The following is a 288358-nucleotide window of genomic DNA, read 5'->3' as shown; positions in this document are numbered from 1 at the left end:
GATAATCACAGAAAACCCCTCCCCACGGAGCTGAAGAGGGTCGGTCACCTGTCTTGAACTTTGCACTTCGCTAAACAGACCAGGAACACCTAATCTCAACGTTCAATTCCTGACACATCACTCCCAGCGCTAGATGGACGAACCTTGAACTTTAGCCTGTCGTCCCATACAGTCGCCTACTGCATTGTAACAGATAACAAGCTATCACGTTATTCTATCTGATCAAGGGTCGGGGCGGAACACAACTGCTCGCCTTTCCTTGGTGATTGACGAGAATTTTGCATGTTGGGCGCTGCCACTACGTAAATATAACTTTGTTTTAGTTGATCAGACTAAACTTTCGTCCATGTAGACCACGAAACGATAGGCGTTTCAAGTGTGGTAGGCCTCCAATTTCCTGGGGCAACCAGCCTATAGAGAGCCTTTTGGGCGAACGTTTAGTAATATATAGAAAAATAAAGTTTGTGTTTTGGTGAATAACCAATAGCAAATTTTAAACTTTTACGTGAAAGCATTTTAAAAACGAATAGTCACGTGACCTTGGTGTGAGTCCACTAAAGTATAGTCACGATTACCTCAGTTGCAATGAATCGGGAAAATGTATAATAGTGGGTTATCAAAGGGTTTTCGGATTTATTGAGAACAGCGTAAAGGTAAACGTCTCGTTCAATCTAGCAGGGTGGCCAACTTTTTACACAATAAAGCCCATTCTCCAGACCCATACTGTGGTCAAGACATTTGTGTGTAGAATATAACTCCGAGAAGGTGGAGTACAAAGGTGATCTAAATGGAAACATAAGAAGGCCATACTATAGTATTCGCAAACCCTTTAAACTGTAAGTGACTGCAATTTCACACGCACCAGGTCCATTAAGTGAGTATTATAGAACAAGGTTAAGTTTGTAATAGCCAGCTTGTCAAAGTATGAATTTAATGTTGGGAAACTGTTAGGAAGTAGAACAAGCCCTCTCTCTAGTTATCATACTAAGTAATTAACCGTCCCAGTGTCTGGGCCGTAAGTTTTCACCGTCGGTTTAATAGTGTGAAGTGTTTGTAGTATACTGCGGTGACGAAACTAATTAACTAAAAGGTAAAATAGGATTATTCATTCGAGCACTCGCTTCCTTTCTAAAGAGAAAATTAACAAGTGTATGTAATAATGACCCAGTGTTTGAATTGTGTTGGGTGTTAAATATTATTTAGTGTAGCCATGACAGGACTGCTCGGAAGTATGACGAAATTGCCGAAAAAATTCAGTCGAACTGGGGTAATAAACTCGAAGTACCACGTATCGACAAAGACCAAGACCCTGTTGACTCTGAATTAATCCAATTCCATTGATTGTTTTGTTTTACAATGTGGCGAGCACCCATTAGACTTTCCACAGCGAATGTGTTACTCACTCTTCAAGAAGAAGCAATTGTTCCCAAACTACAATAATGTTTATTACACACGATTATATCAATGTCAAAAACCACCCGGATACATTCCTTATGGAAAGTCGGTATTGTAGAGAGCTAAATCATAACCTAATTTCCCAAAATCTTGATAAATTCTAACATGTCACTTATTAATGCACCTTTGTTTGTTTGAAATCATGACCCTGGGATATTGAAAAGCTAGAGCACAAGTTGTTTACAGAAGCCTTTTAAGCATTTTTTTAAACACCTAAAACCGTCATCCCAGAGAATGACCTGCGAGGTTAGTTAATAGTTATATTGTAGACTCCACGCAAAGTGTAAGACATTGGGCATATTTGTTAGGTCACGTATGTGTAAGTCTAACACTGCTGCCATGGAACCATTTATAGGCGTGATTGTCTATTCACCAAACCACGCTTATTGCCAACTAGTCCCAAAATCAATGATAAGTCCCGAGCCTCAGCTAAGCTGCATCAACTTCGTCTCTTAGTATATTTAGTAGGATGACATTTTACTTCAGATAAATCGACAATTCCTTTGTCAACTTCCAATTGACATAAGGTTGTTATAGTACCAGTGGGTGGTATTTGCCACTGACAAACAAATTACACATTATATAAAAAAATTAATGGCTTGCACAATAACTAACTCAAGCGAAATACGTAAACCAGAGCAAACGATGATGTTGGGAAATTTCAAACGGCTTGTAATGAAATATAATATGGTTCACAATTTATTCCTATTCTGCCCCAATCGGTAACTAATGGGAAAGTTGAACCACGCGGTCTAACAGATTTGAACCTGCATAATTTCCTTAGTTATAAATCCTAATTGAGTTCTTTGAATTTACAAATATGCCACTGAATTGCTCAACTTTTATAAAGTATTTTAAGCGTGAGGGATGTGGACGCTAAGTTCCTGTAATGGGAAGCAAAGTTCCGTGCATCGTTTGACCTTATCTGGCTCGATACTGTGTTTCAATCACACCTTCAATATTTGTTATTATACACGTATAGTAAATACTACACGTACTGTGTGAGATTGTCATCGTATTATATATCTTAAAAAGTAATAATTTAGCTCTGAGTTTAAACCTCTCGTTTTAAAATAAACGTAACAGTTATAATATAGGTTAAAAGTATATTGAGTATAACGAATTTTTTCATTGCCACACTGAAAGTAGATTCTATCATTTAAAAGTATTAACTAATTACCTGTATGAAATAAACGTAGCCAGGACTTGGTTAATTATCTATGGTAGGTTAAAACAGTGGCTTGTTAGCATATATTATAGATTTTGAATTCTTTGTGTATGGTTGTTTTACGAGATGAATAATGGATGATAACGGATCCTATGGAACAATATATGGTAGGTTAAAACAGTGGCTTGTTAGCATATATTATAGATTTTGAATTCTTTGTGTATGGTTGTATGCACGAGATGAATAATGGACGATAACAGATCCTATGGAACAATCTATGGTAGGTTAAAACAGTGGCTTGTTAGCATATATTATAGATTTTGAATTCTTTGTGTATGGTTGTTCACGAGATGAATAATGGGACGATAAAAGATCCTATGGAACAATCTATGGTAGGTTAAACAGTGGCTTGTTAGCATATATTATAGATTTTTGAATTCTTTATGTATGGTTGTTTACGAGATGAATAATGGATGATAAACGGATCCTATGGAACAATCTATGGTAGGTTTAAAACAGTGGCTTGTTATCATATATTATAGATTTTGAATTCTTTGTGTATGGTTGTTTACGAAATGGATAATGGAACGATAAAAGATTCTATGGAACAATCTATGGTAGGTTAAAACAGTGGCTTGGTTATCATATATTATAGATTTTGAATTCTTTGTGTATGGTTGTTCACGAGATGGGATAATGGATGATAACAGATCCTATGGAACAATATTATATGGTAGGTTAAAACAGTGGGCTTGTTAGCATATATATTATAGATTTTGAATTCTATGTGTATGGTTGTTCACGAGATGAATAATGGATGATAACGGATCCTATGGAACAATATATGGTAGGTTAAAACAGTGACTTGTTAGCATATATTATAGATTTTGAATTCTTTGTGTATGGTTGTTTTACGAGATGAATAATGGATGATAACGGATCCTATGGAACAATATATGGTAGGTTAAAACAGTGGCTTGTTTAGCATATATTATAGATTTTGAATTCTTTGTGTATGGTTGTTCACGAGATGAATAATGGACGATAACAGATCCTATGGAACAATCAATGGTAGGTTAAAAACAGTGGCTTGTTAGCATATATTATAGATTTTGAATTCTCTTGTGTATGGTTGTTCACGAGATGAATAATGGACGATAAACAGATCCTATGGAACAATCTATGGTAGGTTAAAACAGTGGCTTGTTAGCATATATTATAGATTTTGAATTCTTTGTGTATGGTTGTTCACGAGATGAATAATGGACGATAACAGATCCTATGGAACAATCTATGGTAGGTTAAAACAGTGGCTTGTTAGCATATATTATAGATTTTGAATTCTTTGTGTATGGTTGTTCACGAGATGAATAATGGACGATAAACAGATCCTATGGAACAATCTATGGTAGTTAAAAACAGTGGCTTGTTAGCATATATTATAGATTTTGAATTATTTGTGTATGGTTGTTCACGAGATGAATAATGGATGATAACGGATCCTATGGAATAATCAATATTGCGCAAGATAAAGGAATTCCACCATAATTGGGGTACTAACATTTTAACAATTGTAAGTTTTACGTTTTTATAAGTAGAACAGTTTTTTATATAAATTTTAAAGTAAATATTTGATTCAATAAACAATTTTATACCCATAACGTCACTTGATTGACACTGTGACATAGTTTGTCAAAACTTCTTGTAGGGCTATCAAAATTATTATAAAAGTTAATCATAATTACTAAATAGTATCTCGTACCCTCTCATATCCAATATAATTAGTTATAACATTTTAGTAAAAAGAAAAATTATAATATTGCGTGAGGCTTGTAAATTGTAATATAGTAAAATTTTGGGGCACACTATGGAACAGAAAAGGTCTAATATAGTTATCTAAACCAGAGGTTCTCAAACTCAAGCGAATTCACGGACCCCCACCTACAAACCTGCTAGTCATTGAGGACCCCCAACCTACATAAAACCGCATTATGCTAATTATTCTTTGTTTTTTCCCCATACAGTTATAGATAAATACATAGTTTTATTTTATTTTCTTGAGTACCAGATTCTGAATATACTTATCACGAAAATACAAAAAGTAGATAAGTTATGAAATACAAACCTGCATAATCTCACATTTACAAAACTTAGTACCAAATTATAAGTTAAACAATTCGTTTTACCAATTTTTTATATTGCAGTAATAAAAATTCAGAGTTCATTTTGATCCACTTTTGTATTTGGACTTTAAATAAATAACTTAGTTACAAGTACTCAAATATGTTTATTAATATCGTAAGATAAATATAATACATCTTTAATTATTCCCACGCACCTTGCTGCCGACGTCTATCCCCGCCCCTGCCACTCCTCAGACTCCGCCGGGGGGTAACTTTGGGGGATCTGAAAAAGGTCCTGCTCATTGGTGACTCTCACCTGCGCTAATGCTAGCAGGTCACGTGTTTGAAAGAGGTGGCGATCGTGGATTGTTGCCCAGGTGCAAGAACTGAAAATGTTAAAAGTAGGACTATTGAACTATGTTAACTTAGATTTAAGTGTAGTGTATATCCATGTGGGTTTGTAATAATCTTAGGAGAGGGTTACAGGGGGGGTCCAGGCTACAATGGAGGGCACGGAAAGATAGAGGCTCTTCATAGTATGGCGGATCTGCTGTTACACTGCCAGAACAACTTTTTCAAAATTCAAAAATTGTGTTGAAAAGCACCCTAATTCGGAGAGATATTGGCAATAGATCACTCCGCGACTTTCAACTCCCAGTTTGGTGATCTGATGTGCAACGACTTATGGGGTTGAATTCGTGGAGGTTAACAATTGTGTTGGTAGGAGAGACCTTGCCCGAGACGGTTACCAATCTGAACCGTGGAGGTGCCTCACGGCTTGGATCACTGATGTTAGAAACGTGGTTTCGCAGTACCTGGCTCAAATTAGCGTCGACCTCTCCCCCTCAGAAAGTCACATCTGTCGCTCCGACCCCTGAAAAACCGGCGAGAGTTTCTGGGACCGGGGCTGTCGGCGGCTGCCCGGATGACCTCGGTCGTCCTGGTGTCGTGGACACTTCGCGGCTCTCGGGAACCTTGCACGTGAGGGGGGAAGCAGCGAACTCAGAGTAGCGCACCTAAACATGAGATCGCTGAATACGGGGTTTTTGGAGTGACAGAAACATGGCTGCAACCAGCAACTCCATCTGTTAAACTATTCACTGCCTGGTTATCAGATGTTGCGCTGTGACCGAATCTCCAATGCAAATTGATGCCGATGGGGAGGAAGGAAGGAGGCGGTGGTGTAGCTATCTACATAAAAGATGGCATTCAATTTGAACAGCACTCCTTCGTGAATCAGCTTGAACCCTGGCATAGAAGCGATTTGTGTCGTTTTGAAATTGAGGGGAGAGAGGCTCGGGCTGTGTGGGGCTTATAGGCCGCCTATTGTTAGGCATACCTGTCTCGCTTCTTTGTTTCAACTCTCTGTTCGTGGATCTTGCGATCGAAGTGAGGGGTGTGATATGTTTAGGAGATTAATTAATGTTGATCTCATGTCAAAAACAAAAGCAACGTATCTCGATATTACAGCCGACTCTTGAAAGAATGCAATACGTCACGAATTTGTCAATGAGCCCACCAGAGTGACAACAAACCTCAGCCACATTGTTAGACCACATCATAGTGGACAGGTCGGTTGAGGTCAAGAGGAACAGCGTCGTCGGGGATTGTCTCGAGTATCTTAGGGGTGTAAGCATTACAGAATCACAAATTAACCTTATTGCATTGTTGGGGTTTACAAAGAACAAAATAGAAACACAAATTTATTAAATATAGAGATTTTAGCAGCTTTGACCCAGAAAAAGTTGTAAAGCGAGATAGCGGCTTGTGACTGGGATGGTATATTGAACGAACAAGACGTTCGATATTGTGGAGGCATGGATAACAAATAATATTAGGAAAGTATATGACAAAATGCCCCTGTAGTATGTAAGAAAGTTTCCAAAAAAAAAGCCCTATGGCAAAACGATGCCATCCGAAAGATGACAAAGGTTAAAAATAAGTTGCAAAAATAGATATTGGAAGTACAGGCATATAGATGACTGGGAGAGGTACATAGAAATAAGAAACCGACTAAATAATATGATCAGAATGGCAAAAAAGAAATTTTTTTCTGATAAGCTATCCTCTTCAAAAAAATCCAAAGGAGTTTCTGGACATGCCTTAAAAAAAATTATATTGTACAAACAAGGGTTTGCTCGAGCATTCCACCTGAAACTTAAAAGCGCATGATGAAATCAATGAATACTTTATAAACATGGGAGCTGGCCCGAAGATTGATAAAAGCGTATGGGAATTTTTTGCAACCAATGGCCGAGAAGAAATTAGAGATAAATTTAAGTTTTACGCTGTCAGTAAAAGAGACGTTATTTCGGAAATGAATGAAATAAAATCTAAAGCTGTGGGCAGCGATGAAATTTCGATTGACATGATCCAGTCAGTGAGCCCCTACGCAGTCAAAGCCATTAAACGTTTCCCTGGTTGGCGGCGTGTTTCCAAAGTCATGGAAAACAAGTACTGTTTTCAGCCAATACCGAAAGGGCAATCTGCCAATCAGGTAGACCAGCTAAGGCCAATTTCAATACTCCCAGCCATGTCTAAGATACTGGAAAAGATTGCCATTCGACAAATAGACAGATTTATGAAAACATCGGATATTTTACCGAAGCTGCAATCGGGCTTCAGGCGCAATCATAGTACATGTACAGCCCTGACAAATCTTTTCAGTGATTCGATTGACGCCAAAGACATGGGTAAATATAACTTCATTGTTATGTTGGATTATTCTAAGGCCTTTGATTCAATGGACCATGAGATGCTTTTAGCGAAGATGAGCTATTATGGCTTTGACTTGAGCGTAGTCAATTGGATAAGGTCATACTTAGACTCCAGGCTGTAAGTGACACGTTTAGGGAGTGAAACGTCAACCCCGCTTGTGAAGTATGGAGACATTCCTCAAGGTAGTTGCCTAGGGCCTATTCTGTTCAATATGTACACAGCCGATATGCCGAGCTGTGTGCAAAATTGCACATTTCATTTGTATGCTGCCGACTCTCAGCTGCACTTGTCTTATGAGCCATCGCAGATGGTGTCAGCCATTGATATGATCAATGTCGACCTTTAAAAAATATTGGAGTGGTCAATGGCGAATGGGCTGAAACTAAACATAGGCAATTGCACTGTTTTGCATACGGCGCCACACAACATTGTGCAGTCCCTCAGTGAAAGAGGAGTGTTGGTGAGGCTTGATGGCCAGAGTTTGACTGTATTTGATAGGGCGAGGACTCTTGGCGTTGTGCTAGACAGCGGCCTCACGTTCTTTGAAACATGTCACGCATGCCTGTCAACGAGCACTCGGTAGACTGAGGGGACTCTACAGATTTAGAGATCTTTTACCTGAGTCTGCGAAAACTACGTATCATGCAGTCACTAGTCCTGTCCGTTTTCGCCTACTGTTTCCCAGCCTACGGGAATAGCATTTTCTGGAGAAAACATGCATCGCATTCAAAAGTTACAACACTCTGCAATCCGTTTCATTTTTAGTTTGAAACGATTTGAGCATGTCTCTCCTTACAAAGATGCCGCTGGGATGATGTCGGTAGAGACCGTCTGCAGAGTCATGACGTGCTGCATGGTCCACAAGGCTCTTGTTAATCAGGAGCCTCAGTACCTTAGTGAGAAGCTCTCATTTCGGGATGAGGTATCTCAGCGCAGAACCCGCCATGGGAATCTTCTTCTCTTTCCCAAAGTTAGGTCGGAGTTGGGAAGGAGGAAGCTTCTCTTATTTCGGCCCGAAATTGTACAACAACCTCCCACCAAACGTGAAACAATGTTGAATAGCTACATTTAAGAATAAGATGAGGCAGAATTTGCTTAATGTATAGATTTTCTTTATTTATTTGTATTTCATTTTCATTTATATGTTGTATGTGACGATAGTTGTTCTGAAAAGCAGTTTGTTCTGTACGTAACTGAGAAACGCTTGATGAAAATAAAGACAACATGATTATTAGTATTATTTTCAACGTTATTTAGTATTAATTATAGGCTTCTCCGCTATATCTCTTGATAAACATATGGCATTATAACATATTAATGTCAATGAGAGGAATGTTTTTGTTTCTTCAGTTATATAATTTTCGATGTTATAGGAAGAATTATCGAAATTTTCAACCTTTAAGGTTTGTTCAACGTTCTTTAGTTGATTTCTCTTGACATGTTTTATGGCAAAAACGTATAAAACGTATGTTCGCACAGAAAAATTATTAGAAAGGAGACAAGATGTTTGAGGGCTTTACTTAATATGTGAATTGAGACCGGGCAAGAAACTAAGAATGACACAAATCATTCTCTTCTTTGAAGATTGTTTCTGAAGCCATGCTGCAAGACAAATTTACCAGTTGATCTTGGTCATTTTCAGAGAAGTACGTAAGTTTGGCAACTCCTTGTTGTTTGACAGTGTGTCTTATCTAGTCATTGTTTGCATCTGGTTTTAGGAAGGACTTACTTCCTCAATGCACTTCCTAAGTAGGGTGATTTCTTCGGAAATCATGTCTTGATCCTCAACAGGTAGACTTTCTTTAGATTTGGTTAAAAACTGTTGTTGATTGGCAATAATGTGTAAGAATTTCTTTCCACTCGATTTTCCAACAGTTTCAGTTTTCAATAATTGCTTCGATTTTGTTTTCTACTACGAATATGTTAGTAACTTAGTTTCAGATCCTTGCAGCTCCAAGTTTCATAAATCCAAATGCAATCTTGAAATAAATCTTGGTACTTGCAATATTGGCAGTGGCGTAGCGAAGGGGGGGTCCAGGGGTCCGGACCCCCCCCGAAATTTTAAGACATATTAAAAAATAAAGCATGGAGCAGGAGAAAAAAGGACAGTGATCATTACTCTTGTCTACAAACATTAAATTGATTGAAGTGACCGTTGTTAAAAATATAATTGTCCTTTCGTTTAAATCATAAAGTATCAAACGATACTTTTGGGCTCAGCCTTTCGGATAGTGTAGTGTAATCATGGTATTTATATAGGGCGCGGTCACGTGACGTCGCAAAGTAACCTGAACCGTAACACGGCGAACAGTTTACATTAGCGACCACTTCGTTCAAATTCGTATTGGGGACGTAAAATGACTGCTTAGAATTAAGTTACGACGTTGATTTTAGGTGTCACTAAACTGTAAAAGTGTATATAATTATCGAAAAAAAATCACTTTCGGTCGGAAAATACACTTGAAAAACTCTACTGATTAGACTTCAACTAATTTGGACTTCAGTGATTGAGGTAAACGTGGTGTTTTTGATTGAGTTAGGACGACGATTTTTGTTATCATTAAACTGTACACTGTACCTATATAATTATCGAGAAAGAATCACTTCCGGTCGGTAAATACCGAAGAAAAGCTCTCTACAGATTCAATTTTTGACGATTTTGGATTTCATTGGTTGAGTGGTTGAGGTAAAAGTGGTACTTAGGATTATGTTAGGACGGTGATTTTAGGTATTAATTCAACGCCGACTAATACATATATAATTATCGAGAAAAAAAAAACAATTTAATCACTTTAATTTAGCGACTTTTTTCCTATGGAGTCCCACAGAGATCTATACTTGGACCAGTCTTGTTCCTTGTGTACGTCAGCAGGCTGAACTCATCGCTCCTGAGAGGGAAAATGGTCCAGTATGCTGACGATACGGGATCGATACGGGACAAAAGGCAGGGACAACCTTCGGTTACATCCGCACAGAACAGCCGCATTCAAACGCTTGCCGTGTGAGGTTGGTGTTAAGCTGATCAACAAGCTCCCTGATGAAATACAAAAATTTGAATGAACCAACAAAATTTAAAGCTCGATTGAGACACTTTTTGGTGTCGAGAGTGTTCTATTCAGTGCAAGAGTTTATGATGAGCCGCTGGGATGAAATTTAAAGTAGTTGGATCATCCTCTATTTCTGGTGGTAAAATTTAGAAGATTTTAAAACGTATGGCTGAGTCTTAGGAATGAGTGTGGACTGTGTATGAACGGGTATGAATGGGGGCAATTTAAAATAGATATACACATTTATAAATAATTTAATTTGACGATTGTATACAATTTTTATAATTGTCGACACAATAAAAAGTATTATTATTATTATTACTTCCGGTCGGAAAATACCAAGGAAAAGCTCTACTGATTCAGATTTTGACGATTTTGGATTTCACTGGTTGAGTCGTTGAGATAAAAGTGGTACTTAGAATTATGTTAGAACATTGATTTTATGTATCAATTGAACGCCGACTATTACCTATATAATTATAGAAGAAAAATTGAAAAACTCACTTCCGGTCGGATAATACACCGGAAAAAACTCTACTGATAAGAAGTTCCGATTACTTTGGATTTCACTGACTGAGGTGTTATTTCATTTTCCTTAGTATATTCCGATCGGATGTGATTATTTTTGGTTTTTTTCTCGATAATTATATATTTATTAGTCGGCGTTTAATTAATCTCTAAAATCAATGTCCTAACATAACTATAAGTACTAACTTTTATCTCAACCACTCAACCAGTGAAATCCAAAATCGTCAAAACGAATCAGTAGAGAACTTGTCTTCGGTATTTACCGACCGGAAGTGATTTTTTTCTCGATAATTATATAGGTAGTCGAGTAAAGTTTAATGATAACAAAAAAATCGTCGTTCTAACTCAATCAAAAATACCACGTTTACCTCAAGAACCGAAGTCCGAAGTAGTTGAAGTTCTAATCATTAGAGTTTTTCAGTTGTATTTTATTTCCGACCGAAAGTGATTTTTTTTCCGATAATTATATACTCGTCTACAGTGTAATGATACAAAAAAATCGTCATTATAACTCATTCATAAATACCTCAATCAGTGAAATCCAAAGTGGCCGAACTTCTAATCAGTAGAGTTTTTCCGGTGCATTTTCCGACCGTTAGTTTGATCTGTACCCGAGCAAACGCTCGAAAATTGCCCTCCTTTTCTAAAGGATTTTCGGCCCTCAGTAGCCCAATGTCCCCGAAGGGGTATTTCATTTTTTCCACAGAATATAGTTGAGTCAACTATACGCTTGAGTGAAGCTCTGTTTTGTTCTTTTTCTTTCTTATCCAGTGAATCCAACATAACTTTGGTGCCTTCTACTCGGCCAGAATCGAACTTCGTAAAGTTTCTGTAGCTATACTAGAGAATTTGTGGTACTAGAGTTGCTGTGAGAGTTTAATTTGCCTATTACATCTTTCCACTTTCTATAAGGCGTAGTTACTAAAGCCCATATTTTTTGTATTTACCTTTTACCAGTGAACTCATTGGCAAATAACACACAAAACGTCCCCCGGATCCCCCGGTTTCGGACCCCCCCCGAACGAAATTTCTGGCTACGCTACTGAATATTGGAATTGGAATCTTGCAATTCTTCTTGTTTTATAGATCTGTGAAGTACGCAATTTTGCAAAGCTCATAAGTCATCACATTTTTATCTTAAAATTAACTTTTAGTGTTTTATATACAAAAGAAATGTTCTTATTTTGTCAGCTAATTCGAATAAACGCGTTACAACGTTTCCTTGAGAAAGCCGACGAAATCTGTGTGTAAAAACAGATCTCCATTCTCTCTCCCCATTTGCTGACATAGCTGCCAGAGTTTAAGGGTCGTGCCTTAACGTAGTGAAAAGTTTTGAGAAATTCGTTAAATACAGTTATAAGCTCGGTTGATATTCCTTCCCTGACGTTGAGCACTACTTGCATCACCCGGGCCGTTTACATTTATTGGCATTTGGTTATTCTTTTGAGTAGAAAGTTGTTTTAATGTAAAACATAAAATAACGTTTATGTATATCAGTGTATATATTTTTATACAATTCGTAGGCTAGCTTAGCGGACCCCCTGGTATGGGCTCGCGGGACCACTGGTGTAGGTTTAAATCCCGTTTGTGATCGTAACACTGAATCAGTACTATCGACGTTGTAAAGTATCGACCCTCCCCTTATTCTGTTTGATAAAAAGGGGAACGGCATCTCCTGGAAAAAACATAAAACAAAAGGTGACCATTAAAAAGCAAATAATCAAAGTAATAAACAATAAGCTTGTTATAAACCACATATTTTCTTAAATCCCCTTGAATGCATGTTTAAACACTAAAGCATTCAACTAAACCCAGTAGGATAATACCGGAATCAGTGTGATAGCACAAAAATATAGAATATCAACAGAATAACAACGTTGGATTGAGTGAGATATGTGGCTATACCGATATAACAACAGATATAAATCCGCGGATTGCATCGTTTTTACGTCACAAGTGTGCTCCGACACAACCAAGTTTGATCCTCGTTGTTATGATGCGATCACGTGTCACAGACCTTTCAATTTTTGTGTTAGTCTCGAATAAATTATCACAACAAAATATAATTTATTCGCCTCACTGAATCGTTGTAATGATGCACTGAACATAAAATGTGCGTTGATAATTCTAATCGCAGAAGTAGATGCACTTTGACAATAATCTAATTATTCCACTTACTGATTCTGAATTTGTTAGTGGATTATTTACATGCTGCTTTATGTTTACTGAAAACAATTGCTTAGTTATTTTAATGTAAGACGGAAAGAATTATGACAATGGCTTATCTAATTAAATGTATCAAAAGCCTACAAAATTTATTTTTATGCAACAGAAATGAATGAATAATTACGATTATGTCATGTTAAAATTTAAAATAGATGTTTAACTCTAGAACTATGCCTGTCTGAGAGATACATCAAACAAACTGTTTCGCAAATGAAACTATACATTTAAAAAATTAAATATTGCATTACTTTTATGTGAATTAAAAATATGAAAATCTTATAAATTCAGGAAAAATATTGCTTATTTTTTAAACCTTTAGACATTTTCCCTATAGAAATTACTACTACAAATAAGGTATTGATAATTTTTTTCAACCACTAAGACAGCTGTAACAGAATAAAAAAATCCATTTCTACTTTTTTATTTTCTTAAACTACAATTATCATATTTATTAATTGGTTTACAAACATACGAATAAAACTCTGATTGAAACTATGTTCTAGAAAAAAAACTGTACCTTATATTCGAAAATAATTATAAATGAAACTGATTGAAAATGAACTTTTTATTTATTCTCGTTTCTACTTGCAATTAACACAAAGTCTGGACTACCGCCCCAAAATAATTGGTTTTACTGGCACGCGATGCTCTTCGCACTCCGCACTTTTCCGCGACGTGTATTATCCTTTCTGCTGCCAGTCATTCACCAAATCCCGGGTGTCAGTCCTCCTGGAACCTCCTATCTGTCCCTAAGTGCTGACGGCTACAGCTGCCCACGCTCACCGCTATCTTTGAAAGGCAAATCACCTGTTGTTTTAGATACGTGATCGGTTGTTTACTAATTTAGGTCATTCATAGCTTTCAATTCTGCCTAGTTGATGGTTTGGGGTCAATAATTTCAACAGATTACACAACATGATGCTAAAATGTTTGAAGTTCAATATATAATTTTTGGCGGAATGATTACCTAGGTTATGTTTCATTAATTAAATGCAGAAACGATAAATATGCATACTTTGGATGGCGGAGTATCTTTTTCAGATTTAATAAAATATTTGGAAAGAATACTTTCGACCTATAGTAACTAGTACACTTTTACTTGTAACTTTCCTAAATATTTGCTTAAGTATACATTAATTATTACACAGTTATTTTCGGGAAATGTAGTAAGCGCGAAAGGTCAAATACATGACACTTAGTTATAGTATATTAGAAATGCATTCCCCCCCTAAGAACATAATGTATTTCAATTTGTCAAAGAGAAAGGACTTAAAATAATACTGCTGATTATCAATTTTGGAAGGAAAACTTTCCCAAATCGGTTCATTTTACAACGTAAAATCAAATATTTCACGATAATGGACTGATCCATATTTTCCTATAAACTTTGTACGTTATTATAAAGATGAAATCCTGTTTTTTTACCACGCATGATCAAGTCAGAGTGCATGTTATGTTCTAAATTAATTAATTTTTTCAATTAATTTAATTTAAATCTGCAACCCTCCTCCTCAAATAAACAGATCCCGTTGTTTCGTAATAAACAAATATATATACGAACAAATATGCCTTTCTACATTGGAGGAAACAATATTTATTAATTGTATCTATAACTTTAATATTATTTTTTTGTTCTATGTTGAAGACTTGCCAATGCTGCCTGGTTTATAAGTCTGTATTTTGAGATTCTCTCCAATTATATTTCAATACTCAATCGCTCAAAGACCTATTAGTTGTACACAGGAGTCATGCAATTACCAAGAAAATATTAAGTTCATATGAACGTTTTAAGCAGCCAAGTAAATGCAAATGTATTACATTTGAATAATACAAATTTTAAATTAGATTCAGTACTATTTGGATTAAAATATGTTACCCCGGAAGTTAGGACGCATATAAAATCATTGTTACTCTATAAAAAAGAATAATTGGGGTACGTAAATTTGCATTTTTATCATACAAAATTGTTAAAAAGCCATTTAAAGTGTTTGTTAAACTGTAAATTTTGTTAACAAACTAATAATTCGTAAAAAATATTCCAAATGTAGCTTGACAAATGTTCTAATAGGTAATTTACTTTTTTAGTCAGTAATCTTTGTTTTAGTGTTAGATATTATACTATTTCTCAATGTGAGTAAACGTTCAAAATGAATCATTGCAATAAAATATATCTCTGATTTTACATGCGGGATGACTAAAAGCTCAAGCTTCTCCAAATTTTGATAATGTTTAAACAAACGGACGTAAGAAAGGATATATCAGGTATATTCCAGTTTAACTTACGTTTGGCATATTCGAAACATTATTGCACGACACAATTTTAATGAAAACACTTAAATGATGTTTTGTTCACCCTGTATAGAAAAACGTTTAAAATAAAAGAAACAATTCATACACAAGTCTAATTAAGTATAACTGTTTGGGAATCTTTGATGAAAACTCTTGGCGATCGGAAAATGGAAAGGGAGGTCCTGACTTTTAATTCATCATGTATTGTGACAAACTCGTTTAGGATGAAAGAAAATATACATCCTCAATAGTAATTATTTATTACTGTTTAGGAACCTTCGGTATAGATATTTATTAATACGATCTATTTTCTATTTATTACATCTCGATTCTGAGTAATCACCTAACAACATTCCAAGTTTTAATGAAAACCACGATTCAAACTGTTTTTCACCTAACACTACAGAGGAACTTTGTGGAACATCAAGGTTGTTTATACACAACGAGGTGTAAATGTTCCTTAAAATTACCATTTTAGATGATATTCTCCAATAAAGATACAAAGGATGTTCAAAATTAAATATTCATACCTATTGGATGGAGTGGCAACCATCATTCCACATTCATTCGTCAACAATGCTTTCCACTTCGATTGGTAATCAGTATTGTTCATTTTTGGCCTCTAAGTCATACGCTAGAAACTCGTTTAATTTATCAAACACATTTGACGAAAATCAGGTTTTCAAACGAATTTTGAACGCCTCGACCATAATAGCATTCCTAATTTACTATTCTGTTCGTTATTAAAATGAACTCTTGTCAGTGAAAAAAAGTTCATAAACCACGATTTTTTTGTTTTTCGTTAGGGAGTCAATCCTGATATTGATTGGTCTCCTAGTCATACGTTAGAAACTCGTTTAGATTATAAAATTAATTGGACAACAAAGTGCGTTTCAAACGCTCTTTGAACGCCTCGAGCGTAGAGGCGTTCCTAATTCATTAATCAATATGTTAAATAAATGAACTACTGCCTGTGAAGGCAAGCGTTCATAAACCGCCGCCCTGTATCTCCTAGTTCGGTAGTTGTCTCTGCCTGTAGTCTCGTACAAATGAATGTTTCGGCCCGTAGTCAAGGTACATTTAGACACACCATACATAGGTGTTTCTAAAATGTAAAGGCTAGACAGATTTAGCAGTTGCAACCTTTTGAGAGTTAACCTGCACAACTCTCTAAACATCCATTCAGCAATGGTGCGGATCGCTCGCTTCTGTAAAATGACACTTGAGAAAATGTACTATCTTCAAAGGCTGCCAACAACACCAAGTCATAATGCACCGTTATTAAACTTGACTTGGGCAGTGTTTGACTACAGACCTCAGAAAATAAATTCCTGTGGCTTAATTTGAGCAAATGACATCGATGTGAGCATTCCATGTCAAACCTTGATCAATGTAAATTCCAAGAAATTTCGAGTAGTACGTCTTCTGGTATTGGATCCGCTAACATGATGCAGGATCATACTCGAGGTCTACTGAGTTTAAAGCGAAATTCCAAACGTAAAATTTAGAAGAATTTGTCTTTTAATTGAGACTGTAGAAATGCTGGACACAATTGTTAATTCCAATAAATGCATTTTTCCTAAACTGAGTCTGAAGTTTGGTTGAAACGAAGAATCGTATCATCACCATACTGCACGATTTTCCCGTGTGGCAATGATAATTTTATTTCATTGACATAAAGCAGAAAGAGAATTGGACAGAAAATATATTAACCAGTGACACCAAAATTCACTTTTCTAGAATTGGAGAAATAATTGTAGATTTGCAGAACTTGAATTCCTTAGACTTGAGATGCACGCTTCGAATGCCACAATATTACAGTCTGTCAAGCAGTGCAATAAGGTCAACACAATCGAACGCTTTGGAAAAATCGAGAAACACTTAAATGTGATTTTGGCATTCCAATATGTCTATAATCATATAAACAAGTCACAATTGCATCTATTGCCATTTATAAAGACAAATTTGTCATTTGAGAGGTGATCGTGTTTGATCAAAAATTTAACCATGCTCACTAAAAACAGTTTTCGACAGCCACTGTAATGAAATATGGATCATGGTGTAATTGCTTAAACAGCGTAACCAACCTTTTTACGTTTGAGCTGAATTTAGTTAAACACATTCTAAATTTGCAGATATCCCATGCTACTTAAGTCATTTCGGATTTGACGTAATAATTTTCTTATTAGTTTGAGTAAATTATACCAGGAACTAAAGTGGTTATTAAATTTAGTACGCTGCGTAGTAGCTGTATAAATTCATGCAGAAAGCTAATTTGTATGAAACATAATTAATTTGTGTGGGTTTTAAACTCTAAATGACTATAAGGGATCCTCCAGCGGTAGAAAAATTTAGCTAACAAGAGGGTAAATTGTGTCTAGCTATTTAAATAAAGTATCATAATATAATTATCAATGCATAATTTATAATAATATGAAAGCAAATATTAATATTATAAATCAGGATATAAAGGTAAAAACAATGTTTTTTTAAGAATTACATTTTGCACACTCTATTAATAACAAATAAGTGAAGGAATGATAAAATTGGAAACGCAACCCGAAGTAAAAGGAGTTAACATTATTATTCCAGTGAGATAGAGGCAAATGTTATTACGAGGTCGAGTTTGATAAACTCTTATTCCTACTGATGTTATTGTGGTTTCGCCTTAATAAGGAAACCGCTACATTAGCTTTTACCTTGATGTTACGTTCCTTGGTTTTACTTGTTACATTTTGTTTTCTCCCTGTCTATCTGTGCGATAACTCTTGATAGAAAGGTCATAGAGACTTTACCTTGTAACAGATGATCAACTTGGTCTAAAGATGGGATAGCTGTGTCATAAAATGTTGTCACTTTCTGCGTGTCTATTTGTGCTATAACTCTTAATAAAAACGTCACAGAGACTTTAGCTTGTAACAGATGATCAACTTGGTCTAAAGATGCGATAGCTTTATCGTAAAATTGTGTCACTTTCTGCCTGTCTATCTGTGCGATAACTCTTGATAGAAAGGTCATAGAGACTTTACCTTGTAACAGATGATCAACTTGGTCTAAAGATGGGATAGCTGTGTCATAAAATGTTGTCACTTTCTGCGTGTCTATTTGTGCGATAACTCTTGATAAAAACGTCACAGAGACTTTAGCTTGTAACAGATGATCAACTTGGTCTAAAGATGCGATAGCTTTATCGTAAAATTGTGTCACTTTCTGCCTGTCTATCTGTGCGATAACTCTTGATAGAAAGGTCATAGAGACTTTAGCTTGTAACAGATGATCAACTTGGTCTAAAGATGCGATAGCTTTATCGTAAAATTGTGTCAATTTCTGCCTGTATATCTGTGCGATAACTCTTGATAGAAAGGTCATAGAGACTTTAGCTTGTAACAAATGATCAACTTGTTCTAAAGATGCGATAGCTTTATCGTAAAATTGTGTCACTTTCTGCCTGTATATCTGTGCGATAACTCTTGATAGAAAGGTCATAGAGACTTTAGCTAGTAACAGATGATCAACTTGGTCTAAAGATGCGATAGCTGTGTCATAAAATGTTGTCACTTTCTGCCTGTCTATCTGTGCGATAAATCTTGATAGAAACGTCATAGAGACTTTAGCTTGTAACAGATGATCAACTTGGTCTAAAGATGCGATAGCTGTGTCATAAAATGTTGTCACTTTCTGCCTGTATATCTGTGCGATAACTCTTGATAGAAAGGTCATAGAGACTTTAGCTTGTAACAGATGATCAACTTGGTCTAAAGATGCGATAGCTGTGTCATAAAATTGTTCACTTTCTGCCTGTATATCTGTGCGATAACTCTTGATAGAAACGTCATCCATTCAGCAATGGTGTGGATCGCTCGCTTCTGTAAAATGACACTTGAGAAAATGTACTATCTTCAAAGGCTGCCAACAACACCAAGTCATAATGCACCGTTATTAAACTTGACTTGGGCAGTGTTTGACTACAGACCTCAGGAAATAAATTCGTGTGGCTTAATTTGAGCAAATGACATCGATGTGAGCATTCCATGTCAAACCTTGATCAATGTAAATTCCAAGAAATTTCGAGTAGTACGTCTTCTGGTATTGGATCCGCTAACATGATGCAGGATCATACTCGAGGTCTACTGAGTTTAAAGCGAAATTCCAAACGTAAAATTTAGAAGAATTTGTCTTTTAATTGAGACTGTAGAAATGCTGGACACAATTGTTAATTCCAATAAATGCATTTTTCCTAAACTGAGTCTGAAGTTTGGTTGAAACGAAGAATCGTATCATCACCATACTGCACGATTTTCCCGTGTGGCAATGATAATTTTATTTCATTGACATAAAGCAGAAAGAGAATTGGACAGAAAATATATTAACCAGTGACACCAAAATTCACTTTTCTAGAATTGGAGAAATAATTGTAGATTTGCAGAACTTGAATTCCTTAGACTTGAGATGCACGCTTCGAATGCCACAATATTACAGTCTGTCAAGCAGTGCAATAAGGTCAACACAATCGAACGCTTTGGAAAAATCGAGAAACACTTAAATGTGATTTTGGCATTCCAATATGTCTATAATCATATAAACAAGTCACAATTGCATCTATTGCCATTTATAAAGACAAATTTGTCATTTGAGAGGTGATCGTGTTTGATCAAAAATTTAACCATGCTCACTAAAAACAGTTTTCGACAGCCACTGTAATGAAATATGGATCATGGTGTAATTGCTTAAACAGCGTAACCAACCTTTTTACGTTTGAGCTGAATTTAGTTAAACACATTCTAAATTTGCAGATATCCCATGCTACTTAAGTCATTTCGGATTTGACGTAATAATTTTCTTATTAGTTTGAGTAAATTATACCAGGAACTAAAGTGGTTATTAAATTTAGTACGCTGCGTAGTAGCTGTATAAATTCATGCAGAAAGCTAATTTGTATGAAACATAATTAATTTGTGTGGGTTTTAAACTCTAAATGACTATAAGGGATCCTCCAGCGGTAGAAAAATTTAGCTAACAAGAGGGTAAATTGTGTCTAGCTATTTAAATAAAGTATCATAATATAATTATCAATGCGTAATTTATAATAATATGAAAGCAAATATTAATATTATAAATCAGGATATAAAGGTAAAAACAATGTTTTTTTAAGAATTACATTTTGCACACTCTATTAATAACAAATAAGTGAAGGAATGATAAAATTGGAAACGCAACCCGAAGTAAAAGGAGTTAACATTATTATTCCAGTGAGATAGAGGCAAATGTTATTACGAGGTCGAGTTTGATAAACTCTTATTCCTACTGATGTTATTGTGGTTTCGCCTTAATAAGGAAACCGCTACATTAGCTTTTACCTTGATGTTACGTTCCTTGGTTTTACTTGTTACATTTTGTTATCTCTAAATCACTGAAAACAACGGGATGAGTAAGTGTTTATTCAGGCTCACTCTTGAACTATTGAATAATTTTTTTACAGAAAGGTTTCTACAGAGAGAACATAGTATCCACTAAGTGTTTGAATTATATCAGACAGGAAAATCTGCTGACAAATGTTTTCTACATATACACCTTATTTTTTAATTAATTAATTTATATTATTCTATTATTAATTAATCTTTTTATTAATTTAATTCTCTAAAGATGCGATAGCTGTGTCATAAAATTGTGTCACTTTCTGCCTGTCTATCTGTGCGATAACTCTTGATAGAAAGGTCATAGAGACTTTACCTTGTAACAGATGATCAACTTGGTCTAAAGATGCGATAGCTTTATCGTAAAATTGTGTCACTTTCTGCCTGTCTATCTGTGCGATAACTCTTGATAGAAAGGTCATAGAGACTTTACCTTGTAACAGATGATCAACTTGGTCTAAAGATGGGATAGCTGTGTCATAAAATGTTGTCACTTTCTGCGTGTCTATTTGTGCGATAAATCTTGATAAAAACGTCACAGAGACTTTAGCTTGTAACAGAAGATCAACTTGGTCTAAAGATGCGATAGCTTTATCGTAAAATTGTGTCACTTTCTGCCTGTCTATCTGTGCGATAACTCTTGATAGAAAGGTCATAGAAACTTTAACTTGTAACAGATGATCAACTTGGTCTAAAGATGGGATAGCTGTGTCATAAAATTGTGTCACTTTCTGCCTGTCTATCTGTGCGTTAACTCTTGATAGAAAGGTCATAGAGACTTTACCTTGTAACAGATGATCAACTTGGTCTAAAGATGCGATAGCTTTATCGTAAAATTGTGTCACTTTCTGCCTGTCTATCTGTGCGATAACTCTTGATAGAAAGGTCATAGAGACTTTACCTTGTAACAGATGATCAACTTGGTCTAAAGATGGGATAGCTGTGTCATAAAATGTTGTCACTTTCTGCTTGTCTATTTGTGCGATAACTCTTGATAAAAACGTCACAGAGACTTTAGCTTGTAACAGATGATCAACTTGGTCTAAAGATGCGATAGCTTTATCGTAAAATTGTGTCACTTTCTGCCTGTCTATCTGTGCGATAACTCTTGATAGAAAGGTCATAGAGACTTTACCTTGTAACAGATGATCAACTTGGTCTAAAGATGGGATAGCTGTGTCATAAAATGTTGTCACTTTCTGCGTGTCTATTTGTGCGATAACTCTTGATAAAAACGTCACAGAGACTTTAGCTTGTAACAGATGATCAACTTGGTCTAAAGATGCGATAGCTTTATCGTAAAATTGTGTCAATTCCTGCCTGTATATCTGTGCGATAACTCTTGATAGAAAGGTCATAGAGACTTTAACTTGTAACAGATGATCAACTTGGTCTAAAGATGGGATAGCTGTGTCATAAAATTGTGTCACTTTCTGCCTGTCTATCTGTGCGATAAAACTTGATAGAAACGTCATAGATACTTTAGCTTGTAACAGATGATCAACTTGGTCTAAAGATGGGATAGCTGTGTCATAAAATGTTGTCACTTTCTGCCTGTATATCTGTGCGATAACTCTTGATAGAAAGGTCATAGAGACTTTAGCTTGTAACAGATGATCAACTTGGTCTAAAGATGCGATAGCTGTGTCATAAAATTGTTCACTTTCTGCCTGTATATCTGTGCGATAACTCTTGATAGAAACGTCATCCATTCAGCAATGGTGTGGATCGCTCGCTTCTGTAAAATGACACTTGAGAAAATGTACTATCTTCAAAGGCTGCCAACAACACCAAGTCATAATGCACCGTTATTAAACTTGACTTGGGCAGTGTTTGACTACAGACCTCAGGAAATAAATTCCTGTGGCTTAATTTGAGCAAATGACATCGATGTGAGCATTCCATGTCAAACCTTGATCAATGTAAATTCCAAGAAATTTCGAGTAGTACGTCTTCTGGTATTGGATCCGCTAACATGATGCAGGATCATACTCGAGGTCTACTGAGTTTAAAGCGAAATTCCAAACGTAAAATTTAGAAGAATTTGTCTTTTAATTGAGACTGTAGAAATGCTGGACACAATTGTTAATTCCAATAAATGCATTTTTCCTAAACTGAGTCTGAAGTTTGGTTGAAACGAAGAATCGTATCATCACCATACTGCACGATTTTCCCGTGTGGCAATGATAATTTTATTTCATTGACATAAAGCAGAAAGAGAATTGGACAGAAAATATATTAACCAGTGACACCAAAATTCACTTTTCTAGAATTGGAGAAATAATTGTAGATTTGCAGAACTTGAATTCCTTAGACTTGAGATGCACGCTTCGAATGCCACAATATTACAGTCTGTCAAGCAGTGCAATAAGGTCAACACAATCGAACGCTTTGGAAAAATCGAGAAACACTTAAATGTGATTTTGGCATTCCAATATGTCTATAATCATATAAACAAGTCACAATTGCATCTATTGCCATTTATAAAGACAAATTTGTCATTTGAGAGGTGATCGTGTTTGATCAAAAATTTAACCATGCTCACTAAAAACAGTTTTTCGACAGCCACTGTAATGAAATATGGATCATGGTGTAATTGCTTAAACAGCGTAACCAACCTTTTTACGTTTGAGCTGAATTTAGTTAAACACATTCTAAATTTGCAGATATCCCATGCTACTTAAGTCATTTCGGATTTGACGTAATAATTTTCTTATTAGTTTGAGTAAATTATACCAGGAACTAAAGTGGTTATTAAATTTAGTACGCTGCGTAGTAGCTGTATAAATTCATGCAGAAAGCTAATTTGTATGAAACATAATTAATTTGTGTGGGTTTTAAACTCTAAATGACTATAAGGGATCCTCCAGCGGTAGAAAAATTTAGCTAACAAGAGGGTAAATTGTGTCTAGCTATTTAAATAAAGTATCATAATATAATTATCAATGCGTAATTTATAATAATATGAAAGCAAATATTAATATTATAAATCAGGATATAAAGGTAAAAACAATGTTTTTTTAAGAATTACATTTTGCACACTCTATTAATAACAAATAAGTGAAGGAATGATAAAATTGGAAACGCAACCCGAAGTAAAAGGAGTTAACATTATTATTCCAGTGAGATAGAGGCAAATGTTATTACGAGGTCGAGTTTGATAAACTCTTATTCCTACTGATGTTATTGTGGTTTCGCCTTAATAAGGAAACCGCTACATTAGCTTTTACCTTGATGTTACGTTCCTTGGTTTTACTTGTTACATTTTGTTATCTCTAAATCACTGAAAACAACGGGATGAGTAAGTGTTTATTCAGGCTCACTCTTGAACTATTGAATAATTTTTTTACAGAAAGGTTTCTACAGAGAGAACATAGTATCCACTAAGTGTTTTGAATTATATCAGACAGGAAAATCTGCTGACAAATGTTTTGTACATATACACCTTATTTTTTAATTAATTAATTTATATTATTCTATTATTAATTAATCTTTTTATTAATTTAATTCTCTAAAGATGCGATAGCTGTGTCATAAAATTGTGTCACTTTCTGCCTGTCTATCTGTGCGATAACTCTTGATAGAAAGGTCATAGAGACTTTACCTTGTAACAGATGATCAACTTGGTCTAAAGATGCGATAGCTTTATCGTAAAATTGTGTCACTTTCTGCCTGTCTATCTGTGCGATAACTCTTGATAGAAAGGTCATAGAGACTTTACCTTGTAACAGATGATCAACTTGGTCTAAAGATGGGATAGCTGTGTCATAAAATGTTGTCACTTTCTGCGTGTCTATTTGTGCGATAAATCTTGATAAAAACGTCACAGAGACTTTAGCTTGTAACAGAAGATCAACTTGGTCTAAAGATGCGATAGCTTTATCGTAAAATTGTGTCACTTTCTGCCTGTCTATCTGTGCGATAACTCTTGATAGAAAGGTCATAGAAACTTTAACTTGTAACAGATGATCAACTTGGTCTAAAGATGGGATAGCTGTGTCATAAAATTGTGTCACTTTCTGCCTGTCTATCTGTGCGTTAACTCTTGATAGAAAGGTCATAGAGACTTTACCTTGTAACAGATGATCAACTTGGTCTAAAGATGCGATAGCTTTATCGTAAAATTGTGTCACTTTCTGCCTGTCTATCTGTGCGATAACTCTTGATAGAAAGGTCATAGAGACTTTACCTTGTAACAGATGATCAACTTGGTCTAAAGATGGGATAGCTGTGTCATAAAATGTTGTCACTTTCTGCTTGTCTATTTGTGCGATAACTCTTGATAAAAAAGTCACAGAGACTTTAGCTTGTAACAGATGATCAACTTGGTCTAAAGATGCGATAGCTTTATCGTAAAATTGTGTCACTTTCTGCCTGTCTATCTGTGCGATAACTCTTGATAGAAAGGTCATAGAGACTTTACCTTGTAACAGATGATCAACTTGGTCTAAAGATGGGATAGCTGTGTCATAAAATGTTGTCACTTTCTGCGTGTCTATTTGTGCGATAACTCTTGATAAAAACGTCACAGAGACTTTAGCTTGTAACAGATGATCAACTTGGTCTAAAGATGCGATAGCTTTATCGTAAAATTGTGTCAATTCCTGCCTGTATATCTGTGCGATAACTCTTGATAGAAAGGTCATAGAGACTTTAAACTTGTAACAGATGATCAACTTGGTCTAAAGATGGGATAGCTGTGTCATAAAATTGTGTCACTTTCTGCCTGTCTATCTGTGCGATAAAACTTGATAGAAACGTCATAGATACTTTAGCTTGTAACAGATGATCAACTTGGTCTAAAGATGGGATAGCTGTGTCATAAAATGTTGTCACTTTCTGCCTGTCTATCTGTGCGATAACTCTTGATAGAAAGGTCATAGAGACTTTAGCTTGTAACAGATGATCAACTTGGTCTAAAGATGCGATAGCTGTGTCATAAAATTGTGTCACTTTCTGCCTGTATATCTGTGCGATAACTCTTGATAGAAAGGTCATAGAGACTTTACCTTGTAACAGATGATCAACTTGGTCTAAAGATGCGATAGCTTTATCGTAAAAATTGTGTCACTTTCTGCCTGTCTATCTGTGCGATAACTCTTGATAGAAAGGTCATAGAGACTTTACCTTGTAACAGATGATCAACTTGGTCTAAAGATGGGATAGCTGTGTCATAAAATGTTGTCACTTTCTGCTTGTCTATTTGTGCGATAACTCTTGATAAAAACGTCACAGAGACTTTAGCTTGTAACAGATGATCAACTTGGTCTAAAGATGCGATAGCTTTATCGTAAAATTGTGTCACTTTCTGCCTGTCTATCTGTGCGATAACTCTTGATAGAAAGGTCATAGAGACTTTACCTTGTAACAGATGATCAACTTGGTCTAAAGATGGGATAGCTGTGTCATAAAATGTTGTCACTTTCTGCGTGTCTATTTGTGCGATAACTCTTGATAAAAACGTCACAGAGACTTTAGCTTGTAACAGATGATCAACTTGGTCTAAAGATGCGATAGCTTTATCGTAAAATTGTGTCAATTCCTGCCTGTATATCTGTGCGATAACTCTTGATAGAAAGGTCATAGAGACTTTAGCTTGTAACAAATGATCAACTTGTTCTAAAGATGCGATAGCTTTATCGTAAAATTGTGTCACTTTCTGCCTGTATATCTGTGCGATAACTCTTGATAGAAAGGTCATAGAGACTTTAGCTAGTAACAGATGATCAACTTGGTCTAAAGATGCGATAGCTGTGTCATAAAATGTTGTCACTTTCTGCCTGTCTATCTGTGCGATAAAACTTGATAGAAACGTCATAGAGACTTTAGCTTGTAACAGATGATCAACTTGGTCTAAAGATGGGATAGCTGTGTCATAAAATGTTGTCACTTTCTGCCTGTATATCTGTGCGATAACTCTTGATAGAAAGGTCATAGAGACTTTAGCTTGTAACAGATGATCAACTTGGTCTAAAGATGCGATAGCTGTGTCATAAAATTGTTCACTTTCTGCCTGTATATCTGTGCGATAACTCTTGATAGAAACGTCATAGAGACTTTAGCTTGTAACAAATGATCAACTTGTTCTAAAGATGCGATAGCTTTATCGTAAAATTGTGTCACTTTCTGCCTGTATATCTGTGCGATAACTCTTGATAGAAAGGTCATAGAGACTTTAGCTTGTAACAGATGATCAACTTGGTCTATAGATGCGATAGCTGTGTCATAAAATGTTGTCACTTTCTGCCTGTCTATCTGTGCGATAACTCTTGATAGAAACGTCATAGAGACTTTAGCTTGTACAGATGATCAACTTGGTCTAAAGATGCGATAGCTGTGTCATAAAATTGTGTCACTATCTGCCTGTCTATCTGCGATAACTCTTGATAGAAAGGTCATAGAGACTTTAGCTTGACACAAATGATCAACTTGGTCTAAAGATGCGATAGCTTTATCGTAAAATTGTGTCACTTTCTGCCTGTCTATCTGTGCGATAACTCTTGATAGAAAGATCATAGAGACTTTAAGCTTGTAACAGATGATCAAATTGGTCTAAAGATGCGATAGCCGTGTCACAAAATTGTGTCACTTTCTGCCTTTCTATCTGTGGGATAAATGTTGATATAAAGGTCATAGAGACTTTAAGCATGTAACAAAGGTTCCCCTTGGTCTAAGTGCGAAATGTATTGATTTTGTAGCTAAAATGTCAAAGAGCAGCAAAGTTGCAAGTAAATCCGGAAAGGAACGACGTATACTCATGTCTTCTAAATTTAGCAACCATAACAACAGAGGCAGTGAATCAATCTTCCAGTTCTCAGCGTCTAGTCGTGAATTTCCTAAGGGGAGTTCCTATCAATAATATATGATGTGTTTTTAATCGAACTTTGAAATTATTTTATTTCTTGTAGTTGCTTGATGTCACTAGGTAACCAGCCTGACACCAACCAGAGAAGGAAATTGATGAAATACGGGTTTTCGAGGTTGCTGAACCCAAAAGATACCCTACCACTAGTAATGTAACAGTAAACAATACGTAGTAAATGGCATTTGTACCTACAGTACATGGGTACCTCGAGAATGAAGTGGAAAGATAAGATTAAGAAATCGAATCTCCTTGTTACATTTTTGATAGGAGCCTTGATCATACATTCGGGGTCAACGGACATTTTAAAAGTTTAATCTAAAAAATATTGTTACAAGTTGTTTAGTTAATAAGTGAAGCAGATGATTTTTTTCTTATTTGTGATCAAACATTATTATAGACTTTTTTAGTATTTTCCGGAACGTCCACAAGTACGTATATATATACAGGATGAGTCAGAAATATGGTAAAAAATTTTAAGACGTGATTGTAGAGCTAAAAATAAGAAAAAAAATATTATATAAAGGTAGGTCTGGAAACGCTCCATTAGTGAGTAATAGCTGGCGAAAGATTTTTGCTTTGTTTCAGGTCACCTGGTGAATTTAAGTGATTCTGAGATGTTTTTTTCTTACTTTTTAACTCAAATAAGGTGGATTTATAAAGAAACTCACCTAAAAAATCTAATAAAACCAATCTAGAGGTTGTAGTGTGAACAGTTTTTGAGAAAAAGTATGAAATTTGCCTAAAATCTAATAAAAAAATACCGTTTTAAATGTTTGATGACCAATAAGATTGTTAAATGACCAATAAACAAATTGTTTTTCCTAATACAGATTGTAGAGCATTTAATTCTGAAAACAACTATAATAAGCAAAGTCAACTAAATGTGTAAAAAAGTTATGAAAATGACTCCTCACGTATTACACTACACAGCAAACTTTTGCTGTTTCATAATAAGGAATGAATATCTGATTGGTAACAGCTGGTGAAAAACAAACATATTTGTAGTCCAAATTTTTATTTTAAAATATAATAAAAATATCTACAATCGCCGTAAGTCTCACTAAAAGATTAAAGTTGATGCTCAAAATGACCTCCGTTGTTCAAAATGCTCTTCTCATCGAGTTTCGGACCCGTTCAAAAACTCAAGGTTCTTTCTTAATGGTTTCTGTACCATTAGAAATGTTTAATCGGAGTTCTTCAATGGTATCTATTGGGGAAGAGTAAACTAATGTTTTTAAATGTCCCCAAAGAGATGTTTTTAAATTGTTTTTAAAAGTCCAAAGGATTTAAGTCCGATGATCTTGCTGGCCATGAAACTGGTCCACCTCGGCCTATCCATTGATTTGTGAAACTCTCATTTAGGTGCCCACAACAGCCAGAGAGTAGTGCGCAGGTGCCCCGTCATGCATAAACCACATGATTCGGCGCAAATGCAGAGGTACATCATCAAACAGGTTAGGTAGCTCGTCTCTTAAAAAGTTCAAGTACACCACGCCATTAAGCCTGGGAGGAATCACGAATACGACAAAATGATTTGCTAAGATTCCAGCCCAAACATTTACTGAAAACTGATGTTGTGGGCTATTAGGTCTGATAGCATTAGGATTTCTGTCTGCACAAGTGTGGTTGTTATGGAATTAATGATAGCTGTTATTGTAAAGTGAGCCTCATCATGCTTTTAAAAAGTTTGGATCAGCACATTTTCCCAGAAGCCATCGACAAAAAGCAACACGGGGAGCGAAGTCTTGTGGCAAAAGAGTTTAGGCATGCTGGAAGTGGTATGGGTGTAACTGGTACTTGTGTAGTATTCTCCGAATACTAGATTGGCTGACATTTAACTTTAGTGACAATTCTCTAGTGCTCTTTTCAGGATAATCAGAAATTTCTTTAAGAACCAACTCTTCTAATTCAACAGTCCTACATGATCGGGCGTTGCCTGCATTACTATGCTCCGAAGGTTTAAAAAACCTGTTTCAGATAGGCGTTAATATGAAACAAACGCAAGAAATCACGCAAAAAATCTTGCGCTTGAACACCTGCGGTTAGGAAAGTTCTCTTGATACAGACGTCTTGCTGCAGTACTATTGTAGCGTCTCAAACCATACATTAAGTGCATGTCTGCTAATTTAGAGTTTGAATACACATGAATATTACCTTCAATTTGAAATAAATAAAACACACACCACAAAATCACTAATAAAATGGATGAAAATAACTGGTTAAAATAATTAATACAAACACACAGTATCTTTACAGTTTGTTGTTTTGTTTAACAATGAGGTGACATATGTCATCTAATAATAAATGCCCAACTGATTATTTATTATTTAAAAATGTTTAAACAGCTATTTTTTTAAATTATTAATTATTACCAGCTGTTACCGATCAGATACTCATTCCTTATATAACACAGCAAAAGTTATCTGTGTTGTGTAATACGTGAGGAGTCAGTTTAATAACTTTTTTACACATTTAGTTATTATGGTTGTTTTCAGAATTAAATTCTCTACAATCTGTAATATGAAAAACAATTTGTTTATTGGTTATTTAACAATGTTATTGGACATCAAACATTTAAAACGGTATTTTTGTTATTAGATTTTTGGCAAATTTCATACTTTTTCTCAAAAACTGTTCACACTGCAACCTCTAGAGTGGTTTTATTTGATTTTCAGGTGATTTACTTTATAAATCCACCTTATTTGAGTTAAAAAGTAAGGACAAAACATTTCAGAATCACTTAATTTCACCAGGTGGCCTGAAAACAAAGCAAAAACTTTCGCCAGCCATTACTTACAAACGGAGCGTTTCCGGATCTACCTTTATATAACATTTTTTTCTAATTTTTAGCTCTACAATTACGTCTAAAATACTTTACCATATTTCTGACTCAACCTGTATATATATATATATATATATATATATATATATATATATATATACAGGTATATATAATATATATAATGTGAGCCATAAAAAAGAAAGTACATTTAATAAAATATTTTATTTTGCTGTTCTGTACATAGGAAGTACACTAATATTAGTTTAATACATTATGAACAGAATTTGTATTTATGAAGTACAATGAAAACGAATGTTTCTGTTTTAAAAATCATATCATATTACAAAAGTTCAGTTTACCAATATGTATGGCAACAATCACGATGGTTATAGGATTTTGAACAATTTAACTCAGGGTAGAATCGTCTTTTTCTTTTGTCTTTCAGATGTGAATAAGATATAAATGATTGCAATCATTTTCCAAGCCGTCAATTTATTTCTTATTAATGTATCAGAATATAATCTGAATTGACTTTTAAAATTTCTTATAGTTATTCGACATGATGAGATGTGTTTATTGTTTAAAGTTCATTATTGTTTATAGATTGGAAGGATAACAGAATTTTAGGTATTTGCCATTGCTTATGCATAAAAAATAGAACAACACATAAAAAAACTAAAATTGCTTTCTTTTCAGATGACATTACCTTTTGGATTTGAAGTGCAAAAACAAAAACCTTGAATTGTGTACTGAATGGACGAAACAATAGGGTTGGATACCGCTGAGGTCGTAGTAATGAATACTCAAATAGCAAAGTTTATTTATATGTTTAATTGAGGCAAATAAATATAAAAGCACCGCTGCTGGATATTAAGAATAAAATAATGTATTGCAACGTTGCTGCCAAATAGATATTAATCTATACTAAATTATATAATGGGGTTGGGGCTAATTGTTCCAATGTTTCATAGAAATTTTGCATACGAACTGAATAATTATTAAAACTTTAAATTGACTTCCCCTCACGTTGGTGTAGACTCACAAGCGCTTGCGTCAGCATCTTGTTTCGACATTGCAGATATAGAAGTGAAGATTAGTTGTCTAGAAGTCTAAAACATGAATGCTGGAAGCACTCGAAGTTCGCATAGTTAAAATGAAACTCAGACACTCAAATTTAAACTCGCCTAAACCTAAATATCAACGGTATTAGCCATTTAACCAGACAACTTAAGATTCATGACAACGCGGTCTCGTCAGAAGGACATCACTACACTATCATCCAAATTAATACTTAAATATTTATTTATTTTACTTTAATTTACTTTAATTAATTTTACTTTATTTATTTACTTTAATATTTAGAACTTTATTATTTTAACACATTCAAAATTAGACGTCTCTAATAAAAGGGACAATTTATAATACGAAAATATAAATTTTGATTATGGTCAAGGTGCGCGAGATGTTGGTCGGAAGTAGGATCGGCAGCTTTAAGAGAGAAAAAAATAATACGCCTGCAATTATTTTACTAATCCGCCAAGAATTTAGTTCCGGATGTAACTTATTGTAAAAAGTAACGAGGAATCATGTATGTTTAGTTGTTCCATGCTGACATTACACGGATTGTAGCGATATCAATATTTTCTGGAATTTCCCCGGTCTATCTCATTCTCACATAATGACATAGTTTGTACATTTCATATCGGTTGCTGGTCTTTAATGTGCATTATACTGATTATGATAAATTATAATATACAGTAGAATAGTACGATACAACAATAATTACACTAAACTCCCCATATGTATACGTGGACGAGTTAAACACCCACTTCCGTTATAAGTTATGTTATATCCGTTATATCCGACAAGTCTGCCTCAACCATGAGGAAATCCCCACGAGCTGTGTACGTGAGTATAAGTTATTCAAACAGTAAATGTTATTAAGCCTAGAACATATTGTATATTGCAATAAATCATAAAGTAACATAGTTCATACCTTGTTATCCATGATGACTTAATGCCAGTAGTGATGATGCACGTGCTTAAAACTATTGGTGCAGTAGTCTTTATTTTATTAAGTAGTGTCTCGGTTTCAAGCTTGTTAGTTTGGCGTTGTTTTAGGCGGCTTCGTGGTCAACATTTCATCGCCAAACTTCCTGGTCATCATGACGGCCTCCTCTTCGTGGTCAACACCATTTCGTGGTTATCAGCTTTCGTGGACATCAGAATCCGTGGAGACAATATTCTTGAATATGTTAAGTGAATTATTTATATGTGGAATACTATCACACAATTGTTCAGGATTTTCATTATGTTTTCTAATTAAGACTATGTCACTTAGAATGCAATTCAGGATTAGTCATGGCAAGCGAAGTGACATCAGAGATTAATAATTATTATTACTATCAGTAATGAATGGCTAAGACATAGTTGTTAGTGCATGTCCTCCTGTGCTTCTGTATAATTTGATTGAGTTATTGAAGAGAATTATTAGCGAGATTTTAAAATATAGCTATTTCATCCTTACATGATTTAAAAAAGATTCCTGTTCATGTTCAACATTATGTCTTGTTTAAATTTGATATTTATAGCATTAATCAGATACCGGATAGAGAAATGTCTTAATTATTACGTGCATGTCTAGTATGTAGGGTACTTTTTGGATATTTCTAGGCTTCTAATCTTATTTCAGACTAATATCGCCTGTGAACAATGTCGCGTATACTTATGAAGCGACTTCGAATATGATGTGACTGGGATTAATAAAAATAACCTTTTTTTATTTGAAAACTATATCTAGATCGCCAAAGCTTCGTGTATGAAGCTAACTGCACACTAACATGTTAAAATGCACAACAAGAACCTCTGTACCTCCCGTTGATAGGTTTCGCGGTAAGGGATATTGTAATATTTACGATTTCTCGATTAATTAATTAAAATACTATAAACGATACGTATGCAATTTTTATAATCTTTGTATTCAATGAGTTTGTAATTAAAAAAACATGTGTAGTTATTAAGTAATTCATACAGATATTTTAACGGGTGTGTTTAACATACTTGTACCACATAATGAATTAAACTTTTCACATACAACTATTTTAAAATTTATATTCTAAGTTATATTTCTAGAATATTTGCGTTAATTTCCTTGTCTTTTCCAGAATAAGGAAACATCAGCGTGGAAATCACATATGTGACTTACGACAGCCATAATATTCAGCGTGGACACGAACTAGTGCATTTAACATACTTCTTGCACTAAACTTTGATAGATGCACTTTGTGAAGCATAACTTCCACAGAGTAGTATATAAATAATAGGCAATACAACTGGTGAGTTAAATTCTATTTAATTCGCCAAAGAAAACTTGAATACTTTGAAAGGAATGTTTTAATTTTAAAACGAATGTAGATAGGAATGGATTCTTTTCAATGTTTTAGCGAAAGCTATTTATTTCAAATAATCGTTTCAAACATTCCATACTTACTGTTGTAGTATATTCTGTTAGTGTTTTAGTCTTGTGATAAAGTAATATCTTTCATTAAACACAACACAATTTATATCATAACATATCAGAAGTATTTTAAAATATTTGTATAAATAAGGCTGGGATTGAAATTTATAAAATATATTAATTTCTTGTGTAATAGTACAGTTTAATAAGCGGGATAGTGTTCCATAACACTTGATTAATGGACTAAAATAAACACATTTGTAAATGAGAACCTAACCGAAGAATTTTAAAAGATAAATATATTTGTATCTTTCACAACATTACACACATCACATCATAATTTAAATATGTGCTTTACTCGAAGTTCGCTTTCATAAGTCGATCCTCCGCCATTTTTATTGCAATAACTTGTCACACTCCAAATCTCTCTACAATATCGCTATTGATGTGCTGTGAGAATAAGCGTATAATATTGTAGACAGTGTGTTACGAAAACCAGATTTATTTTTTATACACTTAATGTATCTTCCTATTGAATCAGCTGTTCAACCCTCCCATTCCACATCAAGGTCCTTGCAATTTAGAACAGGTAAGTTTTTGTGATTGTTACATAAATGACCTTGAAATATTTCATCACTTGCACTAATTAAAAATTTAATTTAATGTTGTTTTCATTACGTAAAAATTAACTAGTTTGGTCCTAAGCCTACTTTGTCAATTCCTATGTAAATTCATATTAATGATTGAACACTCTGTAACGCCCCGTTGGTAAATCGTTACCGACAGACAAAATATATGTTAACTATGATTTCAGAATTAATATAGTATATATTTATTGGTCAGCTAATTTTTCCATTTTAAAAGAAATCCATTTTCTAAATAATAATAGTTAATTTGACCCGTCACCAACTAAGAAATTTAAGGTTTGAGCCCAGAAACTGGAATCGAATATTATTGCAATAGAAATAGAACAAAGTTATGGAGCTGGAATTGTGCAGCTAGCCTCGTGCACTGCTGATACAAATTGCTGACTCCAGGGCTAGCTAGCCTCTCACACAGGTCTAGTCCTTTTTAATTGGCCACGGCCGCTGAGGCGATGACCGCGGCGATGATATTTTCTGTCTACCGAAGAACATTATTAAATCCAAATGAGTGAAAGCCAATGGAAATTTAATGTGATGCAACAGGTGGGTCGGCAAACAAAAGGGTTATTACGTTTTATGAGGAGAGGGAAAACAGTCGCACTGTGTATTTTGCTCCTCAGAGTCTGACGATGAATGTACAAAATGAATTAAGACAAAGCTAAATAAACTATCATATGTAAAACAAAAAAATAAACGTCGCATGTTTTGTAGTTTATTTATCAACTCATCTTATGATTTTAAGATAGGGAAACAATTGCAGGCGTTAAGCTTTTTTGACTTTAATATTCAGATGCAATTTTAACAAATCCGTAAATTCATATTATGACGCAGATAATACTGCAACTCATGACTGACACTATTAGGTTAATAACAAAAGGAAATATAAAGTTTTTAATCATGAACTGTTAGTAAATTTTTGACTTTTCTGTTTCTTTGGTGATTACTTATTATAGATATTCTTTTAAACTATCAGTAAAGTCTCGAAGCATACAAGGCTCCAAAGTAAATTTTGTAAGTTTTTAACTCAGAAACTTACTTCTCATTATTTACTTTATTTCTGGGATACGAAATGTCAATTAGAACGTTATTTCTTGAAATATCTCTCCACTAATTTTAAATACAACAAATTACAAGACGTTTGAACATTACAAATAACTTGTTTGTGTTGATTCCAGTGACTAATATACTAACGAGTACTTTATAAGTCATGGGAGTGCCGCTTGCAGAGTGGTCCAAGGCGCCGGACTTTAGATCTGAGCTAGAGATAGCGCAGGTTCACATACTGTACTGTCTGGCTGTTAGGATATTAGTGTTTATTAATTATCATTAATGGTTATTTTCTAAGGAATTAGTCATTATTGATAGTATTTTGTTGGTATGAAACTGATCATACAGGATGTACGGGAATGGCGAACGGCAATGAGTACAACGCCACCGCAGTTCTTATCTCTAGTTACATTGGTACTGTTGCAACTGAAGGTGGTAAGCCCAGCAAAACTAAGCTCAGAGTCATTCAGATCACTGGAAAGTTAGGTTCAGCTATGTCAATTGAATCATAAGAACATAGAGAAGTAGACTGGGATAATACATCACATTTGCTCCTCATACCGTTAACGTTCTAGAAATCAGTGAGGTGGATTGCTGGTATTTAGGGGCTTTACGAATACCTGACCGATCAAGGACCTATGAAGTGGGTTTTGTACCAACACGAAAGGACTTCATACCGTCAATAATACGGTCCGGTAAAAAATCAATACAAATCTCATAGGAAAGTTCCATATTATATTTGATTCTGGTTTCTGTTTTCGATCCAGATGACTCAGGTAGATTGTAGATCATTATATTATATACACGACCTGTGCGCTCATCTCTGCTATTGTTAAATCAGGTAGGAATGTTTTAACCGAGATTGGACTGTTTGCAAATTTATCATCTAGATCACTGATTTTAGTCTTGTTTTCAGTAAACACACCTTCAACATTTTCGATATTTTTGTTTAAATTATCAACTTCAGTTATTGCTAGTTTGTCCATTTTAACGCTAATATCATGGTTACTGTCTGATATAGTTTTTCTATCAAGCTCAGATTTTTAATGACAAGAAATACTTATTTTTATCATCACATACAGTAATTATAAGTAATAATCGGATCAGTCTGGGGATTAACGTAAAATCTTCCAATGTTTAATGTTTTATTAGAGTTTTTGGCTTACTCATTATATTCAGATTTAGAATTAACAACAGAATCACGGTGAAACCTTCGTTTATAATCTCCTTCACAGTTATTCCCTCTTCAATATCAAGGACCTTGCACTTCATGCAAGCAGAAAAATCATAAACAGGCATCCTCATACAATAATAGAAGCAATCAATGGATAATGTAATAAAGTACAGTGAAAACATAGAACGACTGATACTGAAGGCAGTGGAGCTGCAAACAAGCAACGCGGAAGAAGCTAAAATTGTCAGCAGACGATATTTGTAATGTAATTTAGACTGAATTCAGGTTACTAAACGGTTATACTTTGGTTCTCATGATAGAAAACGTATTGATGCTAAAAGATAAGTGTTCATATTATTCATCGAAAAATTAGTATATTATAATACTCTAACAAACGGATGAAGCATGCCGAAATATTAAGAAAGTTCTATTATTAAGCACAAGGAAAACTTTTCACTAGTTACAGCTAACTTCTTCTTCTTCTTAATTAAAATTAGCCGGGTAAATGTGTTTATTGACGAACTGAGGGCCAATCATAAAAACCTTGAGATTTTTGATTTCAACCACATTAGCCGCCTATTCACGAGCCATGGCATGCATCTTAGGGTGCCCGGCAAGCGCCTCTTCGCTAAACTTATCATCGAGGCTTTGCTGATGATTAATATACCCGTCTGTAACCCTTCATCATCTATCATGGCGTCTTCTGCTGATAAGCCCCCGTCCACCACCGGACCTGTGGCCGCTGCGGAGCTACATCTTGGAGCCAAGTCATCTTCCGATGCAAACGGACCTTCTGATGACGCCTAACGTGTGACCGCTGCGGTGTTACATCATGGAGCCAAGTCATCTTCTGATGCGACTGGACGTTCTGATGACACCGAACCTGTGGCCGCTGCGTTGCTACATCATGGAGCCAAGTCATCTTCTGATGCGACTGGACCTTCTGATGACACCTAACGTGTGACCGCTGCGGTGTTACATCATGTAGCCAAGTCATCTTCTGATGCGACTGGACGTTCTGATGACACCGAACCTGTGGCCGCTGCGGGGCCTCAACACGAAAAATCATGTGATATCAATGGCATGGCATTGTGGCTCCTCAAACGTTGCCTAAAGCTCATTTTGAAACCACTGAGATGACAGGTTAACATGTACTTTGAGATAGGAGTGATTACATCTCAGCTAAAAACAGCCAAAGTGATTTCGATTTTCAAGATGGACGATCCAATTCTCGCAAGAAACTATCGTCCCATTTCAATTCTGCCAGTTTTAAGCAAAGTATTTGAAAAATTTTTGTTCAAAGACTCATGGATTTCCTCAATAGGTTTGAGATTTTTCCTTCAAGTCAACTTGGATTTCGACAAAAACATCATCAATCGATGCCATCGCAAGCATTGTAGATGCGGTCGTATAGGGTTTTGAGTTTCTGGAGCACACAATTCGTGTATTTCTCGATCCTTTAAAGACATTTCATTCTGTTCACCATACAACTCTTTTATGAAAACTGGAATCATATGGGGTGCGTGGTCTGCCAACAAAGTGGTTGAAATCTTACCTTACTGACAGATATCAGTTTGTAGAAATTTCCAATGTTCAGTCACATAGAGTTCCTTTGAATCAGCGGGGCCCCAGGGATCAATTAGAATTAGAAGATAGTCCAATAGGCGGATGAAACGGCTCTCTGCGTCAGAGCAAAATCAAATATATAAATATGAGTTACACTGCCTCTATATCTTGGATATAGCTCTGTACTGCCTATTCCGATGTTAGTTAGTGCGGAGGAGAGAAGTCCACAGGTATGATACTAGAGGTGGGGACAGCTACAGGATGCAACATCATAGAACACTGACATCTGAACAACTTCCTTCACAAGCTGGTGTCGTATTAATTAATAAGCTCCCTAAGAGCATAAAAACGTTAAACAGCATAACTCTGTTTAAAGCTCGATTAAAGGACCTTTTAATGTCTGAAGTGTTTTAATCTGTAGATGCGTTTCCTTTTACATCGCTGGGACCAGTAATTCTCGCAACTTAGTACCGATACTGAAGCCATGTATGAGTGAGAGACAGAATGTAATTTAATGTATGTATGCGTGAAATGAATGAATATTAGAATAGAAAACTGCAGGATTTTTAACACTATTTTATTGACGTTTACAAATTTAATGTAAAATTCATTGAAAGCAATAAAAATATGATTTATTTATTTAAATTTCCTGCCTTCTTCTCATTCGTGGATTACTCTTTTATTTTTCATTTTTTATCTCCACTAACTGCAAATCTTAGTTCTAGAATCGCAGTACTAAAAACTTTAATTTAAGTGACATTCTTTTGACAAGACGTTAGCTGTTTCTTTTACCACACTCTCAGTTGATATTTTTTAAGAAAGTTTTATGCTACAAACATAACTTCAGTCGATAAACTTCCACCTCTATTAACCCTAGATGAAGACTGATCTTCGTGGTACAGCTAAATTGATTGAACTGTCTACTTTATTGATTGATATAAATTTAAATGTTTTAATAATAAGTTTACGAAATAACAGTTTCTGTTTATTAAAGAAACTCAATGTTGATTTTTTTTATTAGAAGTTCAATAGTGGACTTAAAGATATTTAAAACCAGTGTAGAACTTGTGGAATTATTTTTGTAGTAATATTCTAGGTCAAGTTATGAAAAGCAGTTCATAAAGGCCAAGGGTAGTTTCACTTGTTTCCATTAATTTTAAACTATAAAACTATTTTTTGAGTCCTTTATAATTTACTGTATTCAAAACTGGAGCTTTTTCTAAACTGTTTCAACTCTCGGAAATAAGTCCCATATCTAAGGAAAATTAAAAGTTAGTGAAATGTCTATCCCACGCCTTTTTGCACTCATTATAATTTTAAGGATATGGCGATACCCTTTTCAGCATTATTCACCAGTCCTCAAAAGCCACTAGTCTGTAAAAGAATCCTATAAAAAAATAGGAGAGTTACTACGGTTGATGATACTGATAAAAGGTGCGGAAATTACTGTCAGGATTTGAACCTGCGCTATCGCTAATTAAAATTCAAAGTCCGATATACTAGTCTGCTCGGCCATCGTCTCTTCCCAATCATCATTGATTTCGTTCGCTCATGACACAGTTGTAATAGTGACAAAGATGACACTCTAAAATTTCAAAAATATAACTTGTAGTGAGGTTTCTAATTAGTTGGAATGCAATGGAGTAATGCTGGACAGATCTGAAAGCAAACGTGTACTATCCTTAAATAAAGATCTGACCTAAAAAATATAAACAATAATCATAATATAAATACTAGTTTAGTATATTTTGCGTTATAGTGTAGTATATTATTTGCTCCTGTATTCAATACAAGAACAACGCTAGTGATCCACTATGTTATGTTTTCTCGCAGCTGAGGAATGACGTGGTCTTTTGAGGAAATTCTGTGGACTAGGATGGAGTCTCCAAATTGCAGAAGAGAGTTCTAAGTTAAACTTTAACCAGTAATTTAAATGTTGCCATATAGCCTTACAGCTTCCTAGAATAACTTGAATAATAGTAATTTACAAAACTAATTTGGAAAACATTTGATGAATGTAAAGCCCATCGTAACTGCCAGATAGTATGAGAATTCCTGCATAATACGTTCCATCATCCATCATTGACGTGCATGGCGTGTTGTACTCTGCACGCAAAGCTCTTTAACATTTGATGAATGTAAAGCCCATCGTAACTGCCAGATAATATGAGAATTCCTGCATAATACGTTCCATCATCCATCATTGACGTGCATGGCGTGTTGTACTCTGCACGCAAAGCTCTTTAACAAACTCCTATTGCCTTAATACATTTTGATTACCTGCAATGCTTCAAGGTCTCTCCAAAATATCATCATCAAAGCCAGGAATATTATTATGTCGAAGAAGTCTTAAACAGTAAATAACTTAAACTTGCTTCATCAGCTTTTATGTATATTACTTCATTATTGACTATGTTCTTTTCAGTAATATAAACGGTGTTTTAACACTTATTAAGAACTGTGTAATAAAAAGTAATGTATCCTAACGATTAAATATTAATAAAATTTTCGCTTTTTCATGAATTGATCTTTATTAATCTATAAAAATCAATTATGATCGATCCACAAGCCCTTTCTCCTATCTCTTTGAATTTTTTCAATGACGTATTCCCCCTATAAATTAATATATTTAAAAATTTATTTTATATTTCTGTTTCAAAATAACAATTTCAATTACCTTCTTGATAAACTTTGTGCGCTGTATCTTGTTTTTATTAAGGTTTGCCCAGAATAAATCTTTTCTCATGTTTTTGACAAGATATACCACGTTTGTATATTTTATAATATTGCTGATTTTGAATATTTACGGTAAATATACTGCAAATAACAGCTCAAACCAATCATTTACGTCCTAAGATGAAAAGATACATTGTTTTTGTCACATTTTGACGGTTCTGTCATTATACTGTAAACCACTGTATTTGGTTTCACATTTCTATGTTTATTACTTTACTATGTAATTTAGCTTGGTAATAGTTAGTTTATCCATATTAGAACACACAATCTAGATGCATTGTAGATGAATTTCCTGAGAACCCATCTAACTTCAGCTAGATTGAAAAGAAAAGAAGAAGATTTGAAAAGATTCAGCTAATCCAGAAGAAAGAGAGACTCCGTAGAGAATACCTAATAGCATCTAACTTTGTTAATAAGATCCAAGTCGTAGGTCGTTTTGTCATAAACCTACTGAAAATTACTTTCCAGGACGTTAAAAATGATGATTTAGGGTCGTTTTGACGTACAATGGACTATCCCCAAATCACACACAGCATGAAATTATTGGGAATCAGCGCATTTCTGAACACTTTCTGATTTAACACCGCTCTCAAAGTCTTCTGGAAAAAGCTGTTCTTCAAGTTAGCGATATCGTTAAATATAAGCACGATTTCAGCTTTAGCAGCAACTGTGTCTATTTTATTTATTACTTCTTCTGTGATCTTGTGGTGATATCAGGGGTTCAGCCAGTTTTGTTACAGTCAATTCTGTTCCGATTCAATTTTACAGAAAGATTGTTGGAATGTTGTGTGTAATAAGAAAAACTTTTTTTCTTTCATACATTTTCTCCTTACATCAGAAATGGAACCAGCGATTGCATTTGTCGCAATTTAATTCCTGAATCGGCATCAGACAAATATCATAAAGCGCAGGAAAATATCTGTGCTATTAATTTTCCAACAAATGTAAGACAAGTAAGATATAATGTTGTTATATTGGTGTTTCGTATAGGAGACTGAAATCCAGAAGGATTGTGGAGAACGCAGAAAAAAGGATTTTCCAGTATACTTCATGGAAGATTTGGTCACAGCAAAGTATTGTTTGGTTTAATCGTGGTCAGTGAGGGATTGTGGAGGGATTAATTATTGTAACTTTCTTGGGTTGAAGAGGTAGTGATTACGATAATTAGTTAGTTGCTTTGTCTGAGACTTATTTTTATCACTTAAACATGTAAGCAAGGACGTAGACAGAACAAAAATCAGGGGAGAGGGTGTCAAGACGAAATTGGGGCGCATCCCACGGAACCGTTAACATTATAAACTTTCAAAGTTAAGAGGCAAAATAATGAATTTTATACAAATTTTTTACGTTTTTGAATAAGTTGTATTGAAGATTTATATTTATAATGGTTGAGGCTCTGCTTTAGTAGGCTGTGTAGTTTCACCAATAATTGCAATTGGTAAAATTTATGTAGTAATGATATTAAAAATACAAAGTTTTATTTTACCAAAGTAAAATGCTTCTTGACATCTGAGTCATCGCATTTAGTACTTGCTCTCGAGAAACGATATAATCCTGTAGTGGACTAAGGAAAGTGTAGTCACTACTTAATCCCAATTTTTTTCCTCACAATGTTTTGGCCTATCTCCATGTTAAGGACGGTCTTTCAGCAGCAAATGTCAGTAATTAAATAAAAAAAGTGTATAAAATATTAAATTTATAAAAAAAGTGAATCCAACCATATACGAACTTACCAATATATTATCAATCATTAAATGATTTTATGGTAAGTAAATATCAAATTTAAATTGGCAGGAGAAAAATCTGATTTCGCTAATTTCCTCAAATGCAAAACAGGATTTATTATGTGATAAGTATCTTATATGTGTCTGAGCTTTAAATGTACTGAACAGACTGGCTGTGTTAATCAGTGTTAATATAACCTGTTACTATTATTGCAATTTACCAGGAACTTTATTATTCTTGGCAGTGGTCACTTGTGAAAGGCAAATTACTTGGATATGTAATTTTTAATAAGATCAACCCCTTGCACCCTTGCTTTGGACTTATTCTAGTAATACAAGTTAAATAGAAAATATTTTAATTTTTACAATTACGTAAACTAAACGTGAAGAAGTGTAGAAATAATAACATCCCTACGGTTAAGAAAAGAGCTCAAATGGCACGAAAATCAGAGAAAAATTAAATAAAATCAGATGGAAAAACTTCAACTCGATTCCATAAATTTATTTTGTTGTTAATTTTTTTTATTAACTCTCTTCAAAAATTTAAGGTATTTAATGTGATGCAGTTAAATCTTGAAAAATGTATGGAAATTCCCTTCTGTCTTATTTTTTTACAATAGTAAAACACATCAAACCAATCAAAGGAACCCGGCTGGCAACAATTTGGGCAAAATTAGGCAGATTTTTGAGCAGCAAAAGAGGAAAGTACCAATTCGCAAATTTTTGTCAGCTTCATACATGGTTTATTTAACTGCTTTTAACATTCTTCTAACATTCAAAGGAAAAGGGAAAATATCATATGTAGTGTTAGATTGATGTGTTTATAAACCGATAATTGTGCTTTCTCAATACAAAGTTTACCTCTTGTGCGTTAGGTACATTGTACATTTAGACATGGGTTTAAGACCCTTATATGAGTTATTAGGCAATTGAAATAAATGTTCATGATGGTTCTATCTAGGTCGCCCCTCTCGATAAAACATAATGAGCCTATAAAACTCAATTTCGAAGGAGCCGCCAGAACGTAAGGAAAAAAGTCTAGAACTTTTCGAACAAGATATACCATGCAGAGAGGAAACAGACAACCCTTTGGCCCTTTGATTCTAAAATATAGCGCTTTTCCAGCAAGATATGCCGTGCAGAGAGCAAATATACAACCCTATGCCCTTTGGTTCTAAAATCTATGTTTAAAAACGCTTAAAAAATGTTTAATACCATTATTACATAAGAAATAGTATTAACATTTTTTTAAATTTGAACAGCGATTTCTTCCAACTGGATCAACCTTTTGAAGTCCGACTTGCGGCATTGTTTTCAGTTCAAGTAGGCATTTAAAATTATGTACAACTCAACATAGGCTGTCTTTAAGATTTTCTTATAACCCCCGACCGGCCGTCCCCCAAAGGTGAAATCCGACCACCATGACTTAATAGTCACCCTTCACATATATATATATATATATATATATATATATATATATATTATTTATATAATATTTATATATTATATATATATACATATATATATATTTATATTATAGCCACTCCCTATATATATATATACAGGTAAGTGGCTCTTGGTGTGACAAAATTTTTGTGTTATATTGCAATGTAAATGTGATACAATGGCGGTTATAAGTCTAACACTAAAAATTAGGTTTATTTATATTCTTTCAATCATATCGAATGGTTCATAATAGTTTATATTTCGTGAAATTTTAATAACTTATTGAGTATACTTTGTCTTTGCAGAAACTAAATCCGATAAATAATGTTTTTATAAATAAATGTTTTTACACAGTACAAACATTTCCCAGCAAACATTAGGTTCTAGATTTCAAAGTATATAACAACTTAATTAAAGCAATAGTATAATTAATTAACAAAATGCATGAGTAGGTTTGCTCCTATCCACTATAGGAACGAAGTAATAATCTCCACCCCGATTAATTATCTTTTTTTTATTTTCATGAAATCTCCATTCTAATAGCAGACTATTCATTCATATAATATTTTCATTTGTGTATTGAATAAATGCTATAATAAAACTATTGAAAACACTGTTTAAAAACTGACTGACAATAATCAGAAGTAACTCTTGAAAAATTAATGAGGTAGAATAGAACATCTCAAAGTTGACCTCTAAAACTTTTAAATGTTCAGTAAGAGACAGTGAACTTTTAAACAGTTTGTGTTGAGCAAACTCTTCAAACGTCTCCGTCCGGTTCTTAGTAAAATCAACTGTACCACGAAATGTGAGAAACATTCTTATAAAGTTTTGTAAGATAGAGTGCATTTGCTTTATTTTTCAAAGTTGAAAGTGCTACTCAAAGAAAGAGAACACACAACATATCTCTTCGTATAATCTAAAGTCTAAATAAAGTTCTAATTACTAACGAAGGTATTGATGATAGTAGTACTATGGAAGTACAATAACCTGAGCTTGTAAGTTGTCATGGAAATGGTTGTATAAAAAACTTTTTAACGATTTCTTTAACATCACATAAAGAAATTGAACGCGTGTGTTCCAGTCATGTGATGTCACTCTGTTAAATTTGCAATGCAACCTTATCAGACGTCAGCATACTATCAATTATACGTAACATAAACCCTAATTTTACAATAATTTAACGGTTTTGGTTTTGTATGATAAATATTTGACTATATAGGGTTTCATATTAAAAATCGCATATATATATATACGATTTGTGAAAAATTTGTGAAAGACTGTTAAGGCAAAAGATGATCACTGCTAACATTAAAATAATTTAATGTGCCAAATCATCTCTAATACCATGGGTAAGGTGCAAAATAATGTGGAATAGTGGAAAGTGGACCATTTAATAAGTAATAAGGCTGCGTAATAAGTGAAAGTAAAGATAAGTGTAAGTGATAACTACGTAAACACAAATAAATATTAAAATATTAATTATTTTGTGTACGAGTAGCTTAGTTTTCTCTAAGTGGCGAATCAAACGTGAAAGGCAAACACACACTTGAGGATCAAGTGTGTAATTCTGACTAGAAAAAGTTTGATACCGCTAGAGGGAATGACGTTATAAACAGGATATCGTGAGTCAAGTATTCACGGAAATAACTTCAATTTTCAAGTTTCTAATAAAGTTACCTAAGAACTAGTTATAGTAAAACCACTGACATATTTTAAAACTAAACAATTTAATTTTTTTAAAGTTAACTTTAAATATTTGTAATAAGATGGTGTTTTAGCACTAAATTCTTATTTGTACATTTATCTCAGTAAAATAACTGTGATTACTTAAATAAATCTGTACTCTCCCTGATAGAAAATACACATAATAAAGAAAGTGTTATTTGGATCAAGATGTATTTTAAAAGGCAATATATGAGTGATGCACATTGGGACAAAAATCACATACTCGTGTTGTTGCTCCCAACCATTTCGTAATTGTGACAGTTATTTACTGAGGCACATCTGCACCGATTACGCAAGTAAACTTGCCCACATCCTCACCCTAATGTATTACATTTATTCTGCGTGGTCTGTCTTGTGAAACCTATTACTTATATCACAATGTATTCTATACAACAACATACGAGTGATGGAAATGGGGACAAAATCAAATATTCCTGTTGTTGCTCCAAACCATTTCGTAATTGTGACAGTTATTTACTGAGGCACATCTGCGCCGATTACGCAAGTAAACTTGCCCACATCCTCACTCTAATGTATTACATTCATTCTGTGTGGTCTGTCTTGTGTAACCTATTACTTATATCACAATGTATTTTATACAACAACATACGAGTGATGGAAATGGGGACAAAATCACATATTCGTGTTGTTGCTCCAAACCATTTCGTAATTGTGACACATATTTACTGAGGCACATCTGCGCCGAATACTCAAGTAAACTTGCCCACATCCTCACTCTAATGTATTAAATTTATTCTGCGTGGTCTGTCTTGTGCAACTTATCATTTATATTAAGTTATTATTGTACAGAAACAGATTGTGATCTAGTTTTGTTGTTTATTAGAATTCGGTGTTGGTAAATCCATACTTCTTTACTCACATAAAGATCTTTTCCATTTATCATGGAAATGTTAACAATACAAACATGACAATGAATTATAAAAAAAACATTGTATGATACGTGCCACGATGTCTACAGTTCCTTTTACACGCGTGACTTCCTGTCGTATTCAAATAATTGGGTCTATTTCGCTTTTGTCACAACGAGGCAGCAAACGAGGCTCATTATTATCAAGGCGATAAGAGTGCACAAAGGCCTACTCTCATGTTGTTACTAACTGAGATTAGTTTATCGTCTCAGCTAAAAAGAAATTATTTTATTTTAATTCCGCAGACTTAATTATCAGTAAAATGTGTTTAATGTTATTTAAAACTAATACTGGCAACGTGAGAAATAATTCAAACAAATTGTTTGATGTATTTCAAAGCCAATAACTGAAACGGTCCTTGTCAAGCTTTAACAATAAATATGCAAAACCATTAGCAAACAAAAACAAAATAAAGAATAAATTAAAACAAAAATGCCTCAAGTACAAATAATGCATCACAAATTTTCAAATTTCATATAATTAATTTTAGATATTGAAGAAAAATGATTTGTTATGCATATCGTAAACCAAAAAAGATCGGTAAACTAAAAATAGTTTTATTTTAAGGTTTAAAACAAAATATTTAAATCTGGTTCACTTCTAACCCAAAATAAATTCAACTATATATTCATTTAAAAATTAAAAACATATAAGAAATCTGGTGTCCGCTTTTAACACTTCTAGAAATAAAAAAAAATTATAAATAACAATTAGAAACGTTTGTTTACAAATATTTTGTCTATTTGGGGTTAAGATTGATGCAGAAAATGGAGATTTTAATTTCTATAGCAAATTTATATTGAGAAATTTATATTTATCCTTGGACACTCAGAATAACCTAACTTTTGTAAATAACTTGTTTTTAAATAATAAATTAATTTCATAATAATATGTCAGAAAAATATGTGTCATCCCGTACTCTCAAAACGTGGCTAGTCTCTTTATTAATATATAAATTTCAAACATAACCTCACATTTAGAAGTTCACAAAAATACAATTTTCCCTATATTCCTTCATCAGAATATTTTACATGTTTTGAGAATAAGCATTTTTATTCATGAGAAATTAAAAAGTATTAATTAGATCCAGATTATTCGTGGGCAACGCTATTACACCCGTCAACAAGGACGTACGAACTATATGAATAATTTTAAATAGTTGAACAGTTTTAAATGTTTAAATTATATCAATTCCCAAGTCCAATTACTCAAGCTTGTATAGCTGATTGATCATGCAGCACCCTAAACATGTCTTGTCCTTATCGTCTTAGTCCGTAATAGAACGTTGCATAATATATGGCAGAGTAGCCCCTTAATACTGATGCTGAATAGTTTATGACAGTGGGTTTAATCCATTTTCGGTTATAATCATAAAATGTCAAAGTGTTATAAATACCATAAAGTATTTATTGTTGCTATTTTAAATCAATTATATATTTATTATTGTTGTTGAATATAGAATGAATCGAAGTTTTGATAAACTGTTGTATTTCTTAATAGTTAATTAATGATGTTACGGTGTATTCGACTTTAGACTGTAATAACGTTGTAATTGCTGTTGTTGTTCCTTTCTACTGTTATACATTTATACTGCTATATCCTCAAATACTTATTATTACTTAGTTCAATCAATTTACGTAATTATTATAGCTATAAATATAATGTGAATATGATAAATAGTTGTGAATAGCCATATTTATTGTTGAGCAGTTGCATTTATTTATATTGTTTTTTATCTTCGTATTTTCTTGCCGTATAAAGCGGGTTTTAAATGTTGTATATTGTGTCATTGACGTGTTTTGTTGAAAAGGTTGTTGCGTTGTAATTTTGTACTATTGTTCAGCTATTTACACCTTTTCCTAATATGCGTTTCCGTTAGCAGATTAATAAATTAATAGAATACAATATTAATATCTGGAAGGCAAATTTTATTATTATTAAATTATTAAGGTACCGAGAATGACAACTGTACAAAGAAATACAGAGACGCGAACAAAGCAACCAGACTGTGCAAGACGCTCTACTCGGCCGTATTGTTATATCTTTTACCACATTTAAATGTTTTTTTACCTTGACAACCAGCCTAGGCTAACTCTTAATTATTCTATAACGTGTTATGTATTTGCGTGTGTAAGACAACAGTGCGTGTTTGTTTTATTTGAGTTCGCGTTTGACAGTGGCATAATCTTGCTAAACGTATCACACGTAAGGATATTTATTAATCGCATCAAGCTGTAAATACATAATATAAGTTTTTCAAAGTAAATTTGCCTAATTTTTAAATATCATTTATGTTAAATATTATTTTAAAATAACATTTGTATCCATTTTAAATTTAGAAATATTCGCTAATCAATGTTTAAATAGTGTTTTGACTATTATTACTATGTCTCACCTTACCAAGTTGTTACCAATGTGTAGTATTTTCTGATGTATGTGTCATAGGTGCTTCTATAAGGGTAACCACCACAAGGTAACTTCGTGTGTTGTTTGATATAAGGCCATTAAACTATTCTCTCCTATAAATATTTGAGACTGAAGATTATTTTAGTTTCGGAAATAAAATAAAAGATTAATCAGTCATTGGCTAAGAGGGCTTAATAATAATATAATTTGTTTCACGGTGCCGTTACTTCCTGACATGGTGTTTAGTTCAATTTTAAGTTCAAAATAACAAGTCATATGAATTGGCTCGGTTGATTCATATGTTGATATCATATGTAGGGACTTATAGCGCAAACTATGAAATAAAAACTCACAATTCTCTTAAAAAATACGAGAGTATTTAAGATGGTATGTAAAAGCGTAGTGATTAAAATTGAAATGATGCTTTCGTTGAACACCAGCTGCACTAAGGATTCACATATCAGACTAAAAGATAAATTGTAGCTCCGTTTATTAATAATGATGCAGATACAAAAATACAAGTCTAATATTATAGGTGCTTAAAATTAGATTCGGTAATTATAACCATACTACCCAATCTGAGGCGTGAACAAGTTTGTTTTCTGTAAAACCATAGCAGTTTTAACTTTAAGTATTTTTTGAAAGCCAGAAAAAAAGAGCTACGTTGTTTAAAAGCACAATTTTCTGAATTTAGGCACATATGTAGTTTATTAACATTGACTGAAAAATTCTCAACTCATTCACTATTATAACACTAGTCCTCTAGAACAGAACATATTATATGTTCTAAACATATTAAGGCTCGATTACATACAGTATGAAGTTCAAATTAAATTAAATATTAACACTAGAATTTTAATTTATCAGATAATAAAGTGTACCTAACTACTGCAGTATAGCAATCTCTGACTCTTTGACATCCTTAATGAATTCTGTCATTATTGGCATAACAAAACTGAATATTGGCTTGGAATTTGATATATTGGTTCACCTTGTAGGAAGAGAGATGATTATTTAATATACTCGCAACAATACTTTAAAACTGCTAACTGAGAAAAATTAAATATTGTCTTGTCATCTACAGATATTATTCATTTTAAATGCATGACAATGTTGGGTTTAGCTCTATTTCACCTTCCTCTTAGTCTAGCGATTGAAATTTGACTGTGACACAGACTGTGACATCAGTCTGAAGTGATCCAAAAATAGTTGGCAAAGAAGACGTTCCAAACGAACTGTTTGCATCGTTTTGACATGAGAGATACGTAGGCCACAAAAGAGCTATGTCCAGTTTATCATGTAGTTATCCAGTGTAATCTAGATGACGAGGTGTTCTCATTGTTTTTTTTTTTTAATTTAGAATCCTTGTTGATGGACCTGACTCACCATGACCTTGACTTCGTCCTGATGGGCGATTTCAATATTAATGCTTTGGACAACAACCACCAATCCACCAAACGTCTAGCCGACTTGCTAAGGTCTTTTAACTTTGAATTATTAATAAAAAAACCCACAAGAATAACAGCGACGTCACAATCGGCTATCGATAATATCATTTCCAACCTTCCCAATGTCGCAGTGTCTGTGGTTAATACAGCGATTTCAGACCACTATGGTCAAGAAGCTATAATCAGCGGGAAGAAATTCAAACGCGAGCCCAAAATTCTTAAAACAGTAAGAGACACAAGGCCAGAAAATATCGCCATCCTCAATGCTTCACTTGCAAAAGAAAAGTGGGAATTTTTATATTCTTATCAATCTGTAGAGCAGCTATTCAAAATTTTCGACAATTGTCTTAATTTTCATCTTAATTTCTGCTGCCCTACAAAAAACGTCAAAGTTTGTCATAAAAACATGAAAAATAATTGGATTACCAAAGGCATCCTGATTTCGAGAGAAAAACTTAAATTTTTTCCGAAATTAACAGAAACACAAAAGACAATAACTTTAAAGTTTTTTTCCGGAACTATAAAAATATTTATAGAAAATTTATTCAAGCTGCTAAAATCATATGATACATTAAATTCGATAAAGTCTTCCAAAAACATTTCAAAAACCATTTGGGGCATTATTAACAATAAAGTCAAAGATTCGAAAAAAGACCAAATTAAAATTGGGGATCGAATTGTGGATGATGAGATTGAGGTGGCAAATGAATTTAACAATTTTTTTGCAAATGTAGCCTGTGAGCAGGGCCCTCGTCCGTCATCATATCAAGTAAAACCTATTCAAAGACAAAGTCCAGTAACCTCAATGGTCTTGACACCTGTCGTTGAGGAAGAGGTGGTTAGAATTATTCAGCAGCTTCCATCGAAAAAGTCCAATGATACTAATTTAATGTCAATGTGGCTCATCAAGCAATGCTCTAAGCATATTGTGAGGCCTTTGACTGAATTAGTTAATCTGTCATTTCGCAGAGGAGTTTTCCTTTCGCTCCTAAAAATCTCAAAAGTAATCCCTATTTAAAAAAAAGACGATCCCACACTCATCAATAGTTATCGGCCTGTCTCGATTTTGCCTGTAATAAGCAAAATATTCGAAAAGCTTTTTTTATTACGAATGCTTCAGTTTCTTAACAAATACAATCAGCTCTCAAATGAACAATTTGGATTCAGAAAGGGCAAATCAACGATAGACGCAATTGTGAGTCTTATTGAGACGATTTTAGAGTGGCTAGAGAGTCGAAATCACACGTTAAGTGTGTTTCTCGATCTATCTAAAGCGTTCGATTGTGTTGACCATCTTACGCTGCTTGACAAATTGGGGTCCCATGGCATTCGAGGCGTGCCTTTCTTGTGGCTTAGTTCTTTTTTAAGCCACAGATCTCAAGTTGTCCAAATTTCTAACCATGTTTCTAATTCAATGGAAATTATTTATGGAGTCCCACAAGGATCAATTCTCAGCCCTATTCTGTTCCTGCTCTATGTCAATGACATAGAATCATCACTACCACACGGAAGAATCGTGCAGTATGCGGATGATACGACTCTCTGTTATAATGTACAACAAAATCAGTTTTAGAACAAAACACCTTTGTTGCAGTAAACAGTTGTGTACAACATTTTCATAGCCTCAATCTAAAAACTAATTCTTCAAAATCCAATGTTATAAATTTTTCTTTGCGCTCGACAGACTGCGAATATGGCCCGGCCATCGTGTTGGATGAGGCCATGTTAGAAGAGGTCTGTTCCTCGAAATTCCTTGGAATTTACCTTGATCAAGGTTTGACATGGAATTTTCATATCGATTACTTTTGCTCCAAATTAGCCTCAGGCATTTATGTGCTAAGGTCTCTAGCTAAATACTACCCTATTCAGGTTATGATGACGGCTTATTATGGCTTGATCTATCCACATCTCACCTATGGACTAGTGCTGTGGAGTGCATGTGCAAGTAACCAATTTTTAAGAGCGTTCAAGCTTCAAAAACGAGCGATACGCATCATTGCAAAATTAAAATTAAGAGAGTCGTGCAGACCAGTTTTCAAAAGATTGCAACTGTTGACTCTGCCAAGTCTCTACATTTTAGAAACAACGTCATATTGTATGCTCAAATGCACCTTGGCCAACGGACGGGATGTTCACTCGTACGAGACCAGAGGCAGAGAAAACTACCGAACCAGGAGACACAGGACGGTAATTCATGAACGTTTGCCCTCACAGGCAGGAGTTCATCTCATCAACAGCTTGCCAGATGAAATTAAAAATTCACCTACGCATAAAAAATTGAAGTTTGAAACGCTGTTTAGTGTCCAACGCTTTTTATGGCGTGAACGAGTTTATGGCATATAACTGGGAGACCGCACAATCAGAAGACTTGCTCTCGAATTGAGGTGGGTAAAAAATTGGCGATGAATGGAGCAGAGTGAGTGTCAAAATGTATGTATGAATGAGAGTTCGATGTAGCATATGTGTCAAAATTATTAGATACTTGACGTTTGCTATACAAATGTACTATTTGTCTCCGCAGTACATACTTGACTATTGACTATTGACTATTGTCTCGTCAAGTGCACAATTGAGTGCACGGCAATGTTTTAGACACGATCCCCACAGCAGGACCCTGGCGGAGCAGAGTTTACAACACATAATGTAGCTTTAGTAGGAAGTGTCCACTCATTGCTACACAAATAGTTGAAATGGAGCTAAACTCAACATTGGCAACGAATCAGCCTTCTCACCATAGCAATATAAGGTCTCAGTTATTTATTTTCCAATTTTGTTGGCTAGATTAGCATAATTACAACATATATGCAGAAAATGATATAATTTAAAATAATGATAACCTCACCACGCGCATAGAATAATGGATAATTTCTTTTGTCCTTCCTCTTAATAGATGCTCACTGCCAAGTGAACCAAGTCCTTGATAAATAATAGTAAATATACTTTGTTAAATAACAAGATGTTAAGATCATGTACGTTGTATTATACAAATGTCTTCAATTATTATTAAATTAAGACATTTAAAATTATTTTTTGAGAAGTACTAGAGATTTCCATTGTACGAAAAAGGGAAGAAAAACTAACCAACCAATAATAACAATATTGAACCATCATACCAGAGCGTTGTGACAGGCTGAAGCCACTCACTTATCAGTGGCTGGTCTGTCATGTAAGACCTACTGTGCATTATATGGTTAGGTTTAAATAATAATAAAAGCGTTTCGTTTTTATTAAGTGCATGGTTTAGATATAGTGTGCATTGAGTCGACACACAACATGATTTTTGTGATTCCTAACTTATGCGTGTTACAGCGCTCTGGTTTGATTGTTCGTTTTAAACTCGATTGTAGTTGTGTGTTAGGTTAGTTATCTACCTGAGGAAAATATCAGCTTTCAGATCTCGAAACAGTGTTCACTGAACGATGAAAAATGTCAGGAAACATCCTGTTACTTTCACAGCTTGAATGTTCGTAAGTTCGATATTTCTTAAAGAAATTGGAGTCAACAATATTGTAAGAATTTAATTGTGTTAATTATGATCCGTGTAATACAATTTTTTTTCATAATTAGGCTTATTTTCCTGGACTATGGATTGAAATTACTCAATAGTAATTTCAATTGATTAAGTGAATACTCTGACTTTGAATTATAACATCTATATATTAATTATATCTAACGTAAACCAAATCCTTTCTTAACGACTTCTATACTTAGAGAAATTCAGTAAAGGAATGTTTCATTAGAATGTAAACTGTAGTCATAACTTGCGGTATACCAGGAAATTGGCCCCTTTTATTAGGAGAACGCCAGCTGTATATAAGTACTGTCGCGGTAATGAGTTACTACTTCTTACCGACTCCATAACTTTGCGGTGAATGAAACTGTTCGGAAACCGTACTTGATCTATTTATATCTCAATATTGTCCAGTGATCGTTAATAAACTATCAGAATCGTCCTTCGATATTCGGATATACTTGCAATATTCTACATATCAGCTGTTAATTATTATAGAGGTTATACTCGTATTTACCGTGTAGAAAACTACATATATTTTTAGGCATTAAATTAAGTAATATTGTTTCTTCTACCTTTAACTTTATTGCTTGCATGAAGTTCTCTAGTTTATTTTACGAGTGGAGCTAAAAATTTACTTTCTATTGATATTTTGTTGGTATTACTAGTTTATATTATATTCCTGGAATTTATGTGATCAAAACATGTTCTAGTGTGCAAAATAAAATAAAAAAATTATGAAATCAAGTCATATTTTATTTAAATGACCACGATATTTCTTTACTTTCCTTGTGGTCTTACAGCTTTTGTTGATTAAAATATGTTATAAAATAAATTACATGGGTTATTCCATTACCATATATTTTTATTTTTTTTTTTTAGGTAGTACTTTTTACTATTAGCGATAGTGCATGATTATTTTCATTCATGCCAGCCGATATTCATATGTGAATTACAACTATAAATCAGAATGTCAAAGAAGATCGTCGTAATTAGGTAAATGGCAGTATGAAATAGCTGTGATTATTTTGGTTTGTATAAATTTAATTTCTTTTGCATTGTGGGTTTGGCTCATTACTTTTTAAATCACGTATTAAACTTACTTTGATTACATTCCCTCCTGATGGAGAATGATGCCTCGTAAGCTATTGCTTTCTGGTGTGAGAAGTTGTAAAATACTGGAGTTAAACACAAGGATACTAATATCTTTATTGCTGGTATACACTAAGTGACAGCGAACAGTAATGTGTGGCGTGTGCCGCAGCCAATGTTTCAAACTATAATTACATACTACTGAATTTCAAAAGTAAACTTTGATTATTTGAGCGAAATCTTATAAAAATACAGAAGAAGTTTTTTCTCAGTATCTCAATTATTACTAGATAGCTCCAATCTCAGCCAATTGATTTAATTAATTTGATTTTTAATTTTTATGTAAGGGGTTTTCAGTTAAGTACAGTTTTAAAGTATTATAGTTTAGATTACATGAACGAAAAATGCAGTTGCGAATGCATTGCGAAGGAATTAAGATTTACATATGTAGAAAAGGTTCTTGATAAAAATTTAATTCCTGAAAGAAAACACAAAACCTTGATTTGGCCTATGGTTACTCAATTATGACATTTTACTATGGGTTTTTAAATATTTTTGCTGAAAGAAAAAATTGTCCAATTTTTCTTGAATTAATTTTCCCTTAAGCGGGTATCAAAAATTTCAAAAATTTTATGTCCTTGGTGTGTTGAATTATATAGTTGTTCTCTGAGATAATAATCACAATCCTGTATGGTCCGTCAAATTTCCTATCCAATTTATTTCTGTGTCCAGGTATTTTACAAAACACTTCATCATTAATTTTAAACTTTCGGTGGTTTCAATTTTAGTGCCTTAACTTCGAATTTATAATAAACTGTTTATTTAAAATTCCCAACGCCTCAGCACATTTTTGAAATTTTTCATTTGGCACTATATTTTCAAAAATTTATTTCAAGTTACACTTTAGATCCAACTCATTGTTGGGTAATGTTTAATTAGGTAATGTTTAAAACGTATATATTTCATAAATTTGTTTCGTGTTTTTAAGATATATTAGAATATTATTCACTGAGCATTTGCTTAACATTTTCTAAACTTTCCACAATTTAGCATCGCAAATAAAATAAAAATGCTCCCATGAAATGTAAATTCAACAACAATTTTTCATGTTTGTCTCTTTAAAGTCTTTTACTTATGTTATAGTAATTAAAAATAGTCCTGCACACAACTCTTATGTAATAATTCATATATTGTAACATATTAATTTCTTTATTGTTGACATATATATTATTTCTATGGTCGACAAAAGACACTCTGGAGAAGTCGCTGAATATGAGAGGAAGAACATGAAACGAGGTTACATATAATATTAATTTCAGATATTGTCCACCATCATTATTAATCTTTAACTATTATTGAAATAAGATCTGTAACTGAATTGGTATATGAGTTACTTTAAATAACAGAGGTAAACATGATGTACTGTCTGAATGTTGATGCAAGCAATGTTACGAGTATCTTAGAATATTTTTATATTTCATATTATTCAGTATATCCCATATAACAATATCCCCTTACTTTATACGACTCCTATTAACACATACAACTTACTAGCACGGGTTTATAATTGTTTAGTAATCTAAAATGTTGTTTTAAAAGAATAAACAACAGTAATTTAAGTTAAGATATTTATGTCGTTTTGTACTTACAAAGGATAATCAAATGGAATACTGTTTTACTTTGTAGTAGTGTTTTCAGCAGGAGAGTTCAAAGAAACTCATCACTTGTAATTAATGTAATTCTACTTTCGAACTCTGGCTCGCCTACACAAGAGTAATAACCTCGCTATAACAACATGGTTTAAGGAAAACGCTTAATTCTGTTACAAGTTACATTTGTAACAGACAAACTCCATTAAACACGATATTTTGTATTGTTACAAACTCCAAATCCTACTAGTAGGCAGAGAAAGATGCTGTACTGGCAGCCATGATATCAGCTCCATAACAAAAAAGTTAAACATAAAAAACTTGTATACCACCTTTTTATGTTTCTATGAGTTTTATGGATATTACACAGTGCTAAAACTATCTCAATGTAATAACTAAACTTTTAAGCATGTATACAATGTGTGCAAGTTAATATAATTACATCGTCAAGGAAAGATCTCATATTGGCCTATTATCGTTTATGTTATAATAATTAACACTCTAAGGCATGCAATTATTATTTCTCTGGATTGGAAGGAGCGTATATCCTGATATAATATAAGATATATATAATAAGATAATATAATAAAAATATATATTAATATAAGAATAGTTTTACATCATTCTATATTATTGGTAAAAACAACGTTACATAAGTATATGTTTTATAAACCGTAATATTTTAAAGTACAAAGAAAGTTATTACGTAGGATATTATTTGTATAAACACGATCTTTAAAGTTTGAGTCACAATTTTTTAACAACCATTATTTCATAACGTATCAAACGCAAACTGATCAACGTATAACTCATTACTACATAGATATTGTAGGCCGAGTTGGTGATATTATTTACTTTCAACAACTAGCCTATGTGTATAAAGTATAACTGAGTCTGTTGTTTATTGTATGTATATATACTTTTATAATTAGGTAACATTATTTAAATTTATAATTTTAAAAAGTTCAACTAACCTTCTCTGAAATTATAAAATTTATTACTACATAACAATATCAGTTACGTTACAATACAACTTAAAGTCTAATAACAGTATATATTATTGAATTTATCTTGGGTGAAAATTACATTAGTTTAAATGTTTTTTATAGGGTGGTGTAGTAATTTCAATAAAAATAACTTTAAATATTCTTTAGGTATTATTTAAATTATTTTTCGAAAAACTTTAAATTTCATTTTACACTAAGAATGTTTAAAATAACTATAACTTGCCTTGAGTCTAAACTAAAAGTTTGTTTTAATTAAGCTCCATTAATATTACAATTACATATTTTAATTTTTTCATCAAAACAGTTACGAGCAACTGTTTATATTAAAATAAACTTTTGGATCACGTGCTTTGGTACACAAACAAACGAGAAAGAATAGTGAAACAAGGATAAATGTTCAATGTTTATAAAAATAAATTTGAGTTTTATAGGGAAACAATGTAGTGTTCTAGTAATAATATACAAAATAACTATTTGAGTGTGATGTGCGTAGGGTAGGTCTATTACAAACATTGTTCTAATGATATAGAAACAATGTAGTGTTCTAGTAATAATATACAAAATAACTATTTGAGTGTGATGTGCGTTGGGTAGGTCTAACACAAACATTATTCTAGTGATATAGAAACAATGTAGTCATCATCATCATCATCGTCAGACGTTTCCGTTCTCACGGGTCGTCGTACACAGCCTCCTCCACTTTAGTCTATCGTTCCAGGTCTCCTCTTCATCCACCTGTATTTTCTGTAGTCCCCTTCTCTCTATGTCTTTCCACACTTGGTCCTCCCATCATTCTTGCAAGCTGCAGAAATGAGATTTTTAAGAGGGATAGAGAAGACTACAAGAAGAGATAGAATAAGGAACGAAATAACTAGAGAAAGATTGAAGGTAGTTTCACTGCAAGAGACAATGGAAGGAAGAAGAATACAGTGGATGGGGCATGTGAAGAGGATGGGAGATAATAGAATGCCTAGAATAGCACTGGAGAAGGAGGAAGGAGGAAGAAGACCAAGAGGAAGACCGAGAAAACAATGTAGTATTCTAGTAATAATATACAAAATAACAACTAACATTTTATTTATTAAGAGTTTGGGTTAAATGAGGCAGATCATATCCTTTCTCAGGATAACAGTACAAATTCCGATGTTATACAATTTAAAATATTGATTATTGTTTGATGTTGCTTTATCATAAGGTGAAATATATAAGTTTAACGCCAGTTGATGTTCTTGGTTTAATAAGGGTTTTCTTATTTTGTCACTGGTAATATATGAATTTAGTTATACTTTGTTGTTATTTTCTTGCTTTTGTAATCCTCCAATAAGAAATCAATGTTTTCGATCAAATATTTTCAACAAGTTATTTAATAATGTATTCTTTACTAAAGCCTTCTGTTTTAACAGATTTTACGCAGCTATATTTGATGACGTAGTTGATATGATGGGTTTTCATAAACCGTAGGCTACCTAAGAAGTTAGCTTATGCCTAGGTACCAGACACAGATAAAGTGATATAAAACCTTTCAGATCGTTTAAGCTATGACACCAAATTACATTTTACTATATACTAAAATGTAATACTAAGGACTACGATACACAGATAATAGTTCACAATACTTAACTATATAACACAACAGTACAATTAAAAATATCTGCCAAAATCAATTGAGCACTAGAGGAGTAAATGTTTTACGGTTTTATCTTAAAGACAGTTCAAAGAAGCACAGTTTACTCGTACACACCTGACAGTCGCTCCTTATCTATACCAGATGTTTTATATACAAACCTTACACTTGTTATTAAGTTCGATAAAATACTAAAAAATGGTTTATGAATTAGTAGAAAATTAATAAAACATATCTATATCTAAGAAATAATAACCAGACATTCTTTAGCGATTAGTTACATATTGTGATGTCACTAATTACAAAACAAAATTAAAAATCTCACTCATTTCACACAAGGAGGAATACAGAGTTTATTCGTTGTAGATTATTTAATTATATGCCAGATATTATTAAAAAGACAACTGTGATTTTAATTTTAAATTTGTCTTAAAACCCTTACAGTTATATATCCTGGCTTGATATTTATTATTATATGATTGATTAGGGTTCCAAAATAGCATTTAACTGGATAAATAAACTGCGCGTTGTGTTAACTACGAAGCTAAGGCATTATAATTGGAGTGAATCTATTGATTATACACCGGTAATTTGACATTCATTTTCGTATGAACATCGTAATTAATAAATCTATCATCAAGCTCCCTTCCTACAAGAAAGGGAATCGAAACAGTTGTTAACATGAGAGATACGATCTTTAATTTGTACATTATCCATCAGGAAGATTGATATTGCGTACACTATAAAATATGTGTACAGTATGGATCTGGAGTAAAATGCTACAGTGTGTAATTGTCTATATTACAACCGGTATTGCGGTTCAGTAATAAAGAGAGATAGAGAGTAAAAGGGTGTTGTTAACCTTGCAGTCACGTGATGTTGACGTTTATTCACGTTAATTAAGCTAGTATGCCCTGCACGTTACCTGCCTCTTTGTTTTAATTAACTGAAGCACTGATTGTTAAAAGTGAGTGGAATAAATCTATTTCCATAATTATTAATTGAATTGACTGATTGCATTTGAGGACGTCTATGAACCAGTATACATTCCATCAAAACGTGAGTAAATTTAATTATTGTATAAATTTTATTCCGGATTATAAAGGGCCTTCAATTTCTAACAGCTTCTAAACAACCGTAGCCATTCCACCGCGCCTTAGATGTGTCGTAATAAAATCCCAATTAACTGTAACGTTAATGGATTTTCTGCCCTTTTCCGTATTTTATGGTCGTCCATAGGTTTCCTGATTTTAAGAAAACGTATCCTGGATTGGTGTTAATGAATTTAATAACCCTAATTCCGAGTTTACCTTATTATCATGCCAAATATCTCTTCCGCAGTATAATTAAAGTTGCGTATTTCCAGGTTGTATCTGTACGAGTGCCTGGTTTGACCTTGCTCACATGTCCTGTTGTACTATTCTTATATTATGGTTAAACTGTAGAGGACTTTGACAGTGTTTCTGACAATACCAACTGTAGAGGAGGACTTTCTACCTATTAATACCGATTGTCATTGAGGACCATTAAAGAAGGTTAAGAACGTCGTTTGTTATCCGTATTTAACAGGAAACCCGTGAAGTCAGTAGATGAGGACTTTCTACGTTTTAATACCGATTGACGTCGAGGGTCCTTAACGAAGGAAGAACGTCGTTTGTTATCCGTATTTAACAGGAAACCCGTGAAGTCAGAGTTTGTCTTTGTTTTACGCTCATTTCCTTCCACGCTCCGGATTTTCTACCTCTCTTCCACTGTGAGAAACTCTGAGTATAAGGAACTAAATATAATTTCTGTAAATAAAACCAAATGTGCAACGATTAAATAAAATTGTATTGAGACCTATTTATTAAAAAAACAAAAATAAATATATCAAAAACTAAAATGCGTTGGGATATGTAACCATATCTTCAAAATGAGACATCATTCATAACTATCCAATTAAAAATAAATCATAATTGTCTTTAAAGTTTAAATTGTTCTTAGGGAGCTGAAATTAAAAGGAAGCGTAACAATTGGTTAAAAGCAAGCGCATTTAAATGTAGCTGGTAAAATAAAAAGATTTATCATTATTATTAAAATAATAATAAAATAAAAAATATTTAAAACCTAAAAGTATAGTCATTTAAAAAGCTAATAACGATATAAATAATTTCTACTTATATAGGCTAATTGCACTGTAGAGATGAAATGTTACAAATAATAAAATGTACTGTTGCAGCCATTCCCTTACATTAAATAAAGTGTTTAACAAATATTTCCATATCTGACAACAGAAAATTTTATATCGGATCATACTTATTTAAAGTTAGGTATCTCTATTCAACACCGTGGCCCAATGCTATATGTTATTGTGTTCCGTTTTGTGTCTACTGTCACTCAAGGCATGTCCATATTTGTTAAAGCCGGCCCCCAAACACCCACAAACACAACTTCCCCCTAAACTTGAGGGTTGTACGAAAATGTAATGTTTCACGTATTAAAAGTACTGGTAAAAAATGCAAATAAACAACACATGTTTTATACATTTCTCAAAATACAAGTACAGCTCCAACCGCAGGACCCACATATAAAATACATATGTATATATATATATATATATATATATATATATATATATGAAATATATAATATAAATGAAATATATAATATATATGAAATATTTGTAATTATTTCACATTTAACGCTGTCTCTTATTTTAAACTTAAAAATGTGGTTGACAAACAGGAAGCTGCGGTGGATTTGTAACTGATTAAAATTTATGCACAAGCATCAGAACCTAAATACCGATCATTTAAAAATTAATTCTGAAATTAAGGTATTCCAGAAGGAGTTAAATAAACGACCAGCTCAGACCCTACAACAAATGTATCTCCCTAACAACATGTGCACGAGTAACAGACACGTAAGTAACATTTGTAGTATTGAGCTACAGTTTTAATAAACAACCAGCTCAGACCTTACAACAAATGTATCTCCCTAACAACATGTGCACGAGTAACAGACACGTAAGTAACATTTGTAGTATTGAGCTACAGTTTAATAAACAACCAGCTCAGACCTTACAACAAATGTATCTCCCTAACAACATGTGCACGAGTAACAGACACGTAAGTAACATTTGTAGTATTGAGCTACAGACTAATGACTCGTACATGTGGTATGATATTCTCATTGTTCTTGTAAATGTATTTCAAAGCATATCGGAAGAACCTAGATTCGTCTTTTTCACAGAAACGTATTACTGATATATTGGTTCTGGCTATGGAAATTTTTATTAATAATCTTATTAAATATCAATAATATCTTCTAAGGATTTAATATTTTTACATATTACATTTATATCTAGTGAAATTTATGTTACTTGAGTGAGTCAGAGTAGGCCACAAACATAAATATCTCTTAAACACTCATCCGTTATAAGTTCGTCATTAAACCTGAAACATACAAATAGAGTAGCAGCTGAAAGTCGTGAGTTTCCTGTTCCAAACGCTCCGGCTTCCTGCCAACAGCAGGGTTAGAACCAGTGTCTAGAAAAAGTATTGTCTGTGTGGAAAGTAGAATTTACACTTATAACTAAAGGAACAGTTAGAAAAATTGTTATCAGCAGTGTCAACAGTAGTTAAGTAGGTTTACAAAAGGTTTTAAGCCTCATTCAAATATTCAATTTCTTGGAAACGGTTTGAAGAATTGTATTTAAGGTGTCCAGACTCTACAGATATCTTTGATCTGATAGCTCAGGTGCTATAAATAAATAATATATTTTAAAATTTAATCTATTCGGCTTCTCACACGTGTAAGTAGTTACATTACGCTATTGTGTAGACATTTTTGTAAAAAATAAATTTAAATACTGCAGGTTAAATTTCGACTTGGGTACAGTGTAGCCTATGTCTATTATATCTTTATTAATAGAAACTGTAAGCAAATTTGTGAAATTCCCCAAAGTTTTTGTACCATATTATTTATTATGTTTAACATAAGTCTTGTAATTCATCAACAGCAGAATGCTTTACTTTGGATTATATCTATATAAATTACATTAATTTAGATTTATTCCATACCATGTGGTGTGGTGTGATCTTCAATCAGATTCACCCCCCAAGAAACCAAGTTCTAGTTACGCCACTGTGTGTATCTCGAGCCACATTAATAGAACCAGATCACATACTTGGATCTATCATCGAGGAAGTTTGATGATATGTGTATTATCTCTAACTCTGTTGAAGATCATTTACTACTTCTACCAGTAACTCAGACGAATATGGAGTACCTCGTCTGGGCGGATGTGATGTTTATACATCAGGAGTGGAAAATCTTCTTTTCTTTGATTTTACGTTACCATTGATAGCAAAGATATTTCCTTACAAACGGATATTACATTTGTATGTGTTTACTACAAACCATTTGGCGTATATAGTTATGTATATATATATATATATATATATATATATAACATTAATATTTTGTTATAAAATCTGCTCAGTATAACATTAATTGTGTTGCATTTTCTTTTAAGTTATAAATTAATGTACTAACACGTATATAATATTACGTGAACTTTTACAAACCCACACTATTTCGAAGTAATTTTATTTAAACGTTAAATGTAATGTTTTATCCAGCATGCGATATTTACGCTCAGATATTACTACTTTTAATATTCATATTAACATATCATAATTTTTTCTTAGTTCATTTTAACACAATTTAAAAAATTGCACTTTCACTCTAACATTTATTTTCCAGATATGTTTTGCTCTAAATTAAATAATTGTACTATATAGACTATTTGCAAGACTAGACATGGTTTTTTTTTAAATTTTGTGTTAATTTTAATCATCTTATCGAATAAGGGCTGTTTTTAATAAATGTTAATTGTTGTTAAATCATAAAAAACTTTGATCTGACGTAACATAATGTAATACGAAAAGGTATTTTAACCTGTTCCCTGTACATCCTTGTCTGGTTTTATACCAATTTACTGACAACTTCTTATACCTCTACTTATAACGGTTTTACATCTTGTTCATCCATGGTTTAGTTCATTAAACATTTGTTATTGTTATTTTTAATATTAAAACAAGTCTCGCAAGTTTTGAAATTATCTTTACTACTCTATTTAAAGTAGGTTGTGGCCAAAAATATTTTTAGTGATCATAATAAGCTCTAAGTGTATTATGCCAATTTAAAATAAAGCCTTATACTTATTTACTCTTTTTCAATTAGGAATTCAATCTTCAGTGATTTCTTCTACAACAAACATAAACCTTATAAAAACAAACCAGCTCAGTTATGTAAATTTAATTCCTGACAAGAAAAACCTTTTTTGAAATATCCTTTTGAATTATTATATTATAATGTTGTAGTTACTACATGGAAATTAACCAGGTGCATATACTCATGTAGTCTACCGCCATAATTATATGATAATGACCCTGCTAGATCTAATATCTAATGACCAGCGTCTAAGTGAGACTGGACGGTAATTTACATCTATGACTCATCACTCTTTTTGAAAAGTGGCCTGACATTGGCAACACCACAGCCATCCGAAAAGACACCACTTTGCAAAGAGGTGTTTATTAAATATCCAGTGGATTTAAGATTTGGTCCTGATAAGATTTAAAGGGTTTCATACTAATCGTACTAATTCCTATTTATATTTTTGGAGTGACATTGCTTAATAATCGGACGAAATTATTTTTGTTTATTGGGAAAAAGCGTTTTAGTCTTTTATTGGTGCTATGCCTAGTTGAGACCAAGTCAGCCAAAGGATTTCTGTAATTATTTTAAGCAAACTCCCTAATGCCTCACTAATTTACTAGTTGTAAGTAATGTTAACTAAGATATTGGCCTGAGAGATTTATAAATATGTGAGGTATGAGAGAAGGAGAAAGAAGATGTAAGAATGAGAAGGCATAGAGTACACACTGTATAAAGTTTGTTAGTTGCCCAAGTTATTAATGTGAACCTTACTAGCAGAGTATATTTAAAAACAATTGACTACTTCCTCTGAACTGTAATTGTATTTGTGGGAGGCGGTTTGGAGATGAGAACGGTAGGGAAGTGATTTCTAATTACAGTTCTAACACAACTGCCATTCGTTTATTATTTACAATCTGGTTCATTCTTACGTGATGCGCAACTTTCATTGATAACACGATGTACGCAACATTATATACTGCCATACAAATATATTTAACATATATTTAATATTGGAGTGTGTATCTTACACTTATACATATTTTTACGTGTCAAAATAAGAACTAAATAAATTTTTGAAGACAATTATTTAATCTAAGTAATCTCCGCTTATAATTTAGACACAAAAAATTCGATTTTAAATTCTAACAACAAAAAAGAAAACAAGACGGAGAACTCAAATCCTGCATCAAAGACGAAGACATGTTTTATTGCCTGTTTTGAAAGATTTTACACAAATTTCTAAACAAAGGGTTATGCATCTTTATGAACAAAATTACAATCATCAAAAAGTTTGAAAAGTAAGTTCTACAAGCGAGGGAACTGGCTCTTCCGTTTCCATGACGACTTGTTATATCGAGTAATTACAATTTCAAAGACTAAACATTCCACGATTATTCTGGATTTGAAATAAATTAATTTGTTGTTAACAATGTGTATATAAATACGTAGATTGATATATCGGATAGTTTGGTTATGAAATTATAATTACTTTTTTATATAAATATCTTAATAAATCTAATCAAACAATGTTACAGTAAAGAGTTGAGCATTAGTTTCAATAATGTTATAAAGCATTGTCTTAAATATGTGATATACTGAACAAAATTGTTTCATTTGAGATTATCTAAGTAATAAATCAAGTTAACCTTACAAAACTACCAACTTTTGATGTAAAATATTTTACTCGTGCTCGAACCATTTCCATTGAACGAGAAAGGATACAAGGTACAGAATTTGTATTGAAATCATCAATATCTATTGTTTCTTCTACAAAATAAGAATCCTTGCAGTCAGTCAATCTAGAAATGTCAAACACCAATACTAATGTTGTTTCATAGACGGACATTACAAAACGTTTCCTCCAAACTACATACCTTCAGCGTATATCATTATAAATCATTAAATTTTCAGAAGTTAATCAACCAGATTCATTAACTGTTTCTCATGAATTTGGGGTAACTCATACTTATAACGTACAAAAAGTTTCGAACGTTTATACGTCTTTGAGGATTTTTTTAAAAGTCAAAACTTAATTAAATTTCAAAAGTAACTCGTGACGTGTAACGCTGCACATGATTCAAAGCAGTAGTCTAATGAATAGCATTAGCCTAATGAATAGCAGTAGCCTAATCAATAGTAGTAGCATAATCAAAAGCAGTAGCCTAATGAATAGCAGTAGCCTAATGAATAGCAGTAGCCTAATGAATAGCAGTAGCCTAATGAATAGCATTAGCCTAATCAATAGCAGTAGCCTAATCAATAGAAGTAGCCTAATCAATAGGAGTAGCCTAATGAATAGCAGTAGCCTAATAAATAGCAGTACCTAATATGCAGTGTCAATAGCATACACTGAATATCCCAAGACCAGTTGAACTGAATGCCATGAAGTGTTAAATCTATTTAATATACGCTTTTACTAAGATAGGTTTAGTTTTCCGTGTTTGAAGATTAAAACTGTGACTTTAGACATAACGTAGCTGTGGTGGGGAAGGTTAAATCCACGTGAATAGCTTAGTTTAGCTTCATTTCAACTTTCTGATTAGTGAAATTCGCTTCCTTCAGACGAACATAAACAGCAGATTTTAAGAGTCAAGTCTGGGACTTTAGCATATTTCAGATGCTACACTGACGAGGAATATGAACTGGGCTAAACTCAACATTCACATCAAATCAACATTCCCAACAGTTTTCTACTTTATGTGTAGAAAACTCTATTACTCCGACGTGCTTTGGGATCGTGTCGGTCAACATCATAGTGCACTAATCTGTGAACCTGATGAGTAAATGAGAATACCTTTTCACCCAGATGGTAGCAAGTCAAGTTGTAATAAAATAGCAGATCTTTAATTGTAATAATCTATTGTTTGGTATGTTTGCTCTTGTGAGGTCCAACGGCTCGTGTCCCAGAAAGGACTTCAGTGACTTCAGACATTCAACAAAACTAATTTACCAGATATAATTTAGTTGAGACACGCCTGAAATAAAATAAAGTAATTGTTTTTAAATATAATTTCTTCCACTTTCTGTTCCGTACAATATTGACTGTTCTTGGTGTAAAGTTTACGCTACGAATATAGATCTCTACGTTTCCAGGATTGGAAGTAATTCTCTTCGCGATTTTTGACGTCTGATACTATTGCTTTCAATATTGACTGTCGCTGTCTCTTGCCTCACAGCATGATTCGAAAGACGATCCTTAAATCGAAATAAATCTTGTCATATAACATTTCTAAAATTAACTGTTGTCAATGTTATTGTATGAACTTAATTAGAACCAACTAAAATTTTGAACCAATGTTGAACCACTAACTAATAAATTCGTGTAAGATATTATAATAAGTAGAAAAGCTCTTATAACTGACGACTACCAATTTCTGACATAGGCTGATTCCGCCTGAAGCGTTGAGGTAGTTCTGATATAAACCAGACAATATTTCTACTTCTTGTCGGTTTCTCGGTTCGTTGAGCTGCACAACACACGATTAGCTCTGGCAGAAAATATTCCCTCGTTTTCTACAAAATATCACCGGATTCTTTCTTGAACGAGCACACAATAAAGTATTAACATTATTTCCGACCTCTTATCAACCTCTGTTTAGAGAGGCAATATTTTACTTTCCTTTGTGATAATACAGTATTTTTATGTCTCAAATGTTTTACTCCATTATTAGATCAATTATTTTGGTTTCAAAAGGTTACATCTCACAAATAACATGAATTAAATTTCAAGAGACGGTTTCTTAAATGCTAAAAGTTATGGTTCAACGCTTGTATTTAACGAAAAGTATATAATCTTTTTACAATTTCAAATTTGATTGACGAATAGTCTGTATGTTATGATATTAATTTAGTGATTTTAACATTTTCCATATTACATATTAAAACAAGACTTGGTCTTCAATAGAAGGTCATTCGGAAACAAACATAAAAAGCGAAATGTTCTTTAGCATTTTTGAAGGGAGTAACATAAATTGGCAGAAAATCACATCTTAAAAACGTTGCTAACAATATTAATATTTTGCCACCATTAGTTATACGATTATCATTGAACAATCAATATTATATTCTCATACACTGATAGGATACCACAATTCTTCACTTTACCTTTATTAGCTGGTTAAAAACAGATTGCGCTTTATCTTTAAGTCGCAGGTGACCTGAAACCAAGATATGTTTGCTGTTATTCAAAGATAGGTGACGAACGTTACAATAAAACATTATCTCTATACTCTGTATCTTGACTACCCCAAAAAGGTTTCCCTATGGTCTACTGTGGGAAGCTATCCTAAATATTGCTACATGTTAATAATTAGATTATAGTAATAAGATTATTAGTAGTAATAGGCATCTCAACTAAGCTTTCCTGTACCGTTGTCTTACTTCATGTCACAAGAGCCATAGAGCCATTTTATGTATAATGGTAATAAACTCTATATAAGAATGTAGTATAGGGTGTGTCTCTAAAATGCTCTTTCTTTCAAGTTTCTATCAGAACTAATGACATAGATTATTTTGGTTTTTTAACATTCTGTAAATATACATTTTTAATTTAATAACAATATTACAAGTACAAACTAAGGCAGTTACATTAAATGTTATTCTTTTTATACGTATGATCTACCTTATGCGAGTATTATTTGGGGTGCACACTAGTTAAATACGAAAACGAAATACGTTTTTGTAGTATAGATGAGCTTTTCCTTTTAATACTTTTATTTTATATTCCTCTTTGACAAACTTAATCACACAAACACAAATATTTAAAACATTATAAGTCAATTCATTGGCTTCGTTAACCGTAGTCTTTAGTAGAATGTCAGAATCCAATTACACTCATAACGAGAAAATTACCAGAGAAGCGCTAATTTCTTCTTGTTTGAAAGTAAAATATTCCGTTTGTAAACAATACAATTCCGATGTTGATAAATTACTACATTTCATATTTGAGGATCATATTATTTAATAAAAAATTAGTATTACGATATTCGCAGGGTTACACGAATCTAGAAATAGGACACTATACAACCAAATAGCTCAAAATAAAAACAAAAACAAAAACGACTGAAAATTTTAGACACAACGGCAGTCTAAAATGAGAATGATGATTTATTCCAACATTTAAAATGCACAAAGCAAACTAAACGAAAATTCCTCTGGAAAACACTGACCACTCTTACAAGTATTGTGGTCAGTGATAGTATTAAATAAAAACTAATAAAATTCTTGAGTCCATAAATATTACGTTGCTTCCAGTTAAGCCGCACTTTGTGGCGTCTGTCAGACACAGCTGACTTTTATCTTGCTAATTAACAAACTAAAAAACATAATCATTTAGACTAAAAACAAAATATACTTGAAAAGCTGTAGTACTTTTTCCGACAATATTTTACTGTATGCTTATAATAAACAAAAAAGTAATACTCACAATGTTTAAAAGAAAGATTTTTAATTAAAAGTGATGATTAAACACAAAAGTAAACAAGTCGCCCAATATTAATAGAAAAAACTTAAATATGTTTTAACAAATAAAATATTTCAGCTGTACAGTTTCCCTGATACAATTAATCATTGAAATGAGAAACATTTGTTTGAGAAAACAACCAGTTTTTAATTTGAACGCAACAATGATTTATGTTTTGCGCTTTCTTTATTTCCACCGGTAATATATTGAATAATTTTGGACCGCTAAAAAGAATGTTTAAATAAAGACTTAGATACATTCAACGTTCTGAACATCCTACGATCAATGCTTCTGGTCAAATATAAAAGATCTGTTGTCCTAGTGATTCCGCTACGCAAATAAAATAATCTCAAAACTTTAAAAACATAAAGATGCTGGATAGATAAAACCTTCATATCAATAAATAGAGAAAAACAGCTTTCCCTTTTTTGTTTGCTTCGAATTAATCTTATAAAGTGGTTTTGTATTACTCTTAATCTTTCAATTATGTACTTGTGAGTCCCTCCCCAACAAATCACACCATATTGCAATCTAGATTCTATTAATGAAAAATAAATACTCCTTAAGAGTTCTGTACTACAAATATTTTTTTAAAGTAAAACTTTCTAAGTGATTATTTTAATTTAGTTTGAACTGTTTTTACATCTGTTTCCCAGTTTAAATGTTGACCAAGAACCACCCCTAAATATGTAAAACTTGATTCCTTCGCAATGCATTCGCAACTCCATTTTTCGTTCATGCAATGTAAACTGTACTTAACTCAAACCCCTCAAAATTTACATACTTCGTCTTTTTCATATTTATGTACATTTCATTTTTGGAACACCAATTTCTCAGTGTATTAAGATCTTCTGTTATTCGGTTTGTCAAAATGTCAATACTTTTGCTTGTGTAAAATAGCGCCACGTCATCCGCAAACGCACTAGGTTTTCCAAAGAAATTTAACTTAAGCATGTCGTTTATAAATACAAGAAAAAGTTATGCAGAAATGACAGATCCCTGAAGAACTCCGCGCTCAATCCTTAAAGGTCCACTAAGGCAGTTTCCTATGCGGACTCGCTGCTGACGGCCTGTGAGGAAGGTACGGAACCAGCTGAGTGCTACTCCTCTTACCCCTGCTGCCTCCAACTTCACAAGCAATATTCTATGATTTACCAAATCAAAAGCCTTCTTAAAGTCAATAAATAAGCCCGTGGCCTTATTTCCACTGTTTAAACTGCTATAAATCAGATCCGTTACATTTATTAAAGCATCGTCTGTATTTTTGCCTTTTCTAAAACCATATTGATCTTCACTAAAAAAAGATATACTGTTCAAATAGTTAATAAGCCTAACTTTCATTAATTTTTCAAACATTGTAGAAAAAACAGACAACAAACTAATAGGACATAGATTGTCTAATTTTATTGAAATTCCTTTTTTGAAAATAGGGACTACTACACTTGTTTTTATTCTGTCAGGAAATACCCCAGTGTGAAAACTCAAATTAATTATATGTGATAAAACCGGTGATATAACGTCTGCTACTAGCTTAATCAAACTAGTATTTATATTATCAAAAGATAATAGTTTTTCTCGCTAGACTTCTTGTTTTTCAAACATCTTATTACTTCCAACACTTCATTATTTGTGGTTGGTAATACATAAAAAGAAGATAAAATATGGTTGAGGTGGAGAGGTCCGACTCCACCAACATTCTATTGAACTTACTGTACCTTGGTAAAATAGTTGTTTACCTCATGGGCGATTATGTCCGGCTCTGTTATCAGTTCTCCGTTATCTAGCTCTACTCGGTCAATACTTTTACTTTTATTTACTCCTGTTAAACTATTTATTATTTTCCATTGTCTGCTGAATCATTTTTACAAGACAAAAGTTTTTGTGCAAAGTAAGCCTGTTTTGTTTAATTTATTTCTTGTTTCAAATTTTCACTAAAATGATTAAGATAATTTATATAGTTCTGATCATATAATCTTTGTTTTAGTATTTTATAGAAACGTTTTTTTTCTATTCAGTTTTGACAGAACTGTCGCATTAATCCATGGACAAAATTTTTTAGCCCTGTACAGCTTTTCATGTATACCTCCAGACCTCTTAAAATTATTTATAATATTACTGAAAATATAATGGAAAGTGTTAAAACACACATTTACATCAGTATTCATAAAAATATTCTCAAAGGACACTTCATTTAGTTTTCTTTTAAATAAAACATAATCGGTAGAAAACATTTCATTGGGAAGGTTATTTTTGTTTATACTTAGATAATAACTACGTTTATTGTTTGAAAATACTTTTAAGCCAAGCAGGCAGTGATCTGTTAAATGAATGTCAAAAACTGTAGTAATAAAAAGCGATAAATCTTGACATCTGATAAAAATATGATCCAAACAAGACTTTGTCTGGGGAGTAATTCTAGTTGGGCAATTAATACTTTGAGAGAATCCTAAACCATTGAACATTGTCAAATAGTGCTGAGTTGTCTGTGAACCGTCTAGTAAGTCTATGTTAATATCACCTACAATAATTGAGTTATTTCCCACATTTGACAAATGTGTAACAAATTCATTAATACAATTTTCTCCACTAAAAGCCTGCAGTCTATAAATACAAATTAGGTTAAAGAAATAACTATTGAATTCAAGTTTCAAAAACAAAACATCAGCTGTTATCAGATTTACATTTAAATTAGTTACACATATTTCATCAGCGACATAGCAAATTATCCCTCCCGATCGGTTCGTGTCATTGCAGCAATGCACGCTGTTGTACCCTTGAATATGAAACAAATCAACTTCGTCGCTACTTATCCAAATTTCAGACATAACTAAAATGCAAATTTTCTTTTAAATTTTTCTTAGTTCTAAAATAAAAGCATTGAAGTTTTTCCTTAATCTCCGTATGTTAGCATAAATTAAATCATAACTTTGCTCGTTATTTTATCCAACAAAAAACTTATTTAATGAATATGAAGAGTTAGTCATATTTTTTTCCTAATGCTACTATCTCTGTGAATACCTCCTTTTTGAAACCCTCCATTTCAGAAAAACATCTTTTTTAAAGCCTTCCAATACCTTAAGTAAGAAGTCCTTGCTTAGCTCACATGATGCAGTAGATTTTGCGCTGCTTTGTGAAGATGAAGCCCTGAACTCCTTACATTTGAAGTCCTTAGTTGACCGTGTTTCTTCTCATCTCTGATGCAATCCCCATGAAACACATAACCACATGATCCTGTGCACTTCACATCACTCTCCTCATTAGAAGATTTTCTACAGACGCCACAAATTGCCATTTTTTACGACTTATAAAAGAAAACTATATGGCAAGACAGGAAACGACACGCGCATAACACGAGGCTCGTATAATCTTGAAACAGATAAGGAGCTCTTATCGGCTCGGATGATATAGTTGGACTGACATAAGTAAGTACATAAGTACATAAGTAAGTACATGCGTATTACTCGTTTGTACTTACAATTAGCACAAAGTCTGGACTACCGCCCCGGGACAATAGTTTTTACTGACTCCCGTTCCTCTTCGCACTCCGCACTTGTGTCCGCGTGTGTATTATCCTTGCTGCTGCCAGTCTTCCACCAAATCCCGGGTGTCAGTCCTCCAGGAACCTCCCATCTGTCCCCAAGTGCTGACGGCTGCAGCTGCCCACGCTCACCGCTATCTTTGATAGGCAAATCACCTGTTTTTTAGATACGTGATCGGTTGTTTACTAATTTAGGCCATTCATACAGTAGCTTCTTTCAATTCTGCCTAGTTGATGGTTTGGGGTCAATAATTACAGCAGATTACATAACATGATGCTAAAATGTTTGAAGTTCAATATATAATTTTTGGCGCAAATGTTTACCCACGTTATATTTCATTATTGAAATGCAGAAAGATAAATACGCATTCTTTGGATTTAGCAGTATCTGTTTCAGATTTACTAAAATGTTTGGAAAGAATACTTTCGACCTATAGTAACTAGTACACTTTTATTTGTAACTAAATATTTACTTAAGAATACTTTAATTATTAACATAGTTATTGGAAAAAAATTACAATATTCAAATACAGTTACTAAATTTTCGGGAAATGTAGACATCGCAAAAGGTCAAATACATGACTCTTGGTTAGTATATTAGAAATGCATTTACCCTCTAGGAACATAATATATTTCAATTTTGTTAAAGAGAAAGGAATTAAAATCATAATGCTGATTATCAATTTTTGAAGGAAACTTTCCCAAATCGGTTCATTTTTTAAAGGAAATAAAATATTTCATGATAATGAAATCATCCACATTTTCCAATAAATTTTTTTACTTTATTATAAAGATGAAATCGTGGTTTTTACCATGCATGATCAAGTCAGAATGCATGTTATGCTCAAAATTAATTGAATGTTTGCAATTAAGTTAATTTAAATCTGCAACCATAATCCTCAAATAAACAGATCCCTTCTTTTCGTAATAAACAAATATATTTATGAACTAATATGCCTTTCGATATTGGAGGAAAAAGTATTTATTAAATGTTTATATAAATTTTATATTATTTTGTTCTTCTATATTACAGAAAAAAAAAAACTGTTCGTTACTACACTCAATATGTAAATCAATAGTCATATAATTTTCGTGATCCATCGTACATAGAAGACTTGCCAATGCTGCATGGATTGGTTATTACTTTTATATTTTTATTGTAATCACATGTATTAAAATTTTCTGTATGCTGCAAATGCTGTAATTTATTCAAAATAAATGCGTTTCTGTACTTAAGTATGTATTTTGAGATCGTCTCTAATTATATTTCAATACTCAATCGCTCAAACACTTACTAGTTATACAAAGGAGTCATGCAATTACCAAGAAAATATTAAATTCATATGAAATTTTTAAGCAGCCAAGTAAATGCAAATGTATCACATTTTAATAATACACATTTTAAATTATATTCAGTACTATTTGGATTAAAATATGTCACCCCGGAAGATAGGACGTATATAAAATAACTGTTACTCTATAAAAAGGAATAATTAGGGTACGTAAATTGCATTTTTATGAAATAATATTGTTAAAAAGCCAATTACATTTTTTATTAAACTGTATAATTTGTGAGCAAACTAAAAATTCGTTAAAAGTATTCCAAATGTTGGTTGAAAAATGTTCTAATAGGTAATTTACTTTTTTTTAGTCAGTACTATTTGTTGTAGTATTAGAAAAAATATAATTTTTTAATGTGAGTTAACGTTTAAAAAAGGAATCATTGTAATTAAATATGTCCCTGATTTTATATACAGGATGCCTAACGCTCAAGCTTCTCCAAATTTCGATAATGTTTAACAAACGAACATAATATAGGAGATATCAGGTATATTATAGTTTAACTTACGTTTGGCATATTCGAAAAATTATTGCACGACACAACTGCAATTAAAAAGTAACACTTAAATGTAAACCCATTTTTGTGGGTAAAAAATTCAGAGTTTGATAGTTGAATTTTTAGTTTTTAGTTTGGTTTTTGAAAAGAAAATGATAAAAACACCACTATGCCACAGACTAAAAATTTTAATAAATATTTTATTTCCTTTATATGGCATAACAATTTAATGAAAATTAAAGAAAATTAAACAACCTTTCAAATTATCGGAAGAAGTCATTATTAAAAGTGAAAAATAGGTGAAGGTATCTTTGGTGAAAACCTTTAGCAAACGCAAAATAGAGGGGGTCCTGACGTTTTGTTCACACTGTATAGAAAAACGTTTAAAATAAACTACAAATTCATACACAAATATAATTAAATATAACTGTTTAGGAATCTTTGATGAAAACTCTTGGCAATCGGAACATGGAAAGAGAGGTAGTGACTTTTTATTCATCATGTATTGTGAAAAACACGTTTAGGATTAAAGAGAATACAGATCCTCAATTGTAATTATTTACTACTGTTTAGGAACCTTTGGTATAGATATTTAGTAAAATTATATATTTTCTGTTTATTACATCCCGATTCTGAGTAACCACCTAAAAACATCCCACGTTTTAACGCAAACCACGATTCAAACTGTTTTTTTACCTAACACTACAGAGGAACTTTGTGGAGCATCAAGGTTCTTTAGTCACAATGAGGGTAAATGTTCCTTAAAATTACCATTTTAGATTATATTCTCCATTGGAGGTACAAATTATGTGCCAAACTAAAAATTCATTATTGATTGTGGATGGAATAGGAACCCCTTTGTGTGTTTTGATCGACTGTAACACATTAGATTAATTTATTGGCTTATAACACGACGATGTTTTCCTTCATCCCAAAACCCATATACCCAGCCTTCACACACATCATTATAATACTCGAAATATATCATATTTGCGTTTTCTAAAATTATGTCATCTAAACTTTAAAGTTTAATCTAATTCACAAAATATGTCTAAAAATGCATAGAATGTAGTTATATTTTAAACAGTTTATTTAAAAACATAGTTCCCGTTAGATACTTGGTTATGGAAAGACTAAACTTTCATGCACAAAAAAATAGACGGAATAAGATTAGTTTTTTAAAAGACAAACACAAGGAGATTAGCTGGGAACTCATAATGTTAACTCAGCTGTCTGCCAGCGCCTGAGTCTGCTACTAACACTGTTATGTTACTGTAGTCAGACAGCGTCTGAGTCTGCTACTAACACTGTTATGTTACTGTTGTCAGCCAGCGCCTGAGTCTGCTACTAGCACTGTTATGTTACTGTTGTCAGCCAGCGCCTGAGTCTGCTACTAACACTGTTATGTTACTGTTGTCAGCCAGCGCCTGAGTCTGCTACTAACACTGTTATGTTACTGTTGTCAGCCAGCACCTGCGCCTGCTACTAACACTGTTATGTTACTGTTGTCAGCCAGCGCCTGAGCCTGCTGCTAACACTGTTGTGTTACTGTTGTCAGCCAGCGCCTGAGTCTGCTACTAACACTGTTATGCTACTGTTGTCAGCCAGCAAACTGAGCCTGCTACTAACACTGTTATGTTACTGTTGTCAGCCAGCGCCTGAGCCTGCTGCTAACACTGTTATGGTACTGTTGTCAGCCAGCGCCTGAGCCTGCTACTAACACTGTTATGTTACTGTTGTCAGCCAGCACCTGCGCCTGCTACTAACACTGTTATGTTACTGTTGTCAGCCAGCGCCTGAGTCTGCTACTAACACTGTTATGTTACTGTTGTCAGACAGCGCCTGAGTCTGCTACTAACACTGTTATGTTACTGTTGTCAGACAGCACCTGAGCCTGCTACTAACACTGTTATGTTACTGTTGTCAGCCAGCGCCTGAGCCTGCTGCTAACACTGTTATGGTACTGTTGTCAGCCAGCGCCTGAGCCTGCTACTAACACTGTTATGTTACTGTTGTCAGCCAGCGTCTGAGCCTGCTACTAACACTGTTATGTTACTGTTGTCAGCCAGCGCCTGAGTCTGCTACTAACACTGTTATGTTACTGTTGTCAGACAGCGTCTGAGTCTGCTACTAACACTGTTATGTTACTGTTGTCAGACAGCACCTGAGTCTGCTACTAACACTGTTATGTTACTGTTGTCAGCCAGCGCCTGAGTCTGCTACTAACACTGTTATGTTACTGTTGTCAGCCAGCGCCTGAGTCTGCTACTAACACTGTTATGTTACTGTTGTCAGCCAGCGCCTGAGTCTGCTACTAAAACTGTTATGCAACTGTTCTCTTGCATATCATTTATACTTAGGCATCCGAGGTCTGAGTTGATAAATTTTTTGTACTCTTGAAGAGATTTTTCAGTTAGATATTTTTTTAATGATTGATTCGTAAAATTATTCATGAAATGTACTAATATTAGGATAAACGTTATGATCTTAAGCACATCTTTTAAAAACCCTATATTTATGTTTTTGTGGGTTTTATATGGGGTGTGTTGAGAATAATATATACATATTGGTGGTGACATACGGAAACCAGTATGTCACATTTTGCTACGCATGACTTTAATTTACTTTACCTCTAAAAATAGGATCTTGTTTAAAATGTCATTCGTACTTTTACAGCTCAGTGGAGATACAAGGCAACATAGCTATTTTACTAAAACTACATTTTACTAGGAAACCCCTTGTTTTTAGGCCTTGCGTAATATAAAAGTTTCAAAGCTTCGTTAGGTGTGTAATTAGGAATGCCGACAGCTTTACTGGTCCTATCCCTTTAAGGGAATATGATAGATGTGAAAGCTTATTTTGATTTATAATTATGAATGGTGATGTTGAGCTGCCACTGTACCCAGTATTCAATATTTTATAATCAGTTTTTTATTGCGGATACAAAATAAATTCGTATATAAAACGTCAAAACATGCAAACCTTTGTATATACATACTAAATAGAGCTCTAACTCAGGCATATATTTGACCACTCCTTCCACATTCATTCGTCAACAATGCTTTCCACTTCGTTAGGGAGTCAATCTTGTTATAGATTTGTCTCCTAGTTATACGTTATAGACTCGTATAAATTATAAAATGAATTTGACAACAAACTGCATTTCAAACACTCTTTGAACGCCTCGATCGTAGAGGCATTCCTAATTTATTATTTAAGATGTTAAATAAATGAACTACTGCCTGTAAAGGCAAGCGTTCATAAACCGCCGCCCTGTGTCTCCTAGTTCGGTAGTTGTCTCTGCCTGTATTCTCGTACAAATGAATGTTTTGGCCTGTAGTCAAGGTACATTTAGACACATCATACATCGGTGTTTCTACAATGTAGAGGTTAGACAGATTTAGCAGTTGCAACCTTTTGAGAGTTAACCTGCACAACTCTCTAAACATCAATTCTGCAATGGTGCGGATCGCTCGCTTCTGTAAAATGACACGTGCGAAAATGTACCGTTATCATAACTTGACTTGGGCAGTGTTTGACTAGAGACCTCAGAACATAAATTCCTGTGGCTTAATTTGAGCAAAAGAACATCGATGTGAGCATTCCATGTCAAACCTTGATCAATGTAAATTCCAAGAAATTTCGAGTAGTACGTCTTCTGGTATTGGATCCGCTAACATGATGCAGGATCATACTCGAGGTCTACTGAGTTTAAAGCGAAATTCCAAACGTAAAATTTAGAAGAATTTGTCTTTTAATTGAGACTGTAGAAATGCTGGACACAATTGTTAATTCCAATAAATGCATTTTTCCTAAACTGAGTCTGAAGTTTGGTTGAAACGAAGAATCGTATCATCACCATACTGCACGATTTTCCCGTGTGGCAATGATAATTTTATTTCATTGACATAAAACAGAAAGAGAATTGGACAGAAAATATATTATCGAGTGACACCACAATTAACTTTTCTAGAATTGGAGAAATAATTGTAGATTTGCAGAACTTGAATTCCTTTGACTTGAGATGCACGCTTCGAATGCCATTATATTCCAGTCTGTCAAGCAGTGCAATAAGGACAACACAAACTGAAAAACTGAAAATGTGATATTGGCATTGCAATATCTCTATAATCATATAAAAAGTCACAATTGCATCTATTGCCATTTATAAAGACAAATTTGTCATTTGAGAGGTGATCGTGTTTGATCAAAAATTTAACCATGCTTACTAAAAAAAAGTTTTCGACAGCCACTGTAATTAAATATGGATCATGGTGTAATTGCTTAACCAGCGTACCCAAACTTTTTACGTTTGAGCTGACCTTAGTTAAACACATTCTAAATTTGCAGAAATCCCATGCTACTTTAGTCATTTCGGATTTGACGTAATAATTTTCTTATTAGTTTGAGTAAATTATACCAGGAACTAAAGTGGTTATTACATTTTACTACGCTGCGTAGTAGCTGTATAAATTCATGCAGTAAGCTAATTTGTATGAAACATAATTTATTTGTGTGGGTTTTAAACTCTAAATGACTATAAGAGATCCTCCAGCGGTAGAAAAATTTAGCTAACAAGAGGGTAAATTGTGTCTAGTCACTTAATTAAAGTTTCATAATATAATTATCAATGCGTAATTTATAATAATATGAAAGCAAATATTAATATTATAAATTAGGTTATAAAGGTAAAAACTATGTTTTTTTAAGAATTACATTTTGCACTCTATTAATAACAAATAAGTGAAGGAATGATAAAATTGGAAACGCAACCCGAAGTAAAAGGAGTTAACAATGTTATTCCAGTAAGATAGAGGCAAATGTTATTACGAGGTCGAGTTTGTTAAACTCTTATTCCTACTGATGTTATTGTGGTTTCGCTTTAATAAGGAAACCGTTACATTTGCTTTTACCTTGATGTTACGCTCCTTGGTTTGACGTGTTACATTTTGTTATCTCTAAATCACTGGAAACAACGGGATGAGTAATTGTTTATTCAGGCTCACTCTTGAACTATTGAATAATTTTTTTACAGAAAGGTTTATACAGAGAGAACATAGTATCCACTAAGTGTTTGAATTATATCAGACGGGAAAATCTGCTGACATATGTTTTGTAAATCGACACCTTATTTTTAATTAATTAATTTATATTATTCTATTATTAATTAATCTTTTTATTAATTTAATTCTCTAAAGATGCGAGAGCTTTATCGTAAAATTGTGTAAATTTCTTCTGCCTGTCTATCTGTGCGATAACTCTTGATAGAAAGGTCATAGAGACTTTACCTTGTAACATATGATCAACTTGGTCTAAAGATGCGATAGCTGTGTCATAAAATTATGTCACTTTCTGCCTGTCTATCTGTGCGATAACTCTTGATAGACAGGTCATAGAGACTGTACCTTGTAACATATGATCGACTTGGTCTAAAGATGCGATAGCTGTGTCATAAAATTATGTCACTTTCTGCCTGTCTATCTGTGCGATAACTCTTGATAGAAAGGTCATAGAGACTTTAAGCTTGTAACAGATGATCAACTTGGTCTAAAGATGCGATAGCTTTGTCATAAAATTGTGTCACTTTCTGCCTGTCTATCTGTGCGATAACTCTTGATAGAAAGGTCATAGAGACTTTAAGCTTGTAACAGATGATCAACTTGGTCTAAAGATGCGATAGCTTTGTCATAAAATTGTGTCACTTTCTGCCTGTCTATCTGTGCGATAACTCTTGATAGAAAGGTCATAGAGACTTTAAGCTTGTAACAGATGATCAACTTGGTCTAAAGATGCGATAGCTTTGTCATAAAATTGTGTCACTTTCTGCCTGTCCATCTGTGCGATAACTCTTGATAGAAAGGTCATAGAGACTTTAAGCTTGTAACAGATGATCAACTTGGTCTAAAGATGCGATAGCTGTGTTATAAAATTGTGTCACTTTCTGCCTGTCTATCTGTGCGATAACTCTTGATAGCAAGGTCATAGAGACTTTAAGCTTGTAACAGATGATCAACTTGGTCTAAAGATGCGATAGCTTTGTCATAAAATTGTGTCACTTTCTGCCTGTCTATCTGTGCGATAACTCTTGATAGAAAGGTCATAGAGACTTAAGCTTGTAACAGATGATCAACTTGGTCTAAAGATGCGATAGCTTTGTCATAAAATTGTGTCACTTTCTGCTTTTCTATCTGTGCGATAACTCTTGATAGAAAGATCATAGAGACTTTAAGCTTGTAAAAGATGATCAACTTGGTCTAAAGATGCGATAGCTGTGTCATAAAATTGTGTCACTTTCTGCCATTCTGTCTGTGGGATAAATGTTGATATAGAGGTCATAGAGACTTTAAGCATGTAACAAAGGTTCCCCTTGGTCTAAGGGCGACATTTATTGATTTTGTAGTAAAAATGTCAAAGAGCAGCAAAGTTGCAAGTAAATCCGGAAAGGAATGAAGTATACTCATGTCTTTTAAATTTAGCAACCAAAGCAACAGAGGCAGTGAATCAATCTTCCAGTTCTCAGCGTCTAGTCGTGAATTTCCTAAGGGGAGTTCTTATCAACAATATATGATGTGTTTTAATCGAACTTTGAAATTATTTTATTTCTTGTAGTTGAATGATGTCACCAGGTAACCAGCCTGACACCAACCAGAAAAGGAAATTGATGAAATGCGGGTTTTCGAGGTTGTTGAACCTAAAAGATTCCCTATCACTAGTAATGTAACAGTAAACAATACGTAGTAATTGGCATCTGAACCTACAGTGAATGGGTACCTCGAGAATGAAGTAGAAAGATAAGATTAAGAAATCGAATCTCCTTGTTACATTCTCGATAGGAGCCTTGATCATACATTTGGGGTCAACAGACATTTTTAAAGTTTAATGTAAAAAATATTGTTACAAGTTGTTTAGTTAATAAGTGAAGCAGATGGTTTTGTTTATTATTTGTGATAAAACGTTATTATAGACTTTTTTAATATTTTCCAGAATATACACAAGTACGTATATATATATATATATATATATATATATATATATATATATATATATAAAATGTGAACCATGAAAAAGAAAGTACATTTAATAAAATATTTTTTTGCTGTTCTAATCATAGAAAGTACACTAATATTAGTTAAATATAATATGAACAGAATTTGTGTTTAGGAAGTACAATGAAAACGGATGTTTCTGTTTTAAAATCATATCATATTACAAAAGTTCAGTTTACCAATATGATTGACAAAAATCACGATGGTTATAGGATTTTGAACAATTTTAGTCAGGTTAGAATCGTCTTTTTCTTTTGTCTTTCAGATGTGAATAAGATCTAAATGATTGCAATCATTTTCCAAGCCATCAATTTATTTTTTATTAATGCATCAGAATATAATCTATAATTAACTTTAAAAATGTCTTTTAGTTATTCAACATGATGAGATTTGTTTATTGTTTAGAGGTAATTATTGTTGATAGATTGGAAGGTTAACAGAATTTTAGGTATTTGCCATTGCTTATGCATAAAAAATAGAACAAGGCATAAAAAAAATGCTTCCTTTTCAGGTGACATTACCTTTTGGATTTGAAGTGCTACAACAAAAACCACGAATTGTGTACTGAATGGACGAAACACATAGGGTTGGATACCGCTGAGGTCGTAGTAATGAATACTCAAATAGCAAAGTTTATTTATATGTTTAATTGAGGCAAATAAACATAAAAGCGCCGCTGCTGGATATTAAGAATAAAATAATGTATTGCAACGTTGCTGCCAAATATGTATTAATCTATACTAAATTATATAATGGGGTTGGGGCTAATTGTTCCAATGTTTCATAGAAATTTTGCGTACGAACTGAATAATTATTAAAACTTAAAAATTGTCTTCCCTTCACGTTGGTGTAGACTCACAAGCGCTTGCGTCAGCATCTTGGCTCGACATTGCAGATATAGTCGGAAAACGTGAAGATTAGTTGTCTAGAAGTCTAAAACATGAATGCTGGAAGCACTGGAAGTTCGCATAGTTAAAATGAAACTCAGACACTCAAATTTAAACTCGCCTAAACCTAAATATCAACGGTATAAGCCATTTAACCAGACAACTTAAGATTCATGACCACGCGGTCTCGTCAGAAGGACATCACTACACTATCATCCAAATTAATATTTAAATATTTATTTATTTTACTTTAATTTACTTTAATTTTTTTACTTTATTTATTTACTTTAATATTTAGAACTTTACTTTTTATTACATTCAAAATTAAATGTCTCTAATGAAAGGGACAATTTATAATACGAAAATATAAATTTTGATTATGGTCAAGGCGCGCGAGATGTTGATCGGAAGTAGGATCGGCAGCTTTAAGAGAGAAAAAAATAATACGCCTGTAATTATGTTACTAATCCGCCAAGAATTTAGTTCCGGATGTAACTTATTGTAAGAAGTAACGAGGAATCATGTATGTTTAGTTGTTCCATCCTGACATTACACGGATTGTAGCGATATCAATATTTTCTGGAATTTCCCCGGTCTCTCACATTCTCTGCTGCATGCAGCAGTGTTATGCAGTGTGCCTGTATTGTATAATGACATGGTTTGTACATTTCATATCGGTTGCTGGTCTTTAATGTACATTATACTGATTATGATAAATTATAATATGCAGGGTGGAGCGCGGAAATTCGCTTTTTTGCACTGCAGGCTGTGGCGGCACTGTTGGTCGAAGAGAGGGGAGAGTGGGCGTGGCTTATAGCAGCTGACGGAAGATTTGTATTCCTCCGCGTTCCAGTTGCCATCATGCAGTGGACACGACAGGAGAGGTCGTTTTGTGTTGAAGCGTATTTTTCAAATGCCCACTCTATCATTACAGTGCAGGGTGCTTTTCGTTTACGATTCGCTGTTCCCCCAGGCGTACGTGTTCCAGGTCGGCAATCAATTGTAAATTGGGTAACTGCATTCAGAACAGCAGGGAATGTGTCATGTGTACGAAGGGGACCTCAGAGAAGGATTACAATACCGGAAAACATCGATAGAGTTAGAGCAGCAGTACTGCAATCTCCAAAACGCTCTGCTCGGAAGCAATCACTTGCTCTTGGCATTTCAAGACGTTCTATCCACCGGATTCTTCATGATGAACTGATAAAATGTGCGTGGTCCATCAATTGTCCAGTACCAGTCGACATGCTTGTTAGAGTTAATGAAAACTTCATAAAATGTATGCAGCAGTGTGTGGATGCCGAAGGTCGACATTTGCCAGATACATTATTTAAAACCATGTAATTTAAAAATTCCCTTACTTTTCAATATAATTAAAATAAAAAATAATTTTTTCTAAGGTTTATAATTTTTTTATTTCATTTCCAAATCAGCAAATTATCGCGCTCCACCCTGTAGAATTATTTATGTTATATCCGACAAGCCTGCCTCAGCCATGAGGAAATCCCCACGAGCTGTGTACGTGAGTATAAGTTTTTCAAACAGTAAATGTTATTAAGCCGAGAACATATTGTATATTGCAATAAATCATAAAGTAACATAGTTCATACCTTGTTATCCATGATGATTTATAGCCAGTAGTGACGATGCACGTGCTTAAAACTATTGGTGCAGTAGTCTTTATTTTATTAAGAAGTGTCTCGGTTTCAAGCTTGTTTAGTTTGGCGTTGTTTTAGGCGGCTTCGTGGTCACATTTCATCTCCAAACTTCCTGGTCATCATGACGGCCTCCGCTTCGTGGTCAACACCATTTCGTGGTTATCAGCTTTCGTGGACATCAGAATCCGTGGAGACAATATTCTTGAATTTGTTAAGTGAATTATTTTTATGTGGAATACTCTCACACAATTGTTCAGGATTTTCATTATGTTTTCTAATTAAGACTATGTCACTTAGAATGCAATTCAGGATTAGTCATGGCAAGCGAAGTGACATCAGAGAGTAATAATAAATTATTACTATCAGTAATGAATGGCTAAGACATAGTTGTTAGTGCATGTCCTCCTGTACTTCTGTATAATTTGATTGATTTATTGAAGAGAATTATTAGCGAGATTTTAAAATATAGCTATTTCATCGTTACATGATTTTAAAAAGATTCCTGTTCATGTTCAACATTATGTCTTGTTTAAATTTGATATTTATAGCATTAATCAGATACCGGATAGAGAAATGTCTTAATTATTACTTGCATGTCTAGTAGGTAGGGTACTTTTTTGGATATTTCTAGGCTTCTAATCTTTACTTCAGACTAATATCGCCTGTGAACAATATCGCGTATAGTACTGAAGAGACTTCGAATATGATGTGACTGTGATTAATAAAAATAACCTTTTTTGATTTGAAAACTATATCTAGATCGCCAAAACTTCGTGTATGAAGCTGACTGCACACTAACATGTTAAAATGCACAACAAGAAATTCTGCACCTCCCGTTGATAGGTTTCGCGGTAAGGGATATTGTAATATTTACGATTTCTCTGTTAATTAATTAAAATACTATAAACGATAAGAATACAATTAAATTTGTATAATCTGACGTCAATGATATTGTACCTCAACAACACCATGTGGAGTTATTAAGTAATTCATACAGATATTTTAACGGGTGTATTTAACATACTTGTACCACATAACGAATTAAACTTTTCACATAAAACTATTTTAAAATTTGTATTCCCAATTATATTTCTAGAATATTTGTGTTAATTTCTGTGTCTTTTCCAGATTAAGGAAACGTCAGCGTGGATATCACATATGTGGCTTACGACAGCCATAATATTCAGCGTGGACGCGAACTAATGCACTTAACATACCTCTTGCACTAAACTTCGATAGATGCACTTTGGGAAGCATAACTTCCACAGAGTAGTAAATACATAATAGGCAATACAACTGGTGAATTTAATTCCATTTAATTCGTCAAAGAAAACTTGAATACTTTGAAAGGAATGTTTTAATTTTAAAACGAATGTAGAAAGGAATGGATTCTTTGCAATGTTTTTAGTGAAAGCTATTTATTTTAAATAATCGTTTCAAACATTCCATGAACTACTTACTGTTGTAGTACATTCTGTTAGTGTTTACGTATTGTGATACAGTAATATCTTATAGTAAACACAACACAATTTATATCATAACATATCAGAAGTATTTTAATTAAATTGTAAAAATAAAGCTGGGATTGAAATTTATAAAATATATTAATTTATTGTGTAATAGTCCAGTTTAATAAGCGTTATAGTGTTCCATTACACTTGATTAATGAACTAAAATAAACACATTTGTAAATGAGAACCTTACCGAAGAATTTTAAAAGATAAATATATTTGTATCTTTCACAACATTACACACATCACATCAGAATTTAAATATGTGTTTTACTAGAAGTTCGCTTTCAGAAGTCGATCCTCCGCCATTTTGATTGCAATAACTTGTCACACTCCAAATCTCTCGACAATGTCGCTATTGATGTGCTGTGAAGAATAAGCGTATAATATTGTAGACAGTGTGTTACGAAAACCAGATTTATTGTTTATACACTTGATGTATCTTCCTATTGAATCAACTGTTCAACCCTCCCATTCCACATCAAGGTCCTTGCAATTTAGAAGAGGTAAGTTTTTGTGATTGTTACATAAATGACATTGAAATATTTCATTACTTCTACTAATTAAAAATTTAATTTAATGTTGTTTTCATTACGTAAAAATTAACTAGTTTGGTCCTAAGCCTAATTTGTCAATTCCTATGTAAGTACACATTAATGATTCAACACTCAAACATCGAAAATATTCCTTTATTATAATTAGATAATAGTTTTGTGTTCGCAGAATCACAACTTGGATATAGTGGATTATAATTTCAATATTCCACTCCGTTAGATAGGACTTGTAAAGCTTATCACGTATTCGCCTCATGGGTCCAGGTGGGCAGTTATTCATGAGAAATCTGATACTGTAGAATCGTTTGATATAAAGGCCGAGTTAAACGTGTGCACTCCAACCCTTAACAATGTGTGCAAACCGATAGTAACATTACATTACATTATTATGCACTAATTAAAAATGTTAAACTGTAATTTTGGGTTTAACATTACCATTTATCAAAGCTCTGTATTTTTAAAGAACAAAACTTTATACGTTTTATATGCACTGTTTTGCCTGATTTGTAAGAGTATTTTAAAGTATAGTCTAAGGTTTGACTGAACATCGTAACTATGAAATGTTATTACAACAACCTATACATACAACGGAGTATCGAACTACCTGACGCGACGGAACGTAACAAAACGTAACAAAGCTTTTCTTTATGGAGTTACTTGCAACTTTGTATCTCTTTGAAATTTTAACTCCAAAATCATAGAACTGGCTGTAAAAACTTAATGACCATAAAACTCACAGTCCTGACTCTATAAGCGTAAAGATCCTCATAGGAGTGTCTCTATAATCTTAATGAGCATAGAACACGTAGGGCTGGCTCTATAATCGAACTGCTCATACATCGTATAGTAGATGAATAAATACAAGAAAAAACTTAGTTTACACAAACACCAAACACTTTTTGTTCTTCCTCTTTATATCATGAACACACACATGAAAATATATTTACACCATATAAACATGGACTTTAAATTGTCCGTACATAAGAAAACTCATAAAGAACGAATAACGGTCGAATCTGCCTGAACACCACAGTCTTGGAGATAAACGACTAAATTTATATGACTATTAGTGCGAAAAATCACTTTTTGAAAATACTACCAGAGTAAATAAAGATCGCTGACTAATGCAATGGTTAATTATATTTTCAGTCTACCGAAGAACATTAGAAAATCCAAATGAGTGAAAGCCAATGGAAATTTAATGTGATGCAACAGATGGGTCGGCAAACTAAAGGGTTATTACGTTTTATGAGGAGAGGGAAAACAGTCGCACTGTGTATTTTGCTCCTCAGAGTCTGACGATGAATGTACTAAATGAATTGGGACAAAGCTAAATAAACTATCATATGTAAAACAAAAAAAATAAACTTGCGCATGTTTTGTAGTTTATTTATCAACTCATCTTATGATTTTAAGATAGGGAAACAATTGTAGGCGTTAAGCTTTTTTTTACTTTAATATTTAGATGCTGGTATTTAGGGGCTTTATGAATACCTGACCGATCAAGGGCCTATGAAGTGGGCTTTGTACCAACACGAAAGGACTTCATACCGTCAATAACAGGGTCCGGCAAAAAATCAATACAAATCTCATAGGAAAGTTCCGTATTATATTTGATTCTGGTTTCTGTTTTCGATCCAGATGACTCAGGTAGATTGTAGATCATTATATTGTATACACGACCTGTGCGCTCATTTATCTCTGCTATTGTTAAATCAGGTAGGAATGTTTTAACCGAGATTGTACTGTTTGCAATTTTATCAAGTACATCACTGATTTTAGTCTCGTTTTCAGTAAACCCACCTTCAACATTTTCGATATTTTTGTTTAAATTATCAACCTCAGTTATTGCTAGTTTGTCCATTTTAACGCTAATATCATTGTTACTGTCTGATATAGTTTTTCTATCAAGCTCAGATTTTTAATGACAAGAAATACTTTTTATTTACTTTACTTTTATTTTTATCATCACATACAGTTAATTATATGTAATAATCGGATCAGTCTGGGGATTAACGTAAAATCTTCCAATGTTTAATGTTTTATTAGAGTTTTTGGCTAACTCATATTCAGATTTAGAATTAACAACAGAATCACGGTGAAACCTTCGTTTATAATCTCCTTCACAGTTTCAGTTTCCTTCAGGTTCTTTTTTTTTTTTTTTTCCAGTTAATTGAAAGTGTGTAAAATTCTCCAATTCAGCATGCCTGGGAGATTATATCTTTATTTCTCAGCTTTACCCTATTGTGTGCATGTTGTATTCATATGGTATAAGAATTATATTGTATTGCATGTAATTTTGAAGAAAATAAAGATTATTATTATTATTATTAGTTTATTCCCTCTTCAATATCAAGGACCTTGCACTTCATGCAAGCTGACAAATCTTAAACAGGCATCCTTATGCAATAATAGAAGCAATCAATGGATAATGTAATAAAGTACAGTGAAAACATAGAACGACTGATACTGAAGGCAGTGGAGCTGCAAACAAGCAACGCGGGAGAAGCTAAAATTGTCAGTAGACGATATTTGTAATGTAATTTAGACTGAATTCAGGTTAGTAAAACGTACAACGGTTATACATTGGCTCTCATGATAGAAAACGTATTGGTGCTAAAAGATAAGTGTTCATATTATTCATCGCAAAATTAGTATATTATAATACTCTAACAAACGGATAAAGGATGCCGAAATATTAAAAAAGTTCTATTATTAAGCACAAGGAAAACTTTTCACTAGTTACAGCTAACTTCTTCTTTTTCTTAATTAAAATTATCCGGGTAAATGTGTTTATTGAGGAACTGAGGGCCAATCATAAAAACCTTGAGATTTTTTATTTCAACCACATTATTCGCCGCCTATTCACGAGCCATGGCATGCATCTTAGGGTGCCCGGCAAGCGCCTCTTCGCTAAACATATCATCGAGGCTTTGCTGAGGATTAATATACCCGGCTGTGACCCTTCATCATCTATCATGGCGTCTTCTGCTGATAAGCCCCCGTCCACCACCGGACCTGTGGCCGCTGCGGTACTACATCATGGAGCCAAGTCATCTTCTGATGCGACTGGACGTTCTGATGACACCTAACGTGTGACCGCTGCGGTACTACATCATGGAGCCAAGTCATCTTCTGATGCGACTGGACGTTCTGATGACACCGAACCTGTGGCCGCTGCGGGGCCTCAACATGAAAAATCATGTGACATCAATGGCATGGCATTGTGGCTACTCAAACGTTGCCTAAAGCTCATTTTGAAACCACTGAGAAGACAGGTTAACATGTACTTTGAAATAGGAGTGATTACATCTCAGCTAAAAACAGCCAAAGTGATTCCGATTTTCAAGATGGACGATCCTTGTCTCGCAAGAAACTATCGTTCCATTTCAATTCTGCCAGTTTTAAGCAAAGTATTTGAGTTAAAAGACTCATGGATTTCCTCAATAGGTTTGAGATTTTTCCTTCAAGTCAATTTGGATTTCGACAAAAACATCATCAATCGATGCTATCACAAGCATTGTGGATGCGGTCGTATAGGGTTTTGAGGTTCGGGAGCACACAATTCGTGTATTTCTCGATACTTTGAAAGCATTTCATTCTGTTCACCATACAACTCTTTTATGAAAACTGGAATCATATGGGGTGCGTGGTCTGCCAACAAAGTGGTTGAAATCTTAGCTTACTGACAGATATCAGATTGTAGAAATTTCCAATGTTCAGTCACATAAAGTTCCTTTGAATCAGCGGGGCCCCAGGGATCAATTAGAATTAGAAGATAGTCCAATAGGCGGATGAAACGGCTCTCTGCGTCAGATTAAAATCAAATATATAAATATGAGTTGAGCTGACATATGCAAATTGAAACCAAGAGAGTCGTGCCGCGATGCTTTCAGGAATCATGGTTTTCTGACGTTACACTGCCTCTATATCTTGGATATAGCTCTGTACTGCCTGTTCCGATGTTAGTTAGTGCGGAGCAGAGACGTCCACAGGTATGATACTAGAGGTGGGTACAGCTACAGGATGCAACACCATATAACACTGGCATCTAAACAACTTCCTTCACAAGCTGGTGTCGTATTAATTAATAATATCCCTAAGAGCATTAAACGTTAAAAAACATAACTCTGTTTTAAAGCTCGATTAAAGGACCTTTTAATGTCTGGAGTGTTTTATTCTGTAGATGAGTTCCTTTTACATCGTTGGGACCAGTAATTCTCGCAACTTAGTACCGATACTGAAGCCATGTATGAGTGAGAGACAGAATGTAATTTAATGTATGCATGCGTGAAATAATTGAATATTTGAATATAAAACTGCAGGATTTTTAACATTATTTAATGACGTTTACAAATTTAATGTAAAATTGATTGAAAGCAATAAAAATATGATTTATTTATTTAAATGCCTTCTTCTCATTCGTGGATTACTCTTTTATTTATCATTTTTTATCTCCACCAACTGCAAATCTTATTTCTAGAAACGCAGTACTAAAAACTTTAATTTAAGTGACATTCTTTTGACAAGACGTTAGCTGTTTCTTTTACCACACTCTCAGTTGATATTGTTTCAGAAAATGTTATGCTACAAACATAACTTCAGTCGATACACTTCCACCTCTATTAACCCTAGATGAAGACTGATCTTCGTGGTAAAGCTAAATTGATTGAACTGTCTATTTTATTGATTGGTATAAATTTAAATGTTTTAATAATAAGTTTACGAAATAATAGTTTCTGTTTATTAAAGAAACTCAATGTTGATTTTTTGCATTAGTAGTTCAATAGTGGACTTAAAGATATTTAAAACAAGTTTAGAACTTGTGGAAATATTTTTGTGGTAATTTTCCAGGTCAAGTTATGAAAAGCAGTTCATAAAGGCCAAGGGTAGTTTTACTTGTTTCCATTAATTTTAAACTATAAACCTATTTTTTGAGTCCTTTATAATTTACTGTATTCAAAACTGGAGCTTTTTCTGAACTGTTTCAACTCTCGGAAATAAGTCCCATATCTAAGGAAAATTAAAAGTTAGTGAAATGTCTATCCCACGCCTTTTCGCACTCATTATAATTTTAAGAATATGGCGATACCCTTTTCAGCGTTATTCACCAGTCCTCAAAAGCCACTAGTCTGTAAAAGAATCCTATAAAAAAATAGGAGAGTTACTACGGTTGATGATACTGATAAAAGGTGCGGAAATTACTGTCAGGATTTGAACCTGCGTTATCGCTAATTAAAATTAAAAGTCTGATATTATGCTAGTCTGCTCAGCCATCGTCTCTTACCAATCATCATTGATTTCGTTCGCTGATGACACAATTGTAATAGTGGCAAAGATGACACTCTAAAATTTCAAAAATATAACTTGTAATGAGGTTTCTAATTGGTTGGAATGCAATGGAGTAATGCTGGACAGATCTGAAAGCAAACATGTACTATCCTTGAATAAATATCTGACCTAAAAAATATAAACAATAATCATATTATAAATACTAGGCTTTCTAATTTGTTGGCATCATAATAGAAATACAGTTAGTAGTAAATAGTGTAGTATATTATTTGCTCCTGTATTCAATACAAGAAAAAACGCTAGTGATCCACTATGTTATGTTTTCTCGCAGCTGAGGAATGCCGTGGTCTTTTGAGGAAATTCTGTGGACTAGGATGGAGTCTCCAAATTGCAGAAGAGAGTTCTAAGTTAAACTTTAACCAGTAATTTAAATGTTGCCTTATAGCCTTACAGCTTCCTAGAATAACTTGAATAATAGTAATTTACAAAACTAATTTGGAAACATTTGATGAATGTAAAGCTCATCGTAACTGGCAGATAATATGAGAATTCCTGCATAATACGTTCCATCATCCATCATTGACGTGCATGGCGTGTTGTACTCTGCACGCAAAGCTCTTTAACATTTGATGAATGTAAAGCACATCGTAACTGCCAGATAATATGAGAATTCCTGCATAATACGTTCCATCATCCATCATTGACGTGCATGGCGTGTTGTACTCTGCACGCAAAGCTCTTTAACAAACTCCTATTGCCTTAATACATTTTGATTACGTGCAATGCTTTAAGGTCTCTCTAAAATATCATCATCAAAGCCAGGAATATTATTATGTCGAAGAAGTCTTAAACAGTAAATAACTTAAACTTGCTTCATCAGCTTTTATATATATTACTTCATTATTGACTATGTTCTTTTCAGTAAAATAAACGGTGTTTTAACACTTATTAAGAACTGTGTAATAAAAAGTAATGTGTCCTAACGATTAAATATTAATAAAATTTGCGCTTTTTTCATGAATTGATCTTTATTAATCAATAAAAACTAATTATGATCGATCCACAAGCCCTTTCTCCTATCTCTTTGAATTTTTTAATTACATATTCCCCCTATACATTGATATATTTAACAATGTATTTTATATTTTTGTTTTAAAATAACAATTTCAATTACTTTCTTGATAAAATTTGTGCGCTGTATCTTGTTTTCATTAAAGTTTGCCCAGAATAAATCTTTTCTCGTGTTTTTGACAAGATATACCACGTTTATATATTTTATAATATTGCTGATTTTGAATATTTACGGTAAATATACTGCAAATTACAGCTCAAACCAATCATTTACGTCCTAAGATGAAAAGATACATTGTTTTTGTCACATTTTGACGGTTCTGTCATTATACGGTAAACCGCTGTATTTGGTTTTCACGTTTCTATGTTTATTACTTACTATGTAATTTAGCTTGGTAATAGTTACGAGTTTTTTTATCCATATTAGAACACACAATCTAGATGCATTGTAGATGAATTTCCTGAGACCCATCTAACTTCAGCTAGATTGAAAAGAGTAGAAGAAGATTTGAAAAGATTCAGCTAATCCAGAAGAAAGAGAAACTCCGTTGAGAATAATTAATAGCATCTAATTTGGTTAATAAGATCCAAGTCGTAGGTCATTTTGTCATAAACCTACTGAAAATTACTTTCCAGGACGTTAAAAATGATGATTTAGGGTCGTTTTGACGTACAATGGACTATCCCCAAATCACACACAGCATCAAATTATTGGGAATCAGCGCATTTCTGAACACTTTCTGATTTAACATCGCTCTCAAAGTCTTCTGGAAAAAAGCTGTTCTTCAAGTTAGCGATATCGTTAAATATAAGCACGATTTCAGCTTTAGCAGCAACTGTGTCTATTTTATTTATTACTTCTTCTGTGATCTTGTGGTGATATCAGGGGTACAGCCAGTTTTGTTACAATCAATTCTGTTCCGATTCAATTTTACAGAAAGATTGTTGGAATGTTGTGTGTAATAAGAAAAACTCTTTTTCTTCCATACATTTTCTCCTCACATCCGAAATGAAACCAGCAATTGCATTTGTCGCAATTTAATTCCTCTATCAGCATCAGACAAATATCATAAAGCGCAGGAAAATATCTGTGCTATCAATTTTCCAACAAACGAAAGACAAGTAAGATATAATGTTGTTATATTGGTGTTTCGTATAGGAGATTGAAATCCAGAAGGATTGTGGAGAACGCAGAAAAAGGATTTTCCAGTATACTTCATGGAAGATTTGGTCACAGCGAAATGTTGTTTGGTTTAATCGTGGTCAGTAAGGGATTGGGGAGGGATTAATTATTGTAACTTTCTTGGGTTGAAGAGGTAGTGATTACGATAATTAGTTAGTTGCTTTGTCTGAGACTTATTTTTATCACTTAAACATGTAAGCAAGGGCGTATACAGAACAAAAAATCAGGGGAGGGGGTGTCAAGACGAAATTGAGGGGCATCCCACGGAACCGTTAACATTATAAACTTTCAAATTTAAGAAGCAAAATAATGAATTTTATACACATTTTTTACGTTTTTGAATAAGTTGTATTGAAGATTTATATTTATAATGGTTGAGGCTCTGCTTTAGTAGGCTATGTAGTTTCACCAATAATTGCAATTGGTAAAATTTATGTAGTAATGATATTAAAAATTAACAAAGTTTTATTTTACCAAAGTAAAATGCTTCTTGACATCTGAGTCATCGCATTTAGTACTTGCTCTCGAGAAACGATATTTTCCTGTAGTGGACTAAGGAAAGTGTAGTCACTACTTAATCCCAATTTTTTCCTTACAAGGTTTTGGCCTGTCTCCATGTTAAGGACGGTCTTTCAGCAGCAAATGTCAGTAATTAAATTAAAAAAGTGTATGCAATATTATTAAATTTATAAAAAAACCGTGAATCCAACCATATACGAACTTACCAATATATTATCAATCATTAAATGATTCTATGGTAGGTAAATATCAAATTTAAATTGGCAGGAGAAAAATCTGATTTCGCTAATTTCCTCAAATGCAAAGCAGGACTTATTATGTGATAAGTATCTTATATGTGTCTGAGCCTTAAATGTACTGAGCAGACTGGCTGCGTTAATTCAGTGTTAATAACCTGTTAATATTACTGCAATTTACCAGGAAACTGTCTTATTCTTGGCCGTTATCACTTGTGAAAGGCCAATTACTTGGATATGTTATTTTTAGTAAGATAAACCCCTTGCACTCTTGCTCTGACTTATTCTAGTAATACAAGTTAAATAGAAAATCTTTTACTTGTTACTATTAAATAAACCAAACATGAATAAGTGTATAAATAATAACAGACCTACGGTTAAGACTAGAGCTCAAATGGCACGAAAAATAAAATAAAATCAGATGGAAAAACTTCAACTCGATTCCATAAATTTATTTCATTGTTGAATTTTTTTATTAACTCTCTTCAAAAATTTAAGGTATTTAATGTGATGCAGTTAAATCTCGAAAAATGTATGAAAATTCCCTTCTGTCTTATTTTTTTACGATGGTAAAACACATCAAACCAATCAAAGGAACCCGGCTGGCAACAATTTGGGCAAAATTAGGCAGATTTTTGAGCAGCAAAAGAGGAAAGTAACAATTCGCAAATTTTTGTCATCTTCATACATGGTCTATTTAACTGCTTTTAACATTCTTCTAACATTCAAAGGAAAAGGGAAAGTATCATATGTAGTATTGGATTGATGTGTTTATAAACCGATAAATGCTTTCTCAATACAAAGATTACCTCTTGTGCGTTAGGTACATTGTACATTTAGACATGGGTTTAAGACCCTTATAAGAGTTATTAGGCAATTTAAATAAATGTTCATGATGGTTCTATCTAGGTCGCCCCTCTCGATAAAACATAATAAACCTATAAAACTCAATTTCGAAGGAGCCGCCAGAACGTAAGGAAAAAAGTCTAGAACTTTTCGAACAAGATATACCGTGCAGAGAGCAGACAGACAACCCTTTGGCCCTTTGATTCTAAAATATATAGCGCTTTTCCAGCAAGATATGCCGTGCAGAGAGCAAACAGACAACCCTTTACCCTTTGGTTCTAAAATCTATGTTTAAAAACGCTTAAAAAATGTTTAATACCATTATTACACAAGAAATGGTATTAAAATTTTTTTAACTTTGAACAGCGATATCTTCCGACTGGATCAACCTTTTGAAGTCCAGCTTGTGGCATTGTTTTTAGTTCAAGTAGACATTCAAAATGATGTACAACTCAACATAGGCTGTCTTTAAGATTTTCTTATAACCCCCGACGGGCCGTCCCTCAAAGGTGAAATCCGACCACCATCTACACAGAAAAGTAGCTTACAATTTCCAGTAAAGTATACCAAATTTGGTTGCGATATCTCTTGTCGTTTTAAAGTTATAAGGTCGTCCTAAGACTTAATAGTCACTATTCACACACACACACACACACACACACACACACACACACACACACACACACACACACACACACACACACACACACACACACACACACACACACACACACACACACACACACACCACACACACACACACACACACATATATATAGGGTGAGGTACCACAACCACCACTCCTACACGGTCTGCAACGAGTCGCCGACCAACTCACACACATATATGACACGCACACACACATATAATTATATATAAATATATATTTATATAATTTCAATGAACATTGAATCAAAAAAGTTACTTGCTCCGCCGGGACTCGAACACGGATCTCTCACTTGCTGGATGAATGTGCTACCATTACACCACAGAGCCCTTACTTTTTACGATTCAATAAATTTTTGTTCAGGTATTTGGTCTTCCGATCAGTTTGGTTTGGTCATGAATGTACACACACACACACACACACACACACACACACACACACACACATATATATATATATATATAGGGTGAGTGGCTCTTGGTGTGACAAAATTTTTTGTGTTATATTGCAATGTAAATGTGATACAATGGCGGTTATAAGAAAGTCTAACTCCAAAAATTACGTTTATTTATATTCTTTCAATCATATCGAAAGGTTCATAATAATATATATTTCGTGAAATTTTAATAACTTATTGAGTATACTTTGTCTTTGCAGAAACTAAATCCGATAAATAGTGTTTTTAGAAATAAATGTTTTTACACAGTACAAAAAATTTTCCAGCAAGCATTAGGTTCTAGATTTCAAAGTATAAATCAACTTAATTAAACAATAGTATAATTAATTAACAAAATGCATGAGTAGGTTTGCTCCTATCCACTATAGGAACGAAGTATAATCTCCACCCCGATTAATAATCAATTTTTTTTTATTTTCATGAAATCTCCATTCTAATAGCAGACATATAATATTTTCATTTGTGTATTGAATAAATGCTATAATAAACTATTGACAACACTGTTTAAAAACTGACTGACAATAATCAGAAGTGACTCTTGAAAAATTTATGAGGTAGAATAGAACATCCCAAAGTTGACCTCTAAAACTTTTAAATGTTGAGTAAGAGACAGCGAACTTTTAAACAGTTTCTGTTGAGCAAACTCTTCAAACGTCTCCGTCCGGTTCTTAGTAAAATCAACTGTTCCACGAAATGTGAGCAACGTTGTTATAAAGCTTTGTAAGATAGAATGCATTCCCTTTATTTTAAAAATATCAAAATGCTATTTAAAGAAACACAACTTACAACATATGTCTTCGTATAATATAAAAATACAATTCTAATCTCTACCGAAGGTATTGATAGTAGTACTGTAAAAGTAGAAAAACATGAGCTTGTAAGACGTACTGACAATGGTTATAATCAAAAACTTTTTAACAATTTCTTAACATCACATAAAGAAACTGAACGCGTGTGTTCCAGTCATGTGATGTTATTTGTTAAATTTGCAATTCAAATTTATCAGACGTCTGCATACTATCAATCACACAAAACCTAAACCCTTAATTTAAAATAATTTAACGATTTTGGTCTTGTATGACAAATATTTGACAACTATAAAGGGTTTCCTATTAAAAATCGCATAGATATAAGCGGTTGTAAAAGTGGAATAATTTTGTAATCTTTAAAGTGGACGTTCCCTATCCCGGTAAGGTATTTTTAATCTAATTAAAGGAAAGCTAATTACTGGCACAAGATCTAACAAGAGTAATCTATAATCTTAGTTGAGATATACTCTTTATAGTTCAAACGGCTTGCTCCCTTCTAAAGCTATGCGTTATTATGGTATTCCATCACTTATTATGGCTGAGAAAGCATAGGCAGTACCACCACGGTGCTATGTGCTCTAGCTCTGGCTGTCATGGGAAACCTTGCAGTAAACCGCACATAATTTGCATTGGTCAACTCCATATTCTGTTCTCGATATTGTCATTACATTATAGTTTAATAATTCAGCACTGAGTTATCATTTATAAATTACATACCGTTTACTCATTTTCATCATTGTGCACTCCAAAAATAGGGACGTAGCAGTAGAGAGTTTAAATGGATAATTAGAATTCCTTGTAAGGATTTAGCTCTGTTAAACCTCGAAACTGTAGAAATATGTTAACCCTTTACATAACACGTACACATTCAGATACGTCACCCTGACTGTGTATACTCTCATCCATGTGTCTCTTATAATACATACAGCCATGAAAAAGCTGGAGGGTTTAATACTTATTGTAAACATTGATATAACGATAATAAAAGAATAGCATTATAATTTCATTAAATCAACCTATCTAATAGTAAGTACCATGAAAAAATATCACGCCATATTTAGCACAGCAGCGTCAGCCAGCGCCTGAGTCTGCTACTAATACTGTTACATATGTTACTGTTTTGTTGTATACAGTTTACCCTTAGATATCCGAGATCTGAATTGATAAATCCTTTGTAATGATATAATAAAATGATATATATATATATATATATATATATATATATATGGCGCGTGTGTGTGTGTGTGTGTGTGTGTGTGTGTGTGTGTGTGTGTGTGTGTGGTGTGTGTGTGTGTGTGTGTGTGTGTGTGTGTGTGTGTGAGTAGATATGAATATGCTGTTTCTAGACCACTTTTGGGACAGTCAGAAAATCAATGGAATATACTGTTTAAAGGACAATAAACGAATCTGTAAAATCAGACAGTAACTCACGAATGAAAAATTACCGAATCTATAGCTGTTTGCTTCTACTTTCTTGAGCTGTCTAGTCAATCTATTTGAAATGTCTGCTACGAATAAACGAAAAATCTTCTGTTCTACAAAATTGATAGTAACACAGTCTTTATCTTTAATAGTCTTCTTTCCAGTAACAACCAAGTGTAATTTATTATGTTTATTCAATTCTTTAATCTTTTTTTCATCCAAAACTGTCAAAAATCTGTTCGGTAAGTGTACTTTGAAATCTTCCAATTCTGCTATGATTGTAAGCCCGAATTTATCTTTCATTTTCTCTAATGTCACAATTTTATACTTCTTATTTTCTTCTAATTATATTAATTTCTTATATTCTTTGAACTTCAAATCACCAACCTCATTTAATTCCTTTAGTAGCTCCATTTAAATAAGAGAAATTTTAACTAGCTATTTTTAAAATTATAATTTTATAGTGAATTTTCGAGAAAATCGTTCAAATTATCAACTTTTTAAGGTACATACAAACTGGTACTTGATTTTTTTGAAAAATCCTGAAAAATCTACCGAAATATCTCTAATTATTGCGATGTTTTAGCTTTAAAGTTGATAATTTGAACGATATTTCTCGAAAATTCACTATAAAATTGAAATTTAGAAAAATTCGCTAGTTAAAATTTCTCTTATTTAAATGGAGCGCAAAAAGATAGCATGCCCCTACTGCAAAAAAAGATGTTTTTGAACATCATTACACCAGGCATTATAAGTCAAAGAATCATCTAAAAAACAAAGAAATTTACGAGAAAGAACTGAATTTTTTAAGACAATAGGCTAAAGAGTATCAAATCGACGGTCACGAAAAGATGTATAACATAGAAAAGTTGCGTGAATTAAAGAAAAGCTTTAAGGAAGATAAAAAAGATCTCAATCTATTTACTGACAAAAAAATTCAATCAATCGCTGAAAAATTTTCCATTGAAACAAACGATAAAACTAAGTCTGAAACGATCGAATAAATTGACAAAACTCTTAACGAAAAAACCGAAAATATCATTGATGTAGAAGTTTTATCCTGTATACACGGCCTTTTCAAACAATACATTTAAACAAATTTACGTGACAATTTCATATCAATTTACAAATATCTTTCAATTATGAGATCAGAAATTAAAAGTTTAATCGAAAAATTTCAAGAAAATGTTGAAAATATGAAGGGTTATCTCTCTTTGGAATGTGAATATGAACGAACTTTAGTGAACGGTGAACCACAAACATTCCAATGTATTTTACTATAAAAGCAGACGAAATCTTTTAATTTAATCATTTTTTAATTTAAAAATCACCAAACAATTTAATAAATTAACACATCGTGAACAAACAAATCATCCAAATAGAGGTTCTGGATGGACATTTAAAAGCTGCAAACAACTAGTTTTGAGCATTAATAAACACGAAATGATGAACGCAGGATCATATATAGATTTTCCAAAGAAAATCAAAGATAAAAAAGCTTGTATAAATATAAAAAATAAAGATGATTATTGCTTTATTTATTCTATCCGATGTGCTATTGAAAAACCCGAGACACATGTTGACAGAGCAAAACAATATGAAAAATTTGTAAATGACGAGATATTTTCGGGCTTTAAGTATCCAATGTCTTTAAAAGATATACAGTTATTTGAAAAACGAAGTTACAATTCCAAGTATAAGTATCCTAAAATGTATATCAATGTCTACAGTTTTGATGAAAATATTAAGGTTGTTCCGTTACAAATTTCCGAAGTTTATAATGCCGAGTTAGAAATCGATTTAATGTATTTTAAACAAGAAGACAAATCTCATTATGTGTTGATAACAGATTTAAATAGATTAGCGAGTTCTCAATTATCAAAACATGCTCACAAGATGTTCTTGTGTAGAAGATGTTTGAGTCATTTCTACAAATCTGGAGATTTAGCAGATCATTTGGAAATTTGAAAAAATCACGAAGTATGCAAACCTATTATGCCATTTCCAGGTAAAACGACAACATTTACTAATTATCAAAAGAAATTTTCTCATCCTTACGTTCTTTATATGGATTTTGAAAGCATATTAGAGAAGATTCCGACATGCAAAAACAATCCGCAAAAATCGACTACAACCAAGATTCAGAAGCATATTCCTTATGGTTTTACTCTATATTTAGTGTCGAATGTGACCAATCGCATGTACAAAGCTATATGTTATAGAGCAAAAAATGAAGACGATTTGCCTAATGTTCCTGCAAAATTGTTTGAAAAGCTTAATAGAATATCAAAATACATAGCTAAAAAATATAATATTCTAAGAACAAAAAACCTATGAAATTGACCGAAGAAGAAGAATTAGCATACCAAAATTCTAGTCTTTGTCACATTTGTGAATGTGAGGGTTTTGATAATCAAACAAGAAAAAAAGTACGAGATCATTGTCATTTAACAGGTAAATTTAGAGGTTCAGCTCATTTATCTTGTAACTTGAATCTAAAATTTCCTCAAAATATTCCAGTTTTCTGTCACAATATGAGTAACTACGATACCCATTTGTACATAAAAGAAGGCAAAACAGCACGGTAATGTTGATTTGATTGCAAACACAGATGAAAAATATATAAACTATTCTGTAAATTCAGGATATGGATATGAATTTGACAATGATAAACCTAGAAAATTTATCAAGTTTTCTTTCGAAGACACATTTAGATTCATGGCGTCATCTATTGAAAAATTAGCTAAAAACCTCAAAAAAGAAGACTTCAAACATACAAATCATTTTATACAGGATGGAAGAATATTGAATGAAATTATAAAACGACAGCCAAATAACGAAGTCGAGATTTTTAAAATATTGTCTGTAAAAGGCATATTTCCTTACGAATTTATCGATAGTATTAAAAACTTGATTACACAGAAGAGCTGAAATTCAAGATTTCTATTCACTTTTGACAGACGAGAGCATATCTGAGAAAGATTATCCACACTACTTGAGCGTTTGGAACAAATTAAAAAGAGAAAAATCTAGGCAATTACTCTGATTTGTACAACACCCAAGATGTTTTATTGCTTGCTGATATATTCGAAAACTTCAGAAACATTTGTCTAAATTGTTAAAAACTTGATCCAGCACATTATCTAACAGCTCCAAGCCTCGCATGGGATGCTATGTTAAAATTAACGAAAATAGAATTGCAATTGATTAGTGATTATAATATGTATTTGATGATTGAAAAAGGCATTCGTGGAGGCATTTCTCAATTTATTAAACGATATGTTAAAGCAAATAAGCAAATTTGAAAGATTTCGATAAGACAAAGCCTGAAAAACTTTTTACTTTATGTCGATGCCAATAATCTTTATGGTTATGGTCTTATGCAAAAACTTCCGTTTAGTGATATCAAGTGGATGAATCCTAAAACATATACAAAAGAAGAGTGGCAAGAAACAATTTTTGAACTCACTGGCGACGAAGATTATGGCTATATTCTCGAAGTTGATCTAGGATATCCAACAAATTTACATGAATATCATAAGGTTTTACCTCTTGCTCCCGAACATTATAAAAACAAACTTTGACAACTGTACTGGATAAAACTGAATACGTTGTTCATTCAAGAAATTTGAAATTTTGGATGGAGTTGAAACATGTAAATAGGGTTATTGCATTCAATCAGAAGCCTTTTATAAAAAAGTACATAGATTTTAACACAAACATGAGAACCAAAGCTACAAGTGACTTTGAGAAAGATTTTTATAAGCTCATGAAAAACTCTGTTTTTGGAAAATCTATCGAAAATGTGCGAAATAGATGTGATATCAAACTATGAAATGAAGAATGTTCAATGAAACAGGCCAAGAAAACGAACTTCAAATGTTTCAATATCTTTGACGACAACTGTATAGCGAGTCACATGTACAAACAAAAGGTTAAATTTAACAAACCGATATACATAGGATTTTCAGTTCTTGACCTATCAAAATTGCTAATGTACGAGTTTTATTACGATAAATTAAAGAAGTTTGATCCAGATTTGAATCTGTGTTACATGGATACAGACAGTTATTTCCTAGAATTGAAACAAGATCCTTTTAAAATTATTAAAGAAAATATAGATGACTTTGATACGAGCGATTATCCAAAAGATCATGAATGTTTCACTACTAAAAATAAGAAGGTAATAGGGAAATTCAAAGATGAGTTAAATAGCGAAGTTTTAGAAGAGTTTTGTGGTTTGAGGTCGAAAATGTACTCATACAAATATCTAGACAAAAATCCAGTAAAATGTAAAGGAGTTAGGAGAAGCGTTGTAAATAAAACAATAAATATCGAAAAACTTGAAGAGATGTTTGTTCGAAGATAAAGAAGAATTTAGAGAGATGACTTGTATTAGAAGCTACAAACATGAGTTGTACACAGATACCATAAACAAGTTAGCACTGAACGCTAAAGATGATAAGAGAATTGTCCTAGAAAATAAGATCGATACACTACCGTATGGCTATGAAGCGAAATCTAATATATTAGATGAATTAAATAAAGTTGGAAACTTTGATATATAAATGGAAGATGATTTAATTCACTGCCACAAATGTAAGAAAAAAACGAAAAATATAGATTCTAAAATTGTTCAAACTCAAAACGGATTGTATAGAATTGCAGCAAAATGTTCAAAATGTAAGAGAAATAAGAGTAAATTTATAAAGAATCCTTATGAAAAACAAGTAAAGAAAGAATCTAAGAATAAGGAAAAAATCGAGATTGAAGCTAGAGAAATTCATGCACCAGTACGAAAAATGTTTAAAAAAAGAAAAATTATAACATTAGAAATTGACGATTTATGGGCAGCAGATTTAGTTATAATGTCTAACTATTCAGATCAAAATGATGGATTTAAGTATATGTTAAATGTTATTGATACTTTCTCAAAATATGCTTGATCAAGAGCTATCAAAAGAAAAAACGACAAGGATGTTTCAAAAGCTTTCGAAGATATAGTAAAAGACGCCATAAGGACCAATCACAAACCTCCAAACCTACTTCATACAGATAAGGGTTTAGAGTTTAAAAATAAAGAATTTAATGATGTTTTGAGAAAATACAACATTAAGATTTATCATATTGAAAACAAAGAGAAATCAAGTATTGTAGAGAGATATAACAGAACTCAAAATGAGAGAATGAAAGTAATTTTTGAGATTATTAACAACTTTAAATGGATCGATATTCTTAAAAAACTCGTAAACAATTATAACGATACAGTTCACAGCACCATCAAAATGAAGCCCAAAGACGTAGATAAGGAAAGGAATATGCAGAAAAGGAGTTATTAGAGACCGTTTTCAAGTATGTTCCACCAGAAATTCACACGAAAACTAAATTTAAAATCAATGATCATGTAAGAATTGTGTCTGTTAATAAAAAACAAACATTTTCAAACAAATATAAGAACAATTGGTCAAGAGAAATCTTTGTGATTTATCAAATTAATAACACATATCCTGTAACTTATAGTATTAGAGATTTTAATAATGAAGAAATAACCGGAAAGTTTTATGAATATGAATTGAGAAAGTCAAAGCTGTAATTTTTTCTATATAAATGGAGGCAAAAAAAGAAGAAGAAAGTATACAATTTGTCAAGAATATAAATATTTTGAAGAATTTCATAAAAATAAGACTAAAAAAGGAGGAATAGGGTCTATGTGTAAACATTGTCGTAGTAAATATAACAGAGAATTATACGATAAAATAGAAAAATTAACGTTAGAAGAGAAAAAATGTTGCGTGTGTAAAGAAATTAAGGATATTTCTGAATTTAATAACTGGCATTATAGTAAAGATAAAAAACAGACATATTGTAAGGATTGTGCTATAGGAATTATTCGAAATTGTCAAAAGAAACCGACTCTTTGCGAGTGTGGACGAATCATTCAATGGTTACCTCATCTTCAAAAACATTTACAGACAAAATATCATAATTCGAGAGTTTAATAAAATTTAGTAACATTTTCATCGTGTAATTTAGGTATTCTATAAATCACTCGAGATTCTGCCATATTTGTAGTAAAATGATTTCCGTTGTATAAAATATTCAAAGATTCTTTCATTTGGTTGTAGAGATTTATACTATTTGGATCACCATGTCTTAACAAAATTTCCATTTCTGGGTAATCAATTTCAAGTTCTTTCAATCTTTTCGGTATTTCTCTCTTTTGAGCTCCGATAACGTAATAAGGCCATTCCCACATGTGATTCTTCTTAATTAACACAAAAACATGGTGTTTTTTCTTATCAAAATTTTTACATATCATATCTCTCTTCATTAATTCCATTCGCAATTCTTGATTCTCTATTTTCAAGGATTTCATTTGACCTGAAATTTGTAACTGTTTTATTTCATCTTTTAACTGCTTATTTTCGTTTTTGAGTTTGTACTCACCATATTTTCTAATGGAAGGTAATACTTCTTTCGTAACCCAATTTTTAAACAATTTCGCTTCTGATTTATGCGATCTCAAAATTAAAGAATAAATTCTAGATTCATAAACGAAAACAGTGTTCTTTTGAAAGTTTGAAGGTAAGCTATTCAATAGCTCCCCTTGATTCATGTCTTAAAACGTTGATTTATCATCTTCGTCAACGTTTAATCTGATCTTTTGCATAGTAACATCTTTAGCCTTAAACCAGATCATATTGTTTTCGTCTACAATTGTTAAGATATTTGTGTTATTGAATTTGAGTTGATTATTGAGTAGTAGATTCTATCTACAAGTGACTCCATTTAGATAGAAACATTTTTAACTAGTAATTTTTATTTCAGTATAAAGACCAGATTCATTAATGAAAACAGTGTTTTTTTGAAAGTTTGAAGGCGGGGGTGAATCACCCCTACCTTCAGAATGTATGTTTTCGAAGCTTTTTTATATTTTTCTTTAACATGTTCTTTAATTGCTTTCTTCGTATTTTTATATTCTAACACCTCTGCAACATCTTTCGCCTTAAACCAAAATTCATTATTTTCGTCAACCGTTGCTACAATGTCTTTATTATTGAATTCGAGTAGGTCTACAACTGACTCCATTTAACTAGTAATTTTTATTTCGAGAATAAAGGCCAGATTCATTAATGAAAATAGTGTTTTTTGAAAGTTTGAAGGTGAGAACGATTCGTCCCCCCCCCTTGATTCATGTCTGTTGCTTCATCATTCTTTCGACAATCTTAAATATATTGTTGTTTTACTCTCATTATTCAATAAATTTCCATCAGAGTCTTGTATAGTTAGAACGATTTTTTGAATTCTTTTAATATTTTTTCTAATTGGAATATAATCGATTTCATTCGGTTTTTCACTGATTTTTGATCCATAAGCAACATTTGGGAAAAATGTGTACAAAATTTCAGATTCTATGCGTAAATGTTCGGTATGATTTTCAAAACTAGGTTCAACGAGATTACAATGTACTTCAATTACATCGAATGGTCTAAATTTTTGGTTTCCTACATGTATTTGATTTGCTCCCAAAATTTCTTTATCAAAACCCAATAAATTGTTCAAAATTAGAGAAAAATAGATTATAACAGGAGATTTAAGTTGAATTTTGTTGAGTACTATTTTAATTTCAAAGTCTTTTATATCAAATTTCAACATGTTATCCGTTTGTTTGAACTTTCTCAAGTAATTCTCAATTAAATCCTTAATTTTATCAAAAGTATAATAGCCTTTTTTAATGTAATACGTTTTATAAAATTGTTTATTATCATTGAAAAAACTAATCGGTGTATCTACAGAAATATTCATCACAAAATTGTCAGAATAAAAACCACTTAAACCGATAAAATAATTTGATTCTTCCTCTAAATGAATAGGATGTTCCAAGTTTAAAACTGATTTAGAGCTTTCTGAAGTCAACTTGAACAGCTTAATTTTCGCTATTTAAATGGAGAAATTTTTAAAGCACAAAGATCAGATAAAACTACAAACGTTTGAAGAAAACAAGAAAGATCAACCTATTAGATTGTTAATTGTTGGTTCAAGTGGATGTGGAAAAACAACTTTATTATTGAATTTTATCTACAATAGGTTGATTCCTTATTCCAATTTGTATGTTTTTAGTAAATCTTTAGAACAAGACGCATACAAAAAATCACAACAAAGATTCAAAAATATTGAGAAGAGCTTAAGCAAAGAAATATCACAATTTTTATAATGCTTCTGAGGACATAGTTCCGTTAAGCGAATGTAAACCCATTTCGTTAATCGTTTTTGATGATTGTATTTTGGAAAATCAGGACGTTATTGAGGAATATTTTGTAACGTCTCGTCACAAAAACATATCTTGTATCTATCTTTCCCAATGCTTTTCAAAGGTTGATAAACAAGTTATAAGAAATAATTTGAATATGTTGTGTGTTTTTAAGCAAGATGATCACTATTCGAAAAAATGTACAACAATTATGTGGGATCTGATATGAGTTTTAACCACTTTAATGAATTATGTAATAAAATTTGGAAAGAAGACTATGGATTTTTAACTATTAATCTAACTTTGACGCCTAAAAATGGTAAATATTTGAATAAATGTTCTAATATAAACGTGTAATAATCTCGTACGTTTTCACGTTCCACGTTCCACGTTTACGTTCACGGTTTTACGTTCCACGTTCACGTTTTACGTTCCACGTTTCAAAATTTTTCTAATTAAATGGTGAACGTAACTTCTGAAGAAGCGAAAAAAACTTGATCAAATCGAAAAGAAATTAATCAAAGAATGTAAAGAACAGATTCGAATTGATGAGAAAGAACAAGAATTTATTCAAAAAATTAATCAACCTGTAACTTCTGCAATAAAAAATGTTGAGGGTAAAATTGAAAACTTTTTAAGTGATAATAAAAATTTGATGAATTTTGTTCCAGTTGTACGACAATTTGCCGATATTTCAATTCCAGAATCTGAAGTAGAAGAGTTTGAATTGCCAAAATTACCATCTTCAACACAATTTAGACCTCGAATCATTGAAGACTCTACAATAGTTGAACCAATAAGTCCTGGAACAACGGATATAATAATTGGTGAAATTGGTAAAAAATTCCTTCCTAGAGCAAAGGATGATATATTTGGTTTGTATTGGGATAGAAAAAAGAAAAGTTTTAAAGTTGGAAATTTGCCCGTGAATTTTGAGCATAATGATATCATTATTAATGAAAAACATATAAAGGAACTCAAGGTTTATGGAGATTATTAACAGGCACTGATGTTCCAAAAGATTTCTATTCTGAAGAAAATTTGAAAAATTATACTGAAATTTTATGGGAATCTGACTCAATTTTCTAAAATAATGATCCATCTACTAAGAAGCCTAAGTCAAGTAGAGGTAAAAAATATATGGAACTAATTATACCAATTTGAGAAAAAAACCAATCGAAGGATCAGGTGTAAGAAAATACAGTGATAATAAGATTGAATACAGATATATCGACGATTTGACAAAACTGGATGGAATTATTAATTATATTTATGCTCAAGAAAAGGATGGAAATAACAACTATTTGAACGAAAAGAAAGCGATTAAAGATTTGATTACGAAACAAACTTGATGAAATGATTAAATAACCTGATGGAATTAAATATTTAAAACGAATTTTGCCGGCAATAAGTTCGTCTATGATTGAGGGTAGTGGACTTTTGAATGATTTTATCAAAAATTTACCTTTTGAATTACACGTACCAACTTATCAGTATAATATAAATAAATTAGATCAAGATGCTATGGAACACGATATTTTTTATGCAAAACATAGAGACACAAATTCTAGACATATAGCAGATAAAATTTTACAAGATAAAGCAATCGATAGATTTTTATCAAAAGATGCTAGTTTAGGTGAAAGATTTGTTGCGCTTCCAACAGCTGGAGCAATGTTTTTGAAGAGAAAATTAGGAATGGGAATCGAAGAGAACTTGAAATTTTAACTATATAAATGGAGGTGAACAAAAATTTCAGCAAAAATCAGAAAGAAAAAATAAAATCCGCATTTAAGAAAGAAATACCCGTTAGTATTCAATTTAAAATAGATCAACTAAAAAATGGCGAAGATATTTGTTAACTCGAAAAGCACAAGAAAACCGATAAAGGCGTCAGAATAGAATTTTCTTATAATCAGTTGAAAGAACTTAAAAATGGTGGACTTTAGAAAGACTTATTAGATTTTGGAGAAAATATTCCAGTTGTTAAAAATGTTGTTCCTTATGTTCGTAAAGCTGCTCCAATCGTTAAAAAAAGACGTGATTCCTATTGTTCTCAACATTTTAAATTGGTTGGATAAAGAGTTGGAAGATGTTACAGGATCTGGATTAGATGAAAAAACATTGAATTACGTTAAATTAAACATTAAAAACATTTGAAATCAAACCTTTAACATTCGGGGCATTGGAAGAAATCTGCAAAAATATTAAACATTTTAGAGGAATCTTCATGAGAGATACATTACCTGAAAAAGTTCAGAAATTTGAGTGTGGAATTGTGAATTTAGACTCGATTATGGGAAGTGGAACGCATTGGGTTTGTTATCATAAAAATGATAAGAATGCATGTTATTTTGATTCGTATGGGAGAATTGAGGACAAACCACCTATAGAATTGATTAAATATTTGAAAAAAATCAAACGTCTACCACAATGATTCTTAGATTCAAGATTATAGAGATCCCCCAATTTGTGGTCATTTATGTGTTTTTGTTTTGAATCAACTGAGTGATGGTAAAGATTTTAAAGAAGTTGTTAACAAACTATTAATTAATAAATATGGATTCACAAAATATTTTTGACGTATTTGGAACACAAATTAAAACAGAAAGTACTCAAAATGTAGATAATAGTTTGAATTTTGATAGTGAGAAATGACTTTGATAACAAGTTAGAAAATTTATTACAAAACCTTCCAGATTCAGATATGTTTGCTGTCGAGATTGAAGATTTTAAAGCAGAATATGATAACAAACTTGCAAATTTCATGAGTTTAAGTGAAGTTGCTGATAAAATAAAAACATTGGAAAAAGAAGTTGATGATGGTGTAAAAAAATTAATTACCAATTTAATGTCTCATATCGAAAAAGCTGATAAAATTACTGAAGCGATCAAAGTTGAAAAGAATTATGTTAGTTTGGCTAATAAAAAAAGAATTGTCGGTGTTCGACCTGGTATTGACAAACATGATGTTGTTGTTAAAGAACAAATTTTAAAACCTCTAAAATTATCAGAAAACATCGATATTGTTGATTTACATGATCCGAATGTTAAAAATGCCTTAGATTTTAAAGGAAAAAGACTTAGCAGCGTTAGTAAGGGAATTTATCCGTTTGATGTTATCGTAAAAGATCAATTCGAAGATCATATTAAAATGTTTAATGAACTAAAACAAAATTATGAGAATCATAAACAACATGTTAAAGATTTTACAACAGAAGTCTGTGAAAAGTTAGCAGCCAGATATAGAAGATCAGTAGACGATGTTGGTGAATTACTTGATAAAGTAATTAAACTAGAAGAACACTTTAATCAATTTAAAGAAGATGTTAATAAATCTTTTGAAAAAATTACAAAATTTCAACAGTCTTTTGATAAGTTCAGTTTAGATACTACCAAAACCTTTGAAAATATTGCTCATAAATTTGTTCAATACAGTGATTCATACGCTGATAAATTCCAAAAATTAGAAAAACAAATTAATAAGTTCCATGAAGAACTTGATTAAAGAATTGATGAGGTAGGTACATTCGCAGGGCTTTATGCATGATGTTTAAAATTTTCGTAAACAAATCTTGAAATTTTTTCTTATTAAATGGTGGACTACAAAAAGTATTCAGGCGATATTGAAAGGATGGAGTTTAAAAATTTCTATCCAAATATTAAACAACATTTGAGTGAGCCGAATAAAAGAATTGAGTTTAATATTGATTTTGGAGATAATTTTTGTTCGTCTAACTTCCAGTTTTATATTTCTGGAACTTTAACAAAACAAGATGGTCAAGCATATCTTGGAACTGATAATGTTAGATTAATCGATAATTTAAACAGTTTTTATTTTCTAAGATTGAAGTAAGAAAACACAATAAATTGATAGAATAAGTCGAAAACTGTGGCCAATTAAGCACTATTAAAGGAACCATTTGTTAATCCAAAAGTGTTGTATTTTCAAACAGTTTTGAATCAACTTTTAAATTTGGACAATTTGAAACGGTTGGTGATTTAGCAGATTTCGGCTTAGGATTCTTTGAAAATGTAAATTTTCCAATCTGTAAAGGTGGATTTTACATTAGTTTCATAAGAGCTGAAGACGATGATGTGATTCTGAAGACTGCAACTGGAAATGTTATGCCTGTTGATGGCAAAATTACAATTAACGAGTTTTTCATTAGAGGTCCGATGATTATTTACAAAACCACGAGTAAATTCAGTTGATTGATGAAATTACAAAATCTCAAAACATTATGTAAATTTTCTAGATTGGCAATTGTATTGAGCAAAAAGGTATTTCCGGAACAAATTATTCGTTCGATATCACAAATATTTATAGAAATATATTCAATCCCAAGTTCATTATTGTTGGTTTTCAATCAGATAGACAGAATAATCAAGAAAAAAATCCTTCAAAGTTCGATAGTTTGAATGTGAAAAATATCAGAGTAAAATTGAATGGTTCTTATTATCCAGATGAATTACAAAATTTAAACATTTCCGGTGGTCTTTTCAGAATCATGTATAAGATGTATTAAGATTTTAAGAAAGTTTACTTCAAAAATATGGAAATGTATTACAATCCTAAAGAATTTTTAGCGAATAGACCTATTTATGTCATTGATACAACAAAGAGTTTTAAAAATATTTCTGCTTCAAAAAACGATATAACTATCAATATGGATTTTCAAAATGCTGTTACAAACGCGATTTCTTATGTAGTTGTGGTATCTGAGAAGTTTTAGCCTATGATATGATTAAGAACGATATTAGAGAAATCCAGTAAAATTTTAGATTTCTTGATTTTTCATTCCATTTCAGAGATTTTTTATTAAGATTTTAATATAGTTACCACAGAATTTCCGTTTATTCTAAACAGATATGAGAACAGAGATTTGACATTGATTCTAGCAGATTGATTAAATCAGGATTCGAAGCAGAAGTTTTCCAATAGACAGCTTAAGAGAGTAGAAGCAAACAGCTATAGATTCGGTAATTTTTCATTCGTGAGTTACTGTTTGATTTTACAGATTTGTTTATTGTCCTTTAAACAGTATTTTTGGTTTACTATTTGATTTTACAGATTCGTTTATTGTCCTTAAACAGTATTTTCCATTATTTTTCTGACTGTCCCAAAAGTGGTCTAGAAACGGCATATTCATATCTACTTGTATGAATATAAATGCAAATTAATTGTTACGAGGAAACTTGGCGACATTGAGCTGCGCCGGTCCTGTCACTGTAAGGGAATAGTCAATAGTCCATAATCAGTAATTTATTTCGGATACAAAATAAATTCGTATAGAAAACGTCAAAACTTGCTAAACGTTTTACATAAATATCACATCGAGCTCTCATTCAGACATACATTTGACCACTCATTCCAGATTCATTCATCACCTATGCTTTCCACTTCGTTTGGCAGTCAGTCTTGTTATTATTTCGCCTCTAAGTCATACGCTAGAAACTCGTTTAATTTATCAAACATTTGAAAATGTATAAATTGTTCAGACAGCCCACAACACCAAGCAAAAATACACCGTTATCAGAATTTGACATCGAAAGTATTTGGCTACTGACCTCAGAACATAAATTCCTGAGGCTAAATTTGAGCAGACGTGATCGATGTGACCTTTCTAGATCAAACCTTGAACAAGGTAATTTCCAAGGAATTTCGAGGAGTAATCTTCTTTTGGTTTTGTATCCGCTAACATGTCGCAGGGCGTATCTACTGAGTTTAAAGCGAAATTCCAAACATAAGATTTAGAAAAGTGTTTTACCCCAATTTTGTTAAATTATATAAATGAGTTTTTTCCTAGACTGATTTCTATGATTTTTAAATAAAGAGTCGTATCATCAGCATATTTCACGATTTTCCAGTCTGGCAGTGATGCTGTTATGTCATTGACAAAACAGGGCGAGAATTGGACTGAGAAAGGATCCTTGAGGAACTCTATAACTCATTTTTCTATAATTGGATTATAGATTTCAATAATTTGAGTCTGACTTATTAATGAACTAAGCCATGTGAGAATGTTATGAGATTCCAGTCTGTCCAGCAGTGTAATATGGTCGACATAATCAAACGCTTTGGATAAATAGAGAAACACACTTATACTGTTATGTTTACTCACCAATCCCTATACAATAATATCGATAAGACTTATAATTGCATCTATAGCCTTTTATGAAGTCAAATTGTTCATTTGAGAGCCGATCATGTTTGTTCAAAAATTTGACCATTCTCACTAAAAAAAGATTTTCCATTGCCCATGTAAAGAAATATGGATCACAGTGTAAATGTTTAAACACCGTACACGACCTTTTACAGTTTGAGCTGAACTTAGTTAAAAGACATTCAAAATTTACAGATATACCATGCCACTTAGTTCATGTCTGGTTTGACGTAATAGTATTCTTATTAGTTTCAGTAACTTATTATATTTACCTCGTATAAAAGTCTCAATAAATGATCATAGTGGATCCTCCACCGGTGAAATGCAGCTAACTAGAGGGCAAAAAGTCTCTAGCTATTTAAATAAGGTCTCATAATATAATTATAATTGCGTAATTTATACCAATATGAAATCCAATATTAATATTATAAATTAGGTCATAGAGATAGAAACAGTATTTATTAAGAACAAGATATTACACTCAATTTTTTAATATTCAATTCAATTAATAACTAACATGTTAAGGCAAGATTAAATTAAAAACGCAACCGAAAAAGCTGCTAAGATTGTTTGTTATTCCAGTGAGACGGAGGCAAATTTTATTACGATGTTGAGTTTTGTTAAACTTTATTTTCCACCGATGTTTTTGCGGTTTCACCTTAATAAGGAAACCACTAGATTAGCTTTTACCTTGAGTTGACGCTCCTTCGTTTTATATGTTACATTTTGTTTTATCTAGAACAATTGGAAGTGAAAATATTTTTCAGGCTCACTATTAAAACTATTAAACCACTTATTTACAGCAACACGTCTACTATTTTTTTTATATTACAGATGGGAAAAACTGCTGAAAATTCTTTTTTTGCACGTGTAATACAAATATTTCCATATAATTGTTATTTCATAGCCGATTATCACAAATAAGGTGTCTTTGGAAGCCAAATATAATTTTTTAAAACTATTTTTAGGCGTACATAATTTTGATGCAATCAGTGGCTTATTAGATATTTTAAAAAACATCAATTAAATAGCTGTCATTTTACAATATTAAAAATTATATAACAATATTTTTCTAATATAATACCTTCTTAAATGGATCCTTTTACCAAGTGTTTTAACAATAATGAAGATAAAAACAAATATAAAATTGTTTCAATAAAATAATTGGGTATAGTTGCTAAACGAAGTGGACATTGGGAAAACGTTATTCTTCATTTTCAGCTTAGTTAATCACACATAGGATCTGAAAATGCATAACCAGCTAAACCTTTTTTTAAACCCTGTTTATAAAATGTGAGTGAACTACAAAGAAAATAAATTCAATAGAAATATTTTATTTTACAGTTTTGTACACGGAAAGTACACTAATTTTAGTGCAATACAATATATATCGCAATTGTACGTGAAGTAAAATATATACGGATTTTTATATTTTAAAATTATATCATGTTACACATGATTTAGTTCAACAGTAACATTGGCAAGAATAAGATTAGTAAGTTGGTTAAAAGATTTTGAACAAATTAAATCAGGATTGAATCCTTTTTTTGCATTGCAGATATGAATAAATATAAATTATTGCAATTAATTATTTTCCAACCGTCAATTTATTATTTGCTTATTGCATCTGAATAGAATCTATAAATAAACTTTAAATTTTATTTAAACTATTTGATACAAAGAGATGTGTTTTTGTTACGGTTCATTATTGTTGATATATTTGAATGAATAACACGATTTCATGACATGATAAGGATTTTAGCGATATTAATATTTTCTAGGATTTATTCGGTCTCTAACATTCTCTGGTGCATGCAGCAGTGTTATGCAGTGCGCTTGTATTCTATAGCGTTATGGTTTGTACTTTTTCCTGTCGGTTACTGGCCTTTAATATACATTATACAGATTATAATAAATTAGAGTGTAGGATAGTACGATAAAACAATCATCACACTGAACTCCCCATATTTATACTATCTTCCGGTATAGGTTTCGTGATATCCGTCAGACAAATCGGTCTCCCTCAGCCATAAGACAAGCGACATGAGCCCGCGAGCTGTTCGTAAGAATTAATTTTGCATGTAGTAAATGTTATTAAGCCTAGAATATATTTTATATTGAAATCAACAATAAAGTACATAGTTCTTACCTTGTTATCTATGATGATTTAATTCCAGTAGTGAAGATACACGTGATTAACCATTCTGGTGCCGTGTTCTTTATTTTATTAAGTAGTGTCTCGGCTTAAAACTAGTTAGTTTGTGGTTGTTTAGACAGGTTCGTGGTCAACATTTCTCGGCCTCCTCTTCGTGGCCAAGACCATTTCGTGGTTATTACTTTGGTAGACATCAGAAGCCGTCGAGCCAATATTCTTGATTCGGTGAAGTGAATTATTTTTACGTGGAAAAACTCTTGCGAATGATTGCTGAGATGTTCAGGGTCGTGATTATTTTTTTCTAAATAAGGCTATTTCAGTTACAATTTCAGTCAGGAATAGTCCCTGGGACGACCCCGGAAGAGAAATCCAGAGAGTAATAATAAATTATTACTATCAACCATGAAAGGCTTAGATTTAGTTATTACTGTATGCATCCTGTACTTTGGTACAATGTGATTAATTTATTTAAGTATAAACTTTGTGGCGATAGTTTCAAATTTAGTTAGTGTATCTTTACATTAAAATCATTTCAACATTATGTCTTACATAACTTTGACATTTAAAGAAGGAATGTGATACCGAATATACTACTGCCTATGTTATATTATTTGTAATAAATACACATAAGAAAAGATACGTGTGAGAAGATTAGTTGTAAACACATTATGCTATCTCACCTGTCAGTTGACTGATCAGCTGTTTCCTTAACACTGTCACACTCATGTCCTGTTCGCTATGTGAGGTCTAGGTTGGTGTATATATTATTTAAACTTAAATCCAAGGCTTCATTTAGACCCTTCTTATATAAAAGTCTAAACACTATTTCCCCCAGAACGGAAGCCGAAATAAGACAAGTTTGTCAAAAGACAAATGCAGGGAGATTACCTGGAAACAGGTACTCTTAATTTAGCCATCAGCTGGTGAATGTATCAGCTTTGTTTTAACACTACTGCATTACGCAGCTGCCCCTTATAAGATGTACATGGTATATCTATGATATAATGTGTATTACGTCGTGACATAAATATGGTAAGATAATTTTCATATAACAAATTCATGAGGCAAAATAATTCAAATGCATGTGCAACAACCTATTGACAACGTTTGTAAATTAAAAGTTAAATTATTCTTCTTGCCACATCAACTAATTGACTTGTATTGAAGAAATTTATCAACTGCACATTTAGAATATCAACGTATTAAATTAGATTCATACATACATGTTTTACTATACTTTTCTTAGCACTTGCATAACTTTCTAGTAGGTAGGGTATTTTTTGATATCTTGGCGTCTAGTATCTATATCAGACATCGAAGATACGATGTCACTGTGACCTATAAAAAGGTCTTTGAATTCTAGAATTACGAAATATTTCAAGAAGGACGTCTATAAGGTGACTGCACACTAACATGTTAAAGTACATTACAAGGCCTGCTGCACCTGCCGCTGATATTTCGCGTTAAAGAGCATTTAAAAATTTACGATTTTTTATTTACGATTTGTTAACTTACCTCTACAACATAATCAATCAAACCTTCCACTTACCAACTTTCTTTAATTGTATTCTGTAGAAGAAATTAAGGAAAATTTAATACGGAAATTACTTATGTGGCAATACAACAACTATAATACACAGTGATGTCGTGAAGTATTGCGGTTAACATACCTCTTGTAGTCTCTTTACGACATGTAGCTCGTGCAGAATAATATACAAATAATAGGCAATAATATTGCGAACCCTTTGGCTATATATTGCGAATATTGCGAAGTTAGGTTCCTATCTAATAAGACATAAAGTGTACTTAGGTAACACTCTCGAAAGAAAGATTTGTATTAAATTCGCCTAAGGAAATTCGCTTCAGTACTTGAAAGGAATATTTCAATGTTAAAATAAATGTACAAAGGAATGGATTATTCTCTTCAATGTTTTACTGAAAGCAATTTATTCCAAATGGTCATTACAAACATTCCATGAAGTACTTAATGTTGTAGTTCTCTTTAGTATCTTCGTACTGTGATGCAGTAATATTTCACTATAAACTCAATACAATTTACATCATTACATTTCATAAATATTTTAACGAACTTGTATAAATGAAGCTGCGACTGAAATTTATAAAATATATTAATTTCTTGTGTAATAGTCCAGTTTAATAAGCGTGATAGTGTTCCATAACACTGTATTAATACACTAAAAGAAACAGATATGCAAATGAGAACTAGGTCGAAGAATTTGTATGGATTAATATATTAGTAGAGAACCATCTTTCACGTACACAAAATACACTAGAATTTAAATATTAGTGTTACTCATAGGTCGCTTTTAGAATACTATTTTCCGTCATTTCGGTTTCAATAAATTGTCACACTCCAAATCTCACTACAATCCCGCTTTTGTTGTGTTATAAAGAATAAACGGAGAATATTTTACACAGCGCGTTACGAAAACCAGATTTATTGATGCAATAACAATGATAAATTCAATGTTTTATGCACTTGATGTATCTTCCTATTGAATCAACTGTACAAACACTCCCCCCTTCAACGTCAAAGTCCTTCCACTTTGAAAGAGGTCAGTTTTTCTCATTATTATATAAACTACCTTGAAATATTTCATTACATAACCTGATTAAAAACACAATTTAAAGTTTTTTTCACAATAGCAATTGGTCCCAAAGCTAATTTTTTCATTCCTATGTACTTACGTTTTAGGAATTGAACACTGAAACATGAAAAATATCCTTACATTTCATTAGCCCATAGTTTTGTATTCGCAGTCTCACAGCGAGGATATGGTGGATCATAATTACAATATTCCACTCCGTTAGATAGGACTTGTAAAGCTTATCACGTATTCGCCTCATGGGCCCAGGTGGGCAGTTATTTATGGGAAATCTGATACTGTAGAATCGTTTGATATAGAGGCCGAGTTAAACGTGTGTACTCTAAACCTTAACAATGTGTATAAACCGATATTAACATTATATTACATTCTAATGTATAAATTAAAAATGTTAATAGGTAATTGTAATTGTAGGTGTAACATAACCAATTATAAAAACTCATATACGTTCCATATGCATTATATCGTCCAGTTGGGAAGGATATTTTCAAGTATAGTCTGAGGTTTGACTGAAAATCTTAACTATGAAATGTATTACAATCGATACATACAACCGAGTATCGAACTAACTGACGCGACGGAACGTAACAAAACGTAACAAGGCTTTTCTTAACGGAGTTACTTGCAACTTTGTAATTCTTTAACCTTCTAACTCCAAAACTATAGAAATGGCTCTAAAATCTTAATGACCATAAAAACTCATAGGACTAGCTCTATAATCTAAGTAGCTTATACATAGTATAGAACATGAATAAATTTGAGGTAAGCCTTACTTAAATACACATCAAATATTTTCTACTACCCTGTATATCCTGACACATACGAACATACATTTAGACCGTTGTAAACATGCTCATTTATAGACCTAATACTCATAGACATACATAAGAAAACAATGACGTCGAAACTGCCTGAACACCACAGTCTTTGAGAAAAGCATATCACATGATTTGGCCGTATTAGTGAGAACATTCACTTGATAAAAGTACTAGGAGGGTCGGTAACGATAGCTGACCAAATATTAATTACTTTCTAAGTCTAATAAAGAAGGTTAAAAATTAGAATGAGTGAAATCCAATTGAAAGTTAATGCGATGCAACAGATGGGTCGGTACACAAAGGGTTATTGCGTTTTTATAAAGAGGGAAAACGGTCGCATTGTGTATTTCGCTCTCCCGTTCTCATAAAATAATTAACATAATTAATTTAGATGAAGCTAAATAAACTATCGTACGCAATGCAAGATATTAAAAGTATAATCAATTGTTTTTGATTAATTATCAACTTATCTTAAGGTTCTAGGATAATAAACAAATCGGATAATTGATTGCAGAAATTGAGATCGATTAATAGCAGTGCTTCTTAGTTTAGTAACTATTTCACTGCTGTCAAGCTTTTCATGTAAAATATAAATGATAAGCGCTTGTATTTCAATGTATGCAAAGACTTGTTTGACTTCAATAATCATATTCAATCCAATCGAATACGTAAATTGATATGGTAGTGCGAATAATACTGTAACTTATGACTGACACTATTTGGTTATAGACTCAAACAAAACAAAAGTTTTTAACCGTGAACTGTAACTCTGTTGTTTTGCGTTTTTTAATATAAAGAAAAAAATATAATAGGGCTCCAACTGTTAAATAAATGTTGTAAATTTTCAAGTCAGAACTTTACTTCTCAATATTTTACTTTATTTAGGCAATATGAGACGTCCGTTAGAACGTTATTTCCTGAAATATCTCTCCTCTAGTTTAAAAATACAACAAATTACGATGAATTTTAACATTAAAAATAAACTTGTGTTTGATGCTTTCAGTCACTATATAGTAACAAGGACTTTGTAATTCTTGGGAGAACTAATAGATGAGTGGACTTTTGATCTGAGCTATTGATGTCGCAAATAAAAAATGTACTAGTCAAGAACTTCAACTTTCCTTTGTGTCATATTTAACGAATAATACGGCAGACGTATATGCCACAAGTGATCCTTAATCGGAAAAATACTGTTTATGAGGTAATATAATTGGATCCTGTACCTTATATATCCTCATAGTAGAAATTATTACTCACTAATGGTTATTTTACAAGGATTTGGTTAATATTGTTACATTGTGTTAGTCTAATTAACATTAGTTAATAGTGAATGAAAATGAATCCCCAAGTGTAATCCTGTAATTTAGTGTTGGATGTATTTCTATATTGTATACTGATTTAGAATGTTTAAGAGAACTATAGCCAGCGATGATTATGAAAATACCCATGTATGTAGATTGCAATTGAAGTTTATAATGTAAAATGTTTCACACGATTATCTACTGTATTTTGTTTTATTTGTGGAAACGAATTACATGTAATATCTATTTTACAGCAGGAACCATTGCTTTACAGTTGGACATATTTGTTCCATTCAAAACTGAAAGCATTATTGGATCTATATATTTACCAGCATTTGTCCGTAACTATGACCATTGCATATTGTAATATAATTTGCTTTAAAAACTTTATTCCAAAACACAGACTCTACGTTTATCAGCATTTTTTCTTAAAAAACTTAGTCAACTATTAAAAAAATTATGTTATAATTTGTAATTTTATTAGATGAATAAAAGAGAAAAATTTTCACGGCCATTTAATAAAATTTTAGCTACGCTTAAAAACTTGCTAGGAAACATTTTTTCATTCATTTACCTTGACGGAATTGTAAATAAATACTATCATACCAGTAACCACTGTATTTTAAGTATTTCTGTATATTACCTTGTGTTCTAAGAATTTTTGTTTTATAAATAAAGAGTTCATTCATTTCTTAAAGAATGTATTTTACGAAGGTCTATGAAGGTAACCTAAATTTTAGGACATGTGCTGTCAGTAAACAAAGTCATGAAGTAAAATAATAGTAATACTAGGTTTCGAGAATTACACATTTTGGAAACTCAAAGACTAACTCTCAAAAAAATTGCAAATCCAAATTAACTCCTCACTATACCGAAATAGTCTCTACGTATATTGAATACTGGTTCTAAAATCAACAAATCCAGCACCCTTCTGTGGACATTCACAATCTCTTATGTATATTGCAGATAACATTTTCAAAGTCCTTTGGATATTTTTCAAACACCGTAACTTACTTTTTCACGAGGAATATGAGGACTTTGTAAAGAAGTTCCTGAACTTGATTAACCCGATAGGTTAGTAAGTTGTGATGTTGAAAGTCTATGAAAGTACCAGAATCAAGTCTCAAAGAAGACTGTAACAGAAATTATGGAACTGCTAGAACTAGGCACTCGATACGATTGGTTTGAGTAAGAGGATAAAATATACCGTCAGTACATATACAGCTCCATGGTTAATTTTGATATCTGTAAATTCAACTACCGAACTGCCAGACAACGCTTGCCTTCACAGGCAGGTGTTCATTTCGTCTAAAAGTTACCAGATTCAATTAAAAGCACTCCAACGCTCAAAGTGTTAAAAACTCGTTTGAAACGCTTTTTAGTGTCACAAACATTTTATAATGTTGACGAATTTTTTGCGTTTAATTGGGAGATCACCAATTAATAAGACTGACAAAATTCGTCGCAGGAAGTAGGAATAATTGTTGAATGAATGGAAGTATGTACGTTTGCAAAATTGTATGTTTGAATGGTATTTCTTGTGGTGTGTTTGACAAAAATGTGACATTTGCCATGTGTTGTATAATGTTCCGGCAATAAAAATCTTATTTGATTTGATTTGACAGAAGATATCGCGGACCACTGATATTAAAAATCTGTTTTTCTCTCACGCAGAAATAATTGCTGAATAGCCGTCGTTACGATAGAATTTAATTCTAAACGTCATATTTTAGAACGGGGCATTGACAGTTCTAATCAACAATTATTTACGTAAAATCGCGAAATATAGAACAGAAAACGGTGATGGTATCGTTCCATTGAAGAGTGCGAAGAGACCTCAAAACATAAATGCCTGAGGATATTTTGGCGCAAACATGGTCAATGTGATCATTCCATGTCAACCCTCGATCAAGGTGTATTCCAAGGAATTTCGAGCTGTAGACATCTTCTAGTATGGAATCTGCTGTCAGTGTGACCCTACCGTCCTGATAGCAGTAATTGCCATTGCATACAGTCGTGTTCAAACGAGAATATTTCAAGAAACTTTGGATTTGAATTGCTTTTGCTATAATTAAGATTTATAAAGTTTTTAAACTCAATTATTAGTTTTTATTTTAGTTAATAGCTTATAAATATTTCTTTTATTTAGTAAGTGTCTATTAGAAGGAAAACTTGTACAAAAATTTTTGTTTTGATAGTAAATTAGTCTTAAGAAGTTATTGGAAGAATGTGTTTATTATATTTAAATTAAACTTCAACGCCGGATGGATTGTTTTGTTTATTTTTATGTAAGGAATAAACAAAGGTGATTTCTATAAACTGACTAATTTATTTTGCCGTTACCAAGAATTTAGGAGTTTTGCTTTCTTTGTAACGAGATATGAGTATTTTGAACTCATTATTGATGTAAATATTTTCAAATGATTTATTAGGGAACGCTTTAATAATTTTCAATTAATTGAAATATTTTTTTTAATAAAACATTCATTTTGTATAACAATTTAAGTTAGGTACTCTAAAAGAAGTATTTCAATTGTAGAGGGACTAATCTAAATTGTTTGACTTTACTACGCTTTTTATATTTCTAATATATTTCAAGGATTATAGTTTCTGTTAAATGTTTTTAAACTCAAGTACAAAAAATACTTACGTTTGACGTAATTTTAGTAAACAAAATAGTAGGTACAATATATATATATATAAGTAGATAGTAATATGGGGTTCCTGGCGCACTTTCGGAGCCAACCGAAAAGCAATGTAAAATACTGTTCAATGTACCATAAAGGAAGCTGAGAAATAACACAGCAAATCTCAATGAAAAATTAACCGAATCTACAGTCGTTCGTCTCCAAAAGCGATCGGTACATTACTATCTACTCTGTGGAATGAAAAATTAACCAAATCTGAGCTTCTACTTTCTTAAGCTGTGCTTTGTAAAATGTTGTCAAATCTGCTACGAATAAAGGATTTATCTTAATAAAATTTAATCAATTTAAAACATTTTTACTAAAAACATACTGTACTTTAATAAAAAACGTTTCTACTAAATAAACAACATGAACTCACCAAGCTCTCTTCAGTTTCTAGCATTTCAAAAACTTACAAAGAAAGACAATTTTAACTAGTTCAACGAATTACCAAAACATTTTAAAGAACAGTTGATACTTTCCTTAAATGATACAGAATTCAAAGAACTTGTAAAGTCTTTTGCAGAAAAAACGTCTAATGGAGTGTTTTACTATCGGCAAAAAACTAAAAAAGTAAGGGATTACATATTTAATATAATTACGAAAGATATTGAAAAGAAAGTAAAAAATAAACAAACAGAGAGTTTTCATCGTTTTTTTTATGACATTTTTCCCATATTATACGTTCTTTCAAGATAATCAAGACTTAATTGATGAATTTCTTAGGAATTTTTGTGAGTATCAAGATTTATCAACACAATTCATTAAAGAGCATTATAGAATTTTTTCTTATAGAATATAGCCACATTTTGTGTGAAACAAAAGGTATTACTGTAGATAATATTCCATGTGATTCCTATGAAGAAAGACACCAACTATGGTTATCAAAACAGTACTATGACGTGGGGAGGGACTGCAAGTTTTAGAGTTAAGACTTTATTCTACAAAGTTAATTGTTATAATTTCTTTATCTTTAATAGTCTTTTTCCCAGTAACAATCAAGTGTAATTTTTCATTTTTGTTTAATTCTTTAATCTTTTTCTCATCCAAAACAGTCAAAAATCTGTTCGGTAAGTGTACTTTACAATCTTCCAACTCGGCAATTATTGTAAACCCGAATTTATCTTTCATTTTCTCCAAATTCAAGATTCTATGTTTCTTCCTTTCTTCCAATTCATTTAACTTCTTATACTCTTTAAACTTACATTCTCCAATATCATTTAACTCTTTCAAGAACTCCATTTAAATAGAAAAAATTTAAAGACGGAAAAAATGAAATTTGCTAACAATCACTCGAGAAGTCGGGGAGAATGTGAGTAAAACCGCATTCTTTTCACGAGGTTTCTTCGTTTAATTTCTCCAAATGTACTATAAAATCATCAAAGATTTCAGGCTTAAAATCGTAATCAAATTCAATATCCAAATAGTGAAAGATTATAGGTAAAATCTTTTCATAATAAACGTGTGTATCGATACCTACAAACCTAATGTATTCTTTGAAAAGGAAAATAATTTTGTCAATGGTTCCAAGAGATAAGTAAAAAATTTTTATTCTGTTTTCTAAATTCTGTAACAAATTTTGTTTGCTTCTTGTCTCCGTATTGTAATTTTATAAGCAGATTATTCAAATGTGTTAGTTTATTTCGAAATTTCCTAGGTTTAGGTCTTTCGTACAAAATTAAATTACAACCTCTACAAACTAAATATCTTTTATCGATAATTTCTCCTCTATTAGAACACTTGTAACAGTTGGCATTATACTCTTCCATTTAAACAAAAAGATTTTTTTATAAATGGAGATTATGGAACTATCTCTGCCGAGATATAAATTTTTCAGCGCAAATGTTTGTGTTTACATTTCTACAACAGAGATAAATAGAAATAATTTCATTCTATTGTACAACTATTTAGGATATTATGTGTACGATTATAAAGATTATTACGGGAGAAATCGGGATTTTTCAGTGGCGAAAGAGTATATTTTTGAAATATTAGAAGGAATGAAAGAGAATAATATGAACATCATTAACTACTGAATTTCTCTAATATCGTTCTTAATTCACATCATAGGCTAAAAATTTCTCAGAGACAACAACAACATAACAAATCGCGTTTGTAACAGCTTTTTGAAAATCCATATTGATAATTATATCGTTCTTTGAACCAGAAAATATTTGTCAAACTCTTTGTTGTATCAATGACATAAATAGGTCTATTCGCTAAAAATTCTTTAGGATTGTAATACATTTCCTTATTATTACAGTAAACTTTCTTAAAATCTTGATACATCTGATACATGATTCTGAAAAGACCTCCGGAAATGTTTAAATTTTGTAATTCATCTGTATAATAAGAACCGTTCAATTTTACTCTGATATTTTTTACATCCAAACTATCAAACTTTGAAGGATTTTTTTCTTGATTATTCTGTCTATCTGTTTGAAAACCGATGATAACGAACTTGGGATTGAAGATATTTCTATAAATATTTGTGATATCGAACGAATAAGTTGTTCCGGAAATACCTTTTTTGTTCAATACATTGCCAATCTAGAAAATTAAACATAATGTTTTGACTTTTTGTAATTTCATCAATCAACCTAATTTTACTCGTGGTTTTATAATCAATCATTGGAACTCTAATAAAAAAATCTGTAATTGTTATTTTTCCATCAACAGGCATAACATTTCCAGTTGCAGTCTTCAGAATCACATCATCGTCTTCTGCTCTTATAAAACTTAGATAAAATCCTCCTTTATAGATCGGAATAGTAACATTTTCAAAAAATCCTAATCCAAAATGACATAAATTTCCAGCTGCTTCAAAAACACCAAATTTAAAATCTGATTCAAAGCCATTAGAAGTTTGAGAAATAACATCACTTTTTGAATACGAAATAGTTCCTTTAATTGTGCTTAATTGGCCACAGTTTTCGACTTCTTCTATCAATTTATTGTGTTTTCTTACTTCAATCTTAGAAAATAAAAACGGTATAAAATTATCGATTAATCTAACATTATCAGTTCCAAGATATGCTTGACCATCTTGTTTTGTTAAAGTTCCAGAAATATAAAACTGGAAGTTAGACGAGCAAAAGTTATCTCCAAATTCAATATTAAACTCAGTTCTTTTATTCGGTTCATTCAAATGTTGTTTACTAATTGGATAGAAATTTTTAAACTCCGCCCTTTCAATATCACTAGCATATTTTCTATAGTCCGCCATTTAATAAGAGAAAATTTAGAAATTTTAAACATCATGTATAAGAAAGATATCATTTTTTCATCGATCTAATGTACGTTTTTATAAGAAAAGATATAAATTTTAGTAAAATAATTAAAAAGATTAGAGTCATTTTTAATGATCTACTTCGTCATATTCAGGATTCTCTTCCTTAAATTTTGCGATCTCGGTCACATATTTCAATAAAAATTTGCATAGGATAGTAACCGCTATCTATAATATTGTTCCAATCAACTGTATCTTTATTTTCATCCAAAAACTTTATACTCAAGTGTTGATAGAGACAAAGAACAGACATATGATCTTTTAATTGATAATGTATATTTTCTTGAATGAACTCTGGGGACAGAGTTTTGATATTTTGCAATGTTATACCAATTCAATTTGTTTACGTATAATCTCATCATATCTTCGGATAATTCATATTTTTGAGAAATGTCATCCCAATGTTCTTTTTTCAAATCTCTTTCGTGTTGCATGATAAAAAGATCGAAAGCACTGTAATGTCCCGCCATCTCTATTTATTAGGAAAAAATTTCAAAATCAAGTTTTTATAAATTGACTCTTTTTTGAGTTACATTCAGCACATTTTCCAGATATTCTCTTAACTCCATTGATGTTTGCATAGTATTTTATATCATTTGTTTCAGTTTTTGCCTTACACCTCACACAGTATATGAGCGCCATTTATATAAGGAAAATTAGTCATCATAGCCGCCTAATCCATTAAATCTGTTATCAATATTTTCAAAAGTTTTATTAACATCTTCTTTAAATGTATTAAAGTTTTCTTCTAGTTTTATTTACTTTATCGAGATATAAATCGTTGTATTCAACGAGTTTATGATCAATATTCTCAAAAGTTTTTGTGGCATCTAAACTAAACTTATCAAAAGACTGCTTATTTTTTATAACTTTTTCATTAATTTCGCCAAAGTTTTCTTCTAGTTTAATTAATTTATCATGAAGTAAAGATTGATTAGTAACTACTCTTTTAAAAACTCACCATTTTTTCTATCGGTTTCATTAAAACCCTCTTGAAATTTAGCGAAATGTTCCAAAAAGTTTGTTATTTTTCCATAAAGATCGCCTTTATATAGATTGAAATTTTCCTCAAAATTTGTAAATTTTTCATCACAATTTTCTATAGATCTTTTACTTCTCGCTTCAAGTTTTTCATAGACTTCTGTTGTAAAATCTTTAACATGCTGTTTATGATTCTCATAATTTTGTTTTAGTTCATTAAACATTTTAATAGGATCTTCTAATTGAATCATTACAACAACATCAAATGGATTAATTCCTTTACTAACACCGCTAATTCTTTTTCCTTTAAAATCTAAGGCATTTTTAACATTCGGATCATGTAAATCAACAATATCGATGTTTTCTGATAATTTTAGAGGTTTTAAAATTTGTTCTTTAACAACAACATCATGTTTGTCAATACCAGGTCGAACACCGACAATTCTTTTCTTATTAGCCAAACTAACATAATTCTTTTCAACTTTGATCGCTTCAGTAATTTTATCAGCTTTTTCGATATGAGACATTAAATTGGTAAATAATTTTTTTACACCATCATCAACTTCTTTTTCCAATGTTTTTATTTTATCAGCAACTTCATTTGAACTCATGAAATTTGGCAAGTTTGTTATCATATTCTGCTTTAAAAATCTTCAATCTCGACAGCAAACATATCTGAATCTGGAAGGTTTTGTAATAAATTTTCTAACTTGTTATCAAACTCATTTCTCAAACTATCAAAATTCAAACTATTATCTACATTTTGAATAATTTGTGTTCCAAATACGTCAAAAATATTTTGTGAATCCATATTTATTAAGTAATAATTTGTTAACAACTTCTTTAAAATCTTTACCATTACTCAGTTCATTCAAAACAAAAATACACAAATGTCCACAAATTGGGGGATCGTTATAGTCTTGAATCTGAGAGTCATTGTAGTAGACGCTTGATTTTTTCAAATATTTGATCAATTCTATCGGCGGTTTGTCCTCAATTCTTCCATACGAATCAAAATAACAGGCATTCTTATCATTCTTATAATAACAAACCCAATGCGTTCCACTTCCCATAATCGAGTCTAAATTCACAATTCCACATTCAAATTTCTTAACTTTTTCAGGTAATATATCGCGCATAAAAATTCCTCTAAAATGTTTAATGTTTTTGCAGATTTCTTCCAATTCTCCGAATGTTAAGGGTTCAAATTTTTTTTCCGATGTTTGATTTCACGTAATTCAAAGTTTTTTCATCTAATCCAGATCCTGTAACACCTTCCAACTCTTTATCTAACCAATTTAAAATGTTTCGAACAATAGGAATCACATCCTTTTTAACGATTGGAGCAGCTTTACGAACATAAGGAACAACATTTTTAACAACTGGAATATTTTCTCCAAAATCTAATAAATCTTTCAAAAGTCCACCATTTTTGAGTTCTTTCAACTGATTATAAGAAAATTCTATTCTGGTTCCTTTATTGTTTTTTCTTATGTTTTTCGAGTTTATTGTATTGTCTATTTGTTAAAAATATCTTATCTTCGCCATTGTTTAGTTGATCTATTTTAAATTGAATACTAACGGGTATTTTTTTCTTAAAGGCGGATTTTATTTTTTCTTTCTGATTTTTGCTGAAGTTTACGTTCACCTCCATTTATATAGTTAAAATTTCAAGTTCTCTTCGATTCCCATTCCTAGTTTTCTCTTCAAAAACATTGCTCCAGCTGTTGGAAGCGCAACAAATCTTTCACCTAAACTAGCATCTTTTGATAAAAATCTATCCATTGCCTTATCTTGCAAAACTTTATCTGCTATATGTCTGGAATTTGTGTCTCTATGTTTTGCATAAAAAATATCGTGTTCCATAGCAGCTTGATCTAATTTATTCACACGAGGATCTCCTCTTTTTTAGTCTTTTTTCGAGTTTTGTGCCAGGCCCCAGATACTGATAAGTTGGTACGTGTAATTCAAAAGGTAAATTGTTGATAAAATCATTCAAAAGTCCGCTACCTTCAATCATAGATGAACTTATTGCCGGCAAAACTCGTTTTAAATATTTAATTCCATCAGGTTTTTCAATCATTTCATCAAGTTTGTTCGAAATAAAATCTTTAATCGCTTTCTTTTCGTTCAAAAAATTGTTGTTTCCAGCCTTTTCTTGAGCATAAATATAATTAATAATTCCATCGAGTTTTGTCAAATCGTCGATATATCTGTATTCAATCTTATTATCACTGTATTTTCTTACACCTGATCCTTCGATTCGTTTTTCCCAAATTGGTTTAATCAAATTGAGATATTTTTTACCTTTACTTGACTTTGGTTTCTTAGTTGATGGATCATTATTTTTGTAAATTGAATCAGATTTCCATAAAATTTCAGTATACTTTTTCAAGTCTTCTTCAGAATATAAACCGTCTTTTGGAACATCAGTGCCTGTTAATAATCTCCATAAACCTTGAGTTCCTTCATATGTTTTTTTCATTAATAATGATATCATTATGCTCAAAATTCACGGGCAAATTTCCAATCATAAAACTTTTCTTTTTTCTGTCCCAATACAAACCAAATTTATCATCCTTTGCTCTAGGAAGAAATTTTTTACCAATTTCACCAATTATTATATCCGTTGTTCCAGGACTTATTGGTTCAACTATGGTAGAGTCTTCAATGATTCGAGGTCTAAATGGTGTTGAAGATGGTAATTTTGGCAATTCAAACTCAGATTCTGGTATCGAAATATCAGCAAATTGTCGTACAACTGCAACCAAATTCATCAAATTTTGATTATCGCTTAAAACATTTTCAATTTTGCCCTCAACATTTTTTATTGCAGATGTTACAGGTTGATTAATTTTTTGAATAAATTCTTGTTCTTTTTCATCAATTCGAATCTGTTCTTTAAATTCTTTGATTAATTTCTTTTCTATTTGATCAAGTTTTTTTGCTTCTTCTGAAGTTACGTTCGCCATTTATTTAGGAAAATTTTGAAACGTAAACGTGGAACGTGGAAAACGTGAACACGAAACGTGAAAACGAGAACACGAAACGTGAACACGGAACGTAAAACGTGAACGTGGAACGTGGAAACGTGAACACGAAACGAGAACACGAAACGTGGAACGTAAAACGTGAACGTGAAACGTAAAACGTGAACGTGGAACGTAAAAACGAGAACACGAAACGTAAACGTGAACGTAAAAACATGAAAACAACTAGATTATCACACGTTTATATTGGAAAATTTATTCAAATATTTACCATTTTTAGGCTTCAAAGTTAGATTAATAGTTAAAAATCCATAGTCTTCTTTCCAAATTTTATCACACAATTCATTAAAGTGGTTAAAACTCATATCAGATCCCACATAATTGTTGTAAATCTTTCTCGAATAGTGATCGTCTTGCTTAAAAACACACAACATATTCAAATTATTTCTAATAACTTGTTTATCAACCTTTGAAAAGCATTGGGAAAGATAGATACAAGATATGTTTTTGTGACGGGACATTACGAAATATTCCTTAATAACGTCTTGATTTTCTAAAATACAATCATCGAAAAACGATTAAAGAATTTGGTTTACACTCGCTTAATGGAACTATGTCCTCAGAGGCATTATAAAAATATGATATTTTCTTACTTAAGTTCTTCTCAATGTTTTCAAATCTTTCTTGTAATTTTTTATAGGCGTCTTGTTCTAAAGATTTACTAAAAACATACAAATTGGAATAAGGAATCAACCTATTGTAGATAAAATTCAATAATAAAATTGTTTTTCCACATCCACTTGAACCAACAATTAACAATCTGATTGGTTGATCTTTCTTATTTTCTTCAAACGTTTGAAGTTTTATCTGATCTTTTTGCTTTAAAAATTTCTCCATTTAAATAGAAGATTTTCATCTTGAAGCAACGCTTGCGAAAATGAAGCTGTTCAAGTTGACTTCAGAAAGCTCTAAATTAGTTTTAAACTTGGAACATCCTATACACTTAGAGGAAGAATCAAATTATTTTATCGGTTTAAGCGGTTTTTATTCTGACAATTTTGTAATAAATATTAGTGAAAGTTCTCCTTATTGTATAGGATTTAGTGAGAAGAACATAACAAAATATTATGGTTTAAACAAAGGATATTATACTTTCGATCAAATTAAAAATTATCTGAAAACATTCAAACAATCAGATAAATCTTTAAACTTTGACGAAAACAAGTTTGAAATGCAAAAAAATTATCTCTCTAATAAAATTCAAATAAAATCACCAGTAAGAATAATGTTTTCAGCAATTATTTTAGATTTATTAGGGTTTGTTCAAGAAACTATTGAGCCAAATCAGGTATATTTAGGAAATAAAACGCCAAAATTTAGACCGTTTGATGTAATTGAAGTACATTGTAATCTCGTTGAACCTAGTTTTGAAAATCATACCGAACATTTACACAAAGAATCGGAAATTTTGTACACATTTTTCCCAAATGTTGCTTATGGATCAAAAATCAGTGAAAAACCAAATGAAATCGATTATATTCCAATTAGAAAAAATATTAAAAGAATTCAAAAAATCGTTCTGACTATTCAAGACTCTGAAGGAAATCTATTAAATAATGAGAGTAAAACAACAATATATTTAAGATTGAAAAAGGAATAAAAATGAGTTGATGATGATGACAAAATTCAATATTTTTACTTAAAAAACAAGGGGCTATTCGAATGGCCCCTTAACAATCTTCATCCTGACCCTGTTTTTATCAATGAATCTGGACTTTATACTGAAATAAAAATTACTAGTTAAATTTCTTTTCTATCTAAATGGAGTCAGTTGTAGACCTACTCAATAATCAACTAAAATTCAATAACAAACATATCTTTACGATTGTTGACGAAAACAATGTGATCTGGTTTAAGGCTAAAGACGTAGCAAAAATTCTAGAATATGAAAATACTATGCAAACGATCAGAATAAACGTTGACGAAGATGATAAAAACTTCTATTTTAATCTAAATATAAGGGGGGCTATAAATAGCTTACCTTCAAACTTCCAAAATAACACTGTTTTCGTTAATGAATCTGGACTTTATTCTTTAATTTTGAGATCGCATAAACCAGAAGCGAAATTGTTTAAAAATTGGGTTACGAAAGAAGTATTACCTTCCATTAGAAAATATGGTGAGTACAAACTCAAAAACGAATATAAGCAGTTAAAAGATGAAATAAAACAGTTACAAATTTCAGGTCAAATGAAATCCTTGAAAATAGAGAATCAAGAATTGCGAATGGAATTAATGAAGAGAGATATGATATGTAAAAATTTTGATAAGAAAAAACACCATGTTTTTGTATTAATTAAGAAGAATCACATGTGGGAATATCCTTATTACGTTATCAGAGCTCAGAAACGAGAAATACCAAACCGATTAAAACATCTAAAAATAAATTATCCTGAATTAGAGATTTTGTTCATTGATGACGAACCAAATTCTATCAATCTCTACAACCAAATGAAAGAATCTTTGAATATTTTATACAACGGAAATCATTTTACTACAAATATGGCAGAATCTCGACTGATTTATAGAATATCTAAATTACACGATGAAAATGTTTCTAAATTTTACTAAAAACTCTCGATTTATTATATTTTGTTTGTAAATGTTTAGCATAACTAGGTAACCATCGTAGAATTTTTTTTTCATATTCACAAGGCATTTCGTTTTTATAACTTTCGCTGAAAATTTTTTTAGCACAATCTTTGCAAAAAGCATCTTTTCTATCTTTACTATACTGCCAGTTATTAAATTCAGAAATATTTTTAATTTCTTTACAAAAGTAACACTTTTTCTCTTCTAAAGTTAATTTGTTCATTTTATCATATAATTCCTTACAATAACAGTCTTTTCTATTCTCTTCTTGACACTTTGTACATTTCTTTTGAGACTCCATTTATATAGAAAAAATTATTACACGATGAAAAATGTTAAACTCTCGACTTATGATATTTGGTTTGTAAATGTTTTTGATAATCATTTTATAGTTCTTCCACATTCACATTGAGTATCTTCATAATATAATCTATGGTGATTCTTCTTTACACAATCTTTACAATATGAGTCTTTCTTATCTCTACTATAGTGATCACTATTAAACTCTGAAATTTTTTTAGTTTCTTTACATTTAAGACATTCTTTATCTTCCAAAGTTAATTTTTCTATTTTATCATATAATTCTTTATGATATTCCCTTTCACAATCTTTGCAATTATAATGCATTCCATCTTTCCTATTTTTATCTTTATAAAATTCATTTAAATCTTTAAATTCTTTGCACTTTGTACATTTCTTTTGATGCGCCATTTATATATAGAAAATTTATATTACAGTTTTGACTTCTTCAATTCATATTCATAAAACTTTCCGGTTATTTCTTCATTATTTAAATCTTTTATACTATAAGTTACAGGATCTGTGTTATTAATTTGATAAATCACAAAGATTTCTCTTGACCAATTGTTCTTATATTTGTTCGAAAATGTTTGTTTTTTACTAACAATTCTTACATGATCATTGACTTTAAATTTAGTTTTCGTGTGAATTTCAGGTGGAACATACTTGAAAACGGTCTCTAATAACTCCTTTTCTGCATCCTTATCTACGTCTTTCGGTTTCATTTTGATTGTGCTGTGAACTGTATCGTTATAATTGTTTACGATTTCTTGAAGAATATCGATCCATTTAAAGTTTTTATTAATCTCAAAAATTACTTTCATTCTCTCATTTTGAGTTCTGTTATATCTCTCTACAATACTTGATTTCTCTTCGTTTTCAGTATGATAAATCTTGATGTCGTATTTTCTCAAAACATCATTAAATTCTTTATTTTTAAACTCTAAACCCTTATCTGTATGAAGTAGGTTAGGAGGTTTGTGATTGATCCTTATGGCATCTTTTACTATATCTTCGAAAGCTTTTGAAATATCCTTGCCGTTTTTTCTTTTGATAGCTCTTGACCAAGCATATTTTGAGAAAGTATCAATAACATTTAACATATACTTAAATCCATCATTTTGATCTGAATAGTTAGACATTATAGCTAAATCTGCTGCCCATAAATCGTCAATTCCTAATGTTATAATTTTTCTCTTTTTAAACTTTTTTCGTACTGGTGCATGAATTTCTCGAGCTTCAATCTCTATCTCATCTTTAGTCTTCAATTCTTGCTTAACAGGTTTTGGATTTGGATTCTTCATAAACTTACTCTTGTTTGTCTTACATTTTGAACATTTTGCAGCGATTCTATACAATCCATTTTGAGTTTGAACGATTTTTGAATCTATATTTTTCGTTTTCTTTTTACACTTGTGACAGTGAATTAAATCATCTCCCATTTACATATTAAAGTTTCAAAGTTTATTTAATTCGTCTAATATATCAGATTTTGCTTCATAGCCATACGGTACTGTGTCGATCTTATTTTCTAAGACAATTCTCTTATCATCTTTAGCGTTCAGTGCCAGCTTGTTTATGGTAACAGTGTACAACTCATGTTTATAACTTTTGATGACTGTCATCTCCCTAAATTCTTCTTTATCTTCGAACAAACATCTCTTCAAGTTTTCGATATTTATTGTTTTATTTACAACGCTTCTCTTAATTCCTTTACACCTAACTGGGTTTTTATCTAGATATTTGTACGAGTACATCTTAGACCTTAAACCACAAAATTCTTCTAAAACTTCGCTATTTAACTCATCTTTGAATTTCCCTATTACCTTCTTATTTTTAGTAGTGAAACATTCATGATCTTTTGGATAATCACTTGTATCAAAGTCATCTATATTTTCTTTAATAATTTTAAAAGGATCTCGTTTCAATTCTAGAAAATAACTGTCTGTATCCATGTAACACAGATTCAAATCTGGATCAAACTTCTTTAATTTGTTGTAATAAAACTCGTATATTAGCAATTTTGAGAGGTCGAGAACTGAAAATCCTATGTAAATCGGTTTGTTAAATTTAACCTTTTGTTTGTACATGTGACTCGCTATACAGTTGTCGTCAAAGATAGTGAAGCTTTTGAAGTTCGTTTTCTTGGCCTGTTTCATTGAAAATTCTTCATTTCCTAGTCTAATATCGCATCTATTTCGCACATTTTCCATACTTTTTCCAAAAACTGAGTTGTTCATCAGCTTATAAAAATCCTTCTCAAAGTCACTTGTAGCTTTGGTCCTCATATTAGTAATAAAATCAATGTACTCTTTCATAAAAGGCTTCTGATCGAATGCAATAACTCTATTCACATGTTTCAAAATCATACCTTGTTCCAAATAGAACTTCAAATTTCTCGAATGAACAACGTATTCAGTTTTATCCAGTAGAGTTGTGCAAAGTTTGTTTTTAAAATGTTCTGGAGCAAGAGGTAAATCCTTGTGATGTTCGTGTAAATTCGTTGGATATCCAAGATCAACTTCGAGAATATAGCCATAATCTTCGTCGCCAGTGAGTTCCAAAATTGTTTCTTTCCATTCTGCAGTTGTGTAAGTTTTTGGATCCATCCACTTGATATCACTAAACGGCAGTTTTTGCATTAGGCCATACCCATAAAGGTTATTAGCATCAACGTATAACAAATAGTTTTCGGGCTTTGTCTTATCGAAATCTTTCAAATATTTGTTATTTGCTTTAACATATCGCTTAATACACTGAGAAATGCCCCCGCGATTGCCTTTTTCAATCATCAAATACATATTATAATCGTTAATTAGCTGAAGCTCAATTTTCGTTAATTTTAACATTGCGTCCCATGCGAGACTGGGAGCTGTTAGATAGTGTGCCGGATCGAGTTTATAACAATTAAGGCAAATGTTTCTGAAATTTTCGAATATATCAGCAAGCAATAAAACATCTTAGATATTGTACAAATCAGAGTAATTTCCAAGATTTTTCTCTTTTAATTTGTTTCCAAACGCTCAAGTAGTGTTGATAATCTTTCTCAGATATGCTCTCGTCTGTCAAAAGTGAATAGAAATCTTGAATTTTCAGCTCTTCTGTGTAATCAAGTTTTTCAATACTATCGATAAATTCGTAAGGAAATATACCTTTCCCAGATAGAATTTTAAAAATCTCGTCGTCGTCATTTGGCTGTCTTTCTATTATCTCATTCAGTCCATCTTGTATAAAATGATTTGTATGTTTGAAGTCTTCTGTCTTTAGATTTTTAGCTAACTTTTCTATAGACGAGGCCATGAATCTGAACGTATCTACGAACGAAAACTTGATGAATTTTCTAGGCTTATCATTGTCAAACTCATAGCCATATCCAGAATTTACAGAATAATTTATATATTTTTCATCGGTGTTTGCAATCAAATCAACATTTCCATATTGTTTAGCCAATTCTTTTATGTACAAATGAGTATCGTAATTTGACATATTGTGGCAGAAAACGGGAATATTCTGAGGAAATTTCAAATTTAGATTGCAACATGCATGAGCTGCGCCTCGAAAAACTTGCCGGTTAAATGACAATGATCTCTCACTTTATTATAACTCTTATCTTTCCAACTATCAGGAGTAAAACCATACTGAATTGACCCAACATCATAAGCAGACCATTCACAGATATGACAAACGTTTGAATTTTGATACGAAATTTCTTCTTCTTCTGTCAATTTCATAGGTTTCATGTTCTTAGAATTATATTTTTTCGCTATGTATTTCGATAATTTATTGAGTTCTTCAAACAATTTTGTCGGGACGTTTTTCAAATCTTCTTCATTTTTGGCACGATAACATATCGGTTTGTACATGCGATTGGTCACATTCGACACTAAATATAGAGTAAAACCATAAGGAATGTGCCTCTGAATCTTGATTGTAGTCGATCTTTGTGGATTGTTCTTGCATGTCGGAATTTTTTCTAATATGCTCTCAAAGTCCATATAAATTACGTACGGATGGTTAAATTTCTTTTGATAATTAGTAAATTTAGTTGTTTGACCTGGAAACGGCATAATTGGCTTACAAACTTCATGTTGCTTGCAAATTTCTAAATGATCTGTTAAATCTCCAGATTTGTAAAAATGGCTTAAACATCTTCTACACAAAAATTTTCTTTCTTTATGTTTAGACAACTGCGAAGAAACAAGCTTATTTAAATCGGTTATCAAAACATAATGAGATTTATCATCTTGTTTAACATACAATAAATCAATGTTTGTTTCAGCGTCATATTTTTCAGAAATTTGTAACGGAACAATGTTAATATTTTCATCAAAACTGTAGACATTGATATACATTGTTGGATACTTATACTTGGAATTGTAGCTTCGTTTTTCAAATATTTGTATATCTTTCAGAGACATTGGATACTCAAAACCTGAAAATATTTCGTCATTCACAAATTTTTCGTATTGCTTTACACGTTCACAGTCTCTTTCTGGTTTTTTCAATAGCACATCTTATTGAGTAAATAAAGCAAAAATCATCTCTATTTTTTATATTTATACAAGCTTTTTTATCTTTGATATTCTTTGGTAAATCGATGTATGATCCTGCATTCATCATTTCGTGTTTGTTAAGGCTCAAAACTAGTTGTTTACAACTTTTAAATGTCCATCCGGAACCTTTATTTGGATTATTCGTTTGTTCTCGATGTGTTAATTTATTAAATTGCTTAGTAATAAAGTCGTTTACGTCAAAGATTTCGTCTGCTTTGATAGTAAAATACATTAGACATGTTTGCGGTTCACCATTCACTAAAGTTCGTTCGTATTCACATTCCAAAGAGAGATAGCCCTTCATATTTTTAACATTTTCTTGAAATTTCTCGATTAAACTTTTAATTTCTGACCGCATAATTGAAAGATATTTGTAAATTGACATGGAATTGTCGTTCAAGTTTGTTAAAATGTATTGCTTGAAAAGACCGTGTATTGAGGATAAAACTTCTACATCAATGATATTTTCGGATTTTACTTTAAGAGTTTTATCAATTTCTTCGATCATTTCAGACTTGGTTTTTATCGTTAGTACCGATAGCCAACTTTTCATCATTAAATAGGTCGAGATTTTTCTTTTCAACTTTGAAATTTCTCTTTAATTCACGTAATTTCTCAATATTAAACATGTTTTCGTGATCGGCAATTTTATTTTCTCTAGCCCACTGTCTTAAATAATTTAGTTCATTATTGTAAATTTGCTTGTTTTTTTCATGACTTTTAGAATTATAATGGCGATCATAGTTTTTTCTTAAAATTTCTATTTTGCAGAACGGACATGATATTTTATCGCGCTCCATTTAGATAGAAAAATTTATTTAACTAAATGGTGCTTGTAAACCAACGATTGCGCCTCTCACGGCGTGATATCACTACGGATATGACGCAGGCGAAGCGATTATCGTGATGGTCGGTCTGTAGTAGCACACCTCGACTGTCATTGATACACACAGCGCAATCTTTCGGAACTAAAATGTCGGTAATGCAGATTTGCTTTTTAAGAATAAAAATTGTGTTCCCGTTTACTATTATAACATTTTCTTTTTCAAAATGTTAGATAATTTTACCTATATATATATATAGTAGGTGAAATTTGCTCGCCACAGGGGTTGAAATCCTGGCAAGATTAAAACGTAAACTTCTTGGGTTAGACCACATTTTTATCTACTCTTATATAGTAAACGCTGAATAGATATTCATTCATACTTTGAAAAATTTTGAATCCTTCACTTTTTGAAAATAACACAACATTTCAAAAGGACGAATTTTAAAAGCAATGTTTTATATTTATATTTAAATTTAATTAAAGGTTCCATGAATTTTAAAATTACCTTCTTTATAAAAACGCTTTATACACACTATTCTAAAATGTATTAAACGAAACGGAAAAAGAAATTTAATTGTGTAATAGTTTCAGTGACCTAAAACTACTGAGATTAAATAATTTGTTAAACAAAGTAAACAACACAGATAACGAGTGTAAAATGAGGTATTTTTAATATTGTTATATATTATTTTCACACGCTGAAAGTTCAAGTGATTTCTTGCAGTATCAAATCCAACTACTTGTTACAGCGAACTCAACCTCAAATAAAAGTGTTTTTGATATTGCCTACCGATGTTTTACAATGTTCTTCTTTTTCCAAGACACACTCTATGATAGTATTTTCTTAGGTAAAATCATTAGATTTGTTTTTTCTCCGATATAATAAAAAGTGAATTATGATTTGGTCAGTAGAATATATATATTATGTTACAATGATATAAAAATCGTAAAACGTGTCCATACCAGGTTGCCTTCTATTATTCTGAAATGTCTATTACTCGTACCTTCATATGGAAAACGTGAGTATCAGCTTCCTGGACGTTGCCTAAATATATCTATATAACAATTCTATATGCGGTTGCTTGTAGTTCAATTAGTGGTGTTCCACAAGCTCCACAATAATGACAATCTTGTTTAAGATAGCTACGGAGATTATACCAGATAAGACTAGTTACAAACTAACCAGGCTGTGCAAGTAATAATGATTATCCTGTACTACTGTTAAAGTTCCTTGCAGAGACTGAGATTACCTTAATTCACTCTCGTGCACTTGTGTTTTAATCTTCTAGCATTTTAAACCGTTTTAAATTTTACATGAAATAAACTTGGTCATGATTGCTACTGAACTAATAGCATTTAAATAACCTTGTTCAGATTTAGATAGAACTAGAATGTGGTTAGTGGGATCGTATTGCAGTAGCTCGGTCCTGCTGAAGTAATTAATTTATTAAGTTTTTACCATTACAGTATACAAATGTTAAGTTTGAAAACTATCCCATTACTTAAGCGTACAGAACCGAGTATTCGAATCGTGTAAAAACCTAAAAATTACCTTTTTATTTTGGTTATTTCTGAATAGCAAAATACATTGTCACAGCTGCGACACGCTATGTTATGGTTATACATGTTTAAGTATCGATACAAAATAGCATTCTACACGATGTATAATCTCTTCCTGAACCCCTCTTCTTCCAATTCTGAATGTGAAATTTTTAATGTCAGGACTCAATATATTGAGGGACCTTCGGTCCCATTGATGTTTTTGTTTATAACTGCTATTGTTCGATATTGTTGTATGAGTTTCAGGTGCACTTCAACAATAAAACATCGATACGAGTTAATTCTAAGCGTTCTGAACGCAGTTCATTCTTGAACAAGACAAGCTTGATTTAACAATATGAAGAATCAAAGCATTTAGATAAATTATATCTAAAATTTTATCTAATTAGGCATAAGAAATTAGAATGATCAATTCTAATTGCGGAAAAATATATGTTCTAACAAAAATACATTTTGTTCCAAATCACTATATAGCATGTGTCTGTTACTTGTGAAGAGTACAGATTTATTTAATCAATAACACTGATTTTACTGAGTTAAATTTACAACTAAGTATTCATTGTGATAAACTCTGCCATATTACAAAATTTAAAGTTACTTTGAAACATAATTATATTTTTTTGTTTAAAATACATCATTGATTTAATAAGTACAAACATTTGTGCCTGAATGTATCTAATACACATCTATTATATGGCAAATTGCCTCAAACCCTTCGGCCAGGAAACTGACAGCAGAGAAGCGTGATCAATGTATGATAAGTCGCATCGTTACTGACAATGTCAAGCTTTGCCCTGTGCTTTCAAGGCTCGTTACTAAGAATAAGAATAAAGAATAAGAATAAAGAATTTATTTCTCTTTTACATCACAATATATACAATATACATATAGTTGACAATTTTTTTACATATGTATAGTAGACAGTTTTACGTATTTATGTCTTGCCAGGACTGACTTCAAAACTATAAGTTTATCTACAATATTTTAAATACAAAAACATGTCAAGCACAATGAAAAAGTTTACAAGGTTTTTTAACTTAAACAAATTTACTCGTAAGAATACATAAAACTAAGTAATCTAAGTACAAGAATGAAACTAAAAAATATACTGAGATAACAAAAACATAAAGATGATTATCAACTACATCTTACTTTTTATATATAGAGAAATATAGGGCCTCCAAGGCTAGCCTGTTCGGAGGTTCCAGCATAAAAACAATAAATAAACAAATAGTTATCAGCGAACAAAAATCACACGAAAAATAAACCAAATTCTCGCTAAGGAAAAGAAATATATATTTACATAAAAACTATTCAAAACAAGATATTTAAATCTGTATAACCTGATTTAAATTTGAATTTACATCTACTTAGAACTAATGTGTTTGTCAAAATGATTAAGAGGATAATAATGAAAATTTATATAAAAACCCAAAGTGATAATATTAAAAGCTAAACTTGAATATTTAGAACGATATCTATATTATCTATATCGTGGAGCCACTTTTTTAGTTTTTTTAAAAATACAATTTTATTTGTTGAGTTTTTAATGTGGCTTGGCAGCCTGTTAAAAAACCAAGGTCCAATAAAAATAAAAGATTTGGTAAAGAATGTATTTTTCGGCTTTGGAACTTCAGCATTATCTGCATTTCTAAGTTTACTTTTGTATTCATTAATTTGATGAACAGAAGTTATCATACTAAAATAACATTTTAAAATCTTAAAAAACGAATAAATGTTTCAAAGGAAAAACTTTCAACTGTTTAAATAGTGGACGAGAGGGTTCAGTTATTTTTTTTTGAAGTTATTATTCTGACAAAATGTTTTTGCTGTAAGTATATTGAATTCATATTTATGTTATAAGTACCACCCCAAAGAAATAATCCATATTCAATACGACTTTGTACAAGTGCAAAATATAGCATTCTAAGTATGTTTGAGCAACACATATTTTTCAGAAAATAAAAGAGTCTAATTACGTTATTTAACTTTGTTTTAATATTTGTTATATGATTTTTTTCCAATTAACTTCTTGATCTAAAATAACACCTAGGTATTTTAAATTTTTAGTTTTTTCAACGATTGAACATTTATTTGTTAAACAGATACTTAAGCTTGAACCCATAATACAACCTGCACATTTATAAATTATGGGTGTTTCAAACGATACATCTTTTCTTAAGCTAAAATTAATATACATCGTTTTTTCAGTACTAAGTAACATATGGTTCATTTCGAACCACCACTGTATTGCTGTCAGATCTTTATTCATAGCAATATGAATATCAGCCAAATTATCTTTTACGTAACTGAGCGCAGTGTCGTCCGCAAAAGACGTCACTTTACCTTCAAATTTTGCATTACATAGGTCATTTATATATATTATGAAAAGAATTGGCCCTAAAACGGATCCTTGAGGAACACCGTGAGAAATTGTACCAGGTTCGCTGTATGTGGCACACACTTTGACACATTGACGTCTATTTTTTAAGTAGCTTTCAAACCATTTGTTTGTTACTCCTCTGATTCCAGATTTATGCATTTTATCAAGTAGAATATCATGATCCACAGTATCAAAAGCTTTTTTTATATCTAAAAAAAGGCCACTAGTACATTTATTTAGGTTTAAAACCGTCATAAATGTTTGACATGAAATGCATTAGGGCATTTTCAGTGTTCATATTATCTCTAAAACCAAACTGATTTTGACTAAAAAAAACGCGTGTTGTTAAGAAATTTTAAAAGCTTCTTTTTCATTATTTTTTCATAAATTTTTGAGAAACAAGAAAGTAATGAGATTGGGCGATAATTGCTACATTGACTGTTTGGTCCTTTCTTATAAATAGGAATTACAACTGCTTGCTTCAATTGGTTTGGGAAAATACCATGTTCAAAACTTGAATTTATCAGATACGCAAGAATTTCAACTATTTCCCGTGCAACTGTTTTGATAAGATTAGAACTTATATTATCTATACCAGGAGAGGTATTATTTTTTAAGGAAATTTATAGCAATAGTTACGTCTTCTTTGAAAATAGCTTCTAAAAACATCGATCTGACTTGATACACATCGTCAAAATAGCTTTTAAAACTTAAAGTTGAAAAATTCATAGGCAAATTGCTATCTAAATCTAAGTTATCTATTATGTTCAAAAAATATTCATTAAACTCATTTGCTACAGTCCTTGAGTCGTATTCAAGTTTATCATTTATATACAATCCAACAGATTTTGAATTTACTTTCATTTGATTAGTTATGCCATTTAAAACCTTCCAAGTATTTTTTGTATTACCTTCACATTTTTCAAATTGTACTTTATAGTAATTATTTTTTAGCGCTCTTATTTCATCTTGTAACTTATTTCTAAATATGGTATAATAGTTTTTCAGATTAATATTATTAGGATGATTTTTTACAAGTTTGAATAAGGAGTTTCTCTTTTTAATTTTTCTACAAATAAAATCATTTATCCAAGGTTTTATTTGTTTTATTTTTTTTATTAAAAGTTAATATTTCTTCACTTTGTTTTATATATATCTGAAATAAGTCAATGAAAGAGTCAAAAGCAGACGACGGGTCCTGATCGTTGTAAACATCAGACCAGTCGGCTTCACGCAACAGCTGTCTCAGCTTATCATAGTTGACGCGCGTCCTGAGCGGCTGAGAGGTTGGCAAGGGGTCGTCCCCCTCCCCATCCCTACCGGCCAGTGATAAGCGCACACACAACAGTGAGTGGCCAGTGATACCGGCGTGTATTGTTGAGACACCCACTAACATCCTGTATCGGCACGCAATACGGGCGAAAACATGATCAATACAGGTGGCCGAGTCTGCCGCAATCCCTGTAGGCTCATGATTTAAACTTTCTAATCCATTCATCGCCAATAACCTCAGATAGCTATCAACAAGTTGCGTGTTTTCTAATATATTTATATTCAAATCACCAACAATAAAAAAATATTGATATTTATTGAAACTATTTAAAACTACTGAGAACTCATTAATGAAAGAATCTATTGAATGGAAATATAATCTGTATACAGATAATAAACAAATTTCATAACCAAGAATACTAATTATAATTTTTAAGGCATCAGCTGTTTGCATTTGAACTATTGAAGAATGTATAACTGAAATTGAACTTTTAACATAAACCGCAATGCCACCTGATCTATAACTATCGTTACAATTTGAATACAAAACATAGTTAGGTATGGAATATTGATTTATTTCGTTACTATTAATCCATATTTCTGATAGAATAATTATATCAGGATAAGTCTTTTTCTGTGACATTTCTAATAAAAATAGATCAAAATTTACTGAACTTAGGGCATCTCAGAATTCATAGAATTGTTAAACTTAATCCATTTGTTGCTTTGGTTCACAATTTAATAGGGACTTGTCACTAGTTGTCATGATACAGTATGTTTTAAACAACCTTGGCTATTATCTTTTTAATTCAACTGCACCCTATATTCATCACCCAAAAAGAACTCAGAGAAATCTTTTTTAAGTTACTTACATGCTCAAATGACACTTTTGGAAGTACATGGATCGGTTTTGGAAAGTTTTATATTGAAGCACGTCATGTGAAAAGTCTTCAAACCATGTTTATTTTCGAAAAATATTTGGATCGATTTTTTAAGACTATCTATTATGAATAATAAGTTAGGAATAACTACATCCGTTTCAAATATACAGTTTAATGAGTATTTTACGTTTTAATATTGATATAAAAAGAGTAAGGGAACTTAAGATGTTAGGTATTAACGCGAGGCAGGAGTTTGTTGTTATAATAATGTTAGAAGTGTGGATTATCACCCCCTAGTTCGTAAAGAGAAAAGCTTATAAAGCGAGTATAATGTTGCCAATTCTGGGAGATAAATCCCAATATTGAGACCAAAAGCTGCCTGCAGCGTACTATTATCATAACAATGGAAGCTTTCAGTGAGAAATATTCCCGCGCGAGTTGAGGTTTATTTTTGTCTAGACGTCGTTATTTTGGCAAGCTTCGCAACGGTCTATTAAAAAAATACAGTGGAGAAGTTAGTAAATGAGTATATTAAGCGGTTACTAATTTAAAACTGTTGATACAACTTTGAGTAAACATTAAGTACTATTTACGTACTTGTACATTAATACAAGTAGTTAAAATTTGTTTATTTTCGACATAGGTATTTTAAAAAACCTCAACTTATACAAGAATTTTTCATTTGGAATTAAATGAATGATGGTCAATAAAACCTCAACTTACTCACATCCAACAAGGTAGTTTATTACATACAATTAGTTTACTATATAAATTAACTGCTACATATATAATATTAACCTAATAAACTATTAACTTCACAAGAATCAAATAACAATGATTTACATTTAAAATATTTCAATTTTTTCTGTTACTTTCCCTGTTCCATACGAAATAAGGCAATAGTTTAGTACATGCTAGTCCTTTTACAGGCATATAAACACAGTGAACTAAATTACGTGTTCACTGCATTAATTAATTTAGTTAAGGCTCATTGTAACCAATTGGGAGTTTATGGAATAAACTATGTTTCACTATTGAATTAAGGTTGTTTGGTTCTGAAATTTCACAGACGAATATTTTAGTACATATAGGAGGACCAATGGAGTATTCCTAAATCCAATTGATCACAATTAATATTATTTAAGAACAATTAAATAATAATGTCACTGTTTGAATGTTCAGTATTGTTAAGATACTTTTTAATATCTATGCTCTATTTTCTTATTCCTATAGTGGTGCAGTAAATATTTTTATGAGTCATTTGTTTATAAACTTGTAATTATTATATTTAGTAAATTTTTTTAACACGCATAAAGTGTTGGTAATTTTAGTCAGATTCAAGAACGAAGAAATAGGAGGTTTTTAAGATAGTTTAGCATATAAAGATAGTTGTGTTATCATAGTACATCATTCATACACTTAATCATGCCACTCATAATCATGCAAGTAAATATTTGTATATGTATATACATGTATATGTATATATATGTATGTTTCATCTATTTATTCATTATATTGATTTATTTATGTAACATAAGTCTTTTTTTATATTATTTAATGTTAATTATTTAATTTTAGATTTTGAATTGTATTACTAGAATACTATTGTATGTTCATATGAATTAGATAATATACAAATGCTACATTTGTTATCATTTCAATGTAAAGATTTATTAATTTTGTATTTCATTTCTTTGTGTGTGGAAATAAAAGTGATTTGATTTGATTTTTTGCTTTGTCTAATTTACTAGGAATATATTACTATGTTTTCATAATTTTTGATAGTATAATAGTTCTTTGTATAGACAGTTATTATAAAAAATTATATAAGTAATGAACTAATAGTTTTATCGATATCATCGCGTTTGCTTGCATATTTGAAATAAAACAGGATACGTCGAAAATGATCGATTCTTCCTTGACAAAATGAAACATAATGACTAAATTTTGAGGTCTGAAATCTAATAGTTTCCTCATGTAGATAACTAACCTAACACATAATTACAAACTAGGTTTAATGTAAACAAATCGTACCAGATCATTGTGACAAGTCAAAGGCAGGAATCACTACAAACATATCATGTATCAGCTCTATGTACAGTATCTCTAAACAATCCCCCATCAACCGTCAGCCCAAATTATGTCGCTTGTGTTAACCAATTCTAAAATATGAACTAACGTGGAAACCTATACAGTAAAACTGATTAAACATTTCTAGTAAACCAAAGTGGAGTATCAGTACGGTTTTGAGAACTTCTCATAGAAGAGCAAAAAAAGTCCCAACAAAATAGTAAAAATAGTATTTCCAAAAGATATATAAATAGTGAGGTTTTTGGAGCGATAGTTAGGGGCCACCATATTATCCCTCATGAGCATAAAATGTATCAGTTTACATAACCAGTCAGCTGAAGAGCGGGAGAATCCACTAAATATAATCTTGTTATCCAAACTTTCCGTTATTCTTTTGTAACAGGGTAAATGTTTTTCATCACTCAAATATTTTACAAATATTGTGACTATGATGGAAGGAACAAAATAAAAATCCCTCCGGTGCATAAAAGTTTCAATGAATCCTCTCAATCACAAGTCATGATGACGTAGCATCCTACTTTAGTTTATTACCAATCTCAAATTCGGTAGTATACAAGACTGCCACCCCCTACAAGTAGTGCGCCGTTTAATGCTTTTGAAGCAAACATTAGAGCCGTCAATAAACGCGCTCGCCCCGGAGTGTAGGCCAGGGGCTTAATGGTGAGGGCTCCGGGGAATGGCTTTGAGCAGCATTGTGGCGTGCCACTTGGGCATTCGAATGTGAGTCGGATGCTAGTGAGTGTTCCTAGTTTAGTTTTTTAATCAGTTATTGAGAGTTTCTATTTCAACCTCTTATCCTCACTATGTTAAGTAAAACTAGAAATATCAGCCATTAGATCTAACAGATATTATGCTATGTTTATATTAACAGTATTTATAATTAATTACAATCATTATATTGTTGGAATTTTAAAAGGATTTTCTTGTTTTCATTTTCACCGATTATGGCTCCAAGAACACAAACCATTGTGATACAGAAATATATACAAATATTATCATAACGGGTGACTAATAATTCAAACATTGTCTAAGGTATCCAAATTATTTAAAAAAAATTGAATATATGTCCGAAAATGTCTCTTTGTCTGTACACTGTCTGATAAAAAAATGTGAATACTTTAAAAACTTTTTACGTTACACAAAAGTAGCATTTTACACATTGTGATCATCTTTCTGGGTCGTAGGTATATTTAGAATATTTATGTCAATTTAATAAAATAGTATCATAGTTTTCACATTATCAACAATTATGATATTTTTAGGTTTAAATGTGGTCTTCCAACTAAGGCATCTTTAAAATGGAAAGGTATTATTTTTTGTGAGGGAATTAAATATTTACAACGCAGATTTTATTTTAAGAATAGTATAAAAATATAAATTTTCTCATTCGTGAATGACTTTTACGAAAATATTTTATGGCATGTACACAAAGTAACTATTTATTTCAAGGAAATCCAAATAACGTTCACTTTAAATTTATGGAAATGTTAATAGTTTATTGGCATGTGTATGGTTAATCACTATAGTTGTCTAATAACCAGTGTCAATTTTGAAACAATGAAGCAAACACTTATTGTTGCATCCTTAGATTCCTATTTCGATATGACAACCACACATTGCATCTACCTTTCTTCCGACTGTACTAGACGGGATATTTTTCATAAACCTCCCTAATATTTTTACTACAACTTTTATCTACATAGTTTATAAAAACCACAGAAACTACTAGTATAAATTGAAGTAAAAAAGTTAAAGTTCAGTCAAGTTTTGTCTAATATAGAAACGTAGAAGGTCGGAATGGTAAATTTATTGCCGTCAAGGAAAAGACTCAGTCCGTGTAGGGTGGGACACTGTCAAGCTGTGAATTGTAGAGGGTATGTGCTCTATTCAGCTGTTTTAGCCAATTTCCTCTTGTTCAATCGTAAATTTTGGTCGATAGTAATTGAAAATCTTATTGATACCGTCTTCGTTTGTTAATAATAAGCATATATTAAAATTTGTTTAAGTTGCGCATTATATTTAGTTGTATTGTTGAAATTATTATTTTCATGCAGGGATTTTTTACACTAAATGTTTGTAATGCGGAGTTTCAATGCTTTATTCTTGGGTTGTAAAATATTCGATAAACTTAAGTTATAAATAAAATTAGTTATTTATTCAGGAAAATGTTAACATCAAGAGTACGTACGTTTAATGACATTTTAATATAGCGGGAAATACGTTATACAAGCACTCCCCTGCGTTATAGCTCCGAAACATTGAATAGCCGTACTGGCATGAGCATTGTACCTTAAACACTAATAATGAAACTGTAATATAATATACTTATTCATCAGCCAAACATCTATACTCTTCCTACGGTTGTATGGGAAAGGATGTTTTTATTCTGCTATGTATAAAATGTATTTTTGCTTGTTGAAGTTGTGATAGTATATGCCTGCTTAATTTTTACCAAAGTATTAAAGAATTTTGAACTTTTTGTTCCTTCAAAATATTTATTTGTGGTTCAATTATTTACGTGCTATATGTTTACTAAGCAAGCAGCATAAGCTAAAATTATATATAATCCAATAGGTATTTATTGCGTGAACCTGCATAACTCAGAAAGGTATTACCTGAACTGTACCGGTGACACATTTTGGGGATTTCTTCTGGAATACCGGATCAATGTAGTATTAATATTAATAAGAAGTGAAATATGTATTTATTGCGTGAACCTGCATAACTCAGAAAGGTAATACCTTAACTGTACCGGTGACACATTTTGGGGATTTCTTCTGGAATACCAGATCAATGCAATATTAATATTACTATGAAGTGATATATGTATTTATTGCGTGAACCTGCATAAATCAGAAAGGTAATACCTTAACTGTACCGGTGACACATTTTGGGGATTTCTTCTGGAATACCAGATCAATGCAATATTAATATTACTATGAAGTGATATATGTATTTATTGCGTGAACCTGCATAACTCAGAAAGGTAATACCTTAACTGTACAGGTGACACATTTTGGGGATTTCTTCTGGAATACCAGATCAATGCAATATTAATATTACTATGAAGTGATATATGTATTTATTGCGTGAACCTGCATAAATCAGAAAGGTAATACCTTAACTGTACCGGTGACACATTTTTGGGATTTCTTCTGGAATACCAGATCAATGTAGTATTAATATTACTATGAAGTGAAATATTTAAACAGGTGAAATCTAAAAAGAGAAAATTACATTTTTCTTTTGCATGATTATCGAAAACAATTTTACTAAAATTCCTTCTATTACATTATCAAGAGTTATTAGTTATGTATTCTTAAACAGATAAATATGTTTTTAATATAACCCTAATTTAAGTGATTGTATTAATAAATACAAATAATAGTCTAGCAGCTATATTAAGTGATCATGTATTTGTATAAAAGTACTTTATCATAACATCTTTCTATTTTGCTGTGACCTTAATATTATGGTGTTTTTAATTTATTTGCACGACTCTTTCATTTATTTTAGATTATTTGTTATAACGGCGAATTCGTTACACGATAATTGTTTTCTTTTTTACATTGTGAACCAATGTGAAAGTACCCAACCAAGCGTTGACTCGGTTACAGAATCGAACATTGCTAAGCAAGAAAATATTACGCCCTAGGAGACCTGGGAGAACTACGACATTCAGCAGGCACAGAAGTGATTATCTCAAGTCACAAAGTCAAAGTTGATAGTAATGGATGAAATATTAGATGACGCATGACAGTGTAAAGATTCATGTGCTGTTACGATGTAATATTAACTCAGTTTGTCACCGTAATGTTTCCGACCATGATCTGTGGCATGACTTTCGGGTTACGTTACATGATTTGTCGCTCAGAGTTTTCCGAGCAATTTATTTTGGCATATAACCGGCTCAAATATGACGTTTTTTTGTAGGAAATATTTATGAAATTTACTTTAAATTTATTTTAAAACGGCTACCAAACTTGAAAACCAAATCTAAACGTAAACATATCACGTTTAACAGTCCGTCTGGTGAACTTTACCTTAGAGTACCATTAGTTGATGGTTCCACTTGGTTAGTTTAAGCCGCAATATGAAAATTGTCTGATAACAAAATTATGTATGAGAATATTTATCTATTATTATAAAACTTCCATAATTTATTTTTTAACTCTTTATAGCGCTGTTAACAGACCTAAAGCCACGCATACTTCAGATTTAAATGATAATAAATGATAGAATATTTGGTTAAAACCGTATAATACCTGGTTATTGTTTAATATTTTTTAGGAAGAAACCTTGTAAATATTCTTGTAAAAATACATGTTTTATCGCATATTTCCTCTACAGTAGACTCTCAGCAAAATGGATGTAATTAAAATAGTCATAACACATTATAGTGTTGAACTATATTTTTCTTTAAATCATTAACCCTATGGATCTTGCAATTTACGATTTAACAATTACACACCAAATCATGGACGGTACTTACTTTGTGATTGAATCAGAATTTATTATGAAACCTGTCGATTGAAATATAATAACATAGTAATGTAAGTTTATATTCATTGTTTTCCTATTCTGTACATTTATACAAATAGACGCATTTGAAAATCTTTTCATTGAAAAGCTAAATCCGCATTTTAATAAGAAAATTAGACTACGCTCGTCATACAATGAACGTCCCTGTTGAGTCAGAGCCGATGAAAAGTTGAACCATAATACAAGCGTGTATGTACTATACTTGTACACAGTACAGGTAATAAATCCAAGGTTATATGAACTGTGAACGGATGAGTTATTAGAAAAGAATGAATAGTAAAGGCAATATGGTCCAATGAACATAAACGTACGCAAAACGGGAATTTGATTTTAGAGCTGAAATCATTTGGTCATTAGTTTTCTCTGTAACAGTAGGAATGTTACTCTCTGCCGGGAGTTTAATTATCAGTCACATTCATTGTGCAAGTGTTCATTGACATTTGCGTGTGGTCCTGCAAACATATAAATACATGTATTAACTTTTTTGGGATTCAATAAATTCATCAGGCAACTCATTTTTACTGCGCTATTTGCTCAGAACAATATAAACACAAAATTAGAAGGCCAACCAATAATTACAGATAATTGAAAACAATATTATATTGTGAGATAAAATATTGCTGCGAAGGCTTCCTTTGCGGTGGTTTGACGTTCTGTGGACGCGCCGCCCTGCGTACTCGACATGCGGTTTGACGTACATACAACGCGCGCTGTCGTGTGCTGCACTCTTGTGGTGAAATCATTAACTACTCTCTGAGACTTGCCATATGCAACCAAATAGTGTACTATGTTGTCAACAGTTATTCAAAATTGTGCAATGGAAATACCTCTTTACCTTATTTATTTTCACTGCTAATATAAATGCTACAAGAAACCGTTGTTTAAGTAATGGCAACTCAAACTTATTCTAACTAGACATAATTTTAAATATTATAGAATACCTCTTCGCATAGATTACACTATATTTTTAAATATAGGTGTCTCTGATTTCCAAACAAAGTAACCAGTTCTTTTTGAGCTTTCTTCGTTATCGATTTTTTTGGATTTCTTCAGGCGAGCATTACTGTGTATTTCAGAGTCTGAAATATTGTAGATTTGATCTTGTTTCTATTCTAAGTATTTCTAAAATATTTAGTTTATTTAGTTTTTTTACATTCGTAGACAAGGAATTTTATAATCTTGACGATAAGTTGGTGCAATATTTAATTCTTTCTAGTTTCTAGTTGTTATCCTTTCTTATAACTTCTATAATTTCCATGTTTTTCCTTAACACTAAATTTGTGCAACTATGGCCAAAAGGTAATGCTCAGCCTAGCAATGACTAGGCTGTAGACGTGTTATTAGATATCAATGCAAGAATATCCAATAACCAACTAATATATCCAGTACGCAAGTAGCTGTCACAGAAAAAAGAACCAATGGTAAATATATATGTAGTAATTAGTTTTTCTGCTTTGGAATAATTTAAATTTACCACTCCGCGTTTAGTAACATATGAAATACTGCTATATATTTACTATATTTTTTTTATTTCAAACTTCAGAATTAAATAATATGTCTAACACTATATTTGTCATTGAGTGTATTAAAACTAATTTAAATTTCCAATTACGGTTAGAAGTTAATAGTATAAGTAAGTCAGTTTCAGTTGTTTCTTTTAATTTTTAAATGGATAGTTATATCAACAGTGTTTATATAAGTTATATAAACAATATATAAGTAAATATTATAAGTAAAACACTATTATTATATAAGCAAATTGCTAAGTCAGTCGGTGAGCGGTTCTTTTATTCCAAACACAAAGGTGAAAGAACTGCTTCAAAGTGATTTGTTTCAGATCAACTATTACGTAATCAACCTGCAGGAGTTTGTAATCTAATGAGAGTTGGTACAACTGTTTAAACTGTTACAAAATTGTTTTACACCATAAAAACAGTAAAAGGGCATTGCTCACTGAATACAAATTATGAAAAGAAGTTTAAATAACATTTTTCTTAAATTTAATTAATGTATGATTTTTTTCGAGTTCAAAATTGTTTACTTGTGTTGGTATTAATCCATTCTGATTTACATAAATTGAATTACACTAAACACTACAGATACATAAATTATTTCTTTTTATATAAATAAAACAAAAGAAAAGTTTTCTAGTCTCATATAATATTAATTTTTAACTCTAATTTACGTTATTCAATAACCGGCATTGGTGATAGTAAACTTGTATTCTATAAATACACATTTCACGTAGGGTCTGTGATAGATATCCCGCAACCAATAAAAAGACTTAAGGTGAACGTGTTCACATTGCTATCTACTCTGCAATTGCCTAACTTAAGTTGGATTAATTTTTCTCCGATACGGAAAGTTTATTTCCAAAACAAGTTTCTTTTCGGAAGGAATTAATCATCAGTGATCTTTTTAGCATTATATTGTTTTTAAATGTTTTCGACATTTTCTCAGATGGGCATACGTATAATAATTTTAAAGCCCCTAACCTTGTTCAAAATTGCGTGGTTTGCAATCAATATCGACAATGTTTGCACTGGGTTTTCTGTATTGTGATGTATTTAGTACTTTCTAAATGTAAGTGTCTGTTCTATTATAAGACTTTCTCCTCCTTCAACTATGGGTTATCAGGATCAATTAATTTTAGCTGAAGTAACCCAAAGTCTCAACAATAATGTATTGGAGCTTGCTGACAGGGAAGCAGCAAGACAAATCATTGAACCTTGAAAAAGAGACATTGACTTGCAGGGCATAAAGCATATGCCTTTGCAAAACATAAGGCGGGCCAATTCCGTTGTATAATACCATACTACTTACAGTAGTCTCAGAGAAAGTATTTTCACATTTACAAAATGGGTTTTCCCATAATCTGAAAAAGAAACAGGAAAGCCAACAGGTTTGCACTAAAAATTACTTAAGAACAACAGGTAGTACGGAGATAAACGGATAGTAGTCATTATTGTCGGTTGTTCCCAGATTGTCCATGGAACGAATATTAAGAATATTCCTGTGTAACATTAAAACAATACACTGCGTAGCCCAAGTACAGAAGTGAATCAGTAGTTTTTCTTTCTAAAAGCAAAAGGTTGAGACAACTTTTTGTTTGTAAAATAATGTTGTTGCGTAAGGCTGTGTATTATACTTGATATATTTTTCTGTATTATACTAATGTTTTGATTTCGGAAGACAATGTTTGAAGGCAATTATCTCATATAAAATGTTAAATTTAATATCTTATCGTTCATAAGAGATGTTTAAAATGAATGAAATGTACAGTGAGAATCCTAATCTTCTATAGTAGATTAGAGTAGAGTAATGCGGGTGGTATTACTCATTATAGACTAAAATATTTTGATAAAACAGGAAATTTGTTATTTAATTTAGTTACTCGTTTGTACTAAGAGAATCTCGCTATATATTTTTAAGTTCTTATCTTTTATATATATATATATATATATATATATATATATATATATATATATATATATATATATATAAAACGATAATTTTGAACTAGTACTTAGCTTCCATTTATTGTAAACTTTAAAAATAGAACCAAATTGAAAATATAGGACAAGGGTCTATGATGAGACAAGGATACTTCTATTAGGGTTCTTAATAATGCTATAAAGTAAGAATGATTTTCATTAACTATATATAAATGTTTTAATACTCAGTAATAAATTTGTAAGCGGTGGTGTGAAAATATGATTATAAAGTGTCTAATAACATATAAGATTTAAAATATAAATTTTGCTTCATGCTTTAGCCAGTTTTACAACTGTAATATAGGAAAGGTAACACATTGCTTACTTTCCGTCGTCTGTATTCAGTTGTCAGTTGTATTCTTGACAGTTTGCGAATCCATTAAAACCAACAGTTTGGACAGACAGGCGCTTTATTCACATAGCGACCAATACGATCGGATATTGGAAGAAAATAACGAAAAAAATTTACGCTTTTTAAGCTGCCCCAGTGGAATCATAAATCGCTTCTGAAACACTCCTATTTTGGACATATATTTCTATCACATTATGTAACAAATCACTCTAAAATTATCCCATACTATTGTTTAATACTTCTTGTAAACATTGATACAACATGATGTAAATATTACTAAAATACAAAAAATAAAATTCTACGTAATTTGGTTCAATCTAACTATCCAACAGTAAGAAACACCATCAAATATTACGCCTTATTTATCAAAGCAACTTCTATAACAAAGAGTAGAGCATTAAAGTTTGATAGGCAATATGTTACAGAAATGGATGTAAGATATTTTTTACAATTAGAATATAGAGTTTCTATAATTTTACACTACTAAATTATTAATAACAAATAAGAAGTATTACATTTTACTAAAAAATCGAAAAGTCCTGGAGAATATAAGTGAGATACCGCAGTTGGTGGTCACTTTCAACTACATATGTTGTATATTCTCATTTTTCCTAACTGGTCATTTCCTAACTGGTTCATTTTTCTTGTGCAAGATACGGTATTAAAACTCTTTGTGTGTTGATGATGGTAATAAATTTTGAGCATCACTATTTTCCAACTCCATTATCCCACCTGTTAGTAAATGTTGCCTTTTCTCTTTGTGCCTTTCAGAAAGACATTCAGATCGTCTGGAAACATTAAAACTTTTCAGTTTTATGTTTTAGGGTGTCAGAATAAAATATATTGAAGATATATGGATCAAGATGAGAGCACTGTGGTACGCCGGATAAAAGTCAAGAAACTCTCTGAAATCGCAGATTCATACTGAACTACCAACCTTCTGTTGCTCGGATATCGGAAACAATGTGCCAATAACGCCACTTCCATTTAAATTCTTTAGAAGGTGTATTCTACCAAAAAACGTTCGAACAGTCAATATAAAGTACCCCAATTTAGTTTTCTTGAATAATAGTCGAAAATTCATGTTTTTGGAAAAGGACAGGATTATTAGTCACAGATATACAACTCAAGTTTTTCCCTTCACAGACATGCTTAATCTGTGGTGGAAATATGGTGTAGGACAGCAGAATAAATTTTGCAACATATCATAAATGAAAGTTTTTAAACTATTATCAATAAGATTGTGATTGGTATATAGTAAGTTAAATGTTTTGCGTCTCCATATTTTAAGGCGAGGACATGTCCCAATTTGAAAACGGCTCTTAAAAGCACAAAGCATAGTGCCCAGCGCTCACTGGAGCTCCTTAGAGCAGAGGGAGATATTCTGTCGGGACTTTGCTAATGTTAGGTCTAACAATATTCATCTGACATATTCTCTTGTAGTTAGAATGATCACCAGGTAAAATAGTTTTCTGAAGTTACGTGTTTCGGTGGAAAGTGGTGGCTGTTAATGTAGTTTCGTTAGTTCTTGTAGATATTAGTTATTTTGTTTCCCCAATATAGATAGAGTCACAGTAACATGGAGTTACAGAGCAATTATGTCCTTCACTGGTTTCAAAGAGTTCTTAAAGTTTGAGTTGTGTAGAATACAGTTTGAGATTATATCTCCTTAGTATCAGAAGATGGCTTTCTACAACGTTGACAAAATATTTCAAGAAATAATTTTGTGAGCAACGTTTCGAAACGGTGTGCACCGGAATAGTTATATATTAGGATCCGTTATGAATATTCGCAAATGAGTAAAGGAGAGATAAACTTCATCAAGTTTGACCGTAGTTTAATCAGTCATCTATCAACTTGATCAATATGTCTCCAGCGATCAGCGTCGCTTTTTTATCACATGTTGCCCGTTTTATTGTTTTTAACTGTGTTGTATATTTTTTGACAAGTTACTAATTGAAAAACGTACATGGAAGACATGAATTTGGCCCATGAATCTAAGAACTTATAGATTTATATTCCTATACAATCAATTGTATTCAATAATGTACAATGTCATGGAACAGTATAAAACTAAAAAAATACTATTCTGTATGATTATAATTAAATTTAGAAAAAAGCAAACGAAATATTAACACAAAATATACTATTCATGATATAGTATTATTTGAAATTTATTAACTACTATTAACGTACAAGATAATCACTACTAACAGCAGAAACTGTTTATATGCTAAATACTTTCTCACATCATGGGAAAAGTGCAAAATAATGTAGAATAATGAATTGGAGGTAGACCATTCAGTAAGTAATAAGGCTATGTAACAAGTGTGGCGAAAAAAGAGTTTTAGTGGTAACAAACTTAAAATACCACGTAAATATTAAAATAACTATTATTTTGGGATAAGTTGCATTATGTCTCTCAGAGACAGACAAATTTATCTTGAGAGTGAAGTGGGTAATTCTGGCCGTGGTAAAAGTTTGATACGGCTTGAGGGAATAATGTCATAAACAGAATATCTTGAGTGAAGTATTCACGGAAATAACTCCGAAGTTCACATTTATAATAAAGTTACCTGGGAACTCGGTATTGGTTTTATATACTTATGAACCTATACGCCTTTCATACTTCATTCAGTTTAATACTATTTAGGAAACGTTAGGTGTCGAGAATATTTATATACGTTGTTTATATCACCTAACGTAAACAACAGGTGTAATTATTTTTTAAGAAAATAACGCAATGGTACACGATGGGGAGTCTAATTTTTTAAACTTTCCCTTTAATTAAAAACTGTTATGTATGTCAATAGACTTTTAAAATAATATGCATTGAAGAGTTTGATACAATGCGTTTAAGAAAAATAAAACGGATACACTCAATTAGATACAAATTGGTATACTTTTGAATTGTTGTGTGTCAAACCAAACAATACAATTATTTGTAAAGGTTAGCTAAAATTCTGTTTTATTTTGGATTAAAATGAATTCCAAACAACAGTATAAGAGTGATGGAAATAGGGACAAAATCACATATTCGTGTTGTTGCTCCAAACCATTTCGTAATTGTGACAGTTATTTACTGAGGCACATCTGCATTGTTCTGGGTGGGCTCTCTTGGACAACCTATTATTTATATCACGTTATTGTTATACTAGAATATCTTGTGTGTTTGTAAAATATTTCTGCAAATTAGAATGAGGTATCGGTAAAAATACTCTTTAGCACATATAAAGAACTAGACAACACCAACATGACTATTAATAATTTTTAGATGGTTACAAAACACATCAGGTGATACTTAGTTACCGATAAGGTATGTTTGTCACTTCTTGTACGATATCAGGAACTGTTTACTGTAGCATTCGTGTAGAAAATAAAGTAAAACATACTCTTTAGCACATATAAATAACTTGAAAACACCAACATGACTATTAATAATTTTTTATATGGTTACAAAACACATTAGGTGATACTTAGTTACCGATAAGGTATGTTTGTCACTTCTTGTACGATATCAGGAACTGTTTACTGTAGCATTCGTGTAGAAAATAAAGTAAAAAATACTCTTTAGCACATATAAAGAACTAGACAACACCAACATGACTATTAATAATTTTTAGATGGTTACAAAAACACATCAGGTGATACTTTGTTTACCGATAAGGTATGTTTGTCACTTCTTGTACGATATCAGGAACTGTTTACTGTAGAATTTGAGTAGAAAATAAAGTAAAAAATACTCTTTAGCACATATAAAGAACTTGACAACACCAACATGACTATTAATAATTTTTAGATGGTTACAAAACACATCAGGTGATACTTAGTTACCGATAAGGTATGTTTGTCACTTCTTGTACGATATCAGGAACTGTTTACTGTAGCATTCGTGTAGAAAATAAAGTAAAAAATACTCTTTAGCACATATAAATAACTTGACAACACCAACATGACTATTAATAATTTTTATATGGTTACAAAACACATTAGGTGATACTTAGTTACCGATAAGGTATGTTTGTCACTTCTTGTACGATATCAGGAACTGTTTACTGTAGCATTCGTGTAGAAAATAAAGTAAAAAATACTCTTTAGCACATATAAAGAACTTGACAACACCAACATGACTATTAATAATTTTTAGATGGTTATAAAACACATCAGGTGATACTTAGTTACCGATAAGGTATGTTTGTCACTTCTTGTACGATATCAGGAACTGTTTACTGTAGCATTCGTGTAGAAAATAAAGTAAAAAATACTCTTTAGCACATATAAAGAACTTGACAACACCAACATGACTATTAATAATTTTTATATGGTTACAAAACACATTAGGTGATACTTAGTTACCGATAAGGTATGTTTGTCACTTCTTGTACGATATCAGGAACTGTTTACTGTAGCATTCGTGTAGAAAATAAAGTAAAAAATACTCTTTAGCACATATAAATAACTTGACAACACCAACATGACTATTAATAATTTTTATATGGTTACAAAACACATTAGGTGATACTTAGTTACCGATAAGGTATGTTTGTCACTTCTTGTACGATATCAGGAACTGTTTACTGTAGCATTCGTGTAGAAAATAAAGTAGAAAATACTCTTTAGCACATATAAAGAACTTGACAACACCAACATGACTATTAATAATTTTTAGATTGTTACAAAACACATCAGGTGATACTTTGTTACCGATAAGGTATGTTTGTCACTTCTTGTACGATATCAGGAACTGTTTACTGTAGCATTCGTGTAGAAAATAAAGTAAAAAATACTCTTTAGCACATATAAAGAACTTGACAACACCAACATGACTATTAATAATTTTTATATGGTTACAAAAACACATTAGGTGATACTTAGTTACCGATAAGGTATGTTTGTCACTTCTTGTACGATATCAGGAACTGTTTACTGTAGCATTCGTGTAGAAAATAAAGTAAAATATACTCTTTAGCACATATAAAGAACTTGACAACACCAACATGACTATTAATAATTTTTAGATGGTTTACAAAACACATCAGGTGATACTTTGTTACCGATAAGGTATGTTTGTCACTTCTTGTACGATATCAGGAACTGTTTACTGTAGCATTCGTGTAGAAAATAAAGTAAAAAATACTCTTTAGCACATATAAAGAACTTGACAACACCAACATGACTATTAATAATTTTTATATGGTTACAAAACACATTAGGTGATACTTAGTTACCGATAAGGTATGTTTGTCACTTCTTGTACGATATCAGGAACTGTTTACTGTAGCATTCGTGTAGAAAATAAAGTAAAAAATACTCTTTAGCACATATAAATAACTTGACAACACCAACATGACTATTAATAATTTTTATATGGTTACAAAACACATTAGGTGATACTTAGTTACCGATAAGGTATGTTTGTCACTTCTTGTACGATATCAGGAACTGTTTACTGTAGCATTCGTGTAGAAAATAAAGTAAAAAATACTCTTTAGCACATATAAAGAACTTGACAACACCAACATGACTATTAATAATTTTTAGATGGTTACAAAACACATCAGGTGATACTTTGTTACCGATAAGGTATGTTTGTCACTTCTTGTACGATATCAGGAACTGTTTACTGTAGCATTCGTGTAGAAAATAAAGTAAAAAATACTCTTTAGCACATATAAAGAACTTGACAACACCAACATGACTATTAATAATTTTTATATGGTTACAAAAACACATTAGGTGATACTTAGTTACCGATAAGGTATGTTTGTCACTTCTTGTACGATATCAGGAACTGTTTACTGTAGCATTCGTGTAGAAAATAAAGTATCCCTATAGTGGTTGCACTATAATGTATACAGTCCTTTTTATATATGCATGACTTTGTCACAACGAGCAGCAAACGAGGCTCATCAGTCTCAAGTTGTTAAGAGGTACTGTACACGTAGCTCTACAAATCTTATTGTTTAGATTAGTTTAGATTGGTCTGGGCTATAAATAAATGTTTTTTTTAATACTACAGACTTAAGTATCAGTAAAAATTGTTTTAATTTATTTAAACCTAAGAGTGGCTACGTGAGGAATAAACCCAAGCAAACTTTGTACTGGTCGTCAAAGTAAATTAATGAAACGCGCATGTCAAGCTTTAATAATTGAGAGTTAAAAATAGAAAAGTAGCGCGATATTAAATATGCAAAAAAATAAACAATATAAAACAAATGTCTTAAATAGTAATAAACTTTAAAGGGTTCAAAAACGTAATAGTGTGCAATTTAAATAAAAAATATAATTAACGTATTAATCGGAATTTCGTGAACCAGAAAAGAAAGTAACGTGTAAAAAGTTTCTTAAAAATGTTTAGAAATAAATACTTAAAATTGGTATTGTAGTTGTGTGTGTTAAGCAATGGAGTGTTTGTGTGGTAAGCAATGGAGGTTGTGTGTCTGAGAATGCTTATTACCCACAACTCCAACTCTCTCGTTAAGACTTTTTCATTTAGTTTCAACGGCTCCCTGCAATTCAGTTTCGAAAACAAACAACACATTTCGAGGTTTTGCATTATTTAATACATTTATATATTCGTCCTAAATATACCAAATATGGGAAATGTCCATTTCCTTACTTTGCTTCACTGCCATAGTTTCTCCTTCTCAACAACACTATCTACCAACTTGGGGCGGTTACAACTACTGATTCAATACTATATATAGTCATTACTGTGATAACAAAGGAAATATGTGTTAAACAAGGCATGATTATCGAAAGGGTTTGGCAGTTATCAATATAACTGTCATATGTTTGAATTTATACGATAAATGTCTTTCCTTTTGAGGTGGAGTTAGGGCTGTTCGCCCCTCTCTTCCACTCAAGCTCAAGATAATATGAAAAAATATAATTAAGTCTTAAAACTGTACTAAACAACTGTAAAAACATATTATAAACTAAGCTACATGGACTGAAATAACATTAATACGAAACCATTAGTGTAAGAACTTAAATGTATTCAGATTACATAATTAATTACATTTTTAATCAAATATTGTAATGATGTAAAACATAATTCGTTCAACCATTCACGCCACTCTCCCATATGCAGCCCACAGGTACCACCAACCCCCACTCCTACACGGTCTGCAAGCAGTCCTCGACCATCTCACACACGTATATATATCATATATATTATAATAGTATTGTTAATATGGAATTGTTACTGCTAAATAACACGTTTCTCGTCTACCTACTTATTAGAGGTCATTTCTCCTCTGGCATATAGAATATGTTCTTGTATGATTATAATTTTGATCCAATATTTAGTAATGGAACACATCAATAATATTGTTTGCAATTTATTTAACAATAGAGCGTGAATAAATTGCAGCTAGAACTTTTTCTTCTCGCTAATGTAGAGTGTGAACACTACTAGTTTAAGTGAACACTTTAACCATTGAAATGTCTTATATGTTAAAAATTATTCTAAATTAGAATTTTTGAGTAGTCAACACCGAATTCTCGTATTTTTATCTTAAAACCCATAAAAGTTACAAGATTGTACGAAAATAGTAACTAACTAAAACTACCTGTATTTCATGCATGTCATATTTTCTTACTTAAAGACAGTAAGAAAACAGCACATGCATGAAAGTTATTAGTTCGTAACCAACTATGACTGTCAAAATTGACACAGAATTAAAATATTAACGGCATTCTTCGAAATTTGTTAAAATAGTAAATCTTCCTTCTGTTTATAGAAGGCCAACCATGGTAGACCTCGGTTTAAAAATTCTCCTTGTTATGTCAAGATTCCGGATGACCTCTGGTTAGAGGACCAGTTCCATTTCGTTCTGTGGCAGTGACATAGATTAGAGGCAATATGTGGGAACCCTTCCAACGTTTGTAACTTAAGTGAGAGCTACTAAAAGTTTTCACTGTTATGGTGTTTTATAGTAGATTTTTATTTTGGTGATGATGTTCGAGGAATATAGTGTTTTAATGAAACACTTCACCTTGTTATGGGACATTTAGACATCATAAAATTTTATGGTTCAGTAAATTACCATGACATACTTCAAAGGTGTTAAATGTTATTGTGAAGAAAAGTATGACAGAAAAACTATAGTACTGTAACACTGACCAATTATAAAGTTAAATATATATTCTTCACACAACGGAGCTATAGTGGTAAGGATTTATTCAATTTAAATTTTGATCCAGCTCTAGTTCACCTTCCTCTTAGTGTAGCGTCTATAACCTGACACTGTCACAGACTTAAACTCCTGGAAACTGGAGTAATTCTCGGCTAAAGAGGTCCAAAAAGTCGGCGACGATTCTTCGTCGAAAATGGTAGTGGTTGCCTAAAATGAACTATCCATAGATTCGACATCAGGGCAACCTAGACTAAAAATATTGAGTAATATTTGTGAAGAAGTATTCTCATTCTTATATCAGGTGAACAGTTGAGTGTACTGCCATGTTTAGACACGATCTTTAAGAACAAAGAGGAAACTTAAGAGGTTAAGTGGAAAGAGAGGACAACAGGTATCAAAATGTCAAAAAATCGATTCTCAACACTCTGTGGCCATGTCTTCGTGGTAGTTAGTCACCGGTCCCTCTAGACTGAAACTCTAGCGGTGGTGCTTTGATCCATCCATCTTGGCCCCCTGCATAGCTAAACCATTAAACTCGTTCCTTTGCCAAGGTATTGGAAGTTATTTGAACGTTTCCATCAATCTACCCTTTGATATTATATACATATATTATTTATTTGCTTAATTGAACAAACTGTTTATTAAAATAAAGTCTAAGTTACTGATGTTACAAAGATAATTTAACCATGGACACCCTTATTTCTGAGATAAGTTAGAAATGTAGCACTCGTTTCATGTTTGTACTATTGTAAATAAATAAAATGGCTAAATTAAAAAATTACAAGAACCTTAATTTTATATATAAATGTAAAAAAATGTCAGTTTGTAGACTAAAGCCTAGTATGTGTATCATGGACACGAAATTGGCGGCAAGTTGGTCACCGGTTGCGGGTGTGAATGTGTGAAATAGTCAGGGCGCGAGGGTCACATAATCCTTTGGGATTCTTGAGGTTCTAAAAAAAATATGGAACTAAACTCTAAATTTCACATTACATATATTTGGTTTCAAGTTGAGTTTTATTTTATTCAAAGGATTATACATTTTGAGATTTATTGAACAAAATAAATAGTTTAGTAATAATAAAAAAAGTATTTTGATAGTCAAGCCGGTAAAACTGTCAATTCAAAAGTATTGCCAATTACAGAAAATGCTGATGTGTGATTATTACCAACATGTTGCCTACGTATCAAAGTTATCCTACAGCCTTTGTCTGTACATATAACTGTATATCTCTTCCTCTAGCGCCTACTTCTTCGGAGACCGCAGCCTTGGACGGTCATCCCTCTTTGAATGTTTTGCCTTCAGTGGCCAGCTCTGTACAACCACCTTTATCTCCCACCTTGTCGGGAAACGCCGTCATAGGCCGCCATCTCTCTGCAGATTAGCCCATGTGAACATTCGTTCAATTAACACGGGGTATACTATATGATATACTATATCTATTATATCTATATATTATATCATCGGTACTATAATATGTGCTTAGTTATCGTTTCAGGGAGAGGTTATATCATAGATAGGTTCAGGAACTTGATCCTTTTTCAGAGTATTCCTTATTCCTTTTGATGTGTCTCGTTGGGAAGGATACAAAAATGAAAAAAAATAATGAAATTTAATTTACTAGGTGAAAAGAAATAGTTTATTTGTACGTTTCAAACTTTGCTTCACAAGCAACCTGTTGTTAAAAAGCACATGTTTGTTATTTAGAATTAGTTTGACCGAATCTAAACTGATACTCCAGTTTTTGATTTCAGAGGTACCTGATACTGTAGCCCACCACCCAATAAACCACCCCACCCCACCTCCACCACCCAACCCCCACCCCCAATAAATTTAAGAGGTTAGAGGGGTTTATTATTTTAAGAGGTTGCAATACCTGGCTCATATAAGATACCAAGAACAAAAATAAAATAAAATAACTATCCCACATATTCGTTTTAAATGTATTGGTGATAGTGAAATAATGCTAAAAACATCTGCAATAGACCACATTAAAGGCAGTAAACGAGTATTGTGTAGTATTACAAAGTTCCAATACAAGAATGGTAACGAGTAAGAACACTAGCATATAGTGCTAAGTAGGATTTAAGGTTGTGTGTAAGGAATAGTAATTAGAAATTAAGTTCTATACCTAGAATAAGGAGTCTTTTAAATTAAGACATTAATCCATCCAAACGATACCTTAAACTAAGAGCGCTTTATAGTCGATTCAGACTAATGTAAGTTCAAAATACACCAATGACGCTATCTCAAGACAGGATGATATTAACGAGTTTTCTTATTTACTGATTAACATGGATCGCACAATGGTAAAAACTAACTTCAACTTATATATGAAAGTAGTTGATCTGAGATCAGTGCGACTGTGTTTGGAATATATGGGGGAATAATTGTAAGTCTGAATGTGTGAATGCGTCGATTATAGGACAAGCTATTGATTTGAGAAATCTGTTGACAATTGCGATACAATTTACATTGTTAATATAATATTGTTAAGATTATTATTTTTAATAATAATCATTTTGAAGTATGCCGAAATACTAGGGAAGTCAATAAACTTGAAACAACGAAACTAAGAACTTCACTAAGTAAGACGGCTTCTGGTGCGTCCTTTAGCTGTTTTGTTTCATTCAAATGGATTAATTGGATGGGAGTGGGAAAGTCAATATAGCCTTGTCGAAGCTTATAATAGCTTCTGGACTTGCACTGATAAGTTTATTAGATTGTTTCTGTCCGATACGGAAAATGTGTGATTGTGAATTTATAGAGAAGAAATGTAGTTAAATAGTTAAGTGAAAATAAACTAGTTGTTTGTTTTAGTTTATAGTTCAAACAATTAATTACAGTTACTGACGGTATGAGGTGTGCATTAATCTATCGTCTCCATTGTTTAATTATGAGTCATAAATTCTTTGTGACAGAAGAATTACAGTAGTAATAATGTATTCTGTTAGGGAATCTAATGTTTTGTATATAATTTCAAAACAATTCCATATAGGTAAATTGTGCTTAAAATTCGCAACATTAACAATAAAATAAATAGGACATAAAATTAATATTCTGCACCAAAATAACAATTATACAAATTGTACGTTATGCTCTTGTATTTATATGCAATTAAGCGATTTCCAAGGAAATACCTTCAAAACGTTGCTCAGGTCTAGGTTCGTTTGTAAAATGCGTATTACAACAATATAAAATATCATTTACTGGGTACCAGTTACTATTAGGATTGTCATTTTAGAAAACATAGCAGAATTATTCATAGAAAAAAAATTATATAAACGAAACACAATTTAAATTTCGTAATATATCATAACTGAATAAACACTTAGTTCAAAATGTTGTAATTGCTTAAGAGCGTTATATTAATTTCTGGGGTAATATCAAAATGCTACTGTATTCCACCCACATAACATAAACTAGATCACCTCTCCAATAATAACTTAAATTAAAAATATATAACATGTACTTATAGTTTATCCAAGGTAAAGTGAAGGTATGGCTTTGTAAAACAAAAGAGTTCATTAATTCACTGCTGTTTATAAAATATAATAAGTCATCATTCAATTGTAATGTTCCTTTATCAACACAAACTAAATCAGTGCACGCGAAGTCCAATTATACCATATGTCCCATGAAAACTATGTACCAGAAAATTCTATGTATTTCTATATCGCCTTCAGACTGGGCACATAACATTTTCAGTGACTCCACTATGTATTTATGTATGTATGTATATGTGGTCTCTGCTATGTATTCCGGTAGTGTTCTATACCCTCCGACTTGTGTTCGTTTACTTTGTGTATCGTATGTCGAGTTTGACCAAGGTACGCAGATGTATGTACTGTGAACTCTTATGACGCTATGGGTTTAATAACAATCTTCTTTGTGCGTTTTATTTATTAGCTTAATGTTTGTTATTTATTATTTGCATTTATATTGTTAGTTTCTGAACACTTTCCCCCACAAGCGGGTGATCACTTCATTAACAGGTTGCCAGATTCTATAAAGAAATGCGTAAAATGCTCTTTAGTTATTTAGGCATGTAACTGGGCATGACTCCCAGCCCATTTGGGTGACTGACTCCGTAGCTGGGACTTTGATTGGAAAATTGGCGAATGGTTGAGTCGAATGAATGTAATCGTACTATCCTTGTATGTTTCAGTGATAAAATTGTGGTGTGCGTGTCAAAATTATCAGTTAACTTTTCCAATGCAATACATGTTATTTTCTCGTGCAATAAAAGAATTCTATATCTCTATCTATCTAGATAGTTCTCACTACCCAGTTATACCACCATGGTTACAAACCCTGACTTTGGCCCATCTACAATATTCTGTCACCACCCCCAAAATTTCCCCCCCCCTTCTGCGAAAAAGACCACGTTAAGGTGTAGCAGAATATGTCAGCTTCATATCTTAGCTGAAAAACAGTTTCTAGATTTCATTTTTATTTTTAAACATGGGAAATCTGGCGTTGGAGGATCTGTGACAGATTATTGTAGTTTTAAAAGACCCATTTTCTTTAGTCCTGGATTAAGTATTAGACTCTTAATCTGACCTATACGCAGACTAGATTTTTTTGGAAAATTTACTAAGGCCGCCCCACTTGTAAGGGGGTGGGCGGCGGTACATGATGAGGCCGGCTGAATATCTTCTCCGGAGCTTGCCAATCTTGAGTACGGCCCTGCTCTTAGAATAAGGGCTCTCATATCTTACCATAAATCAACATGATTTTATTAAATAGTCCTTCCGGCTCAGTCACAAAAAAGTAGGTAGATTTTCTAGCAATTTAAAGATATATTTATTCTCAGTTTGTCTTGAAAACCGCTTGAGATACAACGAAATTTGAAATTAAAAAATCTTTTTGAAATGTTATAAGCGTTTCCAAATCCATTTTACCTAGGTTAAGAAATATCGGAGTTGAATTTTGAAGTTTAGAATAGCAGCCATATTGAAACAAAATGCAATATGAAACTGGCCGAGAAATATACCCGAGATATTCATATTTAAATTTTAACTTGGTTGTACTCTTTTTGGAACAGTCATTGTTTCCACATTATTTTTTAAAGGGTGGTTTTTGGGTTCTGGAGATCACGTTCGGTGATGATACGCAGAAAAGTTTAGGTCCTGTCACTCAGAACATAAAATTTGCAATAGGCTGATTTTGTATATAAGTCATACTCAAATATAGACACGTAAGAAAGAACTATAGTCGCCCATTCCTACATTTTACACCTCTGGTTTGCTGGTTAACGACTCCAATGAGTCGTTTTTTCTGATAGGTCTGTAGTTCGACAGTTCTGATGATGTTTTTTTGATACTAAAACCACGAAGAGGTGCAGCTAACCCAACCCTCATATGAGGACAGCTAAAGAACTTAATATTTAGAACTCAAAACCCCTTCAGTTGGATGACACATAATCAAAGACATCAGGCCTACTTTCGAATTGAACAGGTCATTCTACATTTTCACTGGAATCGGTGATGATTTATATTTCGGTTTTGATTGCTCAACAAGAAATAATTCACAAATAATCATATATGGATGGCGTTAGTTAATTAAGTGCTGTTCCCTTCGTTAAAGGTTTATTCAAGTTACGCTACATAACTATTATTTGACAGGTTATCAATTATTATTCATTGTTCTCAACAGAAACAGCAGAACACAAATGTTACGGAACATAAATGTTATTTGACAGGTTACTCATTGTTCTCAACAGAAACAGCGGAACACAAATGTTACGGTACATAAATATTATTTGACATGTTATTACTTCGAGTTCTGATTCTTTCCATTCGAGAAGAACCTTCCCATACCTCAGAGAACGTTTAACACTACAAGTTCAAATAGACAACATCCTTTTCCATTTTACTCGAACCAGGTAAGTGGAATAAGTTTATACATTGCAGTCTACCAAACCATTGTAATCTCCATTTTCATATTATTCTTTTTGTTATATATTTTGATCGCAGCTTCTTTTTAAAATACGCTCCAAATATCATCAAAATGTACTGTAAGGGATCTGTTAGGAATCCTATGTTATATTATGCAGACTCACATATATGTATTTATTTTTACCATCTGTTCAACCAATTGTAAACAAAATTTCTTTTCATAACATAATTTAAATTTTAAGAATCGCGAAGAAAATTTTAAGTCTTATCAGTTGACGTTACATATAATGAAAGTGTGTAACTACTTCCGATTTCATTTAGTTACATCACAAAAAAGTCAAATATACAATTTTCTATAAATGTATTTGTTTATCAGTAAAAGTAAGTTTGCTTAACTTAGTGTATAATAAAAAAGTACTAAAAGAAATAAATATTATAAATTTGTTTATTTATAAAAATATATATTTTAAATGCATAGGAATATTTTTGATTATAAATTAAACTGGAGTAAACATATTTTAGACCTTATAGGAAAAACGAAACATACAGATTTTCCGTAATATATTTAGAGTAACAATGGCCTATAGCTTTTTGAACAATGTTTAATTTATACAGATTTAAAGTTTTTAGATAATTTAACCTTGGAAATGACACAAATGAAATAATATACATATACTCCTCGATGGATTGAGACGTTGGCTTTTTGAATGTTTGTACAATAGAATGTTTATTAGTGCATTGAGGTAAATATCTTCTTTAGTTTAAGTACTAGTATTCTGTAACAATTTCTTATTCTTTCATTTCCGCTTTTTAACTCTACATTTATTTTGTGATTTACACTTAGTTTCGACCGTTAATAATGTTAAACGTAATAAAATTATTGAAAAGATCCTTAAAATAATTGGTTTTTATGCAATATTGTTTATTGATAATGGTAATAAAAATAGCGTTATCTTTCTATTCTACTGTAAGTACGTTGCATGAATTAATGAAATATTCACGTTGTGTGTATGCATGTATTTATGAATTTATATGTGCGCATGTGTATGTATGTAAATATGTACAAAAACTAAGTTGACAAATATTATAATAGTTTAAGTAATAAATAATCATCATTGCTGGATTTGAGTTTATAGTTTATTAGTTATTAAAGCTTGGTTGTTATATAGGCTATTAAAATTGTAGTTTATCAATTTATTAATTAGTAGTTGGTAAAGCAACATCAATATATTTTTTTACTTACTTGAATGATATACTAATTGAAAATAAATAATACTTAATAACTAATTTTTAAAATGTTTTTTTACTGACCACTTGTTTGAACTTTTTTAAATTGCTTCAAGAGTCTTCAATATAGTAATTGTTTTCATTAAATATTAATTTCAGCTTTAGCACTAAAGTACTCACAGGTTTCTCAGCGTTAAAGATCCAAATCCTTCCGGGATAAACCTGGGTTACCCAATAAACTGGCACTAAACTCAAATTCGAGGCTTATAAACTATTGAGTCAATACATTGTAAAAGGGCTATTTTTATATAAAAAAAGTTAGAAACTTATAATATAAGCCACTAGAAGTCCGTGTTTAATACAAATTTGAATTGCGTTAAAGTGCTCTTGTAAAATTGTTTTGCGGGTTGTAGTGCAATGCGTTCCAAATCAGCTGGACGATTTTTAATTTTCCTCTTAAAAAACTGAAAACTGTATCGACGAACCCAAAACAAGATAAGAATATCTACAAAAACTATATACTGTCTAACAAGGACATTAATATTAGTCTTATAACCATCTGTTTAATGTTTTATTCCCAATATTTCACTGGCTGCTATGTAAAACATCATCGATCAGTCATTGAATTTAATTTATATAATTACGAGTATTTTTTAATCAAGGATAATCTAGATTATTCCTTAGCAATTTTGAGAAAAAATTAGTTTTGCTTTTGCAAATGTGTTTATCGTCCAGCTGTGTCGAAATTATACAGTTTATTATTTACTAAATCTTCTTATACTACTGAACTTACGGAGCACATAGCAGAGCTGTAGAAGTCAGCCCTAGGGAGAATGATATTTATAGGATAGCTTTATAAAATCTTGGTCACCTTTACAGAGACTTGATTTAAATTAAAATGCAAAATACCTTATTTACTATCAGTTTTAAATAAGTATTAATTAAAAAATGTTATACCAACTGACTACAATTAAATAAATTTTGGAATTTAAAAATATTTTTTAAAGTTTTGTAGTTTAAGTTCAGATGGATTTAGCAGAGCAACCTTGCAACAATTTGGCTCCCAAGTTGCACACTGTGTACTGAAATGGCGAGTAGCACAACCTACCGTTTTAAGATGTGGGAGTGAACGTTTTGATTGCGTGCAATTAGAAAACCAAACCTTTTAACATAAACGTAATATTTAACAATATCTGGAAATGTGATCGAAAAATTATATATCTGAAAATAAATATGATGAATATTATGAGTTTTTATAAATTTAACAGGAAATAATATTGAAAAAGAAATTGCTTAATGTAATTTTTATCCAAATACTTCCATTCTATTATCATCATTAGACTGTAAATCTGTAAAGACATTGCTTACCTAAGTAGTAATATATTGTAGCTTCTAGGACAGCTGATTCAACAAATTTTATCTCTCTGCAGGGGGTCCTTACCTGAGATAACCTTTGACTTTTCCGCATTTTTGAGATAAACACGTGCTAGACAACCTTGAACCCAATTAAAAAAACACTTAGATAAGTCATGTCGGAGATAACCTTTGACATTTTCCGTATTCCTGAGATAAACACGTCCCACTATTGTTTACTTTTTCGTTATCGGCACGCGTTAGATTGTATCGCTATTTTCTCGACCTTCGCTTGATATTGAAATTACTTTAACTGAACGTGGTCGTCATTATAGTGTTGTGTGCTTAAGTTAAATAAGTTTTAATTTCTTCAGTTATGGCAGACAATCAACAAAGAGCAAATCAAGTGTCACAGCGTCGAGGATTGGATGGTCGCCCGCCGCAACATAACTGCAGGCCGGATCCGAGAGTAGAATCGTATGAAGAATATTATCGAAGAACTCACGGTGAAAGAAAACCTGTACAGAGTGGTTTTGTATCTTCTACTAAATGGACGGTTGGAGACTCTAATTGGTACAAAGCACAGACTGTGTATACAACTTCACAATATAGCAGCGGACCGCCACAGGACTCAAAGGTTTCTTCCAGCAAGGATCATTATGACAATTTCTATTTGAGGGAATTGCTTAGTGATTAATAGTAAAAATTTTTTTATTCAGTTAGAATCTGATGAACCTAATGCTATGCTAAAATGATTTAAGAATTAAAAAAATATAATTCTCAGATACACTTAAGTAAAAGTTGGTATTGTTGGATCAACAGCTACCAACCTCTAAATTAATTAGGTTTAGATAAAACTATTATCATTTTGAGGTGCATTGGTGTCAGATAAAACAGCTCTCAATATCAACTTCATTTAAAGTGTGTCAATAAATTACCATTCTAATTAAACTCAATTGTATTAATATTTATTTATTTCATTGTGCAAAGTATTAAAAGCTCGTCTGCTACCTGATTTGGTGAGTAAATTACTATAAGTAAACCAGTTTTCTAAATCTATATTCTGAGTGCATTTTCTATTAAATTATTATTATTAATTCTTGATTTTATTTTTATAATATCGAAAGTACGCAGTCCACTACGTACTGTGGTGAGTAAGTGACTGTAAACTTGTTTTCTAAATTTTCACTTCACTTTTGAATGCATTTTTCTATTAAAAATATAAAAAAAAATTTGTATACTATCTACTCAGAGTCTGATGAATCCAATGCTATAAAATAAATTGAGAATTTGAAGAATCTTCGAACGTAGACGAAATACGGGATTCATGTTTATTTTTAGAATATTTTTAAAACTGTGTAGTAAACATTAAATAATATATATGAAAAATTATATTTAAACAATTGACATTTTAATTAAACTCAATACAATTGTATTAATTATTTTACTTCGCTCCATTTATAAATGAAAAATTCCTTAACTAAGGATTTGAAAGTTATCTCTATTTAGTAAAATATTTTTTTTATTTAAGAAAGATTATCAACTTTTAAGCCAGTCATTTACAATAATTAGAAATAATTTAGTAGATTTTTCAGGATTTTTCAAAATACATATATCGTCGGTGTTATGTAAAAAGGGCGAATCAACCAAAAAGGCATTTTTCAGGAGAGCGTTTTTAAAACATTTGAACCTATAAAAAAATTAGATAGTAGCATTCTACACTTGTGTAATATTAAATTCAAATAAACAATATATTTTTCTTAGTATTTGCAAAGTTTCAATTAAATAAGTTACTTTTTTAAATTAATAAAAAATATTTTTTAGCATCATGTAGGCTTATTCGCCCTTCTTACATACTTAAATCTGAATAAAACCAAGTTGGGTATTTGCCTTTTTATAATATAATACAATTAATATAGTTTTTATTGAGATTATGAATGAAATTAATATTACGTAGACTAGTAGTACAAGGTGAAAATAGTTTCAAATGAGAACAAGTAAAACCTTTTATTAGATTTTAAAAAGTACAAATTTATTGAGCCATACAATTCCACCATTATGAAAAAATATTTTAGTGTCTTAACATTTACAACAGAGACTAAAAGGAAAACGTTAAGGAAGCACTTATGTTTTCTTTTTTTTTGTCCCTCCGGCTGGTGGTTTTCACTTCTTTAGGAAGTTCTTTAAAAAAACTTGTGGTGGTGTACAGGAACTACTCTTGATTTACAGAGATCCATTAGGTCTTTATATTTTAGCTCCGATATTGGTAGACGGGTTTTGTAGGCCTTAGGAAGGTTTTCTACTTTCAAAAGATGTGGCCTACCAACACTTTTCATTATTATCTCATGAAAAACCTCATCATTGTATTCGTACTTAAAAAAATTGAACCTGGTTTACTTTTCAAATACCTGAACCATTTTATTTTCCTCCACTGTACAACTTTACCGGATACAGTTTTATATTTTTGGGTATCTTTGTTTGCGCTTGCCAATTCAGTCCAGTCAATAAAAGCCTCATGATTAAAATACACAACTTTGAAAGGTTCTGGTGTCTTTCTTGCAGTCTGGCAAATAATGCCCCATTCAGAAGGCACATTAACCTGTATGTTTTTTGAAGCCCTTTCTATGGTAGAGTGCATCGCATCACCCTCTTGTTGTGAATGGCCTGGTTCATAAAACACATGATCTATAACTTGACAACTTGTTAGTCGCACAGCATGCAAAAGTGCAGTAGAAAAATACTGGTTTAGGTTTTGACCACCACAACTATCACTTAAGAAAAAGAATTCTTCTATGTTTGGGTGGTCTTTAATATAATTGAAGATACAGGTTCCTATCTCTGTTGAGCCTCTGTTTCCTTCAGTCTCATTCCATAAGTTGCATGTTCCTTCTTTGGATGTAAGATCAAATACTGTTAAATTATACACGGCCAGTTTTCTTTTATAAAAAATAGAAGACACTTGGCCTTGAGGACACAAGATGAAAATTAGCAACAGTTTTTTCCCATTACTATCTTTACACTCATTGATTTTTTATTTTTTTATTTCACAAACTCTCTCTTTGTTTTTGAAATATTTATTATATGTTGGTCTTTCTCAGTTTCTTTCTCTTCAACAGACAATGATTCGTAACGATTGCAGATGTTGCACTGGTCTTTTTTAGGTTTATGAAATATAAGATTACCATAAGAGTAAAAGTAAACTTTGTACTGTGATTTTGACACAGGCTTTATCAGTGACTTCATAGTTTCTGAGTCAGAGTTCTCATTTTTAACCATTGTTGCTAAGTTATCCTCTTTAAATTTTTCCTCATAAAGAGTATACAATTTTTCAATATTTAATTGAGATGATAAATAAAGCTTATTGCTCGATTTCCTACAGTAGTGTGATTCCACTGTAGGAAATGAGAGGATGTGCTTACGAGCACATGTTCTTCAATCCATGCAGGAATTTTTTTGGCAGATGATTGTTTACCCCTCCCATCTACTGACACAATCCCAACATCATTCATTTTTTCTAGACTGACTCTTACAAACTTTTCAGTTATTGAAAAAACTGAGAAAAAGAGTTTGCGACAAACACGTACACGCTCGGTAATCCTTTTCTAAGTAGTAGTGGAGGCTGCGTTTTTTTTTTCGAGAAATAATATTTACTCGACGTCTTTCAGGCTCTGCTTCGACTACATGGCTTGCTACATACTATCGTTGTCTGTCTTGATTCTTGTCATCTTCGCCCATTTTCCAAAATGCTAAGAAAAATTCATCCTTTTCGTTTTCATAAAATTTGGTACTACATTTTATAGGGCAGTTTGTGCATGAAACAATTGGGTTTTCTTTCTTTTTTATCACGTTACCCTTCACACTTTCGTATGATTTTCCTGCAACCCTTAAACATTTTCTTTCTTGACGCTTTTTCATAGTAGTCGCCTTGTTTTGATTGTTAATTTTTCTCTGTTTCTTATGCTGAAGTCCTATTTCATCATTTTGAATCACGTTTATTTCATCTTCTGATTTAGATTCTTCTAAAACCATATGTCGTTTGGTTATGTGTTGTCTTAACACTTTTTTGTTTTCAAAAACTATTGAACAATGATAGCACATGAAACCCTTTCTAATCAGAGTCTCTTCATGCAGGCTTTTTGTCAACGCTGTCATTTTCAACAAAATTCTCAGCATTGCCTGGTGATGATAAATAATGGCCCAAATCAATTTCATTTATTTTTAATGAATCATTGCTTAAACATTCATCAATGAAGTTTAATTTTGGTGCAGAGAGGTTAAGTATGCCTGTTTCATTAGTATCTGTTCGATGGTTTGACAACTCTTCCATATTATCAAACGAAGTTGATGGCGAGGGCTGTACAGGCTGCAAATTGTAAAATTCATTAGTACTTTCATTATTTACAATATTTGTATCCGCTTCAAGTATTATTTCTGGATTGTTTACTTCCAAAGCCAATTGTTCATTTTGCTCAATTGCATGGTTTACTCCTTGAACAAAATTATCTGCATTATGTTCTTTAAGCCGCGCCAAAAGTTTTTGTGCTCGTGAGTAAAACATTCTGGGCCTGAAATAAAAAAAACCCTGATTAGTGTCCTGCGACCATTTATTACATTTCAAAGGCAAATATCCTCCTTGGCTAATACGAGCATCAGTAATGTGAATACTGTTTGTTCACGAGAAAGATTTCACACGTCGTTAAAGCAACAAGAAATAAAAACAAACCACTCTTGTATCAGTGCAAGACATATATTGATGATCAATACACAAGGATTGCAAGATATTCTGGCAAGAAATACTTTAATAATAGCCCGCGATTGTATTTTAGTTATTATAAATAAGATCAGAGGAAAATACAATAGGTCTTAACCTAAAAACTAACAAACCTAGGTATCTTTTAATAACTTGATCATTTCTACTTAATGATAAGCTAACACAACTTTAAGTGTACTCACCTAAATAGTCTTAAGTTGCATCACTACAATTTACAAGTAAATATAATTGAAACACAATTAAAATCTTTTCAGTATTAAACCACTGTAGAGTTTCAGACTGCAGGTACCCGCTCAGAAAACATTTTTTTAATTAGCAACATCTGTTTCAGTTTTAGTGGTGCCAATCTTACTTGTAACACAAACACAAATTGTGGTATTTAATAGAGTAGAACAAACTAATTAATATATATCATGTATTATACTATTATAACGTTATGGCATTATATCGTATTAATACAATAGTAATTAATTAATAATATTGTAATAATGTGTACAGAAGACTACTTGGTTCATTCTCCCCTTTAACACTTATTATTCGCCCTTTTGGCGTGACAGTTTGGCTGTTTACGGTAAGTAAAAAGGGCGAATAGAACTATTCGCCTTTTTAACACAACCAATATTATATTCGCCCTTTTGTCATTTTCTGTTTCCAAGGGAACGAACTATTCTACAGATATGCCGTTTTTTACATATCGATAGATCTTAATACCAGGAAGCCAAATCGGCAAAAACATGAAAATCACACTTTTGGTGAATTCGCCCTTTTTACATAACACCGACGATATATGATATACATATACATATACAAATATTTTATTGTGTTACATGTTGTATTACACATCACTAAAAATGCATAAAAAATACTGCAAAGTGACACACATCCCAACTCTACTTGTAGGTCAATGCGGAAAGCTCCTAGAGCAAGTTAAGACTATTTGTTCATGTTTTTGGTGGATGTTAAGACATTTTAGATACCTTTACTTCGGATTTTGCATTCGTATATTTGCTTATAAGATATTTTTGAATTATTATTATTCCTTTTAAATTTTCCATTTGTGTGGCAAAAGATGTTCTTTCATGTTTTATATGTTAATGAATTTATATTTTAGTCAGAAACATAAATATTCTTATCACAATCAAACTCATGACAGAATTTCCGGATGATGTTTTTAAAATTATTACCGATATTTTCCCAGAATCCAACATTTCCTATATACACTTAAATATTGCACAGAAATTGAGTGGGCGTCAACATAAAATTGTTTTTACCTTGGTTAACGAATATATTCAGGATATATAATACTGTCACAGACAGCATATGAATCTCGCTTATCTCTGACTCAGACACAAAGCCCCGGCGTTATAAACTTCTCGGCCATGGGCTCTCCGAATAACGTAAGTTTTGCAAATAACATTTTCTTTGATAATAGATTGAGTTTACAACATTCAGACGTTCAGTAAAAACCTCATTTTTCCTGTATTCGCTTATCAGTATACTTTACTCGTTTTGAGAATAATTGTTTATATAATAACATAAGCAATTATAAAGTATGATTAATTACACCCAGATTAGTCGTGACCAACTCTGTTACGCACTTTAACAAGGACGTGTAAACTATCTTAACAGTTTTAAATGTTTAAATTATATCAATTCCCAGTGCCAATTACTCAAGCTTGTATATCTGATTGATCATGCAGCACCCTAAACATGTCTTGTCCTTATCGTCTTAGTCCGTAATAGAACGTTGCATAATGTATGGCAGAGTAGACCCTTAATACCGATGCTGAATAGTTTATAGTAGTGGGTTTAATGCACTTCCGGTTATTACCATAAAGTGTCAAAAATGTTATAAATACGATAAAGTATTTATAATTGCTATTATAAATCAATTATATATTTAGTATTGTTGTTAAATATAGAATGAATCGAAATTTTTGTAAAAGTTTGTATTTCTACGTGGATGACATTGCGTGGTATTAGACTTTAGACTGTAATAACATTGACATTGCTGTTGTTGTATCTTCGCCATTGTACATTTTTACTACTTCATTCTCAAATATTTATCAATATTTCTTTAAATTAATTTTGGTATTTATGATAGTCACAAACGCCATTTGTTTATTTTGTATAGCCGTATTTATTGTTTAACACTTGTATTTATTTATGTTGCTGTTTGTTTTCACATTTTCTTGCAATATGAAGCAGTTTTTAAAAATTGTATTGTGTCATTGCTGTTTTGTTGTTGCAAAGGTTGCATTGTAATTTAGTGAATTTAGTGTTTCAGCCCGTTTTGGTTGTTATAGATTTAAACTGTTAGCAAAATTGGCGTTCCTGTTAGCAAATTAATGAGTTAATAGAATACAATGGTAGTATCTGAAAGGAAAATTATGTTTTTATCAAAATATTAAGATGTACCAAGAATGAAAACAGGACAACGTAAGTAAGACCAGCGAAGGACATGTACGCGAACAAAGCAACCAGACCGTGCACGACGACGCTCATGTCAGCCGCACGGTTGTCTTTTACCATGTTTAAACTTTGTTTTACCTTGACGACCAGCCTAGGCGAACTTTTTATTATTTTATTACGTTTTAACTATTTATGTGTAAGCATATATTGACAATGCCGTAATCGTGCTAAACGTGTCATAGGTAAGAATATAATGGATTGCTTCAAGCTGCAAATACATAATATTAAATCTGTGTGTTTTCCAAATATCCTTTATTTAAGTAATTTTTCGAACATTGTTTACTTATTTATATTTATTTAGTTCACCAATCAATGTCTAAATAGTTTTATGTCAATTATTACTGTGCCTCACTAAGCCAGGTTTTATTTTCTGTTGTGTAAGAAGTGTACCTACCACAAGGGAATTTTATATATTGTTTGATATACTGCCATTAAACAATTCTCTTTTACGAGTATTTCATTCGCTTCGGAAAAATAAACAATCAATCAGTCATTGGCTAAGAGGGCAGACTAATAATATAATTTTTGTCACTCTCTAGTTATAGGTTACTTCCAGAAGTGGACATTAGTTCAATTTCAAATACAAAATAATAACGAGTAATAACGAGTTAGCTCAGTTTATCTATATTTTAACCTCATCAGTAGGGGCTTATGAGACAAATTGTGGATTAAAAACTTACAGTTCTCGTTAAGAAAGTATGAGAGTGTATTTGGAAAGTTATGGATGTTTGGGAACAAGTGAGATAGTATATAAAAGCATAGTGATCAAATTTATAGTTAGGCTTTCGTTGAACGCCATGGCGCGCCAGCTGCACTACTGTTGCACATACCTGTATTAGAGTAAAAGATAAATTATAGTTCATTTTATCATTAATGGAGGTTATATAAAAATAATAAATCTCATATTAACGCTGAAATTCTCAACGGTAATTACAATGATACTACACTATTTGAGGCGTGAACAAGTTTGTTTTCACAGAAACGTCATCAGCTCTACCTAAAGTACCTTTTGTGAGTCAGACACAGGAAAGCGACGTGGTTTAAAAGTACAATGTTCTTAGTTTAGACTTACAGATATAAGTTATTCACAATGCCTGTACAATTCTTGAAGCTCATTCACGAACATAACACTAGCCCTCTCTAACAAACACACCTCAACATATTGAGGTTCGGTTACATACGGGATAATTAATACAAAATAATAGATATTAAAGTGTACCTGAGTACTACAGTATATCAATATCTGGCCCCTTGACATGTCCACATAAAAGCAGCCATTATTGTCTTATAACAAAACTGAAAATTAGCTTGGAATTTAATACACTGAATGATTATTTAAAATAGTCACAACAATACTTTACAATTGATAACTAAACAACACTTCAAACTGTATTGACATCTAAAGACATTCGTCATCTAAATTATATGCAAATGTTGAGTTTAGGTCCATTTCAGCCTGTGATTAGTGCAGCGTCTGAAATCTGACATTGTCCTTGACTCTGGGGTCTACGTTATCCAAAAGAAATCCAAAACAATTGGGCCAAAGGAACTGTTTCCATAGGTCCGACTACAAAAGACATCTAGACTACAATGGAAGTCAGGCTGGTTCACCTGCAGCTATACAGTGTACTCTAGATGACGAGGTATTCTCATCGTCTCTTCAAGTGCACACTTGAGTGCATTACGATGTTGTAGACACGATCCGTCACGGGGAAGCAACCGAGTTTTCAACACATAATGTAACTACAGTGGGAAAGGATTATTCACTGCTATACTTCAAATTAAGTGTTTAAATAGAGCTAAACTCAACATTTGCATTAAATAAACCCTTCTCAACATAGCTGCGTTATGTCTCAGTTATCCATGTTATTAACCAGATCAGCATAATTATCACATGTATGCAGGAAATTACATAACTGAAAGTAATAATATTTCTCACTACGCCGCCGTATAAAGTAGTGCATAATATTCTTCCTCTTTCCTCTGGTTAGATGCTTACTAACGAAGTACGAGCCAACTCACTGAAAATAGTTTGTTAGATATCAAAATTGTTAAGGTCATGTAAGTTGTGTTACAAAAACTTTCTTAATTTTTTTGAAATTAAGTAGTTCAAAATAAAAATTTTTGAAGTACAAAATATTTCCATCTCAAAAAAAAGATAAAAGAAACAAACAACAATAACAATGGACAAACATACCAGCGCGTTGTGACACGCATAGTTCACTCAGATATCAGTGGTTGGTCTGTCAGTGCAGATACACTGTATTCTGTATACTGTACACACTTTATAATATTACTTATATTGCTGTACTTGGTTTATTTGCACTGTAAGTAATTAAACTTTCATTATATTATCACGCATTATTGTTATTTATATAGTTGAGTTATAAAATAGGGTAACATGTAGGCTACCTAGCTACTTAGCTAACAATATTAGTTTTCTATAGTTTTATATAATGGCGAAACCGTTGGAAGAAGTATGTAAAGGGACTTTATAAGCAGTCCAGTCAAAATAGCCTTTAAAAATGTGATTAGGGGAAAAAATCTAAAATTTTGAACATAGGTACAGTTAACCCTTTAAGGGGTTCCAATAAAATACTAAAGGTCCCCTATTATGGGTGGTGAGCCATGGGGGGGGGAGGAGTTTTACAGGTACAGGTTTTCATAACATCTCAAACACATTATCATATGAGAGCTAACATTTTTACCCTAAACAATGACTTTTGCTATATAATGTAAAATTATACCGGCAAAAAAGTTCGACTTGGAGTTCCACACTATTAAGTTTATCAAAAAAAAAATCTACTGTGACGCTTTTAAATGTTATGTGAAGTTATTCCAATCATATTCAAGTTTTTTCATAATTTAATGCAGTTGAATCGACAATTACAAGGAATAATGTTAATACAACGTCAAATTGCGTGTTTTGTTCGCAATTTTATTTCCTTTCGTTTACTGAGTGATTTTTACCCCCTCCCCCCACCGACCATTGTGCATTTTTATTACGTTTATTACGACCCCTTAGGTAAAATCTACAAAACCAATCAAAGTTTTATCATAGATTACCTTTTTTGGCTGGACTGTGAATTAACATTAAGATTGTGATTTACAAAATACTATGCCTTTGAATTATACAAACTATATGTTAATTATACCTAAGGTAAACCAAATCCTGTCTTGACGAGTTCCATACTTAGAGAAACTCGGTAAAGAAATATTTCATTAGAACTGTAGACATAACTTGCGGTGTACCAGAAAGCTGTCCCTTTTATTAGGAGATCGCCAGCTGGGTATAAGTACTGTCGCGGTAATGAATACCCCTTCTTCCCGACTCCATTACTTGGCGGTGACTGAAACTGTTTGGAAACCGTACTTGATCTATTTATATCTCAATATTGTCCAGTGATCGTTAATAAACTATCAGAATTGTCCTTCGATATTCGGATATACTTGCAATATTCTACATATCAGCTGTTAATAGCATTTGTATTGAAGGATGCACGTAAATTACAATAACGTAATGTTGTCCCAGACATTAACAGCAATTAAATCATGAGTTATTATGATTATACCATGTTACAACTGAAAATCAATGTTCAACTCTAGAAGTATGCGTTACTAAGAGGTAAACTGAACATACTGTTCACAAACGAAACTATACATTTTAATATTTATATATTGCATTAATTTTATCTTAATTCAAAAACATTAAAATCTTATTATACATCCAGGAAAATATTGGATACTATTGAATTCCTTTAGACATATTTTCTCATAGCAGTTTTAACAATAAAAATGACAATGATGATGTTTTTACACAACTAAAAAGACAACTTTAACACAATTATAAAACATCCATCTATATATTTTATAAAACTCCAAATATCATATTTAATTAGCTGATATACCACAATATGAAAATTACCGATAAAATGTAATTTAAATAAAACTCAAATTGAAACTATGCTCTATAAAAAATTCTATATCTGATATTTGATACTGGTCGATAATTAAAATTGTAACTGATTGTAGAGCGATTTTTTATACATAAATTATTTCTATTTACGTTAAGTACAAAGTCTGGACTACTCCGCACTTGTCCTCGATGTGTATTATCCTTTATGCTGCTAGTCTTCCACCAAATCCCGGGTGTCAGTCCTCCAGGAACCTCCCATCTGTCCCCAAGTGCTGACGGCTACAGCTGCCCACGCTCACCGCTATCTTTGATAGAAAAGCACCAGTGTTTAGATACGTCATCGGTTATTTCCTAATTTGGGTCGTTTATAACTTCTTCTAATTCTGCCTCTTTGCTGGTGTAGGATCAAGTACTTTCCAATAACTTCAGCTGACAACATAAAATATTGCTGTAATGTTTGACGTTCCATGTATGATTTTCGGCGTAAATGAATACCGGGTTTATGCCCACGTTAATGCCATGCAGGAACGATGAGTATGGATGCCTTGGATGTGACACTATCTGTTCTAAATTTATTTAAAATTATGGAAAGAATACTTTCGACCTACAGTAACTAGTACACTTTTACTTGTAAATTACTTAAATAATTACTGAAGTATAATCTAACTATTAACATAATTATTGAAAAAGTTATAAAATCCAATACAGTTACTAAATATTAGGAAAATGTAGTAAGCGCGAAAACTCAAATACACGGCAGATCAATTAGTTAGTATATTAGAAATGCTAACTAATATACTAATATTAGTATAGTATTAGTAGTAGTATTAGTATTGATATTAGTATTAGTATTTGTTTAGTTAGTAGAGACTTAAAAGAATTCTGCTGATTATCAAGTTTGGAAGAACAATTTCCCCAAATTCGTTCATTCAACAACGTAACAAGAAAGATTGAGCGATAATGGATTTATACATTTTCCCCACTAATCGTTTTAAATTATAATAAAAAAGGAGACTTAGTGTTTTACTGTGTACGATCAAGGCGAAGTGTATGATATGCTTAAAATTACTTATATTTTTGTAATTAATTCTACTTAATTCTGTAAACATCCTCAATAAACCGATCACATTTCTTTATAACAAACTGATATGTTTATAAATAAATAAGCGTTTGTACATTGGAGGAAACAATATTTATTAAATGTCTATATCGAATTTAATATTATGTAATTTTGTTCTATATTAAAGAAATAAAACTGTCGTCACTACGGTTTCCCTCTAACCAGTAGTCGAGTAAGTTTCTTCATCCAATATACCTTGAAGACCTTGCTAATGCTGCCTGGATTGGTCATTATTTTTATATTTTTACTGTAATCACATGTAATACTAGTATTTCCTTTAAGCTTCAAATGCGGTAATTTAATTCTAAATAAATGCATTTCTGTTCCTAAGTATGTATTTTTGGAAACTCTCTTATTATATTTTAAAACTCAACGTTCTCAAATACGTTTAATACGAAAGAAAAATATACATGCCCAACGCTAATTAAGTACTGCTCTTTAGGAAACTTTGATGAAAAACTTTACAAATCGCGTAATAGAAAGAGGAGTCTTGACTTTTCATTCACCCTATATCGTGACAAACACAATTATGGTTTGATTGAGGCTCAGATTGAGAGCAGAGTCAACCTAAGGGGGCTCAATACGAACGCTCGGATGCGCTTGGATTGCTATAGCGCAGGGTGATTTTCTTACCTGATAGTCGCTAAACGTGGTCGGTCTCAGACGAACGGAGAGCTTTCTGTGGTGATCTCCCAGGAACGAATGAGAACTGTGGCTATGATGGTATGCCTTATATAGCAGCCGGCTTGGCGCATGCGCAGGACCCCCAATATTGTCAGTTTGCTCCTAGCTGCGGTGCCGGCAACATCTTTCCGTAGGGTTATATGGTCTGCTTGTTCTAACCTGTTTGAAATACGCTGCTGTTTCTGGAGACTTGACGGGATTCTTTATTGCTGGAGTGGGGCCGTTAGGGGTCCGTCGGCATAGCGAAAATTGTGTCGACTTGTCTATAGCGTCGTAAGGGATGTAGGAATTAGGTGGACGTGTAGGGGTGTTTTAAGAAATTTAAAGAAGAGAACAAAGGAATTTTAAGAGGAAGTGAGTATAGGACGACGACGACTATCTGAAGGCGACGCCCAAAGTGGATTAGTAGGACGCGAGGAGAGGAAATGTGTAATGGTAACCGCAAACATGGTTAACCGCTAGGATGCGGGCCAAGGTCAGGCTAAAAGAGGTACGTGGATCTAGAACACGACGCAGGGGTAATTAGGATGACGGTGGTTGTTTACGTACAGGAGGGGAGTAACGGAGATGTATTAGGTGAAGCGGAAATACGTATTTATTGGCGGAAAGAAAATTAAGGGTGTAAATCTAGTCTTAGGACCGTGGGAGGGGACGCTAAGATAAGATAGGCTTGGAACAATGGGACGTCGGTAATAGCGGAAGGCGGAAAATTAAAATGTAGCAAAGGGCAATAAGGGAATCCGAACCCCGGCAAACAGGGCTTCAATTAGAAAGGGCGACGATTAAGGACGGGGACGAATAAGGGTCGTTACAACATCAAGGTTCTTTAGACTCAACGAGGAGTAAATGTTCCTTAAAATTACCATTTAAGGTTAAATTCTCCAATAAAGAAAAACATATTTTTATAATATATTTTTATTAGTTATTTGTGCATAAATGGCCACTCCCTTGTGCATTTGGATCGCCTCAAACACCGCACATTTATTTATTAGCTCTTAACGTGACGACGTTTTCCTCCATGAAACAATTCTTATCTAATTATCTAAATTTTAAAGTTTAATATAATTTATAAATTATGTCTGAAAATGCATTGAAGGTAGATATATTTTAGACAGGGTAATAAAAATAGTTCTCGTTAGATACTTAGTTATTAAAAGACGAAACTTTGAATCACAAAAGAGTAGACGGAATAAGATTAGTTTGTCAAAAGACAAACACAAGGAGATTAGCCGGGAACTCATAATGTTAACTCAGCTGTCAGCCAGCGCCTGAGTCTGCTACTAACACTGTTATGTTACTGTTCTCTTGTATGCAATTTATCATTAGGTATCCGAGATCTGAGTTGACGTATTATTTGTAATTTGGAATATATGGTTTAGCTAGAACTTTTAAAATGAGTGATATGTTAAATTATTTGTGAATTATATATAGTGAACATAATCTTTATTATATTTGTAAATATTGCAGATCATCTGCAGAAATATTTTTTGCTTATCAACACCTATTTATTAGATTAATTAGTTTGAAATGACTGCTTCTCAAGGTGTATTGATTCTAACTCAAAATGTTTACAACTTAACCATTATTGTGTCATTTTTGAAACACAATAGTCAAGGAAGCGAAAGAGTTGTACTAGAACTCGGAGGTTTTTTTGTTTGTTGTCTGGATGGTTCAGACAAATATAAGATATAAAGGACGAAACAGGATCTTCCTAAAATCATGTTATTGTCGGCCTGTTCATATATGTGATAACTCTTGAGAGAAAGGTTATAGAGACTTTAAGCTTATAACAGAGATTTCTCTTTGTCAAAAAATTTATTTTGAAGTTAAAATGTCAAAGAGCAGCGAGTTGCCAGTAACTCGGGAAAGAAATACAGTGTATTCACTTCTTTAAACACTTAGCAAACAAAGCAACAGAGCCAGTGAGTCAATCTTCCAGTGCACTCGTAAACTCCCGAAGTGAATAAAATGTGTTTGACACCATATAGTGTTTTAATTGAGCGTTGAAATAATTTTAATTTTGCAGTTTCATATTCCCAGGGAGCCAGTACGACACCAACCTGGGAAGGAAGTTTATCGAGCGCAGTTGTTCGATGTTGCTGAACCATAAATTTGTTCCTACCACTATTAATGTACCAGTGGACAATACGTAGTTAATGGCATCTGAACCTGCTGTACATGGGTATCTCAAGAATATATTAGAAAGATAAGGTCAATAATTCCAAGCTCATAAAGACATCTCGTTAAGAGCCTTCATATAAGTTATCAAATTGAGGCCACCAGAAAATTGTAAAGTTTAATCTACAAACAAAGTAACCAGTAGCTTAATTAATAAGTTAAACATAAGAATTATATTATTATTCGAAAATAAAGTTACTAGAGGCTATTTAATGTCATGACTTCCGGAGAGTGACTGAGTATGTATATATAAAATGAGAGCGATCTAAAAGGTATATAAATATGTACTAATATTTATTTTGCAGTTTTATACACCGGAAGTACACTAATTTTAGTTTTAAAAAATATGATTAGACTTTGTACTTTTCAAGTACAATATATACCAATGTGTCTAATTTTAAATCATAATATTGGCATCAATTAAGATTGGTGATAAGATATTGAACAATTTAAATAAGGGTAGAATCCATGATTTTTGCTATTAAGATACGACGCAGATTCTTGCAGTCCTGTTCCACGCGGTTATTTATTTGCTACTTATTGTATCTGAATAGAATATAATCTAGTTATTGTTTAAAACTCATTATTGTTGATAGATTTGAAAGTATACAAGGATTTCAGACATTGCCATATTTATACGTTACAAAAATAAAACAAAATATAAAAAGCTGGAATTGTCCTGTTTTCATATGTAAAAAATTAAAACATTTGGGATTTTAAGTTCAAGTACAAAAACCATAGGGTTTGTCAAATGTTTGCTTACTATCCAAACCATCGCTATCCTATTTCTTTAGGTGCGATGATGACATGACCTGAACTTTACCGATATTGATATTTTCTGGGATTTCCGCCCAGTGTCCTACATTTTCTAGTGTATGGAGAAGTGTTAGGAGTGTACCTGTATTGTATAGTGACATGGTTTGTATATTTCCTTTCGGTTGCTGGTCTTTAAGGTACACTATACAGATTATAATAAATAATAATGTAGCATAAACCAATCATCACACTCAACTCCCCATATTTATAAGCGGATGAGTTAGACACTCACTTCCGGTATAAGTTTCATGATATCCGTTAGACAAAATTGGTCTGCCTCAGCCATGAGAAAATCCCTGCGAGCTCTGACCGTAAGTATTAATGTTGTATAGTAAATTTTATTTAGCCTAGAATATGTTGTATATTGAAATAAATCATAAAGTAACATAGTTCTTGTTATTCATGATGATTTAATGCAGTAGTGATGATGCACGTGCTTAACCCTTCTGGTGCAGTAGTTTTAATTATACAGTATTAAGTAGTGTCTCGTTTCAAGATTGTTAGTTTTGGGGTTTTAGGCGGGTTCGTGATTAACATTTCATGGTAAACAAATTAGTGGTTGTCATGTTCCATGACGGCGTTCTCTTCATGTTGATTAACACCATTTCGTAGTTATCAATTTTCGTAGAAATCTTGATCCAGTAAGGTAAATTATTTTTACTTGGAAAATTCTTGCGAAAGTTTGTGGTGATGTTAAGGATTATGATTGCTTTCTTTACTAAGGCTATGTCAGTTAAAATGTAAGTCTGGATTAGACGGCACAAGTTGCACCAGACAGTAACAATAAAGTATTATTATAAGCAATGAAAGGCTAAGATTTAGTTGTTATTGTATATACTCCTGTATTCGAGATAATATGATTGATTTATTGAAGAATAACTTTTTATCAAGAGATTCAAATTTAGCTAGTATATCGTTACACGATTTAAAAAAGATTCCTGTACGTGATCAACATTATGCCTTACTTAACTTTGATATTTAAACAAGAAAAAAACCTGATTGAGAAATGCCGTGTTCTATTATTTTTAATAAACACAGATACGAAAAGAGTGGTGTGAGAAGATTAGTTGTAAACACGTAATGTAACCTCATCTGTCAGCTGACTGATCAGCTGTTTCCTTAACACTGTCACACTCATATCCTGTTCGCTATGTGAGGTATAGGTTGGTGTATATATAAATATATTGTGTACACTTAAATCCAAGGCTTCAGTTTCATCCTTCTAATATATAGGTCTAAGCAATATGTTCCCCATAACTGTAACAGAATTAAGACAAGTTTGTCAAAAGAAAAATGTAGGGATATTAGCAGGAAACAGGTACTCTTACTTTAGCCGTCAGCTGGTGAGTGAATCAGCTTTGTTTTAACACTACTGTATTACGCAACTGTACTTTATAAAATGTACCTGGCATATCCTATGCACTATGATTTAATATGTGTACTGCCGTAACATATTGATGATAAATAATAAATAAATAAAATTATTCTTATCATCAAGTATTCTAATTGACTTGGCATGAACTGAAGAAGGTTTTCCTGGATATTTAGAATAATTTGCAATTGTCATTACTATTTGATATACTTCTATGTGGCTGATTGCATACTACCAAGTTAAAGTGCACAACATGGCCTGCTGCATCTGCCACTGATAGGTTTCGCGGTCAGGGATATTTTAAAACTAACGATCTTTCGATTAATTAATTAAAATACTATAAGTGATATGTATGCCATCTGTATAATCTTTGTATATAATGCTATTGTACTCTAAAACACCATGTGGGAGTTAATAGTTAATTCGTACACATATTTTAACGGGTGTATTTAACATACCTGTACCACAATGAGTTAAAGCTTCCCCTTAGAACTAATCTGTAGAAAGGATTAAGTAGAAGTTAGCGTGGAAATTACATATGTGGCTGACACAGCTATAATACACAGCGTGGACGTTAACTATCGAACTTGACATACCTCTTGAGTAGACTTAATAGAGGTGTTTTAGGACAGCTATAATACACAACGTGGACGTGAACTATCGAACTTGACATACTTCTTGAGTATACTTGATAGAGGCGCTTTAGTACAGCTATAATACACAGCGTGGACGTGAACTATCGAACTTGACATACCTCTTGAGTAGACTTGATAGAGGTGCTTTAGGACAGCTATAATACACAGCGTGGACGTTAACTATCGAACTTGACATACCTCTTGAGTAGACTTAATAGAGGTTCTTTAGGGCAGCTAAAATACACAATGTGGACGTGAACTATCGAACATGACATACCTCTTGAATAGACTTGATAGAGGCGCTTTAGGACAGCTATAATACACAGCGTGGACGTTAACTATCGAACTTGACATACTTCTTGAGTATACTTGATAGAGGCGCTTTAGTACAGCTATAATACACAGCGTGGACGTGAACTATCGAACTTGACATACCTCTTGAGTAGACTTGATAGAGGTGCTTTAGGACAGCTATAATACACAACGTGGACGCGAACTATCGAACATGACATACCTCTTGAATAGACTTCATAGAGGCGCTTTAGGACAGCTATAATACACAGCGTGGACGTTAACTATCGACCTTGACATACCTCTGGGTAGACTTGATAGAGGCGCTTTAGGACAGCTATAATACACAGCGTGGACATGAACTATCGAACTTGACATACCTCTTGAGTAGACTTGATAGAGGCGCTTTAGGACAGCTATAATACACAACGTGGACGTTAAGTATCGAACTTGACATACCTCTTGAGTAGACTTGATAGAGGTGCTTTAGGACAGCTATAATACACGGCGTGGACGTGAACTATCGAACTTGACATACCTCTGGGTAGACTTCATAGAGGCGCTTTAGGACAGCTATAATACACAACGTGGACGTGAACTATCGAACATGAAATACCTCTTGAATAGACTTGATAGAGGCGCTTTAGGACAGCTATAATACACAACGTGGACGTGAACTATCGAACTTGACATACCTCTTGAGTAGACTTGATAGAGGCACTTTAGGACAGATATAATACACAGGGTGGACGTAAACTATCGAACTTGACATACCTCTTGAGTAGACTTGATAGAGGCACTTTAGGACAGCTATAATACACAGCGTGGACGTGACCTATCGAACTTGACATACTTCTTGAGTATACATGATAGAGGCGCTGTAGGACAACTATAATACACAGCGTGGAAGTTAACTATCGAACTTGACATACCTCTTAAGTAGAATTGATAGAGGCACTTTAGGACAGCTATAATACACAGCGTGGACGTGAACTATCGAACTTGACATACTTCTTGAGTATACTTGATAGAGGCGCTGTAGGACAACTATAATACACAGCGTGGAAGTTAACTATTGAACTTGACATACCTCTTGAGTAGACTTGATAGAGGCGCTTTACGACAGCTATAATACACAGCGTGGACGTGAACTATCGAACTTGACATACCTCTTGAATAGACTTGATAGAGGCGCTTTAGGACAGCTATAACACACAGCGTGGACGTGAACTATCGAACTTGACATACCTCTTGAGTAGACTTGATAGAGGCGCTTTAGGACAGCTATAACACACAGCGTGGACGTGAACTATCGAACTTGACATACCTCTTGAGTAGACTTGATAGAGGTGCTTTAGGACAGCTATAACACACAGCGTGGACGTGAACTATCGAACTTGACATACCTCTTGAGTAGACTTGATAGAGGTGCTTTAGGACAGCTATAATACACAGCGTGGACGTGAACTATCGAACTTGACATACCTCTTGAATAGACTTGATAGAGGTGCTTTAGGACAGCTATAATACACAGCGTGGACGTGAATTATCGAACTTGACATACCTCTTGAATAGACTTGATAGAGGCGCTTTAGGACACGTAACTTGAACAGAATATTATATAAGTAATAGGAATAATAGGCATTGCTATTGCGAACACCTTGGTGACGGAGAGATGCTTTCGGAAAGTCAGGTGCCTACCTGATAAGATATATATAGAGTGCTTAGGTAACACTCTCGAGAGAAAAAAATTGTATTTGATTCGCATAAGGAAACTATAATACTTGAAAGGAATTTTTTAATTTTAAAACAAATGTAGAATGGAATGCGTTGTTTTCCATGTTTTACTGAAAGCCATTTATTTCCAATAATCATTTCAAACATTCCATGAAGTGCTTACTGTTGTAGTTTATTCTTTTTAGCGTTTTTGTATTCTGATACAGTAATATTTGTTGTATAAACACAATACAATATGGTATTACCATTAAATTTGAGAAATATTTTATTACAATTTTAAAAATGAAGCTGTGGGTAAGATTTTTCAAATTTATTAGTATCAAGTGTCATAGTACAGTTTCACAAGCGTTACAGTGATTCTTAACACTCGATTATTACAAAAAACAAAAATAATCTTTTAATGAGAACTAGACCAAAGAATTTTAAAAGATAAATATATTTGTAGACAATCTAACACGTACACATTACATCAGAATTCAAATATGTGTTTTACTCCAAGTTCGCTTTCAGAAGTCGATCCTCCGCCATTTTGATTGCAATAACTTGTCACACTCCAAATCTCTCGACAATTCCGCTATTGTTGTGCTGTGAAGAATAAGCGGATAATATTTTAGACAGTGTGTTACGAAAACCAGATTTATTGATGCAGCAACAATAATAAATTCAATGGTTTATGCACTTTATGAGTATTCCTACTGGATCAACTGTGCAAACCCACCCCCCTCTACATCAAGGTCCTTCCACTTTGAAAGAGGTCGGTTTTTACGATTATCACGTAAACGACCTTTCAATTTTTCATTACCTGAACTAATTAAAATTATAATTTAAAGTTGTTTTTATTAGGTAAACAATTAACTAATAATTTGTCATACACCAAATGTTTTCTTTATTATGTAGTTACACATTAACAATTAAACACTAAAAGATCTAAAATATTCTGATATTCTTATTATATCATAGTTTTCTGTTTGTAGGCTCACGGCGAGTATATGATGCATTATAATTTCAATATTCCATTCCGTTAGATAAGACTTGTAAAGCTTATCAAGTATTCGCCTCATGGGCCCAGGTGGGCAGTTATTCATGGGATATCTGATACTGTTGAATCGTTTGATATAGAAGCAGAGTTAAACGTGTGCAATCCAAACCTCCTTACCAATGTATAGAAACCGATATTAACATTACATTACATTCTAATGTATAAATTAAAAACTTTAAATTGTATTTGTGGCTTTATTATTACCATGTATTAAAACTCTGCATTTTGTGTACGGTTTGGAAGGATATTTTAAATTATAGTCTGAGGTTTGACAGAACATCGTAACTATGAAATGTATTACAACAACCGATACATACAACCGAGTATCAAACTACCTGACGCGACGAAACGTAACAAGGCTTTTCTTTATGGAGTTACTTGCAACTCTTAAACCTTCTAACTCCAAAATTATAGGACTTGGCTGTAAAGTCTTAATGATCATTAAACTCATAGGACTGCTTCTACATTCGTAACGACCGAAGAATCATAGGACTGCCTCTATAATCGGCATCTCATACATTGTATAGTAGATGAATAAACACGAGAAAACCATTAAGCTGGATTTACTTTATTCAAGCAAACACCTAATATTTCTGTTCTTATTTTGTACTTCCTAAATTCTCCTTTAAAAGCTCATTTAAACCGTTATAATCATCATCTACAAGTAATAGTCATAGACGTTAAATTTTACCTACATAAAAACAATGTCTCTTAAATATGTGTATACCTGTCGCACCTGCCTGAACACCGCAGTCTAGGAGATACACATCTACAATGAGCTGACTATATTAGTGAGGACATTCACTTTTTGTAAAAGTACTACGAGGGTCAGTAAAGATGGCTGGCTAAATATTAATTACTTTCTCAGTCTAATGAGGAAGATTAAAAAATCCAAAAGAGTGAAATCCAATGGAAAGTTAAAGCGATGCAACAGATGGGTCGGTACACAAAAGGGTTATTACGTTTTTATGAAGAGAGGGAAAACAGTCGCATTGTGTATTTTGCTCATCCGATTCTTATAATGAATTTAGACGAAGCTGCAAAACTCACGTATGTAAAACCAAATATAAAACGACGAATCAATTTTTACAGTTTATTTATTAACTCATCTTATGGTTCTAACATAAAAAACCAATAGGGAAATGATTGCAGGCATTAAGCTCGCTCAATAGAAAAGTTTCTTAATTCACTGCTGTCAACCTTTTTATATATAAAATATAAGTTATAAAATATGATATCATCAATAAACGCAAAGACATTTTTGACTTTAATATTCAGATGCAATTCAATCGAATCCGAACTGTAACTTATAACTGTTATATTAGTTTATTTATACAGCAGATGTACAATTACTGTGTTGTTCTTTATTACTACAAAGCCAATCAGAAAATACATGATCACTTCTTAGTACATCTAGAAGTAATTTAATACGTTAATATACGTGAAGGTTTATTTAATTGGGTTCTGTACCTTATTGCGTCCTCTCAGTAGAAAACTATTATTCCATGGTTAGTATATTAGTGTTTATTAACCATCATTATGGTTCTTTTATGCTGATTTGGTCATTATTGCTACTATTTGGTCCAATTACATTACTTAAAAGTGTACAAAATGATTCCCAAAGGGAAATACTGTATTTAGTATCGAATGTATTTGTATATTATATACCGGTTTAGAAGTTTTAAGAGAACTATAGCAAGCAATGATGTGAAAATGCCCGTGTATGTAAGTTACAATTGAAGTTTTTCAACGAAAAGATAAATGATCTTGATGTTATTAAAAAGTATAATACAATTATTTATAGTATGTTGATTTATTTAAAGAAATGAATTACAATGAATATCTAAATTACATGGGGAACCATCGCAATATAGTTATTATTTGTTACGTTTAAAAGTGAAAATATTATTATTATTATTTGCTTTAGAAACCATTTTACAAAACACAATTTGAAATTTATATTACTAGTATTATTTATTAAAGATCCAGCACATAACATAATACAGTGAATCGTTGTATTTACTAATTTTTAATATGGCTAAATTTAGAGATGACAAGTAAAATGACAGTAAGCATTTGAAACATAGTACATATTACAAAGTTTATCACTGACAAGGTTAAACTCCATGGCATAACTTCCATCACGTCAAACTCTTCCCTACAATGACGTTAATTGTCAAGTTAGGTAACTAACTAATACATAATTTTCGTAATTGTTCTGATAACTTACTAATTGGACACACAGTATATATTATAAAACTTTGGTTAATAGCAAGAGTGAAACTCCAATGAATATTTGAGATGAGATAGAATTGTTCGATCCAGTAACGTAAATTATATAGTGTAATAATCAACTAAAGCATCACTTCTTTTATTGCAGTGACTAACTAATAGCTCAACACGTCATACAGTACTTTATATTAAACCATGATTAATTATTGTAGTAAATCCTATGGTATAACTTACATTACGTTAAACAGTTCCCTCCAAGGTCGTAACAAAGTATTAATAATAAATGTCCTCAGCTTGCTTGTGGGAATATTTGTCTGCGCTATCAGGGCAAGACAAAAGCTACCACGCAAAATTAAAAGCGTCGAATCCCTGTATTTTTAATCCAAAGTTGTCCAGGATTTTTATAAGCTATTTTATTAGAGAGTGTCCGAGAGAGGTAGGATCACCAGAGTTACTATTTGTTCAGTTATAGATTATGACGGAATTTTGGGAAATTACAGCTCTGGTGCATTTGTAAGCTTAAATCAGTGAAAAAGTAACAGAACGTCAACCATTCTGTGGAGTCCTCAGTTGTGTAGCCTTTATATCCATTCCATTGTTTGGGGTTTCTTTCTGAAGATGGAAGGATTATAAAGGAAAGAGGAATTTGTTTGAGATCTGCAATCTGATATTATTTGAATGACTAACCTAATACATAACTACAATCTAGGTTAAAGTAATAAAAAAATACCAGAGCGTTGTGACACGCATAAGTCGGGAACAACATAAACCATGTTGTGTGTCTATTTCATCCATACTAACTTTAAAACATGCACTTAATAAAATTAAACACTAATTATTAAAACTGAACAACTTAATACAGGTCCAAATAGATCTACACTACGTAATATCCAATTCAAAATTAAACAATTCCTAACACTCTAGAAGAGAAAAAACATCGTTGTGCTTCAGGACGGATGAGAAAGCTTTCTTTTTATTCCTACCCATAGGAAGGTATCTGATTTGTTAGTAACATCTAATCTTTGTTTCTTAAGATATTGGATCTAATTAAAGAGCATTTATATCTCAGAGAAGGCCTGCACATATCTAGAAGCAATCCACTGTGCAGGTTTAGCAATGTTAGGGTTCAAACTGAAAATTTAAGGGGTTTCACCTTCGAGGCCTACATTCTTGGCAGTTGGCCACTCTTTAAAATAAAATAAAGTTTTTAACCACACAAGTCATAGGTAACAATAGAGACATTTCCATGGTGAAAAGGCTGCTGTCAGACCAATCATGCTACGTAATCATCTGTAGTCATGCACACCATGTTTGGCGGATTAAGAAATATCATGGTGTTTAATAAACTGTCCACGAACCTGTGTAATAAACCTTTTTTGTTTCACTATCAGAAATCTGATTTTGGCCAAAAGCTCTGAACAGTGATAATATGAACATACCGTAATATGGATACATTGTCCAGATTATCTTCGTTGGAAGATAAATTCTGTAATATTATATTGTAAAATCGTAATCTAAAATTAAAATATTGTATATAAATTAGATCATACATTGAACCTATAATCATTAACATTTTAATAATATTCATCAGAAGGTTGGATCTCACCTGGTAAATTTGGTTTATATCTTTAAATATATGTGTAATTCCAAGCAACGCCAGCTTATTCACTGCGTAAATTATTATGAGTTTTATAAACACATATCACCATAATGTCTGTATTGGACATCTTTATGAGAAGGAATAAAGACAAATCTTAAAGGGTTTGCGTGAAATTTACGCCAGCACATAGTAACAAAGTTTAGGCATTTTCCTCATTTGATCATTTTAGAAGGAATTGAAGACAATCTTAAACAGTGTTTGTAACGGTGGTGCACGTAAAATGTCCAATATAGTCTGAAACAATATAGTGTGAAAGCAATGTTGTGTATTTTATTAACCCTGTGTAATAAACTAACCCCTTTTTTGTTTCACTATCAGAAATCAGATTTTGGCCAAAAGCTCTGAACAGTGATAATATGAACATACCGTAATATGGTTACATTGTCCAGATTATCTTCGTTGGAAGATAAATTCTATAATATTATATTGTAAAATTGTAATCTGACATTAAAATATTGTATATAAATTAGATCATACATTGAACCTATAATCATTAACATTTTATTAATATTCATCAGAAGGTTGGATCTCACCTGGTAAATTTGGTTTATATCTTTAAATATATGTGTAATTCCAAGCAACGCCAGCTTATTCACTGGGTAAATTATTATGGGTTTTATAAACACATATCACCATAATGTCTGTATTGGACATCTTTATGAGAAGGAATGAAAACAAATCTTAAAGGGTTTACGTGAAATTTACGCCAGCACATAGTAACAAGGTTTAGGCATTTTCCTCATTTGATCATTTTAGAAGGAATTGAAGACAATCTTAAACAGTGTTTGTAACGGTGGTGCACGTAAAATGTCCAATATAGTCTGAAACAATATAGTGTGAAAGCAATGTTGTGTATTTTACCTCCGTTATTACATTCTGAGAAAATATACAGAATAACGTAAACAAACGTCCAAGAAATAGGTAAAATATCCTATGTATGTTATCTCTAAAAGAATTTTGGAATGAATACAGACCAACCAGAAAGTAAGTTTGTATGAGATTTACTTAACATGCATCTTACGCTAACAAATATCCCAAGCACTAGGAAATAAATATTGTCCCTTTAATAGCATTTGGGAAGAAATGTAAAAGCGTCATCAAATGTATGCTATGGACGTGCATAAAATGTTCACTAAGCTCAGTCTAAACTATTTATCCTTCCAAAGCATGAGGACTACGATAAAACCTCAATTAATGCATTTACAGCGTATGTAAAGAATACTGCACTCAACTTACAGCTATCGATATAAAACATGGCTGTCTATTCTTTCCTTAAACAAAATTTTAGGATAAGAAAGTACGAAACAAACAAATGATTCGTTACAGATAGTCACTAAATGGACCTTTTAATCAGTCTTCAGATCAAACAAATGTCTATAAAGTATTTTCGTTATGTACTTGTACAAGTAATTTTAGAAGGAATACAGAACAACCTAAACTAATGAACAATGCGGAGAATACAGGAAATTAATCGTACTTTAGACTAAAGCTCTAATTATGTACAATGCATGTTGGTTATTTTCCCCTTTATAAAATATTGAGAAGTTAACAACGTCAACTAATACTTCATTTACACGTACATGAAGTGTATTTCATGCTCAGACTACAAGATTAAAAAAAGTAGAAGTACGAATAAAAAGAATATTCTCCTCTAAGAATGTTCATAATGAATCAAGGAAAAATTTAACTAAAGTTTTTTACAGCGTACAGTAAATAGATCTTAGGCTGTCTAAGAATTTTTAACCCGACATTTTGTATTATTTAACTTGATTACGGAAATATGCCATTGTATGACACCAATTTTTAAGGTTTCAATAAAAGGAAGAGATCGGTGAAAAATAGTTTTCTCTTGACTATTCATTGAAATTCAATATAGCGTCAACAGAAATTATGTTATTGGTTGACTGTGTTAAAGCAATATATTTTGGACAAGTCAGCATATATTGCGGTTGTTGGTGATTGTCGTTTGGCTCGACAAGAGTTTTAGTAAAAAATGTTAAGAACAAAAAAATAAAAAGACTGGTGGAAGTTTAAGTTCCAGGTTGACTGTTCTCAACATAACATAACAGAAGTTCGGATTTTTTCTGTTTGCGGTTGTATTTCAGTTCGTTTAATAATATAGTATAATATATATATATATATATATATATATATATATATATATATATATATATATATATATATATATATATATAAAATAATGTGTTTTATTAAGTACAGGTTTATAGGTAGTGTGTATGAAATAGAGTAATAATAATATATGTGTTGTAATTTTTACCTTATGCGTATAACAAATCTCTGTTTATTTTATGCTAGATTGTAATTATGTGTTAGGTTAGTTACCCACCTGAGCAAGATATCTTATGTCAGATATCGTAACTTAGTGTTACTGATTTATTTGCTGGGCCTTAGCGTAGCCTATCACTCGTGGTTCTGCCCACACAATATCTCATACACGAACTGATCTATAGACTTACAATTTTGTATGAAGCTTCATTTCTACATGTGAAAAACTGTATTCGGTGATGGCGCATGTCACTCAATGGGAATTTGCTGAGCCTTAGCGTAGCCTATCACTCGTGGTTCTGCCCACACGATATCTCATACACGAACTGATCTATAGACTTACAATTTTGTATGAAGCTTCATTTCTACATGTGGAAAACTGTATTCGGTGATGGCGCATGTCACTCAATGGGAATTTGCTGAGCCTTAGCGTAGCCTATCACTCGTGGTTCTGCCCACACGATATCTCATACACGAACTGACCTATAGACTTACAATTTTGTATGAAGCTTCACTTCTACATGTGGAAAACTGTATTCGGTGATGGTGCATGTCACTCAATGGGATTTTGCTGAGCCTTAGCGTAGCCTATCACTCGTGGTTCTGCCCACACGATATCTCATACACGAACTGACCTATAGACTTACAATTTTGTATGAAGTTTCACTTCTACATGTGGAAAACTGTATTCGGTGATGGTGCATGTCACTCAATGGGACATGCTGAGCCTTAGCGTAGCCTATCACTCGTGGTTCTGCCCACACGATATCTCATACACGAACTGATCTATAGACTTACAATTTTGTATGAAGCTTCATTTCTACAAGTGGAAAACTGTATTCGGTGATGGTGCATGTCACTCAATGGGACATGCTGAGCCTTAGCTTAGCCTATCACTCGTGGTTCTGCCCACACGATATCTCATACACGAACTGATCTATAGACTTACAATTTTGTATGAAGTTTCACTTCTACATGTGGAAAACTGTATTCGGTGATGGTGCATGTCACTCAATGGGACATGCTGAGCCTTAGTGTAGCCTATCACTCGTGGTTCTGCCCACACGATATCTCATACACGAACTGATCTATAGACTTACAATTTTGTATGAAGCTTCACTTCTACATGTGGAAAACTGTATTCGGTGATGGTGCATGTCACTCAATGGGACATGCTGAGCCTTAGCGTAGCCTATCACTCGTGGTTCTGCCCACACGATATCTCATACACGAACTGACCTATAGACTTACAATTTTGTATGAAGCTTCACTTCTACATGTGGAAAAACTGTATTCGGTGATGGTGCATGTCACTCAATGGGACATGCTGAGCCTTAGCGTAGCCTATCACTCGTGGTTCTGCCCACACGATATCTCATACACGAACTGATCTATAGACTTACAATTTTGTATGAAGCTTCATTTCTACAAGTGGAAAACTGTATTCGGTGATGGTGCATGTCACTCAATGGGACATGCTGAGCCTTAGCGTAGCCTATCACTCGTGGTTCTGCCCACACGATATCTCATACACGAACTGACCTATAGACTTACAATTTTGTATAAAGCTTCATTTCTACAAGTGGAAAACTGTATTCGGTGATGGTGCATGTCACTCAATGGGATTTTGCTGAGCGTCAGTGTAGCCTATCACTCGTGGTTCTGCCCACACGATATCTCATACACGAACTGACCTATAGACTTACAATTTTGTATGAAGCTTCACTTCTACATGTGGAAAACTGTATTCGGTAATGGCGCATGTCACTCAATGGGAATTTGCTGAGCCTTAGCGTAGCCTATCACTCGTGGTTCTGCCCACACGATATCTCATACACGAACTGACCTATAGACTTACAATTTTGTATGAAGCTTCACTTCTACATGTGGAAAACTGTATTCGGTGATGGTGCATGTCACTCAATGGGATTTTGCTGAGCGTCAGTGTAGCCTATCACTCGTGGTTCTGCCACACGATATCTCATACACGAACTGACCTATAGACTTACAATTTTGTATGAAGCTTCACTTCTACATGTGGAAAACTGTATTCGGTGATGGCGCATGTCACTCAATGGGAATTTGCTGAGCCTTAGCGTAGCCTATCACTCGTGGTTCTGCCCACACGATATCTCATACACGAACTGACCTATAGACTTACAATTTTGTATGAAGCTTCATTTCTACATGTGGAAAACTGTATTCGGTGATGGTGCATGTCACTCAATGGGATTTTGCTGAGCGTCAGTGTAGCCTATCACTCGTGGTTCTGCCCACACGATATCTCATACACGAACTGACCTATAGACTTACAATTTTGTATGAAGCTTCACTTCTACATGTGGAAAACTGTATTCGGTGATGGTGCATGTCACTCAATGGGACATGCTGAGCCTTAGCGTAGCCTATCACTCGTGGTTCTGCCCACACGATATCTCATACACGAACTGACCTATAGACTTACAATTTTGTATGAAGCTTCACTTCTACATGTGGAAAACTGTATTCGGTGATGGTGCATGTCACTCAATGGGACATGCTGAGCCTTAGCGTAGCCTATCACTCGTGGTTCTGCCCACACGATATCTCATACACGAACTGATCTATAGACTTACAATTTTGTATGAAGCTTCATTTCTACAAGTGGAAAACTGTATTCGGTGATGGTGCATGTCACTCAATGGGACATGCTGAGCCTTAGCGTAGCCTATCACTCGTGGTTCTGCCCACACGATATCTCATACACGAACTGATCTATAGACTTACAATTTTGTATGAAGCTTCATTTCTACAAGTGGAAAACTGTATTCGGTGATGGTGCATGTCACTCAATGGGACATGCTGAGCCTTAGCGTAGCCTATCACTCGTGGTTCTGCCCACACGATATCTCATACACGAACTGATCTATAGACTTACAATTTTGTATAAAGCTTCATTTCTACAAGTGGAAAACTGTATTCGGTGATGGTGCATGTCACTCAATGGGATTTTGCTGAGCGTCAGTGTAGCCTATCACTCGTGGTTCTGCCCACACGATATCTCATACACGAACTGACCTATAGACTTACAATTTTGTATGAAGCTTCACTTCTACATGTGGAAAACTGTATTCGGTGATGGCGCATGTCACTCAATGGGAATTTGCTGAGCCTTAGCGTAGCCTATCACTCGTGGTTCTGCCCACACGATATCTCATACACGAACTGACCTATAGACTTACAATTTTGTATGAAGCTTCACTTCTACATGTGGAAAACTGTATTCGGTGATGGTGCATGTCACTCAATGGGATTTTGCTGAGCGTCAGTGTAGCCTATCACTCGTGGTTCTGCCCACACGATATCTCATACACGAACTGACCTATAGACTTACAATTTTGTATGAAGCTTCACTTCTACATGTGGAAAAACTGTATTCGGTGATGGCGCATGTCACTCAATGGGAATTTGCTGAGCCTTAGCGTAGCCTATCACTCGTGGTTCTGCCCACACGATATCTCATACACGAACTGACCTATAGACTTACAATTTTGTATGAAGCTTCATTTCTACATGTGGAAAACTGTATTCGGTGATGGTGCATGTCACTCAATGGGATTTTGCTGAGCGTCAGTGTAGCCTATCACTCGTGGTTCTGCCCACACGATATCTCATACACGAACTGACCTATAGACTTACAATTTTGTATGAAGCTTCACTTCTACATGTGGAAAACTGTATTCGGTGATGGTGCATGTCACTCAATGGGATTTTGCTGAGCCTTAGCGTAGCCTATCACTTGTGGTTCTGCCCACACAATATCTCATACACGAACTGATCTATAGACTTACAATTTTGTATGAAGCTTCATTTCTACATGTGGAAAACTGTATTCGGTGATGGTGCATGTCACTCAATGGGATTTTGCTGAGCGTCAGTGTAGCCTATCACTCGTGGTTCTGCCCACACGATATCTCATACACGAACTGACCTATAGACTTACAATTTTGTATGAAGCTTCACTTCTACATGTGGAAAACTGTATTCGGTGATGGTGCATGTCACTCAATGGGATTTTGCTGAGCCTTAGCGTAGCCTATCACTTGTGGTTCTGCCCACACAATATCTCATACACGAACTGATCTATAGACTTACAATTTTGTATGAAGCTTCATTTCTACATGTGGAAAACTGTATTCGGTGATGGTGCATGTCACTCAATGGGATTTTGCTGAGCGTTGGCAAATATTTTTACATTTGTCTAATGGGTAATCCTGATTGCAACGAGAAAATAGCAAAATAAATATATGTGTAAACAAACTCAATAAAACATAAGAGATTCAAACATTAGACATATTAACACTTGCAGCCTAACTATTCTAACACATACAGAATTATTTTATAGTGAATTTGTGTGTAGAGTTTTATACATCTATCATTTAAACAACTTATATAAAACACAATTTATTGAACAAAAATCTTAATGAATCTTGTAGCAAGATATGCCAGTAAAACTTTCCTATGTAGACTCTAACTATTGTATGAACATACAGTTCTATAAGAATAAATTCTATGGTGCGTCATGTTTTGTCAACATCTTCTATGTATTAATATGTCCGCCAAACATCTCGGGATTAAAATGAGCTACAGGTTTGAAATGTTGCATGTAACCTTAGCGAAGTCTGTTACGACACTTGGTGTGGTGATCTCCTACCTTTTTATATCACTAAACGATGGAAAATATCCGGAAAAAATAATTAATGTCTCTCTACACGTCTTCAAAATAAAATAAATAAATCCCAACCTTTCACAAAATAATACTCAGTTGGAACGTTCAGCTCATCCGTTATATATAAACCGCAGTAGTACAAAGAGAGTATCGCTAATGTCCGTGATATTTAACACAATAAAATGTAACACTCTAGAAACACACCTTACTGAGAACGGTTCTGCTGTAGAGGAAGGTCTTCATTTATTTACATACAAGGGTGCACAGAATAATTTAAACTGTGCATGGAGACTAGAAGCGTCTCCTAACTTTAACGTACTCAGTACACAAGGCTTTGTTTATTGTTTAAATACCCCGCAGGGGGGGCAAAGTAAACCCAACCGAATCCAGATATCTCATTATCAAAAGTCAATCAATAGATGTAATAAGATTAATAATGTTAATCAATTTTGATTTCCTTGTGTTATCTCCTTTATTGTATTTAATCAAAGTTTTGATTACTATAGCTGGATAAACACTTCCTACCAGCCAAAAAAACATAATATCGTAGTTTGTAGAGTAAAAGTTGTCATATCCGATCTTGACGGCACTGAGCCATGGTCGGAGCAAAAAAATTCGGATAACCTTATGAGCGAAACCCCATTTTTTCAAAGCAAAATCGTGTATATATTTTATGATGAACACTCATACAGTAATGCATGTAACAGTGTATACAGCATTAGTGAAATGGTTTCAGCTAAAATAAAACTATACAGCGTTATGTATACAGTATTCATTGATAAAAATCATAAAAGTTATATGCTTACGGAAAATAATGTTTAAACTAGGATCCCTAGAGCCATATACAGTAATTATTAATGTTCATACGTTAAAGTATATTTATTTTTCCATCCCAATACACCTTTGAAGTATGAAGTTTTTATTTATCTAATAGTGAGCAGTTCCATAAAAATGAAATACGTCACTGCTACAACACAAGAGATTATACACTACACTAGCTTGTGGATCTGATAATGTATTATTCTGCATTATAACTTAAAAATAAATGCACAGATTCCTTAAAAAATTAACGTTCCATAAAATCCATCAAAAATTCCTAACGTTGTACCTTATAGACCGAGTGTACCATTTCGTAAAAGAATATATAATTTGTTGAAATTATCTTTTACGTGATATTGTATGATATTTTGAAATTCTATTTTTACTTATATTCCATTTTATTAGTATTAACTAGATTAAACTTACAATTATTCATATAGCTCTACAAAAATAAATGTAAACGCAATGTGAAACTTTTAATTGGACTATTGAATAAAGTTATCGCCTGATACCGGGAACAATCGGATTCGGTCGGATATCCCGAGGAGTCGGTCACGCCGTGTGGTCGGATATGAGGGGTCCTACTTTACTTCATCTTAGGTTCTGTGGTGTGTTATATTCTAAGGAGGAGGATAATGATAAGAGCGTAATTAAAACTCTTACCGGTAATTGAATTAATAGACTTTATTTATAATACTCTATTTTTAGAAGTACAATCTCGACGCTCAGATCGGCGAATCGTCCGCCTGCGCTACGGCACTCCTCTGCGGTGTAAAGGCGAACTTCGAGACTGTCGACCTGGACATCAGAGGGAAGTTCAGGAACTGCACGCGTAGCTTCTTGTCGAGGGTGGAGTCCCTCACTGACTGGGCTCAACAGGAAGGTGAAACAGAACGTAACCCTTATTTTAAGGCTTAAGAAACCATACAGAGCCTATGTTGTAAAACAAATTATAATGCACCTAAAAAGAATTTTCTTACATTTTTAGGACGTGACCTTTGAACCGTGTCCGTTTTACGTTCTTAATATCTATGGTGTATTTTCTTCGTATCGTTGAGAAAGTGTATTAAAACTTACAATATGTTAGCTATCAGTTAGGACTTGTTATGTCAGTTAGTTTTTTTAATAAGATAAATTGATTCAATTTAATATAAACAAATTATTTAAGAACAAAAGTTTTAAATGCTACCAACATTCATAACTAGAGAATGTTTCCCCCACAAAGACTACATACGTGGATGGGGGACAGAAATGTTCATTGCATTGTTATGGTCAGTATTTATTTACAGTAAGTTTTAAAAACTTCTCTCCTTTACATTAATTCCGATATTAGACTTAGTATGTTTGTTTACTCTTCAGTGAAACGAGACATTCTTTATTATGTTGTAAACCTAAGGCATATCCCTAAGGTGTTGTAAAAAAAAAACAAAAATAAGTGTAAAAAAAATTTAAAATAAGTACAAGTTAGTTACTCTACAAGATGATTATATACCTAAAAATATGAACAGATTCTGTTGGGGCTAGAAATGAACTGGTGGTTTAAAAATTTATTACTAAATTAACTAGTTTAATGTTCATTCTGGGTAGAACCTTAGTTTAAGGAATATAAAGAATTTGTAGATTACTCGGGGCATAAAATAGCCACTACAATATAGCTGAAGTATTTAAAATACTGTATATCGTGTAAAATCTGCGTGACCTCAATGGATTTTAAAAACTTATGTGATAAGTTAGAAATGTTTTACATGAAGTATTTTTGTACTTTTAAACGTATTTTACATTATATTATGAGGTATGAATTATGACGAATTAGGCTGAATTGGTGTGCATGTTAGAAAGGAATTACATGTCTAAATAGGATTAGAAAGGAATGATAATTGTATTTAACTTATATATTTGTTTCATACGTTGTATTTAAACCGAATAACAGAATAAAATAGGAAATTAACGTAAAAATACAGTTAAGACATCAAATAAAGGTAATTTAGATATAAAAACCCCATTCCTAGAGTTATAGTTTAGTTACCTAAAACATTTAGTTTAACTTTAAAATTACATGAAGATTTAAAATAACCTTCAGTCTAACTGTTTAATGCTAAGAAACTTTATAATAACCAAAGTAACTGTACAGCTGGCATCTTCGACTTCGAGACTTTTAGCGATGAACTATGAAGTCTATTATCTATAGAAAGATGTAAATATTTATTAATAACCATTCATTTGAATTTAAAACCTTTCCCAGCTGTACGTTTTGAAATCTAAAAAGTCATAACCTAACTTGGTGATGATTTTAACTTTGTTACAAAGTTTATGCTAAAACTTAAAATGTATTCTTTAAGTTAGATATATACTACTAAAAACTAATTTAAAAATCAGTAAAAATAAACAAATTTTGTTTTCTGAATAGGAATCAAAGAACATTTTCCTAAAATAAAGTTCCATTTAACTTCTAATTAAGGCTAAGATAAAATTATTAACTTGATAGTGGTATCTTATTACTTCAAATGATACAAATAAACAATGTACAAATCAATAATCACAAATAAAACGTGTAAATTATTAAAAACTTTAAATTATTTTGTGTTACGCGTATATTTGTAAAAATATATTCTTGTTGTGTACTCATATAAGAAAACACCACAATAATTTGAGCTGTAATGTACAATATGGTATTGCCTGCAACCTACTTTATTGTTGATACTAAATTTAGAAAAAAACGTACAATACAAGATACCGAGACAGAAGTATGGTTTTGTAAATGACACATTTTATTTGTAATGTACAATATGGTATTGCCTGCAACATACTTTATTGTTGATACTAAATTTAGAAAAAAACGTACAATACAAGATACCGAGACAGGAGTATGGTTTTGTAAATGACACATTTTAGTTGTAATGTACAATATGGTATTGCCTGCAACATACTTTATTGTTGATACTAAATTTAGAAAAAAACGTACAATACAAGATACCGAGACAGGAGTATGGTTTTGTAAATGACACATTTTAGTTGTAATGTACAATATGGTATTGCCTGCAACATACTTTATAGTTGATACTAAATTTAGAAAAAAACGTACAATACAAGATACCGAGACAGGAGTATGGTTTTGTAAATGACACATTTTAGTTGTAATGTACAATATGGTATTGCCTGCAACATACTTTATTGTTGATACTAAATTTAGAAAAAAACGTACAATACAAGATACCGAGACAGGAGTATGGTTTTGTAAATGACACATTTTAGTTGTAATGTACAATATGGTATTGCCTGCAACATACTTTATTGTTGATACTAAATTTAGAAAAAAACGTACAATACAAGATACCGAGACAGGAGTATGGTTTTGTAAATGACACATTTTAGTTGTAATGTACAATATGGTATTGCCTGCAACATACTTTATTGTTGATACTAAATTTAGAAAAAAACGTACAATACAAGATACCGAGACAGGAGTATGGTTTTGTAAATGACACATTTTAGTTGTAATGTACAATATGGTATTGCCTGCAACATACTTTATTGTTGATACTAAATTTAGAAAAAAACGTACAATACAAGATACCGAGACAGGAGTATGGTTTTGTAAATGACACATTTTAGTTGTAATGTACAATATGGTATTGCCTGCAACATACTTTATTGTTGATACTAAATTTAGAAAAAAACGTACAATACAAGATACCGAGACAGGAGTATGGTTTTGTAAATGACACATTTTATTTGTAATGTACAATATGGTATTGCCTGCAACATACTTTATTGTTGATACTAAATTTAGAAAAAAACGTACAATACAAGATACCGAGACAGGAGTATGGTTTTGTAAATGACACATTTTAGCTGTAATGTACAATATGGTATTGCCTGCAACATACTTTATTGTTGATACTAAATTTAGAAAAAAACGTACAATACAAGATACCGAGACAGGAGTATGGTTTTGTAAATGACACATTTTAGTTGTAATGTACAATATGGTATTGCCTGCAACATACTTTATTGTTGATACTAAATTTAGAAAAAAACGTACAATACAAGATACCGAGACAGGAGTATGGTTTTGTAAATGACACATTTTAGTTGTAATGTACAATATGGTATTGCCTGCAACATACTTTATTGTTGATACTAAATTTAGAAAAAAACGTACAATACAAGATACCGAGACAGGAGTATGGTTTTGTAAATGACACATTTTAGTTGTAATGTACAATATGGTATTGCCTGCAACATACTTTATTGTTGATACTAAATTTAGAAAAAAACGTACAATACAAGATACCGAGACAGAAGTATGGTTTTGTAAATGACACATTTTATTTGGTTTATGAAGAAAAGTTTCCGCAGGGATTACATTAACCTTATTACCAGTGGAGGCAATATTGTTACGTTCTTCTAGGAGGATTTGTGAAATAAGTGAAGGCAATTCTTTGGAATTAATTTACTGATGTTTACAGCATACTGGTTCCCTATATATTATTATATATTATGAATTAATATATGGATTTTGAGGTGCCTCAGTTTTATAAAAAGTATCCTACACATGGCGATTTGTAATATAAACAATTCTCATAACTATAAACGAACATAAGAACATATAATATTATAATAACAGATTTTACCTGTTAAGTATTTTATTTAAGTTAAGTATTTGTTCTTATGTGGTAATTGTTATTATTGATCAGATGTAGATTAGACACCACGGCGCGAGTATGTGCACTCAACCAATCGATAAAAACTATACTATTCTTGTAAAAACATTGCCTTAACTCAGCGACAAACCCGCGTTCCACACCGGAAAAGTTTTAAACTAGACACCAATTAAACTGCACTTAGAACAAAAATAATTGGGGAAAAGATTTGAAATTTTGGGTGAGACACATTGTAAAATTGTATTATCCTTTTACTTATATTTATAATTATGTATGAAACTTTGAAAACAGTTTTAAGTTATGAAACATGACACGAAAAAGGAACTCTATGGGAAAGTTTATTATTCATTGGTAATGCAATTTATGGCAAAAAAAACGTTTAAACAAAGAGATAAACGAAAGTGTTTAGCATAAATATTTAATCCTATTGTATCCAGTTTGACTAGGAATTACGTCAAGAAAACGTGACGTGTATTAAGTGTGTGTGTGTATACGTTTTGTATTTTTCTAATGAGATAGAATTTACAGTCGTATTGCATGTGTTTATCGTCATTAAAAAACTGAATATGATACTCAATGTTTTTTAACTCTAAATGAAAATATAAATGTTTAAAAATAACATTTGGTATAACGTTATCAAGCATAATAAATAATTCCTAAAGAAAATCTATTTTCTTAAAAATATTCCATAATTCATCATTAAATAACAATTATTGTACTCTCAAGCATTTAATTTCAAAAATACCTAGGAAAATAACATCTTTAAATTAAAATTAATTAAAAAGTATCAATTTTGAAACTTTTTAAGTTAGCATTATTCTAAAAAAAATTTCATTATTTATTTTGCCTTAATACTATATATAATATCCTTAAAACAAAAACAAGAAGTCTTCAAATTTCAATGCTGCTTCATCATGTTATTATTTTGATTTGTTTAAAATTTTTTTAATATCAGTTGCCCACATAAGGAAAAGAAATGAAAAACACAATTTCTAACAAAATAAATAAAGTATAATTGTAACCTCTATCTACATTACAATGTATTTTGTAATTTCTGTGGTGGAATGATGGAAAAAGTTTGTCTTAGGCTTCTTGGTCACTGACTTGTTTTGGATCTCTTCGGCTCCAAGAATCAAGTCTTTGATGCGTCAGATTTCAGACGCAGCGCTAAGAGGAAGGTGAAAAGGAGCTGAACTCAATATTCACGTTGAATGAACCCTTCTCACCTACGTTATGTGTAAGAAAATATAATCATTTCAACTACAAACAGTAAGGGATATTTCATCATTAGAGAAACGAGCTTTTACAATTTACAATAAAAACGTGGAAGTCGCGAGTAAATTAACAAACCACTGGGAATTGAGTCAATATTTTTTGCTATTACTTACGTTCCTCCACTTCACCCCTTGCCAATCCCACCCCCGCCGGACAAATACATCCACTCACACCGCTTACTGCTCACACATGATGATTGTGATTAATTTCAATTTCAATGCGGTGAAGAAGCGGGAGTATAGAACAAATTTGGTAAAACATTTCTTATTTTTTTCCAGGTTTTTTCTCATTCTCACACATGGAGTTCGAGGTCGATCGAGACAGAACGGCTGAGGGCGACCCTTCACTTGCAGAAATGACAAGGACCGCCCTTTCTGTACTCAAAGTAAGTAGGAGTATTTTACAGAAATATAATTAGTTAACCTTAGAATTTATATTAGTTTAACCTTAATACTTTAAAAAATGTCAATAGCTAGAAATATGCCTGCATCCAAAATATATAAACTGATTAGTGATAGGAAATTATTAATATGTAATACTATACGATGTGTGGAGTTTATTGTGTGTGGTAAAAAATGTACATTTCCCTACATTTAGCGTCTATTTATATTAAGATTAATAAAAGGGTACAATATTCATATACCCATGCATAACAGTTAAATGAAAACTTCTAAAACCCTTGTTCATAGTTGGCAAACTTAAAAAAATGTTAAGTTTGTATAAGCTGAGTGAAAAATGAAATGATGTATTTGTACAAATCGCAAAAACTTTAGAAATATACATTTCGAATCACAAGACTACCCTTATAGTTAAGGCCATGTTCTCAGGGTTTCTTCGCGTTTTTAATATCAGTAAACGCATGAATTGGTCTAAGATTTACACATTTATTACTGAAGCGTATTGTGAGAATATTGTACTCTTTGCTAGAGGCCACAATAAAGAGACAGCTGTTAGAATTTTTGTAAGTATTTATAACTGTTTATAAAAAGGGCGCCACCTCATTTGCAGTATGTCTCGTGGTGAGAATGAGGAAATTGTCCCCGCCTGTCTATCGTTAGTTTACGGTAGCTTATTGTAGCCGGCGATGTAAAAGGACTTTCGTAGAGAATAGATTTCGGTTTACACCACATTTACAATGTATGTTTTTATGTGTCTTGAATGTGAATGTTTAATGAATACGGTCGTCCGCAGATTTTATAAATTAATATAGATCCGCGGAACTGTAAACTGTTTGACTATTTGAATAGTTTTAAAATAATTGGATTAAATTAACAATTGAGCTTTACTGCCAGTCTAAAAATTATCAATTATATAACTGACCTATACAGATGTAATATAAATAATAACAATCGACAGAGGTTTAAAGCAGAGTTAAGACTTAAAACATTGTTCCAGCCAAAAGATAAAAAAACTTATGGTTGTTTGAATATGGTCCAGGAAACATTCTTCAGATTGTAATGAATTGAGATAGTTGGTCTTGTAAAGATTAAATATATTAATAAATAGCATCCTTTTCAGTTTAATATATCTACTACGTAGCCACCAAAATAGAATAAATACTATGTTAAACATTCCCTAATAAATAAATTGTATAAATACCTAAACATTCTAACCGTAAGCTGCACAATAAAAGAACCCGTAGGGCTGACAGTTGTCAGTTCAGTGACAGGTTCACAAACTGCCTCTCGAAACAATTTTAAGTTTGAAACGTATCCTCGCGATGTTTGAATATTCATTTTAGTTAACCATAGATAATCATCGTAATAATAAATATGCTGCATTAGATTAATAGACTTATCGGTTGTTGTATGATAGGTCGATACAGCGATAGCGGTACACCTACATCACTCATTAATTGTAACTGTGAGGCTGATATCGGTACAATTAAGAGGGTACAAAAACTCCAGAACGCTTAAAAACTAACTTATAATTCCTACAGAGCTATATATTTCATGATAGCAGATTATAAACAGTCGCTTACTGTAACAAATTAATTATCATTGGAGGAGTTAATAAGGTAGGTTATTTCACATTTTATAATGAACATTAAAAATATCTTTGAACACGACTAGCTTTATAGTACTAAGAAGTACATCAATACAAAAACAATTAGTTGTAACTTAAAGTTTTAAAAGTAAGGAACACACATTTTCTTATGGTGAATGCACAGTTTCAGGAAATGTATTTCCAGACTCAGTTTCAAAGCACTACTTAACAACAGTGCATTATTAAATTCGCGAATTTAATAATTATGTTACTAAACAGCTGCTATTAAACAGCATAGTATTCGAAAGTACAAGACGTTAATATCTATTAAATAAAATTATATCATGCTTAATCTACTTAGATTAAATGTAACTCCTAGTAAATAATTAGTTACGTATCATAATACACTATGGATAAAACTAGGATTTTATTCAATTAAAGAGTCCAAACTAAATTGATTTTCTGTATAGCTTTAAGCATAATAACCACATATTAAACCTTAAAATTAAATTGCTCTACATTGCAAATTAAGGGTATTTACGATTAATACAGGGTAGCGGTAATAAAGAGAATATTTCACTTTGCTCACCTCAGAATCCCTGAATATCCCAGTTTTTCATTCAGAGAGGAGAAGACAAGAGAGTAACAAACGACAATCTCCAGTTTTCAGCACACGCAATCTCAGACAAGCTTAGCTCAGAACCTTAACGGCTTCTTCTGATGGATAATAACGGCGCCGTCTAGGTCTAGTACGATAACGAGGCAATTTCTTCACATCCAAGCCCATCGCGTACTCTTTAGTTCACGCAATTACGCCGCGCTCCGCAATTGATTAATTTGCAATAGGGTGACGAGTCCCATTTCTGAAAGTGTATAGAGATGATGAATAAAAAATGTGGCAATATGAAAGAAACAGTGTTTTCTGGCATTTTTAAAGATACAAGAAATCCGTACGAGCCTAGAGCTGTAATAATATATGCACTTTTTTACATTAATATATCCACGGTTTTCGTCAAATATATTAAAAAACTTTCTTTAAAAAAGGAGGTTTCGCATCCTAAGGTTATTCGAATTTTTCCGTTCCCACAACGGCTCAGTGCCGTCAAGATCAGATATGACAAGTTTCACTCTACAAACTATTATTTTGTTTCGCTGGTAGGTAGAGTTTATCTAGTTATGATAATGAAAACATTGATTAAATACATTAGAGGAGATAACACAAGGGAATCACAATCGAGTTACATTATTAATCTGATTAGATCTGCTGATTGACTTTTGATAATGAGATATCTGGATTCAGGTGAGTTTACTTTGCCCTCCACTGCGGAATATTTAAACAATAAACAAGGCGTTGTGTACTGAGTACGTTAACGTGAGGAGACGCTTCTAGTCTCCATGCATAGTTTAAATTATTCTGTGCACCCTTGTATGTAAATAAACGAAGACCTTCCTCTACAGCAGAACCGTTTTCAGTAAGGTGTGATTCTAGAGTGTTCCAGTTTATTGTATTATATATCACGGGCATAAGCCAGAATATTTTTGTACGACTCCATTTTATTAATACCGGATGTCCTGAAAGTTCAAACTGAACCTTCATTTAGGAATCGATAGGAGTTATAAAGTTTACGTGTATTTGTTGTGTAGTAACAATTGTCAGACATTTGCCATCATTCAGTGATATAATAAATCAGTAACAATAAGTTTTTATATATGAAATATAATCTCTTGCTCAGGTAAACAACTAACCTAACACATAAATACGATTTACTTTAAAATAAGTAAATCATACCAAACCTTTAGCCAACTCCAAGCACACTTATATATAAAACATGTACTTAAAAAAAGCTATTAAAATCAAAATGAAGTATATCGCTCACAACAGGTAGGTGATTGAACCATTGGGAACTGACCAGAGGTCAGTTGTCAACTCCAAGCACACTTATATATAAAACATGTACTTAAAAAAAGGTATTAAAATCAAACTGAAGTATATCGCTCACAACAGGTCTGCGACTGAACCACTGGGAACTGACCAGAGGTCAATTTTAAACTCCAAGCACACTAATCTATAAAACGTGTTCTTAATAAAAAAGCTATTAAAATCAAACTGAAGTGTATCGCTCACAACAGGTCTGCGACTGAACCACTGGGAACTGACCAGAGGTCAATTGTAAACTCCAAGCACACTTATCTATAAAACATATACTTAATAAAAAAGCTATTAAAATAAAACTGAAGTATATCGTTCACAACAGGTCTGCGACTGAACCACGGGGAACTGACCAGAGGTCAATTGTAAACTCCAAGCACACTAATCTATAAAACATGTTCTTAATAAAAAAGCTATTAAAATCAAACTGAAGTATATCGCTCACAACAGGTCTGCGACTGAAACACTGGGAACTGACCAGAGGTCAATTGTAAACTCCAAGCACACTAATCTATAAAACATGTTCTTAATAAAAAAGCTATTAAAATCAAACTGAAGTTTATCGTTCACAACAGGTCTGTGACTGAACCACTGGGAACTGACCAGAGGTCAATTGTAAACTCCAAGCACACTAATCTATAAAACATATACTTAATAAAAAAGCTATTAAAATCAAACTAAAGTATATCGTTCACAACAGGTCTGCGACTGAACCACGGGGAACTGACCAGAGGTCAATTGTAAACTCCAAGCACACTAATCTATATAACATGTACTTAATAAAAAAGGTATTAAAAGCAAACTGAAGTATATCGCTCACAACAGGTCTGCGACTGAACCACTGGGAACTGACCAGAGGTCAATTGTAAACTCCAACCACACTAATCTATAAAACACGTACTTAATAAAAAAGGTATTAAAATCAAACTGAAGTATATCGTTCACAACAGGTCTGCGACTGAACCACTGGGAACTGACCAGAGGTCAATTGTAAACTCCAAGCACACTAATCTATATAACATGTACTTAATAAAAAAGGTATTAAAATCAAACTGAAGTATATCGCTCACAACAGGTCTGCGACTGAACCACTGGGAACTGACCAGAGGTCAATTGTAAACTCCAACCACACTAATCTATAAAACACGTACTTAATAAAAAAGGTATTAAAATCAAACTGAAGTGTATCGCTCACAACAGGACTGCGACTGAACCACTGGGAACTGACCAGAGGTCAATTGTAAACGACAACCGTCAAGGCAGAAGTTGGGGGTGACAGAGGAAACGGAAATGGGCCTCTTTATTATTGGTTCATATTCGTTTTAAAGAGATGAAGTTTCCGATGTGTGACTTCATTTCAATTCGTACGGAAGCCAACACAATATGTTGAAATTCAGTTTGTGGTGCTTCTCTTTAAACTTGTCTAGCCTAGTCAGGGCGAACTTTAACGTGTATGATATTTTTAAGAGACAAAGACAAGGCAGCAGTAGTATCTCAGGTCTGTGAAGCTTATTTACATGATTTCAATATTTTCAATTTTTTATTGCTAATGTCTATGAAATAAATATAGTTTTGCGCTTTAAAAATGTAAGTAAGTATTTTGTTGCTGTTTATTGACGAATACATCGTTTCGTTTTCCATCTATTTAATTATTATATCAGTTCTGTATATTTATCAATGAAAATTTTTCCTTTTAGTAATGAAGCTTTCATCGAGAAAAATATCCCAACTAAATATTTCTTTTCTGTTATAACGTATATAAATATTACATTATGTAGACATATTAATGTTATTCTTTTAATAAATACGAATATCAGTGTTTTTAAAAGATACATTGTACATGGTAATAATAGAATGATTTAAAAATAATTTTTTTAACTATTGAATGACTTGACATCAAAAAATGTTGTGTGTTTGTAAGTGCGTGTGTGTGTGTGTGTGTGTGTGTGTGGGGTGTGGATGGGGGCAAGCATAATTGGCAACACACTATATCTTTACCTATGATCTAAAGTTAACGAAAGATTTTATTATATTTTGTTAATAAAATTAGAATGGAATTAAATTAAACGATAATATATTAATAGCGTTGAGAAAACTATGGATTAGGCAAATGTACAATTAAAATTGTAAACGTGTGCTCGACACCCTAATTATGTAGTTAGTATGTAGGTTAATACTTAAATAATAATATTTGTAATCACCAGATTAATGTAGCAAAATTTTGCAAGCAGGAACAACAACATATAATTGGAATTCTCGATTATTGTTTTCTCATGAAGCTGTGAGGTGTTTCGGTTAAATCGCTTTTTATATCGTCTGCCCTGATAGTTGCAGTCGTGCTGGGTTCTATTCCAGGGTTGTGATATTGACTTATAACTATTTCTATCTTACCCGCGCCCTCACCGTACGCTGGTAGAGATCGATATGATACACAATGTTGTTTAGCAATACATTAACCCTGCCAAATTCATGAATTAGATTTTAATCATTGAACTTTGTTTGCAGGATTGTTTGTTTTTGTACGATTGTTTGTTTTTGCAGGATTGTTTGTAATTAGTAAAGTCACGTGACTATTAAACACAGTTTGAATAATCTTACATTTTACGCTCATGCGGCTATTGTCTTGACTCTCATTTAAGTTGACTTTCTACAATAAGCCTGAAATAAAAAAAATTGTATTAAAAATTTTTTTACAGACGTCAAACCCAAAATTAAGGTTTGATATCTGAACCGTAATTTCCTAGACGATACTCATAATTTTAGTTATAAAATGCTATTATATTAAATTATGGCAATGTTAGAAAATTATAAGGGCAGCTAGAAAAGAAATGCCTATTTAGAGATTCCATGCGTTTTAACTAATATGAAAATGAGCATTACTAATATTTGTAACGAAAAGTGAATTCTTTTCATAAATAGATAAATTTACATTCTTGAAGCTCTTGTTATTGGAAATGATATATTAATTTAAACAAACTCTCCAATAATATAGTTTTTTTTATTTTCATGAGGCCTTTCGTACTCAATGAGTACATCTTCGGACTCACAGAACTGAATGAAAGTAATATTAACAATAGTAACATAAACAATTTTGTACTAAATAAAAAACATATGTCATTAAAAATACAAAGAGGTAATATTCTATGACAGCACAGTATGTTATATGTATATATAAAAATAAAGTTTATATTTAGTTAAATCAAATAAAGTAACGGTGAATTTTGAAAAGGCCCAGGTTCGTTGTTTACCAAATTATTTTGGTTCTTTTTTATAAAAATTGTATCATACGCATCAAGGAACTTTTTATTTTGTACTTCTTTTAATAATTTTGCATTTGAAAAAGGGTGTCCAGTTTCTAGTGCATGTTTTGCCATGGCTGATCTTTCTTCCTGTTGGTATTTTAAACATGCCCTATGTTCCTTAGCTCTCTGTTTTAACTTTCTTTTTGTTTGGCCAATGTATTTTAAATCTTAATTGTCACAATTAATTTGATAAATTCCAGATTTTTCTTCTTCATTAATTTTATTCTTGGGATTTCCTAATATATTCTTTAATTTAATTTTGGAATTTGTAGATACATTAATATTGGCATGTTTCTTAAAACTTTTAGTAATATCTGTAGATAGATTTTTGTAGGAAACAGATATCCATTTTTTCAGGTTCTTTACTTTTGATTTGATATAAGGTTGTTCTAGAATTTCTTTCAATAATTTTCATTTTCTTTTTTATCATATTGTCAATCATGTTAGTTTTGTAGCCATTAAATAAAGCAGTTTCCTTTTTTTTCTTAACTTCTTTTTTATAATTTTCTGTTGATAATGGAGTATGTAAAAGCCGATGGATTAAATTGTGAAAAGCTGCTCTTTTTGGTGAAGGGGGATGAAATGAATCAACTGGAATGAATCTGTCATTTTGTGTTGGTTTTCTGTATATATCGAATTCAAAATGGCCATTCGTATTTTTCATAATTAATAAATCGAGAAATGGGAGTTGATTTTCATTTTATATTTCACAAGTGAATTTGATAGAAGGATAAATGGAGTTGAGAGAATCGATAAAATTTGGAAGATTTTGTTTCTTGTCGAAAACAGCAAAAATATCGTCAACATATCGCTTCCAGATTCTGGGAAAATAATCCATTGTTTCCTTAGCATGAGTTTCAAATTTACTTAAAAAATATGTTTGCAATAAAACACGAAAGTGGATTTCCCATGGCAGTACCATCAAACTGTTTGTAATATTTTTCTTGAAATTGGCACACATTTTGGGACATACTAAGATTTACTAAATTAATGTATTCGTTAACAATAATTGTTTCTAAATTTAAGTAAATCAGCCAGTCCTCTATGATTTTGATAGTATCTTTAATTGGTACGTTTGGATATAGTGATTCAATATCAAACGATACAAGATATTCATCTTCTTCGATCTTTAAATCTCGTGTGGAGTTTATAAAATCATACCTATCTTTAATGGAGGAAGTGGGAGGAAATTGAAATTGTTGAAACTCCTGCACTAACCATTTTCATATCTTATAAGAAGGAGAATTTATGCACGAAACTATGGGCCTCATTTTATTACCAGGTTTGTGTGTTTTTGGAAGACAGTACAATCTTGGGATGATTGGGTTTGATACAGTAAGTGATTTTAAAATTTCTTTGGATATGATTGTCTTGCAGTGTTTTAATGAGGCTGTAACTGATGCAATATATTGATTTAAAGGATTCTTTTTGAATTCTTCATAAGGGCCGTCTTTAAGCATGTTTTGACCTCTTGAGTAATATTCACTTTTATCTAAGATAACGATTGTGTTACTTTTATCTGCTTTTAGGTAGAAAACTTCTTTGCATTTTAATGATTTTATTATATTATATTTATTTCTAAATGGTTCTTGAGGTAGTTTTGAAATATTTTTTGTACATTGTTTCATTTTAATTTTAAGAAGAGATGAATTTACTTAATTTCTAATAGCATTCCTTTGGTAATTATTTAAGAATATTACCTCTTTGTATTTTTAATGACATATGTTTTTATTTAGTACAAAATTGTTTATGTTACTATTGTTCATTCATTTGTGTGAGTCCGAAGATGTACTCATTGAGTACGAATGGCCTCACAAAAATAAAAAACTATATTATTGGAGAGTTTGTTTAAATTAATATAGATAAATTTAATTTTACATCTGTTGGAATCCGATTAATATCTCGTTTGTCCAAAAAAACAAACAAACAAAAGCTAAAATTTTTTTATGAAAACTTAGGTGTAGTTTTGGAATAGATAAATGCTCTTGGTCATAAAACAAACATGACTATTATGGAAAAAGTCTTTAGATTATACATAATTATCTTTAGTTTAAATGAATATTGGATTCATATTAGTCTAGTTAGTTCTACACCAGTAAAACAGTCCATAATCAAATACTCTGCGTTGTTGCATTGTACAATATTTTAGAAAATAAACATGTCTTATGGCTATTTGATTTTTGTTACATGATTTTGTAATTTATTTTTGACCAAGAATAAGTCATAGTTATTTAGTATTGTTAACATAACCAAAATGAGCACAATATGTCTGTAACAGCAACAATCAGCACATTTTTGTAGAATATTATTTGAAACATTTACGTCCATTTTTAAGTTGATAAATTTAGTTTCTTCTGGATACAATAGCATATGGTTCATTATCACAAATTGAATGGCACATAAATCTTCGTTCAAGAGGTGAGTTTATTAATTCCATGCATCGTCGGTAAAACACAATACTCCACTATCGGCAGAAGAAGTAAAACTGTAATGAAATTTCCATTACCTATATTGGTTATGCATGTAGTTACAGTGCTGTGTCGGCGGCGTTCAGATAAGGATAGTCGTTAGATCGTGCTCCTGTCGTGAACTTTTAGTGAGCCTTTAGTTTTTGCGATCAGGTCAAATATATTAAGTGGTGAGTTTTGAACCTTTTCACTTTCATCTCCTTTTAGAAAAATGGCCAGTTGTGGAATTTGTAAGAACCCCCTTAAACAAAAAAAGACATTGACATGCTGTAAGTGCGGTGACGGGTTTCATGTCACTTGTCTGGATATAAAAAAAGCCAAAATGGAGCTTATAACGGCTGATTCTTGGAAATGTAGAAACTGTCCTGAGCAGAAAAATAAAGCGCCGGCGAGTCGATATAGATGGCAAGGAAAGTTTTCCCTGGACGACATTACTAAAAAGTATTCAAAATTGAAAATAATCAAAAAAGTCAGGAAGAAAGTTTTGACAAACAAATATACTTGTTAAATGAAAAACTAGATACCAATAAAAGGTTGTTCAATGGGATTTTGGATATCACTGGTGGTCTTCTGAAACTTAACAACAAGCTGGGCAAGAGGGTGAATTTCTTGAAAAAAACGAGTAAAGGGAATGGAAAGTACTCGAGAGTGAATTTCGTGGAAATATATGGTGTCCCTATGCAACTTCAGGAGGACGTATTGAGTGCAGTTAAGGAGGTTAGGAAGGCCTTTGGCATGGACGTCGTGGACTCTATGTTTGATGCGTATCATCGGATGGATAACAGGGCGGCTCACAACTCTATCTACGTGAACGAGGACCTAAACCAGCGAGGAGGCGGCTCTTGGGGATGGGGAGGCTGCTAAAGAGTGGCAGTGATGACCGGTACCAGTGGGGTTGAGGGGAAAGTTTACCTTAACATTAAATATTGCAAAACTAAATAATATTTCAAAAAATATTATAAGTTTAAGAAAGGATTTTTAAGAGTGTAATTCCAGACACTATCTTTTACTTAACTTACAGTATTTAAATTTATGGTTGATATTTAGAAACAATATAATAATTTAAATAATTATGAGTAATTAATTATAAATGAAATGTGTGCTTTGTAATTTAGTTTGTTGTAATTTTATTGATCAGCTAACAAATAGCTACTCAAAATAATTGAGTAATTGTCTCAAAATAGCTACTTATATGTAGCTAACTAATAGCTACTCAAAATAATTGAGTAATTGTCTCAAAATAGCTACTTATATGTTTTTTTGTGAAGTGGTTTAATGTACTTACAACTTATTCCACTATGTATGTGTAAAGAAACAGAGTATCCTGCACATGTACTTGAGGTTTGTGTATGAATATATTATTCTGTATTCTTATATTGGGAGACAAGATTTATGGACAAACATTTTATTTTGAATGAACTATGCCTTAAATAAATAAAAATTCAAATCTAATATAAATGTCTTAATATACTATGTGTTCATCTATGTGTTCATTTATGAATGTACTTTTACTTTGAAAAACGTGGCATCTCTTCCGTCATATTCTACAACATCTGAAACAATCCCATAATGAGATCTTCCATAAAAAATCTTCATCAACCATTTCCAATCAAGAGATTTCTATTTTTTCTCCTGAAAATATTTCTAAGAAGATAATCTCTAAAGTGAGAGAAGATTTTAATGTTTCCTGTCGTGATCGAAACAAAAATTGAGTCATTTTTTATCTATTCGTTGGATCCCGTGGTGGTTTCAATTCTGCAGTGTTGCTATTAATATTCTTATCTTGCCAATCACTAAGGATGCATCGTGTGAGTGTGTTGAGAGTGTGGACAAATATAATTATTTAGGAGTAACATTTGATAAGAGAATGAGTTGGGCCCCACACATCTTTACAATAAGGAATAAGCTTAGAAAATTCATATTTGTTTTAGCTAATTTGCGCCGGGAGGTTAATCTGAACGTTGTTAAATGTGTGTATTATGATTATGTTCAATCGGTTTTACAGTTTAGAATAATCGCCTGGGGTGGAGCAAATACAAATGTATTACAAATGTATATTACAGAAAGACAGAAGATACCTGACAAACTTAATTTTTGATAAATTTAAAGTTTTAAATCTAAATCAACTCTATGTAAGAACCTTTATTTTATATATTTTTGACATAAGTTTACCCTTTCCACACCTATAGGCCATCACTACCTTACTCGTTCAGTGGAAAATATTGAAATTGTGGTTCCTAGATTATAGAAATCTGTTAAAAAAAACCTGTTCGTATTACATAATTAACATGTTGTATGCTAATTTACCAGTACACCTTTAAGTTACGATGTCCTAAGAATAAATAGTTACAAAAAATTAGTAAAACAAATTGTTAGTTGAAGTGTGTAGAGAAGGTGTTGAACGGTTTATTGTTTCTATATATTCTATATAAGAGTGGTGTGTGGTGTGTGTTTGTGTGTGTGTGTGTGTGTGTGTGCGTGCGCGTGCGCGTGTGTGCGTGCGTGCGTGCGTGCGTGTGTACGACAGCGGCAGGGTGTGTGTGAGAGAGAATGAGTGGAAGAGTGAGAAAGTGGGAGGAGAGCGTGAGTGAATGTGAAGGGAGTGAGATGGAGATTGACTGAAAGGAGACAGAGAGAAAGACATAGAGAGAAATAGCTTAATTCGTCATAGTTTTCACATTCAGGACGAATTAGCTTATCGAATAAGTAGTCTCAAATTGTATTAACTTTTTTTCTGATCTATTACTAATTTGCTAATTTAAATTATGTTAAACCTATTCGTACATAGATTACAAGAGTTTAATTTTTTGTTTCTTTGAATTAATTCTACTACCTTATTAAAATTTGTGCTTTATGGTTGTTATATTTGTTTAGTAGACTTTTAGAGCTCGTTCCCAGCACACAGGCATATGCCTTTGCTGGGAACATATTCCACTTACAAATATGTACGTATATAATGCTTACTTTATGAAATAAAAGTTTCTCATTTCTCTCTTAATTTCTCATTTCTCTTCAGTGAACCATATTTGATTAGCTTATGGGCAAACATTCACTGTTTTGTACAATAAGTTTTTATAACAGTGATTAAATAGATAACAACTTCGTTTTTGCAATCTGCATTAAACTACCGATCAAGCACTTTACAATCATTTAATATTTTCTGAAATTTAAATATGAACACATGTTTCTGCCTCTTTAACGAAGATTAAAATATTAACAGCTGTTAGGTATCAGTACATTTGTATTACGTGTCATAGCGCAATCTTCCGGAACCAATGTAAAATATTACAAAATCTGCATCACTTTATAAAGTAAAAACCTAATTAAATAAACAATTTAAATTGGACCGGATTGCAAATCTGAACCATTTTCGAATCCACCTCAAGGCACACAAACAATGTCTTTAAAATTGGTCCATGCGTTTAGGAGGAGTTCAGTGACGACCAATATACCCACAAAAGAATTATATATATATATATATATATATATATATATATATATATATATATATATATATATAATTCATGTTCTTACTTGTGCGTGAGGGTGTACATCAAGCGAGGTACAGTCACAGCCCTGAATTCTAGGCAAGCTGCATTTCGGCCCGACCAGCCTCTGTGCCGACAGAGAATTACGACACAATAATGCATGCACCTATGTATCCTATATTTTAAAAACAAAATAAAAGATGAAATGTTGTTTTGACACAAATAAAACAGCGAGATGTTTAAATTAAACCTGTATTAATTTAAATAATGGCACATTTAATTGAAGAAAATGCCGGATTGATTCGCTGGGCGAACTGAACTAACTCCAACTCCGTATCCTGTTCAATGAATGAGAAGGCTCTACATCTTTTGGGAAGCCTATGAATACATAAAAATATCAACTAAGTACACGGATCCTTCCTTGAACCTTTCAAGAACGTATATTTCTTACAAGTAGCATTCCTAGCTAGACAAAACAGCATCATTCCGTTTGGTTAATGTGCTGAAATTCCTGTAATGCCTCTTACCCTCGATTTATAATCATTCAAAAGTATTACGTATTTTACATTTAAATGTGTTTTATTAAACTTAAAACCACGCCATTCCTAATCAATAATATCTGAATAAAAACGGACTTTTATTATTATAGAGGATATACTCATATTTACCGTGTAGAAAACTACATATATTTTTAGGCATTAAATTAAGTAATATTGTTTCTACCGTTTCTACCTATAACTTTATTGCTTGCATGAAGTTCACTAGTTTATTTTACGAGTAATATGAGCTTAAAATTTACTTTCTATTGATATTTTGTTATTATTACTAGTTTATATTATATTCCTGGAATTTATATGAACAAAACATGTTCTAGTGTGCAAAATAAAATAAAAAAAATTATGAAATCAAGTCATATTTTATTTAAATGACCACGATATTTCTTTAATTTCCTTATGGTCTTACAGCTTTTGTTGATTAAAATATGTTATAAAATAAATTACATGGGTTATGCCATTACCATATATTATTATTTTAATTTTATAAGTAGTATTTTTTTACTATTAGCGATAGTGCATGATTATTTTCATTCATGCCAGCCGATATTCCTAAGTGACTGACAACTATAAATCAGAAATTCAAAGAAAATCATCGTAATTGGGTAAGTGTAAGTATGAAATAGCTGTGATTATTTAGGTTTGTCTAAATTTAATTTCTTTTGCATTGTGGATTTGGCTCATTACTTTTTAAATCACGTATTAAACTTACTTTGATTACATTCCCTCCTGATGGAGAATGATGCCTCGTAGTTTATTGCCTTCTGGTGTGAGAAGTTGTAAAATACTGGTGTTGAACACAAGGATACTAATACCTTTATTGCTGGTATATACTAAGTGACACCGAACAGTAATGTATGGCGTGTGCCTCAGCCAAATTTTTAAACTATAATTACATTCTACTGAATTTTAAAAGTAAACTTGATTATTTGAGCGAAATCTTATAAAAATACAGAAGAAGTTTTTTCTGAGTATCTCAATTATTACTAGATAGCTCCAATCTCAGCCAATTGATTTAATTAATTCGATTTTTAATTTTTATGTAAGGGGTTTTCAGTAAGTACAGTTTTAAAGTATAATAGTTTATATTGCATAAACGAAAAATTCAGTTGCGAATGCATTGCGAAGGAATCAAGATTTACATATGTAGAAAAGGTTCTTGATCAAAATTTAAACTGGGAAGCACACGTAAAACAGTTCAAACTAAATTAAAATCATCATTTAGAAAATTTTACTTTTAAACAAATAATTGTAGCAAGCAATTCTCAAGGAGTATTCATTTTTCATTAATACAATCTAGAGTGCAATATAGTGTGATTTGTTGGAGAGGGACTCACAAGTACATAATTGAAAGATTAAGAGTAATACAAAACCACTTTATAAGATTAATTGTAGGCAAACAAAAAGGGAAAGCTCTTTTCCTCTATTTATTGATATGAAGGTTTTACCTATCCAGCATCTTTATGTTATTTAAGTTTGAGATTAATTCATTTGCGTAGCGGAAACACTGGGACAACAGATCTTTTATATTTGACCAGAAGCATCGGTCGTAGGATGTTCAGAATGTTGAAACTATCCAAGTCTTTATTTAAACATTCTTTTCATTATAGTGGTCCAAAATTATTCAATATATTACGGGAGGAAATAAAGAAAGCGCAAAACATAAATAATTTTTGGGTTCAAATTAAAAACTGGTAGTTTTGTCAACCAGACGTTTCTCGTTTCAAGGATTAATTGTATCAGGGAAGCTGTATAGCTGAAATATTTATTCGTTACAACATATTTAAGTTTCTTCTATTAATATGGGGCGAGCTGTTTATTTTTGTGTATAATTATCACTTTCAATTAAAAATCTTTCTTTTAAACATTGTGAGTATTACTTTTTTGTTTATTATAAGCATAGAGTAATAATTTTTGGAAAAAGTACTATAGCTTTTCAAGTATAGTTTGTCTTTATTCTAAATATGTTTGTAGTTTGTTGATTAGCAAGATAAAAGTCAGCTGTGTCTGACAGACGCCACAAAGTGCGGCTCAACTGGTAGCAACGTAATATTTATGAACTCAAGAATTTTATTAGTTTTTATTTAATACTATCACTGACTATAATACTTGTAAGAGTGGTCAGTGTCTTCCAGGGAAATTTTCATTTAATTTATTTTGTGCATTTTAAATACTGGAATAAATTATTGTTCTCATTATTCTCAATTAAATAATAGGTGGCTTCCAAACCAAGGCTCCATTTACGGTGATTGCAATTTCGTTAACAGCTTACTTATTAATCATGATAAAACCGACTGAAGTCGGATCGCAGAATAAGCTTATGTCACGAGACAGTGCATGTGTTCATTACAAACAGTACGAGGTTCCGAGATGAGTCAAATCACTATCTGATGCTCCCAACATCTGTTATTTATATCCCATAGATAAACACTCGGTTAATCGCGTTATTAGCTAAACGAGGAACAAAGGTCCACCCCTTAAGAAGTAGTTAAGAAATGGTCCCGACAGTTTTACGACGTGGACCTACAGTCCGTTTACCGTTGAATTTTACTGATGAGAATAACTAAAGGATAATTTATTTATGGCATAAGTTCAGATATTCTGAATGTGTGAGTGAAGTGTTAGAACTAGTAATATTTTATAGTGTAATAAATCTTGATTTCTTACTTTACTTTATTTTTATTTCCACATTTTCATCTGTCTACAATGACTTGTTACAGATTCTTTGGTTCACGACTAATACTAACAAGAATATAAATATATAATAGTTATCCTAACACTATTTTACAGATAAATAGTTAAAAGAAAGGGAAATAATTTGAATTAAATTTAACACCAGAATAAGTTAAGCTAAATACGTTTACAAAAATGGAACAGTTCAACATTGAAATCATAGATAATAAGAAATGAGTTAGCAATACGTTCTTATAAAACGAATGAAGAGATAAAAGATCATTTATATCAATTTCATTCCAAAAGAAGGCTCTGAGAATAGCACAAAAATACAAAACTATGACACATGATTGTAAACATGCTATCGAGTGTTCAATCACATTAATAGGTTTTTGAAGTAAACAAATACAGCAAACAATTACTTATCCACATAACTGAAGACTCATTAAAAAAAGCTACAGTTTTTTTTTAATCACATAGCTTGTATACAAAATACGTTATTCATTTCCATTCGCTCGCTATTGATCATGTTAAATCAGCATAGAAGAAGATAAAGTTATAAGCAGTAAAGGAATGTCTTGAGCTTTAAGTAGCATTAAGCAGCTCATTAAGGTGTCTTTGTGTAAAGGAAATATACCTCGAAAAGGGAAGAGGTATAATTTATAGTCTACGTAAGTTATTTATGCCTTATAGCGTTAAAAATTGGATTGATGTTATTGTATTTCAATAATTTCAAAAATTCTAGAGAAAACGTTTTACATTTTACTGATGAAACACATAGACGTTAAGGATATTCCTCCAAAAATAAAATCTGACTCTATATAGAACCACAGTACGCTTATTGCACTGACGAGTCTGTTTTGTAATTTTATTGTTAGAACAGGCAGATGTAGGTATGATTTTATTTTTATGTTGGATTATTCACAGTCAATCACAAGATATTACTGGCTAGATGTATGTTGATGAATTCCAATTGCACTAATAATATGTATCCTTGCTCTGTTTGAAAATACATTGCTGTATAAACACGGACTTTGGAAACGATATTTTGTTAAATGGTCTGCAGACAATGGTCTCAATCTCAATCTCTGACCTTCACGTAATCTCTCACAATATGGTACAGGCACTGATGTACACAGGTGTGCAGATCGCTCTTGATGGTGGGTTTGTGACAGTGTATGTACAAGTTAAAGCATTCGGAATCTTGCTTGATACTAACCTTAAATTGTGTGACCATCACATCCTCATGATATCCAGCGTGATCTTGGCAGACTGAGGGGTCTGCACGGGTTCAGTAATCTGGTTTGTATAACTGACATATGAAATAAGTACAATCTAGGTTAAAAAAGCAAATAATACCACAGCGTTGTGCACAAATTAGGAATCACAGTGCTGTTAAGTCGCTGTCAGGAATTCCCTTGTAGGATGCTTATAACCATGGTTCACAAGATCCTATCTCACAGGGAACCCAAGAACCTGAGCAAGCGATTGTTTTTCCAGGAAGAGATCTAACATCCTAGCACTCGTCATAGCTATCTGATGTATTTTCTTAAAATTAGACTTGAAGTCGGGAGGAAGTGTTTCCTGTATTTTGTCCCTATATTGTACAACGACATGCTCCATAGCCTCAGTAGTATTGTCTTTTATTTAAATTTCAACTTAAAAGGAGTTTTTATACTGTTGGTAAATAGATCTCGTATGTTCATATGATTTTTGATATTTGAAGTCAGGAGGAAGTGTTTCTCCCTTTCTCTCCCTAAATTTTAGAAGGACCTCCCTCACAACCACTGGTAAAACAAGTGTAGTTTATTTAAATGAAAACTTATGGACTTTTAAACTGCTATCAACTAACTCTTGTACTATCGTTTATATAATTTTTTATAGTTTTTGTTACAAGAGTGTAAAATTATTATCTTTATTGTAATTATTTTTTAATAACTTAATTAAAACTTTAGTTTATTAGATTGTAATATGATATTAAAGACTATTACGGAGTTTAGTTGTTCTGGAAATATTGAATGTATTAGGAAACGCTTTTAACTAACGAAATTTTAATTTAGTCTGAATTAAAAATTAAAAAACAGTCCCTCGTTAGGTTTTAAGATTTAAAATTGTTAAGATTTTTAAGATAGGATTTGTTTATTTTAACTCAGTATTTTACAGAAAATGACAAATAATTTTAAAATCCAGTTGTAATTATAAATATTATAAAATTTGTTACCACAATGTTGATAAAATACTTATTTTAGCAGTTATATTACGTAAATTGTCACATATAAATTGTCATAAATTATTGACAAATCAAAGGGATAGTACATTGACTTTCCTCTTCATTGACGATATATAGAACTTAATTGGTTTACAACTTATTATAAACAGTCAACAATTATTCTTAACTTCTTGTAAAATCTAAACAATTAATCAATAACAATAACAAATATCATAAACATATAGTAATAAAAATATATTTAAAAAGCCTATTTACCTTATAAATAAACAGTGCAATTTATTATTAATTTAATAACAGACTGTTTAGGAACATCAAAGGTTATTGTATTCAGTTAACAGCATTTTCGTGTAGTTGCGTTCTGTAGTGATGTTCTGTATGCGCAGTTATTTTATGTTATGTTATGTGTATGTGTCTCGCGTGTGTCAAAACAATCAAGTATAAAAAAATAGTTCCTTTGGCTAAGGTGGGAGCAGCAATATCGACTATAATAATATTTTATCTGTGGGATTTATTTGTTTAAAAAGCAGTAGCAAATAAAAACTTAACAATACGTGTAAATGTTTTATTTCACCTCTGGGGTGTTTACTTCAATGTGTTCTGTACAGCAGGCAAAGATTTTAAAAATTAAGAAATAAATAAAACTGTCCTATTAAAATTTTTTCCTAGAAGTCTTTTAAAATATTTTTAGTAATGATATTTGGATGTAAAACTTAACTTTTGGTTGAGTCCACCTACTACAATTAGAATTTTAGGTAATATTTCTTAAAATTGTTTCGTGCTTTTAAGGTCTTTAAGAATATTATTCAATGAGTATTTGTTTAACATGTTCTAAAATTTTCACAGTTATACCATCGCAAAAAAAAAATAAAAGTGCCCCATAAAATGTAAATTCAACAACAATTTTTCATTTTTGTCTCTTTTAAATCTTTTACTCATGTTACAGTAATTAAATATAGTCCTGAACACAATTCTTTTTTAAACATTCATATATTGTAACATATTAATTTCCTTATTATTGACATATACATTACTTATATGGTGGACAACAAACACTCGGTAGAAGTCTCTGAGTATAGTAGAAAGAACATGAAACGAGGTTAAATATAATATTAATTTCAGATACTGTCCACCACCATTTAATCTTCGACTATTATTGAACTAAGGAGTGTAACTGAATTGGTATATGAGTTACTTTTTATAACAGAAGTAAACATGATGTACTGTCTGAATGTTGATGCAAGCAATGTTATCTTAGAATATATGTATATTACTTATTTACTTATATTATATTATTTAGTATATCCCATATAATAATATCACCTTAATTTATACGACTCCGATTAATACAAACAACTTACTAGCGCAGGTTATAATTGTTTAGTAATCTGAAATGTTGTTTTAAAATAAACAATAGTAATTTAATTTAAGATATAAGTCGTTTTGCACTTACAAAGGTTAACCAAAGGGAATACTATTTTACTTTGAAGTAGTTAGTTTTCAGCTGGAGAGTTCAAAGAAACTCATCATTTGTAATTAATGTAATTCTACTTTCTAACTCTGGCTCGCCTACACAAGAGTAATAACCTCGCCATATCGACATTGTTTAAGGAAAACGCTTAACTCTGTTACAAGTTACATTTGTAACAGACACACCCCACTAAACATAATATTTGTATTGTTACAAACTCCAAGTTCTACTAGTAGTCAGAGTAAGATGCTGTATTGGCATCCATAATTTCAGCTACCTTAAAATAAAGTTAAATATAAAAAAAACTGTTATACCACTTTTTATGTTTCTGTAAGTCTTTATGGATATTACAAAGTGCTAAAACTACCTCAATATAATAACTAATCTTTTAAGCAGGCATACAGTAAAAAGACACACACAGCAGTTTAATATAATTACATCAAGGAATGATTTAATATAGTTCTCTTCTTTTATAAATTATAGCTAACATTATAAGGAACGCAATTGAATTGGGTTGCAAGGAGCGTATTCCATAATTTTACATGATTATATGTTATTCTAAAAACAGTGTTACGTATATGTTTTATAAACTAAAAGTACAAATAAAGTTATTATATAGAATATTATATGTATATGCAATATTTTAATATTGAGTCACAATAATTTCACAACAACTATTTCCAAACGTGCCAAACGCAGATTGATCAACGTATAACTCATGACTACATAGATATTGTAGGCCGAGTTTGTGATAATATTTACTTTCAAAAATTAACCTATGTGTAGAAAGTATAGCTGAGTCTGTTGGAACTATTTATGTATATATAGCCTAGTATTAAATACCAGCTATTATTAGGAATATTGTACTAAACGTGACAAAATCACTCATAAGATAATACACTAAAGGTTATAAGTAAAGTATTTACCAAAATTTAATTTAATGTCATTAATGTCAGGTCATATCCTTTCTCTGAAATAACATTACAAATACCGGTATTATTAAATTTAAAATATTGATTTTGCATTAATGGTTATGTTGTTATATCGTAAGGTGAAATATATAAGTTTTAAACGCTAGTTTATATTCTTGATTCAATAATGGTTTTTCTAGTTTTCTGAATATGGTTTCAAAGTCACTTTTACATATTTATTTTTACTTTTCTTCTTCTTTTCTTGAATTAGTAATTCTTGAATAATGTATCAATGTTTTAGATAGATTAGATTAAATCGAATTTCAAAAAACTTTGAAGGTGACAAATAAATATAATAATCAATTCTGTAAGTTAAATAGGGTAAAAGTGCTAGAAACAAAGAGAACATCAGTCAGTTCACAATAATTAACTAGGCCTAAATAACACAACAGTACAATTACAAGTATCTTCAAAATTTAACTGAGCACTAGAGAAAGAGTAATTGTTTACCTGCTTTACCTTAAAGAATAATGTTCACAGAAGCACAGTTTACTCGAACACACCTGACAGTCGCTCCTTATCTATACCGGATGCTTTATATACAAACCTTACACTTGTTATTAAGTTCGATCAAATACAAAAAATGGTTTATAAATTCGTTGAAAATTAATAAAACATAAATATTACTAAGAGCCAATCTCCTAACTTTCCTTAGTGATTGGTTACATATTGTTAAATCAATAATTAAAATATACAATAAACAACTTAATTCATTTCACATACGGAAGAATACAGAGGAAATCTTAGATGTGTCAAAATGTGATACGAAGAAAATATTATTCTGCGAGTTTTTTCGTTGTATTTTATTTAATTAAATGTTACACATTATTTAAAACACATAACTGTCATTTAACTTCAAATTTTCTCTAACACTCTCAGAGTAAAATACCTTGGCTTGATTTTTATTATGATATAATTAATTAGACTTCCAAAACAGCATTTATCTGTATTAATAACCTGCGCGTAGTGTTAACTACGAAACTACAGCATTATAATTAGAGTGAATATATTGATTATACACCAGTAACTTGACATTCATTTACGTATAAACATCATGATTAATATATTCATCATGAAGCTCCCTTCCTACAAGGAAGGGGATCTAAGCATTTGTTAACATGAGAGATACGGTTATTAATTTATACCTTATCCATCAGGAAGATCGATATTACGCACACTATAAAGTATGTGTACATTATGGATCTGAATTAAAATGCTACTGTGTATAAATATCTATATTACAACCGGTATTGCGGTTCAGTAATAAAGAGAGGGATAGATAGGTGCGGTTAACTTTGCGGTCACGTGATGTTGACGTTTATTCACGTTAATTAAGCTAGTATGCCCTGCACGTTACCTGTCTCTTTGTATTAATTAACAGAAGCACTGATTGTTAAAAGTGACTGGAATAAATCTATGCCATAATTATTAATTAAATTGACAGACTGCCTTTGAGGACGTCTACGAACTAGTATACATTCCATCAAAACGTGAGTACATTTAATCTTTGTATAATTCCTATTCCGGATTAAAAAGGGCCCTAAATTTCTAACAGCTTACAACCTAACAGCTTGAAGGGCTAAACAACCGTAGCCATTCAGCCACGCCTTAGATATTTTTTAATGAAATCCAAATTAATTGTAATGTCAATGGATTTTCTGCACTATTTCGTAATTTATGATCGTCCGTAGGTTTCCTGATTTTAAGAAAACCGCGTCCTGGAATGGTGTTAACGAATTTAACCACCTTAATTCTGAGTTTACCTTCTTATCATGCCCAATATCTCTTCCGCAGTATAATTAAAGTTGCGTAGTTCCAGGTTGTATCTGTACGAGTGCGTGGTTTGACCTTGCTCACAAGTCCTGTTGTACTATTCTTATATTATTGTTAACCTGTAGAGAACTTAGAAAGTGTTTTCTGACAATACCAACTGTAGAGGAGGACTTTCTACGTATTAATACCGATTGTCGTCGAGGGTCATTAAAGAAGGTTAAGAACGTCGTTTGTTATCCGTATTTAACAGGAAACCCGTGAAGTCAGAGTTTATCTTTGTTTTACACTCATTTCGTTCCACGCTCTGCATCTTCTACCTCTCTTACACTGTGAGATATTGTGAACACAAGAAACTAAATATAATTTATGTAAATAAAATAAAATGTGCGACGATTAAATACAATTATATTGAGAGCTATTTATTAAAAACAAAAATAAAATATAAACAATTAAAATGCATTTGGATATGTAACCATATTTTCAAATGAGACATCATTCATAATTATCTGATTAAAAAATAAATGATAAATGTCATTAAAGTTTAACGTCTTTATTAGAGGGCTGAAATTAAAAGGACGCATAACAATTGGTTGAAAAGCAAGCGTATTTAAATGTAGCTGTTAAAAATAAAAAGTTTTTTCATGTGTTACACAAATATTATTATTAAAATAATTATACATTAAAAAATTATTAAAAAAATTCAAGTTTAGTCATTGTAAAAGCTAATTACGATGTACATAATTTCTACTTAAATTAGTATTAGCTGCGTTCAGTTATGTAAATTATATTGACCAGTTACTGCATTATTATGATGCCGACATTTATTTCGTATCAGAGTGTCTGTCTATGTGATAATTCTGGACATAAAGTTCCTTCAATATTCAGATTTAGAACATTGGTTTCTCTTATACCAAGAAACATTGCCAATTAATTTGGGGTCATTTGGTAGTAAAGTAAAGAGTTCTAAACGTTTATGTTGGCCTTTTGGGTAGTAATTGGTAAACGTAAATATTATTTAAATGCTGAGTTTAGCTCCAGTTCTCCTTCTTTTCATTGTAGCGTCTGGTATCTGACGTTGCTCAGACTTGACTCCTGGAATCTAGGGTCTTGTTCGTCTAAAGAGATCCAAAAAATTCGGTGACTAAAAAGTTTAAAACGAATGCACCTCGTAATGACTCATTGTGAGAAGTGACGGTTGAGAAGCAAATTGTCCTTTTATAATCCTACTACTAATAGCGGTAATAAAATATATACAAAGAACTTGCTAAATACTTAAAGATAAGCAGAACTTAAAAGTTTGGAAAAATTGTCTACAATTCAGGATGAATATAAAGTTACTAATTCAAAAGTATTGGTGAAGTCTTATTCTGGATAATAATTCTGGACCTACATTATGGATGGTTGAATTCTAACAAGGGAGGAATGATTTGAGTATCTATTAGCAGTTAAGTTTTCCTGCGACTTCCACCTGTGTAATATATTTCCATAACACATTATCAAAATGTTATCTTCATACTGTATATACACGCAAAGTAATGGTGCTAAGGAGGCAGTTAGTTACGATTGCTTGTCAGTTTCACAGTGATTATCTGTAGAAGCGATGCATCGGACCCGTGGCGCTGATTTCCTATGATGGATCAGTCATCATCCCACCCTCCACCCTCCGCTGCAACGTTCACGTCAAGCACTTGAATATTTTATGGTTAGTTTATTGTAAAATTATAAGTGGAGCCGCAATGGTGTTTTAAATGTTATTACACGAGTTTTGCTAATGTTAATTTAGTTACTGATGACAAGTGACTCTAGTGTAGCTGTGAACGATTATCAAATATTTGCAGTAGAACTACAGGCGAATAATTAATCAAGAGTAAAAATTTACAAACTACCAGTGGAGCTTACAAGCGTAAGTTTATAAACGCTAAAGATGCTCATTTGAAATCTCCACAAAGTACTGTCGAGTAAAATAAGGTCTTTAAAATATTATCTGCTTAAAAAAAAATGATCGTAAAATTACTGAATTAAACGATACACTTAACTTAAGTGATCAAGAATCTGAAGTTCTAAAGTATGTACAAAGTACAGGCAATGCTTATTTCGAAAATCTTATTTTAATTAGTAGGCTTTGTTTTAGTGTTATTACCGTTAGTGAAACAGTGAGTATCAGTAAATACAGATATAAGATAAAACACAGATTTTTATTTTTTACGTTGAAACAAATTTTGTGGGGAAATTCAACCAACGATTTAAAAGATAATACTATAAAACATCTGTCACAACACGTCTTGTAAACTTTCATGTATTAAGAATTTTCCCAATATAAGCGTATTTATCCATGTAAGACCAGATATTCCACCAAAACTTAGTTACTTACTCGTTTACAAAATACATAACTATAAAGAAAAGAGTAATTGATCTATTCAATCAATACAGGCCGTTTTTATTACGTGTTGTGCAAGCTTTCCGAAAAGGTATTTATTCTAGGTTCTTAAAGATTAGAAGAAATTCTTATAGATTTTCAAATGATAAGATAAGTTCTGAGCGTATGATTAAGACATAGTCCTGCGTTATGAGAAACAAACTATTTCGATTCGGAAAAATCGATTCCACACTTCTTTAAGTAGTTGAAAAAGTAGACTGCTGACAGGGTTATAACGAAAGTTGTTCACGTAATTATGTTTCTAAGTGCTTGTGGATTAGCCTTTCGGGCTCAAAACCTATGATGACCAATTAACTTTTATTGCTTACTATGTCTTAATGGCTGAGCTGTGAAAATATCCGTTACGTTCTCAAGTATGGAAAACTATACTGGCGCTGAAAGGCAGACTGGTCTTGAAAATATTTTTTTTACTTGTCATTTCTGGTAAAAGCCCAAATCCTAATTCATAATCCGGTGGACATGGCTAATGTGGTGGACACACGCGCAGCTAACTGATCTCTTCAATCAAACTGTTTATGTTTAGGTAAGAGATGATTTACAACACCAGTATGTACATTTTATTAATTAAAACAGTACTTTTATTGAAAAGAACTCTGCAATTTAAAAATATCACCACTGCCTTTGAACATTAAAAAATACAAAGAGTGAGGTTTGCAGTAAGGATAAGATTGCCTAATTAGGATAAGAAATGTAGAATTCCGAACACATACAGTGAGTGTTTTTACTATGAATAAGCTTGAGTTCTACGGATATTAAATGTAATCACTCTCTAGAATGCAGAAAAACATACAGTGAGTGTGTCCACCGAAAGTAATCTTGAGATATAGGGGTATTACATGTAATCCCTCTCTAGAATGCAAAACACATAAAGTCAGTGTGTGCACCGAGGATAATCTTGAGATATAGAGGTATTAAATGTAATCCCTCTCTAGAATGCAGAACACATATAGTGAGTGTGTGCACCGAGGAAAATCTTGAGATATAGGGGTATTAAATGTAATCCATCTCTAGAATGCAGAACACATAAAGTGAGTGTGTGCACCGAGGAAAATTTTGAGATGTAGAGGTATTAAATGTAATTCCTCTCTAGAATGCAGAACAAGAAATGTTTGACTTGTAGAGAGATTAAATGTATAATCTTTCTCTAGAATGCAGAACACATACAGTGAGGTGAGAAGATAGGTATGAGTTTTAGAGAGATTAAATTTACAATTCTTCTGTAGAATGTATGACACGTGCAGTGAATGTGTGCACGAAGGATAAGCAGGGTTATTTACGTAGTGAAATATGCTTCATCTTATTATGTATTTCCTAGTATTACTATTATAGTCGTGTTTCTTTTTTATAGGCGATTGGTGTGATAAAACCTTATCTGTCTCTTGAAATGTTTTCTGAACTTATTTTAACTTAGAACAATGACATAACAAGCAGAACTCTAAAACCGGGTACTTTTGGGTTTCTGTAATTCTGTAAACATAAATAACAAGAATGTTTAATTTAACTAAAGCAACTTCCTCTTAGTACATCATCTGAAATCTGATGCTGTCTCAGACTTGACTCCTGCAGTTTTGAAATCAGAGACACCTAGACTACAGGTTGCACTTCACTCTAGTTTAAAGTGAAATCAGAACTCCTATATAGAACACAGTACACTTATTTTCTATGATAAATAAACTTTAACCCTATAGTAAACAATAACTGAGCGATAAAACTGGGCATAAATGATATATCTTCTGGATACGATAAAGTTTATAATCTAAGTAATTTTATCGTTAATGGCCACTTTGAGTTCAGCTGTTGATCTGTGTGACCGGAGGTAATTTATCTGTTCGTGAATCTCGGTTCAGTTCAAGCGCTGCACCTCACTGTTGTGCTGAGTCAGAATAAGGTTAAATAATTACACTCCCGAGATTGGTTCTTGATATCTCTTCTACACTAATCTACAATTATCTACTAATATTTCTCTACTGCTATATACGACTGTTTCTGTACTAGTATATATTACACATTTCTCTACTATAGGGGTTATTACACTTCAATGACTTCAAACCTCAAGTAATACATTACAGATTATATTTATGAAGCCATTCAATGCCTTTTACTCTTTCCCTTAGTAATATTAGTTGCTTATTAATTAATTAACTATTATTATATGTTTTAGGAAACTATTCATTAACTCTCTGCCAAGATATATGGACCGATTTAAAAATATGATATCAAAATGATTGATTGATCCCATTTAGCCCATTTATTAAAGCGCTTTTATTTCTATCTACAATAACTATATATATACTAGTTATTTTGCTGAACACAAACAAATTATCCCATTTCTGAATGTATTGCCAACTACTAAATATTTAATTTAATTTAGTTTTTGTAAAATTCTAAATGTATGAATGCATTGTAATATCAGATGCTTAGAATTCAGAATTATTGAAATAATATAACTGTCAGTGAATAACACCAGATTCACAATTTTGTGTGGTTAGTCTTAACATTTTATAGTGCACAATGGAAGGAGAGGGTTCACGTACCCCAAAAAATAGTTAGAGGCTTCGCATGTTAGATAGATGTACCACTATTCTTTTAAAACTATAACACTCCCAAATCGTCACAATTATATAATGTTTAAAAGAGCATTAATAAGCAATAGATTAAACTTCTTATAATGCGTGTAAGCTTGATATTCGTTATTTTTATGAAAAATACACTACTGCACTTTATGTTTTAAAGTTAGTAAAAGATTTTGTATGATAACCATTTTAAACCTGAGATGATATTTATGTGTACCTTCCTACAAATACGGCTTTTAATTATAATACAAATTTTAATTTTATACATTTATTCAGTTTAATGATATATTTTTGTACAAAACAAATCTGACAGGCAGTTAACTAAGCAAAATATGACTAAATGAGACATTTTTTACTTATTTTGATCTCGCAAAACGTACGGTAATATTTTATGGAGTAATTCATGGCCACTCTGTATAAATGTTTGAACAAAATTATATTATGACAGTGGATATTATAAAAATGAGCTAGGAAGTTTATTTCGGTACCTAGGTATTAGAACAGCCAATACCTAATTTCTTTGTAGAAATTCGTCAATTAAACAATGTATATACTTGAATTTTGCGATATACGCAATGTTTTTATTTCCATATTATTATATACGATGTTTATTAACAGCTATTTCAAATATTTGGTTTTAAATCCCACAACATTTCCAAACCAATAAAGTTATATTGATAAAATTATTATAAAAAGAACTTTATAATAACATGAAATATTATTCTTTTTTAGATTTTATACGAAGCCATTTCTTCTCGTTTACGCAATGAGTTTAGTGCTATTTGTTAATAAGGGTGTTAGGTGCCTAATAAATTATTCATAGTTTATATTATCTTTTGATTTAACTACAATATATTTAAAATAATGGAATTGATCTGGAAACTCATAACCTATAATGATTATTGGAAACATGATAAAAGTTTCGGTATGTCCAATGAAAACAGTCTGAAATTGTTTATATATTTTTAAAGCTTTATTAGTGAAAATATATTTGAGAAGTGCTAAACAAAATCTCTATTCAATGAGATCTCCAAATGAAATCGATGTATGTGCAAGGGGGAAGGTAACACGTTGAAGGTTTCGCTGCTGAACTTTCCTTGAGGCGTATAGGCTACAAGCGTATATAATCCGGAGGGTAATCTGGGTAGAAAACCATTCGTGTTTCCATGGATCCAGGGTACCGTGGATGTTGTGGATACCATGGGAATTGTGGATACCGGGGTTGTTGTGGATAATGGCCTCCCGCAGGTTTGCCAACAAACCCTTGGCCCATATCACCATATCCTCCACGGCCATGGCCTATACCTGCACCTGCATGCACGTCTAGGAGATTTGCACCGATCCCAAGTCCGAAAAGCGAGCCCGAGGAGCGAGGAGAAATTCCATTATGCTTAGGATTTGGTCCATCTTTCTTAAGTTCTTCAAAATGTTGGGCCACACTGTTGGATGTTGGGGGAGTTGTGTCTATGGAGCTGGAGATCTCGTCCTGAAAATGATACAGGTATTTACATTCGATGAATGTACATGCTAGAAAAGTCTACATGTGGTAGTGTATGCTTGGGTGCTTTTATTACCTTGTATTACATGAATGTAACTTTTGATATAATGATTATATTTTGAATAAATGTTCTTTTATAAATGTGGACACTATATCAGCTACAAGCTTATATAAACATAATTATAATTTCTTTAAGCTAAATATGTATTTACATTGAAATTAATGGCCAATAAAAGCATATATAACTAAATACGTAATAAATTATATATTCTTTTTACCGTTAAGTCGGTGCGAACTATCGTTACTAGCAGGCAGAAACAGATGAGTTTCTTAAACATCATTTCCTGCAACAATGTATATATAATTAAACAGTTAAACAACTAAATTCTCAATTTACGTATATCAATTTGTAATAGATCTACAAATACAAAAGTAAATGCAATCACTAAAGCATATTTAGGTTAACATTCTTTTGTACGGGATTCATTAAATTCAAGTAAATGAAATACAATTGCATACTATCCATTAGATTTCCACTTCATTATTCTTGAACTTATAATTTATTTGAAATTTTACATTTATTTAACTCAATAGGAAATGTTCGCTCCTATAAAGCAATAAACAATAATAACACTGACATATAAATTCTTTCCATCTGCAGTAAATAATTTATAAAAAATATACTATAAATGAATAACTTGATTTATAGTGTCAGAATGCTTTTATCATCAAATTAGTTGTTGATTATCCAAGAAATTATTAGCAAACTGTATAGGTTCAGATGGAATATAAAATAAATATAGTTATAGAATTGCAAACTAAATTTCCGTATGACAAAATAAATTATACAACATAACTACTTACCTTACGTGATGTAGGCTATATCTTCAGAGTATCGTCCAAGACTGAGAATTTAATCAGAAGTATTTTGTCTTATATAGTCATCGTAATCAGTTATATGAAATAAAACCATATCCCGTGACAGTTTTGATATCAAGCGCACAGATTTCCCATTGTTTTTTTGCTAATTAGCGTAACCATTGTTAAACGTTCTTTAGACATAAATCGTAAAAGACAGATACGCTCGTAAAAATTGATAACGCTCGATATATCAGTACAGTCGACTATTGTTTGATAGTTTTAGTATTGAAATATATAATTGCACAAATATTTATTTATTAACACATCTGGTTAATTAGGATGCCCATGTAGTTAAACATTGTTCAATCCGGGGTAAACACATTATTTATTATTTTATTGAACCTTACTTTATTCAATGAGGATTTCACGATTATTTTCTGCTTAAATATGGCGATATTATTATTCTAAAGACTTGATACCTAAAACAAATACATATTTAGTCACAATAGCAATTGTTTTCTGTTTATAAAGAAAGGCTATTACAGTTTTAAAGGGAAATATTTTGTGTAGCTTAGGTAAAACAAAAAATATGTAATTACTTTGCTAACTAAAAGTAAATCGACCAATAGTTAAAATAAAAGTACAACAATTTCCTAAACAAGAATCATATCTGTAATAAAATAAACGGTTTCATTTTGTTACTTTTTAAAAGCACGACTAAATATACATCGTCCATCACAAAAAGCATTTTAAAATGCATTGTAAGAAGACTCCACATTTGATATAATCATATATGTATTACTGACTATATTACAGGATAATGCATTTGCATTACATTATTGACTGCTTTTGAAAGACATTTGAACGTCCTGGTATTATACCACAATAATAATATCATTTATTACAAATGTTAATGACTCTTCCAACCCTTTACCGATTAACCCCAGTTTCTGGTTAAATTATACAAATAACGATTTAGTGTTTAATTATTTATTATTTGACATGTTTGTTTTCAATATTTGATCCAATTGAGTAGTAACCACTTCAGATTCAATGCTTTTGTGTTACTTTATTCTATGTGAGTGAGTATTCAGTATGTTATGTTCCGTTATAGCTGTTCAAACTGTTAATTTTGAATGCACATTTTAATACGAGTTCCAAACCAGGCAACGGCACACAAGATTTAATTACTAAATGAACTGCATTTCTAATCCTGTCCATAATGCTCGGTAGAATACGTCTAAGATATCTCAAACCAATATTTCCCGACTTCATTAAACATTTTAATTATTAATTCTAAATAAAAAAAAAACAGAACCTTAGTGACGTACTGTATTACAAAGATGAATTTCATTGTACTTTATTAAGTTGAAAGAGAATGTCGGATGTCCACGGTTGGACATGCACCATCATAGAACTCTTTCTTGTCTATTTGGAAATGATTTGATAATCATTTCATAAAATCATTCATAAACCCTGTCGGGTTGTGGGCTTTGTTGAATACACCATGTCTCTCATCCTTCCCGAAATATAGGAGATATGAATGGCTTCTTGATCAATCATAAAATTATTGATGTTTGTTTCATTAAATATTATTATAAATTTATGACTTTGATGGATTAAGCCTTTCTACAAACAGATTCGTTACATAATATGTTATTGTAAGAAAGACTAGCTTCGTGTAACCTGGGACTTTGCCAGTCTTGATACATTAAACTTCATACAATTAGTACCTTCATATCAGTTTAACCTAACTATGCATACTAATTTCCTCCTCCAAGATAATGCAGGAGGTCCCGAATAACCCGGTCTGTAATCTTTGTGTGGCCGTACTGATTCTTTAAATTCAGAGATTTTTAGAGCTGAGATGAAAAAACAAAAGTGTATTCAGGCACCGTAGGGAGAAACACTAGTCTTCTGGTGCGTGACCTTTTAATTGTTTTTAGGTATAAGGATATTTCAAACTGAACTGTCTTCAAAAAACTTGTTTTACTATTTGACTTGCGAGAGAGGTTTCAGGACTTATCAACAGTTATCAAGGCTTCCCGGGAGCCTTCAACAAAATAGCTCTTGTGCGATCTCTTTCTCGAGAACGTTTTGATGCAGAATACATTTTTCAGTACATATAGTCTTTTCAGACGGCACACACACGCACTAACATTACAGCTATTGTTTTATAACTTAGTTTTTGGCACTAATTAAACTGACAAAATATTTTATTATTACGTTGACGCTATATACACATCATTGTTATTTTATTCTATTATAGAAGGGACGAGAAGTAAAAGCCAATAAACAAATATATTCTGTAAGGTAATTGCACCTAAATTACTATTCTGATACGTAAAAGAATATAGACTGACAGGAGTTACACCCTTATTACGGAAGTAACTTTGCCAGTCAATGAGACTTCTTCTTTTCATAATCGAAAACGAATTAAAATATATTAAGTACAGGGACTAAATCCGAAAGCAGCCTCTTTATCGTATTTAATAACATAAATTGTAACACAAGTTATACACTTATAACAAGATATGAGTAGTTTATTTGAATAAGTATGTTAATTTTAATTACTTAAACATTATTGATTTCGTCATCCTTAACTTCCCCTCACATTACCCTTTAACGATCTGCTGACTAGCCTATACTGTCATAAAAAACATAAACTTAATGAATTGGTTCTTAAGCCCCTTCTCTGACACTTATTAAGAATGTGATCCAAATATAATATTTCCGTATACCCATCAAAAATATAACTTGTAAATGGATATAGAGTAAAAAGGAAAGATTAAATCATTATAAAGCTGTACCTCACTAACAAAATTTTCGTAAAAGCAACTGTATTGGATATTCTCTTCCCTTTAAAAACCAAATTACCGAAAACACAGTTAATAGAATTAAATTTTATTATCTGACTATACCTATAGTTCATACTTCATATAAAATTTACGTTTTAATTTGTTGTGGAGTATTATGAAGTGTTCTGATAAACATTATATAGTATTTATCTTCTTGTTCCATCAATATCCGATTATTAAATAATCATCAGTGTACCATGGTGTAAAACAAAAAAAAGGTTTTGGTAAGGGTGTGTCGTTTATTAATATGTTGAACTAACAATTTGTGAAATATTTTGACACAAGTTTATTTGTTATTAGAAAATGAGAAACGAACAATTGAATATTAGTCAATGGCATAGTTAGTTGCAAAATGACAACGTTTACCTAAAATTTAATAGTATTGTGTATCACGTATCCATGACTGAGATAATTGAGGTATTAAGCCTGGTGGAAAGGTATAATGTAAGAAAAAATTTCGAGCTGACAACTCCGCTGCCAGTAATTGCCTGCAATTTATCCTCTCAGATCTCTACATTGATCTGGTTATGGTTTGTGTAGTCCTTTTTCAAGGCCCAAAGCATTTGAATATCAACATAATATTGCGTTATAGAGACATTGCGGATGTATGTTATGTGGTGAGAAACAATTTCGAGTAGACAACTCCCTCGGTGGTGATGTTGCCGCCGACTGCTTAGTTTCGTCCTCCTCAGTGCTCTTGCCCTAATCGTGTTATGGTTTGTGAAATTACTTTTCTACAAACACTTGCAATAAAACCTTCAAACTGCAGCTACCACGTTTGCACATTTATACGCATTTTCACACGTACTATTTACAACTATGCACAAAATCTTCACAAAACCACTAACATTTCTAATTAAAGTATATGTTTTTCAATTTGTTTTAATTAAAGTTGTCAGTATTTATAAATTCAGTACTGATAAGAGTTATCAATAATAATACGAGCATTATTTCTGATAAGTTCACATTAAAATGTTATTTAATCATGTTGGTAAGCATCTTTGGCACATTATGAACTGTATTACAGTGAAACTGCAATAAGAGCGTAAAACTGTCACATATAATGATTGAATGAATGTGTAATAAAAACTCATTGTTCTGACAACTTTTCCGACATAAGTGAATGTACAAGAACATCATATTCAATCTAATAAAATCATTCCAATTCATGAACTTTAACTTCTAAAACAGTTCACTAGGGATTTTTAAAGCTGATTACTCTTTATTTATCCATTACAATTAACTGATCAAATTATAAATACGGTCTATATCTATAAACTTTGCTCATTACAGCATTGAAGTATAACGTAGCTATTGTGGGATGAGTTGATTTAATGTGAATGTTAAGTTTAGCTAAAGTTCCAATTTATATTCCAGGCTTGAGGTAATCTCAAAATTCACATAACTTTAATATTTCAGGTTAGTCTCTTTAATTGTTTATTGGTGTAATACTTAATTGAAACAATGTCGTACTTAATTTCTTTTGTAGATTTGGTTTACCATTTGACAAGGACATCGCTCTAGCACTAATGATCAGATATACAGGATGGATCATACCGCTTGTCCTGGACCATTAATTCTTTGCTTCAATTTTAACACCAGATTTTTTATCTGAAAGTTATTATTTCAAAGTCTGTTACATGTATAATAAAATGACACTTATGGAAGTATAGGGGTCGGTTTAGGAAAAGTTTTAAATTTAAACATATGCCATGTTACACCTGATTATTTCAGTACAAATGGTTTTAATTGTAATTAGCCTTAATCACAGGCCATAACACGCTGCATACATGTAAATAGGTTTACATTATTTTTAAATTTTAATAAAAAAATATATTATAGAGCACGTTTACTGAAAATTACACACATTAGGAAAATAAAGTACTAACTAGGAAAAGATTTTTAAAAAGCAATCTGTGCCGTTACAATGAAATTGAAGACGAATAAAAAAACTTAAATTTCTTGTCTTTATAATTGTGATATATCTTCGATTTTCAAGATGATGAAAGAATAACATATTTTTTTCTCAAATTGTAAGAGGCACACTGTATATTGTGCCAACCAGTCGTCATAGTATGTAAATACATACATTATTAAAATCCGTAACAATTTTTAAATTAGGTTTAATTTTAAAACTTAAGATCTACTAAAAATTTTCAAAATAACATGAACTAAATCACTTGTTATTGAAATTATCATGAGTATAAAGTTCTTCGATATTTGTTTATAATATTAATATAATGCTCGTAAATCATTTAAGTCAACGGAAATTTAAATAAAATATTTTTGAAAGTTAAGTATGTTTTAATTTTACGAGGTAAAAAGTACTTTACATTTTAATATTTATAAAAACACGAGTAAGGGAACTTGAGTAGGTATTAACACGAGGCGTTAAGAACAGGCAGGAGTTTGTTGTTAAAATAATGTTAGAGGTGTGAATTATCACCCCTTAGTTCATAACGGAGAAAAGCTTATAAAGCGAGTATAATGTTGACAGTTCTGGGAGGTAAACACCAATATCGGGTCCAAGAGCTGCCTGCAGTGTAGTATTATCATCGCAATGGTAGCTTTCAGTGAGAAATAGTCCCGGACGAGTTGAGGTTTCTTTTATTTAAGACGTCGTTATTTTGGCAAACTTCACAATGGTCTACTTTAGTAAAATACAGTGAGGAAGTTATTAAATGTGTATAATTAAAAGTGATATTAAAAGGTTACTCATTTTAAACTGCAGATACAACTTTAATTAAACATTAAGAACCAGTTTTGATTATATTATTACGTTGTATTCTTACCTCAATTGACATGTTTGCGTAGATTATAAGAACATTAATGTAATGGTACTTTATATCGACCTTTTATGAACAAATATATGTCATAAGCTAATATACATTTCACTATCATCGCGTTTACAAGCGTTTGATATTTGCAGGAACCAGGATGTTTGGAGAACTTGCCACCCTTCAATGACAAAAGGAATAATTTACACTAAATTTCTATGTCTACCATCTGAAGATTTTCCTCAGGTGGATAACCAACCTAACACATAACTAGAGTGTAGGTTACAATAAAGATATCATACCAGAGCATTGTGACATGCATAAGTCAGGAATCACTACAAACATGTTATGCATGTCGGCTCTATGCACACTATCTCTAAAAAATGCATCCAGTCAGCCGTCTGTCCAAATTATGCCGCTTTGTTTAACCGATTCTAGAATATAAACTTGCAAGGGAATCTATAGAATAGAACAGATTAAACATTTCTAGTACACCAAAGCGGAGTCTCAGTATTGTTTTGAGAATTTCATATAGAAGGGCAATAAAAAAGACCCACGTAATTCACTTACCGCCATCTTGTTCTGATGTGACGGTCGCCATTCACGATTGGCCTCGTTGGCGAGGTTAGTAGTTCAATGCAGAGCTATTGTGACCTGCATAGTTTACTTCAGTTTTAATAATAAAGACCCACTGTAATTCACTTACCGCCATATTGTTCTGACGTGACGGTCGCCATTCACGATTGGCCTCGTTGGTGAGGTTACTAGTTCAATGCATAGCTATTGTTACCTGCATAGTTTACTTCAGTTTTAATAATTAGTGTTTAGCTTTTATTACGTGTATTCACGAAGTAGGAAGGTTTTACATGTGAGGTTAAATATCTTGATAATTACCCTCTTCATCAGAATATCGTACTCCATTCTATGTTTAACATGCTGACGTTCTTGCCGCGTTTTCGAGGATGACTAGCAATGCGGTCAGGGGTGATGATGTACCTCTATGCCTTCTGAAGGATACCTTACCAATCACACTACCTATTACAGTTGTTATTTTCAATTGTTCTTTGGATTCTTCTGTTTTTTCAGACGTTTTGAAACGCGCCCTGGTCCGCCATTGAAGAAAACCATTCACTCTCATGCTCCTTCTGAACTACGCCCTATATGCATTCTCTCGTGTCTCTCGAAATGTCTCGAAAAGAGTAATCTACCAACAGTTATTTTGTTATCTTAATAAACATAATATTCTGCCCTAATTCCAATATGGATTCATATCTAATCATAGTACCAATATAGCCTTATTGAAGATTACTGATGATATCCGATTGGCAATGGATAAGAGACTAGTGACCATTTTAATATTATTTGACTTCTCCAAGGCCTGCAGATGCGTATACCACCCCTCCTCCTCATCAAATTAAAAAAGAATGGTATCTCCGATGGCTGTGTTAATTGGGTCGAGTTCTACCTTATGGACATCAGCAATGTTTGAAGGAGGGTAATAAAATGTCAGACTGGAAACCCGTTACACGGGGGTCCACAGGGCTCTGTACTTGGGCCTCTTTTATTTTAATTTTATATAAACAACGTCACTTCAATTATAACACGTTCAAATTTTCATCTTTACGCCGAAGATTTGTAAATATACGTTCACTGTTTACCAATCGAACTAGCCACTTTTGTGTCACTACTCCACTTGGATATAGAAGCCATTAACTTTTGGGCAACACAACGAGGACTGAAATTAAATTAAAAGAAAACGCAAGCAATGATAATCGTTAACTCGAGAGTGATAAACCGGACCGAAACTTAAACTTAACGGTTGTGAACTAAATTACCAAAACAAATATCAAAAATGAGCAAAACAAAAATCTCGGTCTCACTACGAACACAAATCTCAAATGGACTAACCAAGTTACAATAACATGCAGAGGAATATTTGCTGGCAACCACAGTTTGAATCGGTTTGCCTTGTACCTGCCATTTAATGTTAAAGTGATGCTCATTAAGACTATTATACTACTACACATTGACTACTGTGATGGCGTTATGAATTACATGACCGTTGAGCAATCGAATAGAATCCAGCGTGCTCAGAACTACTGTATCAGATTTATTTTAAATTTCAGACGTCATGAGCATTTACACAATATTTTTAGTAATTGTCACTCATAAAACTTCATCAGCAACGTAAATTCAACATACTAAATCATCAAAAACCAAATATCATGTGTAGTTTTCCGATCATTAAAACTTTATCTCTGATATTAGTGAACGACCTACAAGAAGGAGAGCCATTAACACTACTATCAATTCCAACCCATCGATCATCAATTTTTAATAGGTCCTTTAATTTTGGAGCTTGTCATCTTTGCAACGCTCTCCCCGATAATATTAGATGTATTGAGGACCGTGCACTTTTCGGGGCGGGGGTTTGGGTCCTGCTGCTGGGGGGCCTGTGATATGTATATATACACTTTTTATTTTGTATTTTAAGTTTTCAATTCATTTTAATATGTAGATTTTAAATTTAAGCTCTCTTAATTTGATGTAGATCATTTTATTATTTCATAATTTACCGAAATTGTATCAAATTATTGTAAATTTAATGTATACAATGAGGTTGAGTGGTAGAGAGGGCTTAATAGCCCTAATTTAATAAAATCATTTTTCATTCCATTTCATTTTGCTTACATTCAAAAGTACTAAGGAACTCAATAAACTTAAAACAACAAAACTAAGAACTTCACTAAGTAAGACGGCTTCTGGGTGTGTCCTTTAGCTGCTTTGCTTCATTCAAATGAAATAATTGTATGGGAGTGGGAAAGTCAATGTGGCCTTGTCAAAACTTATAATTGCATTTTGAGCTTCTGGACTTGCGCTGATAAGTTTATCAGATTGTTTCAGAACGAGGTAGAGAATGACGGCGCGAATTTCGCACTTGGCGGGAGATACGATCGAAATTTTTTGCGAGAGATGCTACTGCGTCAAGAGTTTTCAACACACCAAACTCGGATTGGTCTAGTTTTGAAGGGGAGGATTCAGGCTACCCGGCAATGATGCCAACCTGTCGAAAAAGTATTCCCTACAGTTGTGAGAGTACCAGTACACTTACTTTCTGGACGTTCCTCTTATATAAATGTCAAACTTTTACACATCATAATTTTAAATCAACTACTGTATTGACATTTATTATTATTAGGTCTAAATATGTCCACAAAATAAATTTGTTGTATTCTTTTTTCTTACCAATAAGTATGCAACACATATGTAAAAAGAAATAAACTTTAAATTTGAACGCTTAAAACAATATTCAGAACAAGTGGTAGATCTAATATTACTACAGTGTCGTAGAGTATTTGTAAAAATCCTCTATAAAGTAATTCAAGATTTACTGAGTTTTACTGAATTCAGATTGTTTTGAAGTAAAAGAGCCGGCATTATCTAGTATCTAATAAGCTGGTTGCAAGAGGAGGTTGGTGTTTGTTATGGAACAATACAGTTACGATTGTATCGTTGTAAATGATAGGTTATAAATTCACTAAATAGATGTTATCTGGACTTGCTCTAGAACCCCTTATCAAATGGGATATCAAACCCCACTGGGATAAGTGGTGAGCAGATATTCCCTGTGCAAAACGTGCTTTACGTTTAAAGATTGATATATTGGAGTTCTGAAGCTAGAATGCAAAACCGTTTCTCAATGAGCACCAATAGTATAACAAGCTAACTTTAGTGGCATCTGTTGTCCTATTTTCCGAGATTTAAAAATTTCACAATGATTGCAGACTATTGATTGTAAATAAACTTCCTTGGACTACGTGGAATGACCACATCAATGCTGTCTGTTACAAGCTATCCTCAGGCATGTATGTTCTTATATCGTTAGCTAAACATTGCCCAATTCAGGTGTTGATGTCGGCGTATTATGGGCTCATTTGCTCACACCTCTTTACGGAGTTAGTGCTTTGGGAAAAACTCAGAATTCATGAGGTCATTTCGGCTTCGGAAATATCTGTTCGAAGTATTGCATACTTGAGAGTCGTGCAAAGAGGTTTTCAAAACCCTGCAACTGTTAACGCTCCCACTTTATACATTTTTGAAACCACATTGTTTCGTATAACTACACCCGCCTTGACAAGAGGCCAAGGCATTTATAAGTATAATACTAGGGGCATAGAAGGCTAGCAAACTGGAAGACAGGACTGTAGTTTCTGAACACTTTCCCCCACAAGCGGGTGATCACTTCATTAAAAGGTTGCCGGATTCTATCAAAAATGCCTAAAACGCTCTTTAGTTATTTAGGGATATAACTGGGCATGACTCACGGTCCATTTGGGTGACTGACCGCGTAGCTGGGACTTGGATTGGAAAATTGGCGAATGGTTGAGTCGAATAAATTTACTTATACTATCCTTGTATGTTTGAGTGAGGGAAATTGTGGTGTGCGTGTCAAAATTATCAGTTAACTTTTCCAATGCAATACATGGTATTTTCTCTTGCAAGAAAATAATTCTATGTATCTAAATAGTTCTCAATACCCATTTCATACCCCCATGGCCACTTTAGTACTAGATATTATCAGTACCGGAGACAGTTAAAAACCCTGACTTTGGCGTAACTTCAATATTCTGTCACCCCAAAATATGCGAAGAATACATTTCACGTTAAGGTGCAGCAGAAGTTTCCTCAGCTTCATATCTCAGTTAAAAAGGTGTTTCTAGGTTTAATTTGTTATCTGTTACGCTACATAATTATTATTTGACAGGTTATCAATTATTATTCATTGTTCTCAACAGAAACAGCAGAACACAAATGTTACGGTACATAAATATTATTTGACACTTTACTCATTGTTCTCAACAGAAACAGCAGAACATCTGTTACGGTACATAAATATTGTTTTACAGGTTACTCATTGTTATCATCAGAAACAGCAGAACACAAATGTTACGGTACATAAATATTATTTGACAGGTTATCACTTCGTGTTCTGATTCTTCCCATTCGAAAAGAACCTCCCATACCTCAGAGAACGTTCAACACTGCAAGTTCAAATAGACAACATCCTTTTCCATTTTACTCGAACCAGGTAAGTAGAATAAGTTTATACATTGTAGTCTACCAAACCATTGTAATGTTCATTTTCATATTAATCTTTTTTTATCTCTTTTGACCACAGCTGTTTTTTAAATACGCTCAAAATATCCATCAAAATATACTGTAAGGGATCTGTTAGATATCCTATGTTATATTGTGCAGACTCACAGATATGTATTTAATTTTACCAACTTTTCAACTAATTGTAAAGATTTTAATTTCTTTCATAACATATTCTAAATTTTAAGAATCGCGAAAAAATGTAAAGTCTTATCAATTGGCGTTACATAAAATGAAAGTGTTTAACTACTTCCAATTTCATTTAGTCACATCACAAAAAAGTCAAATATACAATTTTTCTATAAATTTATATGTTTTTCATTAAAATTAAGTTTGCTTAACTTACTGTATAGTAAAAAGGGTACTAAAAGAAATAAATATTATAAATTTGTTTGTTTATAAAAAGATATATTTTAAAATGCATAGGAAGATTTTTAATTATAAATTAAACTGGACGAAACATATTTTAGACCTTATAGGAAAAACGGAACATACAGATTGTCCGTAATATATTTAGAGAAACAATGGCCTATAGCTTTTTGAACAATGTTTTATTTATACAGATTTAAATGTTTTAGATAATTTAACCTTGGAAATGACACAAATGAAATAATATACATGTACTCCTCGATGGAGTGAGACGTTGGCTTTTTTAATGTTTGTACAATAGAATGTTTAATAGTGCACTGAGGTAAATGTCTTCTTTAGTTTAAGTACCAGTATTCTTTAACAATTTCTTATTCTTTCATTTCTGTTTTATTATTCTACATTTATTTTTGATTTACACTTAGTTTTGAACGTTAATAATTTAAAATAGTTTTGAAAAGATCTATAGAATAATTGCTTTTTATAAACTATTATTTATTGATAATGGTAATAAACATATCGTAATCTTTCCATTCTAATTTAAGCACGTTGTATATATTAATAGAATATTCACGTTGTGTGTATGCATGTATTTATGAATTTATATGAGTGCATGTTTACGTAGGTATGTAAATATGTACTAAAACAAAGTTGACAAATATTATAATAGATTAAGTAATAAATAAACTTCATTGCTAGATTTGAGTTTATAGTTTATAAGTTATTAAAGCTTGGTTGTTATATAGGCTATTATTTATAGTTAAAATTGTAGTTTGTCATTGTACTAATTAGTAGTTGATAAAGCAACACCAATACATGTTTTACTTACTTTAAATTATATACTATTATTTATTTTTAGCCAATAATTCATTTTTAAAGTGTTTTTTACTGACCACTTGTGTAGACCTTTTTGAATTGCTTCAAGAGTCTTTAATATAGTAATTGTTTTCAATAAAATATAAAATTCAGCTTTGCACTGACATACTTACAGGTTTTTTAGCGTTAAGGATCCAAATCCTTCCGGGATAAACCAGGGTTATCCAGTAAATTGACACTACACTCAAAATCGAGGCTCATAGGCTATTGAGTCAATACATTTGAAATGGGCTATTTTTATATTAAAACTGTTAGAAACTATTTAATATAAGCTACTAGAAGTCCGTGTTTAATAAAAATTTGAATTTTGTTAAATTGATCTTGTTTAATCGTTTTGCGGGTTGTAGTGCAATGCGTCCCAGATCAGATAGACGATTTAAATTTTCCTCCTAAAAACCGAAAACCGTATCGACGAACCCAAAACAACATAAGACCATCTAAAAAACTATATACTGTCTAACAAGGAAAATAATATTAGTCTTATAACCATCCGTTTAATGTATTATTCCCCACATTTCACTGCCTGCTATGTAAAATATCATCGATCAGTCATTGAATTTAAATTATATAATTACGAGTATTTTAATCAAGGATAATCTAGATTATTTTTTTAGCAATTCTCAGACAAAAATCAATTTTGTTTTTACAAATTTCTTTATCGTCCAGCTGTGTTGAAATTATACAGTTTATTATTTAATAAATCTTCCTATATTATTGAACTTATGGAGCACATAGCAGAGCTATAGAATTCAGGCCTAAAGTAAATAATATGTATAGGATAATTTCAGAAAATCTTATTCACCTTTCGAGAGACTTGATTTAGATGAAAATGTAAAATACGTTATAAAATATCAGTTTACATTAGTGTAAATTAAAAAATGTTATACTAACTGCCTACACTAAAAAAAATCTTGAAAAGTTTTAAAATATTTTTTAAAGTTTGGAAGTTTAAGTTCAAATGGATTTGGCAGAGGAACCTTGCAAAAATTTAGCTCCCAAGTTGCACACTGTCTACTGAAATGGCGAGTAGCGCAACCTACCGTTTTAAGATGTGGGAGTGAACGTTTTGATTGCAAGTAATTAGAAAACCAAACATTTTAACATAAACGCAATATTTAATAATAGCTGGAAATTTGATCAAACATTGTATATCTAAAAATAAATATGGTGAATATTATACTATTTATAAATTTATCAGGAAATAATATTTAAAAACATTTGCCTAATATAATTTATACCTAAATATTTCCATTCTATTATCATCATAATACTGTAAATCTTTAAAAACATTGGTAACCTATTTAAGAGATTTACCCGAGTTTCTTAAGAATAAAAAATATCTTCTCACCATTCTTAAAAAATCGCACAGTCTTAAACTATGTCAACCAAATTTTCTTATTGCTACAGATTTGGGAATTTTAATTGTAATGAGTTGTTATAGTTCAGTTAAGCTCCAGTAAAAACTTCATCTTAGTGCAGCGTCTGGAATCTGACGTTGTCACTGACTCCTGGAATTTGGAGTCATCTCAAGAGATCCAAAAAGAGTTCATTTTAGGCTTTTTCGACACCGCTACTTGTGGATCTCTTAAGACAATCATGACTCCAAATTCCAGGGGTAAAGTCTGTAATACCGTCAGATTCCAGACGCTACACTAAGAGGAACGTGAAATGGAGCTAAACTCTAATTCACATTGAATCAACACTTCCCACCATAGAGTACGTTATGTATAGAAGTCTTTATTCTTTGCGTTGCTTTCTGACATTATTAGCTTTTAACCCATGGGCCTTTAAGTTAATTAAAAAAGGCTAATCAGCAAGAAGGAATCAAATAAGATGGCAAATACTGTTATGCTTTTTTGATTGGAACATTTTTGAGGGAGTCTGCTCCCCGCTTGGACTGGTTTCTTTGAGTGACAGGTGTGAATATTACCGTTCCAGACGGTTTCTTTACACTGATTGACACAAAAAATTATTGGTTTATGGGAAATGAATACTTGTAGGTAACTATACGATTGGGGGTTTTGAGTTGGCACGCCTGAGACATTCAAGATCACAATTCAGGAAAACACACAGAAACGATTATATTAATAAGGACACTTTATAATGGATATTTTTTAGTATATTTAAGAAAAATATTGACAAATCAGTGCTAGTGATAATATGATTTGATATATTTTTATTCTATCCTATGTTTTTATTTCAGAAACATTGTTCAATCATGTGGATTTTTGTACCTTTGACAATCTCGATAATCGCTACTGCTTCCTGATATGTGGCAACAGTGGACACACAACCTTATTGGAGTTATCAGGTTAATCCTAATAATATATTTACTATATTACAAGGTATACCAGTGCAATCCTGGCCATTTGGCTTCATCATTTACTAATAATATAAATAAATCCGAAGGAACGATTTGAATACTGGTGTTATCTCAAGAAATAAATCGTGTATACTTATGCAAAATTAAACAATGTACGTCAGGTCTAAGTGCATTAAGGAACAGTTTATTTGCCAGAACCAGGTTTGGAATATATATATATATATATATATATATAATATATATATATATATATATATATATATATATATAATATATATATTTTGTACTATAGTAAACCAACTTGTACAGTTATGAACAATTTTTAAGACCTAGTTAAGCGGTTATTTGTACTTAAATCCATATAAGAACTCGAATCCTGTGAACTAATCTTTCCAGGGGCCATAATGTACGTACTGAAATGTAAATTCTGGGGTAAAAGGAATGTTTGAATGTTGTTTTATCCAAATACAAATAGGGTTCAACCTTGAACCGTGAGGAAACCAATATATCAAGAGGTTTATTTATAACAAGAGTTGTCTATAGACGGGCATAGGGAAAGACAGATGTACTGACACTCATTTGATCTTTTGATCAAAAGAGGATTTTCTTGGACTCTAGGAAACGCATGTACCAGATTTCAAATCTCTTGTTTCTTTCTACCAAGAGTTATCGCAGACAGAAGGGCAGGTAGATAGACATGAGTCCCTCAGATTATCCTTTTCAATTTAAAGCTTACAGTTCCCAGTCAAACGCTGATTTTCTATGACGGTGAATAAAGCTCAACGACTAGTTAAACAGAGCCACAGTGGATTTAAGGAACCCTTATTTCTTCCACGGCCAGCTGAATGTGGCCTGGTCTAGACTTCGCTCGTGATGAAGTAATGTCGTGTTAATGGAATGTTTCAGGCGAAAGATCTGCAATACTAATTATTAAATTTTCCAATACACAATAATAACGTAGCTATGGTAAGAAGTGTTGATTCAATTGAATTTTGAGTTCACTTCCAGTTCACCTTCCTTTTGTTGCATCGTCTGGTATCTGACGCTGTCTCAGACTTGACTCCTTGAATTTGGAGCCATGTTTGTCTGAAAAATGTCTACGGCGAAGAAGGTCATAACGAAACATCTACATTGTTTTGTTGTGTACTTGATGAGACAATGAGACTACCACTTTAAGTATTTATAGGTGTCTCTGATGTCGAAACGATGTCAATGTTTCATTTTGAGTTTCTTGGATTCTAGGAGTGAAGTCTGAGGCAGCGTCATATACCAGAATATGCTGCAATAAAAAGAAGGTGAACTGGAGTTAAACTAAAAATTCAACACAGTAATAGTTGGGACATAACAAACTAGGTAAAACAAGTTTATATTTTAGTCCCGTAGTAAAGCACGGTTATTCAGCTAGTAAGTAATTCTCCCATTTTCCATAATTTCCTATTTGTCTTTCGATGAATACCTAATTTGGATTATCACGAACATTTTATAACAAAAAAGCCAAATCAGTGCGGGTATTATCGAGTCATGCAATTACCAAAGAATAACAATTTATTTACAATATTGCAGAGGAAATAATTTTTAAATAGTTCTTGGGCTCGATATGTGTTATGAACTACTTAATTATTCCTACATTTTAACCGCTATTTCCAGTTATGCCTTAACGTTGGTGGTAATAGTTATTTATATATTCAACATTCCCATTATTTCACATTTTACAAAACAGTGAGCCGTGTCCAGGGAACAACAAAAATATAGTAGATAAAAAAAACATACACAAACACACACACACACACACACACATACACACACACACACACACACACATATATATATATATATATATATATATATATATATATATATATATCGGATTAATAATTAATAATTTAGTACTTCATAATAGCAACTTCCTTTTTTGTACGCAGGGTTATCCTGGGAGTCCCTCCTATCCTGGGAGTCCCTCCTACAACGGCTGGAGTGCTCCAACTGGGAATGAAGAGCTTGGGTTGCTACAAATGGTTTCCAGACGGCGTAATGACAAATGTCGACTGTGGGGTGGAATGGATGAGGTCTCCGGCATTCCAGGATTAAGAAATGCTATTGAATATTCATATTTCAACACGATAAAGCCATCCATGAATAAAATGTTTTGCAACTTATGAATTGACAGAGGAGCCACGTACAGATACGCTGACAGTCTGTGTAACAGGAATTCACAAATAATATCATTCCTACCCGGCAATGACGTGGTCAGCATGCTTTGCTCGGATATTCATCATACAGTGCAGCAGGAAAATTTGTAAATCTAATATATTAGAGTATGGTTGTGTTTGGATGAATTTTGCAAAAATATATATTTCTAAATGATTTCCTCATATAGAATTTAAAAGTTATGCTTGTTTGTATTTCCGTATCCCATCATTTAATGTACGTATAGAATAGTGCGGTGATAAAACAGTCAAAACTAGAATCCGAGAATAAGTATGCGTCCTCAGCTGTAATTTAGACTTTTAGAATTTATATTTTGCATCATAAGCTTCCCATTTTCGTTGTAAATTTAGATTTTGTAATTTTTACCGTGAGATTTAAAATTTTAACAACTTTAAGCATATATTGCTAAAAACTTTTTTTGAAGAAATTCGTTAATTAACTTAAGAAAGGTTAGTGGTACTGTGGAGGGAAAAGTGTGGGCTCCTCATATAATTGATATTTTAAGGGTGCAAAAAAACTTTAGAGTTTACAGTATACTAGGACAGTATACAACCGATTTATTAGGTGGTGCCTATTACGTAGTCGTATGATCTCCTGGTCGTGGAGGGTTGTTATTTCATGTGTCAGAGAGAAGCCGATGGTGTGTAACAGTATACAACCGGTTTATTAGGTGGTGTCTAATGCGTACTAGTATGTTCTCCTGGTCGTGGAGGGTTGTTATTTCGTGCGTCTGAGAGAAGCCGATGGTGTGACAGTATACAACCGGTTTATTAGGTGGTGCCTATTACGTACTCGTATGATCTCCTGGTCGTGGAGGGTTGTTATTTCATGCGGTCTGAGAGAAGCCGATGGTGGGAAGGGAGAATGGCTGTGGAAGTTGAGTTCACTCTAATGGGGCCGGAGATTGCCTCATAAAAGAATGAGGACAAAAAACAAGGCTTTTGTCACTTGAGGGGGCAACCACACAGATCAACAGTGACTTTATCTCTATGAGCTGTTGATGACATGTGTGTCCTTTAAGAATTTATGATACTGAAACTATTTTTATTAGAAGAAATGTGCTTATCTGAGCGTTAGCGAAGCCTATCACTCATGGGCTTAAAAAATTCCAAATGACTTCCAGCGTGAAGTCATATATATATATATATATATATATATATATATATATATATATATATATATATATATATATATTTATAAGCAATGCTGAGTGTTAGCAAATAATTATAAATTGGCCTTATAAGTAACCATAATGATAGAAATAAAATAAATTTGCCAACAAACAGTTCATAGAGTAAAATGAAAAATAATAGATTCTAGTCAGTAATATGGAAGCTAACCAAGTAATGTTTATGGAATTATACTGAAATAAAAATGCTTTAATAGAATATATTAATATTATTGTAACCCTTAATAGCCAAGATGCTAAAGTGAGAGCAATACACTCAGGTGTATATACTGTCCATATTGCTGTGACCATATGTCTATACTAGTTTAATAGTAATCTGGCTAGCATTGATGGAATACATAAAAAAACATTTAATAATACAGCTTAGTAGTTAAGATGTTGCATATAATAATCTAGTTTTATATTTTTCTTTAACACAACTAATTATACAAACACAAATATAGAAAAGCATTCAAAGTCATCCCATTGGTTTAGTTGCACTCAGTCATTAATAGAATGTCAGAATCCAATTACACTCAAAACGAAAGAAATATGGCACAGAAGGTCTAATTTCTTCTTGTTTGAAAAGTAAAAGTTCCTTTTGTTAGCAATACATTTCCATTGTTGATAAATTATATATTTTAAGATAATATTAATTAGTATTATGATTTTTGCATGGTTTTACGAACCTAGAATTCGATACCGAACAACCAAATATAACAAAATTAAAAGGACAATATCGACTTTAAACTTTGGACAGAATGACAGTCTGAAATATATGGGGATATTGAAATAAACTCTACATAAGTACCTGTAGAGCAATAACTGAAGGTGAAAATTCTTTATAAATTGTGCAAATAGATTTCAATGTCAAACTCAGCATTCTAAGGGTGCACAGAATAATTTAAACTATGCATGGAGACTAGAAGCGTCTCCTCATTTTAACGTACTCAGTGCACAAAGCTTTGTTTATTGTTTAAATATTCTGCAGTGGAGGGCAAAGTAAACTCACCCTAAACCGGATATATCATTATCAAAAGTCAATCAATAAATCTAATCAGTTTAACAATGTAACTCGATTGTGATTCCCTTGTGTTATCTCTTCCAATGTATTTAATCAATGTTTTGATTATCATAACTAGATAAACACTCCGTACCAGTTAAACAAAATAATAGTTTATAGAGTAAAACTCGTCATATCAGATCTTGACGGCTTTGAGCTATGGTCGGAGCAAGAAAAATTTGAGTAACCTTAGGAGCAAAGTCCCATTTTTTCTAAGCAAAATCGTGTATATATTTTAAGATGAACAGTTATACAGTAATGTATGTAACAGTTTATATATCATTAGTGAAATGATTTTGGCTAAAATAAAATTATACAGCGTTCTGTATACAGTATTCATTGATGAAAATAATAAAAGTTATATGCTTACGGAAAATAATGTTTAAACCTCGATCCCGAGAGCAATATAATTCAATTTTCATACTTAAAAGTATATTTATTTATTACACCTTTGAAGTAGGAAGTTTTTATTTCTCTAATAGTGAGCAGTTCCATAAAAATGAACTACGTCACTCCTAGAAACAAGAGATTATACTCAAATAAAAATACAAATACAAATATTCTTTATTTTCAAATACATTAGGTATTGAAATGGCGTTAAATAAAATCATCACAAACAGTTGTTGCAATTTCAAAAATAAGTTTTTCAAATGGCAATGTTCATTGTCTTCTTTCAATAAACTCGTTAAGTGAGTAAAAAGGATTGTTAATTAGCCAGTCAGTAAGAGTAGTCTTCAGTCTTCTCCCGGTGAGGCATCTCAATTCTTCAGGTAGAAGGTTGTGCAGCTTCATGCCCATGTAGGAGGGTTACTTTTCATATAGGGAGAGATGGTGAACTGGTAGTTGGTAACGAGTACCGTGTCTAGTATTGTAGTCATGTAGGTATCTATTCTGCGTCAGGGGTTGTCCAACAGCATATAAGATTACTTCTTTTATGTAGAGGTTTACTATTGGCATAATCTTCAGGGTTTTGAAGGCTTCTCTACAACTTTCTCTGTAGCCTAGCTCAGCTAAGGTTCTTACGGCCCTCTTTTGTACAATCAAAACTTTCTGAAGATTACTTGCGGAAGTTCCTCCCCATATCATTAGGCCATACCTGATGTGAGTTTCAAACAAGGAATGGTAGGCAATTTTCGCAGTAGATATGTCGCTTATACATTTTGTACGTTTAATCATATAAAGGGAGGAATTTAATTTGGAGAGAAGATTGTCTACATGCTGTGACCAGGTAAATCCCTCATCAACAATGACTCCTAAATATTTAGCTTGGGTGTTTCTTTCCACGTCGGGTATTGTTGGTACTTCATCACATCTTCTCCTAAATGCGACTTGACTAGTTTTGTCTGGATTTACCTCTAAGTCATTTGGGTTGACAGTACTGATAAGCCATGTTCAAGGCTGTGAATGATCTGATATCTAGGTTGTCTTTTTGTCCACTCAAGAGCAAGGTGGTATCATTAGCGTACATTGAAACTGTACAAAATTTGTCCAGGTGTTCGGGTATGTCATTTGTAAACAGTATAAATAATACTGGTCCCAAAACAGACCCCTGGGGTACTCCTCGATTTATAGGTAAAGGTCTTGATCTAGTTATTGCTGTGGTTTTACTTGTTGCTTATTTTATTTCTACTATTTGTTTTCGGTCTTTAAGATAGCTTTTAAACCACATCTTGGCTGTGCTCTAAATTCCTAATTTGTCTAATTTGTGTAATATGAGATCATGGATCAAGCAGTCAAACGCTTTACTCAAGTCTAGGAAGAAACTAGTAACATGTTTTCCTTCCTCAAGGTTGTCCATTGTGTAGTTAGCAAAATCGGTCAGGGCGGTCATGGTTGATTTTCCATTGATGAAACCATGTTGCCTCTCAGTTAATAAATTAAACTTCTCACAGTGGTCCAAAAGCCTTCTCAGGACAACTTTTTCTAAGATTTTAGAGAAAGTTGGCAATATTGATATTGGCCTGTAATTGCCTACTTCGATTTTACTTCCCTTTTTATGTTTTGGGTAAACTTTTGTAAGTTTTAAGGCTGATTAAAATTGACCTTGACTCAAAAATTTGTTAATAATACTTGTGATGGGGATCGTTAGTGATTCCTTACAATGTTTAAGTATTTTTGTGGAGATATTGTCGGTTGCTGCAGAAGTTTTTTGTTTGAGATTTTTTATAATATTTTGTATTTGTATTTGGCTTGCGTGTTGGTAGTTATGTAAGTCATGGCCGGTGTGCGAGGTTGTGTGTGGGTCTATAGATGGTTCATGATTGTTTTTCAGCGTTCTCTCAGCGATGCTGGTAAAGAAGTGATTCATATGGTTTGCAATTTTATAGGGGTTATCTTCTACATGTCCATCAATTTCAAGCTTGAGTGTTTGTTGTATTACATTTTTTGTCTGTCTTTAATCGTTTATTGTCTTCCACAAGGCTTTAGATTTATTTTCTGCTCTATTTATGAAACTGGCTGATGCCTCTTGTCTTAATTTTCTCAGCCTCGTCATATTCTTTCTTAGCCTTTACTAGATTGCGTTTATCTTCTTCATTATTTGTTTTCTCATATACTAGAAGTTTCTGAAGGAAGTTTTCTTTTAGCAAGTTTACCTGATGGTCTACAAAATGTTTATTTGTCACCTTCTTTTTCCTTCTAATTTTCTTTAATGGACATGCTTGATTGAGAGCCATGGTAACTATTGACATAAATTTAGTATAAGCTTCTTCTGCAGTGTAAGCATTGAGCACTTCATCCCAATTTTCTTGTAGCAGTAAAGCCTTTAACATACTAAGGTTATTCTGGGAATAGTTTCGGCTCATTCCACTGTAATAGGTGTTTTCCTGACAAGTCCTTATTTGTGACGTGCAAAAATTGTGCAGTATGGTCAGATAGGCCGCTGTGAAATACCTTACTTTCTACGTTTTCAAGTGGTAGATTTGTACAAACACAGTCAATTGAAGACCTTGTATTCGATGTAATCCTAGTAGGAGGTAGATTCAATCTATAAATGTTGTGACTGGTCAAAACATTATTAAGTTGTTTGTTTTCGTTGACAGTCTTTAAGCAGTCAAAATTTATGTCACCTAATAACAGAATGAGGTGATTTTCTGCTTTTGTTTTTTCAACATATCTGATATTAGACTCATTGCTTGATGAAGGTTACCAGAAGGAGGTCTATAATTTCCAGTAATGTATAATGGTTTTTTGTTCAATGTTAGCTTAATCATTGCTGTTCCGCAGATTAATTCTTGACAGTATGCTGAAACAGGGATTGTCTCTGACAGGTGTAATATGTTTTTGTCAACATATATTGCTGCTCCTCCTTTAGTATGGTTACTTCTACTAAAGTAGGTGGCAAGTGTGTAGCCAGAAATTTTGATATTTTTTAAAATGTCTTCTTTAAGTCCATATTCTGTGAGTATTAAGATCCTTGGCTGTACTTCTTCAAGAAGGTGGACTGATCTGTTAGTTTTATTCTTCAGTCCTTGGATATTTTGATGTAGAACAGTGATTTTAGGTTAACTTGTTTGCAGGGTGATGGGGATTTACAAAGATCCTGGTTTTGTATTTTTGTTTGAATTTGTGAATTGCCTTTGGATGTTTGCCTAAAAAATGTTTTTCTGGATGAACTCTATAAAAAGTACTTTGTCTAGGTGGTGAATAGTCATTTGGAAAATGTACCTACACTTCAACAACTATCTTATTGCTATTTAGTACTGGAGTGTCTGGTGTTTTCAGTATTTGTGACGGGGTTTGTCTGGCTCTTCTGTTCATGACGGTCAGGTATCGGGCCGGAACCAAGCGTCGCAAGAAAGCTGGTCAGTTTTTGTGACGGGGTTTGTCTGGCTCCCCCACTCTTCTGTTCATGCTGGTCAGGTATTGGGCCGGAACCATGCGTCGCAAGAAAGCTGGTCAGTTTTTGTGACGGGGTTTGTGTGGCTCCCCCACTCTTCTGTTCATGATGGTTAGGTATCGGGCCGGAACCCTGTGTCACAAGAGACCAGGTCAGTTTTTGTGACGGGGTTTGTCTGGCTCCCCCACTCTTTTGTGCATGCTGGTCAGGTATCGGGCCGGAACCCTGCGTCGCAAGAGAGCTGATCAGTTTTTGTGACGGGGTTTGTCTGGCTCCCCCACTCTTCTGTATAGTCTGGTCAGGCGTAATTAGGTCAAATCCGGTGTTTTGTGGTCTCTACACTTTTTTACTTGTAATGAAACACTAAAGTAATTTCATTTTCTAGTTTGTCTTATTGGGTAGTTTTTACTTTTTAGTTCTGAAACTGGCTTTAATTTAGTAAGACGAGCCTTCTGTTTCTTCCTTATATTTATTTCTTTGTTCTGGTCTTCTTGTCCCGTTATTATATTCAGGACATCAGCCTTAAGGGCTGGCAGAGGGGCATAATTATTCATGACATAACTCGCAAGATCAGCCATGGACTGCTCCATATGGTCAAATTTTTCCAGGACAAGAGTTAGATCCAACAAAGAAGCAGGATTAGGATTTGTCGATTGTGAGCTAACAAAGGTTGTTTGGGTTTCCATGTCATTAAAAGTTTTAAAATTGTAACTATCAGTTTGCTCAGTCATTATTTTCAATTTTGAGTTGATTTTGTCTTGCTCGTCTATTTTATATAGATAACCAGTGAGCATTTCTGATTGTTTTATGTCGTGTTCCTCAAAAATATTTTGTAAATCAGATTTATCTTGTTTACATTTAATAAGCTCTTGCTCTACATCCTCCAACTTGTTTAGCAGGATTTCAATTTTCTGTATATGTTTAATTTCTATGGCTGAGAGTTCTTCAACTTTTGCTTCCATACTAATTGAGTTGGCGTCAAGTAGAGAAATTGGACTATTTAGATAGTGGATGTTATTTTTCAATTTATTATTCTCCTGTAGTAAGATTGTTCCGGCCTCTGCAGCTAGGGTCAGAGATTTGTCTAAGTCCTGATCTTCTAGCTTTTCATGGTCAATCAGTTTAGATTTTACTTCGTCTAGTTTTAAGTCAGTCAGGGAGGGAGGGAGAGAGGAAGTTGTGCTTCCAAAACTAACACATTGAGTAAAACTATTTTCAAGGCCTTGAAAAGAACGATCTGGAGTGATTGGAGTTGTACTTAAATTTAAATTTGGATCACTATGTTCTTGATCAAGCTGTTGGTCTCTTCTACAGGTAATACATTGCCATTTTGCAATTTCAGATTCGGTCCATTTTTTTAAGCTTTTTTCTGGAAGTTTTGGCATCCTGAGTGGTACCATTTTTTACATTTTCCTGTACATTTTATTCCTGAAAATCTGACACCTATATCACAGTTGCCACAAGGATATTTTGTGGGCATTTTGTACAGCTAGGTACAGAGTAGAGCAGGAGTACAGCTTAAGCTAGGTCAGTAAGTACACAGCTGCTAGCAGTTGTCAGCAGGTTGCGTAACAAATGCTGGAGCTGGTTGTAATGAGGTCAGGCGGCAGTTGTCAGTTCAACATATGTTGACGATAGACTGCACTTGTATTCATCATTAAAATTGTGTTTATGATTAGTTGACCTCTGTTGCCATGTTATATGAGAAAAGATTTTCTTTTAGCTTTGGTTTCTAGATTTTATGTGGCTGCAATGATTCAGCTAGATTGCTATGTGGTATTTGTGACATCATCATCTAGGTCAGTTGTTGGAAATCAGTTAATTGAATGTTTCTCTTAAGTCTTGAAATTAAGATGTGAAATAATTGTGTGAGGATCACTTACAGTACTTCAGGTAAAGCGTAGTTTGTAGGTAATTTGTTGAATTTACCTAAAACCATCACTATTTCACAGTTTCCTAGGATCACTTATCACTATGAGTATTGGCAGGTAGCCATGTTGTATATTGATTCTCTACACTAGCTTGTGGATTGGCTAATGTATTATTCTGCATTATAACTTAAACATAAATGCACAGATTCCTTAAAAAATTAATGTTCCATAAAAATCCTTTAATAATGCCTAACGTTGTACCTTAAAAACCGAGTGTACCATTTCGTAAAAGAAGAATATTTAAGTTGTTGAATATTTTAAGTTAATAAACAGTATAATATTTTAAAATTCTATTTTTATTTATATTCCTTTTTATTAATAGGATTAATTGGTGTTATAATTGCAATTCACATGTTTTTATTAGCTCTACAAAAATAAATGTAACCGCAATGTGAAACTTTTAATTGGACTAATGAATAAAGTTATCGCCTGATACCGGGAACAATCGGATTCGGTCGGATATCCCGAGGAGTCGGTCACGCCTTGTGGTCAGATATGAGGAGGGGTCGTACTTTACTTCATCTTAGGTTCTGGGATGTATTATATTCTAAGGAGGAGGATAACGATAAGAGCGAAATTAAAGCTTTTCCCGGTAATTGTATTAATAGACTTTATTTATACTACTCTATTTTTAGACGTACAATCTCGACGCTCAGATCGGCGAGTCGTCCGCCTGCGCTACAGCACACCTCTGCGGTGTAAAAGGCGAACTTCGAGACTGTCGGCCTAGACATTAGAGGGAAGTTAGGGAACTACACGTCTACCTTCGTGTCGAGCTTGGAGTCCCTCATTGACTGGGCTCAAACAGGAAGGTGAAACAGAACGTAACCATTATTTTAAGGCTTAAGAAACCATAAAGAACCTATTTTGTAAAACAAATTATATAATGCACCTAAATAGAATGTTCTTACATTTTTAGGGCGTGACCTTTGAAACATGTCCGTTTAACGTTCTTCATATCTATGATGTATTTTCTTTGTATTCGTTGAGACAGAGTATTAAAACTTACAGTATTTAAGCCATTAGTTAAGACTCGTTATGTCAGTTAGTTTTTTAATAAGATAATTTGATTCAATTTAATAAAAACAAATTATTTAAGAACAAACGTTTTAAATGCTACAAACATTCATAACTAGAGAATGTTTCCCCCACAAAGACTACACACGTGGATGGGAGTCAGAAATGTTCATGAGTCTAAATATAAAAGATAAGAAATTAAATATCCTATAATAAAAAATACGTTGATAATTTACCACAAGAATATTTGAACATAAAATAAGTACAAGTTAGTTACTCTATAAGATGATTTAATACCTAAAAATATGAAAAAATTCTGTTGGGGCTAGAAATTAACCAGTGGTTTAAAAGTTTATTACTAAATTAACTAGTTTAATGTTCATTCTGGGTAGAAGCTAAGTTTAAGGTATATAAAGAATTTGTAGATTACTCGGGGCATAAAAATAGCCACAAGAATATTACTGAAGTATTTAAAATACTGTATATCGTGTAAAATCTGCGTGACCTCAATGGATTTTAAAAACTTATGTGATAAGTTTGAAATTTTTACGTAAAGTATTTTTGTGCCTTTAAGCGTATTTTACATTATATTATAAGGTACGAATTATGAAGAATTAGGCTGAATTGGTGTGCATGTACGAAAGGAATTACATGTCTAAATAGGATTAGAAAGAAATGATAATTGTTTTTGACTTATATATTTGTTTCACGCGTTATATTTATACGGAATATCAGAATAAAATAGGAAATTAACGTAAAAATAGAGTTAACATATCAAAGAAAGGTAATTTAGATGTAAAATAACAATCCTGGTGTTATAGTTTAGTTAAATGCTAAAAACATTTAGTTTAACTTTAAAATTACATGAAGATTTAAAATAATCTTATGTTTAACTTTGTAATGCCAAAGTTTATTGTGTGTGGTGCATTTCCCTACATGTAGAGTCTTAAACCTTTATATCAAGATTAATATAAAGGCACAATTTCCGCATAACCAAGCATAGCAGCTAAATAAAACATTAAGAAACATTGTTGAAAGGAAATGAACTTGAAAAATATTTAACTATGTTTGAGCTGAGTGAAAAATTAAATTATGTATTTATACAACACGCAAAAACTGTTGAATTATACATCTCGAATCTTTCGACATTACCCTTATGGTTAAGGCCGTGTCCTCAGGTTTTCTTCGCGTTTTTAATATCAGTAAACGCATGAATTGGTCTAAGATTTACACATTTATTACTGAAGCGTATTGTGAGAATATTGTACTCTTTGCTAGAGGCCACAATAAAGAGACAGCTGTTGGAATTTTTGTAAGTATTTATAGCTGTTTATAAAAAGGGCGCCACCTCATTTGCAGTGTGTCTCGTGGTGAGAATGAAGAAATTGTCCCCGCCTGTCTATCGTTAGTTTACGGTAGCTTATTGTAGCCTGGGAGGTGAGAGGTCTTTCTTATCGGATCGATTTCGGTTTAGACCGTATTTAAAATGTATATGTGTTTATGAATCTTGAATGTGAAAGTTTAATAAATACTGTCGTCCTCACGTATTATAAATTAATTTAGACCCACGTGAACTGTAAACCATTTGATTATTTGATCATTTGAATTATTTTTTTTAATTAATTATATTAAATTTGAAATTGAGGTTTATAGTCAGTTCAAACATTAACAGTCATGTAATAGACTTATACAGGTGTAAAATCAATAATACCAATCGACAGAGGTTTAAATCAGAGTTAATACCTTAAGAATGGTTGCAGCCTAAAGATAAAAAACTTGTAGCCGTTTAAATATGGTCCAGGAAACATTCTTCAGACTGTAATTAATTGCGATAGTTGGTCTTACTTACATTAAATATCACAATGAATAGTAACATTTTCAACCTAATAGATCTATTAGGTGACCACCAAAAGAGAATAAATACTATAATAAACATTCACTAACAAATAAATTATTTTAATACCTGAAAATTCTAATCGTAAGCTACACAATAAAGAAGCCATATGGCTGCCAGTTGTCAGTTCAGTGAAAGGGTCAGAAAATCTATCTCGTAAAACTATAAGTTTTAAACATATCCTCGCGATTTTTGAATATTCATTTAGTCATATATAATAATCTTTATTATATAATATGCTGCCTTGTATTAATAGACATCCGTTGTACGATCTCGTCGAGTCAGTTATAGCGGTACATCTACTTCACTCAGTAATTGTAACTGTGAGGATGATAATGGTATCAAAACTCCAGAACGCTTGAAAATTAATTTATAATTCCCACAGAGCCACATGTTTCATGATAACAGATATGAACATTCGCTGTTTTAACAAATTAACTATCATAAAAGAAGTTAATAAGATAGGTTATTACACTTTAATTAATGATCATTAAAAATATCTTTGAACACGACTAGCTTTATAGTAATAAGTAGTACAATAATACAAAAACAATTAGTTTTAACTTAAAGTTTTATAAGTAAAGAATTAACCTTTTCTTAGGGTGAAAACGCTAAGAACATACCCTTTCCTTATCTTCTGATGGACGATAACGGCGCTGTCTAGGTCTAGTACGATAAAGGGGCAATTTCTTCACATCCAAGCCCATCACGTACACTTTAGTTCTTGCAATTACGCCGCGCTCCGCAATTGATTAACTCTGCAATAGCGTGACGAGTCCCATTTTCAACCTGTATAGGGATGATAAATAAAAATTCTGACATTATGAAGGAAACCAAATTATCTGGGCATTTTCCAAGGTAGAAGAAATCAGAAACAATCTCGAACTGCAATAATGTATGCACTTTTGTGCATTGATATAAGCATCGACTTCGTCAAATATATACACGACATTTCTATGAATATGAGGTTTCGCTCCTAGGGTTATCCGAATTTTTTTGTTCCGACCATGTCTCGGAGCTGTCAAGATCGGATATGACGAGTTTTACTCTACAAACTATTATTTTTTTAACTGGTAGGGAGTGTTTGTCTAGTTATAATAATCAAAACATTGATTAAATACATTAGAGGAGATAACACAAGGGAATCACAATCAAGTTACATTATTAATCTGAATAGATTTATTGATTGCCTTCTGGTAATGAGATATCCGGTTATGGGTGAGTTTACTTTGCCCTCCACTGCGGAATATTTAAACAATAAACATGGCCTTGTGTACCGAGTACGTTAAAGTGAGGAGACGCTTCTAGTCTCCATGCATAGTTTCCTTTCTCTACAGCAGAACCGTTTTCAGTAAGGTGTGATTCTAGTGTCCTGAAAGTTCAAACTGAACCTTCATTAAGGAATGGATGAGCTTTTTAAATTTTATGTGTATTTGTTGTGTAGTAACAATTGTCAGACATTTGCCATCATTCAGTGATATAATAAATCAGTAACAATAAGTTTTTATATCTCAAATATAATATCTTGCTCAGGTTATTAACTAACCTAACAAATAATTACAATGTACTTTAAAATAAATAAATCATACCAAACCTTTAGCCAACTCCAAGCACACTTATCTATAAAACATGCACTTAATAAAAAAGCTATTGAAATCAAACTGAAGTATATCGCTCACAACAGGTCTGCCACTGAACCACTGGGAACTGACCAGAGGTCAATTGTAAACTCCATGCACACTTATCTGTAAAACATGTACTTAATAAAAAAGCTATTAAAATCAAACTGAAGTATATCGCTCACAACAGGTCTGCGACTGAACCACTGGGAACTGACCACAGGTCAATTTTAAACTCCAAGCACACTAATCTATAAAACACGTACTTAATAAAAAAGCTATTAAAATCAAACTGAAGTATATCGCTCACAACAGGTCTGCGACTGAACCACTGGGAACTGACCAGAGGTCAATTGTAAACTCCAAGCACACTAATCTATAAAACACGTACTTAATAAAAAAGCTATTAAAATCAAACTGAAGTATATCGCTCACAACAGGTCTGCGACTGAATCCACTGGGAACTGACCAGAGGTCAATTGTAAACTCCAAGCACACTAATCTATAAAACACGTACTTAATAAAAAAGCTATTAAAATCAAACTGAAGTATATCGCTCACAACAGGTCTGCGACTGAACCACTGGGAACTGACCAGAGGTCAATTGTAAACTCCAAGCACACTAATCTATAAAACACGTACTTAATAAAAAAGCTATTAAAATCAAACTGAAGTATATCGCTCACAACAGGTCTGCGACTGAACCACTGGAAACTGACCAGAGGTCAATTGTAAACTCCAAGCACACTAATCTATAAAACATGTACTTAATAAAAAAGCTATTAAAATCAAACTGAAGTATATCGCTCACAACAGGTCTGCGACTGAACCACTGGGAACTGACCAGAGGTCAATTGTAAACGACAACCGTCAAGGCAGAAGTTACGGGCAACACAGGAAACGGGAATGGGCCTCTTTATTATTGGTTCATTTTGGTTTTAAAGAGATGAAGTTTCCGATGTGTGACTTCATTTCAATTCGTACGGAAGCCAACACAATATGTTGAAATTTAGTTTGTGGTGCTTCACTTTAAACTTGTCTAGCCTAGTCAGGGCGAACTTTAACGTGTATGATATTTTTAAGAGACAAAGACAAGGCAGCAGTAGTATCTCAGGTCTGTGAAGCTTATTTACATGATTTCAATATTTTTTATTTTTTATTGCTAAAGATTAATGTCTATGAAATAAATATACTTTTTCGCTTTAAAAAATGTAACTAAGTATTTTATTGCTGTTTATTGTCGTATTAATCGTTTCGTTTTCCATCTGTTTAATTATTATAACAGTTTTATATATTTATAAATGAAAACTCTTCCTTTTATTAATGAGGCTTTCTTCAGAAAAATATCCCAACTATATATTTCTTTTCTGTTATAAGGTATATAAATATTACGTTATGTAGACATATTAATGTTATTCCCTTAATAAACACGAATATCAGTGTTTTTAAAGGATACATCGTACATGGTAATAATAGAATGATTTAAAGATAATTTTATAAACTATTGAATAACTTGACATCAAAAACTGTTGTGTGTATGAGAGTGCGTGTGCGTGTGTGTGCGAGTGTGTGTGTGGTGTGGGGAGGGGGCAAGCATAATTGGCAACACACTGTATCTTTACCTATGATCTAAACTTAACGAAAGATTTTATTATATTTTGTTAATAAAATCAGAATGGAATCAAATTAAACGATAATATATTAATAGCGTTGAGAAAACTATGGATTAGGCAAATGTACAATTACAATTTTAAACATGCGCTCGACACCTTAAGAATGTAGGTTAATACTTAAATAATAATATTTGTAATCACCAGATTAATGTAGCAAAGTTTTGCAAGCGGGAGGAGCAACATATAATTGGAATTCTCAATTATTGTTTTCTCATGAAGCATGTTGTTTAGCAATACATTAACCCTGCAAAATATATGAATTAGATTTTAATCGTTGAACTTTGTTTGCAGGATTGTTTGTTTTTGCAGGATTGTTTGTAATTAGTAAAGTCACGTGACTATTAAACACAGTTCGAATAATCTTACATTTTAGGCTCATGCGGCTATTGTCTTGACTCTCATTTAAGTTGACCCTCTACAATAAGCCCGAGATAAAAAATTTTATCAAAAATCTTTTGACAAACGTGAAACCAAAATTACGTTTTGATATCTGAACCGTAATTTCCTAGACGATACTCATAATTTTCGTTATAAAATACTATTATATTAAATTACGGCAATGTTAGAAAATTATAAGGGCGGCTAGAAAATAAATGCCTATTTAGAGATTCCAATCGTTTTAATTAATATGAAAATGATCATTACTAATATTTTTAACGAAAAGTGAATTCTTTTCTTAAATAGATAAATTTAATTTTACATCTGTTGGAATCCGATTAATAATTTGTTTGTCCAAAAAAACAAACAAAAACAAATTTTTATGAAAAGTTAGGTGTGGTTTGGAACAGATAAATGCTAAAAAATGGTCATAAAACAAACATGACTATTATGGAAAAAGTCATTAGATTATACATAATTATCTTTAGTTTGAATAAATATTGGATTCATATTGGTCTAGTTAGTTCTACACCAGTAAAACAGTTCATAATCAAATACTCTGCGTTCTTGCCTTGTATAATAATTTTAGAAAATAAACATGTCTTATGGCTATTTGATTTTTTTTACATGATTTTCTAATTTATTTTTTTGATCAAGAATAATTCATAATTATTTAGTATTGTTAATATACCCAAACCGAGCATATTCGAAGTTGCAATATTTCTGTTAAAGCAACAATCAGCACATTTTTGTAAAATATTATTTTAAACATGTACGTCCATTTCTAAGTTGATAAATTTAGTTTCTTCTGGATACAATAGCATATGGTTCGTTATCACAATTGAATGGCACATAAATCTTCGTTCAAGAAGTGAGTTAATTAATTCCATGCATCGTCGGTAAAACACAATACTCCACTATCGGCAGAACAAGTAAAACTGTAAATGAAATTTCCATTACCTATATCGGTTATCCATATAGTTACAGTGCTGTGTCGGCGGCGTTCAGATAAGGATAGTCGTGAGATCGTGCTCCTGTCTTGAACTTATAAAGCCTTTAGTTTTTGCGATCAGGTCAAATATATTAAGTGGTGAGTTTTGAACCTATTCACTTTCATCTCCTTTTAGAAAAATGGCCAGTTGTGGAATTTGTATGAACCCCCTTGAACAAAAGAAGACATTGACATGCTGTAAGTGCGGTAAGAGGTTTCATTGCACTTGTCTGGATATAAACAAAGCCAAAATGGAGTGTATAACGGCTGATACTTGGAAATGTATAAACTGTACTGAGCAGAAAAGGAAGCGCCGGCGAGTCGATGTGGATGGAGAGAAAAGCTTTCCCTGGAAGACATCACTAAGAAAGTATTCAAAATTGAAAAAAAATCAGAAAAGTCAGGAAGAAAGTTTTAACAAAAAAATTGAATTGTTAAATGAAAAACTGGATACCAATAGAAGGTTGCTCAATGGGATTTTGGAGATCACTGGTGGTCTCCTGAAACTTAATGACAAGCTGGGCAAGAGGGTGAATTTCTTGAAAAAACGAGTAAAGGGAATGGAAAGTACTCGAGAGTGAATTTCGTGGAAATATATGGTGTCCCTATGCAACCTCAGGAGGACGTATTGAGTGCAGTTAAGGAGGTTAGGAAGGCCTTTGGCATGGACGTCGTGGACTCTATGTTTGATGCGTATCATCGGATGGGTGACAGGGCGGCTCACAACTCTATCTACGTGAACGAGGACCTAACACCAGCGAGGAGGCGGCTCTTGGGGATGGGGAGGCAGCTAAAGAGTGACAATGATGACCGGCACCAGTGGGGTTGAGGGAAAAGATCTTCCTACCAAAAGATGACGATTCAGGTGACTTGTCATTGTAATAGTGCATACGCTTGTTTAAATTTTGATTTTTTATGTCAAAAAAGGCTTGTAAATTGTTAATTTTTTATTTCAGTTTCGGTTCTTAGTTTTAAATCATTATGAATGCGTTTAGTCAATTTCCTAGTTTCATTAATTTTACTAACTTTATCACAAAAGGCCTAAACTTCAATTGTTTGTTTAAAACACTTTACCATAACATTAAATTATGCAAAACTAAATATTATTTCAAAAAATATTAGAAGTTTTAGGAAACGATTTTTATCTTTACGTCAAGTCTTTAAAGATTTTCCCGATGTAATTATACTTTCAGAAATTTGGATTAATTTAAAGTGAAACTAGTTCGTAGACTATTCCCAAGTATACCCTCTGTATTAAGTGTAATGATAATTATAGATCGGTGTATGTGACACAAATATTAATTTATTGGATAATACCAATTCAGCAATAGGGTATAAAACCGTGTTGGTGGTGAATGGTTTGGAGAGTTTAGTTAATGGGCCTGCTCGAATCACGAGTCTACCTGAGATCATGTATGCGGCAGTTGCATATGTGAGTATCACTGATCACTCTGTGATAAGGCTGGTTGTAGTGGTGGGGAGGGGGAGCTGTACCGTCTCCTGGCGCTCCCGATACTCCGCCACCGATTTGTATACTCCTAACTTAATCAGCTGTTAGATAACGCTGATTGGTCTGTTGTGTAGTCAGTGTGTGATGCATCGTCTGCTTTTGACTCGTTCAATGCTATTTCACAAAATTTATGACAAAAAAGTAAAAAGGTAATTAGTGTAGAAGATATATGTTTTAAGATAATTTAGCTGTGGGCGAATTTTTAACTACTTCCAAAATTGAAAACAAAAAACATTTTTAAATTAGTTAATTACCCAAAAAACTAAAATCCTAAGCAATATTACACACGTTTTATAAATGAATGAAATAAAAGTTTAAGCAATTTAAAGATAACGTTTACTAACACTAATTTGATTTGATTTTGTAATATTTGATTTCACATATAAAATGATTCCCCAGCCTTAAAAACCTCATTAAAACTTTATCAAACTTAAACAGTTCGGTATTTAAAAGAACTATTTTTCATTTTGCAAAACTATTATTACTATCAACTAAAAATATCAACTTATAACTATTATTACTGGAGTTAAATTTGCCTTGAATATTTAGCTAAGAAAATAAAGAAATCTTTTCTTATTCTTCTTATGTTTTGACGTACGATATTGACATTATCATGATGATTTAATTATTTAATATTTTCTCAGCGTTTTTGTTTATATAATGTAAAAACTTTAAGCACAATGAAAGATAAAGTAATATAGTTTTAACTAAAAATATATACATGTTAGTTATATTTATTTACATGAAAATACCAAAATATAAACAATAAAGTGAATTCAAACATCGATTATTGTTACCCTTGTGGGGTTTAAAGTTTACTGAAATCAGCTTGATCATGTAATAGATATACGGCTGCATTTTCTCCGAAAGAAGATTTGCGCAATTCGGACCTAAAGAAACTTGTATTTTTTCTTTGCAGACTGCCCTTGTCATGGCGAGAATTCTCCGACAGCGAGTTGTTCTCGTATGTGGCCCATACCCGGAGTACGTTTTTAGCAGATTGGATGAATTCCTCTTTTGCCGCATGCCTCACGAACTGTACTATTGTTCCGGATGGATTGCCTCAATTTAGCTTATTTCCCACTCTGTGTCAAGCGTCCACCATCGAGTCAGAAATGTTCAAATCCAGTGCCTTCTTGCCTCTTTCTCTGCACTTACTATATCTTCATTTTTTCCATAGGGACACCATGCATTCCGAGTGCGATGTTTTGTGAGTATTGTGCCAAACCAGGTGTGAATTTTGTTTTAACATGCTTTAACTGAACATGGCGGGATCGAAATGTCTTAATATTTTAAATGTGTTAAAATTGTTTCAAAGTGGCAGTGGTGTAATCTAGTAATAGTAAATATTTAAGTAGGTATTCCAGTGCTATAATATTAAATGCACGCTTTGTATTATGTATTGAGAGTAATTGATTGTATTAATAATATTTCCTTTTTTGTGATTTACTATTGAGTTGATTGTATTTTAAGTATCGTATTTTTCTCTTGAAATAAATAACTGAATATAATTTATTCACATGTAGTTCTGCTTTTGTTGTCAATTGGTTTTAGTCTTTGTTTATACATAAATGTTTTATCTCTAACGTTTTAAAACTTAAGTGTCTCTGTCAGCGATTCCTGTATTTGTACTTTCAATTTTAATAGTACTTCTTTGTTAATTATACAAAATAGTAAATTAGTTTAACTGTTCAAAGATTTCAGTAAAATATTGTATTTAGTTTTTAAAATAAAATACTTTTATTAGCATTTGTCATAGATAAAAGTTTGTTCTCCTAATGTTCAAACATATCAGCGACTTTATATCCGATTCTATTTTGCCATAATTTTCTTAGATGCAATTCTCCTGTCCATTTTTTGTATGTATAAAATATTGTCAAGCGGAGTTTACAGCGTATAATAAAACAGTTTTGGAATGCAAATATGCATAGAAATTCAGACCTAAAAATACCTGTCACAATCCACCATCTTAAACAAAATAAATAAACAGACCACCTATTCTATGAGTGTAATTTCACACACTATCTTTTACTTATTCACATACAGTTGGTATTTAGCAGCAATAAAATAATTTAAATAATTCCGAGTAATTGATTATAAATAAAATGTGTGCTTTGTAATTTTGTTTATTGTAATTTTATTGATTAGCTAACTTTATTGAATAGATATGAGCGTAATTCCACACACTATCTTTAATCTTACTTTACTCACAGACAATATTTAAATTTATGGTTGATATTTAGCAGCAATATAATAATTTAAATAATTACGAGTAATTGATTATAAATAAAATGTGTGCTTTGTAATTTGGTTCATTGTATTTTTATTGATTAGCTAACTTTATTGATTAACTATGAGTGTAATTCAAAACACTATCTTTTACTTTACTCACAGACAGTATTTAAATTTATGGTTAGTATTTAGGAGCAATATAATAATTTAAGTTATTTCGAGTAATTGATTGTAAATAAAATGTGTGCTTTGTAATTTTGTTTATTGAAATTTTATTGATTAGCTAACTTTATTGATTAGCTATGAGCGTAATTCCACACACTATCTTTACTCTTACTTTACTCACAGACAGTATTTAAATTTATGGTTGATATTTAGCAGCAATATAATAATTTAAATGATTTCGAGTAATTGATTGTAAATGTGCTTTGTAATTTTGTTTATTGTAATTTTATTGATTAGCTAACTTTATTGATTAGCTATGAGCGTAATTCCACACACTATCTTTACTCTTACTTTACTCACAGACAGTATTTAAATTTATGGTTGATATTTAGCAGCAATATAATAATTTAAATATTTACGAGTAATTGATTATAAATAAAATGTGTGCTTTGTAATTTGGATTATTGTAATTCTATTGATATCAGTATTTTACAGGAAACCTGTAAAATCAGTAGAGGAGGACTTTCTACGTATTAATTGAGATTACCGTCAAGGATCATTAAAGAAGCTTAAGAACTTCGTTTGTTATCCGTATTTAACAGGAAACCCGTGAAGTCAGAGTTTATCTTTGTTTTACGCTCATTTCCTTCCACGCTCTGGATATCTTCTACATTTCTTCCACTGTGAGAAACTCTGAACACAAAAAACTAAATATAATTTCTGTAAATAAAACAAAATGTGCAACTATTAAATACAATTATATTGAGAGCTATTTATTAAACACAAAAATAGAAAAATAAAAATGCATTTGGATATGTAACCATATCTTCAAAAGAGATATCATTCATAATTATCCGATTAAAAATAAATGATAAATGTCTTTAAGGTTTAAAATTGTTCTTAGGGGGCTGAAATTAAAAGGACATAACAATAGGTTAAAAAGCAAGCGTATTTAATTGTAGCTGATAAATTAAAAAGTTTTATCATGTGTTAATTATACAAATATTATTATTAAAATTATTATCAAATAACAATCATTTGAAAAATAAAAGTTTAGTCATTTTAAAAGCTAATTACGATGTACATAATTTCTACTTAAATAATTGCACTGTAGAGATGAAATGTTACTAATAATAAACTGTACTGTTGCAGCCATTCAACAACACACTACACATATTCCACACCAAACAAATAACAAATATTATTTTTTAACAAATATTTCCACACCTGATAAAAAATGTTTTATCAGATGATAATTATTTAAAGTTAGGTATCTTTATTATGTAGTCACTTACGTACTATATCCATTCACCAAACTCTCGTAAAACATTCAACCTAAATGTTGTACTGAAATATATTTATTCACACGGATATGTGTTTCAAATTAATTCTAAGCCTCGTAAGAGACAATGTCAATCTTGGTGACTTGACAACCACAGATTGTAAATAGTTAACCTCCAATCGACTTCACAGCTGTTCAAGTAACTTAGCTACGGTGGGAAGGTGTTGACACAATACATTACAACAATTATAACTCAAAATACTTTTACCGCGGCCCAATGCTATATGTTTTTGTGTTCCGTTTTGTGTCTACCGTCACTCAAGGCATTATCCGTATTTGTTAAAGCCGGCCCTCAAACACCCACTAACACAATTTCCCCCTAAACATGATTGTTATACGAAAATGTAATGTTTAAAGTATTACCGGTACTGGTAAAAATACAAATAAAGGACACCTGTTTTATAAAATTCTCAAAATACAAGTACAGTTCCAACAGCATGACCCACATATAGGCTACAAACGCTAAATTTGTAATTATTTCACATTTAACGCTGTCTTTTACTTTAAGTAAATATTGTGGTTAACAAACAGGGAGCTGCGGTGGATATGTAACTGATTCAAATTTACGTATAAGAATAAAAACCTAAGGAGTTGAATAAAGTACCAGCTCTGACCATACAACAAATGTATCTCCCTAACAACATGTACACGAGTAACAGACACGTAAGTAACATTTGTAGTATTGATCTACAGTTTAATAAACGACAGGCTCAGACCCTACAGCACACGTATCTCCCTAACAACATGTACAAGATTAACATACACGTAAGTATCATTTGTAGTATTGATCTACAGTTTAATAAACGACAGGCTCAGACCCTACAGCAAACGTATCTCCCTAACAACATGTACACGAGTAACATACACGTAAGTAACATTTGTAGTATTGATCTACAGTTTAATAAACGACAGGCTCAGACCCTACAGCAAACGTATCTCCCTAACAACATGTACACGAGTAACATACACGTAAGTAACATTTGTAGTATTGAGCTGCAGACTAATGACTCGTACATGTGGTATGATATACTCATTGTTCTTACAAGCCTGTTTCTAAGCTAAATAACGGTTTAATATTTATACATATTACATTTAAACATTTATATCTATTTATATTATATAAAATAACAACATTCATAATTTGGAAAATGTTGCAGATTTGAAAATAATTTTTAATACTTTTTTAAAGGTTAAGCCACTGGCCTGTCCGAGGACCACGGGCATAAGCCAGAATATTCTTGTACGACTCCATTTTATTAATACCGGATGTCCTGAAAGTTCAAACTGAACCTTTATTAAGGAATTGATGAGCGTTTTAAATTTTATGTGTATTTGTTGTGTATTAACAATTGTCAGACATTTGCCATCTTTCAGTTACATAATAAATGAGTAACAGTAAGTTTTTAACAGAATAAGGAGGAGAGTTTTTGCATAATTTTTCAACAAATATTATATTGCCCTTCATTTATGTGTCAATTATGCGCAGATTTTTATACATCAATTTTCAAACACAAATGCTACAAACATCCTATTATATCTTATTCAACTTATTACTTTATTATTATTTTGGCTATAAAACAATGTTATCTATGTTTGTTTGTTAAAACAATAAAACCTCTTGTTTTAGAGGTGACGAAAGGTTAGCCAATCAGGATTTCAAGATCAGTGAGCGACCACTAAATATCTCGAAGTTAAAGTACACTAACGTATTTATATTTGTAAATTATCACCATAATGACAGATTAATGTGATATATTTCAGTGCTACAAGAATAGTGATTGTTAATTGAGTGAGTCGGAGTAGGCTACAAACATAAATCTGTCTTAAACACTTATCCGTTATAAGTTCGCCATCAAATCTGAAACATTAAAATACAGTAGTCTGTGAAGGTCGTGAGTTTCCTGTTCCAGACGCTCCGGCATACTGCCGACAGCAGAGTTAGTACCAGTGTCTAGACAAAGTAATGTCTGTGTGGAGAGAAGAGTTTACACTTATAACTAAAGTTACTGTTAGAACAATTGTTATCAGTAGTGTCAACAATAGTTAAGTAGGTTTACAAAAGGTGTTAAGCCTCATTTAGTTTTCAAAAATATCCTTTCTTGTGAACGGTTTGAAGAACTGTAGGTAAGGTAAACAGGCTCTACAGACATCTGTGTTTCTGATAGCTCAGGTGCTGCTAATACAGAACAAGTACAGCTTACGTCATAGACTTTTTTTTAAATTTAATCTATTCACCATGTCACATAATTATGTAAGTAATTACGCTATTGTGTTTAAATTCTTCTAAAAATTAATTTAACTGTATTAACTGTAATTAACTGTAGGCTATAGTAATTTGGACTTGGTTAAGGTGTGGGCTATTTCTTTTAGATCTATATTGAAAAAAGTAGACACTTATGTGAAACTCTCCAAAATTCGAATACCATATTAATATGTTTAACATAAGTTTTTTAATTGAACCCATTAAGATTCGACATGAAAGATTATTTATAAACTCAAATTAAAATATATTTAACTCAGTACTAACATTTATAGGAAAGCTAACTTAAAACTATAATTTACTGTACCGTCATTCCGTCATAAAAAGTGTTTTCGAATGCTCTAAATCTCTAATCTATGAGATGGCAACGGCTTTCGTTAGAGTCAATCATTGAGCTGCATTTGTGTTATTTCACCAATTCATATAGTGATGTAAATTGATAAGTAGGAAAGTTGTGTTTGTAATTTATAAATTGGTTTACAGGAGACTAATTCCAATGTATCCCAATTTTTTTAAATGTAAATACTCTGTATTATATTGCAATAATACATATATCCCGTTTAATTATTTATGTGACTGTACTTAATTTATCATATTATATGATAATGGAAATTATAAAGTCGAATAAAAATCTGAGTTTTAAAAATAGCAAAGTATTTGGTTATAAATATTTTTACGTAAACAATTAATGGTCTTTTACTGAAAGTTAATTATTTTGTTACTTAATTATTGTAAGTGATATAAAAACAATTCTTAATACACCCTTTTGAATCATCAAACCAATAATTTTGACAATATTACGTTCGTTATTCAAGAACTTAGGATTGAATTCAGGTATTTCAGAATTACATGTCTAATCTCTGTAATGTTGTGATCTCGTTAAAAATATTTTTAGGAAATATCTTCTGAAGAGTAATTGATTAACTGTCATTAATTATTAATGATTAATAATTACATTGTAAGTGTTACTTGAAGAATATTACGCCCACAAAATGTTGATTTCAACGGGTGATTGTTTCATTTTGTATACATTTGAATGCACCCTTTAAATAATTTTCAAATCAGTAATAACCATTTATAAATAATTTAACTATGTAAATTAATTGCTCAGTTTCAATTTGGAAAATAACACTGATACTACCAGTAAGAAATGTCAAATAGGGCAAAAAAGTCAATGAAGATTAATTTGAAATTATCAATATAAAAGTTAGCAGAGTAGCAATAACGGCGAAGAATAATAAGACAAAGAAATGTGTTACGACTATTTTTGAAGAGATTGATAGAGTAGTGGCAGAATTTAAAATGTTACGAGATGTGAACCCAAACAGTTTATCAAAGTCTCTATTTAAAACTTTATACTAAAGTTGTATGATTATAAGAATAATAGAAAATTTACCATAGTTATTGTTGCAAAATATAAAACTACGTTTCAAGGATTAGAAAAATTTGTATGTATGGAAAACAACTGATAAAGCTAAATGTCAAGAAAACTCAGACATACAGCATGGGACGTTTGAAAGTTTAATTACATTCAATTTGTCATTATAATTTTCGTCTTCGATAGCTGCCATAACTGGGAGATCACAAGAGTGACGGTCCAGCTACCAAAAATTGCTGTTCGTTTAGCGTTACCCAGGGAGCACGTGTAGCAAGCTACGGACGCGAACAACTTCACCCCCCATTGTTTTCTGGTGGTCTGGCTGGTCTGAGTGGTTTAGAGGATGGGTCTCTAAACTGGCTCAGTAATTTGGATTTAGCTTTGTGACGGGAGATCTTAATATTAATTTTTAATTTATGACTCAAGAACTTTGTTCTTACGTACTTTTTAATAATTGTAATTTTTAATTTATTTATTTATCGATAGCTGCCTTGTCCCCCATACGATATATATAAATATATATATATATAATATATATATATATATATATATATATATATATATATATATATATATATATATTATAATTTTCGTAGATTAACCTACAAAAGAATTTTGGAGAACAAACACGTTTCTAACTTAAAGGTGAAAACTTACTACTTTAATCAAGTAAGCCAGTGGAGTAACAAATAGGGATAGAGGGGATTGAAAGGTTCTTCCCCCTAAAAGCCTAAAATATTAGAAACATGTACTTATAAGATCAATGCGGTATTAATGAAATCACGGCAGCTAAATGATTTATTTTAGATTAGGCCTATGTAAATTACATTAATTTAGATAAATTCCATAACCCGTGGTGTAGTGTGATCTTCAATTCCAGCCACATTAGAGCCATCATATTCTTGGATCTATCATCGAGGAAGTCTTATGGCATGCGCATTATCTCTAACTCTGTAGAAGATCATTTATTACTTCTACCAGTCACTCAGACGAATATGGAGTACCTCGTCTGGGAGGATGTGATGTTTATACATCAGGAGTGGAAAATCTTGTTTTCGTTTGGTTTTACGTTACCCTTGATAGCAAAGATATTTCCTTACAAACGGATATTTCGGTACATTTGTATGTGTTTACTGCAATCCATTTGTCATATTTATATATGCCAAAAAAAAGTAAATCTTTCAACAGTTCTATTTAACAGTTCAAAATTTCTACGTGTAGTTTTCGTATTAGCATAAGCTTGGTACAACCTTTTTGTCATTTCAAAATATTTATTGTACATCTCTCTCTCTCTCTCAAAACAACCAAATTTTGCTAGCTTTAAAAATATTTTTTTTATTTGGTTTTGACGCTTCTGTACTATAATCTAAATTAAAATATTCGAAAACTACAAATACCAATTACTTTTCAAATGGCAATGTAAAAAAAGTTTACATAACATCTATATTTTTTGTTTGCATTTATGTACAACGTCATTTTTGGAACTAAACCGAATTCAAAGTTTAAAAACGTGAATTAATATTTGGTTTGAACACCTGCTCAATATAAATTTAATTGTATTACCTTTTATTTCAACATTAACCAACACATATATAATATTACTTGAACTTTTACACACCTACACTATTTCTCGGTAATTTTACATAACGTTAAATGTAGGCCTACTTTTATCCAGCATGCGCTATTTGCGCTCATATATTACTACATTTAATATTTATATTAAAATCTCATAATTTCTGATAGTTCACTTTAGCACTAATTTAGAAATTACATTTTAATTGTAACATATGATTTCCGGATATGTTCTGCTCTAATTTAAATATTTTTTCAGTTATCATTGTAATCTCTAAGCGTATTATTCTAATTTAAAATAAAAGCCTTGTACTGATTTACTCTTTTTTCTGTAAGAAATTACAATGGAGTGATTCTACGTCAAACATAAACCTTTTAAATACAACACACTTAAATCAAGCTCAGTTTCTAAATTTAATTCCCTACAACAAAAAAACTGTTATGAAATATCCTTTCGAGTTATTTTATTACAATGTTGTGGTTACTACATCGCAATTAACCCGGTGCATATGCTCATGTGGTCTACCGCCATAATTACATGATAATGACCCTGCTATACCTAATATAGGGTCCAGCGGTGTCTACATGCTGCACATACATAGCGCTTTCAATGTGTCCATATAAAACACATACGTGGCGCTCTCACTGTATCCATATACATCAAATATATAGCGTTTCTACGTGGCCATATACAGCTCATGACGTTTTAATTGTATCCATATACCGACATACGTAGTGCTTTTAAATTTGTCCATACACAGCACATTTATGGCGCTATACAGGTACACAGCGATCTCACTGAGTCCATATACCGCACATACGTTGCTTTCTCACTCTATCCATAGATAGCACATATATGGCCTTCGCACAGTATTCATATACAACACATATAGCATTATCACTGTATCCATATATATCATATGTATAGAGTTCTTACTGTAACCGTGTATACCACATATATAGCGATCTCACTGTTTCGATATACAGCACAAATATAATGTTCTTGTTGTGTCCATATAACCCACATATGCGTTCTCACTATATCGATATACAGCAAATATATAGCGTTTCTATATGGCATTAACATTGTGTCTACATATAACAAATACATAGCGTTTTCATTGTATCCATGTACAGCACACATAAAGCGTTTTCACTGTATCCATATACAGCAAAAATATAGCATTCTTGCTGTGTCCATATAAAACACATACATAGCATTCTCACTGTGTTATTTTTAAGGACATGTAAAGCGCGCTCAAGTTGTCCATTTACAGCACATATATGCTACTCTCACTTTGTCCATATACAATTTACATCTACGCCTCATCCCACTTTTTGAAAGTGGCCTGACCTTGACAACACCACAGCTATCCGAAAAGACACCCCTTTGCAATGAGGTGTTTATTAAATGTACCAGTGGATTTAGGATTTAGTCCTGAAACGATTTAAGGGTTTTCATGCCAATCCCATCAATTCCTGTTAATGATTTTAGGGCGAGATTGCTTAATAATCGGCCTTAATTATTTTAGTTTATTGGGTAAAATCTTTTTAGTCTTGTATATGTGCTATGCCTATGTTCAGACCAAATAAGCCACAGGATTTCTGTAATTATTTGAAGCAAACTTCAATTCAATTTACTTCAAACCTTTTATTACCGTAAACAATATACATTATATGATAAAAGTCAGCCATTTAGTCTAAAATTTTGCAAACATACCACAGTGTCACATTCATAAATACATATTTTGCACTCATTAATTCCAGTCACCCGCCAATTTTTACCATTTTCAACGCCAGGTTCTATTTTCAAAATGGGTGGTCTCCCAGTTACATGCCAAAAACTCGCCGACATTATAAAATGCCATCGACGCTAAAAAGCGTTTAAGACGGGTTTTTAACGCCTTAGGCGTTGGTGCATTTTTAATGGAAGCTGGCAATCCGTGATAAAATGGACACCTGCTTGCGAAGGCAAGTGTTCATAAACAACCGTTCTATGTTTTCCAGAACGGTAGTTGTCTCTGCCTCTTGTCTCATATCCGTGCACGTCACGGCCCCTCATCAGGGTACATTTGGACATACAGAATGAAACTGTTTCCAGGATGTACAGACAGGGTAGAGTCAACAGTTGCAAGTTTTTGAAGGCTGGTCGGCACGACTCTCTAAAACTCAATTTTGCAATTATTCGAATCGCTTTCTTTTGAAGTTTGAAGGCTCTCAAAAAATGATTGTTTGCACTAGAGCCCCACAACACCAATCCGTAGGTAAGATGTGGGTAAATCAGACCATAATATGCCGTCATCAGTACCTTACTCAGGCAGTATTTGGCTAAAGACCTCATAACATAAATGCCTGAGGCTAATTTGGTACAAATTGAGTCGATGTGAGCATTCAATGTCAACCCTTGATCATGGTGTATTCCAAGGAATTTAGTGGATTCTGTTTCTTCTAAAACGGAGTCTGCCAACATTATGGCAGGCCCACACCCAGAATCTTCACTTCGCAAAGAGAAGTTCAAAAAATTGGATTTTGAGGCGTTTGTTGTGAGATTGAGACTTTGGAAGTGTTGGACGCAATTATTCAGGTAAAAAAAAAAAACATGTTTTTCCAACACTTCCTTTGATTTTCCATTGAAACAGAGAGTCGTGTCATCAGCATACTGCACGAGTCTCCCGTGCAGTAGTGATGACTCTATATCATTGATATAGACCAGGAAAAGAATTGGACTGAGTATGGAGCCCTGAGGAACTCCATACTTCATTTCTATTGGTGTTGAAAGTTGGTTTGATATTTGAACTACTTGGGGTCTGTGGCTTATGAATGAACTGAGCCACGAAAGAGGCACTCCTCGAATGCCATGCGATTCCAGCTTGTCAAGCAGTATATTATGATCAACATGGTCAAATGGTTTGGATAAGTCGAGAAACACACTTAAGGTGGGGTTTCGACTTTCTAATCCCTCTACAACTCTTTCGACTAAACTCACTACTGCGTCTGCCGTCGATTTGCCCTTTCCGAAGCCTCATTGGTCACCAGAGAGCTGGTTGTGACTATTAAGAAATCCAAGCATTCTTACCAAAAAGAGTTTTTCAAATATTTTGCTCAGAACTGGCAAAATGGAGACAGGCCGATAGTTATTAATAGTACGGTATAGTTAATGGAATACGGGTCATCTTTTTTAAAATAGGAGTTACTTTAGCCGTTTTCAGGAGTGAGGGAAAAACCCCTGTATGGAAAGACAAATTCACTAGTTGAGTGAAGGGGGCTCAGAATGTTTTGGGAACACTTTTTTATGAGCCACATGGACATTAAATTAAGATCGGTTGATTTTTTAGCTAGGAGCTGTTGGATAATTTCGGTTAGCTCTTTCTCAAGAACTGGCGCCAACATCAAAGATGCTGCAGGGCACTGTCTTCGCGTTTGTAAAAAGACAGGCGCGTCGGGCTCAGACGGCCGAGGATCCAGCCCACAAGCAACAGATGCAAAAAACCCGTTAAACTCATGGGCAACCTCGGCTTCGTCCTGCACCAATCTGTCTCCAATTTTCACTTTGATTTGTTTGGAAGTTTTGGATTAATTGTTAATGATATCCCACACAGTTTTGGAAACGTTTTTGGAAGAAAGAATTTGATTCGAGACATCATATGCTTTCGCCGCCTGGATCACTTTTTTATAAATCTTTTTATAATATTGAAAATAAATTTTGAAATTTTCATTTACATTAGTCCGGTAAATTTTGGAGAAAAATTTAAGTTTTTCTCTCGAAACCAGTATTCCTTTCGTGATCCAGTTACTGTTTGTCTTTTTAGGGCAAACTTTGATTTTTTTTGTAAGACAGCATAGATCGAGATGATAATTAAGGAAATTATTAAATGATTGAAACTGCTGTTCTACGGGTTCTGTAAAATTTAGAAAATTCCATTCTTCCTTTGAAAGGGAAGCATTAAGGAGAGCAATGTTATTTGACCTTGTGTCTCTTATGATTTTTGTAATTTTGGGCTCCCTCTCGATTTGTTTTCCCACAATTATAGCCTCTTGGTCGTAGTGGTCCGAGTTGGCTGTATTAACCACAGACACTG

At 32.2% G+C, this 288358-nt stretch overlaps 2 protein-coding genes across 2 annotated transcripts; one reads left to right on the top strand and one right to left on the bottom strand.

Annotated features, from left to right (window-relative positions):
• Positions 1 to 90617: 90617 nt before the first annotated feature.
• On the top strand, positions 90618 to 211415 carry LOC124369711. The gene is made up of 3 exons (XM_046827765.1): positions 90618 to 90704; positions 206241 to 206415; positions 211284 to 211415. Exons 1-3 carry the CDS (start codon positions 90618 to 90620, stop codon positions 211376 to 211378), a joined length of 357 nt encoding a protein of 118 aa, XP_046683721.1. The 3' UTR covers positions 211379 to 211415.
• Positions 211416 to 240291: 28876 nt separating this feature from the next.
• Positions 240292 to 241724, bottom strand: LOC124368629. The gene is made up of 3 exons (XM_046825868.1): positions 241687 to 241724; positions 241101 to 241166; positions 240292 to 240810 (listed from the first exon to the last, which is right to left on the bottom strand). The coding sequence occupies exons 2-3, from the start codon at positions 241161 to 241163 to the stop codon at positions 240436 to 240438; spliced, it is 438 nt and encodes a 145-aa protein (XP_046681824.1). The 5' UTR covers positions 241164 to 241166; positions 241687 to 241724; the 3' UTR covers positions 240292 to 240435.
• Positions 241725 to 288358: the final 46634 nt, after the last annotated feature.

This window comes from Homalodisca vitripennis, chromosome X (assembly GCF_021130785.1).
Source record: "Homalodisca vitripennis isolate AUS2020 chromosome X, UT_GWSS_2.1, whole genome shotgun sequence".
NCBI classification, from domain to species: domain Eukaryota; kingdom Metazoa; phylum Arthropoda; class Insecta; order Hemiptera; family Cicadellidae; genus Homalodisca; species Homalodisca vitripennis.
The sequence above is the reverse complement of the archived record's forward strand: the minus strand, read 5'-3'. Positions and strand labels throughout refer to the sequence as shown.

What these genes read in the sequence shown, in the direction of transcription:
- LOC124369711 (XM_046827765.1), top strand. Translation starts at nt 90,618, where the DNA reads ATGGAGCCAAGTCATCTTCTGATGCGACTGGACGTTCTGATGACACCG. An exon ending in GCCTCAACATGAAAAATCAT is followed by an intron (nt 90,705 to 206,240) that starts GTGACATCAATG and finishes CTCTATTTTTAG; the next exon opens with AAGTACAATCTCGACGCTCA. An exon ending in TGACTGGGCTCAACAGGAAG is followed by an intron (nt 206,416 to 211,283) that starts GTGAAACAGAAC and finishes AGTTTGTCTTAG; the next exon opens with GCTTCTTGGTCACTGACTTG.
- LOC124368629 (XM_046825868.1), bottom strand. Translation starts at nt 241,163, where the DNA reads ATGATGTTTAAGAAACTCATCTGTTTCTGCCTGCTAGTAACGATAGTT. An exon ending in TAGTTCGCACCGACTTAACG is followed by an intron (nt 240,811 to 241,100) that starts GTAAAAAGAATA and finishes TATCATTTTCAG; the next exon opens with GACGAGATCTCCAGCTCCAT.